The sequence below is a fragment of the Macrosteles quadrilineatus genome, unplaced genomic scaffold (assembly GCF_028750875.1).
Source record: "Macrosteles quadrilineatus isolate MER2022 unplaced genomic scaffold, UCM_ALF_1.0 Scaffold_4__1_contigs__length_99947679, whole genome shotgun sequence".
NCBI classification, from domain to species: domain Eukaryota; kingdom Metazoa; phylum Arthropoda; class Insecta; order Hemiptera; family Cicadellidae; genus Macrosteles; species Macrosteles quadrilineatus.
Window position 1 is genome coordinate 48,867,044 of NW_026542597.1, and position 263,517 is coordinate 49,130,560.

The following is a 263,517-nucleotide window of genomic DNA, read 5'->3' on the forward strand; positions in this document are numbered from 1 at the left end:
TCCAAATTTGGCAACACTACTCCCAACTACCATGTTGTTATGGAAACGGTCGCTAGCGCTTGATGATGCAGCGGTGTGCGCCGTAACTACCATTACCCCTAGCGGTCGGCGCCGGAATATACGCTAACCGCAGCACAGCTGACAGTCTATATTTATTTCTTTTTGTCTATGATAGAACAGAACCAACTTGTTTAATTGAAACAGCTGTTAAGATTCAATAATTCCATTTCTCATAAGGTTAACATGGGAAACTCCAGAGCCACTGGGGCGGAGCCCGAAAGGATTTTTGAAATAAGAATATGCCTATATGTTAATCGGGAATGTGAGCTATCATCATGCCAAATTTCAGCCCAATCCGACCAGTATTTTTCGAGTTTACTTTTCCCATACACACATACACACATACAGCAACCACTTCTTTTTTATAATAGTATAGTATAGTACTAGCTGTAACCCGCGGGCTTTGCCCCGTTTAACTTCTTAATTTTCAAGATTATCTCGTTCGCATGGCTCAATCACGTCCTGGTTGAAGTTTGTTCGCTACGCTCACTCACCTTTAGGTTGGAGCTCGTTCGCTACGCTCACTCACCTTTAGGTTGAAGTTCGTTCGCTACGCTCACTCACCTTTTGGTTGCAAATTAGCTGTTGTCATAAATGTAAAAGAAATAATAGTGCTGCACCCTGTTGGTAATCCTTGTAACTTCAATGCTATTGAACATCATAGAACAGAACCAACTTGTTTAATTGAAACAGCTGTTAAGATTCAATAATTCCATTTCTCATAAGGTTAACATGGGAAACTCCAGAGCCACTGGGGCGGAGCCCGAAAGGATTTTTGAAATAAGAATATGCCTATATGTTAATCGGGAATGTGAGCTATCATCATGCCAAATTTCAGCCCAATCCGACCAGTATTTTTCGAGTTTACTTTTCCCATACACACATACACACATACAGCAACCACCTCTTTTTTATAATAGTATAGAAGATAGATAGATAGATTGGTCGCAAACATCTTGCAACAACTTAAGACCAACCTACCTCTACTAAGTCATGAGTTTGGGATTTAAAAATCGTTTGAAAAATAAAATATAGATAAAATATTTTTGTGTTTGTTCCAGATGGCAGGATGCAAGGATACAGTGGCATGGAATGTCAGGGTTTATCTGAAAAACTGGATACCAGCTCATCTCATACATTGGATCTAGACTAGATCAGCTGTTATTTTTAGTTTTAAACACTCCATACAGTAATGACATGAACCATTTGCAATATTAATATACTAATAGCGGATAATGAATTTTATGTTTTACACCAAACAAAACATGCACAACACACTCAGAAGAATAAGTACCTATCCAAAAGTTTAAGTACAAACAGTTTTAAGTAAACTTTAGCTATAAAACAAAGTAATACGAGTATACTAAAATGTGCAATACTTTAAACATTGTTAAGTGTATGATTGTAAATATGTGAAGATTCTGGGGGAATGTTGATTAGGGGGTTTTCAATCCAGGGTAGATGTTGTTATATGAATGTATGTAGTGAATTAAAGGAAATAAATGTTATTATAAATAATATGATTTATTGTATTGGGATTTGTTTACCCTTTAGTAGGCCTAATGTTAACCCTTTACCAAATGATTTCAAATTGATTTGTGATACTCTGAGGCAAGGTTCTCAGAGTTAGACAGACTTGAGATGTGACACACCCAGAGCTTTGACAGTTAAAGTTACGAGATAGTTTTAGTGCTCAGGCTTATGACACATACAAAAAGCATATAAAGTCCCGCTTAATATTTTCCAAACGACAAAAGATAAATCAATAAGATTTGGTACATCAAGACAACACCTAAAAATCTACTTTTTGAAGGAACTATCAGTTTTTTGTCATATCATGGAAACGTCCCATGGAGTTCCTAAGAAGGAAATCTTAAATAGAAGCATAGGTTGATATGTACATCAAATTAAAGGCCTTTACTAGCAGAGTATAATGCCACAAATTTGAACTGAAACGGACAACCGAGTAAAAAATGACAGCAGTTCAAAGATTCATTGAATTTACAATGTTACCTCCTCAGGGGGACAGCCGCTAGGAGTCAGAAGAAAATCGTAAACGTCAGCATAGGGCGATTTGCGCTTAAAATTAAATGTTTTTTTCCTACAGTCACCCGACAAAGTTGGCTTCCTTGTACTGTTTATAGTACAGAAAGCTGCTAATTGCTGCATATTTATACTTTGCCGTACGGTTTATACTTTGTCGTACGGTTTATACTTTGCCGCACATCAGGATTCCAACGAAACAACACAAAACAGCGTGGTTCTATTATGCACGTAATCCGTGTACGCTTGGAAATAGGTTGGCAACACTTAAAGATAATAATACTATGAGCAGCTGATTGACTATTAGCGGAAACCACTTCAAATTACAAAAACATACGGAACTATATTCTCAAAAGGCGGAGCATATTTCTTGCCGAGGAAAATTAGCGGAGTGATACGGACCGCGAGTACTACTTTCTCTAGGGCACCATTTGTGTTGCCAGCTGAACCTTAAAACGTGTTGTATAGTGTTTGAAAGACTAATTATTTATATGCTTTATAGTGACTGTAGGAAAAATATAATGTGTAACACGAGTGAAAAAGGCCTTTGCTGCACTCGAGATCATTCCACACTCGCCTTCGGCTCGTGCGTAAACATTGCTCTCGTGTGCAGCAAAGTGCCACTTTCACCACTAGTTACACAAATAACTATTTCCTACAGTCACCCGACAAAGTTGGCTTCATTGTACTGTTTAAAGTACAGAAAGCTGCTAATTGCTGCATATTTATACTTTGCCGTACGGTTTATACTTTGTCGTACGGTTTATACTTTGCCACACATCAGGATTCCAACGAAATAACACAAAACAGCGTGGTTCTATTATGCACGTAATCCGTGTACGCTTGGAAATAGGTTGGCAACACTTAAAGATAATAATACTAAGAGCAGCTGATTGACTGACTATTATAACTACGATTTAACATGTCATTTCGTGTTTATATAGTTTCGGTATATCTGAACTTTCTGGACTTTTCTTTTAAACGTTCTTAAAACATTCCTACGATCTTAATAAACAAAAAAATACCTATTTTTAGGCGCGGAAACCACTTCAAATTACAAAAACATACGGAACTATATTCTCAAAAGGCGGAGCACATTTCTTGCCGAGGAAAAATAGCGGAGTGATACGGACCGGGTACTACTTTCTCTAGGGCACCTATTTGTGTTGCCAGCTGAACCTAAAAACGTGTTGTATAGTGTTTGAAAGACTAATTATTATTAATATGCTTTATAGTGACTGTAGGAAAAATATAATGTGTAACACGAGTGCAAGAGGCCTTTGCTGCACTCGAGATCATTCCTCTTAACATTGCTCTTCCATGCAGCAAAGTGCCACTTTGCCCACTAGTAACACAAATAACTATTTCGGTAGATTACAATGCCGCAAATTAAAGCTCAAAAGAACAACTGAGTTGGCAGCCATTCAAAGGTTCAAAATGGCAGACTCGTGATATCTTTGAACGGCTACCATTTATTTTGACTCGGTTGTCCGTTTGAGTTCAAATTTGCAGCATTGTATTATGCTAATAAAGTCATATCAACCTATGTTCCTATTTAGGATTTCCTTCTGACTCCTTGCGGGACGTCCCCATAATAGGCCTACACCGATACACGCTGACAGCTCCTTCAAAAAGTATATTTTTAGGTGCCGTTTTGATTTACTATTGATTGATTTCTTGATTGATTTGATTTCTTATTGATTATCTGTTATCGTTTGGAAAATATTAAGCCCGTGCGGGACATTATATACACTCTGTATTTGAGGCTTAGAGCTCTGACAAATTACCGCACTGCAAACTTTCAAAGAATTTTTAATTATTTTAGGTTATTTAGTGAAATGTTGTCATCAAATCTGTGCTATAAGAACCATGATTTCAGGGTTTTTTCAATTTGAGGTTTAGGATGGGAAAATGTTGGAGATGATAATAATACTATGTTGCCCTGCTTACTTTTACACATTTGCCAAGATAGCTTTGGTCAGCAGCAGATTCAAGATTAATTAACACCAATGAGCGTATACATTCAAAGGTACTACCGTGTATCTACTCTTTTGGTTGCCGCTCTTCTGAAGGTTCTTGGTGTCCTTCAAAAGGGAGTTTGGAATAGTTGTCTGGCTATCTTGGTTTGTTGATTTGCTAAAAAATTTTCATTATAAATTATAACACTAATTAAGAGCTCATTGCCGAAATGCATAATATTACTTTATAAACCACCTCCATCTCATAGCTACTTAGGATATGAAGGGTTTAGCTAATTGGACCTTCTTTTCTATAGGTCTCGCCACCCTAAGTTGAGGCAGCCCAGACGGACGGGCAGGGTCATTATCGGCCGGTCCCGCCCGACCCTTTATAATCCGATTAGTGACACTTCCGTGAACGCTCTACTTCCATAATTGTCATTAACAAAGTTAAAAACCAATGTATAAATTTAGTCTTTTACATTAATAACGTCGATTTAACAAACATTTCCGTTTTTGTCCCATCAAAATCGGACAATGTTTACGGTTTTTGGATTTTGGGATCTACACTACTTAGTTTTTTGTTTATAGCTCACAAACCGAAAGCCCAGACGGACGGGCTGCCTCAACTTAGGGTGGCGAGACCTATAACACCCTCATTGTTTAAGCGTTTTTTTGAGATTGTTAAGACTGTGTTATGTGGTACAATTTCACAGATAAAGTACTGCAGAATGCTGGAGTCAATACTCATAACAATGATCGAATGGAACTTTAACTACGGTCATTACCACCGATTACCACTGAGGATGCCACATCTACATCTTAGCATTGACAAATGGCGAAACGTCTAATATTGCAAATAATGTAGAAAGATTTGTTAAGCGACGGTTTGGATTTTTTATTTTCTGCTCCAAACTTACAGCAGGGGTCATGGCCGTGGCTCTGGGATGCTTTTATGGGGTAGAAGTAAAAACATACAAAAATAATTATATCAATTATCAATTGTCAAAATTATATCAATTATCAATTATCAAAATTATATCAATTATCAATTATCAAAATGATATAAATTATTTAAGATGGGGACGCCATTAGGTGCGTATTTTAATCCAAATATGAGTGGCGCGATCTTGTAGTCGCGGCTTGTTAGTGACTAACAGATGTTAAGCCCATACTATACAGCTATAATAGCAACTAAGGGACCTACAGTTTAGAGTGGAATCCGAACCACATTTTTGCCTTGTTATTAACGAATTGGTATGTTAGGTTCACTGATTGTGGACCACATTTCTGCAGCTTTGGATCGTGTGAGTGCTCTCTCCCGTGGAGCTGCCCCTACTCCTTGTCTTGTTCCCGGGACTGAGAGTGTGGGTTGCTTCTCCAATAATATTGGAGATGCGTCGGAAGCCTCTCATGTTCCGGAAAACTGACAGTGAGGGGGGGTAAAGGGAATCTCAAAGTGGCCCATGTCAATATAAGGTCTCTAAACACAGCCTTCAATGAGCTGTGGTCAATTGTTGATGACTTTAGTTTTGACATATTAGGGGTTACTGAGACCTGGCTCCACCCAAACACACCCACAGACAGTTATGCTATACCAGGATATTCAATGCTTCGTTGTGATCGAATTGCTAAAAATGGTTACCCAGGAGGTGGTGTAGCATTGTATGTGAAAGACGGCATTGACTTTCAGCTGTACCACTTACCTGATTTCATCGATCCTGGTATTGAGCATCTCTGTGTGGTGGTGAGTTTCAAAGGGAGTAAGTTTGGTATATGTGTGGTTTATCGTCCTTCCTACATTGGGTACACTCGCCTTTCGGATCTGTTTCGCTCCCTCTTTATTGACCTTGCGGTTGAAGTCAAATCAGTCATTTATTTGGGGGATACTAATATTGATATGCTGTCACAAACCTGCGAAACAAATTACTTGCGTAGGCTGATGAAAGAATCTAACACTATACAAATTGTCAGCGAGCCTACAAGGGTGACAGAAACCTCGGCAAAATTGATTGATCACATCATAGTTGACAAATCAGCCGAGATTGAAAGAGTTGGAGTCATAGACACCCCCAGCATAGTTGACCACAGAGGAATGAGGATGACTGATCATAAACTAATATATTGTTGTATATCTTGTAAGAAAGACAAAAGGGGGTCGAAGCTAATCACATTTAGAGATTTTTCTAAATTTAATGCAGATACTGCACTAAACATAATTGCTGATACTAACTGGAATTGTGTGTACAAGCTAGAGTCTCCTGATGAGATAGAGCAATTTATTACTGATCATATAAAGAAAGTGTTTGATGAGGTTGCTCCTATTGTTTGTAAGAAGGTAACACGGAAAAAAGCTCCCTGGATAAATGAAACAATTAAAGAATTGTCAATTGTTAAAAATAAACACCGTAACAAATATTGGAGGACCAGAGATTCTTCAGACTGGTATGAGTATAAAACCATAAGAAATAGTTTGAATTTCATGATCCAAGAGGCTAAGAAAATATTCTTTTCTAACAAGCTTGCCTCATGTGAAAACCCTGCAGAGTTCTGGAATTGTTTAAAAAATTGTGAGATTGTAAGTAGTAAGAGAAATAGTAGGCTCCCCCCAGATTTAGACATTAATAAGATAAATGAATATTTTGTCAATATGGGATCTTGTAATGATATAGACATTGAATTGCTAAATAAACTTCAACAATATAAAAAACATGGAGATAACGATAAGTTTGAATTTAAAATGATTACAGAAAATGATGTTAAAGAGGCAATGAACTCAATAAAATCAAAAGCTGTAGGTGTTGATAGTATATCGATACAAATGATAAGATCTGTTAGCCCATATGCAATTGGAGCAATAACACATTTGATAAACATGAGTCTGGCCTCAGGTGTTTTCCCTACAAGTTGGAAGATTGCTCATGTGAAACCATTGCCTAAGGTTGCTGCGCCAAAAACCGTCCAGCATTTAAGACCTATCTCCGTGTTACCTGCAATGTCAAAAATAATGGAAAAGATAGTAACTAAACAAATTGCTTCATTTCTAGATGACTTTGATATATTGCCTAAACTACAGTCAGGGTTTAGAAAAAACCACAGTACCTGCACTGCACTGACTAATATGTTTGCGGATCTATTCGATGCCAAAGATAAAGGCTTATACAGCACATTAGCTATTCTAGATTATTCCCAAGCATTTGACTCTATTGATCATGAATTGTTATTGGCCAAAATGAAGTGCTATGGCTGTAGTGAAAAAGTTGTTTGTTGGTTTCGGTCCTATTTGGAGTCCCGACTGCAGGTTACCAAAATTGGGAGTGAGACATCAGATCCGCTTTGCAAATTGCGTGGTGTTCCTCAAGGTAGTTGTTTAGGACCTGTGCTGTTCAATTTGTACACGTCTGACTTGTCCAGAAGTGTAGAATATTGTACGGCACACTTGTATGCTGATGACTGCCAACTACACTTGTCATACAAGCCAGACAAGACATCAGAAGCAATCCGGCTCATCAATGCTGATTTGCACAGCATTTTTCAATGGTCTGTCATGAATGGCCTTGGATTGAATGTTGACAAGTGTGTAGTCATGCATACTGGACCAAACATTATGATGCAGGAATTGAGTAAATCTGCTATAGAAGTCACCCTTGATGGCATGAGATTGTCTGTTTGCGACACTGTCAACACACTTGGTGTTGTACTTGACAAAGACCTCTCTTTTTCTGACCATGTCACATCTGCAGTTCAACGTGCAGTGGGTAGACTGAGAGGTCTTAGCAGATTTAAAACTCTACTGCCAGAATATGCCAAAATGCAACTCATGCGGTCCTTGGTCCTCCCAGCCTTTACATATTGCTTTCCTGCATATGGAAACAGCATCTCTAAGGAGGATATGGCACGAGTTCAAAGAATTCAAAATTCTGCGGTAAGGTTCATTTTTGGCCTTAACCGCTTTGACCACGTGTCCTCCTTCCGAGATGCTGCAAACCTCATCCCAATGGATGAAATATGCAGGAGGCTGACCTGCTGCCTGGTCCACAAAGTGCTCACGCTGGGAGAGCCTCAGTACCTCAGCGAGAGGCTTAAGTACAGGGGGGAGATCTGCCTGCGTGGTACTCGTTCCGACCGCAGGCTTCACTTTCCTAAAGTGAGGCTTGAAGTTGGAAGAAAGTCATTTTCTTATTTTGGCCCGCAGTTGTATAATGGCCTCCCTCAGGACATAAAGAGCTCCAAATCGTATGGCTCATTCAGGGCCGCAATGCAGAAAAACAAATGTAAATTGTAAATGTGTTTTTCTTTGTAGTTTTTCTGTATATTAAATTTCTGTATATATTAGGTTAGTTTAGTTTTAGTTTGACTTGAGTAAGTTTGAAAATCATGTATATGAAACTCGCTTGTAAATAAAGGCCTTTTTATTTATTTATTTATTTATTATAATTATCAGGATAGAACTGCCTCTCTACAAAGCTACAAAGATAAATTTTAAAGTAGGCTAAGTATTGTGTTAGTTAATCTCGCCTACTAGGGCTTACAGCTTCTTCCCTATCTGTAGGTAGCACGGTGAGACCTAAACCCAGACCGATTTAATAACGCAAGTAATTTTGGTGCAATTTTGATCAAATTTGGCAAGAACATGTAAACAATAAATTTATAATCTTCATGGTGTTTGGAAAATGTCTTTAACTACAGGTACTGTGTTCATTGTTTGTAGGTATTTTTTTTTTTATTAATAACCAAAACAATGTTGTCTGAGCTTCTAACAGATCTCTTGAAGCCTAATTTATTTGTATACTCGTGTTTTTTTTTTATTTTTATTTATTCTTCCAACGGTAACACCATTTAAACATTCAAAATTATATTAAATAGGTTAAATCACTGCATAATTTCATATTAATTTCACCAAGAATATTTTTGAATAAAACCTTTCACTATTGTAGTCAATGATAAAACACTTGTTGGTATTTACCCAGTAGTAATGGAAATATTACCATGGATAAAACGTGTTGGTTAGTCTATGATATTACGTAGGCCCTACACATGTTTAACTTAATGAACTATAACCTAATTTCAGATTTTAGCAGGTCCTGTAAGAAGAACGGAGGCGTTGCGTTGTATGCCTCTAAAGATTATGCACCAAAATGTAAGGCTATAGACGTTAGTGGTTTCTGTTTGGAACAACATCATGAATTTGCTTGTCTCAGTGTGCCTGATTCCAATCTCATAGTTATAGGTGTGTATCGCTCACCCGATGGAAATCTGGAGTGGTTCCTTGACAGCCTTGAAAAACTAGTCCTATCCCTTGAAAATAGAAGAACGAAAAATAATCTGGTCCTGGGTGGTGATGTTAATATAGACATTTTAAAAGGTGAGAAACACTCAGAAGACTTTTTAAATCTTTTGAAATCCCTAAATCCTCATTGCTTGGTGTGGGAACCTACAAGAGGCAATTCGTGTCTGGACAACGTTGCGACGGATTTACCCAAAAGACTCCTGAAAACGGAAGTGAAGAGACTTGCTGTAAGTGATCACGACGCAGTCAGCCTCCATGTACAAACTGCATCAAGTGCAGTACCTGATGGTTCTGGTCGAAGAGTATGTAGGCCTATTTCAACAGACAAGATAAATAATTTTATATATCGCCTAGATAACACAAACTGGGACTTCCTTTATAATACTGGTGCGGCTGAAGATACCTTCAATTGTTTTTTTCAAAATTTCCTTCTTATGTTTAATGAATGCTTTCCCACAAGGTTACTGCCTACAAAACGCTCCAAGAAAAATCAAAATCTTCCGGACTGGAAGGACCAATCCCTAGTAACGTGGAAGAAGTGGGTGCTCCTAGCCTATGATCTCTACAGGGACAATAAAACACCCGATTCAGAGCTACGCTACAAAACTATTAAGAAGCAGTACAAACAAAAACTTCTATCAGCTAGACTGGAAAGAAATGCTCGCTTCATAGAATCTGCCAGTAATCGCTGTGCAGCAGCCTGGAAAGTTATCCATGAAGAAGGTGCTCCGTCCAAATCCCAGTTGATATCTTCAGTGACTGCGGAAGCTTTCAACGCCCATTTTATTGACTCCGTCCAGCAGACCAGAGATGCTATCAACGGTTCAGCCACTTCTGCCCTAGATATGCTGGAGAAACGTGACCCTGCAGCCTCACGGTTCAACATTACCCTTTTATCCTGTGAAAGTGTGATACGGGTGGTCCAGAAGCTCAACAACTCTCCAAGCAAAGATATATTTGAGGTATCTGTCAATCTTATTAAGAGTGTGTTTCCTAGCATTGTTAAGCCTTTTACCTATTGCCTGAACCTATGTCTCTCTGAAGGAGTCTTTCCCCAAAGACTAAAGATAGCCAAAGTTATACCTATCCATAAGAAAGGTGATCCAAACAGTCCTGAGAATTTCCGCCCTATTTCCCTACTCCCAGTATTTTCAAAAATATTTGAATCTGTAATTAAGGATCAGTTGTACAAATATTTCGAAGAGCACAATCTGCTCATGACCGGCCAGTGTGGCTTCAGGGCGGGTCTCTCGACCATAGATGCTCTAGATAAGCTTGAAGCAGTAGTACTGCATGGATTTGAGGCTGGAGGCTTTACTGGGGCCACCCTGTGTGATCTCAGTAAGGCCTTCGACACGGTCGACCATCGGATACTGCTGGATAAATTGAATTTTTATGGAGTAAAGGGCTCTGAACTCAGGCTCATGGAGTCATACCTGGCTGGGCGTGAGCAGAGGGTGCTCATAAATGGACATATCTCTAGCCCTTGTCAGATCACTCATGGTGTCCCACAGGGGTCTGTACTTGGCCCCCTTTTGTTCATTATCATGACCAATGACCTCATTCCAAATTTTGGAGGAAATGTCGTCTGCTATGCTGATGACACTACCCTTTTCAGTTTCTCTAAAGACCTGATAACTCTAAATGGTCAAATGTCTGAGTCCATGGGGATAGCATCAGCATGGTTCCGAGCTAACTTTTTTAAGTTAAATGAAAGTAAATCCCAAACCATTGTTTTCACTTTAAATCAGATGGATCATGAAGTTTCAAATGTTAAATTACTAGGCCTATATTTGGATCCAAAGTTAGACTGGCACTGTCATATTTCTCATGTCTGTAGTCGTTTGTCTAGGGTAATTTTTCTCCTGAGAAGACTTAGAGACTCTGTACCCAAGGAATGGTTAAAAACAGCCTATGTAGCATTTTTTCAGAGTGTACTTCTGTATGGTTTGCGTCTGTGGGGCTCCGCATCTGGGGTCGAGAGGGTCTTGCTTCTGCAAAAGAAAGCAATAAGGATTGTGAATGGTGCAGATTATCTGGACCATTGTAAACCAATCTTTGTTGCCGAGTCCTTGATGACAGTTTACAATCTCTTCATTTTGCAGTGTCTCATGTCATGTAAGAGGAAGCTTGGCACTCTCGAGCTCAGAGGAGGGGTCCACCACTACAACACTAGGAATAAGCAGGATCTAAACATACCTTATGTTAGACTAAAGAAAACCCAGGCTAGTAAGGAAATCTTAAGCTTGAAATTAATGAACAAATTGCCTTGTACAGTTCGGAACCTGCCAATCACTAAATTCCAAAAGAGGGTGAGGGAGTTCCTATTGACTAACCCACTTTACTCAATCCATGAGTTTTTGAACTTCCTGACAACTTGTAAGTATGTTTTTTTATGAGTTTTTGCAAGTGTGGTTTTATTTTATTTTCTATGCATGAAGTGTTGCAGGAACAAACAAATCATGTAATTTTTGCAATTTTTTAGTACTCTAACCTAGTATTAGTTTATTTGACTTTTTCCATACATGTATCATGTTCACGGAAAATAAAGCATTTCATTTCATTTCATTTCACACGACCGCCTTTAACTGCATGCCGCGGCCTTCAAACTGGCAACGTCGCAAGTGGTGTTGTAACAGCTGTTTTTGTTTGGAAGCAGCTAAAGGTATTTGTGTATTTACGAAAGATTGGGTACTGGACTATGACAATATTGACTCCGCTTAAAAATGTACAGATATAGATTTTAATTCATATTGTTTCGGTTTTCAATTCTGTGGGTTTTATTTTCAATATTTTAATAAATTTATGTTCATAAATTTAAATTTATATCAATAAAGTGCGAATTAATGAGCTGATGTCACCTGTCTGCCATGTTATCTTATGGGACGTCTGTCGCTGAACAACACCACTTGCGACGTTGCCAATTCTACCAGGCCGCGGCCTGTAGTTAAAGGCGGCCGTGCCCTACATCAGTCTTGTGTACAGAAATGTTTTATAACCAATGATAGCAGTAACACCCTTGTTGTTAGTCTACCTAGTTTGCTTTCCTGTTTTTAGCCAATTAGTCATCGGCAAAAGAAGAACGTGAAGCTATTGGAAAAACGCTGGACCAATCAAAACACTCAAGGTGTCAACTGCTGCAACTCGGCAGACGAATTTAATACATAATACAAACATTGTAATATTACAAATAAAGTATGTTAAATTAGTTTTTGTTTGTTTTGAGGTTTGAAAACGTAAGTAGTATATAGTTTTATTTAGCTTGAAAATGTATCTCGCTTACAATTTAGCCAAATTGATTTTTCCTAACCTTAGTACAAATGAAAGGACACTTGTAGGTTATGTTTTCCTTGTTCCCGGCACCTAAAACGAAAGTGCAAGTGTTTAGATTTATTTAATTTACTTGGCCCCCATATTCTGGTAAACAATTAAAATTTCGAAGAAAATTTTAATCTAATCTATCAATGTTTTATCTCTTTTTATAATGAAACACATCTAACCAAAGATTGGATCTCTCTGGCAAACCTTAAGTTAGGCCTACTGATTTTAAAATGGTAGCCTAATTCTTCAATCATTGTTCAATGTAATTTTTTGTCTCTAACTTATTTCACATGAGTAATCAGAGGTGACAGTCCCAAACTCATTTTAGAGTTCCTAATTTTTTTCCAATAAATTAAATCCTTTTTCAAAAATTGAAAAAGGAAATAAAAAAAAATCAAAAACTTTCCTAGGGTAACTCTCTTTTCAAGGCTTTTAATGATTTAAAATGCCAGTGTTTCTGACTTGTGTTTTTGCAGCATTTAATCCACTTTTTGACGTGTCCATATGCATGTATCTACTGGAATAAAATTTTGATTTGATTTGTCAGGAATCAATCAATCAATTATTGAGATGGGGACACCACCTAGGTGCGTATTTTAACCCAAATATGAGTGAAGGAGAATGCTTTTAGGAAACCCTAAAGAATTGCAATTTTTACATTTTACATGTGGGAAACTAATACAGCCTACAATTATTTTCCCAGTTATGCTCTTCTAGAAAGATTTTTTCTGTCACAGTAATTTAGCCTTTGCCTAGCCTTTGGGGTTTCAACATTTATAAGTTAAGTAACTACAACTGTTTGTACAGGATGATGTGGAAAAACATACTTCACTCTGTATGCTTACTCTTCGTCTTCACTGAGTTGTCGGAATGCAAGAAGAAGTCAAAGTCTGTGACAACTGTTCTTGATGCAAAATGGGAACAGACACCTTTGGTCCTTGAGATAGCGGAGTATTTAGCTGAGGAAAGCTCTGAGGTGTTTTGGCAGTTTGTCGATGGGGTAGCAGCTTTAGATATCCCCTTGATTGATCTAGGTAAGCATTAATACAACAATTAAGTACCGTACCTAGGCCTACCTATGTTTTGAAAGTGACAGATGTATGCCATTATGAAGCGTAATAATTACTCAAACCCAATTTAGAGGAAGTTGTAACCTTGGCAAAATCTTTTGTAGCTGCCACCACAAAATATGACTAAAATATTTATGATTACTTTATACGGTAGTATTGTTGGTTTACCCCAATAATGGTGGGCTAAACTCAATACCATACAAGAACCGATGCCGTAAACAGAACGTAGGCCTATTAAGTTGAAATGTTGTCACATATTCTTGATAAAAATTGCTTCCTAAATAATGTAGGCCTACCGTATGCTTCTATTTTTCTTTTCAAATAGCATAGCCTACAATTAATTGTAGCCTATGTATAGGCTCAATTAACTAAGCCTAAGTGCAAACTGCAAATTACCTATTACCGTATCTTCATCTTTTACCCAAAAGGGATTGATGGCGTCAATACTTTCAAAAATCAAAAATATACATTTAGACAAACTGACATAAATGCAAAACATATATTTACAATATTGGCAATGTGGATAGGCGGATCAGTCAGAAAATTCTGGGAAAATGTCTTCAGAAAATTCTTTTAGGGAATAGTAGGCTCTTGACTTGAGTAGAGGGACCAGCTTCTTTAAGAAAAGCTTACGCTCAAGCTGTTTGATAGAGTTGGGCAGCTTGTTATAGATTTGTATTGCTCCCGTGTTGTAACTCTTCTGGGATCTCGTCAGCCTAACCCTGGGCACATCAAGCAACCCGCGCTGCCTAGTTTGGTGGTCTGGTCATGAACCGCTGAAAGAAGTTGAAAGTTGGCGCAGTTGTCATGGATCGTCAGTGAGCATACAAGGATGTAATGGCTATAAACCGTGAATATCCCCAGCCTTGCAAAGATGGGTTTGCAATGGGCAAGGCGGTCACTAAATGTAATATGTCGTACAGCACGTTTCTGAATCACTAATATATCCTCAACATCAACCGCTTGACCCCAAAGTAGTAGGCCATAGCTCACATGACAGTGGAACTTGGCATGATAGATGTTAAGCAGGTACTGTTCAGTAATAAAATTTCGCAGCTTGAGCAGAAGACAGCACACCCTAGAAAGTTTGCTGCTAACGTTGCCTATGTGATTGTTCCACGCCAATTTCCTGTCCAGATGGAATCCAAGGAGCTTAACTGGTTCACTAGGTGGGGCATTTCTTGCCAGACTGCAGACCAGTGTCTGGGTTTTTTCCTGGTTGAGCTGAAACCCATTTTCTTCGATCCAGCGGGATGCTACGGAGAGATGTTGGTTGGCATCTGCAGTGGACAGCTCAACTTGGGGACCCCGTGACACCAGGGTTGTGTCGTCGGCAAAAAGCACCACCCCTCCATCTCTATCAAGGTTATTAATCATTACTAGGAACAATAACGGACCTACAATCGATCCCTGAGGGACACCTTACAAATATAGTATATACAAATATACATGAGCATAACTTTAAAGGTAACAGTTTGCACATTTATAACTTCTTAAGTGATTAAGTAATACCAATTTGTTAGTAATTGATACAAAACATGCCAGTGTTGTACCGAGTGGGGGCGGGAGGGGTCCCAGGCCCCACACCAACCTCGGCCCCCAAATTAGCGCCTATTCCCCTAACGACGGGCACAGAGTTTGCCGAGGGTCTCGGCATGGAAAGGGGCCTCACTTGGGGCCTCAAAAGAATGTTTTCTTTCTCTTAGAAAATAAATCTCGCCAATAATCTGTTACAATTAGGGGGTAGTACAACTTTCCGAGTCAAACTTATATCCTCACAATCGCCGAAAGTGTCTGGAAAGATTGCGATAGAAAATCATGACTCCCAGCGATCGCGGGTGACGATAATCAGGTCTCGCAACCGCAAAAGACGTTCACAATTGCTCCGAGACAGACACGATCATGATTTCACCGCGATATTGGTGAAAGAAGATTATGTCCTCACTAACATGGACAAGTTGTTCAGGATTTCCCCTCGATCATAATGAATAGTAGTCTAATGTCCTCGCGATGGCGCAAGATTTTAATTATTTCACCAAGGGACGTACAATACGATTCCTTAACGATCGCGGAATATGCCCACGATTCTACCTTCACCAAGACCGTGCTGGACTCAGCTACAAATTTGTTGTGACCTAAGGACGATTTCGTTAATTTTCTATCCAGTTTCATGTTCACGATTTCGCCGCGATGGCGGCGGGCGATAATGTTGTCCCTGCGTTAGCGGGAGATGTTAACGATCTCATCTTAAAGGCAAGGAGAATATATTCCCCCCCCCCCTTGTGACCGCGAAAGATGTTTACTATTTCACCGTCGATCCCAGAAGATAGCCACTATTACTTCGCAACCGAGGGAGATGGAGATAAAGACCCCGCAAATACGGAAGATGCTCACGATTTCGTAGTTGCCAAGGATAATATTGGTAATTTTCGCCGCGATTTGCAGAAGTCATTTGGACCATTTAAAGTAGCCTAAAACATAATGTATAATATAAAGATAATATAATAATACTGTATTTTATACAAAGATATTATCTTCTAAATAAAAAAATGGTTAAAAGGAGTCACAGTAAAAAAAACCTCATTTGTGTTACTTCTTGGAGTGCTTAAGTGCTCGTGCTTATTATGAATCTCCAACTCATAAAAACATAAAATGTTAAAAGCTTAAAGAAAAATTTAATTTAGCATCATTACATTTGACTTAAAACAATAAATTACACTCAAAACAGTCGACATAGCCATGACCCTATTTAACTTGAGCTCATTTCATCAGTGATGCAAAATATATTTTTTAATAAATTAATAAATACGTGAAATAATAAGAACCATAGTACTGTACCCTGTTTAAATAATTTTGAACATAAAATGATTTTAAACAAGGTACTATGATATTTATTATTTCATGTATATACATACATTTTTTATATATATATATATGTATATGTATAAATATATATATACGGAAAGTAAATAAAAGAAACGTCTTATAACACTTAAAACATATATTTACGCTTATAGGCTACTGTTACTCACAAGACGGTAAATATACAAAAAAGATGGTAAGTGGTGATCGATTTCGATTGGACACTCCAATCATCATCAGACCCAATAGGCGAATGACAAGAATCTTGAATGGCGCCCCTACTTATACCCTATTGGCTACCGGAAGCACCCGCCAATACATTTTTATAAGTACAACTGGAATCAAAATGTATTTGTTTATTAATCAACTTATTTCTATTTTTACATTTTTCCTTATAAATATACAATTCTTCCCTAGCATTCATTACATATCCTTTCTTACAATTCTTTAAAATATCTATACTATCCTCCATTTTTCCTAGTGAGTGGCCATTTTGTAACAGGTGTTGTGCGACATTTGATCTTTCCGGTTTGTTGTTCCTCCACGCAGATATGTGGTTTTTGAAGGGGTTAACGAAGTTCACAGTCTGTCCAATGTAGAAGCTATCACAATCGTTACAATTGATTTTATAGATGCCCGAAGCGTCGAATTTGTTACAATCTTCTATTTTTGGATGCAGTATTTTACTCATGGTGTTCTGAGTCCTGTAGGCTATTGAAACTCCGTATTTCTTGAATCTGTTAGCAGTCCTTTGTGTTGTAGTCCCTGTGTAGCTAAATGTGATATATCTGGTGTTTTCCTCTTATATCTCTTCTAATGTTGTTCTGCTGTGTAGTGTATTCTGCCTATCGATTTTCCTCCTCGTCTTCCTTGCGATGTCCTCTATCGTCTTGGTTCGAAATCCATTAACTTGAGCGATCTTCTTAATGGTGTCCAGTTCTTTCTTCCTATTGGTTTGGCTAAGTGGGATCTTATAGGCTCGGTACAGTATGGATCTAAAGGCTGCGGTCTTGTGGATTGTCGGATGGATAGACTTGCTGTTGATTGTAGTGTCCGTTTGCGTAGGTTTCCTGTAGATGTCAAACTCTATCTTGCTGTCTTTTCTCTCTAATGTGAGGTCCAGGAAGTTGATCTTTTTGTTTTCTTCAAACTCGTTGGTAAAGGTGAGGTTCGGGTGGTGGCTGTTTAGTGTCTGCATCATCGTTTCGTGCTCTTGCTCCTGGGCTTGTCTGAAGATAACAAGAATGTCGTCTATCTAACATACAGTTTTACATCATGATTCTTTCTTAAATTCTTTAACATTTCTTTTTCCTGATGCTGTAAAAATATTTCTGACAAAATTGCCGAAAGTGGACTTCCCATAGCTAAACCATCTGTTTGTTCGTAAAATCTATTGTTAAATCTAAAATAATTTTGTTTCAAAACAGTCACAAGCAATTTTATATCTGATTAACATATTCATCGTCTAAACTACCTATTCTGTAAAAGCCTACATTTAACAAGATCTAGGCCTACAGTTTCAGATACAGGTATGTTGGTATACAGATTTGCGATATCAAATGAGACTAGCCTACTATTGGAATCTATATCTATGTTCTTTACACGTTCAACAAATTCATAACTATTCTTTACATTGTATACATATTCTAATTCTAAATCATTGCTGAGCTTACTTGCTAATAATTTTGAAACATTGTAGGTAGGAGCACATTTAAAGTTAACTAAGGGTCTGATGGGTACATTCTTCTTGTGTATTTTTGGGATCCCTTTCATCACGGGCGCTTTAGAATTTAGGAGTGTCCAATCGAAATCGATCACCACTTACCATCTTTTTTGTATATTTACCGTCTTGTGAGTAACAGTATAAGCGAAAATATATGTTTTAAGTGTTATAAGACGTTTCTTTTATTTACTTTTAATAAATAACACAAATCAACATTAGGAGGTACTCGTAAAATTCATGACTGCCAGCTTATTAGGCTATTAACATTTGAAATCAAGAAGAAAGTCGATTGTGCAACACCAGTAGACCGTTGCTTGTATCCAGATCTACTGCAAGGCCTACGCAAATCAACAAGTTTGTTGGCTCGTAATTGTTATATTATGTAATCTATCTCAGTCGTAGTTCCTACGTAATTGTTTTAATCTTAATCTTAAACATTGTAGGCACGGAAAAGGCAGTGTACGAGCGAGCATTGGCAGAAGCGAGTAGGTTGCTCTCACCAGCACAACTATCATTGCTCAAGTTGTCAGTGTCGCTACACGTCTACTCGCCTCGAGTGGAAATGTACCACCAAATGGCACTGGAGCGCGGGGTCAAGTGCCCGGCGGCAGTGGATGTTGCTGGAACTGTTGTCTGCGAACCACACAAGATTGAGGAGGCAGTGAAAGAAGCTCTGGTAAGCTGCTTGGATGATGTTATGGTAGGGACAGTATTTTAACATATGTGTATTTATGCTTTAAAATTTGTTTGTAGTGATCCAGATGTTCACAGAAATCTATCAAAATCAGCCAATTTCTTGGGTTAGGCTACTTTTTATGCTCAATAAAAAATAATTGATGAAACAGCTGATAAAACATCTACTTTCATTTAGAAAACTAACTTAATTTACAGCTGATTTACATTTAAATAAACAGAGGCAAATAGAGAATCATCAATAGGCTACTGAATTTAGACTTTGAGAATCAGTCAGTGTCAGATGTAACTGTTCGCTGTTGTATCGTACAGAATTTTTAAACTTAGAATTACACACACAGGTTACGGTGGAATTTTAATTTGAATTAAGATTTTATATCCCTCATTGTTTACAGGCTCGTCCAGACTTATCAAGATTGGAGACGTTTAGGCTTGATCATCACTACCCTGGCTCAGAAAATAAGAGTTTGGTTGCTATATTGTATGGAGAGGTAAGTTGCATTTTAGGCCTTCTATAATGTGGTGTGTATACTGTTTGGTGGCCTAATTATCTGCAATCTTACCATATCAAAGATTTATTGATGTGACAATATGACTAGACTACTCTAAAGTACTGTCTTTGACGATTGAGATGTACATTGTAATTGTATTTATTCATGAATAAAACATGTATAATAATAATAACAGTTTTACTTAACAATTTTGGTGGGCTTTTGGCATTTTTTGTATTTAACAAATGAGTTTAAATTTTTACTTCTTTGTCCACGATTTTGAAAAATTTAACATATTAAATTTTTGACAATCTAAATCAGCTAAGTACCAATGTAATTATTGAGCCAATGTTTTTTAACTATTATTGGCTCTTAATGGTTCATTGCCTGTATTTCATGCTGTTAAGATAAATAAGAAAACTAAAAAATTAACTTAATCTGCAGGGTTGTTGGGACAATAGTATTGTTTATCCTATGTGTGTTTCCAGATTGGTACACCTGAATTTGCCCAGTTCCACAAGCGACTTCGTCAGTTGGCCACATTGCAGCCTGTTGACTATGTGTTAAGGCATTTTGTCAAGGTTTGTAAAATAGTTAATGGAGTTAATTTTCTGTAAAGTAATATGTACATTTTGAGACAAGGAATTATAGCTTTATTTCTAGAACTGTACCGGCTGAACCTGCTAGATGTATGGTTTGACCTCATATCTTTGTAAAGCGATTTGTCGCCGTTTTGATCCTAAAAAAAATCACTCGCTGTTGGAAAGTGCAAAATAGAACTGAGGTTCAATATATTTCGAACATCCAAATAGCTAAACCTAAAAGTAACAAAAATGAAACGAAACTAATCAGAACTCTCATCTACACGATTTTTGGGTAGCCTAGCCTATAATAAAATTGAATCCGTCTTTTCTCTACATACACTTAGTTTTGGGCCCTACTATAATTGGGTTTAGCAAATCCATCTAGTTTTAATTTATTTGTATTGCCTTTGTTTATTAATAAATTCACTTTAATCCTAATTCTATCTAACAGCACTTGAGAATTATGTGACTCTTAGTGCTGTTCACTTATCTATTTTAATGGTGTGACTTCCTCAAGGCATTTCTCAATGGTTTTGTATTGCTTCAGGAGCGACCAAACAAGAAGTTGCGGTTGTCTGGATATGGAGTCGAGCTGCAACTCAAATCCACAGAGTACAAGGCCCAGGATGACACTAAGGTGAAGGGAACAGATGGAGATGACTCTCAGGAAGAGGAAGAAGACGTGGAGATAGAGGGGTTTGTCATCAGCAAACTTAAGTAAGTCCAATAGTACCAACACACTACTCTGGTAAAGTCAAAAGTTCTAAATAAAGTACAATATCCCATAATGGTGCGTTGGTTGCAACATTGAAATATATAAAATTTTAATGAAAAAGTCTTATGTAAAACTATGACATTTAAGTAAAAGTGTTGGTTTGTAATTTAAAAGAAAGAAAAACTCAGTTAACACCTTCGCTACCGCAATAGTAACAAATTTTTCATTCATGGACCAGCGACGCACATATGCGACGGCTGGTTTCTACCCATAGACTGCCATCGCATATATGTGACGGCTAGTCACATTAAAGAGACAGACGACGCATATTTGCGTCGGTGTTCCAATGTTATCAACGCTTATATCTTTGTAACGGTCTATTTGAAGAGACTGAATTCTCTGCAGTGGTCTACAGGGATGTCTGTTGCACAACTGTGTCACTTGGTCTGTGGATATGATGACTGGTGATGTCATATGATTGGAAAAACTGTTCTTTACTTCTTTAGGCCTACTTCTTCTTTACTGCATAACTGTATGTGTGTATGCTGCATTATCCCATGCAGTTTTTATATTTGTTCAATTATAAACTGTTCTTGAAAAATCGTTTTTTTTACTTACTTTCACCTAAAAATATAAAAAAAAATAACTGTCACATATATGCGGTGTTTGGGCTATTTCAAGAAAAATATAATAATTTTCACTATTGTCTCAGCTATAGACCGGGTGTCCCAAATATGCAACATTACAAAAGGTTATCAAAAACATAAAAAAACAACAATATATTATTTACAAACAAGATTGCAAAGTATTACAAAGTAAATGATCACTGTTTAACAGGTTTTTGCCCGTGGTCTGCGTGTACTGTTAACAAAGTGACAGTCAGTCTATGTATATGATTAAATTGTATACGTCGGTCCGTGGCAATGATCGTGGCGTCAGATATATGTGACGCTCTGTAGCGAACGTGTTAACATTTATTTTTGAACTTTTAGCATATTTGCTTTAAATTTCTACAAATAGAACAGAAATTACAACTGAACCATGAATCAAACCACACCAAAATTTATATATCCACTACCTGTGGGAAATCAGAGATTTTCTTTCTTAAAACTAAATTTTAGTTCATTAATACGTTGTTTTCAATCAAGCTCTATTCTGGAAACTAAATGATTCTTGGCAGCTAAACTTGTAACTGAATGTTCCAGGATGATGTACCCTGACAAGAAGGAGCAGTTGGAGAAGCTAGCGCAAGAACTGACAGAGACGAGTGATCAGCTGGCGCCACTCAAGGTGTGGCAGTTCCAGGAGTTGAGTCTACAGGCGGCGCAGAGGATACTGTCAGCTCCTAGAGAGGAGGCACTGCACACGTTCACACACATTGCTCAGAACTTCCCCATGCAGGTGATCACCATTAGGGTGTTTGACTTAAAACTTTATAAGTATTTCAGGCAAAACATAGCGTGTGTTTTTTTACAATGCCTCACAGCACAGAATAAGCACATAACCCAGAAGGCTCACTGAGCCAATAAAAATGTGTTTGAATCTGCTAGTGTCTACCCCAGAATCTAGAACTGCTACTGTAGCTGTTGTATTAAAAAGTATACACTTGTATTATCAGCTGGTAGCATGCTATTAGTATAGGCCTGTCCTATTCAAATTCTTTTTTGTTGAACAGATAGCCTAAAAAGTCACGTTTAATAAACGGAACAGAAAATTATAATATCATCAGCTTAAAATATGTTGGACTCACCTATTTAATCAAGATAATTCTCAAAACATTAACTAATCTTGGTAACTAACTTAGTAAGAAATGTGTGTTAGTACCACAACAATTAGCCGAACAAGAAACAAGATACTATTGAATTAGTAGCTAGGCAGTGATAAAACACCACACCTGAATGATATAATAGATCACTATCATGGAGAAATTTATTTTGGAAGCAAATTCTTTACAATTTTACTTTTTATTTTTCTCCAGGCCAAATCACTGGTTAGAACCACGGTGAATGCAGATTTCAAGGCAGAGATGGTTCGCAACCAGGAGAGGTTCGCAGCAACTCTCAATCTACAACCGTCAGACACTGCGTTGTTCCTCAATGGCATCTTCTTTGACATGGACCTCACTGACACCATGGCCATCCTGGACTCCCTGAGACAGGAGCTGAGGGTACTGGAGGGACTGCATGCCTCTGGTAGGTTGAACATTTTGTCAGTATGGTCATGAAACGGCTGTTGAGAAATAAGGTATAAATTAGTGTTTCTTGCAACGTCAACAATGGATTTATTGCCATGAGAAGAAGGTTGAAAATTCATTAAAGCCTATAAAGTCAATGATAAAAATTTATAAATTCTGTATTTCTGGGTGGAACATCAATTAATAAGACAAGTTTTTACTGCACAAACAAAACTGAGTACCTCCTCTCTGAAGAAGACCTACATCAGGACAAAATATCAGTGTTATGTTTTGTGTTCTTTTAGTGTGTATCTATCAGCCCCTGGACACTAATTTTCTCAGATAAGCTTCAACTCTATTCCTAAAAAAAAATTTCCTTATTAAGTATAAAATAAAATATTTACAAGCTGTTAGCATGAGAATGGTACTTCCAAACGATTAGTATTTCATAAATGATGTATGTGGTACACATTAGGGGAAAACTTGACAAAAACCGCACAAAATTGGGGTTTTGGACGTTTGTAATTTTATTTCCTAAGTAGGTAACTTAGGCCATGTATTTTAGGGAAAAGTACCGGTATCAATAATCGTCCTCAAAATTTCGGTTATGAATAATTGGGTAGGCCTATGTACCCAAGAGATGGGCCAGCGATTGCAGTACATAGCGGTGAGTAGAAACCGAAAGTGACACTTTGGAAAAGCAAGTTTAGGAGCATCCCTAAACCTCTGTCACGATCACAACGTCACAACAAAATCCATCAGATCTTCATCATCACCCACTGCAGTTATGATTATTTACTTAACAATTCACACAACTGTCATTGAAGCGCCGTCAATGAGTGTAAACCTTCTTTGTTAGCTATTGGCGACGATGATTTAAAAAATGAAAGCTTCCCAGCCCTATACAACACTGATTCACGATCTTTTCCCCCGTTAACAAAACTCAAGTACAATTTGAAGTACACAGAGAATCTCCGGCTCCCGACCTGGATGATGCCTAGTTATTTAATTTCATTTACGGTTACGCATTATTGCACTTGCCAGTTATGTAAAGCACAACGTTTTTAATCTCACTTGGTTTGGATTTGCTTACAAAACGTGATCGGAAATGGTTGCAGTATTTGTAAACATATCAGTAACAGCATGACACCATGTAAAGCAGGATAAACTTGAATGAGTTCGCGAACCAGCATGATCGGACCATGGGAACGGGGCTTTACGGGGGGTTTTATGGGGTAAAAATTGGTTTTTCTCACTCTTGACCCTCAAAACACAAAATTTCCCAATTTCTCTTTAGACATTTTTAATGAGCTTAAAAAAAAAATAATTTAGTATATAAAAGTATTTTGGTTCGGTTATTAGTAACGGAGAAAATTTTAAAAAATGTAAATTTAAAATTCCCATGTTATTCTTATGGAGAATATTGTCAAATGTTGTAGTTTGCTTGTTTATGGATATAATTTGATCAAACTTGGCAAATTTATTTATTTTGTACTAAGCTATCAATATTTTACTAAAAAACACACTTTATTAGTTTCCTTGTAGCAGCAAACCTAGGTACTCGTTAAACCTAATGATATTAAAATATATTTAATTGAAAATCAACTCAGACAAATGGAAATTCGCTAAGTCAGCAGGTTTGCTGCGGCGGGGGTATTTAATCCATAACAAAATAAGTAGGCTTGTTTTGGTCTATTTTAAAATCCAAATTAGTTACCAACTAATAATAAAATCCTAAAATCCTCTTCTTTCAGGAATAACGGATAAGTCAACGTTGAGCTCCCTGTTGGGCCTGGACCTGAGTAGCAATGGAGGTCAGGACTTTGCCATAGACATCAGAGACTCGGCCATACAATGGGTCAATGACCTGGAAGTGGACAAGCAGTACAGGAGGTGGTCGTCTTCTCTCATGGACCTGCTGAGGCCCACGTTCCCAGGGATGGTGAGGCATCTGCGGCGAAACCTGTATAACCTGGTAAGTGACATGTAGACCAGATTACTCAAGAACATAGTCAGTGTGTCCAATTGACCGGGAAACTATAAAACCGGGAGTTGTATATGAATTTTTATGACTGACAAATGTAGGCCCTATGTGAGCTGTACATAAATTATTGATAGAACTGGGAATTTTTCAATAATTGCTAATAGCCTATGGTTGATTGTTGTGGTTGATTGGTTGATTAAAGTCGTTGGTTTTAATGGCTCTCTTCAAATCTCATCACTTTTATTTGTAGTTAAAAATTCCGATCGCAAAAAGAAACATGGCAATACAAGGCGCGATCAAAATGTCACCGCACCTTAAGAAATGCTCACGGGTACTGCTACAATTGTGAGAGATCAGATTGATGATATGATTCTGGTGTAAAGAGTTTTGGAATCAACTCATATTTTTTTTAATTAATAAAGAATAAAGTATATTGCAGTTAAAATTGATTTCAATTCTGTATTGTATTTTATGAACATTTTTCTTGAGCATGAGACACAGGTGTGTGAGCAATAGTTTGCTGCGATTGTCTACACAACTGCTGGAGACGTTCAGAATTTTTTCGCGATCGTAGATGATGATACCCAAGTGAGGGATGATTGTGAAATTATACTAGTTGGAAAAAAATTTTACATTGTTAACATGCTCAATACAACATATTTACCTGAAGTAATTACATACAAATATAATACAGAATTTTCAAAATTTATCATAACTTTAAATTGCATCCATACGGTAGCCTAAAAGAAGAGTTTTGACAAAACGAATCATTATATAGCACAGCTGTGTTGCCTACTCTTCGCATAGTAAAATTAATTCATCACCTGTGAAATATAGCTGTAAAAATTAGTATATTAATCATTGCATAGTGATAATAAACTACCGATTAAATGGCACAGTTTAACCTAGCACTTTGACAGTAGGCTTGAAGCTGCATTAAACAATTTGCTTTCTCGTAAACCATCCTGAAAGCACTGTTGTTTTTCTTGATTTGTTAAACAAAATTGCATTCTCAGGGTAATCACTGTGGTGATGCTATGCAGGGATTTGGGCCACTTAAGTAGTTGTTTTCATCCCACAGGTGATCATAGGGGACCCGTCCAAACGACCTGTCTGGCCACTGGTTAAGCTGGTAGAGTCGTTCTACGTACACACGGCTCCACTGAGGCTGGGGCTGGTGTTTGCCGTCAACAACACTGCGACAGGTAGAGAGGACGCTGGGGTCGCGCTGCTCAACGCTTACAACTACGTGGCGGAAGTCAAGAACGCTTACGAGGGTCTCAGCTTCATTACTGATGTAAGCTTTCACTGAAGTGACTTCCTAGAAGTAATGTATTAGATTGTTGTTTATTATTGTCTACGACAGTAAAAGGAGAGGTAAGGAAAATCATGAAAGTTTTTAAGGGAAAGTCTAACTTATCAAATTTTTTAGGACGTGGCAAAGAACCTGTCACTCTCTCACTAATGTCCGAGACGCTAACCTCTAGGCTAGCAAAACTCCTCTCTGTTTTTGTTAGGATGTGATTTATACTTCAACAGAATGTAGGCATTGAACACTTAGGGTAGTTTGTGTGAATTTGTTAAAGTTAAGTACCTATTTAAATTTTTCAATGTTCTTCAATGTGTTTTAAGGTTCTTTAAATATTACAAATTTCATGATAAAAGAGTCGTCTGAACTAAAAGGCATTGGTATGATGAAATCTTACATTTTGAACTTACTCACTCAACAAATTTAAACAACAGAGAATTTTAATTGCAGGTGTATGCATCGGTCAAAACTGAGGGAGAGCGTGATGTACAAGTGTCGGATGTGATCAAGCTGTTGAAGGCTCGTTATCACTCTGCGGACATCGAGGAGATCCTTGGAGAGGACACAGACTACGACACAGGCCGTAAACTGGCTCAGGACTTTGTACAAAGATCAGGCCTCAGGTCCCTACCTCAGGTGAGATCTATCATTGGTATTGTAAACGCTATTGGAAAGTATTTATTTAGTGCACATGGTTGTAAGTAACTAGGCGGAGTGGCAACACTTCATTGGTGGCAACAGCCATAACAACAACTATTTTGTGAACTCTCTTTCTCTACACTTGACAAAGTCAACCCAGGGAACAAAATATTGTGTGATTTACGCGTCTTCTGTGTGTTTTACCTTTACTTCTTCTTAGATAAGCTAGCTGCTATTCTTATTCTACTATTCAAAATGCTGCCCTAGAACCTTTCCTTGATAAAAAACTTACTTCTTTTATTATTATTGATTAATGAGGATAAACCACAATCACTGAGCTAAGTATGTTTCATATTTGTCAAGGCCCTGATAAATGGAATCCCATTACCAGAGAAGACCCTCAACTCTGATGAGTTTGAAGGAGCTGTGTTGACGGAGATCATGACCCAGACTCCGGCTGTACAGAAGGCAGTGTATCGTGGAGATCTCACTGACGGCATGAATGTACTGGACTACTTGATGGATCAACCCAATGTGATGCCCAGGTAGGTGTACAACACAGCCAGTGCCTAGTAGTAAATCATGGAGTTAGCTGTAGGCTGTACGCTTTTGAAAACCACTCAGGCAGTATGTATGTGTACATCAGTTTCCACCGAAAAAGTGATACATTTTTCCAATATATTTTTATATTTAAAATAAACTTATTTAAGACCTTACTTTGGCTGGGCCATCTAGCGATAGTTGGTGATATTTTGAACCTAATTGTACCTTTAAGCTTAGGGAAGTCATGACCTCTCTAATGGCAGTTTTTTTTGGAGGATAATATTGTTACCATCCTAAACATTTTACTTGACAAATTAAAATGATGTATTCCTAAATTTGAAGTAGGCTAGTTTATTGCATAGTTTAAACCTTAGCATTGTTAAACTATTTGGGTAAACAAACTGACTTCATCATGCACATAAGATATCCTAACTAACCTATATCATTAATATCTGTGATGTGGACTGGAAAGTGTGTGTGTCTCTTGTCGGCAATGCAAAATTTTCAATACGGCCGTTTTTTTTATAAGTAATTTAAGGTCAAAATATTGATATTCAGTTTATTTATCTATTGTTAAATACCTCATTTAAGATAGAACAGGACAGTATCGGTTAAAATATGGAATCTAAGATGTAAAAGGTTGAAATAAATCATTCTTTTAGCCTCTGCACGGTCTGAGAAAAGGTACCTCTTGTTGCTCAATGTTATTTCGCCATAACTACAAGAGGTACCATTTCTAATATTAACTTTATAAACAGATTTTACTATAGTCCAAAAAATGAATTGTCCTGCACTCTAGTGTAAATTTAGAGAACTACAACAAAGTTCAGTTTACAAAGAACAAAATATATATCATAAATTTTGCAGTCCCGACAAGAGTTACCTTTTCGTATGTTATGGAGAAATAACATAGGATAGACAAGAGATCCCTTTTTTGAAATGTGATTTTTATGACATGCTTTGATAAAACAATTATTTAAATGAAAACCACTGTGACTAAGACCAAAATTGTTATTGCCTCCAAAGAAGACATTATACGATTTCTTTTGATACCAAAATCGTTTCTTAAATAAAAAAAAAAAAATTAAAAAAAAAACTGTCAAAACGACCCTTTTCCATAACAAAGTTTCAAAGTCCTATAACTTTAACATAAACAAAAATTGTAGATGCATGGGACTTGCACCAAGTGATTCGGAATTTAATAAGAAATTCACTGACTATATTTCTATATTCTATATATTCACTGTAGAATATATAGAATATTCTATATATTCTATATTCTGACTATATTCACTGAAATATATTTCTCAAAATTAAAAACTCCCGACAAGAGGTCCCTTTTCGCTTTCCACATCACATATATACTATTTACCGAGTTTTGGCTGTAGATTGAACGAGAGGATTCTGCAAACGGAGGACAGCAAGTACTTGGATCTGGTGAAGAGTGCTGCCAAGCTGAGCGAGTCCATGGTGTACATCAACAGTAAACAAGCCAAAGACAAGGTGCAGCCACTGACGTACTGGGTGGTGGCAGACCTCAGTAGAGATGCGGACAGGGAACTGCTCCTCACTGCTCTGGAACAGATGGTGAGGGAAAATAATCTCAAGTGCTGTCAGTTCCTCAAGCATAAACAATTTAATAGTTGTTTTATATGTATGAAAATATTAAATCGAGTGATTTTAGTTGCCCCTAGACAATCCAACAACTCTTTTCCAACACATTTAGTAGTCCAAGGCACCTCCAGAAATTATCAGCAGAAACTGTGTAACTTACTTTAAATCTATACTTATTTAATACGCAAGCAGGATTTTTGTGACAATTACTCCTCTGAAACTACTGAACCGATTGACACGTTTTTGGTGTCATTGAAAAGAGCGTAACGTGAAGTTGTGCAGGAAACTTTCTTTTTAGATAAATAATTAGAGAGTGAGGCCCTGGGGCCCTTTAAAGTTTCGTATTTCTCCATAAGATTAACATGGGAAACAAACATTGTTTTGAAACTCCAGCTGTTGTCAGAAATTAAATATTAATTGGTCTCCATGGAAGCATGAGAAAATTCACAATATTTACATTTGCTTTGAATTTTGAATTTAAAAGTAAACAACCAGAACTGTCAAATGCCTATTTCGCAATTTCAGACAGCTGATCCAAAAAATAAAACAACTATGTGGTAGGTTTATTTAATCTTAAACTTGAGGATAGATTATTTATTATGAATCTATTTCGATTATTATGAAACCGATTTTTCCCGTTGCGAAGCAAAAATTAAAAAGAGAAGAAGAACATGTTAATTGTAAACAGTAATGTGTAAATAATTACCTATGTTGTATTAAAAATGTGTATAGTTTTGGATTATGGTTTGTGTTTAATGATATAAGTTATTAATTATTGAATTTTTATTTTAAGAATTTGGCATATGAGTATGCCTATGATAAATAACACAATTTTAGAGCTCTGCCAGGTTTTGCCTAACTCTGTTCTGTAGAGTTTAAAGTAGCCTACACCTTATTGTCTACAAATTGGCTAAATAACTTAGGTACGGTACATTATAAAAGCTGACAGCTTTTTTATGTTGACTTAAATTGTAAGCTTACCTTTTCCCGTCCATGAGCAGTTTGATAGTTAAAAAATAACCCTTTAAACTGGAATAGGACTGGTATGTAAATTGTGAGTATTTCCATCAGTTAATAATCTTTTAGTCGACTCTTTTAAAATCATCGGAAATTATGGCTGTTATTATTAGTTTTTAAACAAGTAATTTGTTTATAAATAACTCCTGTACTTCTTTGCAATTGCTCGATTTCGAGCAACATGTACACTAGTTTTTAATAAATGACATATACTTTTTTGTCCTTTCATACTGTCCCAAATGTGTAAAAGCTGTTGGCCATTTTTTGACTGATCAAATGCATTATAAATCATGATAGTTGGAAATTTGTTTGTGATCAGACACCTTTCTGACCCCTTATTGTCGGATTATGGAGGGATAACTATACTATTACTTTTGTGTGTGTGTATTATCTCTAGTGGCTATAATTTTCTTGAACAGATCAGATACTAGTCTTGATACAATCTAGTGGTGTGGCTGTGATTCAGACGTAAATGTTTCAAAAAATGAAATCAATTATAGTTTTAGAATTTTTTTTAAATAAAGTAAATGGCAGCGAGGTGTTGATTTTCACAGTAGGTTTTGAATTGTATTTTAAATAAATTAAATTTTAATTAAAGATTTGAGACTTGATTCTTAGGATTTAGATTCAAGACTCAAAAAGTCTGACTATTGCTACATTAGTATACTTATATCTATACCTATATATACAATATATCTGGAAACATAGTCCTGGTTGGTAGCTGAATAATGTGCTTGCCTTCTATCAAAAGGTTGCTGGTTTGATCCTGAGAAGAGTCTGAACTGAAGCGTTTTGATAGTTTGAAACTGGACACCTCAGTCCTTGATCTTATGAATTAATTCTGGCTAAAGAAGCAAAAAAAATTGGTTTCACGCTACATTAATCATCTCACTCCATTCTATACACACACATTATTAATATGCAGCTTGAAATATGCACTCAACTGTAGGTTCCGGGATTAAAAAATTGATTGATGTGGTTAACATAATACTAATTCTGGTACACATTGCAGAAGTCGAGTGGTCGTATCAGAGTGGGGGTGGTCATCAACGCAGCTGCAGACGCAGACCAAGCTGTCAACAAGCTGGTAGTAGCAGCATTGATGCAGGACCCTACCACAGCTACTGTCTCCAAGATACTGAAGGATGCTGACGCCATTGCTCTAGGCGACAGACACCCTTCTGCTTACGGGCTTAAGGTAAAAATACGTGCTAAAGCGATAAAAAATAGGTCAAATTGGGCTTGATTTGGGGGAAGTAAACTATATGTTGAGCTTTGTACGCCTACTCTATTTTTTGAATAAACGACCTTTTAGCATAAAATTCTGATGTTAAATTGTTTTACTACTTTTGTTGTGGTGATTAGTAAGTTAAAGTTTTGAAAAAATTTGTCTAGTTTGATCAATCCAACTCTTATCTATCCATTTGCATTGATAGGAATTTTGGTACTTAAGTATTATACGGAGGCCACCCTTATACAACGCGCTGCGGCGGTTAGGTTTGGTCATCATGAAGCTTTTATGACTTGTCTGGTTCGATTCATAATGAAAGTAGGAAAGTCCTACAAACATATTTATAATAGACCAACCTAACCTAACCACCGCAGCGCGCTGTAAAATAAGTGGCCTCCGTATAATACGTAAGTACCGGAATTTTTAGCAACTTTTAAAAACATTTAAGCCAAGCATTTTCTTTTATGCTTATTTTTATGTCGGTGGCATTTCGTTATTGTGAAATACACAAATGCCTTTATGGAAATCACTAAAACATCCAACCATCTAAAGTTTGTGGGCATCCTGGGAATAGAACCCATCCCTCCTGAAATGAATTTTATAACTCTGTATAAAAAGTAATTGTATTTGAGAAGAAATATGACAGGGAAGGGATGTCAAATTTCTTATAATTCCGAAAACTTAGTTTGTATACACTAGACACTAAATTAGTTTTATAATTTTTTTTATTTAATTTTTACTATAGTATAGTGAAAAACATTTAGGAGTCATTAGCCTCACAGACTGAATCGTGCAATTCGAAGTAAAAACTTTATCAATTACTAAAGAGTTTTAGTGTTTCTGTACAATAACACTGTGACTTGTTAGTTTGTATCCACTTTTGTATTGTTCCATCAATCTAAAGTTGTTTACAAAGAGGGAGACTGAAAGCTTTAAATTTTCTATCTACTGAACACCACTTTCAAATTAAACACATTCTTAAATCATCCCCCTATGCCCTTAGGATGTGGACTGGGATACAGTCGGTGCAGTCCTGGAGCAGCACAGAGAGCAGGCAGCATGGGTGCTAGGGTTCCCAGTAGGGGCCCGGGGCCTGGTGTGTAATGGACGAGTGTTGGGGCCCCTCGACCTCTCAGAGCAGTTCACTTCTGATGACTACAGTCTGCTGGAGCGCTTCACCATGTCTACTCATGTGGACAAAGTGTACAACATGCTGACCAAGAAAAGCGATGGTAACTACTTTAACTTTTCTTATTTCATTACTTTACTTTTTAATTTCATCAGTCTGTAACAGAAAGGGGCTTGTAACAGTTTGAACAATTTTAATAGTTGACAATTTTCTTCTTAGTTAATTTCCAATATTGACTTTTACAATGAACTTTGTGCTGATAAGTTTAGTCGTAGAGTGCTGATAGGTTTTAAGTTTTAACCTTTGAGATTTTGGTCAGGTTGCATGGTAGAAAGTTGAAGGGTAGGTGAGGTTTTAAAATCTAGTTGGTATTCGCATAAAAATTTTATAATTACATGTATTTCTTTTTGTGTTGTAGTATGATATCTTAATTCTTAGATGCTACTAAATTAATTATTTGAAGGTAAATTAAAATCAGAGCATTAGAAATCAGTGGAACAGTTAAAATGTCTATATGAAAAGAAATATTGTTTTCACATCTCGAAGAACAATTTAATTACCATGCTGTATTGTTTTACCGATTTTGTTGTGCTTTGAAATATTTGTTTTAGGGATAAGAAAGAGGTGCTTGTCAGTTATGGGTAGAAATCTTAGCTTGAGATACAGATGTTGTAATTCCAGCACCAAAATTATGAGAAATCAAACATTGTATATTTTTTTGAAAAAAAAAACCAAGTTGAAACCAATCTACTAAATTGTGAATAGGGAATCAAACTCCTCAATGATTGTTTTAACTGGCTTTTTTAACCCATAATGAAGTTGTAGCCTATAAAGTTCTCACCTAGTTTGCACATTGTTTTGCAGAGTTGGATGTAACCAGTGACATGGTGATGAGGGCTGTCTCACTGTTGGCAGCCAGACCTCAGACTCGTAGCAGGTTTGAACTACCCGAACTTGGAGAAGAACACAGGTATTTTGAAAATGATTCATAATTTTATTGTATGTTTCTTGTTTGATGTTAATTGTATGTTTTATTGTATTCACAAATTTAAACTCATTTTGTTGTGTTTTGCTGCTACAATCTTTACCTTGTTACCATCAAAATATAAATTAGAGATTCTCCATGTTAGTTTAAGTGGTATAAATATGCAGCAATAGACGATCAAACTAGCTTTTTTACCTCTTAAACCTCATTATATGAGGTACACTTACTAAATTACTCCCAAGGCCAATGAAGTATTTTGCTTATTATCTAACTGTATCTATCTGTATTCTCATTTCCTTGGCTGCTTCATCTTTCTACCTCTGCTCTGAGTGTCTAGGGATTATTAAGACGATAATTTTATTTTCTAATGTGATTTGTAAAAGAAAACATCCAAACCCTTGTACTATTCTTTAACATTGATATATTCTCAATATCATTTAACACCATTTGTCTAGTGACATATGGCATCAGAGGCCAGAATCTGGTGACTTAGGTACTTTAAAGCTTTCTTAAAAGGTCAGCTGATTACTAATCCAAGATTTTTGTGGTGTACACTTAATATACATTTCATAAACTAACATTTACAGCAAGTAATTTTTGGCATGTAATAATGTAAGGGGTTGACCAATCACTGTGCTTGTAGTGTGATCAAGATGGCTGCTAGAGACCCGTCCGCTCCAGCGCTAGACATTGCTGTGGTGGTAGACCCAGTGTCCCGGGGAGCACAGAAGGTTGGACCCATCTTGTCTGTGCTACAACAGGCCACCAACTGTCACATACGCATCTTCCTCAACTGTGTGGACAAACACTCGGACATGCCACTCAAGAGGTTGGTCCAGACTCTCGTATAACCATTGACATTTGGATACCGGAGTAGAAATTCCATGTATACGTACAGTAGCCTCCAGCTGTAGCCTTTTGTGTATTAAAAAAAATCTTATCTGAATGAGCCACTCACAGAGTTTGCTGATGTAGAAAATTCTATTTTCACTCCTAGTTTTAATTTTCTGGTGAAAAGTACCTGGTGTAGGAATACAAAGGAATGTACCAACTAACCCTTGAATTTCCTAACAAGAAAACTACTTTTTATCTTTTTAATACTTTATTTTGTAGTGTTGGTATAAAAAGTCTGAGTTAAAAAAAATGTCCATTCTATGATCAAAAAGTAAAGATTTAGGTGGTAATTATCTTTTGTCAGTCCTGTTTGTACATCGTGCATATTGACAAGTTTTAATTATGTCATACTCATACTTTGTTGTTCACATATGCAATCAAACATTTACAGTTTGGTAATACTTTTGGAACTACGACGGCAAAAGCCTCCGTTTAATAACTGGATCCAACCATTGCCAGAGAAAACATTTTGACATCCAACTTGCCACATAAAAACTTTGACTTTGGATACTGAAGAAGGTCTACATCCTGTGTGATCCATCTGAAGCAAATTTTCTATTTAGAACATCTGTGAATTCACATTTGTGAAAAAAGCACTAATGTGCGAGTGCGAGCTATTGTCAAAATGTCTTTATTCCTCTTAATTTCATATAATTTCATAGTGGAATATTGCAGACGCTATAGTTTACCATGAGTGAGTTGGCTTAGTTAAAAAGTTTGTGTAGGTAATTGACTTCACTCTGTTAATGACTCAAACCAACTATATTCTTGTTTATACTAGTTACAGCTTTAACATGGGAAGGGGGGCGTCGACTTGCATCAATTGTCAACTTGAAATGTTGTGTTTTCCAGCAATGTCTGATATTCTTCCTGGGACGTTTTCAGTTTCTATCGGTACGTACTAGAGCCAGAGGTACAATTCACTGCCGACGGACACTTGGCGTCGGGCCCGATGGCTCGGTTCTCCAACATGCCACCAGCGCCGCTGCTGACACAGAACATGCATGTGCCAGACAACTGGCTGGTGGAGTCCGTGGCCAGTCCGTACGACCTGGACAACATCAGACTGGAGGAGGTGGAGAGTGTGGTACACAGGTAAAACTTGACATACTGAAAATCAGGTGGTGTATGTGTAGACTACTCTAGGGAATAGTCAAAACAAAGATTTTTTAAAATTTATATTACTTTTTGAGGAAATAGCACTTGACTTAGAATGTGGCAACTGACTTATCGAAGATAATAATTCCAGACAGTTCACCTGTTTGTGGAACACACAAAAAGTAACACACCATTCTAATATTTCCTTCTTCTCGTTGTTCGTTGGGGTCGTATGGGCAAAATATGAAATTATTGGGTTTTGGATTTTTTGTGTATTATGGATTATTGTTTCTTGGGGAATTTAGCTGTGTAAAAACCAACTAATCCTACTCCTGCTTCACAAATGTATTGAGTTAAAATCTTGTAAAGTGGTCTTATGTTATATCTTTCATCAACATCATGTGTCTGCTCAAGCAATTTTTAGAAAGGGGCAGAGTTCAGATAAAAAAATCGTATACATGTTACGTTTGACCTTTTGGGTGTTTGTTAGCCTCAGGACTCAAATTTTCTCTGACAAGAAGGCAAAACTATATTCAGTGGCGGCGATAAGAACCCGCGGGCCCCCCTCTCCGTTTAAAAACATTTTCCCATGTATGCCGCCTAAACTTGCAATTTTGCAATAAACTTGACAAGGCATCTCACGAGGCGTCATTAAAATCGTAAATACTTCCCGTAGTCATAAGTAATGGAAGAAACATTATCATAGTTTACCGTGGCTGCAAATGCAACCAAACCTATGACATCATTAGAAAGCAGCATCATCGTCTCCCGCGTTCACGGCCCAATCTAATATCACGGCCTAATATCTCACCGCGACCCGGCGGTGGTGATGGGTAAATCATTTTTCCGTAATCGCGGCTAAATCCTAGATATATCTCTCGCTAAAAAAGAAACGTCATTATCGTCTTCCGCAATCGCGGAAAAATACTGAACATCTGCGGCGGCGGAGACATCGTCATCGTCATCGTCACCCGCGGGGAAATGTTCTCGTCGATATCCGCGATCGCAGCAAAAGCGTAGGCCTAATCTTTCAATTTCGTGAGCGTGATCCTCAAGGATATAAAAGCTTTTACTTTTAATTGTGCATTATTGTATTGTATGGAATACTGAGAAAATCGGCTCGAGCTTGATTTTCTGACTTTGTGCTTGATCGCTCAAGCTTTTAGTCCAGGCTCTGCTCGGCTCGAAAATCTACATTATAGGCCTATTATAAAAATCAACCATTTCCAAAGCAACCCGATTTTGAACCGATCTGATTTGGCCTGAGGCCCTTAGGTAAGTAAAATTTTTTACCTGACTCGATATAAACACATCTTAAGTGCGAAGTAAACAAATCTAAAGGGCATCCTCCTAATAGTAAGACATGAAATGAAATGATTTCTTCTTGATATGAAATTCTTCTTTAAGAATTCCATTCTCAATGAAAGAATGTAATTATTTATTTGCTAGTCCCCTAGCCACCTAGGTTAATTTGCCGATTTGGTCGTAACAAAATTGTCAAGTTTATTTAGTCGAATCAGCATAGAGGATCCTCTATGGTGTCACCCGCTGGGGGCTAGGAGGATTAACATTAATGTTTTATCTTCCTAGGCCAGAGGCCACATTGCTTATAAATACGGCCCTATTATTATGCAACTAATTTTGACTGCGCCTTCACACAATCCACGGGGACAGTTAATGCAACCCGCATGACTGACGACAATTCTTTTACTTGGTAGGTTGGTAGATAATTTATATCGATCGGTCAAGTAATAGTGTTAGTTTAGCTGTTGTAAACTACTTGAACTATAGGTTTGAACAAATTTTCATAATAAAAAAACGTATTTTAATTCTCATATAAATATTGTTATGATAGGGGACCCGTGTGGCTGAGCCTGTCACACTATCGCGGGCCCGTGTGCCGGTAAAATTTACTGAAAATCCCGGTCAAGGCTCACGGGCCCCCCTAGCTCGCGGCCCCCCGCACCGCGGGCCGCTATCGCCGCCACTGACTATATTCCTTAAAAAACTCATTTAAAACCAAATATTGTATTCTTGAATTATTTACTGAATAAGTGCTTTACCAATCTAACTGTGATCTGTGATGGTTGCAGTCAGTTTGAGCTGGAGTACCTGTTGCTGGAAGGTCACTGTTTCGAGGCAGGAGGCAATCCTCCCAGAGGTCTGCAGATCACTCTGGGCACTGAGTCTGAGCCGGTGCAGGTAGACACTATAGTCATGGCCAACCTGGGCTACTTCCAGCTTAAGGCCAACCCTGGCGCATGGATACTGCGACTACGCCAGGGCCGGTCTGCGGATATATTTGATATCACCAGGTGCGAAAATGTTGTAGATATAATAGTCTAATTTTAGAAATAATTGTGTGTTTCCAATAATGGATTAAAGTAAAACTCTTTTAATCTGGTATCCGTCTAACAATTTTTCTGAATAGGTCTTCCAGGTCAAGATTTAAAACCAGACAATAACAAAAGATCCAATACTAAAGCTTCCGACATTTTTTGGATGTTGTTGAAACTCTTGGCTTACATGTAATTGTTATCCAGCCACGAGGGATCAGACACCCCTGAGAACTCTACAGACATTAAAGCGTTGATCAGCTCATTCAGACCTCACGTGCTGAAGCTGCGAGTTACCAAGAAGCCTGACAAGCTGTACATGGATCTCCTCGGAGAAGATGATCAACCCAACAGTGGCCTGTGGAACTCCATCACCAGGTAATACTTCTGACTTAATAGTTACCTATTTCAATACAGTAGACTCTGGCTCATTTGGTTTGGCCTTGTTCGGGACTCCCGCTAGTCCGGATCGGCAATTTCGATTTTTTTTAAACAACCAAGACTACCTCGGATAATCAAAAACTTGGATAACACGGCGGTAAAAATTATAGGTTATAATTAGACTAGTGATGGTCGGATCCGGATATCGGACAACCGGATCCGCCGGATCCAAGCTGGAACCGGCACCGGATCGGATCCAAAAAAATTCCGGATCCGATTTTTTCCCGATTTACTTCTAACATAAAGCTGTCTGTATCCATGTACAAGACCAGGTTTTCCCGATTTTTTACTCACACAAAGCTGTCTGTATCCATGTACGCTCATCCGGACTAAAGTGGCGGACGTCCGGTCCGGATTACAAAAAATCCGGACTATCGAGAGTCGAGCAAATACACATTACTGTATATAGCCGTTTTTTTTTCAATTTTGTTCCAGATCCACAGTGATAACTGGGCAAATGCACTTCCACCGGTAATAATGTTTACTGCCGAATTTTGTTCCAGGTCCACAGTAATGATAGCTGGGCAAATGCACTTTCACCGGTAATAATGTTTATGGCCGAATTTAGTTTCAAGTCCACAGTTATGATAGCCGGGCATATGCACTTCCACCGGTAATAATTTTTACCGCTGAATTTTGTTCCAGGTCCAGAGTAATGATAGGCCGGCATATGCATCTTCCACCGGTAATAATCTTTACCACCGAATTTAGTTCCAGGTCCACAGTAATGATAGCTGGACAAATGCACTTCCACCGGTAATAATGTTTACCAAACCGGTAATAATAGCTGGTAGTAATGTTTACACCGGTAATAATTTTTACCACCGTGTTATCCGGCTAATCGGTCTTGTACATAGATACTGACAGATTTGTGTTAGTAATAAAATCGGGAAAACATCGGTCTCGTATGCCTGTATCACCCCTTGCTTGCCTCTCTTTGTTATTCGTTCCAGGTCCACAGTACTGATAGCCGGGTATGTGAAACTCTACAGGTAAAATACCCTGTGTCTGTGTACAAGAAGATTATCTGTGTCCATACAGGGTGAATAAAAAAGTCAAGACTCCCCCATCTAATATTTTTCTAAGTTATAACACAGTACAGTCTTCTTGTACACAGGCACAGGGTATTTTACCTGTAGAACTTCACATACCCGTCTATCAGTACTGTGGACCTGGAACGAATTTAAGGAAGAGATTAACAAGAGGTGATTCAGGCATAAATAAATTGGATGCTGCATGCAAAAACCACGATATAGCATACTCAAGATCGAACTATTGTAAAATATACACAGATACCCTTTTGGTGGTAGTGCAAACTTAGGACAAAGTTTCATTTTATGATTTTGAAAAGTTGTAGTGTCCCCAAAAAATGAGGGATTATGGGCTCAATTGGAGATTACTCCATATATAAGATGTATTAATCTTTAAACATTACCAATTTAATTTTAAACAGTATGATTTAAATTGGCATTCTGTTAATTACGTTTTTTTTTAAACCCGCCCTTATGACAGTGTGTATCTGGATCCGGATCCGAAGATCCTGATCCGGTACCGACACAGGGCCGGATTTAGCATTTTTGCGCCCCTAGGCCCAAATAATTTTCCGCCCCCTAGTCTGGTCACAGTTAATTTCCTTCAAACCTTTATTTAATACTATATCATGCCCATAGACCTAAGTTAATTGCTTGAATACCACTCCTCGTCGGAATCATTGCAAGTTTTTCTTTTTTAGAATTGACTTGTTTAGTCTTAACAAAATGCCGTTTTAAACACTTTAGCAATTTTATGCTTTTAATAAATGCTCACGTTTGTGGCCATGGCACTGAAACAGAACAACTCAACGCAACCCACCGAGAAATCCTGAAAAAAACATGGCCATTGATTCCAATTCCAGGCCCAAAAACCTGAACCCCATAACAGATAACATAGACGTCTACGTGATAACATAGATTAAACATACTCCTTTAGTAGATTTGTCATAATTTTAGATTAGCTGAAAACAATTATTGTTATTTAAGCAGTATGTTTTATCTATGTTTATACATAGTTTATCCAAAATAAAAGGATCTAATCATTAACAATAGGTAATCTCCTGATGTTTATATTACAAGAAATTAATACACACATCATAGAACTAACCCTAAAATAATAGAAACAAAATTACGTAAAAACTAACGTCCAGTATCACCAACATGAACTAGACACGAAAACTTTTGAATTAACAATGTCATAAGAAGTCGACTTGAGTTATATTTAATCTATGGTCGTACTGAATCTAGGTTATATTTCCAAAGCAAAACAGAGCAATACTCCTGCCAACCATACCGATCCTAGGTCTGAGGAGAAAATGACAAGCATTGATGGTGCTTTGGAGGTATTGCATTTTTCTAAAATCTAATGCAAACTGAGATTAAAATTTTTTCGTTAATTTCCCATATTCGTTATTATATATTTTAACTTGATCCTGCAGATTGTTGTAAGCTAATCAAAAGATTAGTTAATAACTTTTGTTTTGTGAAGTGTGGGTGGAAACAATGTCTAGCACGTATGCGCCCCTAATCACTCTGATCACTCTGATCTGGTAGTACCGAGCCCGAGCCAGAGCCAGCATTAGTGGCAGTGCAGTGGCAATACGATGCGTACCCCTTGGGCGCTCGTCAACGTCAACATCCCTACAGCCTACTCCCGTATAGCCAATGATCGTTGTGATTCTGAAGAATTTTTAATTTCCTAACAATAAATTCTTCTTTAGGCAGAGTTTTTTTTATCAACTATGACTATTTATTTTTTGATAGCCTATAAAAAAAATTCCTCTCGACCGTGCGCCCTCTGGGACCTTGCGCCCATAGGGCCCTACTGGGCCTATTGGGAAATCCGGCCCTGTACCGACATTTTCTTGGATCCGCCCATCACTAAATTAGACCAAAATCGTATTGAAACTGGAGAATACGGTTTATCATTACAGTAATAAGTGATTTATGATTACATAAAAAGATATTTCTCTACCAACTTGTACCAACAATCGATTTATTACTGGAGAAATTGCATTTGCACGGCTATCAATACTGTGGACCTGGAACAAAATTTAAAAAACGGCTATATAGAGTACTGTATTTGCCTTGGTTAACCCGGCGGCTTGAATAATCACACCTCGGATACTCACATTTTACGTCTTCAGGCGTTCTTTGCAAAATCTGTGGTAATAATCATACAGTACAGTAGCCGACTGTAATTTACTAGGTGTAAAATGCAGTTCTCTGCTTGCAATATGGAGCGGAGTTAGCATATTAATCCAATACTTTTCTAAAGTCAATGCTACATCTGTTTAAATGGTTTTAAGTTACCTTTGTCAGTAGCTCAAATGGTCGTTAAAACTCTACAACCAGGTTTCGATGCTGAGTTGCACCATGATCACGTAAGTCAGCAGGATAACTTCTTGCTCACATGTTGGTCAAATTGACTTTGTTAAAAAGTTAATAAAAACAATACAGGACGTAAAAAACACATACATTTAAACACGAACAAGTATAAAACATATTACGAACGAGATCAATCTATCGAACGGGCCCGTCACGGTTATCGGCGGCAGGAGGGATCATGGTGCAACTCAGCATCGAAACCTGGTTGTAGAGTTTTAATGACCATTTGAGCTACTGACAAAGGTAACTTAAAACCATTTATTAAGTCTTATAGCTCAAGGGCAGAAAAAACAAAAATGTTTAAATACATCTGTTTCTCGTAAATGAGATACTTGCAGTATCCCACGTCAATGGTATCTTTTGTTCTCATTAATGGAATTATTCCTGTTTTCATTATGCACCTATTCAAAGTCTGCATTAATGGTACGTCTATGTGATATGCAGGAACCCCCCCCCCCCCTCAAACTTCACAGGTTATCCTGAACATGCACATGGGAGCGTAGCTTTAGTGAAACCCGGATGTTTAACCTTATATAATTCTAGTTATGAGCTATGTGACTGATAAATGAGAGGACCAGATTAAATTTAAAGTACTGAACCTTTTTATTATCTCAAAGAATAAACTATTCTATACAACGATAAACAAAAACAAACCCACTAATGAATAGCTAGTTGAAAACGTCCTGGAGGCAGCTAGAACTCTTGAGTATAAAATTCCCAAAAACAAATTTACTTCATATAATTTATATCAAACAAAATATCCGATCCAAAAGAATTTCCCTTATCAAAATCACAAATCCTATTTAACTTTTAATCCCCTTAAAATAAAACTTCCCCTTACAAAAGACATGTGACTAAAGGACCTAAGCCTAAGATAGAGCAACCAGTACTCACCCAAACCTTCTGGGCAGCCTGCCCTGGCCGACTGACCCATTTCTCTACCTCATTTGGCCTATATCTTGAATCCGATAGCTACTGAGTGCAAAGCCATCAGTGTTTACAAAAACACCTCCAGCATGCATCATAGCAAGCAAGGCCTGACCCCAGGTCATCAACCTAGCTTGCCTAGGCTACCCTCCATTACATCTAGTTCACATAAATGGAAAGTCTACTTGCAGTATCCAAAGTCAAAGGCCCATTTGGTTCACATAAATTAGATGTGTATTTGCAGTATCCAAAGTCAATGGTAGGCTTACTTCTGGTCTACAAATGGAATGTCTATTTGCAGTATTCAAAGTCAATGATACGTCGGGTTCACATTAACAAATTGTTTACTTGCAGTATCCTAAGTCAATGGTTCATTTGATTTACATAAATGGAGTGCCTATTTGCAGTATCGAAAGTTAATGGTACGTCTGGTTCACGTCAATGGAATGTCTACTTGCAGTATCTAAACTCAATGGTATCTTTGGTTCACATTAATGGAATTCATATTTGCAGTACCTTACCTTCCTAAAAACACCAGGACCCACGAAACGCTCTCCAACATTTTAATTTTTCTTCCGCTTTTTTAATACTTTACTAATGCAAACTACTGTAGATTCCCACTAATACGAACTTGGTTAGTCCTTGCTTAATTTGAACTTGCCATCACCTATCGCTATCGGTGACAATGTTATCAGTGGTAATCTCGTGAATATTTGCCATGGTCATGTGGATATCATCATCGTCTTCCCAAAACACGGTAGAAATCTTGTTTATCCACTGTGATCTCAAATTATCATCATTGTTTTCCGCAATCACGGAAACATTTATCGTCATCCTCCGTGATTATGGCAAAATATTGATCATTTCCCACAGTCATGAAAACATTATCATCCTCTTCCGCGATCATGGACAAATCTTACAGGAACAGAAAAAATCATTATTGTCTTTGGTGATCGCAGTAGAACCCTGAACATCCCCTGCGGTCATGTAGATATCATCATCGTCTTGCATGAATACGGGAATATATTAAACATCTCCTGAACTCGTGGGACAACATCATTGTCTACAGCAATCACAGAAACTTAATCTGTGATAGCAGTAAAATATTGAATAGCTCCTGTGGTAAGGAAACTTCATCGTCAACTCCCACCATTGTGGAAAAATATTTAATGCCTCCTGCGATCACGGGAACATTACTATTGTCTTCCGTGATCACTGTTTAATGATTGTCAGTTAAGCAATTAATTTGGTCATATTATTATGGTCCTCAGGTAATCTGCTTACTACTGTTCCAAACATGGTTCTTGTCCCAGGTCACTAGCGGGTTTGTACTGTATAAGTCAAAATCCAAATCATTAAGTCAAAATACTAACCAATAAAAAGCACAACAGAAATAAGTGGAATATACTTAAGAGCTTTCAAAATCACAAGTTGACGCAACCCTCATGACAATAAGCATGATCTTTCCAGGAATGTTATTACCATCCCTATCTCCCATAAGACCTATAGAGCCTGGTGAACAAGTGGAATAGAGTATAGTGTTAGAGCAGGAGCCTTCGGTCCCTAAGGTTTCAGGCTCAAATCCCGACGATCACCATTGACTTTAGCTATATGATAACTCCACGCCTCTTTAGGCATAGCCTGAAGTAGTGTGTAAAACGGTTTTGAGTTAGAGACTAGAGTCCTGGGATGTGAAAGAAGGTTGAAAAATCAGCGCAAGCTATGTAAAATAAATGGTTGAAGAAGAATTAACATTTTTAGTGGTTTTCACTGAAGATAATATCTTAGCCTTACATGGTCAAACACTGATAACTAAAAACTTTACGTGTTGCAGATTTTACTTTGAATATCCATTCACCAATCCAATTTATGAACTGAGGTAATTTGTATTAACCAACCCAAACACCCTTACTTATCAGTGTTGGAAAATCAAAATATTTTAAAATTCATTCATATATTTTTATTTTTTACAACAATTTATGTATTACCTGAAATGGTTTTTGTTTTTAGTTTTAATAGTTATGTATCATTAAGTAAAATCTGATCCCCTGTAATTTACACTGGTGTTTATACTTGTGTAGCTTTGTAGAAGATTAAAATCAAAGATATAACATACTTCCACATATATATTTTTTTATTATTATGGATTGTGTTTTTTGATAACCATTTAATAACTGTTATTTCATCTTCTTTAAATCTATCTTAACCAAATAAACTATTTGTTAATCCTATAGTATTATAACCAACCATTTTATCACACAATGACTATCAATTATGACCCAAAAAGCCATCACGCACCCTTTTTCATGATTAAATAGATATATGAACTGTATCTAATCGTTTCAGTCCTTAGATATTGTAGTTATTCATAAAGTAATAATTGTGTACACTACTACCACAAAGAATATGTGTGAAATCTATATAAAAATAGTTAAAGATTGCTTATCTATTCTGTTTATTGGTGTTGCTATGTTTTCTTCTTTTTTGTTCAATACATTCAATATGGAAGCATACACAAATTAAATAATTATCTCAATACTGTTTAGTTAGAGTGTAGATGTCTGCTCTGAAGAACTGTCTATAAATTATTCCTAAAGAATTAAAAATCAATAATTCTATGATAAACTTGGCATTTTTGCCAATTTTGTTATTGTTATTATAAAAGACCAACTTTCAGAAAATTTTTAAAAATATAATTGTTAAATATCGTAACAAGTTTGTGAAGGAATTTTGTTGTGAAACACCAAAATATCTTTAGTAAATTATATACCTATATATCAGGCCATAAATGATATCCAAAACTCAGGAAAATACTTATATACTAAGAAAATATTGTTATTTTAAGACAACCATGATGTTCCAATGTCTGCAAGTCAGCAAAATGAAAATGGGTGTCGGCTGCTAGTGCCACTGCAGCACAAAATAATTACACAACAGTAGACGACAGTTAGTTATTATTTCACAACATCATGAAATCCAATACAGCACAATATTTACTCAAAATTTATAACTATATATTTATTTTTGTTTTCATTACACATTGATGTAATGTATAGGCAAGATGGCATAGTGATGATGTTTTCATGTCTTTAGATATTATGCATCAACAAAGTAAATTCCATCTCGTAAAGATCTGAAGTAGAAATATCGTGTCCAAAGATCGCGAAAACTTTATCCTGAAAAACCCCAAATATTCAGTCTTGATAAACTGTAGTAATTTTATTTTTATGGTATAGCCTCTGGATCACTGATTTTTACAATAAAAGGTTTAAATTACCTGTATGCTGAAGATGTGTTTTTACAACACGAAACGGCTGTAGTCAATTAACTACAAACCAGGATCACTTGACGATACAGGTAATTTAAACCTTTTATTGTAGTAATTTTGTTTTTTTGACTATGGCTACAAAATTGAAGTTTCAGGCGTCCATCTATTGTTTTGTTTTACTTTCTACCTATAAAACTATGACCAAGAATTACTGATCTTATTGTGTGTAGCACGTTTAGCTCCAAGGACGAGCCAGTAGACCCGGCTGACACCACCATCAACATCTTCTCTGTAGCCTCCGGACACTTGTACGAGAGGTTTCTTCGCATCATGATGTTGAGTGTGCTAAAGAACACCAAGTCTCCTGTCAAGTTCTGGTTCCTCAAGAACTATCTTTCTCCCACGTTCAAGGTGAGTGACATTATTTTATTCTAGATCTCTTTCTTTCTTCTTTTGTCATTTACTGTTTGTATTTAATTTCTCGTAAGGTAACATTCCAAACTCTGGTCTTGTCTAACGTCAATCATTTGTTATAAAGCATCATTAATTTGGGTGGGAAAAAGATTTGTAATGCTCCAATACAGCATTCTATTGGTATGTCACATATACATTGCTAAACCTTAGCCATTGTACTAACTAAATTGAATTGAATTTAAATTTATAGTTTAAAACGTATGGCATCTGATTTTAGAATTGAATAGAATCAAACTAGCAGCTTTCAGATTTGAGGGTGAGCAATACCACTCGCCTACCCAGACATTCACATTTTAATGGGGCTTTAAAGTATTGTAAAGTGACAAGATAAAAACTAAGTTTATGGTTCTTAAATTCAATTTTTAGTGCCAAAGTGGAGTAAATCAGGGTAAAAAATCAATAATAAAATAATAAAATGTGCTTCATTTCTCCCAACAAGGGCAAGTCTTTCTATCATTGATTCAGTAACATTTTTGTTTTAAACTTGTATGCAATATAAGATAAGATTTTATTTTGCCAAATTAATTTTGTACAAGTGAATAGGCACATCAATATTAAGGTACAATACAAAGCACTAAATACATTTTTAAGATAAGCCTATGTTTACTCAAACTTATCAGCTCTCCATACTCCTTTAATATACTCAGCAACACAATAAAAACTATAGTCAAAGGTAAAAGGCTCTACTGGCCTTAAAAATTCTAAAATTTGTTTCTTGAGACATAGAGCACTGGCATTGCTGCCTTAGTTTCACAATCTGTCTCGCTCTACCAACTGAGCAACCGACTTACCAAATCTGCCTAGTAAAACTCACCATACATGCACATAAACTACTGTCACATTTCAATGATGTTTTCCATTGCCAAACAGGACTTCCTGCCAAGGATGGCCAAGGAGTATGGGTTCGAGTACGAGTTGGTTCAATACAAATGGCCTCGCTGGCTGCACCAGCAGACGGAGAAACAGAGAATCATTTGGGGCTACAAGATACTCTTCCTCGACGTGCTCTTCCCCCTCCACATCAAGAAGATCATCTTTGTGGATGCTGATCAGGTACGTTTTAGCCTTTAGTAAGAAGATAAATACTATGTCTCATTTGTTGACTGTTTACAACAACCCTCCTAACACAATGATGGGTTTCAGGTCAAGAACAGATCTTATAGCCATCAATCTGGCCCACATTTGTTTATACTATGTTCAAAAAATTTCGGCGGTTTGAGGGGAAGGGATTCCATCCCCTCCACTTCACCCTAACTGTGAAACAACAGCTGATGTGTAAATTAAGCTAAAAATAGGAGTCGGGGAATCCAGGAAACCTTCCCCTTAAACCACCTAAATTTTATGAACAGACTATAATAACCTTTACAACTGTACATAAAATAAGTAAGACATTAGACATTAGACATTATTTATTTGCACATAACATTCTTTTAGATGTGACAACATATAGCACAGGTGCATTGTCAAAATTGAGCCTAGACTAGAAAAATACAAAGTAACAGGAAAAAAATACCTAGCCAATTTTTTGCAAAGTTAGAATAGATTGATTAATTACTTCTCGTTGTATTTTAGTTACGGTATTATGGATTAAGTAAGCCTACATATTGCCTGGTGTAAACATAGTACATGTCTGTAGATAAGTGGAGTGCAATGGGTGTGTTGCTCGGATGATTTCTGATCAAATCGGACACTTACATCTTTTGCTTTATCTGTTCAAAAAGTAAAAAAACATTGTCGTTCAATTTTTCAGCTTGTGTATTTTTTTAGGGGTCTGCGGTGCACCGAAAAAGTCGGTACGGTACGGTACAAGCTTAATTACCGTCATCGGTTTGGTACAGCATTTTACACGGTACAAATTCGGTTCGGTACAGCCTATTATAATAATAAATTACTTTCAGTTTACTGGAGCACATAAAAGTCCTCGGTTCTCGGTACAAAATCGCCAAAATCGGTACGGTACGCGGCTACTTGTATTTTTGCGTTTTTCTGCTCAGAACTGTATTGAAACCATTATTTTAAACTTTAAGACATTGACATTACTATGAAAATGGATAGTATCCTACATTCATGGTTTTCTAACGACAATTACTGTACCACACATTTTACTACTACGAGGATTGTGTCAAGAAAAATCACAGTTAAGATAGAGATACTTTGAATAGCCATGATAAAAGTGGTTTTAAAAATAGGATACGAGTTTTTAGGAATAAACATGTTTAAAACATTTATTGACAAGATAATTTCACACAACTGGTAAATTATTTCCGACCAACACAATGTCTAGTTGTTTGGTTTCAATACAGTTCTGAGCAGAAAAACGCAAAAATACAAGTAGCCGCGTACCGTACCGATTTTGTACCGAGAACCGAGGTACAAAATATTGTACCGTACCGACATTAAATTTTCTGTACCGCAGACCCCTAATTTTTATATATAATCATGCCCTTCCCTTAAAATGTTTGCTCAAGTCTGTGTATATTAGTGTCTAACAATCAGTGTGTTTTCCAAACTGACATTAGTTTGCATGTTACTTACAGATTTTTTTGATCACATTACTCTTAAAATACAAATCCCTTCTATTTACAAAGATGTTAGGTTTAACAAGTTTTGTTTTCCCATAGCTCTGTTTTGTTGTAAAATTGTATTCTTGTTCTTTTAAGGTTGTCCGAGCAGATATGAAGGAACTAGTTGATTTAGACCTAGGAGGAGCTCCGTATGGTTACACTCCTTTTTGTGACAGTCGAACTGAAATGGATGGTTTCAGGTAGGTTGGATAATTTTGATTCATCTTTTGTTTTGAGTTAAAGTAAAATGACTGTTTTGTCTACTATCCTTCACTCATAACTAGAGATGGGCCGATTCCTGAATTGGTCGATTCCGATACCGATTCCGATTCTACAACTTTGGTTTCAATTCTCGATTCCGCACTCGATACCGATACCTGTTAAAAATTCATTTAATAACACATATAACTACTTATGATATAATTTTATTTAATCTTTATACAATAAGATAGGCCTAACTGCATTGTATTGATTAAGGTTACATAGATTAGGTTAGCCAATAAGGAAAATAAGATAGGGCTATTTCAAGAAGACATGAATTTTAACATATTTTATTAAATTAAATTGAGCACAATCACCAATTTAGGTTGGCCTAAAATGTTCTCAGAGTTTTTGTTTTTCATAAGAATTCATAATTCGTACATCTAGGCCTACAATGAATGTTCCATATTGCTTGAGTTATAAACTCAAAGTCATCTTCAATATTGTCATCATCAATATCACTTAAAAAAATATCACTTAGTGTCATATAAAAAAGTTATGGAGTTCGTCACATCACTAGAACGGAGTCCGGAGTCGGAGATCATAATCATAATCCATTTTGAACAACTCACTATGCACGCACAGAAAACAAACAACAAAACCAAAACATAGGTTAAACAATTCATTTGCCATTTGCAAACTCATGAGTCATGACAGCTGTTTCAGTTCAGTCAGAGAGAAACAAGAAACAACATACAATAACGATAAAAATACATCGCTAAATGGCTTTCTACAATAGTCACCATGAAGCCCTGAATTAGCTGAACAGTTCGTGGGGTCTCATATCTTATAATGTCATAGCTTATAATCGTGAATTTGTTCCATAGCTTATAATCAGTCATAAGCTATGCCACACTTTCACAAAAAATTATAAGCTATGCCACAATTTGGAGTTAGAAAATGTGAGTTAAACAACTAGTACCATTGACTATATACACCTTATGTGTATTATATGTATTTATTAAATGCTTGTACCTAGTGATGTGGGCCGGGTAAATACCCAGTGGGTAGGTAAATATAAATTGGGTATTTACCCGGGAATTTACCCCAGGCCCGGGTAAATACCCAAAAACTGGGTATTTATAATTTTTATTTAAGTTATAGAAGATTGAGATGTTTTTTTGCAATTATCACCCTGTAAGGATAGTAAAATGATGATAAAATGTGTTAATTAAAATTTCATATGGTCACTACTAGCATTTTACTTCTGGGTACAATCGCCATAAATACCCAGGTCTGAGCATATAGCATAATCGGCATAAATACCCTGGTCGCATGGTTGCACTGGTCCTGACCTGTTATGATTTTTTAATTTCTATGATGGATAGATGAATTTATTTTATTGAAAGTGAAGAAAAATAATTTGCAAAGTAATAATTATCTATTTTTATACTTATTTAATACGCAAGCAGATTTTTTGTGACAATTACTCCTCCGAAACTACTGAACCGATTGTCATGTTTTTGGTGTCATTGGAAAGAGAGTTACGTGAACTTGTGCAGGAAACTTTCTTTTTACGGAAATACTGAGAGAGTGAGGCCCTGAAGCCCTTTAAAGTTTTTAATTTCTCCATAAGATTAACATTGGAAACAAAAATTGTTATGAAACTCCAGCTGTTGTCAGAAATCAAAAGTGAGAAGAAGAGCATGTTAATTATAAACAGTTAATAAGTTTGCTAATTTAACAGTACCTACATACATTTGCTGACTTGGTTGAAATTCGTTTTAAAATAACGCCTATAATATTGCCAGCAATTGCTCGAATTCGAGCAACAGGGACACTAGTTAATTATAAAAATTTAACCTAGTAGTGGCCTAGGCGTGTAAACAACTTAAGAAAATAATTCAAACTCAATCTGTAGGATGGCAGGATTTAATAATATTTTTGTTCTAGATCTTTTGTTGGTATCAATGGTATCAAAAAAAAAAAACTAATTTCATAAACTTGTGATACAAAACATTTAAATCTATAGCACAATACATCTTTCAAAACTATATTAAGTTAGACCAAAAAAGAGGAGATACATTTTTTTAGTAGGTTTATCCAAATATATTATTTTTTCCAACTAAGCGGTAACACAGAAAATTTTAATTACTTTTAGTATTCTGCCATTCTGCCTTAGGTCTCTCTAGCTTTCCAAGCCTTTTATACGATAAAATTTTTTAACCATCATAATTTAATAACAGTAGAAGTAGGTTTAGGTTCATTATTTCTCTGATGAGGGGTTGTCTTGATAAAAAAATGAAACCCCATTCTTATTTAGTTTTATTTAAAAAAAGTGCTAAATCATTAAATAAAAGGTACTAGCAAAGCTTCAAGTTACTGTAAAAGGTGTTATAGACTATCCTAATTTTTCATGTAATGATAACAATAACATATTTAGGGGTGAATATAAATTAATTTCAATTGATTTCATAAATACCCAAAATACCCGGGTATTTATGGATTTTGGGTATTTACCCGGGTAAATACCCAGGGTATTTACCCTGAGTTTTAAATACCCGGGTATTTTACATCACTACTTGTACCATCAGGCAACATTGCCTTTGATCTGACAACATGGCGGCAACTAGAGTTCTGTTAATTGACATTGACACTGTTGTCATGTCAACTGAACACAGCTCGTTATACCATACCGTCATTGCTACTCGTGAAATGCAAAGGCAATCTATTTTGTATTATAAAACTATTATGAATGTGAGATAATGAACTTGGAATTATTTATATTAGCTGACTTCAGATTATTCCAAATAAACTATGATTTGACACTCTTCACAACCTTCAATGTCAGTTGAGTTTAGCATTATAATTAACCTCACTTTTCAGAATCGGTATCGAGTACAATGAAGCGAAGTATCGAGTATCGGCGATTCTTCGATACCACTGGTATCGAAGGTATCGAGGTATCGAGAATCAGAATCGGCCCATCCCTACTCATAACATTGATCAAGACGGTCAGATTGCTGATGCTGTTTATTCATCCTGTTGTTGACAGCTGCATTCTAATGTCTGAGGCTTAAGTTTACACAGTTTAGGAAAGAGATATATACTTGTTGATAGTGTATCAGAAGTCAAATATTTTAAATAACACAACAAGTCTTGTGGTTTAGGTTCTGGAAGCAGGGCTACTGGCGCAATCACCTGCAAGGTCGTAGATACCACATCAGCGCTCTCTATGTGGTTGATCTTAAGAGATTCCGCAAGATAGCAGCCGGGGACAGACTGCGAGGACAATACCAAGCTCTGAGCCAGGACCCCAACAGTCTGTCTAACCTTGACCAGGTAATTTCCATACTTAGATGAAATGCAGAATGCACAAACTCTAATGGGAAAAGTGGGACTCGCACCTACTAAAACCCCTGTTGGTCCGATGGAATCAGGTTGGAACCCACATTCATGCTGATAAATTCATGACTGAATCACCTGTTTTTTTCAGTTACTGAGAAGTCATCTATACTAATACTCCATATTGTTATTATACACGTATTGTACTAAAAATGAGTATCTGAATTTTATTTTAGTTTAGATATGTTGTTACAAGGAGCAACCCTGCTGGTAATAATACAATTATATTTAACTGGTTGGGTAGCTGAATGGTTGTAGTGCTCGCCTAGCAATCAAAAGGTTGCTGGATCGATCCTGAGAAAAGTCCGTAGTCTTTTTGATGGTTCGAAACTGAATCAAGCTGTCCCTAATCATTGGTTTAATAAATTATCCAGGCTAATGAAATAGCTGATCTTAGTCAGTAACAAAGCTACACAAATCATTGTAGTTGGTGTCCACATCTTTATTTGATAATCATAATAAACAAGGATAACATCCCATTTGATTATTGGTTATGCCTTTTTTACATTCCTGACTGTTTCAATGCTGTACATTCTACAGGGTGGTAAAAAAGTCCCAGGACTGTTAAATATTTTAAAAAATAATGTAGATAGAGCTACAATACTTGGTACAAAGTTACAGTGCATAAAACTCTATTTTAACACATATTCAGTGATCCAATAACTCTTCAGGGGGACGGCCCACAAGGAGTCGGAAGAAAATCTTAAATGGAAGCATTGGTCAATATGCACATCAAATTAAAGGTCTTTTTTAGTAGAATACAATGCCGCAAACCGCACTTCAAAAAGTTGATCCTGCGCAACTGTCATTTTGCGCAGGATCGACCTTTTGAAGTGCGGTTTGCGGCATTGTATTCTACTAAAAAAGATCTTTAATTTGATGTGCATATTGACCTATGCTTCCATTTAAGATTTTCTTCCGGCTCCTTGTGGGCCGTCCCCATGAAGAGTTATTGGATCACTGAATATGTGTTAAAATAGAGTTTTATGCCCTGTAACTTTGTACCAAGTATTGTAGCTCTATCTGCATTATTTAAAAAAAATTAACTGTCCTGGGACTTTTTTACCACCCTGTATACATCACTTTATGCTCTCACAATTTTTCACTTACTGTTTTACTAGTTGTAGTAAAAGTAGGCTACAAATTTGCCACAAACAAAAGGTTAGTGAATAAGAATTATAATGGTATTTTACAGCAGCTAATTCTGTTGGTGGCACAGTTGAAATGTGATTTTTCAACTGTGTACTAATTCTACTTTGGAATGGGATGCCTACTTATATTATCAGTCAAATGTTTAATCTAATCTATGTTTGTTTCCTCTACAGGACTTGCCCAACAACATGATACATCAGGTGGCCATCAAGTCTCTGCCTCAGGAGTGGCTGTGGTGTGAGACATGGTGTGACGACCAATCCAAACAATCGGCTAAAACCATCGACTTGGTCTGTACAGTAGTACTATGTTTAGTTTGTAAACCACTGAGGTCTTAAAGCAGAGCCTAAAAGCCATAGTAGTTTTTGTTTGCACATTTTCTTGCCATTTAACCTTTAATCACAACAGGAAATAGGCGATGTCAAAGAATAGTGGTACTAATTAATGGAAGTATTTCACAATTGTATAGAAATTCTTGACTGAGTAAAAATGGTTGTAAATTAAGCCTATTTTCTGCTGAAAAGGTTGCATGTGTGTGTTTCTGAGTAGCTTTTGAATGCGCCTCAAAATAAACTTATCCCTTTTAACCAACACTTAATCCCTTATTTTCATCTTTAAAAACACAGCAGTAAGGTGCTGAGTACTACCACTACAATGTGATATACCAAACTGTATAAACTCAAATAACATAATAATTTTTTTATGAAGTAACACTGTAAAATTTAAATTTGTAACAAAATGTATTAACACTTAAAATTTACAATGTCGTTCATTTACAGTGTAACAACCCACTGACCAAGGAGGCTAAGTTGACAGCCGCCATGCGTATTGTAGAGGAGTGGAAGGATTATGACGACGAGATCAAGAGGTTACAGCTCCGGCTCGGAGCTACAGACGAACACGAAGAAGAAACTGTGACACATCAAACACCAAGTAAGCTGCACTATCTCTAATACAGTTTTATTTTTGTTAATCCCACTTTGTTACTGCTAAAATTGCTTCAATCTAGTCGTAAAAAACAAAACAAAACTTATCATGACTTGTATATTGGTATCTCTTCTGGTTGAATTCAAATTCATCACAAAGCATTTTCATCTTCAAGATTTGTGTTCCTCTTGAAAAAAAGAATCCTTGGAGATTAATTTTAGCGGATTTTCCTATTGGGAAGTAGCTATTACCGTAGGTGTCACGGTAAGACCTAGGCCTGGGACCGATTTACTTTTTAATTTTGATGTCCCCACAGGCAAAAAACACCTTCCATTCAAAATGTATTGTATATATATATTAAGAATGAGTCAATTCCAAAAGTCGATTTACAAAATCTTTTTAAGCATTTCATACTGTATGAGAAAAAAAATACATGGCTCAAAGAGTTTTTCATCCTCCCTCACTTTTAAAATTGAGTTTTTACGTTAAGTCACTTTTGATCTAGTGGCAAAACAAAATAAATCAATTGTCTGGCCAGCCGAGTGGTTATATTTCTTGCCTCCAAATCTGAAGGTCGCTGCTTCCTTTCAAAGGAACAAAAGGTCGACGTTAGCTAGTAGCTTTGACCATCAATAGAACTGGACATTCCATCTTGTAGCTTTTTAATCAAAATGTAATTGTAGAATTGAGCCACTGTCGGTACACTGATGTAAATTAAATTACCAATGTCTGTCAAATATGCCGTCTTTTTAACCAAATCAAACCCACAGCACAGCTTATAGTAAGCCATAGTATTTGTCATGTCTTTCCAACTACCATTAACAAAAACACAGTAAATAGAATTTTATACTTTAGTGCCTTCTGTGAGTAGCTAATTTAACTTTGTCCTATTTTGGTAAAACTAGGCTACAGCTGGTCCATACAATTTGGATGTATACATCAGCATTAAAAAGTTAATGCTAGTAAAAAGGCAACAAACGTAAAAAGTGCCAAGGTAAACTCACTATAAAAAATCAAACAATGACAAGTTGGTTTGTTTCACACACAATATTTCTGTTTCAGGCCACAGAGAACACTCTGAGTTATGACACTGCAGCCTCAGTCACGCAACTTCGCCGTTTGTTCGTCTCACTCCTAGCTGCTTTGTTTAAAAAGCAGTTTTTATTTACTCTGATGAATTGTCCGGTTTGTTTCCTCATTGTATGATGTATGATTTTCACCAAGTCATCTGCGACTGACACTTTTAGTATGTAAAGATTTTTTTAGATACTTATAGTACGAACATTGTTTTAAAGTGATGAACTGTTTATAACTAGTTTAGAAATTCTGTCGAGTGTTAAGATTAATATTTATCAAGACTTTCCTGTAAACAAATATTCTTTATTCTGGTCTTTACGTTCATTAAGTAGCTAAAAGTTTGTGTTTGAAGGATCTACCCAAGTGATTGCAGATAAAACAGTGTGATTTTGGGATAAAAACTCTTCTTTATGTATGATTGAAGATTTCAAAAAATGCTGTGAAATTGGGCAACATAAATTTGCTGCCGCATGCACTGAGCATGGGCGCTTTTTTTATTGTTTCTGGTATTTACAATTCTTGAGAATTCTCTCTGTACACACATTTAGAATACTACTTCCCTTATTCTGAATTGCATTGTCATAAAAAGTTTACCAAATTTAAAGTTATATTTCCCAAGTAAAGGTGATTTTATTGCAATTCTTAGACTTCATCTTCCCAATAACTCTTTTTTGTGCCATAATACATACTTTTAATGTTATAGAAACACACATGGTTGCAAGCTGCAACTTTTTGGAATAATGTGGCATAATCTAGAAAAGAATAAAATTTGATCTTAATCTTCCTCCTTAATAGTTGATATAATAATTCCTGATGTGATTTTTGATTACCTTTAGGAACTATAAATGTACAGACACTGTAAAATAATATTAATTAAATCTTCTCACTATTTTCAACCATCATTATTTTATGACAATGTCTGTAGGGTTTTTTGGGAGGGAGTGGGATTTATTATTGATCTAAAGGCACCAGCATAAATTAATTTAATTACTTCCTCCATTTTATCATCTCAAAAAATGTTTAGTGACAAAACTGTATAGCAATCTTTCAACAGGGTATGTTATCCTTTTAACACGTTCGCTGCGGGCCATCAAATGGCAGGCGTAGCCCCAGTGCGGCGCAGCCCGCAGCGTCGAACAAACCCGATTGCCGGGTGATTGGCTCTCATATTTCGGTATGACGAATAGCAAATAACGTGGGGTGATGTCCTGTTTTGCTTAACACTCACAGATAGCAGCACTGCTTGGAACGTAGCCGGTCCCATCGTATTGCCAATTGGAGGGAGAAAGACGGGACAACAAGTTGATTTTTAAGTTTGCCAGACGGGGATTTTATGGGGAAATTTTACTACCAGCCTACAACACAACAAAAAGCAAGTCACCCACTACACGCTCACGTGGAATAGGTCTGACTTCGAACGATGCTAGAGCAAAAACGATGATATACGAAAGGCATTGCCGAGCGTATCCGATCGGTTACGGCAGCACCTGAACAGCGCTCGGCCCGTATCCAATCGGATACGCCCGCAGTGAACGTGTTAAACAGTTATGAATGATATTTTTCACGGAAAGTAGCTGTTTTCTATGACAGCTGATATCAAAGAAAAAATTTTTTGTCATACTGCACACTGCAGCGAAAACAGCCGTTTTTAAGACATGCGTTGCGGGTCTAAAGTAGCATTTTTACCTTTGGGAGTAAAAGGTGTTTTTAGCTTCTGGGGAGTCAAAATCAGCTGTTGTCATCTCAGTTGTAAATTTAGATTGTAAACAACGGCGTTTATCGAAGGTATGTATTGATTGTTTAATCAGGCGTAGTTAATTGTTTTCTTATGGTAAATAGTTCAACATATCGATGTACACTTACACAATAGACCAAACGATTGAATCACTTCCTGAACTAAATTTGCAAACCATACCTTCCATTCCATTGCATTCCAACCATTGTGCTTCCATTAGCAAACTAAATTGAAAACAAGTTAGAAGTAGTTTTGAGATGTTAAATGAAAACTATTTGTAGTTTGTTCAAATAATGGTGCAATATGACAAAAAATATAGTCCATCACATGGTCATTAAAACAGGTAAAAGTGTCTTTTCAATTCTCACTCCCACTCATTATTTGACCTCGGCTTTGCCTCAATCGTAAAACTGGAGCTCGGGTTGAAAGGAGTCACTTCATGTTAACCTGTTATTTTTTACTGTTTTTTAAGTCGTGATGAAAAGTATTGTTCAAAACGTTTGCCCAAAACCTAAAGTGATGTACTGGTACTTGCTCCAATTATTCCCGTACTCACAAGTGAGGCAGGTGTACCTGTAATCTGCTTTGCCTCACATAATATGAAATTTGAGCGTGCATCGTAAAATGCCACTTTATGTACTTGTATGAAATATACTATGTATTTATGAACAAAGAAAAAAATCAATCTAGAGAAGCACCAATTTATAAAATGCAAAGTGATGCATTCCTAAGAAAACTCATTTCATTCAAAGAACTTTTACCTTAGAAATTATTAAAAATTAATATCTGTGATAAATTCTTTTATTTAAGTACGTTCTTGTACTTCTTTAAAAAATTTGTTTGTGTTTAAAGTTGTATCATGATTATTTTTCAGTAGATATTAAAATTTTTGAATCCATGTTGGTTTTATTGCAGTACCTATCTGTTTAGTGTAAATTTAGTATATAAATTGCAAGGTTAACTAGTAAACGTTAGGTTTAATGACTGCACTAAAAATATTTTAAATATTTATATTTTTTTCAAAATAGATCGAAATGTAAGAAATCAAAAAACCAATACAATATCCAATTGGGCTTTGTATGCCCTAAAAATATGAGAAAAGCAAACTTTCACTGCTCACTGCTCAGACAGGTACGGATTGACCTGGATTACTTAAATATTTTTACAAAGCATCAAGGTTCAAAGTTAAATTTATTAGTAGCTTATTTCACTTATCAAACTCTATTGAGCTTTACCTGTATGGTCGATTTAGACCCTCTTCTGATCCTTCCAGTACTGTTCAACATAATTAGGTCGTATTGCTGCATAAATTTAATGTTTAGTAGTCTACTTATAGGTCCTGTTTGTTTAAAATGGCACGAGGAAAGGCTTTCAACAACACCTAGATTCACACCACCAGAAGAAGCTAGAGCTATTAAATTTATCCAAGGGATTTTGAATGACTGTACCAGTACAAAATAACAAATAACAAAAGCGACGGAGGTGAGGGAAGAGTTCTTGTGTGCATGCTCATTGCTCATCCCACTTGCCACGCAAATTGACACAATCTATTCTGTAGTTTACAACTTTTAACAATTAATGTGTATAAATCTTGTAAATGAAGCTCTCTCTCTCTCTCTCTCTCTCTCTGGGTTTGCAAGAATTCATGTGTAGCTTCATGAGCCAAAAAATTGAAAAAATCTTCTCGAGACAACCACAATTCCATCTTTTTTCTTTCAAGTCAGTTTTATAAGGTTGAAGACCTGAAATGATTTTTAGTCATGCTACTGGTGTTTTGCACAACTATTCCAAATTCAGTTTAAAAGCAATATGAACTATTTAAAAAACATAATTAAAATCATGAAACTGCTTCTCAACTAAAATTATTAGCTACCAAGGTATCTGTAAGCTATCTCTTCTGTAAGGACTAGGAGGTATGACTAGATACCCCCGCCACAGCAAACCTGCAGACTAAGGAAATTTCCATTTGCCTGAATTTATAATTATAAATTCCAATTAAATCTATTGAAATAACATTAGGTTAAATGAGTACCTAGGTTTTGCTGCTACAGGTAGGCTAATAAAGTGTGTTAATTTAGTAGGATATTAATAGCTTAGTAATAAGTAACTATTTTAAAATACAATAAAGAAAAAAGGTTTAATGATTGTAGTTGAATGAAAGTTATGAAATGTGAGATGATCATTTTAGATAAATAACTGCCCAAACCATCTTCTATATCTATTTTTTACTATTATATACAAAATCTAATGGTGTCTGTCTGTATGTGTATTACTAATAGGTGCAAAAACTACTGAACCAACTGGGCTTAAAGTTTACAAAAATATAGCTACCATACCAAGGACCATTATAGGACTATTCGCACTTCGATACTGACCGTGGGCTTTGCCCCTTTGGCTTTAAAAGTTCTGAGGTGAGGATTTTAAAAGTAAATATTGATTGGTCTCCATGGATGCAATGAGAATACTCACAATGTTTACATTTGCTTTGACATTTCCATGTAAACAAGAAGAACTGCCAAATTGCATATTTCACATTTGAAGACAGCTGATCCAATGAAATTAAATATAACATTTCACACAATTATGTGGTTGGTTTATTTAATCTAAAAATGTATCAAAGATCATTTTTTCAAAACTGTGTCAATGATTGATAGAAATAAAAAAAAATATTCTAAAAGCGTTGCTGTATCAACTTAGGCTCTGCTTTCGATTTTTAAAGTGTCTCAAGTGTTATTAAAATAATGCTATTGATATATTTTCATGGAAACAGTAAGAAAATTACAATGTATAGATGTTTTGTATGAATTTGTTGGCTACTTTAAATAAATTCGAACAGCTTAACGTGTGTTAGATAAACTTACATAACTTGCACATCACATTGTTTTTTTTTATATGTATATTTAGGTAAATTTAGTTATAGTGTTTTGCTAAACCTATGCTTAAATCAAACTAAAGAATATCATCAATAACTAAGTCGTCGTCGATTTTGGTGTTCTAAAATCTGTTGTGTAAGTGTAACTATATTTAATTATCAAATGGTAATACAAAATACTCTTATTTTCCTTAACATAACTTTCAGTTCACATTTACTTTATTTGATAAATTTATTATTTGTGTTTTACCACACCACTGATTAAATTAAACCAAGGAAAATATCATAAAACTAAGCAGTCCACAGTGTGCTTTTGTTTCTAAAACCAATGAAATATCTGTTACTATGTTTGCCCAGTAAGTGTGAAAAAATGTAAAGGCAATTGAACGATAGAACTGATTAAAAGAACTGGTTTGTATATTAAATTGCTTGTTGATATTTATTTTTGTAGAGTAGAATCTAAGATGCAATGAAACATATACTGTATTTGCTAAATTAAATTTTTTAGTCCTTGATGCTTTAAAAATTATATTCGTTTTGTCTGCTGTCTTTAATGCTAAATTATTTGTTTGAAATTTTTTATAGTATAGATATAGTTGCATTAACATTTCAAAAGACTATTGAGGTACAACAAGATAAGGCAAGGATAAGATTAAGGGCTTAGATAAGGCACAACAATATTTCTAAAGTTTATAATAGCTGACTTAGTTTTGCTATTGATTTATTGTGAAGGAAAAAATTGAAGATAGAAGGATTTGTGATTTAATATGAAGAAGAGTGAAATTGAAAAAATGTTAATTTAAGTTTAATAATTAGTATTTTTGCAACTTCAAAATTGAAATTGAAAATGTCAAATAATAAAGAAAAAAGATATGTAACTAAGGGAGATGAAAGTAAATTAGGTATTTGAAAGTTGTATTCAAGATTTGGCCAGTTTTTCTCATATCAGCCTACACTAGATTTAACAATCAAAACCCAAATGGTGGTATCCACTACTTTCTAGATTTAAAAGTCATAACGTAAACATTTCTATTAAGGCCATAAAAGTTGAATTTTGTTTGCGTTGGCCGATATGTAACTATTATATGCAGCAGATGTAAAGATTAAAATCCTCTTCCCGCTGCAAAGCACGGGTACAACAGCTAGTAAAAAATAAAACACAAACAAGGAAGGTCTAACTTCTTAACACTTGTTAAATTTGTGCTTGGGTATCAAAGCTTTGCAAGAATGTTTCTTATTAGTATCGAAGCGAAGGAAATAAACAGAACAAGTTTAAAATAGGAAAACAGATGTTTTATTCAACCCTACTGGGTTAAAATAATAAATAAATTGCTCCCTCATGTCCACCTTAAAATACAAAAATCTCCTAATAACAGTTTAATAAAAAACTCTAATGATGTTGTAACCTAAGCTACTGACATTTAGATCGAATCTATATCTTTGACGCGACAACTGTTTTAACACTGAAAATATATATTACTGACTCGTCATTTAATATGCAAGTTTTTCGACGGACATTCTTCATTTTATCTAGATTTCGTGATTAAGACTGTAAAGTGCATTAAATATACCTTGTACCTTAATAAAATGAAGATTGTCCTGAGAAATAAGAATCGTTGCATACAGATCCATGTTGGCACAGCCTCTCCACTGACACTCATGTCCACTGTCATAACAACTCAACCCACCTAACACAACTCGCTAAGATACTTCTGTGGATAAAAAAATACATTTTTAGTTCCAACTAGTTTGTGGGGCTCAATACACAATACTTGATTCTTAATTCAGTTTTAAATACACATAAAGATGACTAAGTTTAATCTTATTCATTGGCTCATGTATATGATTCATGCCATGTACAATTTACAGTGAGATATAAAAATAATTATTGAAGACAACATCAAGTAAAAAAGAATTTTTAAAAATATCCTAAATTTTAAAACTAAAATGTTTTTGGACATAAAAGGACACTCCGCTTATTGAAAACGAAACTATAAAAATATACTAAACGAAATAAATACTCTTATCGCGTCGTATTTACTGTAATGGTATGAAAACTTAACAATCACTCATGTGAAATGAACTAACCTAAATATCGCACAGTAACCTTTACAGCCCATCTGATCTTTGATTTCCAAAACTAATGACAACTCAATATCCGGAACGAGCGCGAGCGTTCCCACCATTGGATCTGTCCGAGTGTCCGGTGCGGGGAAGAGTTATAGATCCACGAGGAGGAACAAACAAAGCGGCGGTGGAATGAGAGAGGACAAGCCACCAGAGAGATGTTACTGCTCCCACCAGTCGTGGCCAGACGAGGTGTTGTTGGCGGAACTGTTGTTGCTGGAGTAGTTGTTGTAGTTGCTTCCTCCACCTCCACCGCTGTAGTATCCTGTCACACACAAAAATCACTGAATATCCAGACAAAGAACATAATTTGAACAATGAGAAATGAGTGGGTTACATAAATAGTCCAAAAAGTACAACCACTACATAGATAACTGCGGTGGATAACAAACTAATTTGTATATTTATGTTCAGTACTTAGTTAAAAATAAAATAACTACGGTAAGTTAAACACCCCCGCTGCAGCAAACCTGCCGACTAAGCAAATTTCCATTTGCCTGGATTGATTTTCAATTAATCTTTTAAATTAACATTTATGTTTAACGAGTACCTAGGTTAGCTGCTACAGGGAAACTAATAAAGTGTTTTTTTTTTTATTAAAATATCAATAGATTAGAATGAAATAAATAAATCCACCAAGTTTAATAAAAATATATCCATAAACAAGCCAACTACAACATTTTACAATATTCTCCATAAGAATAACATGGGAATTTTTAATTTTTTGAATTTTCTCCGTAACCAATCATTGTACAAAAACACTTTGATATACTAAATTATTTGTTTTAAAAGGTCTGGAGAAAAATTGATGAATTTTGTGTTTTAAGGGTTAAAAATGAGAAACCCCCATTTTTACCCCATAAAACCCTGTTCCCATGGTCCTATCATGCTGGTTCGCTAACTCATTCAAGTTTATCCCGCCTTACACCTTCAAACCAAATTTTATCAAAATCGGACAAAAGTTACTCAAGTTATTGTCCGTCCGGACAGACACACACACACACACACATATATATAATATATATATATATATATACTAGCTGACCCGGCGAACTTCGTATCGCCTAAGTTATAGGTTTCCCCTAAGACAGACCGATGGAAAACCCGGCAGACGTTGTCTGTTGTCTTGCCTTTGACTATTTTTAATTTAAGTACCGTTACGTTTAATTTTCAAGATGATCTCGTTCGCATCGCTCAACCACGTCCTGGTTGAAGTTCGTTCGCTACGCTCACTCACCTTTGGGTTGGAGCTCGTTCGCTACGCTCACTCACCTTTAGGTTGGAGCTCGTTCGCTGCGCTCACTTGCCTTCAGGTTAGATGTTCGCATCGCTCAATCACGTCCTGGTTGAAGTTCGTTCGCTACGCTCACTCACCTTTGGGTTGGAGCTCGTTCGCTACGCTCACTCACCTTTAGGTTGGAGCTCGTTCGCTGCGCTCACTTGCCTTCAAGTTAGCTCGTTCGCTACGCTAACTCGCTTCCAGGTTGAAGTTCGTTCGCTACGCTCACTCACCTTTTGGTTGCAAATTAGCTGTTGTCATAAATGTAAAAGAAATAATAGTGCTGCACCCTGTTGGTAATCCTTGTAACTTTAATGCTATTGAACATCATAGAACAGAACCAACTTGTTTAATTGAAACAGCTGTTAAGATTCATTAATTCCATTTCTCATAAGGTTAACATGGGAAACTCCAGAGCCACTGGGGCGGAGCCCTTTTAAGAATTTCAAAACGGGAAATAGTTTACTTCCTATTCGCATACCTACAGAATTTACACACCAAATTTCATAACGATCGGTGAAGTCGTTCCGGAGGAGTTTGCAGACAAACACTGTGACACGAGAATTTTATATATTAGATATATAGAAATATATATATACATTTGAACAAATGGTGCTTTTGGCCTCTCGGGAGATCAAAATGTAAATCAGTCCCGGGACTAGGTCTTACCATGAGACCTACGGTAATAGCTACTTCCCCATAGGGGAATTCGCTAAAAGCAGAAAATATCCTTGGTTGAAGCGGATGATGTCTGCATTTTCTTACCCAGAATTTTGCCGGGAATAATGTTTTGAGAGTCATATTTTTCATGGGCTATATTGTTTAGAAAACAAATTATCCTTTCTTTCCTTTATTATTTAGATGTGGTAGCTTTTTGCAGAAAATTTCAAACACAATCGCAAACTTTTGTGAAGAGAATTTTTTTAAATTCCATTTAACAATTAGTTTAGCATTAGCCTATCGCGAGTAATAATTGTAGTGATACACTATAGTTTCAATTTAGGAAGTTCTTTGAGGCTCATTCATGTTCTATTTCAATAATTGCGCAGGTTGGTCTTACCTCCTCCTTGCCCTCCGCCATATCCTCCCTGACGAGAGTTGCCGCTTCGGCCACCACCCCCACCTCCACCTGGGTTCTGGGTACGGTAGTCCCGGGCTCCAAACCCACTGCTGAACCGGTTACTGCAACAACCAAACAAATACCTTAGCCAAACCTCTAGGGAAAAACACAATATTGAGGAAGTGACTGTTATTAAAGAAAACCCCTTCTTAACCAAAATGAAAGGGTTGAGACCGTTTCGGGTAAATTTTTGGCTAAACCATGGTTCAATGGTTTTATGGCTATTTCGGTTCAAATAGGTATAAAACATTAGGGTTTTTTCTGATGTTTTAAATACTGCCGTCTCAAAAACTATTATTAAAATACTTGACAGTTGTTTTCTGAACTTTATCCAATAACAGACACTACCACTGATGAGTCAATATTGTTGTTGGTACTGACCCCTTGGAGCCGCCTCTGCCACGAGACATAGGTTGCCGCACCTCTCCCGCCATGTCCTCTAACCATGCAGGCACCTCCTGCTTCGTCTCCACCAGCAGCTCCAGCAAATCTCTCACTAGGTTCTTGTTTTTGTCGTTGAAAAATGATGTAGCCGTTCCTGCACAAGAGTTACATTGATGAAACCTCCTTCCCAGCTAGTTACTTTGGCTGGGTTTGTATTGTGTAACCTTGATATGTACAAAAGTCACACTTAATGATTCAACATGCCGAAACATTGTATTCACTATTTTATACTAATCCTGATGGAAAAACAACTGCTATAATTCATAAAACAACAGAAAATGCCATGAAATATTAACTTTAAGCATAGAAGTTATAAAAGCGTTTAACATTAGCAGATCTTGCTATTTTGAATTTTGGATTAGGTCTAATGCATTCCTACTACAAATTAAACAAATGCATAAAAAGTGTTGTATACTTAAACTATAAGGTGAATAACATAAACTTTAAGGGATAGGATTCATCAAATTTACCTGTGAAAATTAGAAACTAAGGGATGGCTTATGGATGTACGATAAAAAGTATTTTGCCTTGGAAAAAAGTTTCACTAAATAGAGTAGACTAGTGCACCTGTTGCTCGAATTCGAGCAATTGCAAAATATTAAAGGCGTTTTTTTTACGAATACCGGTAACAGTCACAATTTCTGTTGACAATTAATAAGAATCAACTCAAATATAATGTAATCAAGCACTCCACTCCAGTAATCGTAAATGGAAACGAACTCACTCTGAAAACGAACGCTCACTCCACTCCATCTATCGGAACTGAAAACGAACACTCTTGTGTGTATCATGTGTTTACTATGAACAGCTGTAATTATTACAAACTATTCGTCTGTTTAAGTAAACAAAATCTTTTCTTCATAAGAAATACATTGGTATTTTGATGGCCTGTAGGGCAAAGCCCAAAGACTTTTATTACAGGAATTTGTGAAAGGGGGCGTCTGTCTACACAAAAAATACTTAATTTTGACACCTCGTTTGTAAAAATCCGTCAATTATTAACGGAGGAGTAGTGTTTTGTAGAAATCGCCTTCACGTATTATATATAAGGATTTTTGTCATATGAGATAGTTGGTAATATCCCTAAAACACCATAAACAAGCCAGCCACATGCCTTTAAGTAAAGACTTTTAATTGAGCAGTTTTTCATCACTTCCATTCTGGTTAAAACACAGTATTACACACGATATTGTGTTAAACACCTTAAATTCCCCACCAGTTTGATGTACATAGCTTTCTTTTACAATATGGTTACTATGATTAATACCTTTAAAAACAGTGGTATAGGCCTACAACATGTAATAGATTGGGATTGGTTTACTACTTACCAAGGTTACCCATTCTGCCAGTACGTCCAATACGATGGACGTATTCCTCCACATCGCTGGGCAGGTCAAAGTTTATAACATGCTTCACATGAGGGATATCCAATCCTCTAGCCGCCACCTGCAAAAAACATTAACACAGTTTACTAAATGGAGAACAATTTGTCCATATGTATCGGGGATGAACTGCGTCCTAGTAAACTAATCGCTCAAAAATGAGAATTTAAAATTTAAAAAAAATTTACATGGGCCTTATGGGTTAGTATGCTGGTGAAAAAATAACAACAAAATAAACAGAAAATCAAAACAAATGGAAGAAATTCCAATCACTTGTTTCATTTACAGCGTGGGGTGATAATACATCCTGTACATTACATATTTTTGGTCGTGTTTTTGACCACTGGACAACCTCTAGTATGTATTAATAAACAACCCCTTAATCATAGAAACTTGACCTTCACAAATAAGTACCTTTACCTAAATAAATTTAGGGTAAATTTTAACCTTATACAGTTCATATATTTATCAACTCGCTTTAATGGTGAAGGGTGATATAGGATTATTCATGGAAAGCCAACAAAACCATTCTCATAACACGAGATTTAAAAATTTAATCAAACCGGTTCAACATAGGCTTCAATTGTTCCACCTCTCCCCTCAATATATGGGACCACAAATTTACAACAAATTACCCACATTCATTAAAAACACAGAGTCTGTAGCTAGCTTTAAAAAAACTTTGAAAAAATGGTTATTGGAGAAGGCTTTTTACAGTGTTGAGGAATTCTTATCAGAGCAAAAATAGATTTTAATTTTCTTATTTTTAATTTTAGTCTACTTTTAGTAATAATTAAGACTTATGGACAAATCACCTGTCAATTATCTTGATGTAATGTGATGATTGATAATAAATAAAATAAATAAATAAAAATAAATAAGTAACCTTACACTTTAAGTTTATACTTGAGACCATGTTAATTGTCAAATAACCAGTTAGTCAGGCAAAACCCTGAGAAAGTTTAGAAGACTTACCGCAGTAGCAACTAGGATGGGTGTCTGGCCAGAGCGGAAGCGTCGCAGAGCAGCCTCTCGCTCGGGCTGGGTGCGATCACCGTGGATAGAAGTGACAGGGAAGCCGAGCTGGTCCAGATACTCTTCTAGAGAGTCGGCTCCCTTTTTGGTCTCCACAAACACCAGCGTCAGTGACTCTGGAGCTGGGATATAAAACTTTGATTAGTACATTCCATCAAGATTGAATTGTCTTATACTCATGTATAGTAAGTATAGTAAGTGTTCATATACATTGTAAGTAGTACAAAATTAGTTTCAATATCTATAGTAGAGTATTATTAATGCAATCTCTTCCTTAAACTGGTCTATTACAAAAACAAGTCCTTTTGAAAAGTAAGATGTGTGCTCTTAGAAATTATAAGATTACTTAGTATTTTCATCAAGAAAGAAGTAGCGGATAGCCTACTCATCTAAAAAAAGGCTTCCAGACACAATAACAAATTAAATTAAATTAAACTAAACCAATAATCACCACTCAATTAATTCTCCTCTACCAACTGTATGGGCAAAATATAAAATTCATTGTGTTGTAAACTTTTAATTAGTGTTCTATCAACTGCATAGATCTTGGTTTAGTTGGTTGTGTATCAAAACCTACTTCCTCAATATATTCCTTAACATGTGGCGTTCATCCAAAACTTACACTTAAATATTAGGGTTCACAAGGATTAATGACAACCATTTCCTCTAATTTGTACTGGAATTTAAGAGCACATAGTTTTAGTATATTGAAACATAATTAACAAAACCAAATTTATTGAACTCACAAATCAGACTTAACTAAAATGTAAACAAAACATAATAATATAAACAGTCATCTGACAGATGTTATAAATAAAACATATGGACTTATTTCTTGATACATAACAATAGTACACTATTAACATAATTCCCAGCACTTCCCAGCCTACTATTCAAAAACTTCAAACTTCACACATGGTTTACTTGATATACTTAAAGATTTATTACATTTGGAAATCTACAATCTTACAGGGATGGTTTAGTTGGATCGCATTGAGAAGGTCCAGAAGAAAACTGCGTTTGTCCGACTCTTCGACCCAAACCACCTTCTGAGTGATGTTCTCTGAGGTTGATCCCACACGGCCAATGGCAAGGAAAATGTAGTTGTCCAAGAAATCTCTTGCCAACATCTAAAATAATCACAATCTCCGTATGAAAGCCATCCAGAGAAAATATATCATTGTTATGATCTAATTAAAACTAATGGGGAAAAGAGTACCCATTACTTTAACGATTAATTTTTAACACCATGATTATTAAATAGCATTACACTAAAGTTCTATACTTTTTTGTCCAATGTGTAAAGGGAGCGTTTCACAACTCAGAATTTCACTAACTCCAATATTAAAAGATGAAAATAAACAGAGCGATTAAATAAACTCCATATTTCACCAAGTTCAATAGAATAAAATTTTAAATAAGCATCGTTACTAGGGATGTGTGATGCAGCAATTTCTTTTCGATTTGATGAATTGATGCTATTCAAAGAACTTTGATTCGAATCAATGTGATTCGATTCGATGCAGCAGGGCATGATTTTCTTTCAAAATTATCAACATCTTTTCTGTAATGGATCATATACCTTAAAACTAGTTTAAAGTAAACAAATGCACTGAATAAAATGTTTTATGAACAAGAGGATAGATGCTGATCTAACCTCCTGCTGATGGACACTGCAAATTTTATGGTTGGCTTAAGAAAATCCAGGCTTCACTGACAATTTGAATAAGCCTAAACCAAAGCAATTGTTATTATTATTGACCTATATTAAATAAAATAGAGTTTATTTGACATATAATGTAACTTTATTGCCACTTTTATATTGTTGGCTTTCAATACTTTGGGTTCATTCTTAGGATCACGACAAACAAAAAAAAATTGATCAGTGTTTATTAGGGATGGACGGGATTGAATTTTTAGTTCGGGACGGGACGGGACGGGATATTTTTCTGTGCATAAAAAGAATGTCTTGAGTATTGCAGTTACCAAAAAAGACATACAAAATCAATTTTTACCGTTTGTGGCAATGATTTATAAAAAACCAAAAAATGGGTAACAATTTACAGGTACCTATAGAAAAAACTTGTGACTCGCGGTCGAAATGACTGGCGGTCACGGTGCGATCGTCAAAATGACGATCATGCCGTGCGGTGCGGTCGTCAAAATGACCGCGGTCACAAGGTGATCGTCGGAATGACTCGCGGTCACGGCGCGATCGTCGGTATGACTCGCGATCACGGCATGATCGTCGGTATGACTCGCAATCACGGCAAGATCGTCGGTATGACTCGCAATCACGGCAAGATCGTCGGTATGACTCCGCGGTCACAGGGTGATCGTCGGTATGACTCGCGATCACAGCACGATCGTCGGCATGACTCCGCGGTCACGGCGCGATCGTCGGTATGACTCCACGGTCACGTCGTGATCGTCGGTATGACTCGCGGTCACAGTGCGATCGTCGGTCCAATAATCGCGGTCACGGCGCGATCGTCTGCAGGACTCCACGGTCACCTCGTGATTGTCGGTATGACCCGCGGTCACGGCATGATCGTCGGAATGAATCGCGGTCACGGCGCGATCGTCGGCATGACTCCACGGTCACGGCGCGATCGTCGGTATGACTCGCCATCACGGCATGATCGTCGTTATGACTCCGCGGCCACGGCGCAATCGTCGAAATGACTTTGTCTCCTGCGTTCGCGGACCTATCGCTCGCAATAGCGGCGTCATCGGCACTCACAAAGCGGCAAAATCGCCGACGATCGGACCAAATCCCGTCCCGAAAAATTCCCGAATCAAAGGTAATCCCGTCCCGATAATCGGGAATATTTTTTTCCCGAAAAATTCCCGAAATTTCGGGAGCCGTCCATCCCTAGTGTTTATTGTATATTTTATACATTATTTCATGATATGTAATAAATAGATGTGAAATTAAAAATAAATATTGAAATTAATAAAAGTATGTGTTAAACTTAACAAATTCAAAAGAGATCGAGATAATTTAAGAGAGTAGACCTGCCTAAAAGATAATATTTTCAGGGTGTCTACAAAAGATTTGTCATTAATTTCCATGACTTTCCATGACTATCCATGACCATTTACCATTGATTTCCATGACTCACGAACTTTACACGCAAATTATAATATAACATACACACACAAATAATACTGCCTGGACATGTTATTTTGCAGAAAATACTGAAATATGTAATAACAGACAACAATGGAGTACAATAGGTACAAAAATGAACTAAAACAAACCGAAAACTCATATTAATACAACTGTAATAAATTGAATTGTCGAAAATTTGTGAAAAATCCTGAAAAATGCTACAACAGTCCGGGTTACGGCTGACTAGAGCATTGAATGGTCCCCTCAAATCCATCCATAATTGGAAATTTCCATGACTTTCCATGACTTCTTGCCTATTTCCCTGACTTTCAATGACCAAATTTTTTTTCCATGACTATCCCTGACTTTCCAGAATGTGGACACCCTGTAATTAGAACTTTTTTTATATAGGTTATGTTAGGTTTAGTTTCGTGGGGTAAGGCTAACAACGCAAGAACGTGCAATCTGACCGTGGCAACCCCTGCAGCAACTTCTGGCCTAGACTACTTTTATCTTTATTTTTACCTGAATTTCTTTGGGGAACGTAGCAGAAAACATGAGTGTCTGCCGTTCTCCAGTTTTGGGCATTCCATTGTTCTCAACTATTGTTCTGATTTGGGGTTCAAAACCCATGTCTAACATTCTGTCGGCCTCGTCTAGCACCAGGAAACTGAAATAGTTACATGGTTAAATATTTCAGTTTGAAAATATTGCTTGCTTAAACATCTAAACTCATAGCAGTCAGGAAATGCCAACAATATTATTGAAAATTAACTGATAATCTTAACCACTAACCATTATAGTTTGTGAATATTGACTTCGTTCAAACCGGAAAAAGGGTTACTTACAAGTTAAAAATAGCATCATAAATCCTTTAACAAGACAGAAAAAGTTACATCCTGGGATAAAGACAGAAATATGAATACAGTGAAACATTGATTAACCATCACTCATACAATGTACTTTCTAAGTGATGGCTAGTAGGGTAGGTTCAACTGTTGGCACACATTAACTTATCTTAGGTCATTTCAAGGGTTTTCTCTTTTCACTTTTCATTGCAAGGTTCAGCATAAGCAAAGTGTTTAAGAAAAAGAACTGAAAACAAAGACTGAGGTAGCTAGTGAGTGTATGCTATGTGTGTGCTATGTGTATGCTACGGGTGTATCTGACAGTACAGTACCTGCACTGGTCCAGACCGATCTTCCCTCTGTCCAACATGTCCACTAGACGTCCAGGAGTGGCCACCAGTAAGTGACAGCCTCTGTCTAGGTCCCTCATCTGATCACCTACATTGGACCCTCCGTACCTGTATAACACACGACACGTCAAGACACTGGCGGCCAAGTGCTATCTTTTATCTTGGTAATAGATTACTGAGAATACTGCTGACACAGTCTTCCTATTAACAGCAAGCATCACAAAATAATAGAAACTTGGTAATAGATTACCGAGAATACCATGTTATTTTTGTAAATTTGAACTGTTAGAAAAAGCAAGTGATAAAAAGCTGACCGTGCATTCCTATTGATAGTAAGCATCTTAAAATAATAGAAACTTGTTAATAGATTATTGAAAGTGTCATATTTTTTATTTAACTATTTTTATCGTCTGAACTGTTAGTGTGAGTGAAACGACACTGACCTTCTCTTCCTATTAACAATGAGTATCACAAAATAATAATAATAGTCTGTCTATGTTTACTGTTACATTGGGAAAAAACTGAATTAATTAATTATAGCCCCGTATTAGAAAAACCAGTTAAAAGCTACTGGACAAGGAAGTAGTGATTGACAATATTAGTATTATTTCAACTATTACCAAAAGCTTAGGAATGCCCTTTCCTATTGTTGCAAAGTAACAGTATTTCCTATCTCTACAACACATTAACATTGGTGTCTTAGAATAGAGAAAAATGTCACCACCGATATATAACGAAATGTAATCAACCTAGATTTACATCAAGGGGTAATTTTTATCAACCAATCCAACACAACTGATGGCATTCACAATAAAATATTTCCAAATATCAAGTATTGGTCAAATCAACTATAAAGCGCTTTAAGTTAATTTATCATATCAACATTAATAGTGGATCCAAAGTATGATTTTCACCATTATCAAGCTTGTGTTTACACTTTTAGTCACCAAATCTGTCATGATTCATTAAATATAAAGGAAAGAGACTGTCTCTAGACTTTAAGGGAATTTTGGATTGGTCAACCAAGATTAGTACACAAATCAGACAAATTAAATTTTAACTTTGTTGTACTTACACAACACAGGGGCGAAGTCGAGATCTGTAGGCAAACTTGCGACTCTCATCGTAAATCTGGGTTGCCAACTCACGAGTTGGGGCTAATACCAAGCCCAGTGGGTACTGCTTGCGCTTGCCGTACATCTGTGCAAATGTTCAATACCATGAGAACAAATTACAAAACATACTGTTTTACATCTATGAGCCCGCACAAATACTGGGATTGCATTACAGTATTATTTAATTGCAACAGCAAGAAAATATGTTCAAGATTTAACTGTGGTAAAGAAGCAGAAGCAAAATCATTACCATTTTCTATAGTTAAATTCCAGTTAAATAGATTTTCATTTATTGCACAGGCAAATGCTGTAACTAGAAATAGAAAAATTGCAAACAACATAAAGCACCAAAACCATATTTTATTTGTAGGTTGTGAAAAAGATTTAAAATTTTACAAAATTAAGTCAAAAATTCTATATGTGATGGGTCTACTTTTATATACATACAAAATACTAACACAATGTGTGGTATTATTGTTAAAGATTTTAGAAATTGTGAATATATTTACCCTCTGAGTGTTGGAGCCGTTGGCTTGAGGGCCTCGTTCATACATCTGGTTCAGAATGGGCACCAGAAACGCAGCGGTCTTGCCAGAACCTGAACAAAATCAAGATATTTTCGAATAAGCAAAATTTTACTTAATTTTTCCACAAAATATTTAATTCATAAAATTTTAGGCCTACATAAAATTGTGTTTACTACTGATAACAGCTCGATATTCCAGCTATTAAACGGGTGGCCGTTAACCCGGGAACCAAAGTTCCTGCAAGAGGTTAAAAGCAGTTTTATGAGTTTTTTCTGTATATCTATAGACCCTGGACTTGTAAGTTTTTCAGATAAGCTAGCTGAAATCTATCCCTTTCTCCAAAAAATCCTAATCAGCCAATTGGCTTACCTTGGCAATATTAGGTACGGTAATTAATAGGGGTGTGTGATGCATCCAAAGTGTATCGAAATTCCGATTCAATTCGATTCATCAGTGGTGATCAAAAAACTATTTGATTCATGAAGAAGTCAGTCAGTATCCATAAACAGTAGACTCCCTCTTATCTGGACCCCTTTTAACCGGACATTGGTTTAACCGGACCACACTCAGTAGAACTAACATCTCTTTATCCGGATAACTTTTATCAGCACATCGGTTTAACCGGACTAGATCGGCAGGAAGTGGGCGGTACTGTAACGACTTTTTCTCGTGGGAAACATTATAAATACAATAATCTCCTAATTTTAAGTCAAATACTTTATAGAGTATGCATTTAAACGGTCAGTTTTAATGAGATTTTGGGGACGTCGGTTTAACCGGAAAAACCGTTATCCAGACTGGCCTCGGTCCCGAGGAGTCCGGATAAGAGGGAGTCTACTGTACGAAAAAACGCCTGCAGAAAGTCAATGCAATACCCGCAATACAGGAGCGTGTTGTTACGTTTAATTTGCAAAGGCGTTCTTATTCAATTAATTCTTTGCTTGCAAATATTGCTTTAATTGTTAAATAATTTTTTGTTTTGACATTGCAAATGATGAGAAGTTTTGTTAAGTGCAAGCAGTGTGAGACATGTTTTACTACTGTAAACATAGCCAAAACAAATCACTCCAAAATCATTCTAAAAATAAGTCTGAAAAATTGTTACTTGATCTTTTAACTTGTAAGATTGTGTTTTAAACTGATAAATTTGGTAGCCTATGTTTGTAGGTCTGCTATGTATACCTTGTAGTTTGTAGGTCTGATTCTATTTTTATCAATATGAACCAAAATTTCAGTATAAATCTTGGTAATGTTTTTATTTGATTATACCAAAACATATCTTTATTTGTAAAATGAATATTACAAAATAGGTAACATGCTTAACAATATGGTTCTGCAAAGTAAAAATTATGAAATAAGCAAGTAAAGCAGCTCACTGAAATTTTCCAGCAATACAGGTTCTTTTAATATATGATTGAAAATAAATATTTTTCACATACAATTCATATATATAGGCTTAATCAACAAAAATTTGCACAACACAAATATGGTAAATTTTAATTAGCCTATTGCTTTTTCACTCTATTGACAAGTATGAATGAAAAAAATGCCGTATTGCTTCGAATCGGGATGCATCGATTTGAATCGAAAATCTTTTGAATCGAATCGTTACTTTGAATCAAAATATTTTGTTGCTTCGCAAACCCCTAGTAATTAATATAACGTATGTAATTACAAACTTAAGTTCAGTCCAATATAAAATTGTTCTGAATCAACTTACCATATAAAATTAACACCTTTTCAACATTTTTAATCTGTAAACAATTCTAGGCTATATTGTACTGTACTTTAATATGAAATTGCACACATTTCTGTATTCTTTTATGATGTTATTGAGCCAGATTACTGTATGATCCACATAATTGATGGCCAAATTATCAAGGTCTACTATACTTATCTTTACACAGTCTAATAGTGTTAAGAACCACAACATCTTCAGTTAAAACATGGGCATCTGTCAGTATTTGGGTCAATGTGTTTTGTCCTCGAAGGGCGTCCCAGTTTACCCTATTAATTCTAATGAGATCCATTTTTACCTGTCTGAGCACATGCCATCACGTCTCGACGGGCCATGATGATGGGGATCGCATACTTCTGCACAGGGGTGGGTTTGTCATAACGAGCTAATGCTATGTTGTTTGAGATTATCTCAGTCATCTTGATATCCGAAAACTGCAACAAAAAGTTTATCTCATGAATCTCATGTAGGCTACTATCTGATTTAAGATAGTTTCAGCCTTAAACAAGATAAACAAAAATTGATGGTCCTAATAGATAATTGAGTTTACATTATTTACCTATCTATCAACAGTATACTCTAAATCAGCCGATGACAAAAAAGTTGTTAACTTTTAATTTTCTGTAATCTACAACGTGTAAACCTAAACTTCCACGATAGTTTGATGTAATGTTGCACTCCTTATCATCACTGTAAAATAGGAATGAGTTGAATCCAAGGATCTCAAATCCACCAAATCTCAAGGAAAGATTCGGATTCAAAATTCAACTAATAGAACTCAAGAATCGAATCCACCAGGATTCGCAAGCCTACCGAGATCCCAGGCCAAGAACGAGAATGCTTGAGTTGACGTGGAACGTGCTCCGGTTCAAACAAAGACGCTAAATAAACAGTTGTCTGAAATATAAACCACAGAATGATTGCCTTGTTTAGTGCTTATTAAATTCCAGTGCTAGACGAACGTCATGTTCATTGATTCTTAAAAGGGCTAAAACTTTAACACAAGGGTGGAATTTTAAGTTCTATCAATAGTCAAGGCAACTAAACATGTATTTGGCATAAAAGGTCTTCCAGTTGTTCTTTCTCGGCACTATAAAATAAATGTTACCTAACCTAACCAACACAAGGGTAACTTACAGAGTCAATATGGCCGGGAACGTCCTCCCCAGTTGCGTCAACAGGGATGTCCTCGTATTTGTTGAAGTTAATGCCCGTGTTGCCAGTGCCGAACAGTTCCAACTCCAGGCGCTCGTCCTTGGCCAAGGGGACCGTCCAGTCGTTATCTCGAGGCTGCTGCCAGCGGTCGTTGTTGCGTGGAGGTCCGCGGTCTTCCTCCCTACGGTCCCGGCCACCCCAGCTACCGCCACCGCGGCTGCCCCAAGAATCATTGCTATCTCTGCAACAACATGATACAAAATATAGGTATAGCTGACTTTTCACTTGGTAGTTTGTCCATTGTCCATTTCTTTCTTCCTATCCAGTAAACTAGATATTATCTCCTCAATAAGAACATGTCCTAAATATGCTTGTGCAATAATTACATATGCATTATCATAATTACTTTATAACAGCAAAGCGACACACACCTAGGTGTTAAATAACGAACAGGGCCGTCGCGTGGGTGGGGCGACCAGGGCGACCGCCCTGGGCGCCGCAGTCAGGGGGGCGCCGCGGCAAAAGTAATACAACAAAATTTAAAGAAGTTAGATGTAGGCCTACATAACGTATTTTGGAAAGTTATGTATAACCACAAATACTAGTTCTATAATTCGTGTGTGTAACTGAATGTTAAATATTACGTTGTATTCCTTTATTGAACAAATACATATTATTTGACACCAATCACTTTATAATTGCAATGTTTTCCCAAATTAAATATCAATATAGTTTTGAATTAAATTTAGTAATAATAGCGTAATAACCAACTCCACTTTGGAGTTGAAGGCTCTGTCCCAACTTAATTATCTTAATATAAATCATTATTGCAATGTCACAGTGTTGCTCTGTACACGTAGATGCCGTATTCTATTTTTATTTCACCCGACCGGCCGACGGCTGACCTTGGGAACCACCCCTACCCCAATCACTCCTTTCTCCTACGGCAGTCTCAGCTCAGCTGTCAGCTTAGTTTGATGAGTGTAAACATTTAATGTTTAGGATCTCATATCTAAATGTGATATCGTGCTTTTCTTTTATTCTGTACTAGCTGTACCCACGGGCTTTGCCCCGTTTAACTTCATATGTGAGCTCGTTCGCATGGCTCAATCACGTCATGGTTGAAGTTCGTTCGCTACGCTCACTCACCTTTAGGTTGGAGCTCGCTCGCTGCGCTCACACGTCCTGGTTAAAGTTCGTTCGCTACGCTCACTCACCTTTACGGTTCGAGCTCGTTCGCTGCGCTCACTCACCTTTTGGTTGCAAATTGGCTGTAGTCATAAATTTAAAAAAATAATAGTGCTGCACCCTGTTGGTAATCCTTGTAACTTTAATGCTATTGAACATCATAGAACAGAACCAACTTGTTTAATTGAAACAGCTGTTAAGAAATTCCTTTTAAATATGAAAATCATAAGGTTAACATGGGAAACTCCAGAGCCACTGGGGCGGAGCCCGAAAGCCCGATCAGAATAAAAACTACTTAGTTTTCCTATTTAATGCCCAAAGAATCGGTGTGCCGAATTTCAGCCTCCTAGGTAAATGGGAAGTGGGAGAATTAGTGATGAGTGAGTGAGTCAGTCAGTCAGTGAGGGCTTTGCCTTTTATATATTTAGATAACTATTCAGAGTAGGTTTGGTTTGAGGTTTTGCATACCATTGCATTAATTTCAATTTGCTCTGTATTAACTAATAACATATACAGTATAGTACGTTTTATGCGTTTTAATATTTGCTTACATTAATTGGGATTTGGTTATCATCAATTAAAAAAGATTTTCATACCAAATTTTAGTAATTTATCCCTAATAATTAATCCCTGATTCCTGACTCTAGTATTTTTGTAAGGTGATTCAATCCCTTTAGGTGTCTGTTTTTGGGCATTAAAGATAGCGACATCATCACTCATTGTTTGTTTGGGGGGGGGGGGGCGCCTGGCAACATCCCGCCCCGGGCGTCAAAAAACAACGCGACGGCCCTGATAACGAACCCCGTATTTAACGAAATCCTCGATATAACAAATATTCCATTTGGTCCCTTCAGATTCGTTATACCGAGGATAGACTGTACTGTTAATTGTTTACCATTCATAGTCATTTGTATCTTGTATCATTTTAATTTTTGGGGTTCACCTGGTAAAATTTTAAATTTTTGAACAGAATGTTGACAATTTTTACTAAAATCCTGAAAAACTTAGGCAATTGAGTTTTGTTTAAAGTTATGGGAGACTAATTAAAGCCTCAAATGTGTTTTTTTTTTAACGTAGTTCACATTTGACTGTGAAATAATATCTTCCAAAACCACTGAACCCTGACCTGACCTGACTCAACAAAAAAAGTGTTTACAGAACCAACAACTAGGTACCGGACATACAATGGAAGGTGTAAGTACAGACCTGCCGCGGTATCCACCACGTTCCCCACGATCCTCCCATCTGTCACCATTATGGGAATCATAGTCTCCATTCCTGCGGCGATCATTGCCTCTGCGATCGTAGTCATCTCGGCGACCGCCTGAACCTGATAAAGTTAGCAAGTAATTAAACTAGCAATAATATATATAACTGTTGAACTATATCAGCCATTCTATTTCTTGAAATACAGACAATTGGAAAATTAGAATTAATGATACAGAAAAATATTTATAGTAGCCTAATCGTCTGAATTCAGAGGTGAAGTGTGAGTAGCGGTCTAGTAAATAGGCTAAAGAGTATTGATATTATTTAAAATAACTATTAATATACATAGGATAAAAAAAGAAAGGATAGTAAGACACTGTAATGTTATTAATCCGTACTATTTCAGGATCTAAGTTATTCATTTTATGAAGTTCATAGCTTGAATTCTGAATTTTTTCAATCGTTAACTACTGACAGCTATAAACTTTGCAGTTAACTGAACTGTCGAGATTAAGCTAGCCTAAGTCTACATTAACAGGGTCATGATAGTGGTGGTACTGCAGAGATATAGGTCTTTTAGCTCATTATTACCCCGGTTATAGTAACCGCCGCCTCCGCCACCTCCTCCACCTCCACCAGAGTTGCGGTTACGGTCTCTATCACCGTAGTTGGAGGAGGAATATCCGCGATCACCACCTCGAGAATCTCCCCTGCTGTCGCCTCGGGTGTCTTGTCCGCTATCTCCACGACTTTCTGTCCACACAAAACAAGACTTCATAAATATAACACAAAAAAAAATCTCTTCCAAACATTTAACATACAAGAGCTAGAGGACATTATTCAGCAAAATAGGAAAAAGGAATCAACATTCTCGGCTTTTCAAATCTTAAAATTTGTTGACCATTTTCATTTATATTTTAAGTTTGTTCATTTTAAAATTAAACTAACAACACAACCAATGTTTTTATTGTATTCAAATTTTTAAAGACTCATTTAGACAACTTAGCCTATAGATTGTGATCTCACTCACTAATTTGCAATTTTTTTTAATGTAGTGGACGCACAGATGTCAACTGTATGTTTTCAAATAAGCCAATTTCATGACAAAATCATTTTGTATTTTCAATTGATCATGTGAACAGAATGATAAACATTGTCAAACTACATCCATAACCTATGACCCACGAACCCTTGACAGATAAGTAGCTGGCACTCCATCAAATTACTCATACAGTGTCAAATCTTATGAGTTTTTTTTCATATTTTACACATGATGTGTTATCTAAACCTTCCTCGAACTAAGAAAAAGACAATTTGGTTTGGTATAAACTATTCCAATAAGCTTCCAATATTGCTATAAGCTACGTTTTGAAAAACAAGCATCTTCTGTGTCATCAATTACTATTGACTATTTTAAGACCAATTAACTAAAATTACTTATCTTAAAATACAAGGTTTCAACAGATTACATTAAGAGAATATACAGGATATAATATGTATAGTATTCAATAAGTGACGTGAAAATATTGACCCAGTACATTAGAGAACTAGAATGGGTTTTATCAGAACAGAGAATAAATAGGAATTAAGCCTAATATTATAAAGATATTACAAATTAATAATAGATTATTTACCGCCAGCGGGCTTGTTGCGAAGATGAGGGGGCACGTATCGGCCTGTAGGCTGCTTATTGCCGCCCTGCAAGTCCAGACCAGCAAGCTGTAAACAGGATTCATAATGTGTTTTAAGACTTCTAACGGTTACATGCATTTAAAAAAATCAAAAATCAAACAGAACTCAAGGGCTTATTAATCATCAATGTTATTATAATCGGCTCAACAAACTAAAAACACTAGGCCCACTTGCCTAGAAAATCAAATACCGGTAGGTACCTTATTTAACAAATATTCAATTAGCCTAACATAAACCACTGAATAAAAATGTTAATCTCAGCATGCATTAGCAGCTATTCAATACTATGTACGCTACTGTGTTCCTTGGCTTGAATATTAATAGTTTCGTATCAACTACCCTGATTATGTAAAAATTATTTTGAAATAAATCTAACCTAGTTATTTTATGTAATATTTAAAACATAACTTATTGTAAACTTAATCACTTGGAACAGCTTTTTTGTTGTGTTGTACAGAAGCAAGATCTTTATGGTATATATGGAGATAATTAGCTAGGTAACGTAATATAAATATAGCCCATCAGTGGTCGCAAAGATGGCACAAGATTTCATTTCACTCAGTTTTACTCAGTAGTCAATGTTTAATGTAAAGACAATGTTGATAACGGGTGGTCCATAAATTATGGATGGTTTTTAAACAGGCTGTGTTACTTTGCTCTTGTTAAGCATACAATTTTGTTGTACAATTCTTACAACAGTACATTATTATTTAATTTCATTAACCGTGGATTGTTGAACATAAGTAACTGTTCTATTTCTTATACAAGAATATTATTCACACATCTTGCTTGAACAAACTCTATTTTCAAACTAAACTAATGTTTACAAAACATCTGACAACAAACATATTTAAACACATGATAAAAGGAACAGACTTAATACAACATCCCGCTTCAAGATGTCCACATCTTTATGAACCTCAGTACCGCCTCGGTTTCTTAATGGACCTTCCGTAACGGGTTACTGTGCCAGTTCCTGGACGATCACGCGAGTTGCATGGACGATTAAGGACCATGGATGAACAGTTTGAAAGAATTCCATCTCCTCCGTAGTACGGTGCAGGAACTAAGAACTTCCTGTTTCGGCGAATAGTTCTCTTGTCAGTTTCCACAAGGTAGGAACGTGGTTCGTTCAATTTCCTGACTACCTTACCGTGTCGACGTAGATCTGTGATCCATACCATGCTTCCAACTTCTAATTCACTTAAACCACTCGCTCCATGTCGTTTATCAAATTGTATCTTGTACTTATTCTGGTACTTATTCTCCCTCTCAAGAAAATTCTTATTTTCCACAGGATTTCCAACCAAAGTAGATGGAAGATTGTCTCTTAATTTCCTTCCAAACATAAGTTCAGATGGGGAAAAGCCGGTTTCAAGAGGTGAGGTCCGGTAAGAAAGTAGGGCAAGTTCAAATTTATCCTTGTTTTTCTTCATTGGCCCTTTTGCTACTTTCACAGCTGCTTCAGCTGCCCCATTTCCCTGATGGTGGTGGGGACTACTTCTGAATGTGGAGAACCCCCACTCCTTTGCAAACAATTTAAATTCACTTGAGTCAATGTGGTGAAATTGTGTCCCACTATCTGAATAAACACGTTGAGGAATTCCAAAACGTGAAAATGTGGTTTTGCAAACCCGAATCACATCTGAAGCCCTCATTCGATGCATTTCCTCGACTTCAAAGTATCTTGAGTAGTGATCCACGATAACCATATACCACTTGTCTTCGTGTTTGAACAAGTCAACAGACACATTTTGCCACGGGTAATCCGGGACAGTTCTCGGAATCAATGGTTCACTGTGATTAGTTGAGTTCTGAATACACACTGGACACGATTTGATTTTCCTTTCTATTTCTTGAGAAATTCCAGGCCACCACATGGTTCCCAAAGCACGTTTCCTTGTTTTTGTGATTCCCAAGTGTCCACTGTGAAGCCTCTCGAGCATTTCCGCTCGTAGTTCTTGAGGTATTATCATCCGAGTTCCTCGAAGCAATAGCCCATCAATACAACTTAACTCGTCTTTCACATTAAAGTACTCTTGAATCTCATTAGGTAAACTTGATTTTACAGGCCATTCGTCTAAAATTTGTAACTTAAGTTGTGCACAGATTGGATCTCTCATTTGTGAGTGAAGTACCTTTGTCACATTTTCATCTGTAGTGTTTATACTAATCAGACTGATTTCGTGGACGAAGGCTTCCACTTCTTCGGTCAATTCGCCATCTTCGTCAGCCGGAATAGGACTTCTTGATAGTAGATCTGCTATGGCAAGGTCTTTTCCTGGGGTCCTGGTCATACGATAATCGTATCTCATCATACGCATTCGGAACCGCTGTAGCCTCGGTGAGAGCTCGTCCAAATTTTGTGTTTTGAAAATTGAGACAAGCGGTTTGTGGTCGGTCTCAATTGTGTACATTTTACCCATCAGGAAACATTTCAAACGGTCACTTGCCCATGTGCACGCAAGCGCTTCTCTCTCAATGTTACTGTAGTTTTCTTCAGCAGGCGTTAGAGTCCGAGATATATATGCCACAGGTTTCTTGTTTTCTCCTTCAACTTGAAGTAAAACCGCTCCAAGACCTTTTTTTGAAGCATCGCAAGAAAGAATCGAGGGTTTTTGCGGATCGTAAACAGTCAAACATGGCTCTGATGATAAAATCTGTTTTACTGTGACAAAAGCGTTTTCTTGAGCTGGTCCCCAAAAGGAAATCGTTTTTAGTCTTTAACAAGCTCGTAATTGGCTCCAAAATCTCACTGCGGTTCGGAATAAATTTTGCCAGAAAAGTGATCATGCCCATGAATCTTTGTACTTCATTAGCGTTTCTTGGAGCTGGTAAGTCCACAATCGCTTGTACCTTGCTTGGATCAGGCTTGATTCCGTCCTTAGACAGCACAAACCCCAGAAATGTCACAGTCTTCTTGCAGAACTCCGACTTCTGCTTATTCAAGGTGATTCCATTAGCTTGCACTCTCTCTAGAACGGCCCTAAGACACTCGTCGTGTTCTTCTTTCGTTCTTCCCCATATCAGACAGTCGTCAATGTGCACTAAACAGTTCTTTGCCCCTTCTAAAGCTTTTGACATGCGGCGCTGAAACTCTTCAGGAGCGGACGTAATTCCAAAAGGTAACTTACGGAATTTATACCTCCCAAAAGGGGTGATAAATGTTGTGTAATCTTGTGACTCCTCTGCAAGGTTCAGTTGCCAGAACCCGGAATTCGCATCGATCTTGCTGAAGTACTTGGCTCCCGCGATCTCGGCCAATGAAAGTTCGATCTTTGGGATAGAATAAAACCGACGTTTCACACTGTTGTTGAGTTTGGATAGGTCTACGCAGATCCTAACCCCACCTCCCTTTTTTGCGCAAACTACCATTGGTGCGCACCAATCAGTCGCGTGTTCAACTGGAACAATCACTCCTTTCTCAAGCATATCGTCTAACTGCTCTTTCACCTTGGTTTTTAAAGGTATTGGTACAACCCTGGGGGTGGATATAGCGTAAGGAACTGCATTCTCCTTCATTTCAATCTTGTACTCTCCTTTCATATTTCCCAGCCCTTGAAATAAATTAGGATACTTAGTAGCCCAGTCAATATCATGTGAATCTACAGAAAAAAATTCTCCTCACCAGGTTCAGCTCTTCACAGGAACGTCTGCTAAGAAGTGGAACAGTGATCTCCTCAGAAATATACGCAAGATCATAAACTGATACACCCTTATGTTCAAGCTTTAGCCTTAAAGTTCCCAAAATATTGATTCGTTCTTTCTTCTTTGCGCTAAACACAGGGGATTTGCACTTTCCTAGAGGCAGAGTCTTAATAAAATCACCAAGAACTCCTACTGGAATCATGGTTACATCAGCTGCTGTGTCAAGTTTAAATTTTATAAGACCTAAATCTTGGTTTCCACAGCTTGCTTTTACCTCCTGGACCCAGGCTTTGTCACTGCTGTCTATATTCCCTATGAAAATCTCAGGAACCTGTTGATAACCACTGTCTGAATCTTGCTGTTCGATTTCCTTAACAACTTTTTTGTTTTTTCTCATCCACTTTTCGCGGGAGGGACAACATCGAAAAAAATGTCCAATCTCGGAACATTTAACACATTTGGCTTTCCTAGCAGGGCATTCGGCCAGTGATCCGTGCCAGTTATAACCACATTTCCTGCACTTTTTTCTCATAGCATCCTCGGTGAATTTCTGTTCACCAGCTCTTTCAGACAGATTTGTTTTACCGACTTGTATTGACGTTTGATTCACCATAAAAACATTAGTATTAGCGAGCTCACGTTTTTGGCGTTCTAGCTCCTCGTGTTGACGCAAGGTATTAATCGCCTTCTCCAAAGTCAATTGAGAGTCCAGCTGGAGTCTATCACTTAGAGCCTCATCTTTCATACCAATAATGAGGACCAGAAGCACCATCTCATCGTTCAGTTCACCCCATGCACACGTTTTTGCAAGACCATGCAAATCTGTTATGAATTTTTCAGATGGATCACTCCCTTGCTTGTGTCTCAGAAATTTTGTTCTCTCATAAATGATATTTCGTCTTGGCACAAAGTATGCATCAAAGGCCCGAAGAGCCTCGTCATAAGTATTCGGTTTTGGTGAAAACGAATCGAAAATATCTTCACTCCTACTACCCATTGTAAACAAAAGTACATCGATTTGCCGAGCGTCAGAAGTGCTATCTAGACCGCACCCCCGTCTGTACCTTTGAAAGCGATTCCTCCAGGAATGCCACTCATTCGTAGTAAAAGAGAAGGTATCTGGAGTTGGTAACGTCAGATTTATCATAGGAGTAGGAGTACACATTACTGCATTATTTTCTCGGTTTGTCTGTCCCAATGCAAAACCTAGTGACTCACCTTCAGTCTTTCTAGAATCCCTTTCTGACATGTAGTTGAATTCACTTTGGGCATCCTCCTCATTGTCCTCATACCTTTGCCTACGAGTATTTCGTTTTTTTCTGCCCTTACTTGACATCATGCGTGGTTTTAGACTTTGTTCGATAAAAAATCCACTAAGCTGCCACCATGTTCTATTTCTTATACAAGAATATTATTCACACATCTTGCTTGAACAAACTCTATTTTCAAACTAAACTAATGTTTACAAAACATCTGACAACAAACATATTTAAACACATGATAAAAGGAACAGACTTAATACAACAGTAACAACATTGTGCCTTAAGCGTTAAAGCCTATTTAAAACATGACAAGTCTGTGATTGTTACTCAGCGGTTGTTTTGAAATAATTTGTCCGTCGTAATTGTGTGGTTCCCTCTAGGAATACTATCTTATTTTTGTTTGTGTTAAATTTAAGAACTAAGGGATCCGTTCTCAAAAATAAACCTCTTGAATGGTCAAAGGCTGTACGTACAGAGGAGCACATTGCATTTTGGAATAATTGGACCTTGCTTTTTTAAACCAGAATGGGGAAACAGTTATCATCACTAAAGAACGTTACTCATCAATGATTCAGGACTTTTTAGTCTCCCAACTGCAAAAAGAGAGGTTTGAATAGAAACTTGTTATGGCTCCAACAAGATGTGTTAAACATAAGCTAGAAGGTAACTTAGATGATGGTTAAGGCTATAAAACATAACAATATGCTATTATTTTGTAATCCAATGGTTTCATTAAATACAAATCTTGTTTCCATAAACTTCAATGAGGACAAGTAATTTTTTGTAAACAGCAAAAATTAACACAACAAATTTTGATAATAACTTTTGATCTACCGTTATATGTTTAAATGCCTATGTGATATCTAGGCCTTTGATTGTACATATACCTAGACCAATTATTCATTTTTAAATACGTTTTCTATCAGCAATATCTCGCCATTACTATTACTCCATTAGTGACACGTCTATAATATACAACATCTGACTGCTGAAAACTGACACCACAGCTAGCGTGTTTTTTAATATGGAGCAATATTATTACGTACAATGTAGGATGATGTTTGTAGCTTGAATTGTGTGACAGTCAACAGCATCAATCCCAAACCCAAACTTAGCTGTTCCTGTCCATTGTTTTGACATTTTACTTTCTCTTCTCTTGTCCAAGACACATTTCTGTGATTTTAAGTTATTTCCTTATGTAGTTTTGGTAAGTTATTATTTTGGTGATATAACTTAAGTTCTACTTAGGCCTACTTCTAGTGTGTTTTCAATCCAAATAGGCCTAAATACTAACTTGACTTTCAGATTTTTAATTACAGAGTTCAATCCAATTGCCATCCCAAAGAAAGAAAAATTATAATCTTTAGCAACAATCTATAATGTTTAAACAAATTTTACCACCTAGGCGTGTCAGATGAACTTCCTATTCGACAAAAATGACGCTTGAATAACCTACACTATGAACACCGTTATCGCAATGACCCGATACTGATATGGCGTCGCGCCACAGCTTTAATGCTCATATAGGCTAACAAGGCCTTTAGACAAAGGAACTTTAGAAAAACAATTTTTGTAAAAAGCCTGGAAACTTACTTTTATCATATTTAAGTCCACTATTAAAATTGGCCATTTTTACTTGGCAAGCGAGCGAGATATGAAATTATTTTAAGTAGGCCTGGCTATAACATGTACATAACACAATCTATGCTGAAAAGTGGTCAAGAAGGTACTTTGGTATTATAAGGAGACCACATATTTTACAGCACGCTGTGGCGGTTAAATGTTACGTTGGGTAGGATGATAAATATGTTTGTAGGAATTGCCTCGTTTCGCTATGAATTGAACAATACCAGATGAGTCATACTTTCTATTTAGCATAACACAACCCAACCGCCGCAGCGTGCTGTATGCGTTTTATAATACCAATGTACCGTGATCAATTTACAAACTCCCATTGGGTTTATTCTTTTTTATTATTATTTATATATTCTAAACTTTCTTCAACTGACCAGCTACAATTTGCAGCGCGGCAATCTACGGCAAGTGGAGCCGCGGCCTAAGCAGTTCTGTGCTGCTTCTTTCATTCAGTAGGTCCAATATACAACTTATTGCTGATCACAGCCTTAACCTCTCTTTGTAGCCAAATTGCAAAATACCATTGGCGGCATGGTTTTCCAAAAAGACAAACTTAATCACACATATACCCCCATATGTACCTTGGCGCCCGCTGGCCAAGGTAAGGCCGTTCTCCACTCTTATAACTAGATATTTTTTGGACTTGGAGAGCACAGATAGTTTGGACTTCCTGATTACTTAAGGGTCTTTAAACACTTACTGATATTTAAAACCATAAAAATAGATATTTAACATACAAATCAACTTCTATTGCCTCTTTGGGAAACGATTTTGTGAATATTAACATAAACCTTAATAACTTTTTTGATTGAGAACCAGGGCCGCCCCGAGGGCAGGGCGAGCAGGGCCACCGCGGCTTTGGAAGGTAAAAAATTTAACAACGTTATCAGCAAACCACAAACGAGTATTTGACGGGAAACTCGTAAACATGTAATCAACGACGATGACTATTCTAAAAAAAGGCAATCTATAGCTTTCGTTTTATTCATAAAATAAATACCGTTATTTAATATACAACTCGTACTAGGCTATTACTCCCCCCCTACTTTTACTTCTGGCATGTGACTTGTTGGCAATACTGCGAGTCCGAGTCTCCGACACACACACTGCGTATTGGCCCACACGCCCCACCTACACTTGTTTCTAACCCCAAAGCTCAAACTCTTACGTCAACTCCTAGTCGTTTCGTGATGTCCGTTGTGAGCCGTAAATTCAATTTTTTTAGTAATTTAGTTCAGTGCAGTTGTTACGTTTATAAAAATTAGGCTACTTGCAAAACGTTCGATACCGATATATCGGATGTTGGGTCTATTGACGCAAAATTTTAAATCTCACCCCGGGCGTCAATTACCCTCGGAGCGGCCTGGTTGAGAACCATATTTTGTCGTTTAGTAGCTTACTTGCCATTCATTGTTTTTGATATTATCTCTGTAGGCTAGTTTGTTTAAGTGTTTATATTGATAATATAAAATATAATTTTGTATAACTTAATCGAATCCTCAGTAAGTCATGTCTTTATGTTCGCTGCAAAGTGCAAAGCGTTGACAATCCCCACAAATTCAGAGATTATAATAATAAATAAATTAACCATTAGGCCTATAATGAGTTGTTAACTTAACACCTAAAGTAATAAACCGTTACAATGACTAAGCTTAAACTGATCCAATGTAGGCTAGGCTAAGTATTTCCTGGTTGGCTGGTGTGCTGCCTTTAAGCTATTGTCTGCACGCTACACAGCGGCACCGACTAACTTTTAACCCTAGAGCTGAAAGTCATTTTACTCTGTAGTAGCAAGGGTTTTTTAAGCGCCGCGCAACCATTTTTTAAATCACAAAAAAAAATATAAATAACCCAGAAAACATATTATATTAGCCTAGGCCTATATATAATTTTTTCAGCAAAAAACAAGGAATAGGAAAGTTACTAAGGCTATTATATAAATTTCAGATAGGCTATGAAATTTTAATTTACAAAAAAGATTTATTTTTATAGGCCTAGGATAGGTACTTAGCGGAAGCCTTTTTTATTTATATGCATATATAATTCCGTATAATAACACAAATCAATGAACTCAAAATAATCTATCAAAATATACAAATTGTGCAGAATTCCATGAGGATAAGGATAGGCCTATATAATACATATACCTTGTTTCTAAAAAAAATTCATATAGCAGTTTTTATTACCATATACATCGGTGTAAAACCTACACTAGGCCTAGTAGGCCTACTTGAATTGCGTGTCTCCTCGCTACTTAAAATTGGAACTCACGTAAATCACTAGATCGGTCACAGTAGTTACGATTAGACATCTAGACATCAGAAGTGAAATCAGCTCACATTTCAATAAAAAATAAGTACAACGACAAAACACCAAAACTAACCAAACACAACACGAAATAAACAACAGACGCTGGTAATAAGCGATTGCATCATCGTGACAATGTTTTCAGCTGATGCTTTATTTTCATAGAGTTTTAAGTGTTCTCAAAGACGTCCAAATAGTTAAAATGCACATCAATTGACAGATTATTCATTTCTGAGCCGAATAAATAAATACTATAGCCTATTAAGTGAAATTTGTTAATTTTCGTGCAAAAATTGGCGATTTCCATTACGTTGTAAATGCGCCCGATATCGGGCACATGCCTGCTCGAAGGTTAAGTTTGTGTGTAAGTGGTGGACGTCTTAAGCCCATGTGACATAGAAATCAAGGAACTAGGCCTAGCTTAAGTTATTCAAGATAAATGTTTGGCATTTAACTTAAATTAACTTGTTTTACATAGACAGATAAGTTAACTTAGCAGCATAATAAAATAAGTTAGAGCCATCAGACAGGTAACTTAGGTAGCTTTTTGCATCTTTAAAATGTTTGAAACTGTCATAAATTTTAACGATTAATAAGTTAAAATGTGGAATTAAGTAGGTACTGGTAGGCCTAACTTACATTGTTTAGCCAAGGCCTTAAACACTATCAGCACCAGACGGAAGGCCTAAATGTAATTAGGCCTAACACTGCAAATTTCGACATGAAATATTCAGCCTAAGTTATAAATAGGCCTAGCCTTAGTTATGGGAGTCTTAACTTAAGGTTTTTTGTAAACAATCATACTGTCAAACATTAATTGCATAAGATAACTTAAGTGGTAATTATTTACCGTACTTACACTAGGATATGATGTAATTTGGATATGTCTACTTACAGTATTTTTAACGCTGGATCCAAAAATGCAATCAGTTTTGACGAGAGAGATTCCTAAGTGGCCGTACAGTTAAATAATTAATATTAAGCTTGAGTTTTGTTGATTTATTAACATATTTGTGGTATGGACGAGTCCAAGTTCTAGTGGCGACTAACACTAAAAGGGGTGGAAGGTTCGTGGAGTGGAAACAGCTGTCAGTTGTTTACATTCGATACTTAACAGACAAAACCACACACGATGCCATGAGCAAAATCAGAGTTACAATATGCAATAACTAGATTTAAAAAATAAAATGGACTTTGGTGCTGTTTAGAAAATACAATAAATCAACTACGATACATAAACTATTAATCACATGAATTATAAAACAAAATAGAATTTATTCACGTAATATAGCAGTAATAGCTAGGCCACTGCCAACATGATCATCGTCCTCATTCCAATCTTCAACCATTGACTATTGCCTCAACGTCTGTTAATGAACGTGTCATAGTGCATAATCCCATAGTACATAACTTAATCCCATTGTGTCTAAAAGTTAAAACGTGCCACAGTGCATAATTTAATGTATCAGCAACTAATAAATGATGTTACATAATCTAATCTAATCTAACCTAACCCAACCTTAATATTAATGTTTAAATAAGTTAGCATTTTATGTCAGAAAAAGCATGTGAACCCGACCTATACCTTCCTCACATGCCTAAATAAGAACTTTATTTGGTTTCAAAACTAATTGATTTGATTTAATTCCGCATTAGATCAAGTGTAAACAGTTGTTTGCTCTTCTCACTCAGTCCTAACTCCTCACTCAGTAGGCCTACGGACCCGTCCAGACCACGCCATATTACCATTACCTTCAGTAGGCCTAATCAGTACCGCTCAATTAACCTTTGTTTTACGGCCACTACGGCAAATTAGGAACCTCTCCGACAAAAACTGATTGCGTTTTTGGATTCAGCGTTAAAAATACTGTAAGTAAGTAGACATATAAAAATTACATCATATCCCAGTGTAAGTACAGTAACTTACCTATTAAATATTTGCCACTTAAGTAAGCACTTGATGGGAAGAAAGTCCGGGTACAGTTTCTTAACTGGGCTATATGATAATATTGATTGAAACCATGTATCGAATCAAAAATATTGATTAAACTTAATAATCGATATTTTAAATATATCTATATTATAAAATAAAACTATCATAACCTAACCTAACCAACCAAACTTGCTGATGGTGAAAAAATCGCATGGAGGTTTACTAATCGAATCGATTGTTTCAATCGATATTAGCGTAGCCCAGTTAAGAAACTGTACCCGAAAGTCCTAGCTAGCTATAAGTTTAACTAAGTTAATTAAGGCTTAATAGGACTAGGCCCTAGCCCATGTAGGCACAGCCTATCTCTGTTTTAACATTACGGTACATAGGCTGTTTTAGCTTATGAGGCCAAATAAAGGCCAATGAAAAAGTAGCCTAATCAAGTTATAGCCCACAATTAAGTAGATGGAGGAACTGTGTAAACAAAACACTGTAAACTAAAGTAAAAGAGATGTTGTCCTATGTAAAAGATTGGTAGCCTACCAGGCTAAATTTAGTGGGCACTTTTCTTTCTCAGGTGAGACCTCACTTGTAGCATTCCACTGTGTCTGATAAATGCAAGAAATTGCACCAATCCTTTAAAATTCATTTAACTTTCAATTTAAAACAACATTATGGATTTTAAATATTAAATATCGCCAAGTAACTAAAAATGTAGCCATAATGAATGCGTGGATGTTCCAGAATTCTTTCTAAATGGCTAAGGCCTACTTTACAAAAATCAGCCATGAGAGTAGGACATATTTTACTGAACCAAAACTTACTCCACTATGGTGGTCTAAAACTAAACATTAGCTATGGTAATAACATAAATACCTGCTGCTCTAGACCTGATCCATTTTGAGAGGGTGCATTACTCATATTACTACTAATCAAAACTTTTAATAAAAAGCTCCCTTAGAAAGCGTCGTTTTGTTGAAAGATTTCACACAAAGACTTGAGAAACTAAAACTGATGATGGGTGATGGAACAGAACAAGCAAGAAGTAAAAGAAAAGACAGTAGCAAGCAAGTAGTCTACATATTCTATAAATATCGAGATACCGCGATATATGATATCGAATGAGATGCTTCTAATACTATATAAAATACCAGTATTATAAAGAAAATATAATAATCTTAGCGATTTAAATTGAGGCAATATAGATCCTAGAAAAACTAATTTGAAATCCTAGAAATGTATCAAACATAAGGGTACGAATTGTGGATATTTATAGGCATGCACTGTGGATATGATACTCCCTGGTGTGGATTAACGTCCGCACTAGTAAGTTCTACGACTATCCGCAGTACTTTCCTGATAATTAGACCAATTCGTTGATACCAAGGAAAAAAAGGGGTTCGGATTCCACTATAAACTGTAGGTCCCTTAGTTGCCATTAACTGTATGTGATATTAATTAACAGCTGTGTCTAAGGAATATGTCGGCCTTAGTCACTAACAAGACTACAAGATCGCGCCACTCATCATACACTCATCCATGGTGGAAGGAATCATCTCCATCACGGCCACCTTTAAATACAGGCCGCGGCCAGAATTGGCAACTTCGCAAGTGGTGTTGTTTAGTGGCAGACGTCCCATAAGATAACATGGCACACAGGTGACATCAGCGCATTAATTCGCACTTTATTGATTTAAATGTAATTTTATGAACATAAATTTATTAAAATATTGTAAATATTGTAAATCTATATCTGTACATTTGAAGCGGAGCATAGTGTGGCCTTGGGTGGAGTCAACGATCACATAAGACCAATAGATGGAGCACGCCTATCTAACTAACATTTAAGCAGGTGAAGCCAGGTCCGCCATCTTATTGTAGGATAGAAGCGATAGATGCCCGAATGTCGATGAAAACGGCACCAAAACTCAATGTTCCGCTTTAAAATAACTCGACATTTAGCCTACTTAGACTTCAGTTATATGGTTGAAACTTCGTATGAGTGAAGTTAGTAAGTCTATGACGCTATTTATTTTAATTAAAAGCTTAAAAGTTAGTATTTTCGGGGATGCGGAATACTATCCCCCGGAAAACTACCCCCCCAGGTGAAACGTGACGTCACAAAATCTGCTAACTAACCAATATGGAAGCCGTGTCCGCGACTGGAATCCAACCCCCTTGACAAATCATGCTATGTAATTTAAATTTTAATTCGAGTAATTCCGTTGGATAATAGAAAAGGCATGTGGTGAATATAAAACAGATTTTCGAAATGTTACAGCAAGTTTGGTTGGTTAGGTTAGGTTAGATTAGAACTGTTTGACAACTAAATTTGAGTGTCCGTGACTGGAAAACTGCCCCCCCCGGTCTCTGACGTCAATATGACGTAGAAACCTGCTTGGGGGGGTAGTTTTCCGGGGGGCAGTCATCCGGCGACCCGTATTTTCTATTTAAATCTTCAAATAAAGTCGGTACTTTTAAATGCGTTTTAAAATATGACATGAAAAAGTTCGTCGGCTGCTACTTTTTTATTTTTTGATCAGGTAAGTTGAAAAACGGTGGATTTTGTAGCTAAAGAGCTGAACCTTTTGGATCATATTTTTTAAAATTTTTAGCTGTTGTAGTTTGGTTGTAATTTAAATTGTAATATAGGGGCTACCCGCCGCGCCGCGTGGCGTCATGCGGGCAGATTCTGCCTACAACGTCACTTGTAATACAGTTTAGATACTCAAATTTGGAGCTATACAGAAAAGTTACTAAGCTAATTAGAAAAACACGGATTACATATAAACTTTCCTCATTTTATTCTTTGTATTCATCTAAAAATTAATATTTTTTAGCTCTTTCATAAAAATTAATATGACAGTCAGAATATAAAGGAGAGTTGTATTAAGAGTTTCAGAAATTATCTTGTCACTTTGAAAATTTGTAGATTGTAAACCAAACATCAGAACTTTATCAAACTTTAATACGATGTAGATACATATATTATAAACAGATTTGTAGCTTTTCCGAATTTTCCTTTCGCCCAAAAAGTTTTTGTTGTTAATTATGTAAACTAATTTTTTTTAAGAAACGGTAAACGCTAGAAAAAAAATCAAAAGCGTATTTTGAAGGTCATTGTGTTAGTAACACAAATATTTGTAATACAAAGGCGTATTGTCATGGATACCATTGCTATCAACTAACATTTAATTAGCTGCGCGTGCTACTAGGGCTCATCACAGCCGGCAGCCGCCATCTTGTTGTAGATTAGTGAAAAATACTGGCTTCACGTCGCGGCCAACATGCTCTATCTATTGGTCTTATGTGATCGTTGGGTGGAGTCAATATTGTCATAGTCCAGTAACCAATCTTTTGTAATAGCATAGACTAACCAACACAAGTAGTCCATAGAGGTATATTTTTTAAGTTAAGCACTGAATGTTATTTAAATGGGTTTCATTACATCACCGAGTGAGTTTTTTTTCAACTTTACATCACTGGAGAAGTAAGGAAGTTGTATACATCACGCTTGGGATAGGGAAGTTTAACATGGCGGGTTATGTAAATACACAAATACCATTAGCTGCTTCCAAACAAAACAGCTGTTACAACACCACTTGCAACGTTGCCACTTCGAAGGCCGCGGCCGGGAGTTACAAGGCGGCCGTGTCTCCATTCATACTTGGCTTAAAATACCTACTTTGTATGGTCGCCATTTCAAATAAAAGTATTAAAGTATTAAAAGGTTTCAATACGAAAATTTAACGTACGGAAAGTTTGTTTAGCTATATAATAAATAAACAACATGTTATTTAGATAAACATGTTGCAAGTTATACTGTGGTTGTATTCAATGTTTTGAGATTATTCTTCAGTATAAATATTACTTTGAGTAAAACAATATACTTAGATTTTGGTTTTTTTTATTTCTAGGCTGTAAATGTACATTACAAGCTTTTTTTTATTTTTTCTCAAGGAATTAAACTATACACAAAGATTATTGACAAGTAAGTGACGTATGCGTTCCAAGAAACCGACTAGAATGAAAGAGGAATGAAAGGACACCTAAACGCATTATAACTACTACCCAACCATGGCAGCCGTGACACGGCAAATGAAATGACCGCTGGAATGGAATGAAGTGCTGAGTGCTGAGAGCACTGCTGGAATTAGGGTACAGTAGTTTCAGTGGAGGTAAATGGGGAGTGGGACGATAAAACATAACTCACCCTACGTCAAATTTATGTGCGTTACCCATCCTGGCCATCTAGGGTCAACCCCATTTCATGTTAAAAATGTCGAAACACTCAGCGATCAGTCTCCTGTCTAAATAGGTGCATATTCAATTCAATTTATTTATTTCCATTTTACTTATTGTAACGTCATTTTACATTAAGGTACAATTAAGTCTATATTAGAACTAAAATTAACAATAAATTTTACAACTTGACAACCACAAAAATGTGAAAAAACAATTCACCAATGAAAATATGACGAGACAAAACAATAATGAATTTTATAAATACAATATAATAACAACATCACCAAAATACACAGTATGGCCCTAAGCATATCTAGACATGAACAAAAGTAATCAAAATCAATGTTTACAACAGTATTTGTCATAAGCATTTACTAAATAATTTACAGAGAAGAGGCAACACAGATTGAGATTGAAGCGGAAAGTAGTCACGCTATGGAATGGTGAAAATCCAACACTGTGCCAACCTCGTCATCGACGCGCAAGAGGCTAGGAATAGTGCTTCGCTGCAATTAAATAAGAAATATGTTGTAGTGCTGCCAGCTACCACTCAAACATATCTTAGATCTTGCACGATATGTAATGTGGAATGGTATTCCTCCCATTAGCTCAAGACAATCGGTGTTTCCATTTACAATCTTCATGAGAAGCAGAGTCTGAAATTTTCCTCCGATCATCCAAACTGCGTAGATTGAACTAGCTGAGTTCTGCTTACGAGAGCATCGAATATACAGGGTGAGTTTTAATTGTCCCCCCAACTTTTTTCTACATTTTTTCAAATATCAATCCCAGACCACTTCCAAACATTGTTGGGTAGGAAGTACTTAATTTTGACAAGGTGGTCATTTCCGGCCGCCATCTTGGATCTGCCATATTGGATGCAAAATATTTTTTTCAAATGTAAAGGTTGGGTCGTGACCCATTATTTCGAACTACATTTCTACCCTGGTTACAATGCCGCAAACCGTTTTTAAAAATCTTGATTCATTCCAAAGTTACGAGGGTTTTTAAAACTTTATTTTTAGCCCATTTTAACATTGTGCATTTACAAACTAAGACCATAATCTCAAAATAGTGCTAGATAAAGATAAGTATACACTACCAGTCATTGTCGACCTATTTTCACTTGGTTATGACAGATGTATTTTATTCGGCCGCCATCTAGGATCCGCCAATTTGAAATGTGATAAATTATTTTAAACATGAAGGGGGTGTTGTGACCCATCATTTCAGATTACTTTTTTAAGCTGAACTCTTAGGGCTTAAGCTGCCCTACTAGGGGTAGATGTTGCTAGATATTCGCATTTCGTCATTCGCCTCGAACAGCGCTCGAGTGGAGTGGAGTGACTTGCCCTGTCCTTGTCCTACGCCGCTTTTATAGCGGTCTTGACGCTAGCGCAGTGCGTGGCTGCTTGGAGAACTAATGACCTCGCGCGGGCCATTTGAAATCGCCTAATCACTCGTTTTCTGATCTCGTAATATTTTTACCAATACAACTCCCCTAAATGATTTAACTACAGTATGTTTATCGCTATTATATAGGATGTCCCACGAAGGGGCTTAAACGTTTGATTTTATATTACGTGCCCATTCATGCACCGAACTTTTTTAAAATTTACACAGTTTACAAAGTAGGTTCTAAAAAAAATATTCTGGAAAAATTTCAACTCCCTAACCTTAGTATAAACAAAATGGCGGCATATTGAAAAATGCATGAATGGGCACGTAATATAAAATCAAACGCTTAAACCCCTTCGTGGGACACCCCGTATAATTTGCTGATTTAAATTGATATTTAGTGTTATTTACGGTTTTATCTTTTGATTTTTTTTTATTTGAAACATTCATGAGTTTTCATTAGACATTAAAGTTCAGAACAATCTAGTTTCAAACTAGTTCAGAGCACCTGCGTGAAAAGAAGTAGTTACTGTAATCAATTTAGTGAGCAAGGTGTGAGTTGTCATAGCCTGATTGTTTTGTTGGAAAATTGTTTGTAGCTGCAACCACATCAGTTACATGAATGCACTGAACTAAGTCATTGCCAAAAAAATGTGAATATCTCTGTCAGAAGTTTATCTTTGAGTAAATCAGTATTTACATCACTCATAAAAATCACATTTTTACTCAAAGGCGTACGTAGTTAAATAAATCTTCGAGTTCTATTAAAAATAATTCAAGGTTGCTGCCATGGTTTCATTTAAATGAGTTTTGTCTCTTCTCTCTTGAATTGTATGCATTCACACAGTCAAATGAAGTCTTAGGTTAGAGAGGATTTTTACTAATCATGTGATAAGATAAAAGATAAACGATTACTCTACTTCTCTATGTAACTGTTTCTTCCCCCACGACTGTCTGCTCAGCTGACTAGCAGAACGCTCAACTAACTGTTGAGAATAGGTTAGCTGTCAATTTCAGTTTCAGTATCCAGTCTCTGTCTCCACTCCAGTGTTTTATAAAGTTCAAAGTTTTTGGATTTATGTCATGTGGGGTGTGGGGTTATGTAAGGATATGACAAACTTTTTGTTTGAGATAATAATAATGTAACTTACGAGATTTAAAGAAATAACAGCATCTCTTTAGTCAGAATCTTTGTCTTTAAGGGTCTCATATTACATTTTATGAATTAGGTAGTCAGTTTTCAATCATATATTTTTATTCTATTATTGGTCCTCTTTAAAATTTGATTTGTTTATATTTTCCTATTCACCTCATAACTTACCATGTCTGGAAAATTTAAATTTGCCATTGACCGTGGTGGGACATTTACCGACATTTATGCTCAGTGTCCAAATGGTAAAATTCGTGTGATGAAACTGTTATCAGTTGATCCTGACAATTATCCTGATGCGCCTCGGGAAGGGATCCGAAGAATTTTGGAAGAGGTAAGATAATGCTTGTATTCATCAATCCTGTAATGTATTCATTAATACCTTTTGTAATTTTAACAGTTGATTTGTTTAAAATCTAATTAATAGTTGGCCCAAGTCTTAAAAGAGTCATTGGCGATTGTGATATATAGGCCTTTGGAAATTCACTATAAGCTAGGTCTAGTACATTCTTATGCCAAACATTTTACTTGACACATGCTGCCATACACTAAAAAAAACAAGCCTAAAAGTACTACACTAGGACATTGGTTTTACTATTTGAGTGTTAAGTTCTGATCACGCTGACCTTAACCTTAGTGTTGGGTTAAAATACAAACATAGTGGTGTCCCCATCTTAAATAATTGATATTGATATTGGTATTGATCAACTTCTGATTAGTAAAAGACATTGTCTCTCCGGCTATTCTCAATCTATTTACCCTGCTCTACAAGTCTTGTGTGGGACAGTCGTACCGTACTATTAGCATTTTACTAGAAACATAATGTATATCTTACGGGTTTTGCCTACTTACTGTCCTCGAGTCCCTCGTGAAAGTGCTAAAGTACATTTGACAAATACCTACCATTGGACTAATTGCTTTTTATCAAAATAAATTGGTATTTTGGATTTTGGTGTAGGACTAGTCAAACTAGAAAATACCCCCGCCGCAGCAAACCTGCCGAAAACTAAGCGAATTTCCATTTGCCTGAATTGATTTGAAATTAAATATATTTAAAAGTAACATTAGGTTTAACGAGTACCTAGGTTTGCTGCCACAGGAGAGGCTAATAAAATGGGATTTTTAGTAAAATATAGTAGCTTATTATAAAATAAATAAATTTGCCAAGTTTGATCAAAAATATATCAATGAACAAGTAAACTACAACAGTTTAGGACTACTTAATTCATCTCCATAACAATTTTTTTTTTATTGTCTCCATAACCAATAACTGTACAAAAACTATTTAGGATACTATTTGTTTTTTTAAGCTCTTTAAAATGGTCTGGAGTGAAATTGGGAAATTTTGTGTTTTTAAGGTTAAAAATGAGAAAAACCAATTTTTACCTCGTAAAACCCTGTTCTCATGGTCCGATCATGCTGGTTCGCGAACTCATTCAAGTTTATCCCGCCTTACACCTTCGAACCAAATTTCATCAAAATCGGGCAAAAATTACTCAAGTTATCCCGTTTACGGACGTATATAAATCTATATAATATACAAAAATTTGAACGAATAGTGTTTTAGGCCTTTAGGAACATCAAAATGAAAAAGTATATCAGTCCCGGTTCCAGGTCTCACTGTGCCTCCTACGGTTATAACTACTTCCCTATAGGGAAATTCGCTAAAAAAGCATAAGAAAAAAAATATGGTCAAAGAGCATTTAGCTCGCTCTGACATTTTTAGGACGTCTAGTAACTCATCATCAAAACTGCAGGGTCATATTATTTCCCCGATTGCGGACACAGTGGTTGCCTTGGCCTGGAAGGGGGCCTCACTAGAGCCTCAAAGGAATTTTTTTCTCTTGAAAATGAATTTCACCGATGGTCTTAATTTTTTGATGTTTCTGCCATTCTGCAAGAAGTTAACATTTTTGCTGTTAACGCAGGGGACTCTCACGATTTTGCAGTGGCTGAAGACGATTTTGTTTTGTGTTCACGGTTTTTCCACTACCGGTACCTATTGCAGTTAGTAGTTTAGCCAACTATGGTATTTATAGCATAACAATTATTTTTTGAGCAACACTTACTTAACAAACAACTTTTTTTGTCACAAACTGATTTCGAAAAGAGACATGAAGGTCAATATTGACTTGATCCGAAGTAAACAAGTCTGGTTCTCAGACCCCTTATATTATTATAAAAATATAATGTAATTATTTATTAGCTGGTCTCCTAGCCTAGATCCATTCCCCGATTGTATTGTCAAAATGTAAGGATCAAGTTAATTGAGTTGAATCAGTACCCTGTGTGTATTTCTAAACCTCCTAAACTTTAGCCAACAAAGACTCATAATAGAGGGTCTCTCTGATGTGAACCACCGGCACCACGGGCTTACAGATTCCTAATAGGGCCCTGCGAAACTGCAAATAAAATATATGCCATAGCTCGCCATACTGCTTGCTGAATGCGGAATGGAGTATAGGAGACAGCACTGCAATCCTGGGTTCGAATCCAGTTTAGATCAGATCTGTTGTACAACTCATGAGGTGTTCCCTTGTTGACAGACTTTAGTGGAAGAGGTCCTCCTCAAGTATAAAAATGTAAACTGCTGGTGTGAATGATCCCTTTGTAACTTAAGTTTCACTCCTTATCATGCATTTAACTATTTATTTTAACCCACTTTGTGTCTATGTGCCCATCTGGCACTTGTTTTAAAAGAAAATCATGACAGAACTTTAGAGCTTTTAATGGTAAACAAACTTGAGCCTTGTTATCTAAATGTTCATGACATTTTGTTTACTGAACACACGAGAGCTACCTTGAAACTCTCAAGAAATGCATACATTGTATATAATTCTTACAACCTTTTTGTACCAGTACCTCAATTTAAACATCCCTTTTCCTTTTATAATATAATGTACAACAAATAGTGGTGTTTAAAACTTAAACTTTTTTACCCATATGCTAGCTAAACGTGAATTTTCATTGAAATCATTGGTGTTTTAATAGGCCTAAATACATCACAACAAACACACATTTTTAAGGGATGTTATTTGATCAATTTCTTATAGTTATCTATCTTATAGTTATCTATATCATTCAATAAAAAATGATTGACTGAATTAAATGCCAAAATGTATTTTTACTATAGGCTACTAAAAATATATAGGCCTACTGAGATATACTTCAATATATAATGGTACTAAACTATTTGTTTTTTAAGCTCTAAACAATGGCATAAAAAGGAAACTTCCATTTTATGTTTTGTGCGTGAAAATGAGAAAACCCCTTTTTTACCCCTTAAAACCTCCTTCCCATATTCCGATCATGTTAGTTTGAAAACTCGTTTGAATAAATGTTGCTTTACACGTTTTATCAATTTTAATAAAAAACCAGATGATTTTTACTCAAGTTATCGTGCTAATGGACACATTTTTGGCCCCTTTGGCCATCAAAACGTAACGCTATTCAGTCCTCGGGTCTACGGCAATAGCTTATTCCCTCCCTACTGTAGGCCTATATGGGAAATTCACCAAAAATTATGTTCTTTTAAAAAAAGCGTACTTGCATCTCATCAATTATATCAAAAGCAATTGCTCATTTTTGGCAATAGCTCCTTTACCATTAGGAAATTTGCTAAAATAATGCAAGAAAAACATACATACAAATCAACACAACTATACTGTACACATCAATAATATATAATTCTGTAAGACCAGAAAATTGTGGACGTCTGGTAAGTCGCAGAAAGGTGGGATTGGTCTTAAATTAAAGGTCTTGACCCCAGGGACTCGGGAAAAATAGCTGAATTCCCATAAAGCTACCAGAAAACGTGATATAACGTAAAATATCCACCATAAGAAAAGCGTGGGGGCTAAAAAACGTCTGCATTCTAATCAGCTTTTGCTTATTTATTTGTAATGTTTACATTTATTCCGAAAGTCAATTTTGTTAATAATGTTTCAAAATGAAATGTATTCGTTTAATTTTTTTGTTTTCCGTTTTTATAATGAGTGAAGTAACTAGACAGGGTAGGGGAAGACCTGAAAGATGTGGAAGAGTATCCAGGAATTCAACTAACACAAGAAATGCTGAAACAGAACGTCATGTAAGGTATGAATATGAAAGAAATCCACAAGCTCATTTACAACCTGCCTTCAGAACGATGCTGGAAAATGAGTTGAGTGTTGTTTCTCACAATATATGTCCTCTTAACAGCACTTGCATGCGTTGTGGTGCATTTCACTTTGCAGAGGAGGACACAAATGGACATTACGACACATGTTGCCACAATTGACCCATTAACATGCCACAACCACAATTAAATGACAAACTAAAAGTAATGTTTTTACATGATTCTAAATTAATAAAAAACACAAGGAAATACAATAGTGCAATGGCTTTTGCGTCGCTTTCCGCTACTCAAAAAGAGATTCCGGGAAATGGGCCTTATTGTTTTAAAATTCAGGGGCAAATTCATAGATATATTTCTGACTTACTACCGCAAAATGGGGAGTTGCCTTCATATGGACAATTGTGTCCAAGTTAGGGGCTATGGCCCCTACAGGCCGCTAAGTTATAAATTAATTCTATTTTCTGTTAAAGATGTATTACACATGTGTCCTCAAACATTTCTTGCCAATAAAATAACAACCTTTATGTCTGGTTTACTCAGTGTTTATTTGTGGCCATTGCAATCAATTTTGTCAAATATGTAACCGCATGAACAAGTTGATGGGAAGTCAAGGCCATTTTAATCAAAAAGGTCAATTTGCCCAAACTTCTCGGATACCCAAGTAGTGGGGGACTGTGTGGGATAAAATAAATTAAAATCAAAATTAAATTGCCTTTAGAGACAAAAGCTCTAATGCATTTTGTTACTTTACTTATGCTACAATAAAGTATAAGTTTAAATTCCAGTATGTTATGTCATGACTTGCTAAAGATGTAAATTATGTGTATAGTTTTTTTATTAGTAGACTAAACTTAGAAATAGTAGTATGAGCTGTAATATAATACCCCCGCCGCAGCCGCAGCAAACCTGCAGACTAAGCAAATTTCCATTTGTTTGTTCGGAATAGGTTTTCAATTAAATTTTAATTATCAATTATTTAAGATGGGGACTCCACTATGTGCATATTTTAACCCAAATATGAGTAAAGAAGAATGAGTGTAGGATGAGTGACGCGATCTTGTAGTCTTGTTAGTGACTAAGGCCGACATGTTCCTTACAGTATAATATTAGGTTTAACGAGTACCTAGTTTTGCTGCTACAAGGAAACTAATAAAGTGTGTTTTTTAGTAAAATATCAATAGTAAAATATCCATAAACAAGCAAACTACAACATTATACAATATTCTCCATAAGAATAACATGGGAATTTTAAATTTAACATTGTATGTAGTTTAAAAACAATATGTAGTACCATAGGCTAAAGGAGTATGTTTTATCTCTAGTAGTACATAACACCTTGCATTAACTAAAGTTCTGGCTATAAAAAAATGTGTGATATGACACAAGTGTTTCCCATTGCTCAAGCAAAGAAGCAAAATGCTAGGTAAAAAATGTAATGTCTGACTGTTTTATAGTCTAGGAATCTTAAAATTGCAAAATTTTCAGGAGACCGGAATATTGATGCCTTCTTCAGAGAAGATTGACGGCTCGTTGATTGAATGGATAAGAATGGGAACTACAGTGGCAACCAACGCCCTCCTGGAACGCAAGGGAGAGCGGATGGCTCTATTGGTTACCAAAGGATTTAAGGACGTTTTGTTCATAGGCAACCAAGCTAGGCCAAAGATATTTGACTTGGTAAGTAGCTTTTGTTTGACATTGCTTATTTGAATGGTTATCAAAATATGTTTTTGAAATATCTTGGTAATTGTGATCAGTTATTAAGAAATTTGGTTAAAATACTTTGATTATTTAAAACATTATTTGACACATGCTTTAATATGTTATGTTGATTATCATAATGAGGAGATACAATTTTATCTTAATTCTATGGTTATTCAAATTACTCGTTACAACCTAACACTTGAACCTAGAACAGTAATTTTTATTGCAAACCTAAGACTGAGTCTGTGTCTGTGTTGTTGTTGTTGTTAACTTTGAGATAAAAATGTTCCTTTTTAGGCTGGTTATATAAAGTTTCAGGCCTTATTGATGAATGATAATTTGTCTCTTCCTTCCACATATAACCACCATTTAGGCCTACTGAATATGTATTTTTGTCATTACTGAAACACTTTCACAGAGCCACTTTCAGGTCATTAGATGCTACCATTAAAATTCATAATGGGTCAATCTAGAATCCAGTCAATAGTCAATAATTAATAATGAAAAAAGTTAAAAGTTATTGTTATTCGGCATATACAATCTTGCAAAAGACATGGTCAGGTAATTTTATGCGTGGTTCTAACTAACTATTGTTGTTGTTGTTGTTCCGCAGGAGATTGTGATGCCAGGAGTGTTGTATGAGGAAGTGATCGAGGTAGACTGTCGAGTCATTCCTGCCTTGGATGACAAATGCCAACTCAAACATCAATACCCTCGGGTGGTGGGAAAAACTGGGGAACCGTTCCTTATAACCAAAACTCTGAATGAGAATGAACTGTTGAAACAGTTGGCAGAACTGAGGGAGAGGGGAATCAAGAGTTTGGCTGTTGTACTCATGCATTCTTACACGTTAGTAGCCTACAGTAGAACTCCAATCATCTGGATGGATTTGGATTGGACCCATCCGGACATTTAAAATCTGGATGCAATAGCAACGATACAAAACTATAATACACTTGCTGCATTGGACACAATCAGCACACTTAATATGTGACAAATTACTGCAAACTACAATGAACTAAATTTTTCTGGCCAAATTTATTCTTTTAGCGAATTTCCCACATAGGGAATTTAAGCTATTACCGTAGTACTCATGGTAAGACCTGGACCCGGGACCGATTTACTTTTTCGTTTTGAGGTCCCTAGAGACCAAAAGCACCATCCGTTTAGATTCATATATATATATTTATATATAGGTACGGTATATATATTTATATATGTGTCCTTTAGTGCGATAACTCAAGCAAAAATCATCCGATTTTGATGAAATTTGGTACAAACGTGTAAACCTATGTTTATTCGAACGAGTTCCCGAACCAGCATGATCGGACTATGGGAACAGGGGTTTATGGGGCAAAAATTGGTTTTTCCCATTTTTGACCCAATAAACTAAAAATTTAGCATTTTCTTTCCAAACCATTTTGTAGAGCTTAAAAAAACAAATATATTAGTACATTGAAGCGTTATTATGCGCCTAATGGTTACGGAGAAAATTCCAAAAATCTGTAAATTTAAAATTCCCATGTTATTCTTATGGAGAACTAGCTGTAACCCACGGGCTTTGCCCCATTTAACTTCTTAATTTTCAAGATGATCTCGTTCGCATGGCTCAATCATGTCCTGACGTCCTGGTTGAAGTTCGTTCGCTACGCTCACTCACTTTTAGGTTAGAGCTCGTTCGCTGCGCTCACTTGCCTTCAGGTTAGCTTGTTCGCTACGCTAACTCGCCTCCAGGTTGAAGTTTGTTTGCTACGCTCACTCACCTTTTGGTTGCAAATTAGCTGTTGTCATAAATGTAAAAGAAATAATAGTGCTGCACCCTGTTGGTAATCCTTGTAACTTTAATGCTATTGAACATCATAGAACAGAACCAACTTGTTTAATTGAAACAGCTGTTAAGATTCATTAATTCCATTTAAATATGAGTACTCATAAGGTTAACATGGGAAACTCCAGAGCCACTGGGGCGGAGCCCAGAGGTCGGAGGGTAAAATCCTCTCTTAGTGAGCGTCTACTACCCAAAAGGAAGATGCCTGCCAAGTTTCAGGTTCCTAGGTCTTATGGTTTCTGAGATTTCGTGATGAGTGAGTGAGTCAGTGGTATTTGAGCTTTATGTATATAGATAAGTAAGCTGTTGTAGTTTGCTTGTTTATGATCATATTTTGATCAAATTTTGAAAATGCATTAATTTCATACTTAACTACTAACATTTTACAAATAACACCTTTTTACCCTCCCTGTTGTAGCAAACCTAAGTACTCATCCTACTAATATTATAAATGAGAAAGTTTGGATGTATGGATGTATGTAAGTTTGTGACAAGTAAACACAAAAAATACTGGTCGGATTGGGCTAAAATTTAGTGTGATAATAGCTCACATTCCCGATTAACATATAGACGCATTCTTATCTCAAAAGTTCTTTCGGGCTCCGCCTCAGTGGCTCTGGAGTTTCCCATGTTAACCTTATGAGTATTCATATTTAAAAAGAATAAAAGCATTTTATCAGCTGTTTAAGTTGGTTCTATGATATTAAATATAATTAACAAGTTATAAGGTTTACCAACAGGGTGCAGTACTATTAAATTTAATATAAAACTTCATTATAGATTATTTTTTTATTTTTTATTTATGTCAATGGATACTAAAGTGCAGCCGAATTTTGTTTCTAAAAGCGTTAGTGGATGTGTAACTTTTTTATTCAACAAATGTAAAGATCAAAATGTTTCTATTTTGTGTCCTCTTCCCGTTGCAAAGCACGGGTACAGCAGCTAGTCTATATATAAAGCCAAAAGTACCCATGAACATTTGAGAAAACTACAAGTCACACCCCCATAAACCATATAGTTAAAATGTTCGTTATGACGAGAAACCTTGCTCAAAACTACCCATTATTTCATAAATTGCCCTATAAGGTCGTAATTGCTTACCAAAGGGAACTTTCCATTTACCTAATGTTAAAAATACCTCAGCTGTTATTATTTGTTTGTATTACCATTACTGTATTCTGTTTTGTTTATTTCAGCTTAACTTAACCAATCAATATAATACCTATGTAGTAAAACGGGGTGGAGCCTGTGGGTAACAGCTAGTTAAACTAATCTATATATTAATTTGAAACTGTTTTTCTTTGTGACAGCTAATTTGAGAGAACGGCTGGGCGTTGAAACTCGGTAGAGGTGTCTAAAGAAAGGGCTTGGTCTGTAGATGAGCCATCAAAAGAGAAACGTGGTAAATTCCCTTGGGGCTCTGCCCCAGTGGCCTTTAAATTCCCATCCCATGTTATTCTTATGGAGGAAAAACGGGATTTTGTCACAGCTAATTTCAGAGAACGGCTGGGCATAGAAACTTGGTACGGGTCTCTAAAGAAAGGTCTTGGTCTGTAGATGAGCCATCAAAAGAGAAACGAGGTAAATTCCCTTGGGACTCTGCTCCAGAGGCCTTTAAAGTCCCCTCAGCAGATTTGTTTACAATATGCCCATATGTATAATTTTACACTACTTTTTAATGAAACAGCTGTTAATATTTAAATTTTGATTTACTGAATTTGTCAAAATGAAGTATTTGCAATAGTATATTTCATTACTAGGACCGAAAGTGGCATTTTCCGTCGCGCGCCCAAGTTTTTGTGTGAGGCGAAGCCGAACACAGGGAACCCCAATTTCACGTGCGAGGCGAAGCCGAGTATGTGAGAGCTATTTTCACGTACGAGGCGAAGCCGAGGACGGGAATAATGGAGCAAGTGCCGGATAATAACTTTCGGTACGAGTTATGAACGATACTTTTCATCACGACGCAAAAATACACAAACACAGAATAGCAGACCTCAGTATATTAAAACAATTTGATTTCTCAATTAATTTGATTGAACATCAAAATTAAATAAAATCTTCTAAAAAGAAACCTACGTATATTTCTCAATAAATTTTGTTTAAACATCAAAATAAAAGAATAACACAACTTTTAAAAATACATACAGCTGATTAAAATCATTAAATTAAACCGTAACAAAACACTGGCGCGCGTAGTGAATAAATGGAGAACTAATTGAGAGCGAGGGAAAGTAAATTTAGAGCGAGGGAAAATCAGCTGATCGATTTTCCCTCGCCCTAAATTAGAGCTTGGGAAACGACTACTTTCATTGATATCAGGTGTTATCGAAAATAGTTACTTTCGTTAAGGAGTGATGAAAAGGTTTTTTCTGATTTTAAAATCGATTTCCTTCTGCATCGTGTCATGTTTTGCAATAAGCCTATGATGTTGTAATGTTGTAATGTTATAATGTGCGATCCAAATCAGTGGAAAATCCTAATATCACAGTAACTCTTAAAATTATTTCTTATGGAGTTAACTTATGTCTATTGTATGGGTTGGTTTCTGCCTTTTTTACCACTTCTTGGAGATTGTACGTAGGCGTGTTGCACGTAGATGATGTTCTTTGGCGTATTGCATCTGTAGACGATACTTGGGTTGGTGTAATTATTACAATGGGAAAAAAGCGAGAAATCCTGGACATTTTGATATCTTAGGCCTACTAAAAATAAAACTGAATTAGAAGAAATATAAATAATGTTTTTTTTTCTTCATTTATAATCGTTATTATAGAGAACCTAACGGGCAAGTGGGAAACATTTGTAGAAAACTCTAAAAAACAAGATTAGCTATTGAAAAAGATAAGATATTTACAAACAATTTTGATTATATCTAACTGTTGTGTACATCGTGAGTATTTCCATACCTAATATTTGAGTCGACTTTTATAAAGTCTTTGGAAATTATGACTGTTATTCGTTTTAAAATAAGGCCTGTAAAGCTTCGTAATTGCTCGAATTCGAGCAACAGGTACACTAGTGTTATTTAAATAGGGATATTTTTAAGGAGACATTTTAGTGTAAATCCAATCAGGCAAATGGAAATTCGCTTAGTCTGCAGGTTTGCTGCGGCGGGGTTATTTCTTCTTGAGGTGATCTGGATTGTAATGGGCTATCTGGGCAAATGGAATTCAGATAATTGGAGTTCTACTAACTGCATTGTACTTATAATTGTAACTAGTAGTCAGTAAAACCATAGATAAATCATACTCCCTAGTAGATTTGTCATCCTTATAGAACAGCTGAAGCCAATTTTATTGTTAGTTCTGTACGTTCAACTGTAGAGGTTATGTTTTGTTTACAATTTGTTTCTTGTTATTTCAGTAATTTAAAACCTCATTTAACCAAATAAAACTATTCAACCATAAACAATAACTGGTCTCCTAGTTATATAACCAAATAGTTAAGCACAAATCATGAAAATAACCCTAAAATAATAGAAACAAAATGTTGTCTACCCCAGCGATCAGTGTGGACGTACATGAACTAGACACAAAAAACAGGCTTCAAAATTTACAATGGGATGAGGAGTCTACTTGTGGTGTTGCTTAAGCGGCCCACACACTAGCGCGCATGTGCCTTCCGTGGCTCGTGATGAGGTGAATGCGAGCGGCTCTAGGCACATGTGCGATTCAAATGGTAACCACACACTACAGACACATGCGCGCGCACCACCGTCTTTGACGATGATAAAAGTGGGCTATAACAGCAAATCCAACAGTTATATTGAAACCATTCTAATAAACTCAATTGTATCTTCACCATGTTATTTTTTACTATTTATTTTGTAGTTTAAAGTTTATTTTGTATTTTTTAACAAGGATATTTTTTTAAATTGCAAGCAAAACTGGACTAAATTAGACTTTAGAGTATGAGGGTTATAGACTTAGATTTAATTAGTTTAATTAGTTCTAATTAATTGGTTCACAACGTTATGAAGCTCTCAAAGAGTTAATTTTAGTCTTCACAAACTAAATCGTCAGTGTCAGGAAACACTCCTTTGCATTTTGTTATCAATAGCTACTTAATTTCTTTTCACATTTATTTGTTTGAATAGCACACTTTTCACGTCCCAATAACTGTAAAGCTCAACAAACTCAGACCAAAACTTTCTTAAGTCATTAAAGGACATCTTAACCGCACAACAAAGAAGTCCATAACCAAACAAGGACAAATAAAATACAACACTTGGGGCAGTGAATGTTACACGGTGCCACGCAGGCGCAGACCTTGTAGTTCCCGATTTACAGTATATGCAGCTATGGTTTTTACTGCTAGTTCGTGAACATGTGCCTCGGTTTCCCACAGACTGGCGCGCATCGTAACAAGCTCGCGCACTTGTGACGATGCTCGAAGGTCCGGCGGCAGGCACCAGGCACCTCGCATGCGCGTCGTGAGCATGGGCACATTTACCCACACATTGAGGCGCATGTGCGTCGAGCTGTTCGCGCGTCACATGTGCGCGCACAAGCGCCCCAGTGTGTGGGCCGCTTTAGTCTATGGTAAAACTTCTCAGGTCATATTCTTTAGTCAAATTAAGTGGTTTCTGTCAGTTTAATTCCTAAGCTATCCTGTCAAAGTTCTTAAGCTTTGTAATGCATTGGTTAATTTAATTTTGTTGTCAAAGATTATCAATGATCAATTATTTATGATTGGAACGCCACTATGTGCGTATTTTAACCCAAACATGAGTGAAGGAAGAGTGGCGCAATCTTTTAGTCTTGTTAGTGACTAAGGCCGACATGTTCCTTAGACACGGCTGTTAATTAATAGCCCATACAGCTATTGGCAACTAAGGGACTTACAGTTTATAGTGGAACCCAAAACACATTTTTTCCTTGTAATTAACGAATTGGTCTAATTATCAGGATAGTACTGCGGATAGTCATAGTACTCACTAGTGCGGATGTTAATCCACACCAGGGAACATCGCATCGACAGTGCAATTCGTGACCTCCTAGTAGGTGGATTACAGGACGACGCCACCCATCCCAGTCCAATTAATCCAAAAGATGGTGTAAATACTATCAGTGCTTGATTAATAAAATTTGAGTTACAGGAACTGAAACCTACAGCTCCTCACTCTTATCTAACATCACGTTTTCTCCATAGGAAATCAAGCTAGCCTACAGTATTTAATTTTAAATAGCAGCAAAACAGTACAGTATTAGTTTTAACTACGCATTAGTTTAAAATTATATTAGTTTCAAAAACGCAACAGTATTAGTTTGTAATTTCTCTTGAGAAAGTCTCAGAACTTAATTCCCTCTCATTTCAAGTTTTGAATACAATCACATAAACCTTTCTATCAAGGCCGTACTTAAAAACTACTCACATCAGCAACTTCCCTCTATTTCGATTCTTAGGTGGCTGGAGCTTAGAAATATTTGTGGTATTGATAAACTCGACTGTTTCTTTTCGAAGATCTAAACGGCGAATAAACCTAGGGAGGACTAAGAAACAAGCTAATAAATAATTTAAAAAATAAAAACAATAGAAGTTTGCATGGCAAACTTGTTTACTTCAGGGTAGAGTGAGAAATGTTGACCTGCAGATCACAAGTGAAAATTGAGTTGCTTTGTTAAGTATTAAATATCATACAATAATAGGTTAAAACAACTTTTGCAATCGGTAAAATTGTCGACATCTCTGATCACGGAGCAATCGTTATTGTCTCCTGCGAATACGACAAAATTGTGAACATCTTCAGCGTTTGTGGGAACATTATCTCACGGGAAAAAATCTAGCACATCTTTTACGATCCCCTGCAAAATAGTGAAGATATTGCTCGGTTGTGGAAACATCATTATTGTCTTTGGCCACAACAAAATCGCTAGTGAGTCTTTAAAGTACAGAGAACTGTCTAAACTCTAGTTTGTTTTGTCATAATTCAGATCCTTTTATTTGTGATTGATAATTTCCTGTTTTGTTCACCACAGAATCTGTAGTAAACATCCTACTATCCATTTTAACATATTTCAAGGATTTATCCATTCCCTAGGTGTGTAGAAGATGAACTACTTGTAGGTAAACTGGCTGACCAATCTGGTTTTGACCATGTTTCCCTCTCACACCAGATCATGCCGATGGTGCGGATTGTTCCTCGTGGCTTCACAGCGTGTGCGGATGCCTATTTAACTCCTCACATCAAGAAATACGTTCAGGTAATGTGTACGGGTTTTGTTTTTTACAACTTTTTTTTAACATATTTGAGAATTAATCTGGTATTTTTTTGTGTATTTAAATTTATATAGTAGATACCAGTTTTACAAATAATTTTAAGGTAAACCCTTTTCACTTTCCTATAGGACTATTTGCGAACCAATGTTATTTACATGTTGAATTTATTAAGTTGTCTTCCCTCATGATTTAGAATCCATACTCACTGGTGTGACTTGTCGTTTTACCTATACAAGTAGATGAATTGCTTAGACAACCTTCTTGATGGCCCCTGCAGACTATCTGCATGAAACACTAACATAAGGATGACTCAGCGGCCGGTCTAGTACACAACAGATGTTACGAGATCAGTAATGCCAACCCATCAATCAGAAATTTACCACAAAAAATAAAAACATTTATACATTAGTAATAGGCCTATTGATTAATGGCCAAAAAACAGCCAAGAAACAAATTTAAAATATCATAATGGACGTTAAAATTTTTTTTTTACGTATATGTGCGTACGCTTGTAACCTTCAGATTGAGTTGCGTATAAAAATGTCCAACGCTTGCAACTGAATATGTCCAACACTCGCAACTGAATAGTGTTGTTGATGTATACTCACAATGCTCAGGAATGGTTAATTGCTGCAAACGGTGTGTAGCCACTTTACAAAGAATAGCTGTACAAATATCACAAGCATTATACAAGTGCTCTATTTTTTTCAAAAGTTTTAAAATTAAAATCAATACAATACTGTTATATTGGTTTCGGGCAAGCAATAAAACACTTAAATTCGAAATGAAAACCTTTGTTATAGTATGTAATATAATTTTCTTGTTTAGTTCTTAAAACTAGAGACAAATTGTTTTGTAAAAGTCTCTGTTTTTTGTATATTATAATTTATCTTCTCGTGGCCTGTTAAAACCAAATTTATGAACAATCATTAATCATACTTCCCACCTATGGTAAATAACTACGATTAGGTCTAAAACTTTGAAGGCACTTGAGATAAAACATGTAATTCAACTGTTAAATAGAAATATGTTTCTTTGAAAACGGTTCTGGATAATGCACATGATTGTAATTGGGATACCGTAAACCAAGCTTTACTGTACCGGTATTTAGTTTAGTAGTAAATTAGTAGTTTAACCATGTAGTTTTCATTTTAGGGTTTTGCATCTGGGTTCAAAGATGAGTTGAAAGGTGTGAATGTTTTATTCATGCAAAGTGATGGAGGACTTACCCCGATGGATATGTAAGTAACGCAGACGTTTGTGTTTTTTGAGATATTTTTGTAGCCCTTGTAGGTGTTGAAACTTACCTCAACCTAACTAACCTTTGAAAAAAACTGAAACACGCAATTGTTACTACATTCCAAAATTATCATAAGTAAATCAATTAATCTATAGATATAAAAAATATATATGTAAAAATAAATTACCTTGACCTTGAATGTATTTATAAATTGATCAACTTGATAAATGGGCTGTTTAATTAATGACTCAATTAATTAATTGGGGATTCAATTTATTAGATGATACACAGGTAACAAAATCAACAACCTTTTGATCTACAAACACTAACTTAACTAATAGGACGAGGTGTGGAGGAGGGGAATTGGGGTAGCTTAAAGTGAGACCAGGTAATCCTGAAGGGATATGACGCCTGTTGAAACTCAGGGTTATGAACTGAAAACTTACTCTCATTTCTCATTCTCTCAATAACATTGTTGAAACTTGAAGGATTCCAAACCATCAGAAGATAGTACAAAGATGAACATACACTGTTTGTACAAAATAAGTAAGCTGCACTACTTCACAGGTCAAAAAAGGAACACAATAATAACATCTATTCATTTCAAAGAGCCTTGGACAAACAGATTGTATATTGTAGCCAAACGAAAAAAGAGGAAGTCTGAACCAGCTAAAGTTTAATTGAACCAGGCCAAGAGGTAGTCTAATTTAGTTGAAGGCCTAGTAGTGTTTACTCTCAAGCTCACAAAATAAAAATGAAGGAAACCATGCAAGTGTTGACTTTCAGGTTCAATGGTTCCCGTGCAGTGTTGTCAGGCCCGGCAGGCGGTGTGGTGGGCTACGCAGTGACGACCCCCGGACCAGACCCTGTGATAGGCTTTGACATGGGCGGCACATCCACTGACGTCAGTAGATACGCAGGAACTTATGAACATGTGTTTGAGAGTACCACTGCCGGAGTCACTATTCAGGTGATCTAAAAACTTGAGTTGAACGCTGATTTTTCAATTTGTTGTTCCAATGATTACTTTTTTTACTATTTTTGTTTCTGTTTCCCGGGGAGGTGAAAGAGCACTTGCATCAAAACTTGAAACTATCATGCTTGTACTGTAAACTTACTTCCCGGCCTTGTGATGTAATATACTGTAATGAGATTATATATTGCAGGCACCTCAGCTTGATGTAAACACCGTAGCAGCTGGTGGAGGATCCTGCTTGTTTTTCCGCTCAGGTCTGTTTGTTGTGGGTCCCGAGAGTGCAGGGGCCCACCCAGGGCCCGTGTGCTACTGCAAGGGGGGCCCGCTGACTGTCACCGACGCTAACCTCGTACTTGGCAGACTCTTGCCTCACTACTTCCCTAAGATCTTCGGTCCTGAAGGCAAACGACCATTGGACAAGGACGCCACTGTCAGAGAGTTCACAAAACTTACACAAGAGGTTAGACATTTTTATATGGTGTTATGCAATTCTACCACTTCAAGACTAACTTGATTATTGAATATTAATATTGTTCCCTATCAGCCATCACACTCATGTATTAGTGGCATCGGGTTACCTGGTAGGGAAGATGCTAATGTAGACTTCACCACTGTATAATATGAAGTTTAAACGGTATACACTTTGGAATTATTAATTTCTATTCATTTATGAATAAGTTCTACTTTCAAATTAAAATTTATGTACTAGGGTATATTGGTCTTTGAAATTCTGGAAGTTACCGAAAACTAGAAAAGTAACCAAATTTTATCTAAGGTCTTTTAAGCAACAGATTTTATTACAGTAAATCTTAATACCCCCACAGCATCGAACCTGCAGACTAATCAAATTTCCATTTTCCTGACTGGATTTCTGCTAAAATATTCCCTTAAAATTGTCAGATCTATTTCCTATTTAAATAACATTAATTTTAATGAGTACTTAGGTTTGCTGCTACAGGGAAGGTATTGAGTTGTGTTTTTTTATTGAAATGTTGATTGCGTAGTATGAAATAAACAAAATTGACAAATTTGATTAAAGTATATCCATAAACAAGCACACTACAATAGTTTATTTAATACCCATAAGAATAACACCGGAATTTAAAATTTTAGCCTATAAGTTTTTGAATTATCTCTGTAACTATTTGGCATACAACAACGCTTCAACATACAAAATGATTTATTTTTTTAAGCTCTACAAAATGCTTTGGGAAGAAATTGTGAAATTTTGTGTTTTTAGGGTAAAAAATGTGAAAACTGAAAACCCAATTTTTATGCCATTAAACCCCCCATAAACCCCCCGTTTTCATAGTTCGACCATGCTGGTTCGCGAACTCGTTAGAATAAACGTAGGTTTACTCGTTTGTACCAAATTTCATCAAAATCGGATCATTTTTGCGATTCATTATCGCGCTAACGGACACACACACATATGTAATTTGAACGGAGGGTGTTTTTGGCCTCTGGGGACCTCAAAACGAAAAAGTAAATCGGTCCTGGGTCTAGGTCTTGCCATGAGACCTACGTTAATAGCTTATTCCCTATATAGGGAAATTCCCTACAAATCAAATGATAGGCCAATATTAAAAAAAAAATAAATAAATAAAATCAGTAGATTTTTATTTTTTGTTTGCCTTTAACTTACAATAGAAACAAACATCAGACAGTGATATGATCTATTATATAGTCCTAAATTGTATGTCAAGTAAAAATAAAAATAAATTATATATTGCTATAGGTTATATTCTATATCGTCGAATAATTCATGCCGTGGAATTTCATATGCCACGTTTGAAAACATATTGGCTTGTGACATTTTTGCTCTAAGAAGACTCTGTGGTGTCGTCTCGCAAAATGTAGTTAGAACAGCTTACTTTGGTTTATTTCATGCTAAGATTACTTATGTTTGATTGTCTGGGGCAGTGCCTCAGCATCAAAAGATGTTTTCATCCTACAAAAACGTGCCGTTCGAATCATTGCAGGAGGTCATTATAAAACTCACTGTAAACCATGGTTTGTTCATTTAAAAATTTTAACTCTTTATTCTGCCTTTATTCTGCAAAACTTGCTATTCATTAAAGATCAACCAGATTTAGTGCATAATAATGACGTGCACTCTTACAACACTAGAATAAGACATGACTTACAATTGCCTTATGTTAGATTAAGTAAATCAATGAAAAAGCCATCTGTACTAGCCATAAGGTTATTTAATAAGCTACCCCTTGCTATTAGGGACATGAACATTATTAAATTTAAAACTGTTGTAATTAGGTTCTTACTTGCAAATGCATTCTATTCAATTGATGAATATTTGACAAAAAAATTGACTTGCAATGATTTTGTGTAAGATGGGTGAGCCCTTTGTTCAATTCATTATTGTATAGATTATATATTGTAACCTGACATATCCAATGTATTCAAAAGAATATCTAATGGAAATAAAGATCTTATCTTATTAAACCACTGTCATTGTAATCAACTTACAGTGTCTGAACTTTAAGGAATTTACTCTACTATATCAGACATGCTACACATGATAAAGAAAATCTTTTTTCCAAGACATCTAAAAAAAGTTACATGTTATTATTGAAACTGGTAGGCACGTGTAAAATTTGAAAACTGTTTTTTTTTTTGCTCGTTAGGCTACTGATATTGATAACTTTGTAAACACTGAAACATATTGTATTTCTCTAGATCAACAAATTCCTGGAGACCCAAAAGCACAGTCCAGAGTCGATGACTGTAGAGGAAGTAGCAATGGGCTTCATAAGAGTGGCCAACGAGGCCATGTGTAGACCAATCAGGGCTCTGACTCAGGTGAGAGAAATTCACAAGTATTTGTTAGGGATGGATAATGTTTAGACTCATAACAGTTTGTCTTTTTGTTTGGCGCAACACATAAATGAGTTTACCGATTTAATCCACAAGCAAACTCAGAAAGAAAACTGTCATGTAAAGGAGCCTCCTTGCAGAACACCTTTGTCAAGAAACTAATAAAAGTCCATTAAAAAATAAACTGACAGACTAACAGCTAGAGGAAGCTTACACTGAAATAGAGTTAACTGAACATGACTTATATATTAAATTTTTTCTATGTTTGTAAATCTTAACTTAAATAAATATTTTGTGACTCTTGCACTGTTCTCCATGAGCATGCAAATAATTGTTCTTTGTGCAACTAGTAAACTGAATGGCATTTTTTTAAACAAGAGAAAATGTTTGATGCATGAGACTTGCCTAATTTGTTGTCATACAGAGTGAGGAAACGTAGTAGGCAAAGTAAAATAATGAGAAATATGCTGGTTTTCAAACAAATTCCTGTGAATAAAATGCCACTTTGTATAACTCAACTGTAAATAATGAATCTTTTATATCGCATGATGAGAATATTGAAGACTTGTTTGTAAGAATATTGTAAAATGTCTGACCAGGCCAAGGGTTATGACACACAGCAGCACACGCTGGCATGTTTCGGAGGTGCCGGCGCGCAGCACGCCTGCGCAGTAGCGCGAGCTCTCGGCATGACCAGGGTAGCAATACACAAGTACGCGGGGATACTGTCTGCGTTCGGGATGGCATGTGCGGACGTGGTGCAGGAGGCCCAAGTGCCAGCGGCTAAGACGTATCAACCAGGTTGTTAATTTGTTCTTCTAATATATCTCTGGGTTGACTCAAGGTTGATCCACTCATGTTAAAATTAGAACAACCACTTAACTATACAGAAAATTATCAAAATACTTTCCCCAAATTGCTGCCAGTCCAAACTATTTGGAACCGGACTTTGGTAAAATTATTTATAAATGCGGAAATTTGCTTTAAAAATTGAACATTGTATTTTTATGACTGTAAATGGTCATATTTTGCCATTTATTTCCTTTTTTGCAGTCGACTGGACACTGTAATTTGTATTTCAGAACACATAACTTTTTTAGAATCCAATTACATACTTCTTCAACAGGAGGTTCAGATATTCTGAGCGTTCAGAGTAGCAAGGTTCAGATAAACGGGATTCTGGCTTATTTTATTTAGTACAACTAACCCAAAATTAGATTTAGCTTTGTTGTTGTTGCCTGAGTTCTTGATGGTAATATGTTTGTGTTACCGTTACCCTATGCATTTCACCACCTTGTGTGACATCTTCAGAAGTCTTCTTATGAATTCATCTTATTATCACTAACACTATAGACTATATTTAAAAAATATCTACACATAGGGTACACAGTACCTAGTGTGTTTTTTGTAGTTTGTTTTAAAAAATTCCTGTAACACGTAGTTTTAAAAGTGTGTAATTTTACAATAAAATTGTGGTTTTATAAATAACCTTAAAGACAATTCGTACTAGCGTCACCCTTGTCAATAAATAAATATACACTACATATTGACAAATTCAAGTTTTACAATACCTTACTTAGAGTAAGATCTTGTGTGAATTATGTCGATGGGTTTGTAGTTTGTATAAATATTGACTTGGTATGTTCAACCCTTTCCATCAAGTCTGATGCTTACTCATAGTTGACTTCCACATTCACCAGGTCTTATGAGAGATAGTAGTGCTATTAAAATTACTGGAAACATCAGGATAATTGTCATTCAGCTGTCCTTGTGACCCTCATGAAGGCGCTACAGAAATTTTTACTTATTCCTGTGACTTTATACACTTCATTCTAAGTACCCTTCACTCATATTCAGATGTACACTTGCAATCACATTGTCCCTCTCTAAAAGAAATGTTTAAACCACGATATTAATATTCATTACCTATCCTATACAAATTTAACTGTGATTAGGGGATCTTTTTCAATATTTGATAACATTATCATAAGCCCAGTACCTGTTTGGTAGGCCATTCATTGTTTATTACAACAATTAGTTTTGGACAATACCATAATCATGTCAAAACTCCCATTTATTTTCAGTATTTTTATTCGTCAGTAAGGAAATTTTAAGGAAAACAATTTTTCTATAGCCAATGATGTTCTATGTTGGTTAACAATTAATGTATTTACATCATGGGAATGATTCAGACAGTTTTCCGTACCTGGACGAACAGTTGACAGCCTTGGCTGGACAGTGTGCCAGTAAGCTGAAGGCTCAAGGGTTCTCGGCTACACAGATTGTAACTGAACCTTACCTCCATCTCCGCTACGCTGGTACAGACTGTGCTCTCATGTGTGGGGCCGCACAGGACAGCGACAGCCCAGCAACCAAACACGGCGACTTTGAGAAAACATTCCTCGATAGGCAAGTATTAATGAATGCTGTATTGATTTTGACTGCTTTACCATTGACTTATGGATATTAGGGTAGATGGTCTGGATGCCCTTGTTAAACTATTCATTCTTTGACACTTGACCAAGCTACTGTCAAGGTTGTGCTAGAGCATTGCCAGTAGAGTATCCGTTCTGTGTGACTCAACAATGGGAATCTCAATGTTGCTGATGGGATTATCAGCCGCACTATTCATTTGTATTTCCCAAATCATATTTACACTCATGTAGAGAGTTTTCCCATCAACCTTTAACCCTGAATTAGACATCCCATCTATACGGACAAGCTGTAGCAAACTTTATATTCAAATGGAACATAGTCGAAAAGTCGAATGAGACATTCATAGAGTTTGCTATTTAATTGTCAATATAATATATATTTTTCAATAGTAAAAGAACATGTTTCTGTGAGCCAGTCACAGAATGTGCGAGTGTCTAAAATTCTATTTATTTATTTATTTATTATCAATCATCACATTACATCAAGTTAATTGACAGGTGATTTGTCCATAAGTCTTAATTACTACTAAAAGTAGACTAAAATTAAAAATGAGAAAATTAAAATCTATTTTTGCTCTGATAAGAATTCATCAACACTGTAAAAAGCCTTCTCCAATAACCATTTTTTCAAAGTTTTTTTTAAAGCTAGCTACAGACTCTGTGTTTTTAATGAATGTGGGTAATTTGTTGTAAATTTGTGGTCCCATATATTGAGGGGAGAGGTGGAACAATTGAAGCCTATGTTGAACCGGTTTGATTAAATTTTTAAATCTCGTGTTATGAGAATGGTTTTTTTGGCTTTCCATGAATAATCCTATATCACCCTTCACCATTAAAGCGAGTTGATAAATATATGAACTGTATAAGGTTAAAATTTTAAATGATATGAAAAAGTCTTTACAGTGTGCAGTCTTAGGAACTCTTGCGATCAGTCTGATAGCTCTTTTTTGAAGAGTAAATATTTGTTTAGCCCGACAGGAAGATCCCCAAACAATTAATCCATAGTTCATAATAGAAGAAAAATAAGCGTGATATGTCATTAATTGTGTTTCTAAATTTGTGGTATATCTAATTACACGAATAACAAATGTGGCAGAGACTAGTCGTTTTGAAACATTTTTAATTTGTTGGTGCCAATTAAGATTTGAATCAAGAGCTATTCCAAGGTAGTCTACAGAGTTTTCGGTGTGAATAAGAGACGAGTAACAATTTACTGAAATATTTGAACTTAAACTAGAGGGTGAAAACTGTATTAATTGTGTCTTTGACATATTCATTGAAAGCCCATTTACTGAAAACCAGTTCTGAAGCGATTGAAGCTCTTTGGTGATAATGAGATGCATCGGCTCGTCGGTTATGCCTTTGCAGATGAGAGCAGCAGCAAATGTTCCTGATTTATTATTGATATTTTCTACCTTATTTTGGTTGCTGACAGTTGATGGGCCATAAAAGAAATTTGCTATAGTTCTATCAGTTTAACTTGTTACAAAAGTTTGTGTATTCAACAGAAATCAGTACTTTACATCAGCATAATCTGTCAGTGACCACATCAACAATGACGTTTTAGAAAAGAAAAAAAAACTGGCAAAAACTTTAACATAGGGATGGAATTTGTAGTAGTCAATAGTTAAGGTTTCAATAAATAAGTTGGTTTCTGTTTTATAAATTTTAACTTTTAGTGATATCAAATTATTTTATTTCCTAATTTAGATACAGATTTATATACCCTAAACCTCCATGTGCGTTGTTTCAAACACATTTATTTATTAGCTAATATAACTATCATGAGTAGAGTAACACACTTAAAAATCTTGCACAGGTACCAGAGTGAGTTTGGTTTTACCATCCCTGACCGGACGATAGTGGTGGATGACATCAGAGTGAGGGGGATTGGCAAGTCACTTACAAGACCAGATTACCAGATTGAGAAGGCATTTGAACCACCAGCTGTGGACACTGTAAGAGTAGAAAGCAAAATCTCTTTGGCAAATCAGAATTTCACATTTACTTTAAGATGGTTTGTAAATAAATAAATAGTAAAGTTAATATGTAATTTTAAAGTGAAGCATTGACTTTTAGATACTGAAGTTGACATCCAAGTTATATGAACCAGCTGTAGCAAATCTTTTACTAAAAAAGAATGTAGTTGAATGAGGCACTCACTGAGTCTCGTTACTGTAATAACATTTTATCATACTACGCAGACTCCTCAACAAAATTCCACTAAAAATGAAGTAATCTTCCTACAAACATGGAACAAGTAAACTGGTTTACCCATTCTAACTACGCCAAAAACCAACCACTATCTTCTCTTTACCATTCACTCCTCCTATAAGTTGAATCAAAACTAAACGTTGTTGTAGACAACATCAGTGTATTTCGAGGGTCTTGGCTACACAGCTACTCCGGTATACCTGATGTCTGGTTTGAGGGGTGGCCACCAGATAGCAGGTCCGGCTGTGATAATGGATCAACTCAGCACTATCCTGGTGGAGCCGGACTGTTCCGCTTCCGTTACTGACTCTGGTGACTTGATCATTCACATCGGCTCTGGGCAGAGGAAGCTCATCGGCACTGATTTGGATCCCATACAGCTCAGTATATTCTCACACCGCTTCATGAGCATTGCAGAGCAGATGGGCAGGTATTGTTGTGTACTTGATTATCTAGTGTCCAAGCAAAAACCATACTGATTGTACGGTTCATATAGTCGTGGACCCAAGGATTGAACCTGTGTCTTAAGCCAACAATCTTTGAGTTCATGTTAGCTAAGCTTTTCCATGACTAAAGTATCCCTATTTTCCTCTCTAGGTCAGGTCTATGATGTTTTTGAAAATTGAAAAAAAATATATATTTCTATACTTTTCTGAATGTTGGTTCTGTATAGATTGTTAGTACCAGGTGAATTAAAGTCCTGCTCTATCCCGTCCTGAACTAAAAGATCAATTCCGATGTTCCAGAGTGCTACAGCGTACTTCCATCTCCACCAACATTAAGGAGAGATTGGACTTCTCCTGTGCTCTGTTTGGGCCGGATGGAGGTTTGGTCAGCAATGCTCCACATATACCTGTACATCTGGGAGCCATGCAGGAGACTGTGCAATACCAGGTATCAAGATGATCATTTTTTTAATACATTTTAGATAGCGATCTCGATATTTTTATGGCGAGTCGGGCTAACAGTTGGCCCGAGAGATCTGTTGAGGCCGGAAATAACTTTTGGGACAAGCTCAGGTCAGGTCATTTATGTTATAGGTGTGCAAGAGGCTTGATTTTTAAGTTGAGCGGACCTAATATTTTATTTAGTTGCACAATCAAAAATTGACAATTTCACCAGGATCACAGGAAATGTTGATTAGGTCTCTGCGACTGCAGAAGATGTAAACAATTCCGCTGTGACAGTGTGAGTTATTTCCGCTCCCGATTTTGCCGTGACCTTGACAGATGTTCCTGATTTTGCCATGACCACAGAAGATGTTAGAATATTGAAATAACCGATTGTAGTTAGTATTACAAATAATATTTTTTTTAATCAACACTTTAAAAAGTTATCCAATTTTAAACTGAACCAATTTATGCCAGAGAGACAATATATATAGAACCAATCACAAAGTCTAGACAACCCCCAAACCTGAACCTAAGATAACACCTTGCATCCAACCCACTCCACTTCAACATCCAACCCAACAAGCTTACATACTTATTCATATATATATACCTAGTGTTTATAAGATAAACTGAAACTGTGTTTTTTTTTTTCATTTATACTATTGACAACACTGTCTCATCAACTCACTGGCCACCATATTGGACGTAAATAAAACACTCTCCTCTGTAGTTGAAATTGAAAATGCTGCCAGTGACATTGAAATATTATAATTTTGTGTGTATATATTGGAATTTTGTGTGTTTCTTGTGCCAGTTGAGTTTGGCCTCTTTCCCATTCAGGTGAGCCCTGCTATCCTCTCAAAAAATTCTAAAAACCTAGGCCCTTGTGCTCTAAGTTACATTATAATGTTATCTAGTTGACTTTTGTGAAGTTTTTTTGTGTAAAATTCAACTCCATGTCGTTTGTTGCAGATGAAAGTGGTAGGTGACAATTTTAAGGAAGGAGATGTGATTTTGTCCAACCATCCTAAGGCTGGAGGATCACATTTGCCTGACCTTACTGTCATCACCCCTGTGTTCTACAAGTAAGCATACTAAACTCGTTGGCCCGAGACAAATCTCTCCAAATTAAATCTTCCTCAGTTAAAAATGGTGTTACAGAGAAATATTCTTACTTTTGTTTATAATATAAAGTTTCATATTTCTTTTGCCAGAGTGGACTCTTTCTCATTCAAGTAAGCCTGCTACCCTCCTTAAAGCCATAAAAATCCTTAAAGCCAAGGCCTTTGTGCTCTATGGCAGTGTTTACCAATCTGTGGTACACGTACCACTAATGGTAAGCTGAGGCAACTACAGCGGGGTGTAGTAATTTGGTCTTATTCACGTCTTTGGCATTTTGAGAAATATTCATACTTTTGGCTGAAAAATTCATTAGTTTAGCAAATTATAAACATAGTCCATCCATAAATATCTCCAAGTGATTAATTAGTACGCAACATTCTTTTGTCTATATGTTTGTCTTGTAAAGTGGTACGCCAGAAAAAGGATTAGGAAACACTATTCAATGTGACAATGTTTGAATTTCCAGAACAGTAGACAAGCCAGTGTTCTTTGTGGCAAGTCGAGGCCATCATGCAGACATCGGTGGGATTACGCCAGGCTCAATGCCTCCACACTCCAAGAGTCTGCAGGAGGAGGGGGCGACCTTCAAGAGCTTCATGTTAGTGAAACAAGGTCGCTTCTGTGAGGCGGAGGTCACTGAAGCTCTCATGGCTCCTGGAAAAATCCCCGGCTCATCTGGGACAAGGAACTTAAAAGATAACCTGTCAGACCTCAAGGCACAAATCGCTGCTAATCAGAAGGTAATTGCACTGTTTTGTTTATTTATATGCTGAAGGTCATCATGTCATAGAACTACAAGACATTTATCAATACAGTATTATTATAATACTTAAAAAAAAAAATAGTAATTTTAATAAGAAAAAAAATTTAATATTTTACTCCAAATTTCATACATTTATTAAAAAATTGAACTAAAAAATAAAATGTTTTAGTGAGCAACCAGTCTTCATTTGGATTTTTTGGATCGGTGATGTTTTTAGAATGATCAGGAATCAAGTTAAATTATTTTGGTCCAATATATTGAGGTGATGCTCCATACTCCATAGCTATAGTTATGGGCCTTAATTAAGCTATTATGTCTAGTATTATGTTACTTAGTATTAGGTATGTTTCTAGTTACCTACTAATATTAATAATTTTGTGCAGATTTCAGCTGAACTTAAAGAATATTAACATAAATAATTCCACAAAAAAAAAAAAAAATTGTAATGTCTATCCATATTTTGGGACCAATGATAGTAAATAAGTCTTAGAGTATTATTGTTTCATTTTTTAATGCCTCAAGCTACAAAAATAGTAAACGAATTGTAACCTTTTTCTTTTTTGTTTCTTCTTAACGGATAATTTTTTTATTTGTTTCACTCCCTATAAACATATAGTACGACTCACATTATTTCTTCAGCACTTTACCATAACACAAAAACGACAAAAATAGTTTTGTAATTTTTGTCAATGTAATCTCATCTGTGGAAAAAACAAAAATAAAAATTAATTAATGGCTAATAATTTGCAGGGAATTAACCTGATGAGGGAGCTGATAGACTTCTACGGACTGGAGGTAGTGCAAGCATACATGGGACATATCCAGCATAACGCAGAGTTGGCTGTGCGAGACATGTTACGGGACATTGCTCGGGCCACCCCTGGCCATCAGCTGACTGCCACGGAGTACCTGGACGACGGATCTCCCATCAGTCTCACTGCCACGCTGGACGAGCAGAGTGGCAGTGCAGTGTGTGACTTTAGGTGGGCATTGTAGGCCTATCCAGAGAGTAAGGAACTTTAAATAAAATTAAAAGTTTATGCAATAAAAACATTTTAAAGTCAACTTTCAGTTGAGACGTTTTAATGATACGTCACCATTAAAGTCACGAACATGCTGGATCAGAGAGCGTCTACTGTAGCTCAGTTGTAACATTTTCATCTGATAAAAAATAAAACTTGAATAAAACTTAGGTCTAAATTACAAATTATGAGACTAAATAAAATAAGTTTTATAACATAAATTAAAGAGAAGCATAGCTCGCAGAAGATGTCTCGACATCTTTAAACGTTACGTGATAGCAGTTAACTTTTGTTATTCTTGTCTCTCAGACCACGAGAGTCAAACTCGATGTTGCTTAGTTTTTCCCTTTAAATTAATCATCAGAGTTGTAATTTATTTAGTGTTTTCCTATGTACTAGTATATTAATTCCTGTTAAATGGTTATTTTTTGTTTATCAATCAATATACCAGCAATATGTTTAACGGCTGTATCCGTTAAATGTTATATTATTAGTGATCCACTAACCCTTATAACAATAAGATACACACTATTTGTATAATGTTTATGGGGACCTGTAGGAGACTCCACTGTATTTCATTCTCTCCCTCTAACAGTAGTTATGTGTCTGTTGCCAGTGGGACGGGCCCAGAAGTGTGGGGCAACTGTAACGCACCAAGGGCCATCACACTATCTGCTCTTATCTACTGTCTCAGATGCATGGTGGGGAGAGATGTACCGCTCAATCAGGTATGTCTTTCACAAACTTAACCCTTCCCGGGCTATGGACGGATATATCCGTCAAACTCCATTTACGTTGCGGGCGGGAAACGGTTATATCCGTCGCGATAAATTTTCTTTACGGGATAAAGACGGATATATCCGTCAGAAAAACAAATTGATATACATTGGTTATAACGTGAAAATAAACATCTTAATGCATTATAAAAGTGTTATTTAGTTTTTGTGGTTGGCAGTAATGTTTTCTGCGACTGTTTCAGCTTCTATTTCGCGCCATAGAGTGCGTTAGTTGTGTGTAAATAGCGCGAAACTGTCAGTGTGGGACGCTCTCATTTGGTTAGTGTTTGCTAACAATTTGTTATGTGCTTTATTTATTTTATTTAGCTAAAATGACTAATCCAAATGATCCGAATTTTGAAGTTGATGTGATTGAGATGTTGAATAAAAGTGTATCTGAGGGAGACTTTGTGTTTGACAGTGGAAGTGACGGTATCGGCATGGATTGTGATGATGAAGAACCTGACGAACGGTCTTCACTTAGTGAAAGTATTGGGGAACATGAGGTTATGGAAGCAGAACTTAGTGGTTTGGATGTACTTCAAAGTGATAACGTTTATGATGAACTGATGGCCGTAGATTTCGGTGATCAAAACGATATTGTTCCTAATGAAAACAATGAAAGTGAGAATTTTGGAAGTAAACAAGATAGTTCTGACAAATGTGATGAACATGTTTTGTTTTGTGATGACGAAAGTGAACAGGAAGAAAATGTGTCTAATGATCTAAGTACAGAACAGGACAGTAGCAGAGGAAGGCAAACTTTACCGTTTAGAGGAAGAGGATATGGGCGAGGCAGTTGCAGAGTAAGAGGCGGTGTCCGTACCAGAGGGGGTCGAGGCAGGGGCAGTGGAGGAGTTGGATTACGCGTCAGGGGAGGAGTTCGAAGTGGTGGCAGAGGAAGTGGAAGTGTAGGAAGAAATAGAGGTGGAATGGGAGACGGGGAAAGAGAAAATGGTGCTAAAACACTTACAAAAAAACAGAAAGAACGCATCGTGTGTGATCGACAGTGGCTGCAAGTATCGAACCACGACCCAGGTCCAGTAAGTACCTTTCCTATTATAAATGACGGCGCTGGTGTAAATATTCCATCTACTTTTGACGAAGATACAAAGCCTGTACAGTATTTTTCCCTTTTTTTTAATGATAATATACTAAACCTAATCTGCACAGAGAGTAATTTGTATGGCAGCTCTAAACAGGATGATGAAATCCTCAGTCCGAAAAGCAGATTTCAAAAATGGGAACCGTTATCTGTAGAGGAGCTAAAAGCTCTCATTGGAGTTGTTATGAACATGGGTATGCACCCTTTACCCGACCTAAAAGACTATTTTTCTACCAAATGGGTAAATAGAATGCCTTTTTTTAGCGATGTGTTCAGCCGAGACCGGTTTTTGATTTTGTTCTGGTCCCTACATTTTAGCCACGAAGTAGGACCTGACCGTGATCTGAAGATAAGGCAAATTGTTGATCACATCAAAGAAATGTGCAAGACATTTTACACTCCGAGCTCGTGGGTGTCTGTTGACGAAAGTACGGTTTCTTTCAAGGGAAAGATCGTCTTTAAGGTATACAATCCGATGAAACCAACAAAGTTTGGCATGAAGATATTTGTCCTGTCTGATTCCCTGAACGGCTACATTTATAATTTTGATCCGTACTATGGGAAGAATGAAGACGATCCAAGCACTGATGATTTGTTAAAGACTACCAAAACAGTATCACAACTATGCCAAACACTCATCAAAGAGCCCTCTAATCCACCTTCAGGAACCCATGTCTACGTGGACCGATATTACAACAGCCCACAATTGGCCCAAGAGCTCCTGAAAATGAAAATGTACGTAACTGGTACGGTTTTGCCAAACAGGTCACAAATGCCTGTCCTAAGCAGGGCACTGGAAAGAGGAGAGGTGGAGGGTCGTAGAAATGGGGACATAGCTGTGGTTTATTGGAAGGACAAGAGAGTGGTGACTGTCCTCACCACAAAACACAAAGTAGACAAACACCATATGGTTGATGTTCCCTCCAAAATACCAGGAGTCGATGGTGTAAGCAAACCAATTGCTGTAGCAGACTATACTAAGCATATGGGTGGGGTCGACCGGAGTGACCACTTCATATCTAACTACCAGTTCCTTCGCAGAAGTAAGAAATGGTACAGGAAAATGTTTTTCTGGCTGTTGGATGTAGCAGTTGTGGATTCCTACATACTGTACAAAACAATGCAAGAAGAGCACGGTAAAACGCCTATGAGCCACAAGAGCTTCAGGATGAGTGTGATCGAGGATCTGGTCAGGGAGCACATGCAGTCACGTTTCCGACTGGAACGCCGCAGACCTGGCCGTCCAAGGGAAAATAATTGTCAGCGGTTGGATGGCAAACTACACCTCATGGGAAAGTTGGAAAAGGGCTCCAGAAAGTGCTGCGTGTGCCTGAAGAAGAAGCTGCGAAAAGAAACTGTCTATTTTTGCAAAACCTGCGCAGAAAAGCCGTTTCTCCACCCCGATGATTGTTTTGCAGTGTACCACACTGAAGCTGAGTACTAGGGCCTTTTTTCATTGTGTATCTCATCGCCCTTTTTGAAATGTAACTTATACATAATTACTTTTATCTGTAATTTTTTATGGCCTAGTAAGCATAAATGTTGTAAGTATTTTTTACTGCTTTTCTCAATCTCCAACTTTTTTGAATACACGTTTTTTATAAAGTAGGCCTACATTTGTAAACAGAGTTTTTTTATATACATTCCAAACCAAATAACCTTGATTTCAACGTTAATTTATAATTTTTATTGTGAAATTTAGCTGTAATAAACAACTTTTGTATATTAAAATGTTGTCTTTTTTTGCCTTTTTTATAAAATTGCTGTTTTTAGGACAATAAACTCTAAATTTTATAGATGACTAATAAAACAAGTGAAAAACTAAGGTAGACGGATATAACCGTCCGACGCCCACAAAATAGCCAAGGTCAGCAGTGTTCATATATTATCGTTACGGGCGTCGGACGGAAATATCCGTCCACCTTACGTTTCTTGCGGGCCAATGACGGATATATCCGTCAGATCAAATTTTCTTTTGTTTATAACTTGTCTAAAAAAAATATTTCAGGAGAAAAGTAATGTTGTTTATACTCTATGAATGATTTTAAGCAAATAAAAAACAAAAAATAACAACTTTAGTTTTTGAATTTTGGTGAAAAATAATTAAGCTCCAGCCCGCCATTTTATTTAGCCCGGGAAGGGTTAATATCAGAGATTCTAGAAGGTTTCAAAACTTTAGCATTCATAGTTCCAGTCCCATGTGCAACGGTTAATAGAAGTTTTATTGAGTGGATTTTCAATGACTAAGCGACACCCTACCTAAGGCAACTGAAAAATCTTTGATGCAAGAATTAGAATTAGCAAAATTTAAATGCCCCAAGTCTGTCCCAAAAATATAGATGCATGTATTTAAGGTTGCCCCTGTCTTCCGTTATAAACATTTAATGTTCCAAATTTTTAAAAAAACCTGGTAACCTACATTTTAAGTGAAATCTTAGCTTATGACTTCTATACAATGATTTATAACAAATAAATATATTTTTAATGAAATCAAGAAACATTTTTTGAAATATACGTACATTAAATTAATTAACGATTAAGTAATAACTTGTGTACAGGGCTGTCTCAACCCTGTGAAAACAGTAATACCTGTTGGTAGTCTACTGGACCCTTCCGACAATGCAGGGGTGGTGGGGGGAAATGTGCAGACGTCGCAGCGCATCGTGGACGTCGTGTTCAAGGCATTCAAGACATGTGCTGCTTCTCAGGTGACTGTTGATAGAATTGTTATAATTAACGCAATTTTTGCTTTTCCATTATATGAGCTAATGATTATAAAAATTGTGAAAATAGATTAAACTAGGGGCCCAGAGCAGCAATTGCTGCCCTTCACCTCTTGTTTTAATTTGGCCTTAACCATTCCCTATTCTGTGCACTGTTCATAAATACTCTCCTTCATAGTTGCGGTATCTTAACAGGATTCATTTGAACACTGCATTACTATTCTGACCTAAAAACAGAACACTAAAATTAATAAATACCCCCGCCGCAGCAAACCTGCAGACTAAGCGAATTTCCATTTGACTGACTGGATTTACACTGAAATGTCTACTTAAAAATATAACATTTATTCCCTATTTAAATAGAATTAGTTTAACAAGTACTTAAGTTTGCTGCATCAGGGAGGGTAAAACTGTAATTTTTTGTAAAATGTTAATAGTTAGTAAGAAATAAAAACATTTTCCAAATTTGATCAAAATATGTTCATAAACAAGCAAACTACAACAGTTTACTTATTCTCCATAAGAATAACATGGGAATTTTAAATTTACAATTTTTTTGAATTTTCTCCGTAACCATTAGGCGCATAATAACGCTTCAATATACTAAATTATTTTTATTTTTAAGCTCTACAAAATGGTTTGGAAAGAAATTGCTAAATTTTATGTTTTTTGGGTCAAAAATGGGAAAAACCTATTTTTACCCCATAAAACCCCCCGTAAACCCCCGTTCCCATGGTCCGATCATGCTGGATCGCGAACTCGTTCGAATAAACGTAGGTTTACACGTTTGTACCAAATTTCATCAAAATCGGATCATTTTTGCTCGAGTTATCGTGCTAACGGACACATATATATATATATATGAATTTGAACGGATGGTGTTTTTGGCTTCTAGGGACCTCAAAATGAAAAAAAAAATCGGTCCTGCGTCCAGGATATGTGCGTCGTCCTGTAATCCAGCTACTAGGAGGTCACGAATTGTGGATATACATATATTAACATATATTCCCTATATGGGAAATTTGCTAACAAACAAATATGCAATGTTTACATCAGCTGGTATATTTAAAACAGCTTATAGAAATACTGTAGCAGTAATTCCCTGTGTGGCAGAGCAGGGGTAATTTTTGACACCTCTGATATTTTTCCTTCCATCCTTGGACCTTAAGCTTTCAAATGAATCCTCATCAGCCATGCTACCTTTTTCCTAGCGCAAAATATTTCGTGGGGACCGATTCGCTTACGAAATTAAATATATGGATTTCTGTCTTTGTACTGATTAGTTTTTGTGTGTTTATCAAAAGTGGTTGTTAGTTTATCTTAATTATTAACCTAGCATTTTCTCCTAGCAGGATCTCAAAGATATGTGCATAGAATATTTGAGTATGGATACAAATGTTAATTTTCATGTTAAAGTCGCAACCAGTTTTAGAATGTGGATGTTGCGGAATTAGATTACCGACAGATGGCGCTGATGTGAATGACTGATTTTTGTTAGAATGTGTAATCAAACTGAAAGGACAACTAAAGCATCTGCATCTGTATAGCTCTTCCAGTGATGGCTGTTATATTTTTATAAGAGTAACAGCATTTTAGAAAAATACTCCTTACTCCTTGTAAAAATTCAAATGGAAAAAATATATTTAAGAAGCATTCTTATAGCTCCAATACTCCTAATTTGGTACTCTTCTGTTCGAACACAAAAGATTAGGTTAAGTAACCAAACATTTGAAATGAAAGTGTATTTTTTAATGGACAAATAACCTAACCTAGTGTTTTGGACTTTGGTAATAACAGAAAACACCTGGTGTGGTCGATATAACAGAAGAGTCCCCCTTATTCTTATTCCTATTCTTAATGTGTTGTTTATATCTGTTTCAGGGCTGTATGAACAACGTAACGTTTGGACAGGAAGGTTGGGGCTACTACGAAACAGTGGCTGGTGGAGCTGGTGCAGTAAGTATAAAAATCAATTTTCATTTATCATTCGAATTTTAACACATTCACTGCTAATGATATGTAATACTTTTATAAATGGCTAAAAAACATAAACATTAACATGATCATGTTAATTGAGTGACAATATATCTTTAATTAAATAAATTTTATGCTACAAATTGTGGATTAAAATATATTATGTAATTATATACATCATGTATTATATATCTGCTAATATACTTATGACGCACAAGTGCGTCATTAGCAGTGAACGTGTTAAAAAAAATAGTGAGAGTACATGTGTGAATGACTTAAGTTTTTACTTGAATCTGACATGGGGAAATGGGCTATTAAGCTACAGTGTAGGAAATAGTTTAAACATATCGTCTGTATTCTCCTGTACATGATAATGATAAAATTTAATGTATTACGTTCAGAGTGATATACAACTTATTGCACATAAATTATTGCACCTCTGAATGAATGTATTTTCTACAATTTTAAAAATTTATCAACCGCCCCCTCCCTTTTATCAAATAACCTGTTCAAAATTCCCACGTCAAAGCTGAAGAAAATTCCAGGATTGTTAAAATATCAAGTCTAGTGAATGAACAGGTTTCATCTTGTAAACTCAGTCATATTCCGGTTATAGACATAGACATAGACATACTTTATTTGCACAAAACATTCCATACATGTCATAACATTTAGAATAGATGCATTGTCAAAATTAAATCCATACATAAAATATTTAACATTAAAAACTTTAACTTAAAACTAAACTCTTAAAATAAAATAAAATTCTAAATTGTTGTTCTGTAAAAATCTTCAATTAAGTAAAAAGCCTTGTCAATAAGTAAATTGTCCATTGTATCTTTAAATTTGGTTTTGCTTAATGACTTTTAGCACGGCGGAAGCACATTGTACAATCTTAGCCCAGCATACAATGGAGATTTTTCATATAGGGTCAAACGGTGTCTGGGGAGTCTAAATATATTTTCATTCCGGGTTTCATACCTGTGATTAAAATGTATTGTTTCTGGTAGCTCATTTTTAACTGAATGTATGTAATTTAATAATTCTAGAATATACAACCCCGTTAGTGTCTGAATTCTTAAATTTTGAAAATGTTTCTCACAAGAACTGCGTGGATGAGAGTTGGTGATAATGCGAATAATACGTTTTTGTAACCTGAATAAAGTTTTAATACCAGTAGCTTGGCCCCATACAATTATGCCATATCTTAACACTGACTCCACATAAGCATGATAAACTACTTTAAGTGTCTCAATAGAAACACAGTCCCTTAGATGTATGAATAAAGATGATATCGATCTAACTTTGTTATGTAAATAATTCAAATGTGAATCCCATTTAACTGCGTCATCTACGTAAACCCCTAAGAATTTATGAGCTTCAACAAAATTAAAAGAACAGATTTCCATATTTTTGTGTCTAGTAGAAAATTTAATAATATTTGTTTTTTCAACATTAAGTTTCAACCCATTTTCTAAAAACCATTGCTCCATATCCTTTACCACATTTTGCAGAGAAGAAAACGTTTCAGTTGTATTATTATTTTTGATCAAAGCAGTAGTGTCATTGGCAAAACGTATTAGTTCTTTATTATTAGCTTTTATTTAAAAAGTGGGCCCAATACTGAGCCTTGGGGAACACCTGTGGATATAATTTCCCATTAGGAATAATGTTTGTTGTTATCTTCTAAAATTAAAGTTCTTTGTTTTCTTTCAGAAAGGTAAGATTGTATTAAAGAAAAGCAACTTCCCCCAATCCCATAATCATTAAGTTTCAGCATCAGGAGTGAGTGATCCACACAATCAAAAGCCTTAGACAGGTCACAGAAAACACCTGCTGTGGCCTGAGACCTGTCCAAGGCCTCTGTAATCTCATTAACAAACTGATTGAGAACAGAAACTGTGCTTAAGTTTTTTCGGAAACCAAATTGTTTATTGTAAAATAAATTATTACTTTCAAAATAATTAACTAGTCTATAGCTTATTACTTTTTCAAATATTTTAGAAAAATTACTTAATACTGATACTGGACGGTAGTTATTAATATCTGATTTTGAACCTTTCTTAAAAACGGGAGAAATTTGGGAGTACTTGAGTTGATCCGGAAAAATACCATTCTTTAAACACTGATTTATGAATAAGAGATAAGGGTTCGGAGATAATGTCAGAACAATGTTATAACTTAGTGATTTAAACATGATTTCTGATGAGATTTTGGGTTTCCTAGCAAGAACCTAATCTATCAGAAAACATTGTTTCCAAAACTTCAAAAAGAAATTGATCCAAATCTAGAATGACTCAAACAAAAATTCTCTGGTTTCAATCGAAGCTGTGATCCAGTAAATGACAGACTGTTTAAATAGTTTTGTACAAGGAAAGGCTCTAGGCCAGAATTTTGATTTGTAGAAAAGTGAGGACGGCAGCTAGCTTACCATGAAGAAGCATAGGCAGGCCATAGAACATACATAAGAGACAATGAACACACAATATTTGTCTTCTGAGGGACTTGTAAAGTGTAGAGAAAGTGAAGAGAGATTACAAAATGGCTGTTGTAATGACTATCTTACAACTTTACAAACTACGACTCAAAAGATCAAAATGCAACTTTATGCCTTGCAACTACAACTGTAGACCTGATTTGGCTTGCCGCAGGGCCCGGACTGGCACGGGCGGAGTGGCGTCCACACACACATGACCAACACTCGTATCACAGACCCCGAGGTACTGGAGGTCCGCTACCCGGTAGAGCTGCAGAGGTTCAGTTTACGACCAGGGTCGGGTGGTGGGGGAAGATATCGTGGAGGTGACGGAGTCATCAGAGAACTGCGCTTCAGAGCAAGCATGACACTGTCCATTCTCACTGAGAGGAGGGTGTTTTCCCCGTATGGTCTGAAAGGTATGTAAACCTATCATAAACCAAATTCACAGTTCATTTGTTTCAAAATGTTTTTTGTAATTTTTGTCTAAAAATTACAAACCGTGCTACGGCCAAATTTGTAAATTGAAGTATACTTATAACAATTTTCTTACATATTTTTATTACCACAGTACCTACAACCTAGCTTACCCAATCAGGTTTTATCCAACTGTAACTCAAATGAACCGGTTTGCGGTTTTACCTGAACTCAAGTGACCAATGGGAAACTAGTAGATTACGTGACACCAGCTTACCCAAGATGGCTGTTACATAAAGACATTTTTGCTTGTTTTGTCTCTATCTCTAGCGCAGCTGTTTCTTTTATCGAATCAGTCATTGAATCAGTAGACAAAGGACATATTTATGGACCTTTCGTTCTATAGTGTAAAACATAGTAAATTACTAGAAAAACTTAAAATAATTGGAATATCTAAAAGACCTCTTAATTGGTTTTGTTCCTACTTGAAAAATAGACCTATTCTTCTATTCCTATTCTACAATCATAACTTATTATTAAATTCATAAAAAAACTAATTTTATAAATTTCAGAACAGCACAGAACAAAATCACAAAAGAGCCAACAATAATTTACAACTCAAATAACATTCAAAGGAAAATCAAATCAACTTTTTGAGTTTAAAAATAGATGAACATTTGAATTGGGATAGACACACACAGAAAGTTTTAATCAAAGTTAACTCCGGAATTTTTGCATTATAAAAAATGTCCTTTTATTGTGATTTGAAAACCCTAAAAATTATATATTTTACTCACTTTCTACTAGTGAAGACCTTTAATTTGATGTGCATATCGACCTATGCTTACGTTAACAATTTTCTTCCGATTCCTAGGGCTGTGCCCCCTGAGGAGTAGGCGTATAATAGCAATGTAAATTAAATGAATCTTTGAACAACTGTCATTTTGCGCAGGATCAACCTTTTGAAGTGCGGTTTTCGGCATTGTATTCTACTAAAAAAGACCTTTAATTTGATGCGTATATTGACCTATGCTTCCATTTAAGATTTTCTTCCGGCTCCTTGTGGGCCGTCCCCCTGAAGAGTTATTTTATCACTGAATATGTGTTAAAATAGAGTTTTATGCCCTGTAACTTTGTACCAAGTATTGTAGCTCTATCTGCATTATTTTTTTTAAATATTTAACTGTCCTGGGACTTTTTTACCACCCTGTATATTGGTTTATTAACTATAACTTTACTTACCAGTTTAAAAAAATATAAACAAAAAATTTTGGTAAACTGGAATTGGACTTTTATCTAAGAGATTATAGCTGTCATTTTCCATCATGATAGTATGATTATAGATTACAGTGTAACACCTGTTCCAGGTGGGATGCCAGGAGCCAAAGGGTTGAATCTAATGATAAAATCTGATGGAAGAGTTATATACCTTGGCTCAAAGACAGCGATCAATGTTGAACCTGGGGTAAGTATTCTTATTTCACTTACTGACAGCTTATAAGTGGACATAAAATAATCAAGGAATAGTAGGTTTTACAGTGCTTTGCATGAAATAAGCTAAACCAATGCTTTGTTAAGATGATTGAGAAAATGTTGATTAAATAATTTAATTTGAAGAATGAAAGAAAGAACTAATACCCCTGCCGCAGCAAACCTGCCGTCTAAGCGAATTTCCATTTGGCTGAATTGATTTTCAATTGATCTATTTAAATAACTAGGTTTAATGAGTACCTAGGTTTGCTGCTACAAGGAAACTAATAAAGTGTGTTTTTAGGTAAAATAATTATAGCTTAGTATAAAATCAATATATTTGCCAAGATTGATAAAGATTTATCAACATCAAGATTTTTTTAGTTTTCTCCGTAACCAATAACCGTACAAAAACACTTTGATATACTGAATTGTTAGTTTTTTAAGCTTTTTAAGAAGGTTTAGAGAAAAATTGGGAAATTTTATGTTTGAAGGGTCAAAAATGAGATAAACCAATTTTTACTCCATAAAACCCCATTCCCATGGTCCGATCATGCTGGTTCGCGAACTCTTTCAAGTTTATCCCGCCTTTCACCTTCAAACCAAATTTCATCAAAATCGGATAAAAATTACTCAAGTTATCGTTATCACGGACACACACACAATATATATATTATATAAAAGAATGGTGTTTTTGGCGTCTGGGGACGTCAAAATGAAAAAGTAAATTGGTCCCGGGCCTAGGTCTTACCGTGCCATCTACGGTAATAGCTACTTCCCTGTAGGGAAATTCGCTAAAAATGTGCTTTATTTTTCACAAGTTATTTACAGCTGATACAATAACAGAAAACACACACAACGATAGCTTATTTAAACCGTCTGTTTGGTTGGCACCCTGCTGTGAAAGAACATATTTAAAAACTGTAACATAAAGTACCTATTTAACTATACATATTCAAAAAACTATATAATTATTATTTAATTTCAGCTCGTAAAAAACTAATCATAAAAAATAAAATCAATATTAATTTGTATAAAGTATTACGATTCAATTCTAAGCGAGTCTCATGATTTTAAAATTTAATTTGCTTATATACTTTCTTAGCTGATCCTAGCTGGCCCCTTGATCATTTAGTAACGATTATTTGTCTAATAAGCACCTGATTTTAGTCAGTAATGAGAATGATATCATAATTATTTATTAAATTATTATCTTTGCCTTGAATTATACACCCTAGTTTCAAATTAAATGGCTAGATGCACTATCAATGAAGGATATTAAAGCAAATCTAAAAAACAAACTATAAATTTATTTTTGTTTTGTAGGATGTGTTTCAACTATTGACACCAGGAGGAGGAGGCTGGGGGGAGGGGGATGGTGATGAGTCAGTTCCTCCCACCAAAACTCCCAAGTTCTTGGAGCGTGGAAGTGTCTTCGAGTACCGCAAAGCTCAAGAATCAGTTTAGAGTGAAAATAAGCCCAGGAACAAATTACAGGATTTATTGTTATAGTTACCAAAATGTTATAATTGTTAAAAAATATATTTTTAATATTGTTAATTGTTATTATATCTTATTATTTTCAATACCTGTGAGTTACAGAAGCAATCTAATAGTTTCTCTTTGTTGCTGTTATATTTTTTTTAGAACATACTATACATTACTGTACATACTATTGACAATTTCTGTTAAAAATTTAGCTACATTCAGTCCCATTTTCTGCACAAAAAATAGCAGTCGTGGGCAGAAATCTATCCATCTATATTATTAATATGCAACATGAAACTTTGTGAACAATAAGGCTTTTTTGTTTTAAGATTTAACCCCACATATTATATACCAAAATGTTCGTCTAGTTGTGTAGATATGCAATTTTACCTTACATTTTCGAAAAATTCCCTTTTGGGCTCTGCTCCAGTGGCTTTTAAAGTTCCCACGTTATCCTTATGAAGAAAGAACATATTTGTTTACATTATTATCAGCTGGATGATTTAATTGCTGTTAATATTTTGGTTGCAATTTAAAGCCTCGGTCACACTAGGCTGTTTAGCAGCCGCTACTAACCAGCCGCTGGCAAATATCGCCAGCAGCCGGCGGATCTGTAGGGTTCACATTATAACCACTAGCCGCTAGTTTGTAGACGTAATTTGCTTCAGCATCACTCTTCTTTGACTTTTTAACGTTGTTTTTCTCTTTCATAAGACCAAAGCTGATTTTAATTTTCCTTCAGTTGTAAACTTTTATCAAAACAGTTGTAAACTTGTATTAAAACAGTTGTAAACTTGTATCAAAACAGTTGTAAAATTGTATCAAAACAGTTGTAAACTTGTATTAAAAAAAGTTGTAAACTTGTATCAAAACAGATTTAAACTTTTATCAAAACAGTTGTAAACTTGTATTAAAACAGTTGCAAACTTGTATAAAAGACAGTTGTGAACTTATATCAAAACAGCTGTAAACTTGTATTAAAACAGTTGTAAACTTTAAAACTTTGATATTGCTCTACTTTTCTTATATTCATATTTTATAGTCATAGTTATATTCACATAATATTAACAGTATTTTAAAAAACTTGTATGAATCTATACTTATTTAATACGCAAGCAGGATTTTTGTGACAATTACTCCTCCGAAACTACTGAACCGATTGACATGTTGTTGGTCTCATTGGAAAGAGCGTAACGTGAAGTTGTGCAGGAAACTTTCTTTTTAGGGAAATAATTAGAGAATGAGGCCCTAGGGCCCTTTAAAGTTTCGTATTTCTCCATAAGGATAACATGGGGAGATAACTTTTATTTACAGAAACATATGTTTGTTACTTGAAAATAGTCAAAGACTACTACATAATAATTGCTTTGTAGACTGTTAATGTATACTACATTTCAATCAAGGATTGTGTACCTTAAAGTTTACTCATAATGGATCTTACTACTTTATTTTAATGCTGGGAATAGTAAAATTTAGTTGAGAATAAGTTACCATGATTAAGAAAACTTTACGGTACTATAATCTATATATTAATTTGAAACTGTTTTTCTTTGTCATAGCTTTAGCTATCAATTTATTGAGAGAATGGCTGGGCGTAGAAACTTGGTAGAGGTGTCTAAAGAAAGGTCTTGGTCTGTAGATGAACCATCAAAAGAGAAACGTGGTAAATTCCCTTGGGGCTCTGCCCCGTGGCCTTTGAATTCCCATCCCATGTTATTCTTATGGAGGAAAAACTGGGTTTTTGTCCCAGCTAATTTGAGAGAACGGCTGGGTGTAGAAACTTGGTAGGGGTCTCTAAAGAAAGGTCTTGGTCTATAGATGAGCCATCAAAAGAGGAACGAGGTAAATTCCCTTGGAGCTCTGCCCCAGAAGCCTTTAAAGTTGCCTCTTCACATTTGTTTACCATATGCATAATTCTACACTACTTTTTAATGAAACAGCTGTTAATATTTAAATTGTGATTTATTGAATTTTTCAAAATGAAGTACAGCATTTGCAATGGGTTTTTCTGATTTTAAAATCGATTTTATTCTGCATCGTGTCATGTTTTGCAATATAATGTTCTATTACCAAATCAGTGGAAAATCCTAATATCACAGTAACTCTTAAAATTATTTCTGAAGGAGTTAACTTATATCTATTGTATGGCTTGGTTTCTGCCTTTTTTTACCACTTCTTGGAGATTGTACGTAGGTGATATTCTTTGGCGTATTGCATCTGTAGACAAAACTTGGGTGGGTAAAATTATTACAATGGAAAAAAAGCGATAAATCCTGGACAATTTTATATAGGCGAAAAAGGCATAGAACACAACCAAGTAGAAGAAATATTTTTTTTTTCATTTATAATCGTTATTATAGACAAGCTAATGCGGCTATGAGAGGGAAACATTTTTAGAAACACTAAAAAACAAGATCAGCTTTTTGAGAAAAGATAAGATATTTACAAAACATTTTGATTATATCTAACTATTGTGTAGATCATGAGTATTTCCATAATCTTCGTGAGTCGCCTGTAATGCTTCGCAATTGCTCGAATTCGAGCAACAGGTACACTAGTTAAATTATAAAACAAGATACATATTGTTTCTCAACAATTTTAAATTGTTATTGATAATGCAAGTTTACAACTGTTTTGATACAAGTTTACACTGTTTTGAAACAAGTATAAAACTTGTTAATACAAGTTTACAACTGTTTTAATACAAGTTTACAAATGTTTGAAACAAGTTTACAACTGTTTTGATACAAGTTTACAAATGTTTTGATACAAGTTTACAACTGTTTTGATACAAGTTAACAAATGTTTTGAAACAAGTTTAAAACTGTTTTGAAATTGTTTTGAACAGTTTTCAAGCTACTTGGAATATATATAAAACTCGAGCAAAAATGGATGAAATTCGGTATAAACTTTTAAATCAACAATTATTCTAACGAGTTTGCGAACCAGCATGATTTAATTTGATTTTATAACAACCTTATAATTTATATCAATATTGAGCCGTTACAAAAAAACCTTTTATTCATAATTCCATTAAAAACCGTTTAAATATTGCTTTGATATTGTTCAATTTTTTTTTATATTCACATAATATTAACAGTATATTTAAAAAATTGTATGAATTAAATTATAAAACAAGATATATATTGTTTTTCAACAATTTTAAATTGGTATTGATAATGCACAAACTCATATTATAATTGTTTTGAAACAAGTATGAAACTGTTTTGATACAAGTTACATATTAATCAATGATAATGATCAAAGAAATTGCAAAATATGAAAAAAAAACATTAAACAAATAGATGCAAAGATCTAGTCTAATACATATTTTGTTCAAGATGTTCACAAAATACGCTATGTAGTAAACCATCGTTTTATACTAAAACTTTTGTATACACCTAGCCAGTTCCAAATCATATTTCTGATAATTTTTGTTGTGAAATGGTACCACTGTTCTTTTAAGTTTTCTAATCACATGTTTTGAAACATAGCTTTGTCATAGTGTCAGTTAAATTGTCAGTGTATATAAACACATCTTCATTCTAAAATTATGTGGTTCTAAATTACAGTGGATGAAAACTCTTTTAACACTATTTTGATAACACTTAAACATTGAATTGATTTACCGTACCTTCATATTTACATACATTTTGATCTTTTATGTCTTATCTTTTTAACAAGTAATACAAGACAGTTTTAGAATGTTTACAAATCCTCTCATCTAGAAAACAAGTCTTAGGGATCAAAAGTTGTTGGCTTGGAGCAAGGGGTTAAATGATGGAAAATGGATAGACAAAATCGTGACAGGGGTAAGTTACCATAATGTAAATTTAATTCTTTTATGCATTGATTGGCATTTTAAAAATATGAAAAATAATTACTTTTCAGAGGAGCCTCACAACCAAAGCACCCAGCGGATAATACAGGTTTATACAGTATATACCTGTATACCTGTTTTAAGCCTAAAAATTAATTGTGATTACTAATAAGTAATAGACATGGATTAGATCCCTAAAGTATGGGTTACACTTAACTTGATACCGTACTTCCAGACACACAACAATGTTTCATTGATGTAAATTGATCCATTAATATTGCTTTAAAGTTTAAATCAAATGTAAATAAAGTTTCTTTTTGTTTCCTTACTGTAAAATGTTGCAGACATTTCTCAACTCAAATAACTCCTTTGGTTTGACATCGTTACAAGTTTGTAAAACTACTGCAATACCTTCATAAATAGGTACCTATTTAAATATGTGGTGTGTCATGTATCAACAGACAATAGGCCCTATAATAATTTCAGTAACAAAATTTTGCTTTGGGGTTTACCATCAAACAAAAATAAGGCAATTGAATTTTTTAAATGTAGAGGTTTATTACATAGTGAACGTCAAATAATAGTCATCAATCAACGTATCATCCTGTCTCGGGCAGGTCTAACACGCTACTCATAAGGAGATCAACTGTCTGTGGCGCTTAGCAAGAGAAGCCCACCTAAAATAAATGGTTACCAGCTTATGGAAGTTGATCGGATGGGTAAATTCTTTGTGTGCCACACCTCTTGCATTTTCTTAAACTTTGTTATTGCAATGTGTGTTCGTATCCACCAAAATCTTGTTTATAATTATGAATTAAAATTTTTGTGCTCATAAGATGACGAAATAAATAAAATAGGTATATAGTTATTATCAAATTCATGAGTGATCTCCAGAGCACAAAGGGTTAAAGCACATAATCACAATTATTTGAACTACAGTAAACTGTATGTAACCATATTGTTCCACGATTTATAATGTAAAAATGTTTCAGATAGTGCTACCGAGGGGAGGACATTGCACACATATACACCAAAGGTAAGTATTAAACCTCTGACAGTAAAAATCATACTTATGTTATGATTAATTTATTTTTGTTGCAAAACATATAATATTCATATTTTGTTTGGATACCACTTCAACTTATTTACATTTTTATGGTAATTTGTGAATTCAAAGCTTTCCGTGCATAAAAATTGTCACTAAAATTTATGTCTTAAGAGTCCTTGGAACCTAGACGTTCTAACTAAAACAATAATAAAAAACTACAAAGAAAATTTGTAATCTCATAGTTTACTAGAATATATTTAAATTACAATCACTCTGGTGTTTGAAAAAATATTTTGGGATGGTACATAAAAATAACTCTTTAGCAGCTGTTTGAAATTAACGAAATTAACATTGCTCTTATGGCGGGCAAATACAAGATGGCCGTTAGCTTCCATGGACTTCTCTGGAGAACAATTCAAAACTAAAAAGAACATTTCTAGTCTCATAGTTTACTAGATAGATATTTATGTTATAATCACTTCAGCGTTTGGAAAAATATTTTTGGATGATAAATAGCTCTTCAGCAGCTGTTTGAAATCATCCAAGATGGCCATTAGCCTCCAAGGATTCTTAAAATACAAAATCAGTTATTTCTCCTATACAAATTTTGATGGGACAAACCCTGACCTCTTTCATGGATTGGACTTAGACTTAAGGATCCTGGACAACAAACAAAACATTATTGACCCCACCACCCCCATACCCCTATTCATATTAAACCATATTTTGCTCAAACAAAATGTGCCTAACTTCATTTTTGTGTTATCTAAATTAATGAATTATTTAACATTGGTTCACTGTTTGGTCATTGCTTCACTGACTAATATTTCAATTTCTTTATTCTTTGAGAAGTATTTTACTACAGCATTTTAATAGTGTCATAGACTAAAATTATTAAAATATAAAATACACAGCTTAAAAAACAAATTTAAAAATAAAACTCCCCAAATATGCCTTCTTATGTCTAGTATTCTTGAGGGAGATGGAAAAATTCTTCTAGAGATTAAATATGGCCATGTTTATTAAGAAATTTTTTAGTTATGTCGGTAAAATATTACAGGCCTATGTTTAATTTAGAGCCACGAGGATCTTTTGAGAAGCCATTTACAACTAGACGCAACAAGAAATGCAAGGTTGCAAAATGAGCTCAAACGACTCGCTGATGAAAATAAAAAGCTTCAACAAGATTTGGAAGATGCTCAGAATGAAATATATGACAAAGAAGATGAAATTGAAGAACTGCGGAGGAAATTAGAAGCGAAGCCAAAGTATAACCCTTCATCAAAGTACTCGCCTGACGAACCCGAGCAGGTGTTTGAGGTAATCATGAGAAAACTGAATTCAACATCCCTTAGTTAGGCTACAATAAAAAATACCTTTAAAAGATTTATTGCTCCACAATTAAAAATTATATTCAGTTTCAAGATTGTAAAAGTGATTTTTAACTGTAGCCTTCTTTATGCTTATTTTAAGTTACTATAAAAACATTAATGATGAACATCACACATAATAAAATCTCTTGTCTCATAAAATTAGGGATACTTTTTATTGTAACTTAAAATGCACACCGCCATGGGCACAGATGGTAACCTATTTATCAACCCAACATCAGAGCCATTTAAAAAAATCTAAATTTTAAAATCCATAGATAATGAAGTACGATTATAGAATGAATAACATGGACAAGCTAATGGTTACTTCCTATTCAGCAATGTTTGGTTTACTAGCCCAAGATAATTCTAGTGATCTATATAGTATCTTGGTAAGTTCTATATTTAATTACTGTTTTCTGTTTTGATAGCAAATTTGTTACCGTACTTACTTGAATTGTCTATAAAAAAGTCAACCCTAAACATAATCCTTATATACAATACGTGAAGGCGATTTCTACGAAACACTACTCGTCCGTTAATAATGGACGGATTTTTACAAACGATCAGTGCCGGATTTACCACCAGCCGATTAGGCCGTGGCCTAGGGCCGCAAGCAAAAGGGGGCCGCAGAGGATAGAAAAAAACATTTTTTTAGATAAAAAAATAATTTATTTTAAACCACCAGTTTGCCGCGATCACAGGTGACCATAATTATGTCCCCGCGGACCGAGGTAGATGTTAACGATTTTGCCGCGGCCGCGGGTGCCAGTGATGATGTCCCCGTGATAGCGGCCCGTAGGAGACGTTCAGGATTTAGCCGTGGCCGCGGGTGACGGTGATGTATCCTCATGATCGAAGCCCGTGGGAGACGTTCAAGAATTAGCGGCTGTCACGAGTGTCGATAATGACGTCCCCGTGATTGCGGCCCGCGGGAGATGTTCGCGATTTTGCCGCGGTCACAAGTGTCGAGGATGATGTCCCCGTGATTGCGGCTCGCAGCAGATGTTCATGATTTTAACGCGGCCGCGAGTGTTGGTGATGATGTCCCCGAAATTGCTCACGGGAGATGTTAACCATTTCACCGTGGCTGGGAGTGTCAATCAGGATGTCCCGGTGATGGCTTCCCGATTGGGATGTTTACGATTTCGGCACGGCCGCGGTTGACAATGATTATGTCCTCATGATCGTAGTCCACGGGATATGTTTTTAACACGACTTTGCAGCGATCACAAGTATCGATGATGATGTCCCCGTGATTGCTGCTTTGCAGGAAATGTTAACGATTTTGCCACGGTCGCGAGTGTCTATAATGATGTCCCTGTGGTTGCGGCCCGCGGGAGATGTTCACGATCTTACTGCGGTCGCGGGTGACGGTGATTATGTCCTTAAGGTCACAGCTCACGGGATATGGTCACGATTTCACCACGGTCGCAAGTGTCGAGGATGATGTCCCTTTTTGCAGCCCGCGGGGGATGTTTACGATTTTGCCGCGGTCACGGATACCTATGATCGCTTTGACTTCGTTTAGTAGAGATGTCCACGATTTCATCCACGATCACGGGTGTCGATGATGATGACCCCTTGATGCATAGGAAATATTCATGAATACTTCCGCGATCGCAAGAAATTTCCACCACAGGCGGAGGGCCGCTCAAGTAATTTGGCCTAGGGCCGCAAGTACCCTAAATCCGGCACTGCAAACGATGTGTCAAAATTAAGTATTTTTTGTGTAGACACCAATTCCTGTAATAAAAGTCCTCAGGCTTTGCCCCACAGGCCATCAAAATCCCAATGTATTTCTATTGAAAAAATGATTTTGTTTACTTAAACAGACAAATAATTTGTATTAATTACAGCTGTTCGTATTAAACACACGATACACACAAGAGCGTTCTTTTTCAGTTTCGATAACTGGAATGGAGTGATTGATTACATTATCTTAGAGTTTACTCTTTTAACTCATCGGAAATAATTATGACTGTTATTCGTTTTGAAATAATACCTGTAATACTTTGCAATTGCTCGAATTCGAGCAACAGGTGCACTAGTATTATATGTGTTACCAGATAACCTCCAGATTCAGAAGTTCGGAGTTCCATCGTTTGTACTTAACTTTAAAGAAATAAGCTATCTGAAAATGTTCTAAAAGTCAGTCCCTAACATCTACAAAATATATCTGTCATCTAGAAAATAATTTTTGTTTCAGATAGATGGTAAACCAGTAACTCTTGAACAGATATTGATGCATTTTGAGGGAGTCATAGAAAAACATCATGACTTGTTGGATAAGAAGAATCGGCAAATATTTGATCTGGAAAATGCTCTTAAAAATATGCCCAAACAGTAAGACAACACTATTTTACTAGTTTATGTACGGTATCAGAATTTAAGATTACATGCTCTGACTGAAGATGGGTATCGGCAGGATGTAATTAAAGATACGTCTTATAACACTTAAAACATATATTTACGCTTATACTGTTACTCACAAGACGGTAAATATACAAAAGATGGTAAGTGGTGATCGATTTCGATTGGACACTCCAATCATCATCAGACCCAATAGGCGAATGACCCACCCTGAGAAGAGCCAAACTGACACTGATTTTACGTATAATTAAATTTATTCCAAAGACCAAACAGATTTTTCCAACTTACCAAATTTAATTTCTTTATTGTTTACTTTCCCAGAGAATTCAAAAGTACAAGAAACACTGAAACACAATTGGAACCTAGCCGGGAAAATAGAGTAAGTACACATTTTATTTATGATTTTCAAATTAAACTTGTGAATATGTAAACCAATACTTAGGCACAAGCTTCCTAGTTAATCACATAAAGGTAACAGATTTTTTTTACAAATAGCAAAATTGTATTTGTTGTTTTCAAAACGGTACTGTACAAAATGGTACTCTGGTTGAAACCTCAGAATTTAGTTTGTTAATGTAAACCTCTAATTTTCTTTATTTTATTATATTTGATTTACATTTGAACTCTGTTCAGATAGTTGCACTTGAATAGGATTTGATTGGCTTCCATCTCTGAGGTGTTTATTATCAAAAGATACATTGATAATGACAAAACACTAGATTTTTTTTAAACTGATATAGAATATCAATAATAACGTTGTCACCCTAAAACCACTCTTCAATATTGAAAGGATGGGATAATAGCCCTTAACTTATAACTTAACCTGAACAGTGGTTAATTTTTAAAGCACTAGTTTTTCTAGAAACATAAATATTGAAAATGAAAAACATATGTATAACAATTATTAAGAATGTTGTTGTTACAGGAAGATTTCACAAGAGAGCTAGTTTTGATAAGAAAGGAGTATGAACAAGTTGAACATATTTTAACTGATAGAAACAACAAATTGGAAAATCATATTGAAGATTTACATAGAAAGTTGGATCAGTATAACAATGAAATCGGACATTTAAGAAGAGAACTTGCTGCTCAGAGAGTGAATCCAAAGGAAAGTCCATTGTTGCTGAAGGAGAAAGAAAAGGAAAACAGTTTTGCGAGAAATGTAGCATATACAGAAGAAAACCAACCTCAAACTTCTGACGTAGTTTCAAAGACAAACGAACCAATCAAACCATACGAGACAGCTTATAATGAAAAAAACCAACATGAAGAACCAAACAACAGTTATGAAAAAGCAATTACTACACATGAGGAGCCCATACCAAGATATGAAAAAGCGATTATTACACATGAAGATCCAATGCCAAGATATGAAAGAGCAATTACTACACATGAAGATCCAATAATGGTACAACCTAGGTATGGAGAGCAAAATATACACAACTCTCCTGACAGCAGCTCCTTAAAATCTTTCAAACTAGTAGATTACAGACCGGTCTCACCAGAAATCTCTTACAGGCAGTTTCCTATCAGATCAGAAAGGTATTCCAAGGCTCATGATCCAAGATCATATTCTCCCCCAGCGTGTGAAGCTTGTGGTGAAAACTACATTCCATCTCGAGCCCCTTATATCCAGCAGCAAGATGATGTTCCTTCAAGAGCAGAATATGTTGAACAACAACAACTGGTTCAAGGAAAACCAAAAAAGAAAGGCTGTTGTGGTGGAAAGGGAAGTCAAACTTCAAACGTTCCCTATGAGAAGCGACCCCAGAAGGAACAGGTTGTTCATGTACACAATCTGAATCAAGCCCAAGATCAACCTTCTGATTCGCCTAAACCAAAAAGAAAATTGGTGGCAAAATTGAAACCAGATATTATAAAACTATAATATATAGATATTATAGGAATATTATAAAACTAGTACGAATAAATAAATTTAAAACTTTTTAAAAATAGTGATTTTACTTTGAAAAACAAAAACTTGTACACGTTATATGTTAGACCACCAAACATAGCTTAGGCATTTTCAATTAAATTTTTCCCTAAATTGTAGGCCTACACATCACAAAAATTTTGAAAACCTTATTATCTGGTTTTAACAAATTTCTCATATTGGAAATAAGAAAGTACCATAGTTCTCATAGTAAGACCTAGCGTCAAGACCGATTTTCTTTATTGTTTTTAGGTCTCGAGAAGCTAAAACACCATCCTTTTAAATTCATATATATGCGTGTCCATTAACCATGAAAACTAGTGAAAATGATCCAATTTTGATGAAATTTGTTATAAACAAGTAAACCTACGTTCATTCAAACATGTTTGCGGACCAGCATGATTGGACTATAGCAACTTGGCTTTGTGGGATAAAAATGTTGGTTCCGCATTTTTGCACCTCAAAATTATTAAATTCAGCTTCAACATGAAAGGTTGATGTAAAAATGGCTGAAACTTGTGTTTTGAATACTGAAATATTTTTGTATTTAATTAAACATTTTCCATACCCCCCTGACCCTATGCTAAGTTTGCAGCGGAAAATTAAAGAATCCATACACCCTCCTTCCAACAAATAACCTCTAACTCTGCCTATGGTAACAATTATACTCGTTTGAAAAAGAAAAAAATAAGATGGAAACCAAACCATTTTGGTAGCTAATTTACTTTAGTTAACATTAATTAGTCTTATGGGACTAAGATTCAAAATGACTACGACTGATGAAGATTCTTAAGCATTGACTAGTCAATGCTCTTAAGACATTCAAAAGAACCAGTTGGTGGCACTTACCTCAGGCAACTTGAAATACACTAGGCAAGTAACCTTCCTCATAACCAGCTTTCCTACCGGCCTCATGTAAACGTGGCTTTAATGTAAAAATGTGTACGACAAATTTGTTTTGTGAATTTATTAGCTTAAAGAATGGCGCTGAAGATCAATAATACAGTTTATGCACAGAAAATAGTGTATTTTCAACCCTTGCTAATTTTATAATCTTGGCTTCAACAAAAATAGTCAAATTAGAACTTTTGTTAAATAACTTAAGCGATATTGGTTTTTTGTGTCTGCAGGGCCATCAACTGCAATACAAGTTTTCATTGCGTTAAGCTCACCAGAACACCATACCATTAATTGAATTTAGTACATGACGTTTTATAATCAATAGTAATATTGAAAGTATTTAAAAATTCATTATGAATTGATCTTATTTTCATTGTATAAAGTCTATAAAAATCATGTGTCATGTGTTTTATGAGAAAATAAACAAACAATTTCAATGTTGGTGTGGGATTTATTTATACAAATTTAAAACAGTTTATTTGGATTTCTTTACTGCTCACAGTTTAAAAGCAAGAGCTTTTAAGTTTCAAAACAGGTTTTTCTTACATCAAAGGTTAAGGCTCAAGATGGCTGAAAGAGCAAAATCCACCCTGTGCAGTAATCCGTATAGATTTAGACAAGTTGATTATGATACAGATGCACTAAACCCTTACCCAGCTGGAAATTGGATGGAGCTGGAACAAATAGATAAGTCGGCACTCTTACAGGAGCATGGTAAGGGGGTAGAGACAAGGGGTAGTGCTGCTACAGATGATGAGGGAATGAGCAGTTCTGACAAGACAGAAGAGATTGAGGAAGATACAGAAGATAAAAGAGACAACATCTTAAGAGGCCCAATTTGGAATTACGGAATAAGAAATTTGAACTTAGATACAGATTATTACAATAATCTTCTATTTGGAGTACCCTTTAAAAGTATTGAAACACCTGTAAGTAGCAATAAGTATTATTTCACTATATATATCTATTCTGTTTCCATTTTTTTTCCGATTTTCTTTCTTTCATTTTATTTGTAGAAATAAATTTTAATTGTTGAGGTACCTGGAGGTTCCTGGTTATGTAAAAGTGAGAATTAAGAGATAAACGTGTTTATTATTAGTTGGAATTCAATATGTATTAACACTTTTTAGCATTATAAGGATAAAATAAAAACGTAAAACATGTATGTCAGCTTAAAAATCATATTTATTGACAGACTCATAATAAACCCTCAATCCTCCCATACCCTTATAACTAATAAAAATGAAAAATAAGATCGCTCAAATAAAGGTTTATTTTAAAATGAATAATTTATTTCAACACAGTTTACCTACTGGGAGTTTGATAAACCAATAAGATTTTATTAAGGTCATGTCGCCGCTCTGCCTGGCGAGGCATGGCCCCTGAAGGCACCACATTTATGATTTTCCTCAGGCTTCTAGCCGGCCGTCTCTGAGGAGGTAGGCCTACCGCATAACTGATGTGTTAAAATCATAAACGTATGGATAGGTCAATATGAACATAAATTAAAGGTCTTAGTTAGAAGAATACAATGCCACAACTTTGAGCTCAAAAGAACAACTGAGTAAAAAATAAGAGCTGTTAAAAGATTCAAAATGGCAGATTCAAGATATCTTTGAACGGCTACCATTTTCGACTCGGTTATCCGTTTGAGTTCAAATTTGCGGCATTGTATTCTACCATTCTACTAATTACCTTTAAGAGAGAGAGAGTAATTCTACTAAGACCTTTAAAATGAGGGGTCACAACATGGGTCTTTATGTTTGAAAATCTTTAGTTAACCCCTATCTAAAGGGGGAGGGGGCAAACTTTTGATTTCTTGCAAAAAGCTAGAAAAGTCATCACATGATGATACCGTTGAAGTTGCAAAATTTTATCTTAGGCCATTTAATTTATTTTTGGGTGTGTTAAGAGTTTTTCAACAGCCTAGGTACATATATACCGGTATACATATATAAAAATTTGAACGAATAGTGTTTTTGGCTTCTAGGAACATCAAAATGAAAAAGCCTTTCGGTCCCGAGTCAAGGTTTTACCGTGCCACCTTTGGTAATAGTTACTTCCCTTTAGGAAATTCCCTAAAATTACATCTACACTAGCAAACAGTGTCGACGCACATTAACAAGACACAAAAAACAAGCTTAAAAATTTACGATGCAATGAGAATTCTACTTGTGTTGCTTAGTCTATGATACCTTTGATTTATTTGTTCTAAATTTTGTAATGCATTATGGAGTTAAGTAAGATTCCACAACCTTTGCTGTTTTAACCTAGGCTTTGCCCCCGAATTATCAAAGTGTTAAGGGTATGAATAGTTTTAGTGATATTTTTTATGGAAACAGTAGGAAAACTTAAGTTTTTACATGTTTTGAATTATTTTGACATTTTGTTTAAACATTTAATTTGCCTACAACATTTAATAAAAACAGAGGTAAATAATAGTAAACGGAAAACATCTTTCAATAAAAACACTTTATTATGTACAAAATTAATTATTCTCATCAAATTATATATATCTGGACAGGGGTAAAATCCCGGAGGTAAACATCTGGGTCGTACGTTTTTAACAAAACTCATGAAGGGAGTAAAATTCCGGCCAGTACACTCTAGGTTGTATTATTTAATTTGTTATGATTTAATTCACAACCGTAAAACAGATGTGTTTATTTCCACCTTTAATTTATTAAACTCAGGTTTTGCAACTCAAAAGTTCTCGGCCGGAATTTTACCCCCTAGGCTGTGACGTCAGTTTTCCTCAGAGGGTAGAATTCCGCTACCCCTAAAATTTTAAGCAACTTACTTCAAAAATGTTAGTAAAATAAGTCAATTCCAATTAAACTTATCAATCAACCAACTAAGTTCGGGGTTCCCCAAGATTATATTTTTTTTTATGTCCCACCTTCACTCTCTAGGACGTTAGTTCTAGCCCGGAACTGTTTTACACATTACTTCAGGCTAGTCCTAGCGGGTTGCGTTATTATCACATAGATAAAATCTATTGAAGCCCCACGCTCTACCACTAAACCAGCTCACTCCCCCCTATTCTATTCTTTAAACTTTTATCTTATCGTGCTACTTTAGAGTCATTGTTACCTTGATAATTAAAAAAATTCAAAATCATGCCCCTATTACCGTGATTCAAATTTAGTTTTTTTTCACTCTTGCACATAAAATATTATTACTAACAGCTGGGTCTTTTAAGAATTTTGTAATTTAAAATTATTAATCAATAAAATTTTCCTAATCTCAAAACTGATCCAATTGCAATATTTTTTATATAAATTTACTCAAATTGTCTCTAACGGATAAAAATTATAGCCAACTGTCTTGTTATTTTTTCCGAAATGGGCGTAAATTTAGGCCTGTGCTGAATAGTGTTGGAAGACATTTTTTATATTGTATTCCTAATTTCTTATGCAAATCCTACTTTAGGAAAACATGATCTTAAAAGGAGAGAAATGGACCTCATCCAAGCGGATTACTTCTTCACTTGCAGTTTTTATTTTGAAGAAACTTAAGAAAATGGGGTTCGAGAAAACTGCTCTGGTAATATTTTAAATCAAAATATTATTTACAATTTTCGTTATTAGTTTTTAAACTGTTCAATCTATTATAATTGATTTTTTCCTAATATTTGATTTGCTAACATTTATTTATGACCCAAACCCTACCGGTACCACATTTTTAAAACTGCATTCAAAGATTCGGATGTAAATAAGTGTCTAGTGTGTAGTTTGATCCAATACTAAAAAAAACTTAAGCTTTTTGTTAAGATATCATCAGTCTCTAGATAAGTTGTTAAGAAAAATAACTGTATTGAATTTAGTATTATTGAAGCTCCAATATAATTGTGCTTAGGCAAAAACTGTTGCATGATTGTTATATTATTTCATATGTATTATATGTTAGTTTTAACTTTCCTCATGATTTACATGTAGATGGAGTTAGAGACTGGCCGCACATTAAGCTATGGAGAGTTAGCCAATAAGGTGGAGTCGCTAGCATGTGGTCTACATTGGCGAGGTGTTCAACCAGGACAGGTAATTATTTACAAAGTGTTAATTAATTAACTAATCTAGCTTTTAGTATGACATCAGGACCAGATGAACGAGGTCTTTGACGGCAAACTTCAAGCATGCGCCCTTTGGTCATACCATGGGGGGGGGGGGCTAGTTAATCTGCCTTCCACTAATTACCAGGTTAATTCTTGTGAGTCTTAAATACTCTTAGGTACTCACCCCTTCTAGATTGGCTTAAAATACCTACTTTGTATGGTCGCCATTTCATAAGAAAGTATTAAGGGAAATCAGAGAAAAGTGTTCTCTGATTACGGTTTTTAACTGGCCATTCTTTCAGTACTCATTTCAGGTGTTCCTCTCCCTTTGCTGCAGTTTTAGTTCCTTAGTTTTATGCTTACGTAAGTGTTTGCTAATGTATCGGCTAAATTTGCATTCGTTTCTTTGAAACACTCTTTAAGAATTTCACTATTCGATGCTTCATAGCTTTATATTTAAAATGGTGGTATTTTATAATCTAATCAGTATTTATTTACCAATGTTACCGGTGTTCCAGATCATAGCTATAGTCAGTTTCCACAGTCTGGAGGCCCATATTCTGGTCTTAGCTTGTCTTTTGATTGGTGCAGTTGTTGCTTTTATCGATTCATCTCAAAGCCCTGGTTAGTAACGAGTTAAGTGTTAAGTTCTCTCCTAGTTTGGCAGTTGTAGCTTATTCTACTTTTGTTTGTATTTTGCAGTTGTTGGAACTCTATAATTTTGCAGTGTCAAAACTTAAAAATGTACAATATTTAAATCATAAACAAGGCCATTGTTAACGTGAGTGTAACTTGCAGGTTTTTGACAAGACCTTTTATTTTGGCGTTTAAAGAAATGCTAAATATTTGATCAGATGTTGTTTCCGGTATCTGTGTTTGTTTCATATTATTAGGTAAAAAATCAGACTATTATTACCAGTTAAGGCAAGTATTTATAGTCTATAGAGTAGTCTTTGATATAACGATAAAATTAGTCTGTTCTTCAGTACATAGTCACCTTTTTTTACACTTTACGAGAACCTGATGAATAGTTTGATGTTGTGACGCTCGCGTCACAGCGGAGACGCGTCACGGTAAATCAGCTGGTAGCTGGAGAACTAGAGGGGGGGATATGAAGCGCGGGAAGGGCGTCGGAGTCGTGTGGCGGATACCAGGGCGTGTGGACGGACTTCGATGGTCAAGGCTGGAATCGCCGAATTGATAAGTTTTCCTTAGTATAAGATATGTAAGAATATGTTCTAACTTTTCAGTAAAGGGGGGGATTAAGGGGTTAGGGAACTATAATTTTATTTCAGCTTAATATGTAAATTATACTTTGAGCACACTCGTACCCATAAGGTACGAGTGGAAGTTTTCAGTGTTCTTTTCCTTATTATATTTAATTAGATGCATTAGAAATATTAGATCATCAAAATGGCTGTGATATGGATGTGGTTTGGCTCAGTAATTAATTTAAGATCTTTATTATTCAACTCAAAATATCGGTAGCAACACTAGATTGATTATATGAGCCTTAACTATCCTTATGAGTCCAGTACCGTTGCTATAAACTATACTAACACGCTTCAATGTGCTTGCCACAGCTGAGTTGAGCATATCACTGCGCATGACGGGACCACACTTGCTGTTCACGGAAGGGGGCAAGACGCTTTCCAAGGTTGAAACGGCTGTTGGATATCTAGAGATGGCATTGCACAACCCTAAACCTCAACTTATTATTAACTCCACTACAATGCCGAAGTCTGCTAACTACTTGCTGTTCCATCAGCTTTTCAGAGAGGTAAATACTTGCTACCTAGAAAGTACATTTGGGTAACTGAGGGGTAGTAATGTTCATCTTCAAATCAGAAACTGCTGGTTATTTGATCATAATGGGCAGCCCACAGAATTTCTTTTTCAGGGGGAGGGGGGGGGGGGGGTAAACGGTGTCTTGTTTCACGGGTTGTAGGAAAAGGCCCTTATTTCCATTGATAAAAGCCAGTTCTATTTAAGTGTCTATATTTTAGGCAGCAATCTGCCAATGTTTATTTTACATTAATGCAAATAGCAAAAATGGAAACATTTTGTTAGTTTTCGAAACGTTTTGATAATTTGTCCAAACATGATTTTACATTTGTTTTTTCCTAAACTACAGTTATTTTTCAGCCCTATAGATTATGTGCATGAGAAGTTTTGTTGTAAAGTAATCAAAAGGTTTCATTGAGTATCATTGAGCAAGGTTGTTGGCTCAATCCTGAGAAAAATTAAAGCTGTATCTTCTGGACCCAGCTGTCATTGATTAGGCTTTTATTTTAATAAATGGTGCTGACTTAAAAAAACTGGTCTTAGTCAGTAAATAAGCTTCACAAAGCACCTCACTTGGTTTTACATTGATTTATCATATTTGGGTTAAAACACACCCAGTCATACCCCCATCTTAGTTGGTAATATCATGTTGGTTCCCCACCCAGGTTGAGCCAGTTGTTGGCCCCCGCCAAGCTGACCCGCTCAGACCCATCATGATACTCTACACTGGCAGCTCTGACAACCCTAGAGCTTGTCTCATTGCTGAGCGGTACTTCACTCACAGCAAAGCTTTTGTGTAGGTTAGGTGTGAATATCTTAAAAATAAGGATGCAATGCAAACAAGAACAATGTGATATAAAATTAAACCCCTTATGTTAATTACGGTGTACAATACAAACTGTAGGCAAATCATAGTGAACTGGTAAATAATGTGACGATTTACAATGTTTATTACTGTCTAGCAGGACAAAAAACAATCAATGGTGAGCTGGAGAGGGCCAGTGATTGCTTGGTATGAAACAAACCAAATTTTCCAAATTTAATTTAAATATATCCATGAACAAGCAAACTAAAACAGTCTATTCTCCATTAGATTAAGATGGACATTTTTAATTAAAACTTTTTAAATATTTTTTTTTTAATCATTAGGCACAGGTCTTTATAACAACGCTTCAAAATACAAATAAATTATTTCTTTTGTTAAAGTCCTATCCCTAAAACCCCTGTTTCCTTAGTTTGATCATGCTGGTTTGCAAACTCATTTGAATAAACGTAGTTTTACACGTTTTCAAACAAGTTTGCAGCATGGTCGAACCATGGAGACTGGGGTTTTAGGGTAAGAATTTGTTTTTCCCATTTTATAAAAATTTGGGCCTCTAAGTGCCTGAACATACCTCTATGAGAGACCTCTATGTGGACCTTTAAAAAAAAGTAAATTTGTCCTGGGACCAGGTCCTACTATGAGACCTACAGTAATAGCTAGTATATAAGGGTAATTCACTAATATTCCCTATAGGAAATTCGCTAATAAATTAACAAACAATACTTCCATTAATTATTAAATTAATCAAATCATGTGTGAGAATCTCTATTCAATTTTCCTGCTTCCAAAGTGTGTTTATTCACTTTTATGCGATGTGATTCAAAAAACAGAAAATAAGCTGATTTTGTAGTTACTTCTAAAATAAAAAAGTGTTGTAACGTTGCAGAGACACAGTGTTGCCAGAGTCAGATGAGCCAAGCATTACTGTCATGGTCACTCCACCGATGTACTGCGCTCTTGCAATCAAAACTGTGCTGAACCACTATGTCGACGGTCATAGAATTGTCTTGTGTCGTGGCCAGATCCCCGTCCCTTGCCTGATCACCGCACTGCGCAAGTTTGAGGTTGGTTTACCTTGTTTTGCAGAAATTTTGTTGTTGTATACTTTTACTGTTTCTTTATGTAGAAAGATATATACAATTTGAGCAGGAGTATTATTTGGTTATTTACATGTCCTACTTGAACAAATTTTCTTATCTGTGCCACTAAGTTCAGAAATATAGTTTGTACTTGCTTGAACGTATAACCATTGACTATTGGATAGTGAAGTAGACGTCCCATCTATATATGGACCATCTGTCGCCAAATTTGTTTAAAAAAAGAATCTAAATGAGTGAGTCAGTCACAGAATGTGCGGTGTCTAACATTCTATTTTCTACCTAATTTTTAGTTTCTGACATATTTGATGGGTCGTACAGTTGATGTGGCTCATAATAAGTAGTTTCATTAATTTGACTTGGTAAAAAAGTTTGCTTGATCATTGTAATCAATAAAAATCAGTAATTTACATCAGCAGAATCTGTTTGGTGGCTCACATCAACTATGACGATTTTGATTTTAAAAACTGGCAAAAACTATTACATGGGGATGGAATGTCTAGTAGGACTAATAGTCTAAAGTATAAAATAGATCAAGTAAAATGTTTTGTGTTGTTATTGTTGATGATAGATCTTAATTAATAATCTAGAGCACAAATATAAAAGAAACATTTTTATTGGCAGAATTGGATGTTGTCAAGATGAGTAATTTTACAAGAAGTACTATTTATTCTCTGAATACATGTTAATTAGAAAGCTGATATGATTTACATATGCCACACAGCCACATCAATTTGAATTTACATTCTTAACCATATCCTAACCTGAATATTTTGTTGACGTAATTTTAAATATAAAAGTAATTTAAAATTAATTTTTAAAGTGTTTAAGTAATGTAATTTAAAAGTAATTATGTGACATTCTTAAATACCTTTTATTTAGCTCCTGTGTGTGTGTTTATAGGTGTTTGCCATCCTAACTATCCGTGATACACTGATGGCTCTATTAGACTGGCCAGCAAAACCAAGATGTCCACAACTAAAGCTAGTGGCTGTGACAGGTGTACCACTACGGTTGAAGAACTTGCTCCGGGTGCACAAAGAACTTTTCAAGAAACAAGTACAAATACTGCAGCTTTATGGTAGAGTGTGCAGCACAATTTATTGTTAGGGCCTTATGTGGCATTCGTTTATGCATTTTGTTAAATATTGAGAAACAGGTAGAAATGTGTATTAAATGCCACTATTCTTTATACCATGAACCTAATGCTGGATTAAAAAGAAACAGAGAATTGTTATGATTATAATAAGAAAGAACATATAATTTAATAAATTTAGTTTCTTATCACCGGCTTGTTAGTTGGAAAGTTAATGCATTTCGAAACAAAACAGACATGGGATTATGACTTCAGCTCAAAGTATTTCAATTTTCCGACAAGTAACTAGTAATAAAGCTATCAAGCTATAATGTTGTGCTGTTCAACTTAGTATGAATTGTATTTTTATCTAATACTTATTTCAGGTTTAGTAGAGACTGGGACTGCAGCTGCAAACACATTTGTAGAAAACAAACATGGCTCTGTTGGAAAACTATTTTATAATGTTGAGATGAAGGTGAGAATAATTAAAAATAAAATGTCAAATAGGTCAATCAACTCAAACTCATAATCATGCTCAAAAGTGGTTTAAATACAATGGTTTTTACATGGAGGTATGTGGTAGGCCTACATCAGCTTGTTCTGTTTAACTACTGTAATGTTTGAATTGAAACAAGTGAAGTTCTTAAACCAAATGCAGTAGGGTTTTTAATTTGTTTCATTTATATGATGAACTGCATTTTGCCTCCTGCTTGCACAAAAAAATATATCTCAAAGAAAAGTACTAACTCTTTGCGGTCGAATGGCGAGTATAGGTCCCTGCCTGCCATTTTCCTGACTGCTCCAAAATGGCAACCTATACATACTCACTCACAAAAAAAATCAAAAATCAAAAAGTTTATCTTTGCGGTCGAATGGCGAGTATAGGTCGCCGGGCACCATTTTCCCGGCTGCTCAAATGACAAACTATGCTCACCGAAAAATGGAAAAAAAATTCAACCTCAAAGGGCTAAAAGTCATACAAAAACATTATAATCAAATTTAAAATTAATCTATGTAACTTATTGTTAAAAATATATACGAGTGAAAATTTAAAAACGTACGTTTTTAGAAAAAGCACTTCGCAAAATTTTTTCCCCTTTTTTCAGAACTTTTATTAGTTTTTTATTTCATTAACATTTGAAGTTTCATAAAATGTCCGTGGTAACGCAATATCTTTGGTAGTTTTTTTTTTTTAAAGAGCATCTTTAGTGGAAAAACACAAAATCCTGTCACGACCATAACGTACGTTTAAATGAATATTAAAAATAGTTAATATTATTTTTATAACTATATTTTGCTATAAACTAATTTACTTTTATGGCCATTATACAATAAAAAGGTCACTGAGCTTTTGGTATATTTGGTATTTCTAGAAAAAAAAAAAACTCAAAAAATTGAAAAAAAGCCAATAAAATCTTTTTAAGTTTGTATAACTCCGAAAAAACTTACCTGAGACGCGAAAAATCGTTATGTTTGTATAGAGGTGTGCTTCTTCTGTGTATAAAACATTGAAATATGACGATATTTTAACCCTTAGAGTGCCAGGCGAGAAATAAAAGTAACGCTCAAAAAATGCCGATGATTTTTCCCGAAGGTCGCGCTAAAAATGCCGAGCGCGATCTGGCGATTTTTAGGTTAAAATTTCGTAAAAATCGAATTTTCGATATTTCGACCAACGAAAATCGATGTATCGCATCTAGCAACTTTCGACTCAATGTTAATATATGGGTTAAAAGAATCCGAGTATTTATTCGGTTGTTATGACAGCTGTTCGATCATTACGAAACGTCCGGTCAACCGGACGTTGGCACTTTTGGCTCGTTCTAAAAACGTCCGGTCGGCCGGACGTTGGCACTTTTGGCTCGTTTTAAAAACGTCCGGTTCCCCGGACGTTGGCACTCAAAGGGTTAATTTTTGAAATTTTTTTGATAGAAATCATAAACGTGATGGTCAGGGACAAGCGGTACGGTCGTGAATTGTCTGGAATAATCTAAATCTTTCTAAACAATCCTTCAATTATACTGTTAGTTATAATAAAAATATGTGTTTCAATTGAACTAAACTGTTCAATTTACAATTATATTAAAGTTATTGTCACGACCAAACTTACTTTAATCCATAAGGCTGGATTGGTCGTGAAAAAACCCGCAATGGTCGTGAAACTTTGGTCGTGAAATTACGTGTTATTTGGCTCTGTTCCGGCGGTAGCCCTGCACCTCATGTTCAAGGATACAAAGTGGACTTCTAGGTTAATCTAGCAATTGAAATATCTTATAAACAAAAATTAACACCATGTCTACTTCATCGAATGACTACGTACGGTCATGGACACACCAAAATTACAAAAAACACAATCTTTCCTTTATTAATCTTGTAATTCCTCCTTTCAACTCGAAACGACCGGCACTACAATCCTGACGTACACCCCGAACTAGTCCCTAAAACCAACTGACTCCATCGACGCCAGGCTTGCCACTGTCGTGCTCCAAAGTTGAAATTTTTTCCCAAATTGTCGTGACGCCAAATCAAGGGACAGACTTATTTTGTCATGGTAGTCAGTTTGCAATGACAATTAAATTATAATATTCTCCTTTTTTGTAAGTTTAATAAATATTGATGGCATAAAAATATGGCTTTATATATTTCGGCATGAATAATTAGTCTAAAAACAGCGTGAAAGTTGGAAAATGTACCCTAGGGACACGTCATGGTCGTGAATTTCGAGACTTTAAAAATACGAAAAAAATACCTAGAACCTATTTAAAACTAAATAAATGTGTGTAACATGTTGCCCCCGTCCCAAAAAATATAAAAACACATAATAATAAACTACAAATCCAGTATCTACGAAGTAAAAGGCCAGGGACATGAAAACGTACGTTTTTAAATTTTCACTCATACAAGTGATGGTCAAACAGTGAACTCTCTGTGCATAAAATTTGCATTGACTTTTTTACATACCGTACCGTACTTTTTCTTACCTGAAGTGAGTAATGTTTCTTCGGTAAAATTGTTAAAACTAAACAAAATTAAAAGAATTTTGTCTGTCTTTTGGCATCTTGTCTGCCTATGTCTGTCTCATAGCAAATATGTAAACCAAATTTGTCAGGTTCTAGATGAAGGTTCTGGTATGCCATGTGGTATCAACCAAGAGGGTCAACTTTGCGTTCGCTCTCCCACAATGATGCTCGAGTACTACAATAACCCGACAGCCAACAATGAGACAATAGACTCAGAGGGGTTCATACACACGGGTGACCTCGGCTTCTATGACGAACAAGGCTTTGTCCATGTCACTGACCGTGTGCGTGAAACGATCAAGTGGAGAACTTATCTGGTAATGGTTTGTTTTTTGTAGATGGGTGTTTATGGGCTATAAGTTGATGCATTGCATATCGAAGGAATTTCACAATAGAATCACTTTACACAAATCAGTTACGGGTTTTTCAATCCTCAGTATCATTTGGAAAAACAACTAAAATATGTTTTAAATCAAGCAGTCAGTTGACAATTTGAGGGTCTCAACAATATAGACAGCACTTTTCTACTGATTTTTACTTAAGCCCCTGTCACACGGAGCTGGTTTTCTAGCCGCTAGTAACTAGCAGCTAGAACCAGCAGAAAACCAGCTTCGTGTGACTGATTCACCAGCTGCTAGAGACACTCGCATGAGCTGGTATCTCCAGCCGCTCGAGGTTTTAAACGGTTTAATATTACAAGCGCTTGAAGAGTCACTAGCAGGTCATGTGACCACCCAGCTGTGGTCTCTAGTGCAATTCCAGCTCTGTCTGACAGTATCGTGCTAGTTCTCGCAATAAGAAAAAATAAATTTAAATTAATTGAACACATTTGAACTAATCAAGAATAAATTTACACTTTCATGTCTAGATATTTTTTCACGCATTGCCATAATTTTCTCGTTCCGATTGCTATATCTCATCTATATTAACTAAATTAATGTGTTTTTTTATGTTAATAAAAGATCAAGTCCTTTGGTTATAGGCCTACCACAACTTATTCGATTTTAATTAGTTAATTTACATGCCCGTAGTAGACAAAATAATAATGTTTATATATTTTTATTTTTATTTTTTCCTTGCACTTTTTACTTCTATAATGGCTGATCATTGACAAAACATCACTTCTAATACCAACATTATTGTTGTTAAGTACGGAGTGTGTAGTTACATCCAATTACATCACCAGACTTGTAAGTTGTAGCGCTAGTTCTCCAGCTTCGTCTGACAGGACTTCTAGCGCGCTGGAGAACTAGCAACTAAAGCTGCTGGTTCTCGCAGCGAGAACCAGCTGCTGGAACCAGCTCCGTGTGACAGGGGCTTTAAAGTGAATTAATTAGTGTTAAAATGAAGACCTTGATAATTATAATAATAAGTAATAACTAAACCCTTGGCTAAAAAATGAGGTCATGGAAATCAACCTTCAGGGACTAATAAGTTCAGGAGCTGTGAGAGTATACAGTTGAGGAGAATTGATATAATATGATTTTCTTGAACAAACATCACTTATGAAGTCAAACTGTAAATTTAATTTTACATTTCTAAAGGACTGCATCTCCGTCCCTGCACAGAGTTCTATGCAAAATAAAATTTTAACTCCAATTATTGCTAACAGTTAAATATAAAAGAATAAAAACTCAAAGGTTAATTAGCAGATTGGCAATAGCAGGTGTGCAATAGCACTAATAGGTAGTAGATTAGCAGTAGTCATAGGAATGATATTTTATACATTAAGCGCTTGTGTTTTAAGGATTATTGTTAAAATAGCAGGCTTGCCTGAATGGGAGAGTTCATCATGTCTAAAACTATTCACTATACATAATAACACAATAAATTTATTCGTGAATCCTGAATCGTGACTTTAGACAGTATTATACACAACAATATTAAAAAACCATACACATTTTTTTAGAGTTTCATAACACTAATGGAGGTTCTAAATTTAAGGTGAGTCCATCACTGATAGAAGAAGTATTGCTGGAGCTTCCTCAAGTCAAGGAGGCATTGGTTTTTGGATTGTTAGACGACGAAGATGGAGAACTGGTCTCAGCGGCTGTTGTATTGGAACTGGGACATGAACATACAGACATACTTGTCTTAGAAAAGCAGGCTAATTGTAAGTTTTAAACTAGATACTGTACAATTCTCCCAAATTTTGGCACACATTTTAAATTTTTATATGTTATTTTCATATTTTGATAATAACATTTCAACATTTTTTACATATTTAAAATTTTTTTAAACATGCATGCTTTAGAATTTTATTACCATATAGTGGACTCTCACTAATCCGGTCCTATAATAAGGTTGTGTTGGATTAGTTAAAGTGCAGGAGTAGTAGTTCACTACGGAAAAAATTTAAAATAAACACCAAACATATAGAATCTGAAATCGATAGCGATCACAGCAAAATAAAAAAATAAACATTTACAAAACAATTAATTTTAGCCAAATCCTATTTTTGTTTTTTTTTGGGGGTTTTTTATGGGAAAATAACACAAGTTGCCATAACTTTGGAACCGTAATTTTTTATTTGTTCTTAATTTGTTCAGAATTGAAGGACTATAACATACTAATTTTTTATCAAAATCATTCAGACCATTTTTGAGAAAATCTGCTTTTTCTGTTATTTTATGAGTTTTTATGTAAAAATCACCATTAAAAATCAAAATTTTGAAAAATGAAAAAAAACACCTACCTTCAGATACTGTGGATTCATACCAAATTTCATCAAAATCAGACTACAGGTGTGGTCTCTAGCTCTGTACACATCTACACACAAAGACATCACTTCAAAAACCACTTTTTTGAGTTCAGGGGAACCCAAAATGGATATATCCACTCTAAACTCAAACTCAAAAATTTTACGAAAACAATACTTTCTCCATATAGGGGGAGAAATTAAAAAGCATCAATATTATCTCGAACTGCCGGATTTCTGGATAGCCAATACACTTACTAGCACATAACTGGACTACTGGAGCATAACTGGATTATTAAGATTTACTTTTATTAGCATTATCATTCTGTGTAAGTTACACACTATGGTTACAGAACAAAAGAGAAACTAATTCATCTACAAATGTAAACTTGTAAAACTTGCACCGAAGTTGTTCTCAACGTTCGTACCAAGGTAACTGGTAGGTAATTAAGTATGCATAGAATGGTATATAGCAGGGTACATTATTTTGAATCCGGTTATTTCGGGAACGGCATAAAGCACTTAGGTGTTATTAATCTTTTTGTTCACAGGTTTGCTGCCCTTTCATAGAAAGATTCGAGGAGGGATCTTTATTTTTAATCAGTTTCCTCGTTCTACGATAGGCAACCCCATGAAAGCACATTTACTCCAGGAAGTTTTAGCCCGATTAAACATGAGCAGGAAGAGACACACTGCCTAATGACATACCCAAACAGTATTGTGACAAAACTTTGACAGGAGAATAAAATTACCGTACAGTATTAAAAAAAATATTTTCCTCTGAAACACTTTGTTTGTGTGGGTCTGATAGAAAATTGAGAGGCAAAATGTATAACAAATCCATAAAACATATATTTCTTTCAGAAATAAAACTATTAAATTCTTAAGAGTTTTTTAAGTCCCATTTTAATTGCTGTGTATTAAGAGTCTTCATCACTCTCAGTGTAGTTGCGTTTTGGGGATATGTCCTTGGGGGTAAGGTGTAATGAACGGGAGGGTGGTGCGGGGTCATTATATGCGTGCCATTCTGAAAACATCGTAAACACACGACTACTAAATCAACGTGTCAGTGATTCATCTGCTGCCTGAGCCAAGTTTTGTAAAAGGCTAGTAGCGCAGTAGCCTCCGACAAAACATGTTAATTTCGTCCCCCGTTTCGGACGCTGTTTTTCATAAGATTTTCTTGAAATTTGGTATCAATGTAGCTGAATAGTTATATTAGAGCTCTTACTTATTGTTATTATTTTAGGACTTGTTTTTACAGCATTGAGGATTTTTTTTATCAGTCTGATTGTAGTAGACATAACGTATTGGCATTGGATATAACTTATTTGTAAATTTTGCTAATAACCTACTTATTTTATACCATATTTTCACTTATTGTACTTGTTGCTTTTATTCTATACTAGTACACAATGTATATCTTGACAATTTACCTGCCTGCGTGCAGAAGCACTCCTTAGGCATTGTGTGATGTATTTTAATAAATAAATTTAGGACTTTTTTGTACTTATACTATTGATTGCAGCTATGGCAAGATGGCGGGTCCATCGAATAATATTCATCAGGTATATTACGTAATAAGTGAATAATTTTCAAAAAATGTATTCTAAGAGGGTTGTTTGATTTAAATATTACATAGTAAATGGTAGGTGAATGTGTAAATTATAATCCGATGTGTAGGCCTACAGTCATAGACAAATAGAATAATATAGACCGTCAGCTGTGCTGCGGTTAGCAGAAGTTTTGGTGTCCACCGCTAGGTTTGCCATGTTACGGCGCACACCGCTGCAGCATCTGCTGGTCGCATACGGGCACCTGCAGCGGTGTGCGCCGTAACTATACGGCTCCTGCGCTCCCCACCTGCAGCGGTGTGTGCCGTAACTACGGCAAACCGTAGCGGTGGGCGCCGGAACCTTCCTTTGAGAGTCTATATTTATTCTATTTGTCTATGCTAACGTAAACCGGTGACTGACGGTTCTGGGATACCAAGACTCTTGCCCCGGGGCTGTAACGTTGAGTAAGTCACCAGTTCATCTGCACTGTTACATGTTCCCAGAACGCCCCCAATTTCAATTTAAAAAGCTAATGTTAAATACTAACAAACTCTATCAGACATGCTGCTTTGCTGAACAAGAAATTTTCAACCTTGGTCTTTGGGAACCAATAAAAAGTTGAAATAAAATTGATATTGTAATAAAAACTCTGAGAAACATGTTCTCCATATTTAATTCCTATCAATCAGAGAATATAAAAATTCATAACTCAGAGTGTGAAGATATTCATACACGAAGGACCTCAATATCTCATTTGAGTAAGCGAGGTTCGAGTTTATGAAGGTGCTATACCATAAATTTTAGATACTGAAATGTAAATTCCGACAGTGATGTTATCAAAATGTTTGGTTACTGTATAGCAAAACTGAGGCACATCGTGCGAGCTTTGGCTTTTAAAGGTAAACTTTAAGCTATTGAGGCTCGATAACAGGTAACTTAACAGGAAAATTTGAGGCTGAGTATTAGGTACTGATAAAAAACAATGCATTCGACTTATTGGGTTATATTAACCTTTGGCTTAAAAGTGGCAACATTGTAATTTAGGGGAATTTCAAGGGGAATTAACAAAATTTGAGTTATCAAGGTTCGAGTTATTGATTAAGGTCCTACACAGTTTTAAAATATACCTAAGTATTCTTTGTATTAAAAACAAAATCTAGGGGAGGATGGATCCACCTCTGTGCTAAATTTGAATTCGGCAAGCCGGATTGCGACATTTTCTGGCTTCAACTGCTACTGGAATATCAGCTATAATATCAGATCATATAGAAGTGTGGTGTTAGAGTTTTTGCCTTCACAGATTGTCATCGCATTACTCAACAAATTCCCTCATGGTGTCAAACAAGCTAAAACAAAAATCCCAATTCAAATCTCAGCTATACCTATAGGTCTTATAGCTATACACCTATAGGTGTCCAACGTGCTGTATACCGGTATACATGATTAGGCCTAATCATCTATAGTGATGATTTCGTGAACAAATGCTGGGATATATAATATACAAGGGAAACTCCAGAGCCACTGGGGCGGAGCCGATTGGACGGATCACGAAATTGATGGTGTATAAACCTATTCCATGAAATTCTACACGTATGTACCAAGTTTCGTGGCAATCGGTTCAGTGGTGTCTGAGTTTATCACTGCCAAATATATATATACAAACATCCTCTTTTATACTTATAGATATAATAACTCAAGAAAATAGTGTGAAAAATGAAATCCAGGCACTGGTGTCTAAAAAACAATATTATTTTTTTTCATAAAAAATACTTACTATTAACCTGACAAAATGTAAATTTTAACTTTATTTTGATTACAACTTGTTTAAAAAGTAGGACCATTAAGCAAAATGTAAAATCAATATTAATTTTTTTTTTACAAAATGTATAATTTATTTTGAGTAATTTTATTAGTATTTTAAGTAAATGTATGTTTTTTATTTTTTTTTATTACTGTTAATTTTTTTTGTATTGAAAATTCTGTACATGTTAAAGTAGGTAATGTTTTAAAAATTGTTTTTTTAAGAAATTGTTTAATAGATTGTTAGTATCATCATAGATAAAACTTGTGTTGGTTAGTCTATGGTATCGTATCATGGATTGTTTTTACATAGTTTTCATAGATTATTTTATATAGAATGTTTTATAGTGTGATGTATAGTAGGATTAGAGAGTTGTTTTGAAAAACAGAATGTATTCAATTGTTTCTGAAAACGCTTGCTAATATAACCTTTTTATTTATATAATGTATAAAGTTTGTAATTTTAATGCAATTTATTTTTGTTGACTACAATAAACAAATATTCGTCCTACTACAGCAAAAACAGTTGTTTTAATGCATGCGTTGCGGGTCTAAAAGTAGCAAAGTAGCAGTATATAGCATTCATTTTAGCGAATTTCCATATAGCTAGGGAAGTAGCTACCGTACGTGATACGGTAAGACCTAGGACCACGACCGATTTACTTTTTCATTCTTATGTCCCCAGAGGCTAAAAACACCATTAGTTCAAATATATATATATATATATATATATACGTCCGTGAACGCGATATCTTGAGTAATTTTTGTCTGATTTTGATGAAATTTGATTTTAAATGTGTAAGGAGATATAGACTTGAATGAGTTATTGAACCAGCATGATCGGACCATGGGAACGGGGTTTTACGGGGGGGGGTTTTAAGGGGTAAACATTGGGTTTTCTCATTTTTGACCCTCAAAACACAAAATTTCCCAATTTTGTGCTAGACCTTTTTAAACAGCTTAAAAAAATAATTTAGTATATCAAAGTGTTTTTGTACAGTTAAAACAAAAACTAATGTATAGTTAAAACAAAAACTTAATTTAGGTAATGGAGACAATTCAAAAATTGTAAATTTAAAATTCCCATGTTATTCTTATGGCAAATTGATTGATCTTATACAGGGTGACTGCCGGGGACCGGACGAATTTGCAACAGCTGTTACATTGTTGCTACACGTGCTAGGGAGATTGAGGTTATGTCATTGTTTTGAGTGAGCTTTACCATTTTAGTCACGATGGATCAGTGGTCAGTTCAGCATCGTGTTTTGCATATGACACATTTATTAAAAATGGCGAATCCGTTATCAAAACACAGCGTATCTTCCGACGCCACTTTAATATTGCGCGAAATGACACGGTTTCAAGCCGGAATACATTGCTAAGATGGGTGCACAAGTTTAGAACAACAGGAACAGTATCAAAGAAAAGCCACCCGGTCCAGCAAGAACAGTGTGAGACACCAGACAACATCGCCAAAGTGAGAACTGCTTTGATGAGGAGCCCGGGTCGCTCTGCACGAAGACACGCACAGAGCTACGCATGAAGCGCGATTCTGTCAGAATAATTTTAAAATCACATTTGAAATTTCATCCCTAAAAAATACAGGTGGTACAGCAACTGAAAGAGAGGGACTATGGACAAAGAGAAGATTTCGCAGTACGTATGCAGGTGTTGTTTACTGATAATCCTGATGTAATGATGTTAATATAATAAGCGACGAAGCTCACTTAAACGGTTCAGTGAACAAACAAAACTTACGAAATTGGGCTCCTGAAAATCCATGTAACTTTCATGAAAAACCACTCCACTCTCCAAAAGTAACGGTTTGGTGTGCTGTAGGCCACTTTGGAATAATTGGTCCGTATTTTTTTGAGGAAAATGGAGTCACAGTGACAGTGAATTCTGCACGCTATGTTCACATGTTGGAAACATATCTCAAGCCACAACTTCGGAGGCGAGGAATAAACGTGAAAAATGTTTACTTCCAACAAGATGGAGCCACAATATACTGCCGCTGCATCGATGCGAGTTGTGAAGATGTTCCCTGGCAAATTGATTTCACGTTTTGGTGACGTGCCGTGGCCGCCGAGGTCACCAGATTTGTCGCCCTGTAACTATTTCTTATGGGGGTATTTGAAAGCTCGTGTCTATGTTCACAAATCACGAACATTATTGCAGCTAAAAGATGCAATCACCGAAGAGGTGAATTTGATTGGACAAGACATGTTGATGAGAGTGCGTATAATGATATTCTCCAGAGGTTGGAAACCTGTATCCAGGTTAACGGCCATCACATGCATGATATGATCTTTAAGAAATAAACCCAAACTAGGATAAAAGGTTCCATAAAACATATGTTTTTTGAAATGGTATGTTTTCACCAATATATATTCAACAATTAAATCATTTTACTATATAAAATAAGGTTTTACTATTCATTTAAAAAACGTCTGGTTCCCAGCAGTCACCCTGTACCAAGTTATTAATATTTTACTAAAAAACATACTTTATTAGTTTCCTTGTAGCAGCAAACCTAGCTATTCGTTAAACCTAATGTTATTTAAATAGATTTGATTCTAAATCAATTTCAGACAAATGGAAATTCGCCTAGTCGGCAGGTTTGCGGCGGTGGGGGTATTTAGTCTCTAGGGAAGGGAGTAAAAATCATTCTGTTGTAAACAGTTAGTTGTAAATTTCAATTGTGGCAATCGTATCGATCGAAATTATTTATCGATTGCTTTGTTAAGGACGGTTTTATAGCCTAATGTCGTAGAGCGCTTGACATATCGAGGGTAGGCCTATGTATACTCTTAGCATAATTGCAAGCAACCTGGAAGACGTTTTGAGAGTTTATCTTTACATATAAACGTTATTTCGTTTTCTAGCTAAGTTTGTTAATAATGATGCAATGTGACGAAAAAGATAGTTCACCACACGGACAAAATGTGTCTTTTTAACCCTAACTCATTTTCCGACCATGGCATTATTCTGATAGATCAATTACGAGCCCATGAGCTCGTTTATTTCGGTCAGTTTTTGTTATTGTACATGTATAATCAATGGTTTAGTGGTCTCTGTCTCCTCGACCCTCACTGAGCTAAGGCACTAAGGTCGACTCTCGATCTCAGACAGAACGACAGAACAGAGCTATCTCGTCACGGCCACCAAGATCATCATGTCGTGAAAAAAGTTATAATCCATACTACAAATACAAATTTAACATAGCCTTAGCCTAACCTAAAAATATATTTTTTAAATACAATTTATTTGAATTGAATTGTTTCTTTTGTTTTGTGGTTTCAGGTGTCAGTTCCCATCATTAGTCAGTTTTTGAACGTTGTGTTTCATAACAAAAGCTTTCAAGAAAGTATTACGTTCTTCATAATAAATACGATGGGTAAGAATAAGTTATTGTAGGATTAACATTTTTAATTGAGGGTCTGGCTAATTAGGCATAGTTCGTTTATATATAGTTTTACGAAGGTGATGGGTGTGTGTAAAGCTGTGTTAAGTCTGAATATTCCTTTTAACATAGGCCTAGGCTATGTGAAGACAGCCTAGGCCTAGACCTAGGGCCTATGTTTATTTTGTTTTGTGCTTCTCAATCTATACTGGTGAAACCGGTGCCGTGTTTGCCACCATGTTGTTGCAATTTTTTACCCTAAATTACCTTAAATCTACATTGAGTAAACACCCTAAATTGTTAATATTCTGCGTCTAATCACAGAAAACATACTAACTTACCATTACCTAGAATGCTAACCGAGTGTTAAACAGTGTAGCCTAAAGTAGGCTATTTGGAGAGAGCTTTGCCTGTCAATTCGTAGGCAGGGCCACCGCTAATATAGGCCTAACTTACAACTCACATAAGATGGGTAGGCCTAACTTAGGGTCTAATTATACTAAGTAGCCTATAGGGTCATTCCATGCCAAATCAACCAATGGTCTGGACCTTGACTTCTTAGATTTGCTTGATTTTTTGTATGCAGGTTCTACTAACCAAGACTAGTAAAAATATAAATTTTTAGATTTTTCCGACTTTTGGCTTTTGAGTTGCGAAGCTTTAAAAATCCGAAAATCAACGTTTTCGAGCCGCGTTTTGAAATCGTTAATATTGTATAACTAAAAAACTATTCCACTTAGAGAGTTCAAATTTGTGGCAATCTTTTTAATTTGAAATGCCCTTTATTTTAATATGTCACATGCCTATGTTTAACAAATGTCAAACATTTTGAAAAAAATTCAAAAACGTTTTTTGAAATTACCAAAATACGTCCCCTTGAATTTTTTTCATAAAAAAGTATGTGATTTGTAAGTACCTTAACTGACTGCATGTAGCCTACTGATAATTTCAGAATGGGATACAAATGGGTAGCCTAAGTTAAGTTAAAAGAAAAGCTAGGTTATTTTACAAACAAACAACCAATAAGTAAGTTAGTTACACTGCTATTATGCCTTTCCAATGAAAAATTATTTTTAGGCGTTATAGGCTTATACCACCATTGTACAAGCTGAGGAAAACAGAAAATCTTGGTCCAGTTTTGTGAAGCCAAATTGCTGTAGGCCTAACTTATATGTCTATGGTTTCCATGTGTGTTTCAGACCCCAACAGCAATATGCCGTGTTGGTACTTTGAGAAGAAAGAATTAAGAAACACACCATCCATCCAAGATGGCATTGACTACGATACCGAGTGCCGATACAGGAAAGAAGGGGCCAGATTCATTATTGACACAGGAACCAAAATGGACTTAGGATACAATACCATGGCTACAGGCGTTGTTTACTTCCATAGATTCTACATGTACCACTCTTTCAGAAACTTTCCTCGCTATGTAAGCTTAACATTAAATTTATAGAATAGGCCTAGTGCATTGATATTTAAGTAAATCGCACAATGTTTTCATTTCTGATGAAATCTGTGTTTTAAATATTTTTTAGTTTTGAGGTCGAACAACTCACGGAATTAATAATTTGTTGGGATCAGTCCAACAGGTTAGGACCACCTAATAATTAAATTTTACTATCACCCATGCTAATGTACAGTTTAATAGGATATATTTAGGTACTTTTGGTGGAACATCAGCCTAATTTAATACTGCCAGCTGAGCCGGCCTTAAGCAGTTGCAAAAGATGCGGCCGCACAGGGCCCCATGCTTGATGCAGTGTACAACAAAAATTTTAAAAAGTCTTGAATTTTATATAAGTTATGAAAAAGAAATATAGGGGGAAGCTTAAATACTAATTATGTAGGCTATAGATACTATAGATTGAGACTTTTTTAGTATTGTTGGTAAGTTAAACTATGTTTTTGGTTGTAAGGGACCCGCTCAGAATGTTTGCACTGGGCCCTGTACCACCCAAGACCGGCTCTGACTGCCAGGTGCCAGGCCTATAAGTATAATGAAAAACACTGTTTTTTTATACGTTTGGCAACACTGTCCAATGATACAAACCCTATAAGAAGCGCAATGCTTATGTTAAAAATTTAGTCTGGGAATAGTTGAACTTCGGATATTTCCCGCAGTGGCCGCTAGCTAGCAAAAGCACTACCTACTATCGCGGCCAAGTCAGCTGACTGAGTGAGAGAGAGTGAGACAAAGAATCGGCTTAGTGAGAGAGAGATAGAATAGTGCGGCTGCCGTGCAAAGCTCATTTCGGAGGCAAAATTCTAGTCTGATTATTCTCTATAAGAATTTGGCTTCTTATATGGTTTATATTCATTGTACTGCCTCAATAACTCACTGGCCACCATTATTGGACCTGAATAAAGCTCTCTTCCTTAGTTGAAAATGCTGTCAGTGACAGTGAAAAAATTATAATGTTTTGTGTATATAGTGTAAAGTGCTGTGTCTCTTGTGCCAGTTTGGACTCTTTCCCAGTCAGGTAAGCCTGCTATCCTCACAAAAAATCTAAAAACCTTGGCTCTTGTGTCCTACTTTACATCCTTAATTTAACCATTATCTTTAATTTTCAGGTGACAGCATGTTGCTGTTTATTTTTAGCTGGGAAGGTTGAAGAAACACCAAAAAAGTGCAAAGATATCATTAAGACTGCCAAAAGCCTCCTAACAGAACAAAAATTTGCTACATTTGGTGAAGATCCGAGGGTAAGTTCAAATGTGTGCAAATAATCTGCACAAACTAGTCTTTTAGCAATTTTCCCATATAAGCTATTACCGTAGGTCTCATGGTAAGACCTGGACCCGAGACCGATTTACTTTTTTATAGTGAGGTCCTCAGAGGCCAAAACCACAACTAGTTCAAATTCATATACCGTCTACAGCAGGCTATATATTTATGTGTACGTTAGCACGATAACTCATGCAAAAATGATCCGATTTTGATGAAATTTGGTATAGGCCTAAACATGTAAACCTGCATTTATTCGAACGAGTTTGCGAACCAACATTATCGATCTGACTATGGGTACCATCTGGGGTTTATGGGCCATAAATGGGTTCTCCTTATTTTTTACTCTAAAAACATAAAATTTTCAATTTCTTTCCAAACCATTTTGTAGAGCACAAGGAACAAATAATTTAGTATAATATAGAAGCATTGTTGTACACCTGACGGTTACGGAGAAAATACCTAAAAACTGTAAATTTAAAATTCCCATGTTATTCTTATGGAGAATAAGTAAACTGTTGTAGTTTGCTTGTTTATAGGTTAAACAAATTTTGATCAAATTTGGAAAATTTATTTCATCCTATGCTATTAACGTTTGGTCAAAAACACCTTATTGCCTACCCTGTAGCAGCAAACCTCGGTACTCCTTAAACTAATGTTATTTAAATAGGGAATAAATATGACATTTTTAAGGAGATAAGTTATTTTAGGGAAACCCCAATCAGGCAAATGGGAATTCGCTTAGTCTTGAGGTTTGCTGCGGCGGGGGTATTTATTATTGTTAGTTTGCTTACACTTTTAAACACAAAGTACAAGTGAATTTGCCAAAATTAGTTACGCCACTATTTGTTTGACCACATTCTTCTTTTTGTTGTGGATTTTACTCTTTTATAAGTTTTATAATAAGTTTTTTGTTGTGGATTTTTCATGTTGATAATAAGGGTCTAATCCGTGTCCAATAAGAAATAGAAAGTAACTTCTTGCTTGTCACCTCGTTCTGGTAGATATAATATTTGTGATATCAAATAAACGTCACTAGACAACAAAACTTAAACTTAGAGCGGTCCATAGGCCTATTCATTTTGGAACCCAAGCAATCCACAGTCAACTCATTTTTTATAATTGACTAGAAGGATCCTTCACAGTTATTTATTACAGTACAAACAATACTAAATGGCATAAGTTTGTCTCTTCTACTTACTATATGTTCTGTTTAGTTTTTCAATACAAATAATTATTTACAGGAAGAAGTAATGACTCTAGAAAGGATTCTACTTCAGACAATCAAATTTGATCTTCAAGTTGAACATCCTTACAGCTTTCTTCTTAAGTACGCTAAAAGTTTGAAAGGTAATCTAAACTTATATTTTTAATTTTTACCTAAAATGTTTTTAAGGTGTACATAGTTTCTATAATAAATTTCAAATTATGCAAACCTTATATTGTATGTCTTATAAAGTTTGTCAAGTTAAATGTAGAATGTTTATTCCCAAGCGTTGCAAGTATGTTTAATAAGTTGGTTTGAAGGAAAATAATGCTCAAATATGTTCAGAAATTACTTATCTCATGTGTAGAAACAAGACCACATCGGTAGCTAAAGAAGGTTTAAATTAACTTGTAGTTGCTGTCAAATTGATCCTGTGTACTTTGGATGACTGCAGCTGTTTCATGCTGTGAATTGAGCGTATCATCAGGTCAGAATGTCAGCTGATATTTACAAATTACTCATGGTGAAGCTTGTCAGAAGTTTTAAATAACAGGAAACAAGACACTAAACATAACATTTTGACAGTAATCAAATAATTTATACCTTCTTTAGTTAATTGAAACGATCCAGAGGCCAATCCATCATCAAACTAGTAGCTTCAAGACAAGTTTTTGGGAGGCGAAAGTCAAGTTATTTGAAATAGGCCATAACTATGAGATTACGTACCGTACAAGTTTTTATGTACTTAGTAAATTTGAGTGAAGATGTTTTACCGAATTTCCCATATAGGGAATAAGCTATTACCATAGTACTCATGATAAGACCTGGACCCGGGACCGATATAATTTTTTGTTTTGAGGTCCCTAGAGGCCAAAAACATCATCCGTTCAAATTCATATATATATATATGTCCGTTAGTGCGATAACTCAAGCAAAAATGATCTGATTTTAATGAAATTTGGTACCGGTACAAACGTGTAAACCTATGTTTATTCAAACGAGTTCGCGAACCAGCATAATGGGACCATGGGAACGGGGGTTTATTGGGGGTTTCATGGGGTAAAAATGGGGTTTTCCCATTTTTGACCCTAAAAACAAAACATTTTGCAATTTTTTTAAAACCATTTTGTAGAGCTTAAAAAAAGAAATAATTTAGTATATTGAAGAGCTGTTGTATGCCTAACGGACACGGAGGAAATTAAAAAATAGTTTAATTTAAAATTCCCATGTTATTCTTATGGAGAAAATGAAAACTGTTGTAGTTTACTTGTTTATGGATATGTGTTGATAAAATTTGGCAAATTTATTTACTTCATCCTATACTATTGATGTATGGTCAAAAAACACTTTTTACTTTCCCCGTAGCAGCAAACCTAAGCACTCGTTAAATCTAATGTTATTTAAACTGGGAATAAATATGTCTTATTCATGGAAATATTGTAGTAATAATGTAATCAGACAAGTTGAAATTCGCTTTGTCTGCAGGTTTGCTGCGGCGGGGGTATTTTTTTAATTCTCATGTGTTTGACTACTACAGTCTATACTGTTATGAAATTGAGGTGGTATCTGTCTGTTTGTCCCTCTGTCTTGTCTGTCTGGGCAGCTGTCATGACTAAAATACTAAACCGATACAGCCCAAACTAAGCACAAAGATGGTCCACCACATATCTAGGAATGTCATAGGCATATTCACTTCCCTGAGTTCCTCTGGGGCTATGCCCAATGTATGTCTAAAGTTTTGAGGTGAGGTTTTCAAAAGTAAATATTAATAAATGGTCTCTATGGAAGCATAATAAAATTCACAATGTTTACCTTTGCCTTGATCAGAACTGCCACATGCTTTATTTCACAATTTCAAACAGCTAATCCAAAACAATTAAATAAAATATTTTACTATTTAGTCTAAAACGATGTAATTGATTGTGGAAATAAAAAGTTTCTATAACCGTAGGTTATGAAAAAAACGTTATTGATATATTTTCATGTAAACAGTAGGACAATAGATATAAAATGTTAATTTACACATTTTGAGACAATCCTTGAGTTTTTAGTCGATCTAGGCCTAGTTAAAATCGCGATGACTAATGTGTCTGAGTTTAATTCCAAACCCACAGAAAGCTTACAGATATCTGGGTTCAGAAACTCACAAGGCAGTGTTGTACGTAGCCTAATTTAGAACTCAGTTAAAGAAACAGATTTCTTGCAGCCCTTAAACTTTCTGGTACATAATGAAGTATAACTTACAAATTAATTGTAATATGCCAAACCTAAGTAGTTTTTGTAGAGTATTTGTTAATAATTGAAGCACTGTTAAATGTATACAGGAGACAAAGCCAAGCTGCATAAAATGGTTCAGATGGCATGGACATTCGTTAATGACAGGTAAGTTGAGTTGAATTTTTTGATTCACTTACACCCAATTTGGTTGTCTAAACAACTCTGGGTGCAGAAAATCCAATATAAACCACATTACAAATTTTTTATTTTTGATTTAAGAATACTTTCCAAAATTACCTATATATGATTACTAATTAATTACTAATTACTTGATTACTAATCATATTTCAACAAAATATGATTAGTCTTTAATGTAATATGAGAAATATGAAAGAAAAACAACTGTCAAATATTGATGAGCAATGTCAATTTTGGTATGTAGGATAAGTGATGTTAATTTGGGCATTAATAAACCAGTTTACAAACATCTTAAGTGTTTTTTACCACTTAAGCACAACATATCTTAGTTAACATGAGATAAAATATGTTAATAATTAATAAGCCTAGTAATTTGTTTATCTTACAAACCCAGGTGCTACTGTATCTTAAATCCCACATTGATCCACAAAAAAAGGTTGAAAGGTCACAGACCTTTGGTAAGTTAACAGGTAACTGATGGTAACAGGACCAAAGTTTTTGACCATTACCTTCCAAACAAACTAGGGGTCTGCCGTGGTTCCCCAAATTCTAGGACGGGACGGACCAACTAACAGTGCTCGGTTCGGGGCTGAAGTAATTTTTGGGCCAAGCATGGGTAGAGTAATTTTTATTAGAGGTGTGCGAATGGCTAGAAATCATCCGTACAAAGATTGTGTGGTCGAAAATTCATGGTTTTGCCGGCATCGCGGGGATGATATCTTCATGGAAATGTTCTTGATTTTGCCGTGATTGAAGGATACGTTCATGATTTCACCATAACCGCAGTAGATGCTTTTGATTTTTCTGCGCAACCACAGGAGACAGTCCCAATTTTGTCGATATGTTGACAGATGACGACGATGTCTGGGTGACTGCAGAATTATTGATTTTGCTGTAACCGTGTGAAATGTAAATTTACAATATTTTAAACGGATTGTAGTGTAAACATTAAAAATTAAAAAAAACCAATACTTTAATTTTTTATTAACTTTTTGTGTATTTTTATACATATTAAAAGGTGGCAGTCATGTCAATCATCATTGGATATGTGTAGATAACATTTATAAATAATGTATGCCATTGTTTGTTCTGCAGCCTGTGTACAACCTTGAGTCTCCAGTGGGAGCCGGAGGTGATTGCTGTGGCGCTGATGTACTTGGCTGGTAAACTGAGCAAGTTCGAGGTGGTTGACTGGATGGGCCGGACAAGCAAGCACCTGCGATGGTGGGACATGTTTGTAGAAGATATAACTATGGATCTACTAGAAGGTATAGCAGCTAAGTACCTACCAAAACCTTTTGTTTTATGTCCTATGTTTATTTTACAAGTGATGTTTAGTTTATCACATAAGTTTAAGATAATTTTTACTACCATCAGTTCTTAAGAAAAGTACTGGTACCGAGAACCAACCTTGAATTAGCATCAATTTGGCAACAACGTGTGTTGCTCATTGGCTTCTTCAAAGTCACGTGGTAAATAGGCTCCTCCCTCAACTGCAGACTCTTATGGAATGTACTGTAGTACGTTGACAGTAGCATGTCTGATTAGAGGTTCAACCCACAAAATCCTCCCATCCATTAGAGCCATTTATATCACGATCATCTTCTGTGATCTCGGTAACGTTGTAAATTTTCAACCGCACAATCTTCCCAGAGCTTTCTGCAATTTGTAATAAACTTGAGTATTAAGTGCTAGTAAATAATTTGATTCATTCTTTACTTTAAACATGGTTTGTATTTTGTGTTTTGAGAATAATAAAACCTTTAATGTTTCAGTATCCAACATGTTAAGTTAAGCAATTGTTTTAACTGTCTAGAACTGGTTATAAAATAGTCTTGTTTTATTATGCACATATGTTTCAGACATCTGCCATCAAGTGCTGGACTTGTACTCTCAGAACAACCCCCAGCCCCAGGACTCGCCCCCGTTAGTGCGTCATCCCCCTCCTGCTCTAGCCAGCCCTGCACCCTCACTGGCCTTCCCCGCCCACAACTCTCCCGCAGGACCTCCTCCAGGTAATCCTACTACACTGTGGACAGAACTGGAAATTCCATTATAATATTTTTGCCAGTTTAGAATAAACTCAGTCACTTACAATTGAATTGAGTCATCAACAGAGTGTTAAAAATATTATTATTACACTATTATTAGTATTACATTAGATTACATTTTATTTTTGTATATTTTTAAGTGCCGTATTTATTTATTGGAATGATAATCATCCTATATTATGATTTTTTGTGTAATAACTTTTTTCTTCATGCAGCTGCAAATCAAAATCTTCCTAAATTCTTTTCAATTCGAATTCGTCTTTCAAAGCATCTTTCTGTAACTGACGCTTGTGCTTGGGTTTTTTTAATTTTTTTAAATAACAATTTCTAAAAATTGTATTTATCCTACACCAAGAGAAATAGAAGAAGTAGCTCTATCACAGCCTTTTTTGGCATATGCAAACAGAAAAAGCTGAATTATACCTTTAACCTTATCGATGATTTACAAATGATGTAATAAAGTTTTCCATGCATTTGTCCAGTTAACTGTTAGCATAATTAAACTACTTGTTTTTAAAATGGAAGAGTTATCAATACAAGCAAATCAGTGTCCATGCCATACAACATAACATTTGGCCGTCTTTTTAGTTAATCTATTCCAATAATGATAGTAAAAATATCAACATAGGTCTAATATTGACAACAATGGTTTAAATCCCAACACTCTAAACTATTCAGAAACTATATAAAGTGCCTACTATTTAAAATTAAGTGCTAAAGACAATTTAAATAAAAAATTGTGGTAATTTACAATACACAGGCTTCAAACTATTGATAACTAAACAACGTAAATCGTGAACAATTCATGATGGTTTGCTCAAATGTGTTAAAATTTTTTTAATATAAACTAACAAGTGGAACTCGGACAGAAAACGCAAATCTTATACAGTAAGATATCAGTTAAATTTAATATGATTAAATTTTATATATGGTACCTAGGTAAATAAAATTACAGTTTTGTCTGTACACAATACCATTTGTATTATAGATTTTGATTTTGATAAATGTTGGTAGATTTATCTCTTTCATCCTATACTATTAACATTTGATAAAACTAGGGAAACTTTTTCCCGTCACCAAAGTAGCAAACCTAAGTACCCGTTAAACACAATGCTATTTAAATAGGGAATATCATATGATTGTTTATGGGAATATATCAGATCACTGATCAGGCAAATTGGAATTTGCTTAGTCGGCAGGTTTGCTGCAGTAGAGGTATTCTAAATATTGTTGATGGAAGAATTGGATTGTAAGTAAAAGTAAGATTGTAAAATAATGCTTAATTATATCTTTCTTACAGTGTTGTCTGCAAAACCAATCAAGAGTGAGGGGAAGTTGAACAGCAATGGTGAGAAGATCCCCACAGTGACTGGCGGGGTGGTTTCTGCCTCGGACAGCAAGTCTGCGGGTGAACTGTACGGGTACCCGGGGTACACGCAGCCTCCACCCGCCTTCAGTACCCGTCCTCCACCCGCACAGTTCCCCGCTACCTACCCTGCCAGTAATCCACCTCCCCACACTTACCCTGCAGGCTACTACCCTCCAACCAACCACTCTCAACCGAGACCCCCCTACTAAGTCATTTGTGCATGTTGTATATAGGTGTGTATTTTTATGTATTTTTTATGAAAGTAAATCGTGAAAGATCAATAATTGTGTTTTTCCTTTGATGAATTCCCTATTCATTAGACTGTAGTAGTTTAAAAACAAATATCTTAAGTTCATTTTATCTGCTTGTGTTAAGAGCTTATTTTTTCAAACATTTAACTTATTTTGAAATGTTTGCATACGTCAAATGGTGGTATGCATTCTTAAATGTTTTATTTATCAAGTTATTTATCTGCAATAAATGTTATTGACACAAAAATATGTTCTTTCATTGAATTTATACAACAAGAAGAGTGGTATGCAATTTGGGGGACTAAGAATGGATTTATAGCAAAGAGGACATTTCATACCAATATTGCTGTATGTTTTATGTCAGTTTTAGCATAAAAAGAACTTAGGTAAAAAAAACAACGTACCAAAGTGTGCTGATGCATAACACCGATCCTTTCATTAACACCAACTTTTCAATGATTCAGCATCTGGGACGGTGGCGCCGTGCTGTAATCCAGCTATTAAAAGGTCACAAATTGTGGATACAGGCATGCAATGTGGATACACCCTGGTGTGGATTAACACCTACAATAGTGAGTAGTATGACTATCCGCAGTACTATCCTGACAATTGGACCAATTCGTAAACTACAAGGCAAAAATGTGGTTTGAATTCCACTATAAACTGTAGGTCTCAGTTGCCATTGGCTGTATGGGCTATTAATTGACAGCTGTGTCTAAGGAACATGATGCCTTAGTCAATAACAAGGCTACAAGATCGCGCCACTCATCCTACACTCATCTCCATTCATACTTGGCTTAAAGTACCTACATTTGTATGGTCGCCATTTCAGAATAAAGTATTAAACTATCTTATAATATGTCTTTATAAATTACTAGCTGCTTTACCCGTGCTGCGCGACAGAAAGAAACAAAAAGTACACAGAGTGTGTTATTTCAGTGATTTAAAACCTTGTTTTAGGTACCAAATAAAACAATCTAATCATAATCAATAACTCGTCCCCTAATTATTTAACCAAACACAAACAGTAAAGCACAAATCATGAAATTAACCCTAAAATAATTTAATCAAAATTTCGTCGACACTAGCGCCTAGTGTCACTAACAAGAAGTAGACAAAGACACATGAAAACCAAATTAAAATTTTACAATGGGATGAGAAGTCTACTTGTGTTGTTAGTCTATATAATAATTCTGATACACAATATACTCTAGATAATTACACAGGATTGAGATGGCATGAATTTACTATATAAAGATTTTGTGAATATTCTGTACTTAAGAAAGTTTTAATAGCTTATTATTAAAATTGGAAGTACTGTACAGTTATCTTGAATATTGGTGGAAAAAATGAATATTCTTGCTCACATTGAATAATTATGTGTAAATAATAATCAATGTTTCTTTTTTGTTGTTTAAAAAAATATCTAATCATCTGTAGCCTGCAATGTTTTATTTTTAACCTGCAGAAGTAAACAAACATCAAACTACTACCTTTACAAATTCAAAGCACAAAAATGGTGGATTGTGACATCGGTGAGGTGTTCAAAGGGTTCTTGACAACTCGAATGTACCACTTTAACTTCATGTTTAAAATTCTAGCGCTTTGCATTAACTTCTACTGCTTGGATACGTTCACGCTTGGAGTGGAGGGAAGGATGCTGCCTGTGTATAGTGCTCATGCCACGGCCATCTTCTACTTCACTATTCCCACCTACAACGTCATTCTGTCAGGCATCTGCGTGCTTTTCATCATCAACCAAATACCCTCCAAGCTGATACAGCAAGTATACTTGTTGACTGGAATATGCATGTACATCATATCTGGTACCATGGGAATAGTGAACACGAGAGACAATGACTTTCTACCAGAAATGTTTGTCATGAGTTGTCTACTGTTGGCTGTCGCTGCTGCGATGACGTTTGATTATATCATTCTTCGTGATTATTTTGTCCCGCATCGAAAACGACCACCGAGGCGATTTGAAGAGGAGGAGGAAGATTCTGACGAGGAATAATTGGAGGTGATCGCAGGGGTTCGCTTGTGTTTATTGACTTTGTGAATATATTTGTATTCATTAGAGATTACTGGTATAGTATTTTAATACATATTACGAATAAAAATTTTTGAACCTTTTGTTGAATGGCTTGATTTTATTTAAGGCAGATATGATTTCACTCTGGATACCTAAATGGTACCTTAATGAGGGTACACCTGATAAAACATTTGAATAATTAAACCAAAGTGGGCTTATTTCTAAAGCTAAAAGGGTTAATAGTTGATGCAAATTTCTGAAGAGGGAAATCACAATATTGTAGTTGTCAATATTGTAAAAGCTAAATATTATAAAGACCACTATTCAGATATATTTATTCTACTAAAAGTTGAAGCCTACAATTAAACTGATAACTGATGTGACTTAGTTACATAATATAGTTTAAAGTGACAGTGTAAAGTGGGTTGTGTTGTGGTTCTACTACATTCAACTAACATTATGTGATAGTACATCTCATTACAACTAATTCAACCATTATCTATGTGGAAACATTTGTTTTTATTTTGGCCTGTAAGTTATGTTCTTAAAAACAGTTTTGCTATTTAGTGTCACAATTTTAATGGTGAGTTTTGTTTACTAAATGATTGTATGGTTATTGTTTACCATATTATATATTAGTTATTTTTTAACAGTGTTCTTAATGTTGTAGTTCACCCCTGTAAGGCAAACACATGCCTAGGGAACCATAGGTACTAATTAAAGCTCTTGAAATTGGGACAACCCAAAAACATTCTAAATCTATAAGAGAAGAAGTATGTATGTATTTATGTTATGGACTCTGAAATCACTCCTCAAATTGCAATGAAACTTTCAGGCTTTTAGCGAATTTCCCATATAGGGAATAAGCTATTACCGTAGTACTCATGGTAAGACCTGGACGCGGGACCGATTTTTTTTTTCGTTTTGAGGTCCCTTGAGGCCAAAAACAAAATCCGTTCAAATTCATATATATATGTCCGTTTGCACGATAACTCGAGCAAAAATGATCCGATTTTGATGAAATTTGGTACAAACGTATAAATCTACGTTTATTCGAACGAATTCGCGATCCAGCATGATCGGACCATGGGAACGGGGTTTTATGGGGTAAAAATAGGGTTTTCCCATTTTTGACCCAAAAAACATAAAATTTAATTTCTTTCCAAACCATTTTGTAGAGCTTAAAAAAACAAATAATTTAGTATATTGAAGCGTTATTGTGCTCCTAATGGTTACGGAGAAAATTCCAAAAAATTGTAAATTCAAAATTCCAATGTTATTCTTATGGAGAATAAGTAAACTGTTGTAGTTTGCTTGTTTATGAAAATATTTTGATAAAATTTGGAAAATGTTTTTATTTCTTACTAACTATTAACATAAAAAAAATACCCCCGCTGCAGCAAACCTGCCGACTAAGCAAATTTCCATTTGTCTTATTTGATTTTCAATAAAATATATTTTAATAACATTAGGTTTAACGAGTACATAGGTTTGCTGCTACAAGGAAACTAATAAAGTGTGTTTTTTTGTAAAATATTGATAGCTTAGTACAAAATAAATAAATTTGATCAAAATACAAAATATATCCATAAACAAGCAAACTGTGATTTGACAATATTCTCCATAAGAATAACATGGGAATTTTAAATTTAAAATTTTTTAAATTTTCTCCGTTACTATTAACTGAACAGAAATACTTTTATATACTAAATTAATTGTTTTTTTAAGCTCTTAAAAAAGGTCTAAAGATAAATTGGGAAATTTTGTGTTTTGAGGGTCAAAAGTGAGAAAATCCAATTTTTACCCCATAAAACCCCCGTTAAGCCCCGTTCCCATGGTCCGATCATGCTTTAAACCAAATTTCATCAAAATCGGACAAAAATTACTCAAGTTATCGCGTTCACGGACGTATATATATATATGTCTATATAATTCTACATGCAAAAATAAGTCAAAAATGAAGAATAAAATTTTTTGGATTTCGGCTTAGTTTAGCCGTAATCCGCCATTTTGTTTTTTGGGGAAAATATTTATTATTTCAAAATCCCTTTAACTTGGCAAAATTGTTTACACTATAGTAAGTAACATTTATAAAAAAAAATATTATTTTAACTTTCCAAATTTCAAAATGGCGGCCGTTTGAATTTTTTAATGCCAAATTTCATGAAAACCGGTACCTAAATCAAAATTTTGTAAAACACAAAAGTATTAGTATTTATTATGACAAATCCAACAAAACAAAATGAATAAAATCGGTTCATAAATAAAGAAGCTGTGTTTATTTTAGTAATTTAGACTGAAATTATTAATATTAAAATGTATTAAATGTAATGTAATAGTTTATGTAACGTATTAAGTAATTTCAGTCTGAATTACTAAAATAAACACAGCTTCTTTATTTATGAACCGATTTTATTCATTTTTATTTTGTTGGATTTGTCATAATAAATACTAAAACTTTTGTGTCTTACAAAATTTTGATTTAGGTACCGGTTTTCATGAAATTTGGCATTAAAAATTCAAACGGCCGCCATTTTGAAATTTGAAAATTTAAAATAATAATTTTTTTGAAAAAAGCGACTGACTATAGTGTAAACAATTTTGCCAAGTTTCGTAAAAATATCTCAAAGGGATTTTGAAATAATAAATATTTTCCCCAAAAAACAAAATGGCGGATTACGGCTAAACTAAGCCGAAATCCAAAAAAATTTTATTCTTAATTTCTGACTTATTTTTGCATGTAGAATTAGGTCCTGTATAGCCCATCACACTTTTTTGTGACACCCTGTATATATATATATATATATATATATATATACATATATAAAAATTTGAACGAATGGTGTTTTTGGCCTCTGGGGACATCAAAATGAAAAAGTAAATCGGTCCCGGGTCTAGGTCTTACTGTGCCACCTACGGTAATAGCTACTTCCCTATAGGGAAATTCGCTAAAAAACAGTTTTACCCTCCCTGATGCAGCAAACCTAAGTACTTGTTAAACTAATTCTATTTAAATATGGAATAAATGTTATATTTTTAAGTAGACATTTCAGTGTAAATCCAGTCAGTCAAATGGAAATTCGCTTAGTCTGCAGGTTTGCTGTGGCGGGGGTATATTAAGAATTATTCAAGTATGGTTTGTGTGAAGTTTGGTGCAGATCAGTCAAAAGCGTTTAACAGCCTTTAAGAATCTTAACAGCTGTTTCAACTAAACAATTTGATTCTGTGGTGATCAATAGCATAGCATTAACAAGTTACAAGGTTTACCAACAGGGTGCAGCACTTCAAATTTAACTGTTTTATAGTTCTTAACAACCTTGATGACCAACCTTATTTACAAGAAATAAATAATTTTTTTCCTTCCAAAAACATTTTTATACAGTAAATCACATAAATAATCAATCCTGGCCAATGAAACATCTGATCTTAGCCAGTAACAAAGCTACACAGACACAGACCATCTCACTCTATTCTACACTCATTTTGGGTTAAAATTCGCATACCGTACCTAGGTGGTGTTCCTATCTATATTTATAATAAATAATGATAATGATAAGGACGCAACTGAACTTATTTTAAACCAAATGTGAATTAATGATGAGTGTACCCAACATAAAATGGTCTTTGTTAATGCTTCTCTAGGAATTCGGAGGAAATGTTGCTGGGGACAAACAGGACTCTGTTCAATCTCAACTTTTTGTCGACAAAACATCTTTAATAAAATTAGTCTCCCATGAAGTTGATCATATTCTGCTGATTTCTGCTCCTGCGGGATTTGGAAAAACAACAAATATGGACATGATGAGGCGTTTCTACGAGATACAAGTGGATGAAGATGGTGGTTTTGTTGCGAGAAATAATACAAAATACTTTAAAATATTTGCTAGCTTATACTTAAAAAATAGGATTCCATCGCATTTAGATGTTTATGAAGACAAGAAATTTTTTAATGCATTTTTTGCACAGTATCCTATTATACATGTTGATTTTACACAGCTTGATTTCAAATCCTGGAGCAAATTTAAAGAATCTTTTGTCAAAATCATCAATGAACTTTTCAACTACCATAGCTATTTACTAAGTAGTGTTAAGTTAAGTGATAAAGAGAAGGTTATGTTTAGAAATTACCAATTTAGCGTTATATGTAGGGAGCTGGAACCTGTACAGCTAAAAGAAAGTATGACGTTTTTAGCTTCAATGTTGTACAAATATTTTAACCAAAAGGTAATATTGCTGATTGATGAAATAGATTCTATAATCCATGGTCAACTAATGAACATTTGTGACAACACCGAGGAAATAATTACCTTCATTGCTGATCTGGTAAAGCATACGTTAAATTCTAATTTGATTGCAAAAACTGTAATAAATTCTTCCTCAAGATTTTGTAGAGTATTTACTAAAGGTGTTGGCAAGATAAACCATTTTATTCACTCTGAAAAACATTCTTTTAATAAATTTTATGGATTTACAGAGGCCGATGTGGTAAATTTAGCTGAAATATTTGGGCTAAAAAATAATTTGACCACCATTCAAGTTTGGTACAACGGCTATAAAATTCCCAAAAGTGATCTTAAAATGTATAGCTTTAATTCCATATCAAATGTTATGTTTAGGAAAGACATAGACATTTACTCCAAAAAAGGTAAATATCCTAAAAAGCTGGAGAAATTATTTCTCATCAAAGGGATTAGGAGGAAAGTAAAGACTTTGATTAAAAATGATGTTATAAATGTTGCAGCTGTAAAAGAAATAACAGTAAAAGATATTTTAAGACTGAAGGAAATATTCAATCAAGATTCATACACTGATCTGTGTTCTAGAGATGAATCACTGATATTCGATTATATGTTGAACCTAGGATATTTAACTGTAGTTGATTTAATTGAGAATTGCTCTATGATGACTTTAAAAATTCCGAATATGGAATCAAAATCTGAGTTATTAGATTTGGTTTATTCCATGCCATATTTTAAAACTAAATTGAACTTAACAGACGAGGAAATTCTCACAGTAAATGAAACTTTTCTCGATTCCAAAATGTCAAAGTTTTTAGATGAACCAGTTCTTACATCCTCCCATTATATATAATTTTTATATAAAACTAAATATTAGTACTGGTATCTAAGTTCATATTTTAACAAATTTATTTAGTTAAATTTGCCTATTTTTGATTATAGTAGTAGAGCCAATGGTTGTAGCTATGATTTACAATTATTTACAATTGGATAGATGTTTATAGTAAATGTGTTGCAATCTATTTCGACCAGTCAAACTGGTGAATGGTTATAAACAGGCCCAATTTTACACATACAGTAGTTTTATATTTTATTCTATCTTAAAATAAAATCCATAAAATGTTGCATTACAATAAAGGTGTCCAACTAAATGTACTCGTATGTAAAATCTCCAAATAAATAATGATCGACTATATTCAGGCTTTCAACCCACACCTATACCTCAATTTAAAAATTGGTCTTTTGAGATATGTTATTGGACATTTTTTTCAGTAAAAACTGAATTATACTCCAGTTGGAAACATTAGTATCATCGTAGTAGCCTGTTACAAGTACCGTAATGTGTCCTAACTTGCAAAAAAAAAGTAATTAATACCACAGAAAAGCAAATTATCTAATTTAATTAGTGTATTTAATTATTCTAATGTGTATACTGAAACCATTAATGAAAGTTTCAAATTATAAAATTGAGTAGACTGTTTATATACGTTGGTTTTCAATTTCGATATATATTTGTGTAACTTGGAGCATTGAATATTTTGGTAATTTTTCCAAACTTTAATTTACGAATTACGTGTTATTTAAGAAAATTCCATTATAACTTTGATGCAAATTGTAGTTCACGTTTCAAGAAGTGCCTTCATTTTTAACAATGCAATATCACAACACCATTGCAGCACACAATGCGTTTTGTTTATGTAAGGCAGTTCGGTTGGAAAATCATTTCAACTGTACTCTGAATCATTCTACCTATATACGGTAAACCAACCAATAATCAACCTATACAGTAGTACTGTAAGTTCTTACTTGTGAGTTCTTACTTGGTACTGTTTGTCAAGGTAAAAGAAAACTTGATAATTATACAGTCGTCGAGAATAATGGGAATTTAGTATACAGTATTTGGTAAACAGTGGATCTCATGATTACCATAACATTCATAACCATAACCATAACACGATTCTTTGGATTAAACTAAGAGTCAAGCGGTGAAATTTGAATAGAACATTGTGAATTGTGAATTTGTGTAGCGTGAATAGTGAATATGTCAAGCTATATGTTCACAACTGGAAATATACACGGAGTATACTCCGAGTAAACTACCTGGAAAGACTTTAATTGTGTATTTGTTCCTTACGTCAACACTCTAAACAATAGAAATCATATAGACATGGATATAAAATTACTTTTCTGTCTGAAATGATTTTTCTGTCTGTCTGTCTGTAACAGGGCCGAACTTACCTAGGGGCGGACGGGGCGAGCGCCCGGGGCCCCCGGGCCTAGGGGGGCCCCGGAGGGGGCCCCTTGCACAGTAGTTTTTATTAATAACTTCGAAAATTAACCAGGCACTTACCGAATGCCCTTCTTTTTTAACAGCTTTATTGTCGTTATCCTATATTTAAGGTTATTGTTAGGGGAATTTTAAGGTATTACTAGGAACAAAATTCTTGACTCAAGGGACTTTTCCTCAGGGTTGCACTTTGCCCCGTGCTTAGGCCTAGTTTACACGAGCATAGCTGCTAGGCTGTGACAGACCAGTTTTAGTTCCAATGAAGCCGTTCACACGAACGTAAGGCCGCGGAGATTGAGTTGAAGGGGGCCCCTTCGCTTGGGGCAAAAATTACAATAAATAATATAAAAACGCTTGTCCTAACGTAGAACGTAACTTGTACAATTGTGTTGGGTTGAATGGAGATTCAAAGGAGTTGAATCTTACTTGTTGTTGTTACTTGTACCTTAATTGTTCAATAATTTTGAAAAAGAAAAAGATTGCTCTGTTTATGTTTTATTAAATGTTATTCTTTTACCTCTAAGTATATACCAATCATGATTTTAAGGGGCAGAAGTTTATATTAACCATTCAATTAAAAGGTTTTGTAAAATAGTTATTAGGTTATACGTCGAAATTTGGATCTCCAATTTAGTCGTTAGAGTCAAAATCATACAGCACCAGAACGATAAAAAAAATTATATAGACATTTTATAACATCTAGGGTCGTCTGATGTTAACAAAAATTACATTTATTGGGAGCGGGCGAGCGTTGTCGACTGAAATCGTAAACAAGAAATTGAAGAAATGAGCAGAAGCAGCTGCAACAATAAATGATAATGAGCTGATGAGGGATCCTGTCTAGTCCTGTCTGTCTTACGCACGCGCATACACATACGTACAATGCTTTATCGCCTATCCAAAACAATTTAAATCACTTTACTCCCAGTGTGTTTTCGGTTGACATTGTCGTACTTTTTTGTTGTATTTTATTAATAATTCTGCAAAAACTACAAAGAACAAAGCTGAAGTGAGTAATGTTGTATTGAATGTTATGTTTGTGTTGTATTAATCGATTATATATTGGATACATTTAAATATCTTTCAGTTTTTCATATAAATGGTTAGCTTCAACATTTTACTCGTCAAGAAAAAACTCAAACTTGTTAAGTTCTTAATGGTACTTTCATGCTAGGACTATACAAACGAGAATTCCATACCAAAACCATTATGAAAATAAACATAAGTCATAGTTTATGGTTTTATAGTTTTAGTGCAGCCAAGAAATGTAGGAAAAGGGGGTTTTAATTGCCAGGCCAGAGGCCAACATATCAGATTGGGAAGTGACATTTATAGGGAAAATAACTATGTTCTAAACCGAATAATGATTAATCTATAAAAAGTAAACTTTAAAACTATTTTGACTTGTATCTTATAAACGTAGTAAAAGGTTTGTTAGTAAAATCATAGTAGTAAGTTATAAAATAAATTAAAGTTTTAAAAGTTAATGCTATCTCTGACTTACAGCACCTGTTTAAATATAACTTATTCCATTAATTAATGTCAGTTATTTTTTATTTGGGTTTTCGTTTTCATTCAAGCACCAAATAGATTGTGTATTACAGTCAAAAATAAATTTAAATTAAACCTTTTACAAGTATGTGTTATTTTATTTTTATTTTATCTATAATTTTCATTATTTTTTGCAAAGGTATTAGGCCTGCATTTTAATGTATTGCAAAAATGTGTAAGGTACCTGCTAGATATACAATTTTTATAAATACAGTTACACCAAAAACAAATCATGACACCGTACATTGTAGCTATTTTCAGACTTAAATATTACATAAAATTAGTTTATGCAAAATACAGCATACTATTCTAACAGGTTTACATATTAATTCACCTTTACATTGCCTATTTAAAATTATTGTGCATGTAATATGCGTTATATTGTGTACCACATATTCTCGTATAATCATACTGGGGGCCCCATCGGCAAATTTGCCCGGGGCCCCTGAAGTCCCAAGTCCGGCCCTGGTCTGTAACTTTTGAATTCCTAAAGAGATTTACTTTAAATGTAGTAGATAAGTAGACACAGACAGTGCTAATCTTAGCACAAAATATCATATTTCTAAGTTTTACCATTCCAAAATGGTGGTAATTTAACATTGTATGTTTTAAATATCCTAAAACTATCAACATCAACATTTTAAGGTGAGCCTACTACTGAACCTATACCACTGACGATTAAAAGTATTCACCACTAGGGAACATTTAAGCTGAAGCATCCAATCTAAAGGCGTTTGACTGTAAATATTTACCAAATGACAATAATTATCAAAGAGAGTAAAATATGAACATAAAGCGAGTAAAAACATTGGTTTACAAACGATATTTCAATGATAAAATTCTTTTCCTACAGTCACCCGACAAAGTTGGCTTCCTTGTACTTGTACTGTTTATAGTACAGAAAGCTGCTAATTGCTGCATATTTATACTTTGTTGTACGGTTTATACTTTGTCGTACGGTTTATACTTTGGCGCACATCAGAATCCCAACGAAACAACACAAAACAGCGTGATTCTATTATGCACGTAATCCGTGTACGCTTGAAAATAGGTTGGCAACAAAGATAATAATACTATGAGCAGCTGATTGACTATTATAACTAAGATTTAACCTGTCATTTCGTGTTTATAGTTTATGTTCTCTTTTTGGTATTTCTGAACTTTCTGAACTTTTCTTTTAAACGTTTTCAAAACATTCCTTCCTGTTCTTAATAAACAAGAAAATACCTTAAAAGCATTTTTTAGGCGTGGAAACCACTCCAAATTACAAAAATATACGGAACTATTTTCTAAAGTCGCGGAGCACATTGCTTGCCGAGGAAAAAATACAGGAGTGATACGGACCGGGGACTACTTTCTCTAGGGCACCTATTTGCGTTGCCAGCTGAACCTAAAAACGTGTTGTATAGTGTTTGAAAGACTAATTATTTATATGCTTTATAGTGGCTGTAGGGAAAATATAATGTGTAACACGAGTGCAAAAGGCCTTTGCTGCACCCGAGATCATTCCGTCACTCGCCTGCGCCTCGTGCGTAAACGTTGCTCTCGTGTGCAGCAAAGTGCCACTTTGCTCACTAGTTACACAAATAACTATTGAGACAGTGACGGATACTTGGGTGCTGAATATGAGTGTAGAAAGGAGTGAGATGATCGTGTAGCTTTGTTACAACAGCTGTTTCATTGATTTATGTACTCCACATACATAATTAATGTTTGGGCGCATCTCCAACCAATTATGAAACAGATGATCTCGCCGTCCGTGATACCGTGATGTCACATGCCACGCGTGCGTGTGACGTCATGACACGCCAAACACGACGGAGAAAGCAGTCAGATTTACTCTAGAATAATAGAAGGTTGCGTAAATGATATGTGATTATCACTTCCAGAGTTGGAAGTGCCGATCTTCCGCATGCTTCTGTGGGGCGCATAAATGAGGGATGGTTAGGCCTAATGGTTGCTACATCATGAGTAGGTTTGGATCGTAGAATGAGCTTTATGATACAGAAGGTTTATATTAGATTGCACTTTTGTTGTCGTCTGTGTTTTATAGTAAGTTTTTGTGTGCCATCCTATGCATTTCGCCATCTTGTGAAGCATCCTCGGGGGTTCTTATTAAATTATCCTCATACCACTAACAACATAGTCGATGATACACACCCACATCCTACTCAAGAGCACAGGGAAGAACGAAAATGGCAATCAAACATAATTCAACTTCTCGAATCTGGGATAACAAAAAATACCGAAAGTTTTATAGAATTTACTTTACACTCACCAAGTGCAGTGGCCTACCGGTACCATTATCAACTAAAATAAAATCAATGGTAAAATTCAAAAATATACAGTACTTTTGCCAATAAGTGATGGAAGTGAGTTTGGCTTTGAAATCTTAGAGCAGGGATCCCATCCTCAGTATGAAACAGCTGTAGACAATAATATTTCATCCAAATACAACATAAAGCCGCTAAGCCGCTTGCAACGCTCACAGAATGGGCTACTGTCAAAATTCCAATGTCTTTTAGTTTTGATACATTGATAACTGATGCGAGATAAAATAATATTTAGGTTACAGTGATAGTATACTGTATTTCATATCAAGATTAGAACTTGAGTTATTAGATATTTGAGACCATATGTTTGAAGTGCGAGATTTATCGAGACATCTATAATTGCAGCAGTTTCCTTCATTCAACTTATCCACTACCTTCATTTTCACTATTACAGTTGCTAAAACTTCGTCTACTCCATAGTCAAACTTTAGATCGATCCCCGTCAGAACGGACCTGTAATAAATGTAAAGATCGATTTTGGCGGGGGTCAAATTCAGTTTTATCATATCACTTACGCAGATACAACTACGAGACACGTCCGTGAATACTGTATATTATTGTACACAAGCTGACACTGTTCATTAATAAATCAATTTGCCTTACAAACTCCTACCTTGTATTTAATTTGGTTATTGCAAGTATTATCTCATCCAGTTGAAAGTCTGAAGTCTTTTTGTTGAGTGCCTCATGAGTTCACTGATGGACTAAATTTGTCTAAAATTGACAACTAAATTTTCTTGCCAATTTTGTAGTGAGTTCTACGGTGTGAGCTGTACCAGTTTATTTTAAAGTGTGGCAGTAGGACTGCTGCACTAGTGAATGTTGATGCCGCTTTTACTCCTACAGATATTCCTAATAGTTCTTAGTCTACTTCTTTTTGAAATTCTTCATAATTGATTGTGGGGTAGAGGGTGTGCTTATATGGTGAGGGCTATGTCTCATTCAAGGAAATATACAAGGAGGAAAGACAACAAGTAAAATAAGTTCTCACACTTATCATTACAGTATTAGCATGATGAGAAGGATCGAATCGTGTTGATTGCGGGTTACAGTACAGAGAGCTGTCAAGACTTATCTTAGATAAGCGGTATTTGGGCAAATCGCTCGACCACAGCCTTGGGTCGTCCTTTGCTGCAAGTTCTCCTTTTCGGAACAGAGCTGGAACTTACGTAAACCTAAGAATAAGTTTGTGATTTTTTTTAAGTAAGTTCTATTATGTAGATCAAGAATGGACAAGATTTACAAATGTATAAAGTAAGATAGCATACTGTATTTTAGGAATCACAATAAGTGCTTGATAAGTTATAATTTGATGTTAAATTTTATTTTCTTCACGAAATAGTTCAAGAAAAAGCAAAAGTTAGATAGTTCAACTAAATTGTATTCTGTATTAAATAGATGTTTGACGATTTGCGTATCGTTCTAGATAGAACTATTCACTCAACATTAACGGTTTCGTCTAGGATTACCAGACGAATTTGAAAGAAAGCCACTACAAGCCTATGTTAGTGGTCTTAATAATCTATATATCTAATTCCGTAAGCCCAAAATTTTACAATGAAATTGTGAGCGAACGGGAGGCCCTAGAAAGCTGGGAGAGCTCTCGTTTTAAAGGTCTCAACATGAAATTTTGGAGAAAATTATTAATTTTCCTTAATTATGCACCCAAAGGTTGGTACGGAATAATATAATTCACATTTAAATAGCATTAGAATCTAATTTAATATCTTTTTTATTTAGTGTAAACACAACTGAGATTAAAAAAATTAAAACCACACCTGAATGTGCATTGTTTTGTTATTGAATTGTTAGTGATGTAGTAAACAAACACAAAGTGAAAATTTGATTAAATCTTTTGAACAAACAATTTGATACTTTTAAACTTAATACTTTACAATTGTTTTTTGTGCAGTGATAATGTAGACCACCACGCAGAGGTATTGTTCCTCGAAATTAGAACAACAGGCGCCAGGTTTGGCACAATCTTATTGGAAGAAGAATAAATGAGCATCGGATGAACATGAAGTAATTCCTGTGTATAGATTACCACTTTGATTTGGTAAAATTGTGGTGAAAGGCCGAACCTTCACAAAAGTTGGCATTTATTTGAAAACCCCAGGATTACCCGTGGTCAACTTTATGTTGCGTTCAGCCGGGTAAAGCGGCTAGATGATGTTAAAATGGTACTTGAATCAAATGAAGACCAAGGAATCAACCAAAAAGGATACTATACAACAAATGTTTTTTCAGAGAGATTTTGTTATAGTAGCATTTTACAATTACAATTTGGATGGTGACATCATCTCTATGTGTTTTTCTAAGTGAATTTGTCTATATTCAAAGATAACTCTATAGATATAAGTAATAGCTTTGACTATTAGTGAAGATTATTATAAAAAAATGACTTAGTTGTATTACGATTAGAAAGTTTATGTTATAAACACACAGCATGTCCTTTGGAATTTTTACAGAACAGACATCAAAATGCATTATGCAGGTATGTAATTAGTATTATACATATTATAATAAACAAACATGTTAAATGATAATTCAAGGTAGAGTAACCTATGAGGCTAATAATTTTAAGAAAATATATACTAGAATATATATAGGGGCTGTTGCCTCTACAAGCCACTAGTATAATATAATATCAAATTAGGATTTTCTGAATTTAACAACCGTTGCCTGTTTTATTTGTTTGTTGTCTCGTGATGTTTTTATCCGTCTGAAAAAATTTAGTTGAGTTAGTTTTCTGCTTATTTGTCTAGACACGTTTGAAATTTAATCTGCTTTCTACATTATAAATACAATCCTCCTATATATTAAAACGAAACAGGGTTTTTTTATTTCACGATTCTGAATCAACCACTTGACGGATTTTAATGATTTTTGTGTTGAAAGAAAGATCATTTTGAGAACTAGGGAATGTCGAAGCCATAATTTTAGTTTAGGGTTTCAGTTTTTTAGAAATTAAGTTTTAATTTTCAAAAAGTCTAGCAGCCGACGGACGAGTTAAAGTCGTTTATTTTAGTGGTGGTTTAACTAACAGCTGATTTCTAACTGCCAATGAAATGTTTATGTTACAAGTTGTTTGTATACAAAAATATTGATCGTCAGAGTTTGCCTACACACTATTTTACTTTAAAATGCAGTTTATTTTCTACCTTAAAAGATCTATGTTATCAGGAGATTGTGTAATTTCGAACTAAACATTTTAAACGTATAATCAAGTTTTGTCATAAATGCAATCCTTCTAAGTATAAGTGCTCAATCCTTTAAGATATAAGTGGTTTACGTGTTCATACATCTTTTTCTAGGACTGCATACAGCACACATTTTATTCGTAATGAAAATATCAACCGGTGTAGTAGGTCTCCAGAAAACTGACCAGTAAGCTGCAGGGTGTCAGTAGAAACCAAAATCGATTCATACCATATCATAACTATCCCAGTAGTACTGTATGATTCAGAAACTTGATAAAAGGGGTACATTCCAAAAGTAGACCAAAAGGCTCGTATCGTTGCGGTATTGGTGTTCCCTCAAAGTGACTTCAGCAGTTAGTGACGTCAAACGGCACCTGAGAAATCTTCCGTGTGCCGTTTCGCCTCATTTTAGCCATTCACCAAACACAATCAAAAATGTGTTAAGCCCAGAAGTTAAAAAATTCACGGAGCAGCTGAAACATGTGAATTAATTTAATTAAAACAAGTGAATATTTATTTCTCAAATCCAAGTGTTTTGTTTTTACTTCATCCATGATGACAAATGAAATTAGTCTGTGCTTTCTAAGATAAATAACCCTGGAGATGAAATAAGATTACAAGAATAAGAAGGTAGATTTTACTTTAAAGAAGTCTAAACAAGAACAACTCAAAAGTAAGTACCGCTTGGATTCCTTACCTTTTTTAGTTCTATATTTACGATATAGCCTTCATTTTGACACACCTACCAACCATTCCATGATATTCAAACATCACCTCTTATCTTTCCTTCATTACAGGTTACAATGAATGGTTTGTTGGTTCGAATTTGTTACTGACAGGAAACGGTTTATATCGGTTTTGATTCGGATCATCACCAAGGGAGAAGGGACGAAAAACGCTCTGTTGTATCAATTAGAGTTTTTGAACTCAGTAAGCCTTTTAAGGGGCGGTTTGGGAGCTCGGTATTAGCGCTAGTCCGCGACTAAATCCGGATATTTCCGGTATTTTAGGCTGCCGCCTCGAAAACGGGTTTGTGAGCTCGGGATCAGTAAGGCGCGCGCCTAACTTGTGCAGGGATAATCTCGCGCCTAAATATTGTTGGTTTGGGAGTCAAGTAGACTTAGGCGCCAGCCTAAGAGATAGTCTCGGTGGATTTGGGAGACCAATTTCGGGACTAAGAGATATGTTTTCGTCATAAAAATCAGCGAGTTTAGTCCCCAACTTTAGTCCTGCCAGGGGGCAGGTCTAAGTCGACATCATGCCGGTATTAGCTCATTAGCAAGTTAATTGTTGACATATTAGTAGTGGCAATATGATGGTTTAACATCACTTTAGGCACGTTTTCCCCATAAGAATAACATGGTGAGCTTTTTTTGACCACTTTTTTAAAAATCCAGCTCTCGGCCTATACAAGCCTATATAAATGTTCAATACCATTGTATAACACTATTACTATTTCAAATCCACATCCATTCACAAAATCGAGCGAGGTTTGCACGCGAACTCGGGCGCGCTCCCGGCTCATGGCGTGCTCCCTTGGATATCCTTAGTGGAAATCCATGAATTCTGGCTACTTGGGAACCCAAGCCATTTGACATATAATAAATCACCTTTTCTCCTAATAACCTTTTCTATCAAATACATGTCTTTATATTTGGTCTTTAACAATTCCTCTGTATAGAAGCCTCCCCTGATTATATTACCATTTTCATCTTTCAAGGTATAAGTCACAGGCTTTGTATTCTTTACTTCTGCTATTGTAAATAGTTCCCCTGTCCAATTCGGAGTATAACCTTTACTAAAAACATGTTTATACTTGGAAATCCTCACACTATCACCTACCTTATATCTTGGCTTTTTAACTTGCACTACTTTAGAAGTCAACCTCTCATGCACATATTTACTGTTCTTAATATTCACTTGGTTAGGCTTCATTCCTATAGATCTATGCACCTTATTATTATATTTTCGAATTAACTTTGGAAGTAAATCCAACCATTTATAACTTCCCTGAGCACTAAATTCCCTATATAACCAATTCTTTAAAGTTCTCTGAAACCTCTCCACAATTGCAGCCTTAGTTGTAGAAAAAGTGTGATAGTGATTAATATTTAATTTTTTCATTAGTTTGCTAAAATATTGATTAAAAAATTCTTTTCCATTGTCAGATTGAATGTTTTTAACCCCCTTTGGTAGAATGGTTTTAATGGCTTCTGTAACCACCAAACCCGTCTTATTCTTTAGTGGAGCAGCATAAGCTTTTTTAGAAAATGTATCTATTAAAGTTAAAATATATTTATTGCCAGAATTCTCTCTAGCATAGTTTTGCATATCAATTAAATCTATTTGTACAGTTTCGTTTATACCTAATACTTTAAAAGACCTTCTAATGAAATTCTTTCTTGCAGGCTTATGAAGTTCGTATGCAATTTCATTCATTTTTTATAACATCACTCTTTCCTTGTACTGTAAATATATTACCATTAGCCCCAATCAATAGATTATCTTCCATTCTTTTAAATACATAGTTTTCTGGTATATATGGTCTATTATCTATATACTTAAATCCACTCAAAGATGTGGGGTCGGCAACTAATAAATCAGGATTGTATTCCATCAAATTAAATTTTCTTCCTGCATATACAAATTTTGATCCATCATAATACATAGCTTGTGACATTAAACAAATATCATCTAAATATTCCCCCTTTGGCAGATTCCTTATAAATTGTTTTTTGGCATCCCAACATTTTTCTTTTTTATCATAAGTTATAGTCTGTTCTTTTGTAACACAGTCAGTGTCATCAACGGCGGGTTTTACACGTACTAACCTTTTATTATTAAAATCCCAATAGCCTGCTTCCATTTTTGGAACTTGTGAAACATCCACAGCATCCTTACTATCTGTACCTTCTATCAAATTGCTAAGTTTCTGTTTCTTAGCATTCCAAACACCATTCTCTGATTCTAAAAATTCATAATTATTATCATCTTGTATAAATTTACCATCTTCTTTTCGTATTAAAGTCTGTTGTAAAGTGGGCACATCATCTAAACTTTCACCCTTTTCCACATTAGTAATTTTCCGTTTTTTAGCATTCCAAACACCATTTTCTGATTCTAAAAATTCAAAATTATTATTGTCTTGTACAAATGTACCACCGTCTTTACGTATTAAAGTCTGTTGTAAAGTGGGCACATCATCTAAACTTTCACCCTTTTCCACATTAGTAATTTTCTGTTTTTTAGCATTCCAATTTTTATTCTTAGATTCTAAAAACTCATATTTAGTTTTACCTTGTAAAAATACATCACCTTTTCTAGTTAATGTCTGACCCAAAGTTGATACATCATCTACAAACTCCCCATCTTTAACATTACCAATTTTACGGTTTAAACAATTCCAACTATCGTCTTTTAAATTTAAAGTAGGTTCATGACTAGCCCTGGGTTCTGTAGGCTTATTATATGGATTATATAAACGATAAAATTTATCTATAAACATATTTTTATTTAATAAATAATTCCACTTTCTCTTAATTCCTCAATAATGGAATCTATTTCATTATCCACTCCTGAGTTACCGGCTTGGCGACTTAGCCAAAGAAGTCTTAACCTATCTACAAGCTCATTAGGATCATCCCAATAAATATAGTCTATTTTATTACCAGTCACTTGTCTCAAACCTTCACCAACAGATTTAAAAAGAGGTTTAATTATATTAAGATATTTAGTATGTCTATTACTTGAAATTGGTGCACCATCTTTGTAACTCTTTAAATGTCCATTTGTGGCTTCCAAAATCTCTTTATAATTTTGCAAATCAACCTGAGTATAATCCTCAGGTTCTTTTAAAGTTAACAACTGCCACAAGCCTTTTGTCCCCTTGTAGGTTTTATTTGCAACTGTGACATCATCATTGGCAATATCAACTTCCTTATTTCCAATAAAAAATTTATTTGCTTCTCGTCTAATACCATATGTAGTGTCTGTCATACTACTTTTACTGAGGTAATTTCCTAAATAGTCTGATGCTAAAAGACCAAAATCTAATTTCTGTGGAGTGGATTGCTGTAATGGTTGTAATGGTTGTAATCTTGGTATCATTGATATTCTAGATGGAGTCATTGGGAGTATCTCCATTTGAGGCCTCTCTGTTTTGCCAATAGCTGTGATTTTTTTTAATTCTTGTAATGGCTCTATTAAAGGTTGGAATGTTTGGAACCTCTCTTCAGCCTCTAGAAACTTGCCACGTTTTAAAGCTCTATATTTCTCTCGTATTTGATTTGCAGAGTCAACCAATTCTTGTTGAATGTTTTTCATCTTTTATTTACATTTTATTTATCTCATTTGACAAAGGATTGTACTCAAACACTTTATCATGTATTATCAAACAATATGCAGATGTATTTGCTGGTACATTGTCTGCAGTTTCAATCTCTAATTTAATATCAACAATTCCTTCCTTCACTGTTTCATTCTGTCTAGAACAGTCTATTATAATTAGTGGATATTTCTTCATAAACTCAGCCCTACTAATCATAGGATCTGGGATAGTATTATAGTAAGTCTCTCTAAACCTCATAAACATCTCATAAGCTTTAGAGACATCTCCATTTTCAAAGTCAAGATTTAAATCACTATAAGGATAATATTCAGAGTTTAGAAATACTTTGAGATTTTTTAATTTACAGTGATCAAATTCATCAGTTCTTTTTCGTGCACTATTATCCCTAGCTGTTTGGAAACCAAATATAATATACCTAGGCTTCTCCAAACTTGAAGATGTCTTTACTGACCATGTATGTCTTGTGGTATTGGGATATGATGGAAGTTCATGCAACTCTAAACTTCTAAATGCAATTTGCAAATTTTTATTTTGCAATAACATCTTTTGTAATTGTAACTTCTCCCCATCTGATGGTATCACATGTGGCATAACCCATTGAATAGAGTTAAGTGTAATTTTGGGAATTGTATCAGCAGTGCCACTGGCTGGAGCACTAGTGGTTGTTAATATACAATTCAAATCATTTTTGGATCTTTTCAACACCAATTCTTGTTTGACATTTACTAAAACCTTATTAAAATCCTCGAATACACCCATTAACAACTCTAATGGCAAACAAGTACTGAACTTGCCACCTTTATGGAACTCTTTTAAATTCGTGTCAGAATCAAATGCTACATTTGACAATTTAGTAGTTTTATTGTAAGAGCTCAATATTTTCATAAGACTAGAAATTCCTGGGTTTCTTACAATGTCTATTTCTTTACCTGCAACTTCGTATCTAATTTCATCAAATAAGAACGCAAATGCATTATTTATAAAATGACCTTTATCATGATTTTCAATTTCTCCCTTAATATACAGATAACTCCTACATGGGAGAGTTAGCAAATCTTGATTATTAATACATATTCGAATTTCATCAGAATTATTTATTGCCAAAGTGTTGTGGGGAACATAGGAGTGATTTGTAATTTTAACCACACTATCGTCGAATTGGGATTTCCCTGTAACATCTAGAAAATCTTCCATTTTTATTAATAGAAAATTTTAACTTTAGTCCTATTGACTTTAGGAACCTAGCATTTTGTACACTTATAGATAAATTCTTATAAATTCTCATATCTTTTTTATATGACAAGTAATTGTAGTTTCTTCTCCGTTAAAGTCAATTGCCTTGTCGTGTTGATCGGCAAATGTAATACTGACAACATCTAAACTTCTCTTATTTACAGGAAAATATATAATATTTCTTGGAACTTCAATAATTTTGTAGCCAGGAGGAGCTTCTGGATAAAAGCTATGTATGGTGTGTGATTTGTTGCCATTTAAATAGGACCCGTTTGCAATATTACATTTTACTCTAATCACATTTACATTATTAATGTTTATTTTATTTGTAGATTCAAACTGAACACCAGGAGTAGAAACACCTTTAAATCCCAATAAGACAGACCCTAAACATGGTTTTGTAAAATCAAACACATGGCTAGAAAGTAATGTCGCTTTCATAGTTTTATTATTAGCTGTAAGGAAAAAGTCTGGGATTTGCTTTTGAATTTCCTTTGCAAGCTCAACCACCTCATATGTTCCTTCAGAAATTTCTATTGTAACTGGAGCATTGTGATCATAATAGAAAACATCATCACCTTCTCCAATGGTTAATTTGTTGCCTTTAAGTTGATTTAATTTTGGAATAAGCCCTTTGAATAAAAGTTTGGATTTAGTATTAATTAATGCGTCTCCATTTTTATCTATTATAACTTTAAGTTTACCATCTAATAACTGGTTTAAATCATCAACTGAGATATCTCCTTTTGGTAATGTTTTTTTCTCTACTTTATAATATGTTAAAGTATTTAGAGGTTTTTTAACATTAAATATAGAATTATAACTTTGAAAATCTACTAATCCAATTACATAATCATCATTTAATTCTATGGGAGGAAAGAACACTGACTTAAGCTCTGGCTCTGTACCCGAAAATGTTATAGTAAATGAATCCATTTTTATAAACAAAAATTTTTTATGAATGATAAACATAAAATTCCACAAATAGAACTATTTAAATCTTGTATTTGATCGGTTGTATAGAAGATTTTATATCCCTCAAAATATTTAATTACTTCTTTTGGAGGTTGGATTCCAAATGGGTCAAAATAAATTACAATATCTTTATTTTTACGATATGCTGTCCAATGTGTGCCAGATGAGCTATCCAAATTAACTATTCCGCACTCTTTTACTCTTGGTTTTAGATTTTTTAGCTCGTTTTTTAGGTACACCCCCCTGAAGTGAGGCACGTCTTTTGCGGCCTCTAACAGCTGGTAGTTGTCCATCTTTTTTATTAAATTTTAATCCCATTCCCATTTTTGCTTTTGCCTTCATCAAATTTGTCACGGCATAAGCAGCAGCTTTTTCAGCAAGACTTGAGTCCTTGGCCGTAACTCTAGTCCAAGCTAAGTCTGCTAATCTCATGTCTGCTTTGTTCCGAGCAGCGGTATCAGGATTATTCATGTAGAATATGTCATGCTCTTTACAATAAGAGTCTAGTTTATTTTTTGGAGGTACATTTTTGGCTAGATTCCCACGTATATTCGTTCCAGGTCCACAGTACTGATATGATGGTATGTGAAGTGGGAATGGAAGGTTATTTATAAGAGTATTCAATAACCCTCGACCCCTGTAAGGCTTTAGGAATAAACCTTTGCCCTTTTTACATGTTTTCTTATCATTTTTTACCATTTTTATTATATAAAAAATGTCTTTTATTCAACAAAAACATAAATTTAAAATAGTACATACTAAGGAAAATATACCAAAGAAGTTGGGTCTATTTCCTACCAATATTCGATGTGTTATTTGTGGTCCAAGTGGAAGTGGGAAGACGGTTGTAATTTACAATTTAATTGTAAGAAAGGAAGGATTAAAATTTACAAACTTATATTTAATATCTAAATCTTTAGAACAAGAAAAATATAAAAAAATAATTGAAATATTTAGTTTGTGTGACGAAGTGAAATTACACACGTTTACTGACTGTGAAATCACACCAAATGATGTAAAATCACAGTCAGTTGTTGTATTTGATGACATAAATAGTCCAAATATTACACAATTTTTCTCAATGGGTCGACACAAAAATATTAACTGTTTTTACTTGTGTCAATCTTACAGCAAAGTACACAAACATTTACGTGATAATGTAAATTTCCTAATATTATTCAAACAAGATGATTTAAATTTAAAACATGTATATCACAATCATGTTGGTAATGATTTTTCATTTGACCAATTTAAAAATCTCTGTCATCAATGTTGGGATAAAACTAAATATGGCTTTTTCGTAATAGACAAAGAAAGGTCAAAGAATAATGGCAAATATAGATTTATGTTTGACCAATTCTATCAAGAGGATGGTAAGGGTAAATAAATAAAAGACTGGAGTTTTTTAACATTTGTATTTATTATATATCTACATACATTTGAACATAACTATGTTTGATCAATTTTATAATGACCAAGCGCAAGAGTATTGATACCATCTTCCAGAATAAACCTCTTGTCATCGTCAAAGGATAGTACTTTCTTATTCATGGTCAAGGTTTGAAGATGATGATTTGTAGATTTAATTCTTGTCACATTCTCATAGTAATCTTGCCCAGTTGCAAGGCAGTTCAAATAATGTTGATGTCTGAGGAGATGTTTAACAGTGGCACCATCAGCTCCTTTAGCTTTCTTCACCTCTAAAGCTTGCTTGTCTTCTTCATATAACCATTTTAGAGGAATGTAAGAATATAACTTTGGTCTTAAACCACAATATTCATACATAATATGACCACCTAATTCATCTTTAAACTTTCCAGTGACTTTTTTATTTTTATCAGAGTATAAGAAATGGTCTTTACTATATCCAGAGGTATCAAAATAGTGCAAGTCACATTCTATTTCCATGTAAAAGTCCTCTGTAACTATAGCATACATTAATGAATCTGTATCTGTCATTAGAAATCTTTTATTCTTAAATTTTGACATATAATTATAGTGGAAATCATACATTATTACTTTACTAATATCCAAAATTGTCATTCCTAAATATATTGGTTTATTAAACTTTACAACTAATTTATTTAAATGTATAGCATGTAAATTGTTATCGAACTTTTTGCTACAGTCAAACCTTGGATTAGTGACATATTTTGTTAATAGTGACTCATCCTTGAGATATATGTCACGGAACTTTCGTTGATTCATAATTGTTCGACCAAAGAGACTATTATTTAACAATTTGTAAAAGTCTTTTTCGAAATCATTATTAGCACTTTTTCGTTTTTCAATATTAAAATTAATATAGGGTGCAAGCCATTTTGATTGTCTAAATTTTAAAATTCTATGGTATTTTGTAACAACCAACCCCAATTCCTCATATTTTTGTAATGCTTTATAATGTAAAATAAATTTAGTTTTGTCATTTAAATTTGGTATTAATTTCCCATTCATTTTCTCTGGTGCCAATGGATAGTCATTATGTAAATCATGTAAGCTTTTATCATATTTTAAATCAACTTCTAAAATGTAACCAAACTCATAATTTTGATTGTATTTGTAGTCTATCTCATTAGTCCAACGGAATTCATCCACAGGCAGTGACTCGCACATTGCTGTAGAGTATAGCGAGTTACAATCTAAATATATTAAATACACACTCTCTTGATTGGGATCATAGTGTTCACCCATATATCTATTATTGGCTTTAGCATAACGTGTGGAAATCATACTGACTCCTCCTCTGATTGCACTTTCTATGAACAAATGCATGTCAATATCTTGAAATAATTGTAATTTTATACCAGTCATTCTAAGACAGGCCTCCCATGTTAATCCAGGAAGTGAATACATATGTACGGGGTCAAGTTTATAATCCTTTAAACACAGGTCTCTAAAAGTCTCAAAGACATCAGCCAGTAGCAATACATCTGTTTTAAGATATAAATCATGATATTCTTGTAAATTATTTATATTAAAATGGGTCCAGACATTTTTAGCATGTTCATATTCAATGGGAGAGATATGTTCTTTAGTTAGAGTACTGTAAAATGCTTCAATTGGGGGTAGAGACTCTGCAAACTTATCTGGTCCCGTCATATATTCATAGGGAAATACGCCTTTACACTGTAGTAGAGGATTGTCTATGAATCTAAATGTATTTAAATTGGAAGCCAATTTATATAATGGAAGTGACAGAAAGTTATAGGAATCTAAAAATATTAAATCATCAACAGAGAATGAAATGTACTTTTCCATATCTTTGGCTATGCAATTTAATTTACGATCATATTTTCCCAAGTGTTGCATTATTAAATGCCCATCGTAATTTTTCAAGTTATGGAAGAATACTGGTATTTTCTTTGTTACTTTATAGTTTAAATTACAATCATTGTGGGCAGCTCCACGGTATTGCCCAGAGGAATGGCAATGATCTCTCACCCTATCAAAATATAGGGGCTTTTCACAAATGTGACAATGTGTTGAGTTTTGGAAAGATGCCTCTTGCTCTGGAGTCATTACAAGAGGAATATATATCAACATTTGACGTTTAATGAAGTCATAAGTCTCAAATAACCTTTTGAAAAACATGTCCATAACATTTGCACCACTATATAACTCTTCAGAAATAATTGTAGAATCTCTCACTACAACAAATGCAAATCCAGATGGAATATGGTTGTTAGAGTTTATAAAGCACTCAAAATCAGCATAAATTACAAATGGGACTTTAAGTTGATATTTATAATTTTTAAATTGTAATGTATCTTGTTTCGACATTTCCACTCGTTGGGCATCAAAGTTTTTACAATATGTTATATGACGTTCTAATTTATCACTAGTGTAAAAATGTTGCAAACACAACTTGCAAAAATGCTTCTTATTCATATGTTTTGTAGAGTGGAACATTAACCTATCAAAATCACGAATTAAACAGTAATGTGATTTACGACCTTCTTGTAATAATAATAAATCGATGTGAGTATTACTATTTAGTTTGGTTGTTCTTAATGGATATATACATTTATCATCTTCAACCCCAAATACATTAACGCTTATATTATTTTGTCTTTCAAATTTATCTATATCAGATATTTTCACAGGATACTTTATGTTTGTCATATTAAGATGACCTATGTAGGGTGCATAGCTGGAGACTCTATTAGCATTTTCATTAGAGTTCCTTGGATATAAAGCTGCTAATACCGACCAAAGAAAACATTTATTATCATCATTTTTTATATTTAAAACTGCATGTTTCGATTTAATACTCTCTGGTGTGGGAATATATGACTTTGGAGTTAAGGGCTTATATTTGTAAACGTGCAACTGCCAATACTTAGTATGGTCATATATCCATCCACTGCCTGGGCTTGGTATTTGTGTATGGAAGCATCAATCTTTAAAAGTGCATTTTCAATTTGAGGCTTTAAATCTCTTTTCTCAATAGTTAAGGTAGTAAGGCTTCTAAAATCTGCAATACATTCTTTTTCATTAACTAATTGTCCACTTTGATCCATTGAATATTTTATAAATTTAATTCTCCTTACTAAAGTCCATTTTATTGGCAGAGGACAAGACTGAAGAGTATTTTTAAGTTCAGTTCTAATCGATTCACCAACAAATTCAATCATTGTATATGGACAATTATTGCAAGAATTGACATGTCTTTTAAAATGACCAACCACATTTTTCTTACAAAAATTACAATTCTTATGACTTTGTAATATATGCGATTTTAGAACCACATTATCATCACAGATTAAATCACATACCTTGCACAGTTTCACCTTCATTTGATGTACTAGCTTGTAGTGGCGGACCAAATTGCTCTTCTTGGACAGCGAGGCGGAGCAGTGTTGACAGGTCGGCATCACGCTCGAGAATGAAATATCACCCGGATGCCACTTCTATATATAGACTCGTCCCCGGTGACGTCACCACCTGAGGATTCCCCAGTCTCGTGACCGCTTCACTTGGCCCTTGTGACAGTGCCCGTAAAACTGTCTAAAAACGCTTATATCACGAAAACGGCTTGAGATACGGCAAAACGGTTGAAATTCTGGCAAACGTAGTGGGTGTCAACTTTTGATTATAAACAATATTACAACATAAAAAAATCAAAAAGTAAGAAAAAAATTTAACATTATTTTATATGGGTACAAATAAAATTTACCATGAAAAATCGTCTAAGTCCATAAAACTATCTAAAAACGCTTATATCTCGAAAACGGCTTGAGATACGGCAAAACGGTTGAAATTCTGGCAAACGTAGTGGGTGTCAACTTTTGATTATAAACAATATTACAACATAAAAAAATCAAAAAGTAAGAAAAAAATTTAACATTATTTTATATGGGTACAAATAAAATTTACCATGAAAAATCGTCTAAGTCCATAAAACTATCTAAAAACGCTTATATCTCGAAAACGGCTTGAGATACGGCAAAACGGTTGAAATTCTGGCAAACGTAGTGGGTGTCAACTTTTGATTATAAACAATATTACAACATAAAAAAATCAAAAAGTAAGAAAAAAATTTAACATTATTTTATATGGGTACAAATAAAATTTACCATGAAAAATCGTCTAAGTCCGTAAAACTATCTAAAAACGCTTATATCTCGAAAACGGCTTGAGATACGGCAAAACGGTTGAAATTCTGGCAAACGTAGTGGGTGTCAACTTTTGATTATAAACAATATTACAACATAAAAAAATCAAAAAGTAAGAAAAAAATTTAACATTATTTTATATGGGTACAAATAAAATTTACCATGAAAAATCGTCTAAGTCCATAAAACTATCTAAAAACGCTTATATCTCGAAAACGGCTTGAGATACGGCAAAACGGTTGAAATTCTGGCAAACGTAGTGGGTGTCAACTTTTATTATAAACAATATTACAACATAAAAAAATAAAAAAGGAAGAAAAAAATTTAACATTATTTTATATGGGTACAAATAAAATTTACCATGAAAAATCGTCTAAGTCCGTAAAACTATCTAAAAACGCTTATATCTCGAAAACGGCTTGAGATACGGCAAAACGGTTGAAATTCTGGCAAACGTAGTGGGTGTCAACTTTTGATTATAAACAATATTACAACATAAAAAAATCAAAAAGTAAGAAAAAAAATTAACATTATTTTATATGGGTACAAATAAAATTTACCATGAAAAATCGTCTAAGTCCGTAAAACTATCTAAAAACGCTTATATCTCGAAAACGGCTTGAGATACGGCAAAACGGTTGAAATTCTGGCAAACGTAGTGGGTGTCAACTTTTGATTATAAACAATATTACAACATAAAAAAATCAAAAAGTAAGAAAAAAATTTAACATTATTTTATATGGGTAGCATGCATTTTATATGGGGGAGCGCGCATGAGTTCGCGTGCAAACCTCGCTCGATTTTGTGAATGGATGTGGATTTGAAATAGTAATAGTGTTATACAATGGTATTGAACATTTATATAGGCTTGTATAGGCCGAGAGCTGGATTTTTAAAAAAGTGGTCAAAAAAAGCTCACCATGTTATTCTTATGGGGAAAACGTGCCTAAAGTGATGTTAAACCATCATATTGCCACTACTCATATTAACTAAAAGAATGTTATATTGTAATTCGTTATTAAATTCCGAACATTTTCATTACTCTTAAAGTATATTTGATAACATTTTTTTTTAGTTTTCTGTTGTTCAAAATAAAACGAAAATCTTGCAGAAAGCTAAATTTAACGAAAGATTATTTGGTTTTTGTTTTTACTGTTAACTGCAATACATATATGGACCCTAAATAGAATTTCTTTCAACTGAGAGTTTGGCTATAAGCACCCGTACCTTAATAATAAATATTTTATTAGTAAGGAAATAATTAGCAACCCCCCCCACTCACCCCCTACGAAAGAGTGAAGAGATAGTAAACAAAACATAAAAAACTGCAAATAGCTCACAGTCGTAATCGTTATCTTTTAATTGCGTTGTGATAGAGCTCAGTTCAGTGTCATTGACCAAGTGCTAGTTACATCAAAATGGAGTACCTAGATTATTTGGAGTATAGAAAATATATACAGTATATCAATAACCCGCCACAGAAAACCTGCAGACTAAGCGAATTTCCAAATAACCTAATAGAGCTTTCAATTAAATTTATTTTAATAACTTTAGGTTTAACAAGTACCTGAAACTACCTACGGTGTAGGTACAGTATGCTGCTACAGGGAGGGTAATAAAGTGTTTGTTTTTAACAAAATATTAACAGCTTTATAAAAAATAAATAAATTTGCCATGTTTCATAAAAATATATCCATAAACGACCACACTAGAACAGTTAACTTATTCTCCATAAGAATCACATGGGAATTTAAAATTTACAATTTTACCAATAGTCTCTGTAGCCAATAACCGTACCAAAATTGTTAGATATTCATTTGTTTTTTTATACTCTTTAAAATACTCTTTACTCTTCACTCTTTAAATTACTCTTTGAAATATTTTAAAGACAAAGATTTATGTTATACGGGTTAAAATTGAGAAAAAAACTATTTTTATCCTATACAACTCCGGGTTCCCTTGGTCTGATCATGCTGGTTCGCGAACTCATTAAGGAGAATCGCGCCTAACACTTTCATGCCAAATTTTATCAAAATCAGACAAAAATTACTCAAGTTATCACGTTTATGGACATATATATAATACATTTATATATAGGCTATACATATATAACATTTTGAACGAACAGTGTTTTTAGCCTCTAGAGACATCAAAATGGAAAAGTTTATCGGTCCCGGAACTAAGTGCTACCTACGGTAATAGATACTTCCCTGGGAAAATTAGATAAAAGAGTGTCATGTAAAAAAGATTTTAAATTGACAACAATTTTTTCTAAGTACTGTATTAAAAGATTTTTTTGCATTTACCTTGGCTTCACACAATCATAACCTCCGCAATTACTTTTTATTATTTTTTTGTCAATACCCCTTTATTATACTGGGAAATTACTGTTTAATTTTGAAGCTTTTTATTGCATGAAACCGAGTTTCCGATGTTAATCCTATGTTGCTCTGTACGTATTTATAAGGTGTAGTACTTAAAAGACAACTAGTAGTACTTAAGGACAACTGATTAAATAATTATAAATCGTAAAGTGAAAATAAAGTTAGATCTTAAAAGAATTTAATATAAACAATTACGGTTCTTCAGTCATTGGGATGTAAAACAACGATCTTACAAAACTACATTTTTGCAATGGTACAATGCAGAAACATACACCATAGTCTACTAATTACCCACTATTGATATACCAAGATAAAATTGTATCCATCTTCAAAAAGTGTTCATCTTTTGTTGTTGTCAACGGTAACGGGATCTGCAATGGCCGTTGCCAACGTCAAAACCTGAATTCCCCGCGATTCCCTGTCCATCTAGCCGCGCTGCAACTTAGGCGCGACTATACTTGATCTATGACCATTTCAACTTAGGCGCGAGCTCCCAAGCCTGGTTTCTGGTCCGGGGACTAAAGTTAGGCGCGTCCAACACTAGGCGCGTACAACACTAGGCGCGTACTAGCTGGGCTCGAGCTCCCAAACCGCCCCTTAGGTTCTTCCCCTCATATAAGAACAACTCAAAATTAAATACCGCTTGGATTCCTTAGCTTTTATTTCTTTAATTACGACATAGCCTTCATTTTGCCATACCTACCAACCAACTATGACATGTATATTTAAGAATTCCATCTTCAAACATCACCTCTTAACTTTTCTTTATTACAGGTTTCAGTGAATGGTTTGTTGTGTCGAATTTGTTACTGACAGTTAACGGTTTATATCAGTTTTGATTCGGTTCCTTACCAAGGGACATAAACCACTATGTTGTATCCATTAGAGTATTTTAACCATCGATCTCTGATTTTAACTCATTAAGCCCTTTAGGTACGTCCTCTTATAAAGCCATGCTAAAAAGAACCCTATTATCATGTTGACGAGAAACCTAAACAGACAATTTGACCGTCCTCGCTTTAATAAAGTTACAGTTAGGCCTAGTTTAATCTGTTTTATGACATTGAGCGTTTTAGACCTACTATCAAAGCGAAGATGGCTGAATCCGGTCAAACCGTCTTACTAGGCGAATATGTGTATTCCTTTCACATGAATAAGAAGGAATTCCCCGGAAAAGTTACCTTTGCCATGAATTTAAATAATGCATATGGGCAGACGACAACGAAGTAAGGATTGTACGTGCCAACGTGCCAGACCCCGTTTTTTACACATTCAGTTTTTGTATCTTTGTCAAGGGTGCGCTTTTTCAGTGAAAACTATGTCTGTGTAAAAATAAAGCCATCAACACAAAAATCTAATTTGACCATATTACTTCAAGCATAGTGTTCAAAGACGTACTGTAAACATGTAAAACGTAAATATCTTAACATTATATTTTAAAAAGGTTAATTATCTAGAATGTAAACCTACATATATTCCTGAAATAAGGAACCATACTTAAATCAACGATACACTTACTACGCAGTATTACCTATATATTGTGTACTTCAATAAGTGGGATTTGAGGTGGATTCAGTGCGAATGCTTCGCACTGGTCAGCTAGTACATTAATATAATTACGCAAGTTTGTCTCAAAATGTAGTTACTCCAATCAGTTAAGCGTAATTTTAAGTATACCTTAACACATACCATAAATGAGCGAATTTTTTGCGCAATCCACAATAAAGACACCATCAAAGGACAATATTGTTGACTATGCGATGTAATGAGTACAAGCCCTTATTTTTGTAAACATTGGTGATGTAGTTGTAGACTGTGACATACGGTTTGATGAATTGACATTCCCAACCACAACTATTTGGAAGATTATCTCAAATTTCCCAAATAACTTCAGAAAATCTAAAAACCTCAAAAGATACATCCAATAGAAGTTTAAGGACATTAGTGAAGTCTGTTACTTAACTTAGACTTACAACGCATACATGAAACTCCACTAATGCATTTGAGCTAAAGCGTATTTTTGTTGGATGATCATTTCCAGGGGAAGATGTTGGAATGTTTGAGAACCACCGCATAAAAGACGCAGATTGTGAAATGTTTCTTCCTATAATCACTAGCGCTTAGCACTCGCAGACAGTTTAGTTCCAGATTAGTCTACAGATGCTCTCATCACACAAGATTCTTAGAAGAGTTTTCCCATGTTGACAATGACCGTCTGACGTTGCCCAACCCAGATTTCAGCTGCAAGGTCCTCATGGCGTCAGCACACAGCACTCGGCACATCACGTTAATGTACCTAGCCTCAGACCGAGACCCGCTCATTTGGAGTTTGGCGGGCACTTAGATGACGTCACAGGCTATCTAGGGTCATCTTGGGTTAAATAGCTCAAACCCAGTAATCTGGGATGACCAACTCGGTTATTGATAGTAAACTTATTGAAAGGAAGATTTACAGTTAGGTTACAGATCGTGTGAAATAGAGTGGTGGGATGCGCAAGAGCACAAGATCCATTCTCTTTCCACTGCTTTTGTAATTTTGAACAGTAATTTCAAGAATTTTTTTATTAATTTAATTTGCTCATCACTTCATTTACCCCATCCTAATTAATTCATGCAATCTTTACATGCCCTGCCCTGTACGCCAAGAATCACACATGAAGACTCATGCCACGAGAGAAGGCAAATTGGAATAATGTAGTAAGATTTTTAAATGTATAATAGGGGCAGGAAAACCAAATGGTGGAATAGTCTCTGATGGTTTACCATAAGCTAGTTTAGGGATTATTTTACTTGTACTGCTTTTTAATGGTTCTTAAAACGTAAGCTTTTGTAGTCCTCTAAATAGTCGTTCTAAGGGTTTGAATGTAACGAAAATAAACACAAGGAGACTGCATGGGAACCATTTTATGCATATTAAACAACTAGCTGGCTGAGTAAAATATTAGCTAGTGGCGTATTGGCGGACTTCAGAGTACAATCTATAAAAACTTACATTTAGATTGAACTTCGATTTAATTAAACGGCCAAGCTCTTTTACTACTTGTACAAAAACAGTGGTGTTAATTCAATTATTTCAATTAATATTTCATGTAAGTTTATGTACATGACGTACACTACAAATAACTTATCGAAACTCTGTAGATGTAGTCAAATCCTTTCCTCACGACACCACCTACTTTCTGGTAATTAAGTTGTTTCCAAATACCGAAGAGGTAATCGTCAATATTTGAACTGTGGCAAGTGTCACGACTTGTTCAATATATGTACACACACTCTCACACCCACGCGTATACACACACATACAAACGAATGCAAGAATGTCTAACTCGTTCTCTTATTGACTAGTGTTGTAACCACTCAGGCATTAAACAAATAACAAGTAAGAATAATTACATGAAAAAACGCGTTCTACATAAACAGAACGTAACTAGCATTAAAATCTCCATCGGTCTTGAAGTAATCCATACGGATAATAACTATAAAAGGATTACGTTTAATGTATGGCGGCAGCTAAGCAATTAGCTACTGTACTGCTATTTGTTATTAGCTGTAATGCGACGTTAGAATATGATATTGTAGGTGAGGAATTCCATTCATATACTATCTACAATCTACAAATTGCATAAACGTTAACATAGCTGCGCTCTGCCGATCCTCTCAGTGAAGCACGACTTCTGTTAACTAGACAAGACATTTACCACAGCCACAGATGCACGCGAACATGCAGTTATTACGGAAGTAGTTAATCTTTGAACCATCGATGCAGATGTTACCAGGTCTCGACATGATCCAGAAGCTCTCGGCAGGTCGTGGTGATAACGCTAGTTCCTCATCAGTGGTAAATCAGAACTTATTGTAGGAGCATCAGCACCATTACCTATATAAGCATACCTTCTAAGCATTCTCTCTGGACAATTTCCTGACCGTTTTAAGATAGCGAAAGTAGTTCCTTTGTATAAATCTGGCACAAAGCAAGAGTTAAACAATTATCGTCCAATATCCCTGTTAAATGTTATGTCTAAGATTTTAGAAAAATGTGTCAAAATACAATTGCACTGTTATTTGGAAGATAATAATTTGTTATCAGAATGCCAGTAAGGTTTTAGGAAGAGTAAAAATACTAGTGATGCTCTCTTCGCTATGAATAAATATATTTCGGAGTGTATTAACGGAAATGAAAAAGTAATGACTGTGTTCATTGACCTTGCAAAGGCATTTGATTCCATTGATAGAAATATTCTTTTAAATAAAATGGAATGCATCGGAATTCGTGGTTTGGCCCTAAAATGGTTTAGTAGTTATTTGAATAAATGAAGCCAGTTAGTTTCTATTATCAACAATTTTAGCGATATACGTGAAATAGACTATGGAGTTGTCCAGGGCAGTACGCTGGGACCATCCCTTTTTTTTATTTACATAAATAATTTAGACAAACTTCCAACCACAGGAAAGCTCTTTTTATTTGCCGACAACACTGCAGTTATATTCAAAGGTAATACCTGGGACCAAACATTCAATGTAGCGCAAACAGATATGTTCCTTATTCAAAAATGGTTCTCCCAAAATGTATTATCAATGAATGTTTTAAAAACAAAATATATGCCAATTTTCCTCAGACAAGGTAGTGAGCCTCCCACCAACCTCAGACTTGTGATGCATGTTTGTGGAGATCCAGGTGTCTCTACCTGTAGTTGTTTGCATTTGGAGAGAGTAGATCACTACAAGTACTTGGGAATGATATTGGATAGTAGGTTAAGATGGGAACCCCATATTGAATACTTAAAGACAAAACTTAGGAAATTAATTTATGTTTTTAGAAACGTTCGCGAAGTTCTTAACATTAATGAAATAAAAATGTTATACTATGCATTTGTCCAATCAGTACTTCAATATGGAATTATAGTATGGGGAGGAGCTAGTAGCAATATTTTAAAGCCACTGTTTGTCATACAAAAACTAATTATTAAAATAGCTTTTCAATTCAACAGGCGTTTCCCTACAAATGTATTATTCAAAAACACTCAATTACTTTCGTTGCGTCAACTTTTTATCAAAACTTTACTTGTATATACCTACTCTAATCAAGATTTGATAGTGACGCCAATCACACATAACTATTCCACCAGAGGAGCTGTAAATGTAGGTATGCAGGTACCCCGAGTTTTCAAGTCTGCAAACCTTACCAATGCTTTTTATATTGCGAATTTTTTGTATAGGAATATACCATCAGAGATTAGAGATCTACAGGTATCTCTTCCAGTTTATAAACGTTCGGTAAGCAGTTGGCTGTCGGAGATGGGCTCGATCAGTCTGAGACACTTTTTGGTTCAGTATACAATACCTAACAATCTATATATTTAATACACAGTTGTAACACTGTTTTCTCAGTGATTACTGGACCGATCTACAAGATTTATGTCTCAAATTAAAGGGGATAGTGTGTAGATTTGCCGAACTTCCTTAGAATTTACGTTTTTTCTAAGGGCTACGACCTACAGTCCTTTAAAGGTCGAGTCAATACAATTCTTATTGAAGAATATAATACACAGTTTATAAATTATTCGTCAGCTGTTTAATGTTTGTCAGACATTTGTTATTATTTTTATAACCTCACTTTCAGTATGCAATTACAGTATTGAACTTGGAGTTTCTGTTTATAAACACACGATTTTGATCAAGGAAAGTGTATTTGTTAACTTATTTTTGAAATGTTTAAGTTTCCTGCAAAGTGATCTGAAGGAAAGTGGTAATTGAGTTTAAGTTTCAGTATGGGCCACCAGAATAATCATGTGGAAATCCGCTTGCAAGTTGTACATATAATTGCTAATGAGTGGGAAACATACAAACATTTTATAGTAGGTGACGAATCTTACTCAAAATCAGTGTTAGACGTTCAGTGGTACCAAACTTTACCTTCTCGAGATGGCGAGTACGCTGGGATACGTGGAACTACAATATATCAGTGAATTTTTTTTCAAGTACACAGGGAACTTGCTTGAGAAACTGTGACTTACCTTTCGGTTCTGGCGAAGAAGTATGTGACTTGATGTTTAATGGTAATGTTGACTCGGGTCATTATAGCGTTATACAACTTTATCATTAACCCCAGGGTGTGAAAAGTACAAAAAGAAAACGTAATTATTAACCGGGCGTAAAGAGACATACCGAACGAAAAAAAAAATTTAGAGAACCATCGAACTAAAAAGGTAAAGAGATGTGTTGGTGTTAAATGTGCTCTGAAAGTCCCTACAAAAAAATACCAACTCTTTTGAATTGGGGTCGTTAGATTGGATTTGTCACTACTTCAAATCTATGAATTTCGAGTCAGAACAGACTAGCTGGGACACAAAAATGTTTTAGTTTTCCTGCAAAGTGATCTGAAGGAAAGTGGTAATTGAGTTTAAGTTTGAGTATGGAATGTGAAATAATACCCATAGTATGCTGCCCTGCTAAGCACAGTTGTGGTAACTGACATCAGAGTAAAATTGAGAAAATAAGGGAAGTATATTTAAAACTATGCCCTACAGTCAAAGATTGACTTTGAAACATTTTTTTGGTCTCATCTTATGTATTTTTTAACGCTAAATCTTTTTCCAAAATTATTTTCAACATTAAAACATTCTAAATACTTAAGAAATTAGATAATGCTTTTGTTCTTATCAATTACAATCAAATATACTTGGCCATATAGTGGCAACTTAATTTTCCTAAGCCAATATGTGGTATCTCTGCAGATGCCACGAACTGGTCTAGCAAAATCATGGTTATTGTTTCAAATGCAACAAAATAGCCTATAAGGTTCCCAAAATAAATAAAATTTCTGGATTGAAATATTTTTGATACTATGGTTCTGTTTTGGCAACAAGTTGTTGAATTGTTTTTCTGGGAGTTGGAGAGGATACTATTATTTAAATATATATGAATTATACCATTAGCGATGTTATTATAATTGTTATATGATCAATTAATCTTCCCCCTTAAATTGTTCAACTACTTACTAAAAGTTTTCTCAAATAAGTTAGAAAATTAAAATATAAAAAATATTTGTATTTATTATTAATTATTATATGTTAAGCAGGTGTTCTACCACTGAATCTAGTATCGCAACTATCACAACGTTATCGGTAACTTATCACAAAAGTCGATAACTTATGCATTATGAATTTACCTATTCAAGTAATTCAATACTGTATTTATAATAGAAGCACACGACACTACATATATGTATGTTAATTCATGTAGGTAACTGGTATAAAACACATAAAACACACATGGTTTTATGTACATAACTGGTATAAAATTATAAACAATTGTATTATATTTTCCAAAAAATGCTTTATAAGAAGAATTAATTAACTACCATATTTTAACTGTACAATAATGATAAACATATTATTTTTTTATACTTTTCCAATTACTTCATTTCATTTTCAAACAAAAGATTTAAAGCATTATAAGCTGTTATATAAACATGAATGATAAAACATATTTAGCTCGTATATATAATCCAAATTAAATGCAGGCAACTTAAAAAATTGCCAAAACAGGGATAAACCCATTAATTAAGATTAGGACATCTCATATGTAATCAAACATAAATAATCAAACCAATTAAACAATAATTTCAACATTGTTGAAACTTGTTTTTTAAGAACTACACAAACTATTATCTAATAGTTTTGTAAACAATTTAAAAATTGTATTTTAAAATTGTTGAAACTTGTTTTTTAAGAACTAGGCCTACACAAACAATTGTTAAATACTTTTGTAAACAATTTAAATATTGTTTAGAAAATGGTTTTAAAATTCTTTATAACAAAACTAAGAATAAAACAATTTTAAAATTGTTTTAAAATAGTTACAACTCGTATTAAAACTTATTTTGTAAACTGCATAAAACTGATTGTTAAACAATTTAAAGATAGCTCCAATCTTATATTAAAATTGTTGTGTGATATGAAGTTTAAATAAAAATGCTTTGTAATGGCTGTAACACAATTATTGTAATACAGCTTTTGAAATTTTTTTAACAATGTTTATGGTCATTGGGGATCAACAATCGATGTTCTGTCAATCTTGTTTTGGGGAACTCATCCTTTCATCCCATCAGGTTTTGGTGAGACAACATTTTCCTTAGAATCTTGAATAATCCTATCATTGGTTTTGTTATAGCCCAAGGTTGTAAAAAAATATGTTACGAATGTTTTGAGAAGTTTTTGTTATGAGTAATTTCCATAAGTAGGTACATCTTCATTAAGATCATCAGATTGACCTGTTAAAATCTCAATTTCATTTATCAATCCTACATTATCGGAATCAGAAACCCCTTCACTCAAGTCATAATTTATTTCATCAGAATGGCCTGTAAAAACTTAACTTACAGCTTCATTTATTAGGCTTACATTGGCAGAATAAATGACCGCTTCTAAAGAAAGGTCATTTAATAGGTCTACAAGAAACTCTGTTAAAATGTGTTGCCGTCAAAAATATACTATTATCAATATCACCAAGTGGAATGTCAATAAAGGAAATTAAATTCATTATTTGATAATAATAGGTCACCTCAATTCAAAGAGACAAAAGCTTTGTTTCCAACAACATGGCACTTATAGGAATACTGGGCCAATAATGGGGATGATGCTAAACTAAATTGTCGTAACTGATGGATTGCTAAAGCATTTTGTGGTAACATATCATTCCTAAGAGAAATTGTTGTATCTGTCGTTGGATACAACTTAAATACCCTAGTAAATGTAAGTTACAACAACTGCGCTTAGTAAAACACTCCTAAACTGCAGATACGGCAAAGAAAATAAGCATTTTTTAAATAAATACAACAACATATACGGCATTTAAGGCTATTTATATGATCCTAAGAATGTGTAGAATCACTTGGTAACCATATCTCATTTTCCCCAAAAATGTCAGTTACCACAACTGTGCTTAGCAGGGCAGTATGGGGACGGAAACTTATTGTTTTGATCAATATAATTTATTCTCTATAGCCACCAGAACAATCATAGGGAAATCCGCTTGCAAGTTGTACAGATAATTGCTAATGATTGGTAAACATACAAACATTTTATCATAAGTGATTAATCTTACTCAAGATCAGTTTTCGACGTCCAAATTTTACCTTCTCGAGATGGCGAGTACGCTGGGATATTTGGAACTACAATTTATCAGTGAACTATACCCTAACTATATTTGTTCGAGTAGGCCTACACAGGGAAGTTGCTTGAGAAACTGTGACTTACGATTTCGGTTCTGGCGAAGAAGTATCTGACTTGATGTTTAATGGCAATGTTGACTCGGGTCATTATAGCGTTATAAAACTTTATCATTAACCCCATGATGTGAAAAGTACAAAAAGAAAAAGAAAAGGTAATTTTTAACCGGGCGTAAAGAGACATAGAGAATGATGAAACCTGTAGAGAACCATCGAACTAAAAAGGTAAAGAGCAGTGATGGTGTTAAATGTGCTCTGGAAGTCCCTTCTAAAAAATACCATTTTTTTTAATTGGGGTCGTTAGATTGGATTTGTCAGTACTACAAATCTATGAATTTTGAGTCAGAACAGACTAACTGGGACACAAATATTTGTCCTTATGTTGTCACAAGGGGAAGGTAAAATGAACTCCTTATCAAAATTTTGAGTTTATGGAAAATCTTATCAACAGCGACTATAAAAAAGTATTAAGAGTCAAAAGAGACAAAAAACTATTTGAGTAAAATATAATACAAATCTGCATTTGAAATGGCCAGTTCTAAGTCTCACTTGAATCAACATCTTTCTGGTAGTGGTAATCTACATAGTTTTAAAATCCACGAATCCTTTTCCATCAAATTGGACCGTTAATACCCTCTAACATTGAACAAAGTATGCCCAACTTTATAGATGAGTGAACGAAGTGAACGAATCTATGTATCGTGTATAGCGGAGTCGGAGAAAAGTTGTCCGCTTGTCTGTGAGTGAGTCTGTGTGTTCGCACCAAAAACTCAAGAACCGTCGCACTTATAGCGTTCAAATTTTGCACAAATAATTATGACACCAGTGGGAAGACACCATTAAAATTCTAGACGATTCCACTCAGTATTAATTATAAAATACTTAAAAAACATTTTTAAATTTGTCCCATAAGAATAACATTAGGAGCTACCTTCTTCTTCTTTTTATTTGTTTACGTTTTGCAATCAACAATTTTGTTGTCTACTTAAGACAGAGAGAACGACTTTTACTCTAAGCTCTTTCATTCATGGAGTAAACAGTTTGGCGTCTATGCATATATATATCATTATAATTTCACAGCTTTCAGAATAATGTTATTTAAGCTAATTAAATTTCACAACTTGAGATTAATAAATTGAACTTAACAATATTAGTCGGCAGTTATATACCGTTTATTTTCTGTATTAAAATTCACCTTTAAATTAAAAATATATATGTATGTATTTAGAACAAAGCAGCTTTTTACATTATTCAATTTAATGTTGGCATTGAATATTAAATATTCAAAGATGTTGGTATATCTTTATACTAAAAAGCTATGCGAGGGAGGGGACAGGTCCACGACGTAGAGAGTGGTAAAGGAAGCGGAAAGGTGAGGAGTGAAAAGAAAGGAGTACGGAAACCCTTTATGACTGATAAATTAATGTATCTGTAATACTTAAATGCTATGGAAATATAGGGAAACAGGTCTACGATGTAGAAAGTAGTGAAGTAGTGAAGGAAATAGTCAAGGCGAGCGCTGCGGAGTGTGGGAAGCCTTTGTGACAGTTAGATTAATGTATCTGCAATACTAAAATGCTATAGGAAGGGAGGGAAACAGGTCCACGACGTAGGAAGTTGTGAAGGATGTAGTCAATGCGAGCAGTCCGGAGTGTGGGAACCCTTTGTGACAGTTAGATTAATGTATCTGCAATAATAAAATGCTATGAGAAGAGAGGAAAACAGGTACACGACGTAGGAAGTGGTGAAGGAAGTAGTCATGGTGAACAGTCCAGAGTGTGAGGACTCTTTGTGACAGTTAGATTAATGTATCTGCAATTCTAAAATGCTATGGGAAGGGAGGGAAACAGGTCCACGACGTAGGAAGTTGTGAAGGATGTAGTCAATGCGAGCAGTCCGGAGTGTGGGAACCCTTTGTGAAAGTTAAATTAATCTATTTGAAATTCTAAAATGCTATAGGAAGGGAGGGAAACAGGTCTATGACGTAGGAAGTTGTGAAGGATGTAGTCAATGCGAGCAGTCCGGAGTGTGGGAACCCTTTGTGAAAGTTAAATTAATCTATTTGAAATTCTAAAATGCTATAGGAAGGGAGGGAAACAGGTCCACGACGTAGGAAGTTGTGAAGGATGTAGTCAATGCGAGCAGTCCGGAGTGTGGGAACCCTTTGTGAAAGTTAAATTAATCTATTTGAAATTCTAAAATGCTATGGGAAGGGAGGGAAACAGGTCCACGACGTAGGAAGTTGTGAAGGATGTAGTCATTGCGAGCAGTCCGGAGTGTGGGAACCCTTTGTGAAAGTTAAATTAATCTATTTGAAATTCTAAAATGCTATAGGAAGGGAGGGAAACAGGTCCACGACGTAGGAAGTTGTGAAGGATGTAGTCAAGGCGAGCAGTCCGGAGTGTGGGAACCCTTTGTGAAAGTTAAATTAATCTATTTGAAATTCTAAAATGCTATAGGAAGGGATGGAAACAGGTCTACGAAGTAGGAAGTGGTGCAAGGAAGAAGTCGAGGCGAGCATTCCGGAGTGTAGAACCACTTTGTGATAATTAGAATAATTTACAGTATCTGCAATTCTAAAAATGCTATGGGAAGGGAGGGAAACAGGTCCACGACGTAGGAAGTGGTGAAGGGAGTAGTCAAGGCGAGGAGTCCGGAGTGGGGGAACCCTTTGTGACAGTTCGATTAATGTATCTGTAATAATAAAATGCTATGAGAAGAGAGGGAAACAGGTCCACGTCGTAGGAAGTGGTGAAGGAAGTAGTCAAGGTGAACAGTCCAGAGTGTGGGAACACTTTGTGACAGTTAGATTAATGTATCTGCAATAATAACATTCTATGGGAAGGGAGGGAATCAGGTCCACGACGTAGGTAGTGGTGAAGGAAGTAGTCAAGGCGAGCATTGCGGAGTGTGGGAACCGTTGGTGGCAGTTAGATAAATGCATCTGCAATACCAAAAGGCTATGGAAAGGGAGGAAAACAGGTCCACGTCGTAGGGAAGAGGGGAAGGATTTGGTAAATGCGAGAAGTTCTGAGTGTGGGAACAGTTTGTGGTAGTTAGATTAATGTACATTCAATACTAAAATGCTGGGGGAAGGGAGGAAAACAGGTCCACGACGTAGGTAGTGGCGATGGAAGTGGTAAATTCAAGCAGTGCGGAGTGTGGGAACCGTTTATGGCATTTAGATTCATTAGTTAGATGAACATTTATTGGATTTTTAATGATTTTTAGATGATATAATAGCGCTATCGTTGCATCATTGTAAGCAATACGATATTTTTTGGAGATTCCTTAGACTGTGCTTTGGCAATTTATTTAAGTTAGATTAGTTCAGTTTGGCTTAGTTTTGTTTATGATATGCCTCATAACAAATATGGAAATAGGCTTCATTTAATCAAAAGACGTTTTGTACAGGAACGATGGATTTACCTCCCATCGATAACTGTTGGAAATCCATTACGTATATTACCAATGACTTTGGTTAAGTAATGGACGAGAAGTTAGGATTGTTGTTGACTGAGATTTGGTTGATTTGCCCAGACAAATAACATTATTGTGTTCACCAGTGACACCGGTAAGTAGGCTAGGTGTGGGTGGACTCTTTCATTATTGCGCTCATGTTCACTCATCCCGTTACGCGCAGAATAAGCGTACTACTAGTATATACGACGTAAACACAGCTTTTACTCACTGTGGGTCAAAGATTCGTGAAATGCGACCAACTGCTGATGCGCGATTTACATGTAGGCTAAGTGACTATCTTTATTCCATACAACAAATGTAATGGAAAAAATGACGAATATAGGAATATACTTGAGCAAATTATCTAAATATCATAAATAGCTGCTTATTAGATTATCAGCATTGCCCAATGCCCAGTTCGTATACTATTTATATCGGTTTGATTAACATAAAATAGTTTATACAGGCAAAGTATCAGTTCTATTTCATGTAAAAAATTAAACAACCCCTAAATAAAATACAAAGATAAACAGTATTTGTTAATTATTATTTCTTTTATTGCTGACAATAATCCCGTGGCGGAGCACGGGCGGTTAACTAGTAATTATACACAGGTACACCAAACAATATTTAGCGTACATATATCAGTAACTGCAACTCCATTCACTCGACTACCTTTTATTTAGCATTAACTGTTCCTGTAGCTGTCTCATAGCTTAGTTGAAAATAGTATTTTGAGTAATTTAGTTTTAATTTTTAAGAATATTTCTAATTTGTAATAGAGCTCGTCCCGCGCACAGGTCTTTTACGGCCTATGCGGGACTATTGTTCGTATTTTGTATATGTATATATTGTAAACATTTTTTGGAAATAAAGCAGATTTGATTTGATTTGATTTTTTATAACCTTACTAGCTGGCCCGACAGACGTCGTCCTGTCATAATGTGGTTTTATGTCAAATGCTTGTTCATTTTCAAGATCGTGGTTGAAGTTCGTTCGCTACGCTCACTCACCTTTAGGTTGGAGCTCGTTCGCTGCGCTCACTTGCCTTCAGGTTAGCTCGTTCGCTACGCTAACTCGCCTACAGGTTGAAGTTCGTTCGCTACGCTCACTCACCTTTTGGTTGCAAATTAGCTGTTGTCATAAATAAAAAAAATGATCGTGTTGCACCCTGTTGGTAAACTTGTTAACTTTTTAATGCTATTGAACATCACAGAATCAAATTGCTTAGTTGAACCAGCTGTTAAGATTCTTTAATTCCATTTAAATATGTGTACTCATAAGGTTAACACGGGAAACTCCAGAGCCACTGGGGCGGAGCCCTTTTGACGGATCTGCACCAAACTTCACACAAACCATCCTTGAATAATGCTTAATAATGCCTGACAGTTTCATTACAATCTGTCGAGCGGTTTCGGAATCCATAAAGGACAAATAAACAAACAAACATACATAAAAAACAAACATACATTGGATTTTATATATATAAATGACTAGCTGAGTACCCGTCCTTCGTACGGGGTTGGCACATTATGACGATAAAATGCTTATTGCAGTTATACTCGATCTTTGCGTTTTGCAATGGGGGAGGAGACAATTTGATAAAATTTGCTTCTTTAAATTTACGTTATACTATAGTATTACACATTTACCATAGCTATAACGGTCTACCTCTTCACCTAAATAATAGAGAAATATAAATAAAATTATTAAAAATCCACAAAATATCACAAAAAAACATAAAACATGAAATTAAAAACATAACTGTAAACAATCCTGCTTTGACAGTTCTCATTGCGTATCACAGTTTTTTTGTTGACCCTTAGTTCAAATTAGCTGTTCATAAATGCAAAAAATTATAGTGCTGCACCCTGTTGGTAAATTTTGTAATTTTTTAATGCTTTTGCATATCATAGAACCAACTTTTTTTAGTTGAAACAACTGACTAAATTCCTTAATTCCCTTTAAATATACTCATAAGGTTAACATGGGGAACTGAAGAGCCACCGGGGCGGAGCCCGAAAAGATTTTTGAGATAAGAATATGCCTATATGTTAATCGAGAATGTGAGGTATCATCATGCCAAATTTCAGCCCAATCCATCCAGTAGTTAATGCTTGATTGAACTTCAAACAAACAAACAAACAAACAAACAAACAAATACACAAACTTTCACATTTATAATATTAGTAAGATTTGACGAGACATCACATGTAAGCAAGATGACTTTGGCTATAGAAGTGATTATTTTAACGCGATTTTCATAAATAATTGTCAATACAAACTTAGGCAAGATTGGGTGTGTTATAGCGTCTTGGACTTCGGCAAGGGAGGGACGGGTTCAATCACGGCACATCCTCAAAACATTTATTAGGTTTGGACCGATTTCTCTTAGAAGCGTTTGACTTGAGGTTATAACAAAAATGTCATTTGCATAGACACGACAAAAAAGATCTATTTAGAGATCTAATATCTACTAAGGGGAAGATGGAGGTAATTTTCGTGTTTATTTACAGGCGTCAAAAGCACTAAAATGCTCTTATTCCTTTTGATGTTCCATTCATTGAATATCAAGCAAGATATCTTTCCAGTTTTGAAGCATATATGCCAGGGAGATGCTAGGTTTGGTACAATTTAATGACAGGATTACTTTTTACTTAATTTTATCCCCAAATTTGACAAAATATAAAATACCGGGTATCTGAAAAAGAACTGAAACATTTTAATGGAAAAGACTGATACCAAATAAGAGACTATGTTGAATGTTTTATACAGACTGTCCCAAAAGTCCCGGACCGGTTTAATATTTTCTAAACGAAAACAGATAAACCAATAAGATTTGGTACATCAACACCCCACCTAAAAATCTACTTTTTTAAGTAACTATCAATTTTCTGTCATATCATGGGGACGTCCCGCAAGGAGTCAGAAGGAAATCTTAAATAGAAGCATAGGTTGGCATGTACATCAAATTAAAGGTCTTTACTAGCAGAATATAATGCCGCAAATTTGAACTCAAACGGACAACCGAGTCAATAATGACAGTTGTTCAAAGATTAATTTAATTTGCATTGCTATTATACGCTTACTCCTCAGGGGGCATAGCCCTAGGAATCGGAAGAAAATTGTTAACGTAAGCATAGCACATCAAATTAAAGGTCTTCACTAGTAGATTACAATGCTGTAAATTCTTGCTCAAAAGAACGCCTGAGTAAAAAATGGCAGTCGTTCAAAGATTCAAAATGGCGGATTCAAGAAATCTTTGAACGGCCGCCATTTTGAGCAGGATCAACCTTTTGAAGTGCAGTTTGCGGCATTGTATTCTACTAATAAAGACCTTTCATTTTATGTGCATATTGACCTATGCTCTTATTTAAGATTTCCTTCTGACTCCTTGCGGGACGTCCCCATGATATGACAGAAAATTCATAGTTCCTTGAAAAAGTAGGTTTTTAGGTGTGGTGTTGATGTACCAAATCTTATTGATTTATCTTTTGTCGTTTGGAAAATATTAAACCGGTCCGGGACTTTTGGGACAGTCTGTATGTATTTAAAGCGTAAATTATCAAGTTTTATTAGACACTTAGTATAACTCATTAAGAGCACTATTAGTGTGGCCCGGCATAAATCTAAGTGAAATTTGACCTCTTCCCAAGTATTGGTCAGTACTTCATGGGATATAAACGTTGCCATTTAATATGACATGTTAGATGAGTATTTTCCCCATAGTTGGTTGACATTGAGATGGGGAATGGTCCTGTCAAAAAGGATGTAGTGCCGCCACAATACAATTTGCGTGTGCGAGTAGCACTGGATACTAGTTTCGACGTTTGGTGGATTGGCAGGGAAGGGCCCATCCAATGGCCTTCTGGAGTCCAGATATGACGCCTCTGGACTTTTTCCTTTGGGGGGCAGCCAAGAATTAGGCCTATGTCTACTCGGTGCAGATTCGGGATCTGAATCACATCCGAGAGAGAATAGTCGCATGTGTTGGTGCAACATCCCTTGAAGTACTGACCAATACTTGGGAAGAGGTCAAATTTCGCTTAGATTTATGCTTATGCCGGACCACTAATGGTGCTCATATCGAGTTATACTAAGTTTATAATAAACCATGAGAATTTAAGCTTTAAATACATATATAAAACATTCAACATAGTCTCTAATTTGGTATCAGTATTTGCCTCTAACATGTTTCAGTTCTTTTTCGGACACCCGATATATATAAATATGTTTGACTTGCGAGCATAAAAAGGAGATGTGTCCAGTCCCCAGGGACAAGTGCATAAAGTAATGACTGTACTGTAGTTAGTGGGATAGTTGTCGTTAGATGTTAGGTGTTTCATTACCCATCCATAATCTAATTTATCGGTATTGGCAAATTTAATATTAATTAAGAGGTTCAGTTTGCAGGCCAGACTGACTAAAGGTTACTGCTAGTGGCAATCGTGTATGTATGAGATAGGAATCATCGTACTTTATTCTTTATCCATCGTCACATTGTATGATCTTGGAGCCATCAATTAATGGATGTTTCCAGTTTCCTGGTATAACTGTCTAGTGGACGCGATTTTGCTGACTGCTGGTACGCCTTATCATCCATCCATTTAGTAACCTCATTATTTTACTTTAGGGAAATAACGAGGTGTTTATAGCTTAAAGGACTAGCAGCAAAGGGCTGGTGGTCGTGTTACCTGTGTATATTTGGGATCCTATGCACGACAGGGGTTTTCATCAGTATCTGTTGCAGTGACCCAACCAATCGGCTTTAACATTTCCCATCTTATTATTAAATCTTGCAGACATCACCTAAGGGACGTCCCCAGTTCCAGGCCAAACTGTCCAGTATGGTCACCGAGGCATGTAGTTGAGATATCGTCGTCAGGAGCGCTTGCCTCACACGACCCCCGATTATCCGACCTTGAGGACATCATGAGTCTACCGCATCGTCTCGTCCTTCCCCAGTTTGCGTAAGACAGCAATCATTTCATCACCGGATAATTGATGCGTGCATCTCTTACGGGAAAAGATGTTCTTGCTATCAGGTCATATTTTGGTCAATGCCATTATTTTGCCTGCACACACTTAAGAGCAGGTAATAGCGTAGGTTTGTTTGGAATTACTTTATTCAGTAGATTTCCAGTATACCGATGAGTTAAAAATATCTGTACCATTACATAGTACCTGAAAATTTCTAATAATTAATTTTGAATTCATTGAAGTAGACGAACGTACAAAATACGGCTTCTACTGGGCGACAGGAGAATTTCTATAGGTCAGCGTGTTTACACGTACCAACAAAGAGGACAGGAGTTTCTGAAACATCTTAACGTCTGCTGAATCTTGTAAAACCCCGAAACTTTAAACTATGTAATTAATTTGAGTAAAGTGTGTTGTGGTGTGATGCTGGACGCCTAGAATATCGTAGTTTTGATTTTCTAAATACACTCATGTACGCTTAAGGTAGTAAACCAAAATCAACATAGACATTAAGATAAACTTGTTATCACAATAAATTCACCTATGAGGAAATAAAACGCTTAAATCCATAAATCTATTAGTTAAAAACGTGACAAACTCTAGAATATTGCCGACACTAAGATGAAACCACTGGCAGACAGTAGATCAGACGGTCGTTTTCACCAAAGTGCAATTTACATTCCAGGACTGCACGAAGAGGTGATACAGTTTAATGATTAATGCGAGCAAGCGTCGGAGTGATATTTGATCAGTTGTTTGATGGATGCTGGAGAGAGTCTAAAAGGTTGACGGACTCTAGAGCTCGAGACACGATGAAAACTGCATCTTCCTCACGTCGTATTTGCTAAATCATCCAACCAGACGTTAATGGTACGTTCTTGACGTCATCAATGTTTCCACGATGTTTGACGTAAAAATACTGTAGTTCCTCTTGACCCCCGAGTCGCACGGCATAGGGATTCTTCCTGTCGCTGTCACAGGTTTTACGTATCTACCATCTTCTATCTTTAATCCATGGTTTAACAGCGGAATAAAGGGCGTTTCACTCTTTACTCTATGGTTATACTAACGGCGGAGTCTTAATCGACCTATTGTTCAAGACTTACAGCTTGAACTTTTGAATTTTTTATCAATGTTTAAGTTATCTAATCTATCCATGGTTTAATGTTGAGGTTTTAAGTTTCAACTCTTGGGTGGTTCTTTAAAATGCTTGAAAAATGGAACATGTCAACCGTACCTAATAAGTTTCAGAATTGAAGACGTGTTTCACAATTCTTCTATTACAACCGATTCAAGGATGTCAGTAGTTTCCGATAGAGTTTGTAATACTTGTGTGTTTCATGTTTTATTACCAAATAGCCTACAGACCAATATTTATCCGGAGGCCTCCACATATTCGGCGTCACACACGCGTTATGCGTCACGCGTGTCACGACTATTACGTAATGGCGACCAGCTGACGAAGGATCATCTGTTGGGGATTGTGTTGAAACACCCGCGCATGTTTGTGGCGTAGCCTTTGGAGGGAAACATTTCAAGTACTTCTTATGTATTGGAAATGGAATAACAATTTGTATACTGCAAGTAGACCTGTTCTATTGAAAAATCCTAAGCCTATTTCGATAATGTTTTTTGACTGAATTCGTTTAGCTCTGAAATCACGTGATGGGTTTTTCTAGGGTAAACTGTCCGCTTTTGTACCAGTTTAATGAGATGTGATTTTTTCATGTCCAGTTGGAGTGAGCTGATCTTTTCCTATCCAAGAATACATTTCACAGTTTGACTATTGATCTTTAGGGATGATAGGGGATACGCGATAGTTAATAACTGAACGAACGAGTGTTGCTCATATGTTTCAAATTATATTACAGTACTGGTAAAATAATTTGTTTAAGGAAATGCTTCAAAGTTCTCTAATGTTAATATACAAACACGTCAGGCGTTAAGGCAAATCTTTGAAATTTTAATTTTCTGCAACCTTTAACTACCTACTACTTACCTTTAACTACCTAACTACATTTTTACCTGCCAAAATAATATGTTATTTTTCCTTCATTATTACACGTAATAATATAGTAAATAAAGTGAACAACAGTAAGCTTTGATTTATTAAAAATACAAGGTATGTTTTATGCATATAGTAACAATTGATTATTTTACAGAAATAAGATACGGATTTCAATCATGTATACTATCATTGAGTATACTCATTGATACTATAAAATAGCTGAGTGCAAGCCAAACTACCTAACCTACCCACAATGTCATAGTGTTTGGTAACATAAAGCCTACTCCGTCCGATAGTAGAAACTAGGACTGGCAAATAAACATAAAACTTGTATTTGGCAACATAGAAGTTATAACAGGTCCATTGTAAGTAATAGTAATGAAGACATCATATCCCACTCCAGACTATTAGCTGAGCCAGAGATAGTCCCGAGGTTGCCCAACAGTGGTAGGATGTCCTATTTGACCTGAGTAGGTGGAGATCCAGAGATAAACTGCAAAGAGAGTGGCCGAAACTGCTGAAACCAATAGTTCGGCAACTATCTATTGGTTTAACACTGTTTGTATGGAATGTCTGAGATTATCGTATCATGAACATAACTAATAATAATTAATTATAGAAATGCGTCTTTGGAAATATTTGATTGTATTATGGAAATTTAGCAAGCGTGTAGATAATCTTTTACTCGTGGATGGTTCGCTCACAAATATCAAAATTTCAATATATAAAGGAAACGTGGAAACTAAATCTTAATTCGATTACTGATTCGGTTCACTTAGCTTTGACCCATCTTCTGAGTATAATTATTGTCAGATGACACTCTAAAAGACCAAAGTCCTTCTCCTACAAGAGCTACAGGGAATGTACAGTCAGGCACTACAACACAACTACCAATTTAACTTGCACCATCACACCAACTCACCCCATGAACTTTAAACTGCTCTCGTCACTTGAAATGGCTTTGAACTTTGAACATATGAACTTCGGGTTAAGGTTATGGTGAGCTTCGAATAACCATTAACTCCGCTTTAAATTTGCTAGTTGTTTGGTATGAAGTATACATCCAAAATAAATATTCCGAAAGTCTTATCGTTATTTCAGATGCAGTTTTGGAAATAGAAGTCATCATTAATTTCTTTTTAAGTGGATCATAATGAGAGTAGAGATTGTCAGTATATCAGTTAGAATAGTTCTTAACACCCGGTAAACATGTGGAAAGTCTAAACAATTGATGTAATCTTCTCTACCTAATGAATATTTAAACTATACCGTTAATATGATTTCTGCAGTAGCCTTACTGCTCAGCTCACTTCCTTAAGAAATTGATTGATTGCCTTTTGACCTCAAGTAGCTGTTGAATTCGTTTACCTCACCTCAAATCACCAAACATCGCATCTACTCACCAAATATTCCTCTACTCATCAAACATCGCCTCTACTCACCAAACATCCCTCTACTCACCCAACAGCTATTAGCTTCTTTACTCAGCATTAATCTAGAGTCTACGAGTGACATCGCACCTCAAGTAGCTTGTCTACTCACCAAACATCACCTCTACTCACCCAACAGCTATTAGCTTCTTTACTCAGCATTAATCTAGAGTCTACGAGTGACATCGCACCTCAAGTAGCTTGTCTACTCACCAAACATCACCTCTACTCACCCAACAGCTATTAGCTTCTTTACTCAGCATTAATCTAGAGTCTACGAGTGACATCGCACCTCAAGTAGCTTGTCTACTCACCAAACATCCCTCTACTCACCCAACAGCTATTAGCTTCTTTACTCAGCATTAATCTAGAGTCTACGAGTGACATCGCACCTCAAGTAGCTTGTCTACTCACCAAACATCACCTCTACTCACCCAACAGCTATTAGCTTCTTTACTCAGCATTAATGTAGAGTCTACGGGTGACATCGCACTTCAAGTAGCTTCTCTACTACCGTCGACACGTCGTGACATTCTATTAGAGCTCAACAATTACCCTCATATACAAGATACTCATATAACACCGCACTTTGCAATGCTAAACCTCGTCGTGATCTACTTTCTACAGGAAGTCCCGGCGCCGGTGTCTTCCGAAGTTGGGTGATCCGATCTTCGGTCGGAATACTTTCCATTTCCCTCGTCCTCGCAGCCTTGGCCGTCGCAGCTCCTCCTTGGCCGTGACGGTCGCGGTTATCTCCCCACGACCTTAGCGCGACCGCGTAACTTCGCCAAAATACGAGCAATTTCGTCTCATTGTCGCCCGCAGCGGATGGGCAAGTTCACCATTAACACGACTCCGGAAGAAGAAAACGGAAATTGAGTCTTTAGTTGCAGTTGTTATCGCACTATTAACCATGAGCAGATGATGCGGTTTTGGTTAATACTCAAATGTATGTGATTATTTTAATTGAGTCATTTCAGGTTTCGTTTATTTCAAGGTTTCAAAGTACTGTAGATTGTTTACTAGTAAAATGCATGGTTCGATTTTTCCTTTACATTATACGAATACACTTAATTGATTTAATTCAAAGAGTATATAATTGACTATATCCACTTAAGATGTCTAAATAAAAAAAGTTTGCAAAAACTTACAGTTGTCTATTTATGATTCATGTGCCCTTTTACTTAATCGCTGTAATTTTATGTTGTATTTAAGTTTTCGTAAATTCCATGTTTGCTTGGTTAAATATTTTTATGATATAGTAAAACCAATAAATTGTTTATACCATTTTGATACGTATGCCTTAACTGCTGTGAAATCGAACATTTCCTTTACTCTTCGTATACTTTGGTGATGCTGTGGCTAAACATGTTGTCCAACCAACGGACAGAGGGTATTGTTTGCTTGACTTCTAAAAAACATAAAGTTTGCTCATCACGTCAAAAGTAAACTTTTCAATACCGATAAAAATACACAAATTTTGTTTTGATTGTTGAATCGGCAAGACACAAAGTTATGCCACCTATGGAAGGAGCGGCGTTAAAAAGGCTGTTAATGAAGCTAAAACTGAACTAGAGAACTGTTTAGGGTCAAGCTATCAATTTCTAACAGATATCCATTCATCATGGTGCTTGAATGAAACAGCAAGTTGTTCCATGCGCAACCTTGTAAAACCAGCCGATCGTAACACATCCCGCATACCAAAATTTATGTCTGTCGGTGTCTTCGAATATTCTTCTAGTCTCTAAGTATAAATAAACGATGCTCCTAAATCTACAATCTCAATATAAGTTGTTTCGGTCGGTGTCTTCAACTTGAATCCAAAATAAACAACTGACCCGATCGGCTTAAATATTACACTGAAGTGAAAATGAGTCCGGCTAACACAGGCCTATTATTTGCATGTGCTTATAAACTACTTATAGGCTAAGTATGCCTCGTCAACGTGAATTATTTACAAACATGATGTTCCCATGTAAAAATACTAATTGTGAGAGTAGTTAATTATAAACATATATCAATACCAAAAATGGGTGGATATGTACAAAATCGTTTTATCATCACTATATAACAAAGGGACGGATTCTATCTCCGGCATATCCAAAAGCTGTTGTTGGGTTTAGACAGTTCTCGTCTAAGATCAATGCTCTCCATTCTAAAAAAAAACTACTGGTGTTAAAAAAGTGAAAAACAGTTATAACAAAGCCTTTTTCCAACCAGATCGTGTAACCGACCTTTGCCAATTGCATTGGAACGTGCAATTCTAGCCAGGTCTGACAATACGCGTGACGTTAGAGACATCACAAACGAGACAGTCTCGGAGAGATAGAGTAGAGAGAAGGTGGTGATGACCTTGAAACACTCGCCCTTGTCGCTGATCTCATCTTTGCATAGCAAGTTACCCCAGTTTAGGTTCTCCATGTGGAATGGAACTCTCAGGAAATGTATGCAGAGTGTCAGCACAAGAGGAAGATGTACAAGGCCGTATATCGCTATTTGGGACAGTGAATACTGAATACTGTCTGTACCTCTCTTGCAGATGGATGAGAAACGTTTCAGATAATGAGGTGTTTGGTGGAATGTGTCATTGACAAACGCAAGGGTTAGTAGTCAATGGATGTATATTTTGTATTAGAAGACATCGGCTACAGTGAAATTGAAAAAAAAATTAACTATTGATAAAATATATAAATATCGAAAATAATAATACAAACTGATTATCGAAAACGGGTTTCTAGAGCGATATTTTTCTATGATTTCTGGCAAATGGTCTTTTTAAATTTTTTATTACACATGTTATTTTACGATTACTATTTAGCGTCAACGATTTTTTAGATAACATCATTAAGCGGTGTGTTCTCGAAGATAAACATACATTGAGCAGAGCGAGAGAAGCGAGCGAAGCTCTGACTACACTCAGGGGTTTATTTACAAATAACCAATTTCAATCTTTTGGTAGATACCATTTTTTATTGGTAGCTCAATGAAAAACGGTATCTGTGTCCAGAATCGACTCCACTTTGGATCGAACCAGCAGCCTTTAGATTTGAAGGCGAACTCTACATTGTTGACTAGGCTCTATGACTACAGTGTACTCCACTGTGTACAAAATTATTGCTTTGTTAATCTTACCAGGTGGTTAAATGAATATGAAACTGTAACCACCTTCAACAAGTAAAAAATAGCTTGTGCTCAATTTAAACATTATACATTATGAAGCTTAGCTGATTAAACTCGTAACTCCCTGCGGCAATAAGATTTTTATGGCATGAGTCAAATTTCAATGCATAGCTCATTTATGTTAATATTTAACTCAGGTACACAATACAACACATGCCCCAGGCCACACAACACACGATATCGTCTGTACGCGCCAACATCAGTTTACAGTTTTACGGTTCATTAGCGATGGCTTGGTCTCTTCCCCTTTCATGACTAGTAAATTATTGTTCACTTCCTCTAGCGAAAACGATCGGGTGATCGTTTCTATTATATGTACTTTGAAGTTTATTGTTAACTGCGACAACTATTCTATAGACAAAAAGATTTTAAAAATCCTTATAGCCTTGTAAATTGTATAATCCGATCCTGAGCGCTTTAACAATTAAAATACAGCTTAACATCACTAAATGTTATTTGGTCTAGAAATTAGTTATTAGCATGTTCGTAACTAACCGCCACCATTGACTATATGTTACATAGTCAATGCCACCACCTATCTTAAGTGGTTGGTGAGTCGGTGGCTCAGTTAAGGCAGCGATGTCGTGGGTTCTGATCCTGGTCACTGCCACTGAAATTTATCAGTACAGTTCACCTTCGTACTGTATCGGCTCACCCCTTGCTTTGCTGGATATGTCCCACGCACAGATCTGTAGTCTATGTGGACGGGCAAATGCAAGGTTAAAAGAGGTCGCCAACCTCTTGAAACAAAAAATATTAGGTATTGCGTCAAAGAACCTACCGATCTGTTCCCGAAGATAACGATGTTTTTGAGAAACAAAATACCAACAATCCCCCATTGAAGGTATTTAAAGTCCACATTACCCCTAAAAATTATGTTTTGAGATTGGATGATTACTACTTATGTCTACGTCTCGAACAGGACTGACTATTTGCTTAGGATTGCGTTCTTTATTGATTTTGTTTAACATTGATGTTGTAATGGTTTTTTAAAAGAATTAAATTTACAGAATTAACTGAATTCAGATAATTTAACTTTACAAAAAAATTAATATTATATTGTATTAAATATATTATATTATATATATTATATTGAATATTATATTATATTGTGAAATACTTTCACAATATAACCAAACGCATCCATGGTGGAAAATTTACTTAAATTCCATGGTTTAATAAACCTTTAGGGAGTGGAGGTCTACAACAATTAAATGCCAACGTATAAAGAAATGTATACACATTTTGAACATTGTAGGAGTGACAAAATAAAAAATATCAACTTAAAATCACTTAGAAATGTCTCGGTATGAGTTATATACTGCTGCATTAGCATGTGTAGCAAATACAGTAAATAAACAGGGAGGAGCTGAGTGAGTGGCGTCACCGTGCTATATGCTGCAGTGTGTTGTGTGTCACGAGTTATATTAGAGTAGTTAACTATCACAGTTATATGACGCGAGTTAGCCTTGTGTGGATAATATTATAGCCGATAGATTATACATGTAGTTAACTGGCTAAACAGATGACGTATTGGCCCTATAAACACTCATATGCTATGACTAAGTATTTTTTGATTATTGTGACAGGGTTCTCTATCCTACCTAATAAAACTCTACTAATTATTTGTAATTATTTTAATAATCTGCTCTTGGTAATGTCTAGCACGTATGCATTAACAAAGCTTTTCAAGATGCACTTTAAATTTCTTTACCAACCTTTAGTAACCAATATAACTGATTTCACCACACAGGGAATAAGCTATAACCGTAGGTCTGTCTCATGGTAAGACCTAGATCGATTTACATTTGCGTCTTAAGGTCCCCTAGAGGCCAAAAACGCCATTCCTTTCTAATTTCAATAGTTTGTTTAAAAAACGACCCCCGTCGCAACGAAAATCCCAGCTGAACTAATGACAATTGAGCTTTTTTCTCAAAGGGATCCGCGTCTATAATATGAAAATGTTACACTTAGATACAAAATAATTGGTCCAACTAGTGCTTAGAACAGCTGCTGCGATAGATGCAAACAATGGTTGGTTTGAGCAAATTTCAATATGGTGGAACGAATCTAGTGTTAAAAAATTTTATGTGTTAAACTACTAAGTATTGGTGACAAAATGGCACCAATTTAAGTTTCCATGCCCTCACAGGTAGGGAATAACAGACAATTTAAGATTTTTTCAAAATATTTGTACTTACTTACATAAAATGGCCATAAGTGCATTAATCATTGTTTTTATTCCACATCCGTTGTCATTTTCAGAATCCTCGTTAAATTTCCAATAGTAATAGTACAAATTCATTGAGATTAAACATCTGCATAAGCCCTCATTTGGCCATGGAAGTTTGAATTTGTGATTTTTTTATAAATAAGTAACAACTTTTTCCAAAGTTTTCCTATACTGCACTGGACTGTAGAGAGTGTCAAATATTACTATAAACTTCTGCAGTTAATAACCTTTAAAATGATGTATAAACATCTACTGTTCCTTTGATTTGTCGTTCTCAAATTTAAGAGTTTCTCATGAAAAACACGGAACGGCTAATGTTTAATTTCCTTTAAAATAACATGTATTTGCTTAAATGATATGGCAATAGCTGCAATAACAGTTATATTTGAATAGGGCCTATTGTAATTTTTAGAATCCTTGGGAGATTTATTGTAAGAATATTAAGGATCTATTAGGACTAACATCCATATAAACGTATGTTTTGTGAAAACATGTTAAATTAGTTTTATTTTTTATTTTTGAATAAATTGAATATTGTTTAAAGTTACACATGGTACATTTAACTTAAGATTTTTTAAGCCTAGGCAAATACTTCCAATGGAGTAACCTCTAAAATTATGTAGATACTACACTTTACAATGTTGTCAATACTTTCACCGAAAACCGAAAATTAACCTAAGTATAGTATATCAATTAATTGATTGTAGTTCTTATAGACACATGCTAATGGAAATAACTCAGTCAAGTGATATATTTCTTTGCTCAAATAATTGTTAACACCTCAAAAATACTTAGTTTTAGTTATTTATACAAAAACTAATTCTAAAACACACAATATTCGAAACTTAAATAACTGTTCCTTACTTCCTTGACATTTTAATTCTTCTATTTGAGCCTTCTATTTGATGCCAACTACTTGTTTTTTTTTTTTTTAAATTACATCCATTTTCCCAGATACACAGCCAAGCTTTTTTTGCACGTGGCACCAACCAAAATACAACGTTCCTCTGACTAGCACATCTGCATTCATTATCCAGTAGTTAATTTCCTGATTATGTTCGACTAAAGATGAGTAAACCAAGTACTCCACATAACAAAGCAAGTCCAGTGGACTTAGGTCTGGCGACCTGGCATGCCAGCAAACCACACCATATGACCCATCATTATCATTCTTATCATTCAAGTTGTGTATTTTGCTTTAATTCAATCTCGCACATCGGTTAAATGTGCCATAGAACTAACACCATACACGTTATTTAATTTATTCCAATAAATAAGAAGAAAACCCCCTAAATGAAAATTCATTACATAACATAGTTTCATAAAGTGTTAATCCTAACAATTCGTCAATATTCTTATTAGGAATTTTACAAGGATTCTGAAAATCGCAATAATACCCATTTAAACATGATTTTTAAAGCAGCTGTTGCCATATCATAACAGCCAATACTGTACATGATTTTTAAAGGAAATTAAACATTAGCCGTTCCGTGTTTTTCATGAGAAACTCTTAAATTTGAGAACGACAAACCAAAGGAACAGTAGATGTTTATACATAATTTTAAAGGTTATTAACTGCAGAAGTTTTTAGTAATATTTGACACTCTCTACAGTCCAGTGTAGTATAGAAAACCTTTGGAAAAAGTTATTACTTATTTATTAAAAATCACAAATTCAAACTTCCATGGCCAAATAAGGGCTTACGCAGATGTTTAATTTTAATGAATTTGTACTATTACTATTGGAAATTTAACGAGGATTCTGAAAATGACAACGGATGTGGAATAAAAACAATGTTTAATGCACTTATGGCCATTTTATGTAAGAAAGTACACATATTTTGAAAAAATCTTAAATTGTCTGTTATTCCCTACCTGTGAGGGTATGGAAACTTAAATTGGTGCCATTTTGTTACCAATACTTAGTAGTTTAGCACATAAAATTTTTTAACACTAACTTCGTTCCACCCTGTATAAAATAAAACATGTTTGTCAATATAGAATGGCTAAGTCTATTTTAGGTGAATTTTAAGCTCGAGTACACATATCAATATATTTATATCATGCTACCCTCACCAACATCTAGTATCTGTGTTGTACCACCATTATCTAATAATTTAATCTCCATTAGGGAAATAATAGGAATACTATAATACTCTTTTCTAAAATGGCGACCATACGAATGTAGGTATTTTAGGCCAAGTATGAATGGAGATGAGTGTAGGATGAGTGGCGCGATAATGTAGTCGTCTTGTTAGTGACTAAGGCCGACATGTTCCTTAGACACAAATGTTAATTTGCCTACAGCAAATGGCAACTAAGGGGCCTACAGTTAATAGTGGAATCCAAACCACATTTTTGCCTTGTAGTTAACGAATTGGTCTATTTAAAAGGCGGATAGTCGTGAGTGCCACTAGTGCGGACGCTAATCCACACCAGAGAGTATCACATCCACAGTGCATGCCTATAAAATACGTTATTCGGAACAACAACGCACAACGTATGTACTTTTTTGCATAAGTAAACAATTTCTGCGAAGTAAAATAATTATTCTCCTTTCAAAGTAGGTTTTGACATTAAAAGACCACTTTGAGATTTATTTGATTTTAAGGGGAAAAATAACAATTTATGGAATTCCTTGTACAACTACAAATCCACAACAAACTCTAAGTATTATTACTGTATACGTATGAGTGCTAATAGTGTAACATTTAATTTTTCATTTTAGATATTTCATTTTATAACAGTCCCTTGATGTAGGTCTCCCCATAAATACTTTACCAGCGGATACACAACAGGTTTAGGTGTTCAACGGGATTCATTATTTGGTCATAACAATACTATTCATCGTGAAACTATTACTAACTATCGGGACAGAGGGATCATTCTATCTTTCTATATGTTTGATTACGTAAGGCGATTCTTTGCGTCAAAATTGTGGGCGAATGGGGGTTCGTAGAACGACGGGAGAGGGCTCAAATTGAAGGTTTCGATCCCGTGACGGCGGGAAAATAGTGAAATCCCCAAAATGGTAACACAAGAAGATATAACGTAAAATTCTCCCCTTAAAAAACCGTTAGAAGCTAACTTTAAAGACTATTACCCGAGGAAGTTATAGTAATATTTGATACGTACTCTCTATAGTCCAGTTTAGCGTATAAAAACTTATGTAATGGTTTTTGCATTTTTCTTAAAAATCACAAATTTCAACTTCCGTTGCAGAAAAAATGCTTGTACAGATGTTTCATCTCAGTGACTCTGTACTATCACTTTTATAATTTTATTGAGGATTCTGAAAAGACAATAAAGTCTAAATAAAAGCAATGTTTAGTGCACTTATGGGTTTTTATGTAAGAAAATACCCCCGCCACAGCAAACCTGCCGACTAAGCGAATTTACATTTCTCTGAATGATTTTCAATTAAATCTATTTAAATAACATTAGGTTTAACGATTAACTTGGTTTGCTGCTACAAGGAAACTGAAACTAATAAGGTGTGTTTTAGGAAAATATTAATAGCTTAGTGTAAAATAAATAAATTTTCCAAGTTTGATCAAAATACATCCATAAACAAGCAATCTTCAACATTTTACAATATTCTCCATAAGAATAACATGGGAATTTTAAATGATTTTTTTTCTCCGTTACCATTAACCGTACAAAAACACTTTGATATAATCAATTATTTGTTTTTAAGCTCTTTAAAAAGGTCTAGAAAGAATTTGGGAAATTTTGTGTCTCCAGAGTCAAAAATGAGTAAACCCAATTTGTACCCCTAAAACTAAAGCTAAAACTAAAGCATGGTCATCATGCTTGTTCGCGACTTCATTCAAGTTTATCCGAGTTTGTTTAAATATTACAATAATTTGTTTTATATTTGAGCTTTTTAGGGATATCCTTACAAGCCACTAGTTAACTTGTCGTTATTGAGGTTGTACAGTGATAAAACATGAACGCCAGTTAGTAACGATAGATCGAGCGTCAAAGTGTGTGAACAATTTAAGCGAGATTACAACGCTTTCAGAAGTCTTTCTGTTAACTATTGTGCGGTAACTGGTATTACTAACTACTATGAAGAGTCGACCCGAATGGGTTAAGTCACGGAAAACTTTGCGAAACTGTTACCATCAAAGAAGTTTTCAAAGGTTAAATTGTGAATTCTGCAGCGATATGACCCTTGGTAGATCTCATCGCTTTGCCATTCAACCAGTATTTTGGGAAAGGAAATAATTAGATGGTAAATACCTCACACACATTTAGGGCTGCCCCGTTGTTTAATGGTACCCATGACAGAACTAGAGCAGTTTGTATAAGTGTCAACATATCAAGCTTTATACATACTCCTCAGTTTCATTGCTCCTTCACCTCTTCTTCTTTTAGAAATTTCCCCTTTTACAACTCTAAGTTCTAAACTTAGTTATGCCTTTATATTTTTTTGTCAACATGGTAACTTTTAGTTACCACCCCTTTTTTGTTGCTTTAACTCCGCATCACTTGGAAATTTACCCAAGTTTTTGATCTTACTTGTATTACTGCCATACTGCCATTTCTATTTTTATCAACATCCGAGTGTTTTTATGTTCTCATTTTCTTATTTCCTCCATCTCCCCATTAATTGATTAGGTTAAAATAGCCCAGTTCTGCCTGAATCCTAATTGGTAACATATATACTTTTAGATTTTCTCATTCTCTTTCTTGACTTTCAAATGTTTTGTATACATTCCCATGTGGTTAAAATTGTCCTACAACCCCAGACCTTCGTCTATTCCTTTTAACAGCCCAAATGTTAGATATTTGCAGTTTTTGCTACTTTAACTCCGCATGTTTCGTACATTTCCTTCATGTTTACGTGTCAACATCTCCAATCTTGGTTGCGAGAAACATTGAGATATCTAAATTTTCTTTGCTCCTTCACCCGTGCGTCTCTTGCACATTTCCCGTGGTTGCCCTCCCCTCCCCATAACCCTCGTATATCCCCATCATTTCTCCCCCCATCCCCTTCACACAGGCCATTTTCGTCAGTTAGACCTACTTACCACCCCAGCCAGTGGTGGTTGATGGATGCAGATCACCTGTAATTGGTCTGCTAGTCTGCTAGACTGCGAGGCTGCATGTTCCATGCCGCATGCCGCGCTCAGAGGGTAGAAGGCCGTGTCAGTTGCCCAAGAAGCTCAGCTGCGACACGTCTTGATTATCGTGCTTTCCCAGTTTCCCACAGCCATCGTTATATTATCGCGCTGTGATCTACCTCTCAATTAACATAGATTGCCGTTGTGTATTTTTGATAGGTCGCGCACATTGCATTTGGGCTGCCCCAGTGCTCCAATTATTGACTGCATATTGATGAACTGTTGAAATGTGTTGCGACAGCGGGCTGAATTTTGGAAAGGGGTGTTGAAAGAGAGTTTTGTGGATAACAAGGAAATGTTTCTGGGATAGATGTATTGGAAACTCAGATGAAAGAGGCATTTAAAATAGAAATGTTATAAGACGGAGCGCTCCGATCTTGCACGGAATTTATCGTACAGCATCCATTACGGTGCAGCGAATAATAATATATAATTTTTGATAGCTGGGAATAATTAAAATTATTAATTAATAAAAAAATGCAACATTTAAAATGCCACACGGCGTGGACACAAGCAAATGACAGAATACACGATTGTAAGCTTAGATTTAAAGTTATCACGATTCAACCCATTCTATTAACCAAAATGTGACTCTATTTCGCGTTAGTGTTAAAAATTCATTTGTTATGGATTCTCAAAAATATTAGGGGTTTGTCACATTATTAAGGCTGGGCCTTACACCCTACAATCTGAGTTAAGGGTGTATACAGAGGATAAAACTGATTAAATAAACATATTTTCTTTATTCGGGTTTGGTTTATTTTATTACTCTTTAACATTCAGTTAAGAAGATTTATATTTTTTATGTCTATTATCTGCTAGTTTAAAATACAGCTACAATTTAGAAGAATAATGACACGTAGATTCTTACAATTCTTAAAAAATAAATGAAAATCAACTTGACAGTCCCGTTTTGCATTCGTTTAGTGAAGTTTACAATAAACTATACAATAGACGTAGAGTTCCAACGTTTACCAGGGACAATTTAGCACAAAAATATACACATACTCACACAGTTATTATTTCAAATGAAAAGTACTAAATCATGGTTCAATTATAAATCATATCAATTATTAAGATGGGGACGCCACTATGTGCGTATTTTAACCCAAATACTAGTGATGGATGAGTGTAGGATGAGTGACGCGATCTTGTAGTCTTGTTAGGGACTTAAGGCCGACATGTTTCTTAGACACAAGCTGTCAATTGATAACCCATACAGCTTAAGAGACCTACAGTTTATAGTGGAATCCAAACAAAAATTTTGCCTTTTAGTTAACGAATTGGTTTAATTATCAGGATAGCACTGTGGGTAGTCGTAGTACTCTCTAGTGCGGACGTTAATCCACACCAGGGAGTATCGCATCCACAGTGCAGGCCTATAAATATCAAAAAATCGTGACCTCCTAGTAGCTGAATTACAGGACGACACCATCGTTGGTTTATGTGGCCAAGTACTATTTAAGTACACGCAAGTATGGATTATACATTAAAAATATTAAAATACAAACAGTAGCATAAAAAATCAACACATTTTCATTGAGAAAATTTCATCCTGCCAACATAAAACAAATTTAAGATTTCTGAAGGGTTTTAATTAATATTAAATTATTAAAACTATATACTTGTAACTTAAACACCCAACAGAAACTAAACTGTCGTTATGTTACATTTATGAACTAAACTACCTTGAAACTGAAATGGCTCATCCCAAATTGAAAAACGCAACACGTTTTACATTTGTACAGTGGAATTTGAAATCGATGTTTTACACGATGCGACGTGTTCAGATGAAGACCTGTGGAAAGTGTCGGGTCAGCGTGGGTCCGTCGACCTTGCAACGCGCTGATATCTGGGCCAGATACTCAGATGATCGTTTAAGGTTAGTTTGGTTGCGATTGTTGCTTTGTTTATCCCAATCACGGGAATCGCGAGGAATGGGACGGCTGTAACGAGAGATGGAGCAACTCTGGGACCATGGGACAAACCTGATCTGTCACGATCTCTAAATCGTCGCAGTTCACACCTTAGCCGGAGTAATGATAATGTTTGACTTGGAACACCCACCTTGAACTTTGTGATGATTGTGTAGTCTTCAATGTAATATAGTTTTTGAGGTGGATATTTGTAGAATCACTTAATGTGAAGTACTCGTGATGTAATAAGTTCGAAGATAAATAAAACTATAGGATTAGCCTACGAGTATTTTTTTCTTAAATTGTAATTTTGAAAAGGTATATGAGTATTGGTAGTCAATAAAAGCATGGATGAGATTTCAATGTGTAGTTTAGTTATTGGTTACAAGTCACTAGAATGAGAAAAATCCGATGGATTCACAATTATAACAAAAAACTTTGCTCATGGTCAAAATGGCCAATATCAGTACAAAATTGAAATTCTTACATAAAATTAAATTTATATTTATGTATTTTTACACTGCTTAACATAAACTAGCATTTCCAGTTCAATCGTACAGTACAACTTGTTTAAGATCAACTACTCTCATCACCTGTTCATTCGCTTCGCACATTTATCTAAAACACAATCTTGAAAGTAGGCCGGCCATCACTACGTACATCACCGGCTTCACGAAATCCAGACAAAAACTCGTGACCATTTAGTCGGCCGACACTATAAATTGAATTAACTTGCATCAGAACGCCGCTATTTGCTGAAACCGAACATGAATGACGCATCGAGAGTAAAGGGGTAATTGTGTTTTCCGTGAGCGATCGTCGCGATTATCAGCTGTGACATGGAGCACATGAGATCAGCTGTTCCAAGGACAGAGATCAGCTGTGCAAGGCTGCACCGATGTTGCCATCCTCAGCTGATATACTCGTCACTTGTCAAGTGTTTGCACGCCTTGGCCACCTCCTCTTGACACCTCCACCTCACTCTTCGCCCGCTTATAACGTCAAGTGGATGTTTAACTGGCGACCGTGAAATGTGCGAAGACCAGTGCGAACCGTGTCAAACCATCGCAGTGCTTTTGATGGTCTTAAATCATACTATTTTGCAAGCAGGCTAGCAATATCTCAATGGGTAATCCATCGCTACACACTGGAATGCTGGAATGTGCGGTGTTGGCCAGCTGCGGATGTTCATGAGGGCCGTTTGAGACAGTAACCAAAATTAAGGGAATGTCGCATGCAGATCCCTGTGTGACTGAACGAGATCTTGGCAAAACGATTTTGAAGGTATCATGAACAACGGTAAACGCTAGAAGTCTTAAAAACCCCTTCGCAAACAGTCATTCATAGGCTTAACAATTGCCTCGATGGAAACTGATGAATATCCCCAGCCGGTCTTATATTGTAAAATGTGAATGACATTCTGCCAATTTTCTACGGTCTACTGACAACATATTATCACAATCAGGGCTGACCCACATCCCTCAGGAACATATAGCCGGAATGTGATTCATACTCGGCGGGAGCGTCAAATCTCCTTCACAGGAAAATCTCGTCCCATATAGAACCCGTCTTATAGGGATAATTTCACCAAGAATTGTAGTAGATGGCATTGGATGAAGTTAAGAACACGACGATGATCTCAGATTTGAGAGAATTTAATTCCTATTCAGAAATATGTTGAGCATTAACAAGTATCCAAATCAAGACATTATTACCGGTTGAACATATTTTTAACGTACAATACCAAACTCATTTTTCGGAGAAGTGCCTTAAAATCATTATAATTCTCTTCACTATTAGAATATTAAATCCTAGCATTCACCATTCAAGGGCAGCTGGTAAAGCCTCAAAACATCTAAAAGCTTCCGGATTTTCTCACATAAGAATATAACTTAAAAACACAACCGACCTACCCCAACAATAAAAAAACCATCCCGATACGAGTAGGCCTAAATTTCTCCGATATATTAGCCTACTCGTCTCCTAGCAGCTTCGCTTCGACTTGGCGCTTCTTGACACTCAATCTATCAAAGAAGCTGGGTAGGTCCATTGTTGACACAGTGTTATATAAAGCATCTGACGATGTCCATCCATCCATTAGATTGTGTCATCAACATTGTGTCATTTGACCTCCATGCTCCATATACTGTCATCGTCATCCCGACATACAGCGTGTGCCATAACACCAACACGCCTACACACACGCACGCACACGCACGCAATGTCGTCCATCTCCCCAGCGTGTGCGTCTTGATGTCTCTGCTATTCTCTTCCTGCCTTTCTCTCGGTTTTGTTAAACGATCGCACGACGCGAGAATAATGCGGAGATAGGTAAATGTGTTGGTTTGGTAGGCATTCGGGACGTGAGCCGTTGCTCGGGTGTGTCGATTTCGATAAATTTATGGTAAACCCGGTTGGTGGTTACAGCACAGATAGTTTATTTTTGGCAAATAGTCGTTGGTTAGTTTTTAGTGTAAATAAGTGTCTTAAGTTAAATACAAAATTATTGTTAACCAAAAGCTTATCAAGGATTATTATAGCGTCTGAGATTTTTACGAGATTGTATACCCTAAGATTATTTGAAATGGTAGTTATGGCCCAAATTCAGTGACGACAGCCTATAGTAAACCATAGGGTATTTACTCAACGTCTAACCATTACAGTATTAAATAATAACTAGGTGAAACCCGTCGAAATCGACGGTTACTTTCAAGGTTTATGCAAATTCATCTAACTGCAATAAAATGAGTGAATAACATCGTTTAAAGAGCAATAAGTGTAAAAACAATAATGATATTAATTGATTTAGTTACCAAATATGGTTTATCATTCAATGAATAAAATGTCTTCCATACTGAACGTCGTCGGAGATAGTATGTTATCTGGTATCTCTTCTTTTGGAAGAACCTTTAAATAGTATTAAATCGGTATAAATAGTATTAAATGTAGTGGAATATACTTGAAGTGAATATACTTGGCTTTTATTCTTGAACTGAGGGACCTCCTCGTTTATATGGTCGTACGGTTTCATTGGCAACAAATAATGCAAATAACATAGCAATGTGACATTTCCAAAAAGCAAAAAATACTGTAAATTGGCTGTTACGTAAATATCGACGTTTACATGCATTGTTAATCAATGTATCTTTTAAAGGATGATGTGATCTAGTTTAAAAGGAATATGAATTTTCTGTCAGCTGCTTAAATAGTATTTACTCTTTGTGCTATTAGTTTACAGCCAAAATGTCGTGTTATTTTACAGCCAAAATGTCGTGTTATTTTCAATGATGTTACCAAACCCAGTGGGCCACAGTCTGTAATATAGGCAACACTCAATTAATAAATCAAAGTAACCTCTCTTAAAGGTCTGCAGTAAATTGTATAGTTTTCTAGCTTAATATCTGTCTAATGCACTTATTTCAACATATATATTGTAAATTGTTTTATCCAGTTGCTCTAAACTACTATTAATTTAACAAAATATGGACACGGCTCATATGGGCAACGTGCCTTTCTGTACTTGTATTATTTTGTATTGTGCTACACAATCGAAGATTTTTCAATAATTGACAAACATATATGACAATAATCACATGAACCTACGATGATCTGTCTAGAATAATATGATAAAATATAGACAAAAGTGGTGAAAAAGGAAAACAACAACCCGTTCAATAGATATAAGATAGTTCAATAACAAATAATTTTAAGAGTTACTGTGATAAAAGGATTTTCCACTGATTTCGTATTGGAACGTTATATTGCAAAACATGACATGGTACAGAAGAAAATCAATTTTAAAATCAGAAAATAACATTGCAGATACTTCTTTTGGACAATTCAGTAACTTCCAATAAATGTGTGTTGTTTAAAATACAACTTAAAAATTAACAGCTGTTTTATTAAAAAGTATTATATACATGGCCAAAATGTAAACAAATCTGTGGAGGGATCTTTAAAGGCTTCTGGGGCAGAGCCCTAAGTAAAGGGAATTAAATTCGTTTTTCTTTTGATATCTCATCTACAGACCTTTCTTTGGACACCTCTACCAAGTTTTTACGCCCAGCCGTTCTCTCAAATTAGTGGACACAAAGTTTCCAATTAAATATTTAGATTCCCCCATGTCAATCTTATGGCAGAAAACCCAACTTTGATGGAAAATCCTGCCCAAGCTAATAAAGATTTAAACATTTTACAAACACTTTGCAAAACTACAGATCAGGGCAATTCTTTTGACACTTTAATCATTAATATCGGTCTAAAAATGAGGGAGGAGTTCTGTTTACAAAAATCGGCTTAGCGTATTATATATTTAGATTGAGGAGAAAATATAGATTTTTGATAGTACCACAAATCTATCTGTAGGTTCCTCTTTCATGTTGTATTTGAGCGGATTGGCTAGGCCATATAAATGGAATATCAATGATATAATGACCGTTCATGTTGAAGACATTTTCCAAATCACAATAGTTTTACACACAAAACACAGTTTATTTTTATTTCTCTTAAATTAATCTCAGCGTGTTCCTCAATGGTCTACGGAAGATTGGTTATATTTATTAGAAACACTGTTCTTCTCGTATCAAACGTTTTACTGAACACTCAATGAACTATGCAAAATTCATTAGAGCTATTACGATCACCCAAACGAGACGTTTACGGCATTAGCATTAATGTTCCCCAAATTATAACTGATTAGATTGTGTACGTTGACCATCCAGAATGCATGATTTGTCTAAAGCATTATGCTTCTCCACATTACCAAGCAAACCGATATATTCATACGTTAACCATACCAGTTTTTACCAAAAGTTTACAAAAACACGGCTCTCAATTACCTATGCATGATTGGTTACATTTATTACGATCGCCATTATATACCCGTTTACAGCTTAACCTCTCAATTATCCATGCAAGATTGGTTACATTTATTACGATCGCCATTATATACCCGTTTACAGCTTAACCTCTCAATTAACCATGCAAGATTGGTTACATGTATTACGATCGCCATTATGTACCCGTTTACAGCTTAACCTCTCAATTAACCATGCAAGATTGATTAGATTCATTACCAGTTTGTGCATCGTTTACACCATTGCTCCAGTTTCATTAACCAACCGCTAACTGCAGGGAGTGGGTATCAATGGTAGTTACAACGCTACACAGCAAGCGCAAGCATGATTGCACCGTATCAACACGCAAGCACAAAGGACCAAGTAGCGAATTGCGCAAGCAGCGTCGGCGTGTTGCGATGGGAGCGAAAGTACGGTAAATCAGCACCCATCTGCCCCGTATCAGCAGAGGAACAAACAGAGTGTCGCGGCAAGGTCAGAGGTCTCCGGAACATCATCTCCGGAGTAGGCAGTCAATGGCTCATTTCGAAATGGAAATGGTCTCGCTCCCAGAAGAGATTAATCGTTTACATAAAGCACACCTTGGAATCACTTTGGATATCGGAGCGGTTAGCACTTCTGTTAGTGTTGTAATATATGTAATAGTGGTTACAGGAATTTTGATTTGCGTTGTTTCTAATCTTGGCTGTGAGAGTTATTGTAGCCATTAAATTGCACTTTTGATGTAGTTGTGATTCATATGAATTTATCAACAGGTTGGTGGGCTGTGGATGAAATCAAATTGATGGATGTTTAAAATATCCATTCCTTTTAAAAGGCTTATGTTTTACCTTTGACGTCAGATACACAACCATGGCTAGATGAATTCACACTATCTCGTTTCTAAATTTTAATTTATTTTAAGTTTTGGTCTATGTTCTTATAAACAAACTAAATAAAGAAAATATAAGTTCGAGGTTAGTACGCTATCTTAGAGTAAAAATTGCTGACGCTTATAGATAAGATCCCTACTTTATCATCAAAGCTGATGGTTTTACCTTATAACAGATATAGTACGAATATTTCCTGAAGTAATGGGGCGAGCCATTTGATTGAGTAAAAGGTTGCTTAAATTATTTTTTTATGAATATGAATTATCATTTCCCATCTCCGAGGTGCAAAGAGAGAGGCCACGAGTAGCCGGCCAGGGGACATGTAACCACTTCGCCAGATCACAATAATTAATTTGAGTCGTGTCTCAGCTGTTACTAGGGTCGCCCCTAGATGCAACTACCCTCCCTCCTCCCTCTCCCACTAGGTGGTGCAATGTTTGCCCCCCCCCCTCCTCTCACTCATCCCACCTAGTGATCGTGATCCGGTGTCAATCACCAATCAATCACTAACGTCTCAATATGAGGAAACGCTCATTAAACTCCTTTCAACTCGTCTGGCTTGTTTGCAATAAACTCGGCTTTATGAGATGTTCATGTGAAGCCTCGTCTGTTAGGCTTGATGGTAATGTAAATAAGGCTGCAAGTAAATTTTAGTCAATGTTTTCGACACATCTTCTGTTGTAAATGATTTTCTGAACTGCAGATCATGTGGTAAAATACCGAGATAACCGAGGCACTGATCGATTTTGTACGAAGGCTAGTAAAACCAGCGATTTTTGACCAAATTCACAGTTCACGTAGGAATATGTTTTAATCAAATATGGATTGTTTAAAAAGCTGCTTTTTCTTCTGCTTCCCATTGTCAAAATGTATCCTGTATCCCCATCTTGAAAACATCAGTAAAAGTGTATAAGGGGTGACAATAAATCCTAAGTGATTCTATTCTTTCAACTGAATGTCAGTGGCCTAGACACAGTGAAATTTGCCCAACATCCACGTACGGTTACAGATTAACCAGTCTGTCAAAGTCGATTTAATCTTTAAATGTGTGAGTATGTACATGGGGCTGTGTTTATCTATAAAATAAATCGATCACATTATATGGACCAGGACCAGACGATTTAGCAATATGTTGCAAGCGACTTTGAACAATAATTACACTCTTTGAGCCACACACAAAGTCGCAAATCGCATCCGGGGTCCCTGGTGTGTAGCAGAGGGAAGCATTCAGGAAGAAACAATTACTTAACAAGCGAGAGTTATCTATTGTGTCTGGTGATCGATTGATTTCATTAACTCACTTGTCGAGTAACTGCACTAGACCCAACAGGTGCTGCCAGTGACGACAAGCAAGAAGATGACGTTTCGATAGACTAAATTTTACATTTTCTCGGTAAATTTTATATTACCAAGTTAACTTTTACGATACACTCACTGTTATTCCACAATGATTGCTAAAATAAATAAATCATCGAATAGGTATTTCTACACAAGTAAACTTTTACTCCAGACCAAGTAGCTGCTGGACTGCTTATTTATTAAACTAGACAATCAATAGAATGTGTTTGATAAAATCTGTTACTTGTTTCTTAAACTATCGTCATACTGTGCTATAATTCCCTAGGGTTGTCTTTTTACCAGACACAGACATTTTAAAACAGCTGTTAGGCAATTGATTGAAATGTCAACAACTAAAATTGTTCTATGATCCATGGTGGTTGTTCATCATGAACTGAGACTCGATTTTCGACCTAGTGACAAAATAACGCTTTCAAAACTCATCTGCCTCTATCTAGTCGTGCTCCCAAAACACATTAACCCATAAAACACTGTTGTACGCCCACACATCATGTTGCCTGCTAAAACTTCCTCAAGACACAGTTACGTGGTGCAGATAACCATATCAGTGGCTGCGACCTCGTGAACATACCTCGGTTATACAACCTCACTCGTCCCACGACCCGACCGTGCGTCCTCGCTTAATTGTCCTAGGGCTCGCATACACATGTCTTCATTACTACCCTAACCTGCCACAATACCTCACTTACATCTTCACGTCCATCTCCCCCTGTGTTGTCATGGTAACGGGATCCACTTAAACCTTAGTTGAAACTGCACACTTTTATTGCAATTTCAAGTGTGGCTATATAATAATGTCGTAGGGAAAACTATGCATATTTTGCGGTCTCGACGATACCGTAATCGTCACCGGTGATCGCCTTAACTACGTGAGCAGAGATGCAATGGAACGCCGTTGACGAATGGAGGCTCGGCCGTAGATATCAGTGGCTAGTTCAGAATTCCCACATCATGCTGAATTCGATAAATAAACGTATACACGTGTCTATATTGCCACTTATTCTCAATTAGTGAAGTTTACTGAAATCGCAAAGGCTTGCAATGTGAATTAGTACTTATTAAGTATGACATTGTGTGATTATTTTTATGATTTACCAAGAGGGATTTTTCTTTTCCCTTCTATTAATATCAAGGACTAGTAATAAACACGGCCAATGACGACACTACGTTTATTTCAGCACAATATGTTTTGACCCTAATTTTAAGTGCCTTGAGTCACAAAAAAAATTAAAAAGTAAACCGCTTTCAAAACAAAACCGCTGAATTAAATTGGTTCAAAAATGAAAACATACCCACAACCTTTCAGAAATGTTGCAAACTAACAAATATTACATTAGCCTAACTATATCCAGGGGTTTCAAACCACTATAAAGTCAATTATTAACTCAGTATCTTCTCTTTAGTCTGAGGTACTAAGGGTAGTTTTAAAGGCAGACGTTTAACACCTCAAATTAGTGCGCTAAATAATCGTTACAACCAACCCAATCTCACAAGCGCTAACTAATCATTGGGTCTACTCGAGCGTCAATTTGAATGCTGTACTGTAGTCGTGTTTACAGACAAAGGGGGTGAAAACGACCCTATTGATATTGAACTTGTCGTGTCGGCGAGGCGGAAGGCTTCCGGATGGCGACGCGTCGTTATGACACCGTGTGAGAACTACGCGACGTGCGACATAGATACAGTTACCATCATCGTAACTGTGTTGTGGGCGGTGATATATCGCCGCATCTATATACGTGCTACGCGCTAACTGAATCTGTCAGGTGTATAGCTGTTGTAATGGGGAAATTGTATACTCAAGCTGTTAGCATTGCCCGAGCTTTTTAAGGGGTGTGTGAGCCAAACACACATAAGATCCAAGACATAACTAGAAACGTGTAATTAGCCTAATAACACCTTGTTCAATACATGCGTTGTGGGGCTTAGGTATTTTTACTCCATAGGGCGAAAGAGAATAAGCTTGGGTAGAGGATATCAGCTGTACATTTTCTAATACATATAAGTCCGCTGATTTTGCAGAAGAAATTAGTCCCGAGGTCCCGATTCATAAAAATACAATTCCATCGTTATCAGAAGGTATTTTTGTTTACGGTCGTGTCACATCGAATAATTGTTTATTGTTGTATGCAGTTTAACTTTTATGCACATTTAACCTTTATCGACATTCACACGAATTTTATTAATTTAAATTGATAAATTAATTGTCTCGGTGGAGTGACACGTGGTATATTTACAAATAATGGTAACAGCTGTTCGTATACAATAGCAAAACAAGACGTAAAAGCTTTGGTAGCTAATTTATAATAGGAAATTTGTACGGATTTCTGGTTTTGTATTTAGTTCGCTCAAATTAAGTAGCAGAATAACGATAAAATGTAGGAAGGCCTAGACGTGGTTTTGATCCTCATTTTCAAATCTCAAGCTTAGTCAACTTAAACGCGTGTCAATTAACATTAGGCTTTGAAATATCCTAGTGTAAATAAATCTGTACAGAACTGATTCTAACACATCATACAGTTTTCGCTTAGTCTCAGAAACAAAAGGACAAGGGTGTGAGCCAAGGCTGATGATCATACAAAATTAATCACTACTTGGAGCTAGACATTGAACCATCTATAACACTCCTCTCTGTGAGACCTACATATTATACGGTATGAGTATAACATATGTAAACTGTCACGCATTGCCTCATCGTATCTAGTGGTTCACGTCATCCCGGGTACCGTAGCCTAGTGGCGTAGTGGCGTAGTGGCGTAGTGGCCTAGTGAGGTCACATGGCGACCTTGAATGTACCAAGTGTCTCTCCCGGTCCTCTATGTAATGACAGAGTTACTCATCGTGGAAATATTTCCTCAAGACCATTTTAGGGGATTTATCCGTCACGTGGTCAATATATTTGTCGGGAGTTTGGTGCTCTATGGTTTGTCTACATGGTTTTATGAAGAGATTTTCATGAACCCCAGACCATTTTATGATAGATGAAGATGATTTTTGCTAATAAAAATGAAAGGTGAATATGAATATACAGCAAAATAAAGACTTTCACTTATGCAAAATGTGGATTATTTCGTATTTTCTATTTGTTAAGATGTTGAAATTCAAAATAGTAAATTTATAATAATATACAGTGAGTTAGTAAACAGCCGAACTCCGTATAGTGGTTCTATGAGTCAAATAAAGAGAAAATCAAGTGTTTATTTTGTTATAAAATCATTTCGATAACCAGATATTGTATTTTGTTCCAAGATAAAAAATCTCTTATTTTGTTTTTATCATGTTGTATTTTTCATAAACATTTTTATCTTGGAATCGCTCCAATTGATCTTTATGAAACTTGGTATACATGTCAGGGTAGTAAAGACGTATGCTAGAAAAATGAACTTTATCCAATTAAAAATTTCATAATTACGCCCATTTTAATTTAATTTTTATTTTTTTATTTTTTTTTTATTTTTATTATGTAAACTACAAAAAGTAGATAATTTTATGAACAAAAATATTTAGGGCGCTTTTATTCGGCGTCTTAAATTCCCTATCAAACGACACCAGGTAAGAAAATCTAATAAAAAATTACTGAAATATCCCGATTTGTAGTTAAAATGAGTTAGAACACGACTAAACTATTCAGGCTGCACGTAAATTTGTAAAATCGGATTTTTACAACAACAAAAAACAGCCCGAACGTACCGACTAAATTTTAGTATGTTATGCCCTTTCAATCTGGAAGCAAACGGTACAACCCATATTGCTGTGAAAATTTTGGTCAAAAATTTATATTACAACCTATGTGATTTCCTCATAAAATAACGAGAACCCAGATTATAAAAAAGGCTTGACAAATTATGATTAAAATTTAGTATGTTATGTTCCTTGTAACTCTACATATTCCATCCCCTTTTCTACAATACCCATTTCTGTAAAAGATACGGTTGACAAGTTATTAAACTTTCGGGATTTTTCTTAAATATCATAGCTACTTCCAACGCTTCGCTTACCCGTGATAAGGGTTGTTGACAAAATAATGGGAATTTTTCCGTTTAGGGAACAAGCCCAATTCTGGAAGGGTCATATAGGATATGTAATAAATAACTCCATTATGTATTAGAGCCAAAGCGGGTGTATTACCATCCTCAGCATCATGAACTAACGGGTCAAATGATGGGATCTTGAAGGATACATCTATAATTACGCGAGTTTTGCGATTCTGCCTCGCATGTTTTACATGCAGATCTCCGCTCGTGTCGTCAGCTGTGTTTTATTGCAGTTGAATCACCCCCATATATTTAATTAGTGTAAGCAGTGAGTCTATGAGGCAAGCTCCGCTACTGCTTTGAATCTCAACGAGCTCAAGCTGTCAACTAGTCACAAAGTCAACGTGTTGAAAGTTGAAATATAAAGAAATGTTGACCGCAATCATGGTGGTTATAGCGAATGCAAAGTTATGATACTGAAATAATTTATCTGTACAGTTGTGAACAATTAAGCACGTATCTACAAAAAGAATAAAGTAGGCCTAAGTTTTTAGTGTTTTGTTTATAATTCTCTACATATTTACAATGTGCATTACAAATGATAATTTAGATTAAATTACACTCTAATGTGGGTGGAAAGCGTTAAACTGGCGTATGTGCGGAAAAATAATAATTAAATGTAACTTTATATACTTAATGGTTTTATTATATTTTAAACTAAAATATTTGGCAAATTAGAACCTTTTAAAATTCATACTAAACTAATAGTTTTTGAAATGAAACAAGTTGGTGAGAAATTTAGTTCTTTGTAGAATTGATGGAGTGTAAACGTTTTATAAGCGGTGTTATCATCTATTAATCTCATTTATTTAACTCTCAGAAATTATGAAAAATACACATCAGTAAAAATAATTAAAATACCTGTAATTTAAGTGTTATTCTAGGCTTTAAGAGCCAACATATTACACAATTATAATTTTCACTTATAATTTGCAGAGTTTTAACAAAAACCGTTTGAGTTTATAAAAAAAAACTAACTTTGACTTATAGTATTTAACTGTAAAACCACGGACTATATTTATAATAAATAAATAAATATAAATAAATAATTTAATTTTTTTTTTAATTATTTAATAAAACTAATAATTTATAATAAATAAATAAATATAAATAAATAGACATATATAAATAAATAAATAAATAAATATATATATATATTTATATTAGTTTATATTACTTCTCTGTGTGTTAACTGTCAAAACAAGAATGTTCAACCAGTCCAGAATTAACGGCAAAATACACATTTTTATACAGAAAGATTTAAATTTCACTTTCTAATTGGTATAATTTCGAGGTGTTATTCTTTCCTGTTGTAAAAAAAAAAAACATCTGAAGGCTTAGTAAAGTAAAGATAATACGTAACCAATTATTCCTAAAAGTTATTAGCTGTAGTGAGATATCCATCATCACTAAATAAAATATGCATAAAAACCTTTACAAACAAATAATTAGTTGTGTCAAATAAAACTACCACCACAACTAACATCAAACAAACATTTAAAATTTTCAAATGATTGACAGTACAAGATTGTTTAAGATAGAGACAGAGAAATATATTGGACAATAGGGCCCGAAAATACGTCTAAGATCATATCAAACATCGCTCATTCCAACGCGGGCCCTGGTTTTACTATAGATTAAACATACTCCCTTAGTATGTTTAATCTATGGTTTTACCAATCGCCTACAAAAGTGCGACTAGCATCTTCTCAGCAGTCAGCTGTCAGCACACGCAATGACGTAATGCCTCCGTGATCTCACACACACGACGACACGACTGTGCTCGATTGTTACAAAGACACTTTAGTGTTGATAACGAGGGATTCAGAATAAAATTACTTTAAACACCATGAATCTATTTGAAAATTGTTCCTAACTTGTGAAAACTGCCGAAAGTTTGTCGACATGTGATACTTAAAATCATATTCTTTAGAGATAAAAACAACATAAGGCGTCATAAAATCAAATATTTAGAAGAAATATATCTAAACAATGTGAATCAAAATGTTACAGTTTACCAACCAATGTACCTAGAAAATCAGTCAGCTTGGTTATACAAATAAATTAAATGAAATTTGCGTGAGGGTTTCCCATAAAATATTACAAAACTTTTAACCTCGAATACCCAGAAACAACCTTTTTAAGAGCTTATTTGTAGGCGAGTAGGTTACTCTTTGATGCGCAGTACAAGGTAAATTACTCAATGTCCACTGTAGTCCAGGAAATGAAGACAAAAACCAAATAGAGGAAAAAATTCATGTGTAAGCCAAATTTGGTACAGTTGTAGGGGAATGGACCTTCAACAACATTTTAAAAGTACTGACCAGTGGTTGTGGAGCTAAGGGATTAGGGGGCTCTAAAGTCCCCATTTAGGGTTTTCGTAAATAACTCAGGGAATAAATCTGAATATTTCAATGAAATATTATTGTGGAAATTCAGCCAATTTTAAAATGTTTTAGGTTGCAGGTTTTGCTGTGGTGGGGGTATATAGCATTACTACATTGACATGCTGTTGTCATTGATATTTGGACCGATCACAGTTTATTGACCATTAAAACAAAATTATTAGCAGGAGAAATAGATTTAAAATACTGCCACCACCGGTCAGTATTTTAGTTCGTTGTTAAAGGACCCTTTCACTACAACTGTACCAAGTTTGGCTTATACATGAATTTTTCCGCCAAATTGTCTTCGTTGTCTGGACTACTGCATGGCGAATATTCATTTACCGTGCACTTAACCAGCTGATCAAATAAAAAGCTAATAATTGTAGTATTGAAGAGGAATGATAAGCGATTTAAATATGTAAAAGGTTACTTTTAAACTCTGTAAACAGCAAGATGGTCTAAGAAAACAACTATTAGAGTTTCAACAAAAACATTACGAAATATGGTATTTGGACAGTTTCCATACAAAAAACGTCAAATAATAATAATCGCATAGATACACAAATTAAAAAAAATATTATGATAGTGGCGTGTGGATTATTACTCTTACTTAAAACTTGTTTGAAATTATTATTGCCTATGATAAATTTTATTTTAAATGTACGATAAATCCTGCGAAAGATAAGCAAAACAATCAATAGATGAATCGGTAATTCCAAACATTTAAAGCTGTAATTTAGTGTCACAGAATTTAATCTTATTAGTTGAAAAATGTAATCAGATAAGTAAACTAAATATCGAGGGTTGATTTCGATGTTGGTAGTGAGTAATTAATTAATTAAATTTAATAGCATAATTTAAACTTAATGTTGGATGAAAATTTTATATACTTGATACAGTTTAGGTTTTTTAGACGCACCTCGTTTGAAAAAAACCTTTAATAACTAGTCAAAGAGTGTGTTAACAAGACTTAAACAAATAATCATTAGCATAAATTTAAAAAGTAGCCTATATCTCTAGAAGTTAAAAAATTAATATGAAAAAATTTATAATTTTTTAATTTAACACCCATATCAGGAAAAATACGTCATTTGAACCGTCTACAAGTTTTTGATGATGTCCCATTAGAATCAACAACGCATTTTGAAGTGGCAACAGGAAAGTAATGCATTAGCGATTGGCATTTTACTTCCTAATTGCCCTCCTTCACAGAGTTAGTTATCAGATCAGTCAAATGATACAAAGTCTGAGTCATTCGGAACAATGAACCCTTTATTAGCTAGTTGACTAGAGATTGAGTACCTTTGAAGTACACTAGAAATCGTAAATTGATATTATCGTGTTTCAGTTACAAAGAACACATAGTATGATAGAACTAGCGCAGTAGGTTTTAATAAATTTTATACTTTAATTTGCTTATACAAATTGACTTTGTATCAAGGTGTATGTTTTACTTCAAAGGTGTTATAAGTTTATGGGTAACTGCTTGTAGGATTATTAAATAATTAATTACAGACCATCATCTATATATTTATTACGTAAGCCGATTCTTTGCGTCAAAATTGTGGGCGACTGGGAAGTCGTAGAACGACGGGAGAGGGCTCTAATTAAAGGTCTCGATCCCGTGACGGCGGGAAAAATAGTGAAATTCCCTAAATATTAACACACAATTAGATATAACCTTTGACTATTAATAGTCAATGATATAACGTAAAATGCTCTCCATAAGAATAGCATTCAAAGCCATTTACTGCTGATTTTTGTTAACTTAAATACAGCTGATCGTGGTTTTTTATCAAGCCAGAAATAGTATATTTCGTACCTAGGGCCGAAAATGAGGTTTTGCCGGCTCGAGATAGTTTTTAAGTTCGAGACGAAGTCGAGAACTTAAATCGATCGAGAGCTGCAAAACCATTTCGGTCCGTGGTACGAACCGCTATTTTTCACCACACTATACCCTATTACCACTATTCACCACTATAATAATGCGCACTGATAGTCAACACAACTACAATTAATTTTAAGGTTATGTGAAGAAATAATTTGAGGAATCAGCAAAATTAAAAATAAATAGTTGCTAGGCAACGGTGACAATAACACAATTCTATTGCAATGCTATGGATTTTGATTGTGTATTTAAAATACATTCATGTTTTAAGTAAGTAAGTGCACAGCTGATTTTGCGTTCCCGGCCTGTAAAAACCTGCTCGGTCCCCAAATTACGATGACAGCTAGCTGGCATGGCCAGCAAAACGTAACTTTCAGCCACCAATTAACGTATGTAATACAGCCAAAAACATCATAGTGTGGTGAAAACAATATTACATTTGGATTACATATTTGCCAGTCAATTGTGCAATGTGCTGTATACTATATAAAACTATGGTGGAAGGAAAAAAACATAGGTGTGCTATTCCCGTCATATGCTGACGTCACCTCATCCAGATTGCAAACACCATAAAAAAAATATAAAAACAATAACAATCAAATCAAAACAAATATATACTCAAATGGCAATACAATCACGTGATTTTTTTTGTTTGCAATCTGGGTGACATCAGCATATGACGGGAATAGCACACCTATGTTTTTTCCTTCCACCATGATATAAAACCAGGGATAAGGTTACCTATTATAATTAAGACTTTTTAGTTAAGATTAGAATGTTGAAATAAATGATTTCACCCTGCAATTTGCAAACTTGTGTATGTTTAAGTAAATTAGTTAATCGTATGATAAGTAATAGCATAGATAAAACATTCTAAGGAGTATGTTTTATCTATGGTAGTAGAATCATATGAGATGGCTCAAATCAAAGGAATTGAACTTAGAATGGCTGACAAAATTTGTTTTTCCTTCTAATTTAAAGGTTATTGTTTTGTTGAAGGAATGTTTGAAATAACCACATTGACTAAATAATACACGATTCAAGATTTAATGGAACACTTCTGCTTTGTTTTGATTTCAAAACATATGTTAAAGATCCTATATACTAAGAGACTTTTGCAAAATTTACGACAGCTAGCTTACTATTGGACCGGATTACACGCGGTTGAGACCAAATGAAAGATATTTTCCTGCAGATGTGCAGAATCCCTTAAAATAGGCTAAAAAATAAAAAAAAAATGGATTTTAAAATTAAAAAAATAACATGGGTTCTTATGGGTTGTCATGTTGGGGACGAAATAATAACAAATAAACAGATAATCAAAACAAATGGAAGAAATTCCATTCACATGTTTTATTTACAGCGTGGGGTGAAAACAGAGAAGTTTGCACAATACATACTTTTGGTCGAGTATTCGACCACGGGGCGAACTCTCGTTTATTCTAAACCTTTTTTTTAAATATTTACTAACATTTTTAATTTAAGATTTATTATAGTGTTTAACAAATATTTTGTATGAAGTGGAATCACCGCAACGGCCACTCTTAGAAATCAACCTGAGAAAAAGATGAAATAAGTTCGTACAGGCAATATATTTGTTAAGTAAGTAGGCCTACTGTGACAAGTTCCAATGGGCGAAAAAAGCAATATTGTTTGGAGGAGATTTTAGTCAGGTACTGCCTTCTGCTTCAAGCAAAAAGATTCAAATAAGCCTAGCATGTACGGTAATAAAGAGAGCATCCACATTTAACAGTAAAACCTAGAGGTATTTTCCGTTTCTTAAAACAAACCAAAAATATACATTTCGAAGATGATGTAAAAAGTATTTTCGTGATTGGTTTCGATAACTGGGTAACGGAACTCTAACCAGTCGCAAATTTTATTAGGCTTTTTTATATGAGTAATTTGAATTATTTATTTAAAATAACACCAACAAAAGCAAACAAAGACAAACAACCAACTTTTTTTACACACAAGATATGTTGTACTGGGATATCTATCCTGACACATAGACAATTTGATTCTAAGTTTGTTTAAATATTACGATAATTTGTTTTACATTTGAGCTTTTCAGGGAATTATGTCCCTACAAGCCACTAGTATAATTGGTATTTATACATTTTTAAATTTTATAGCAGTTACCTAAGGCAGAGGAAAATAATAATGCATATCATTACACTTTAGTTGGAAGTCAAAACTATAAATTCGCATCTTTACTGTAAATTATTTTTTTTTCAGCACCAAAATGATGGAATATTAGCAATTTTACAATGTGTAAATAGATGTATACTATTCTCAATTAAAATAATTCAAGAAGGAATGTTATAAATTTTTATAAGGAAATTCAAAACTTAGGAAAACATGTTATTCAATAATGACATGAGCTTGAGTAAATATATAGGACCAATTTTATTTTCATACTAAACCATCAAAACCGTTTCAGGGAAAATATATCTTTAAAACAATAGCATATTATATGAAAAAGGAGTTTTTAGTTAACTTATCCAAACTCGCTGTAACTGTCATTTTTCAAACGATTCCTCTTAGGAATTTATCAATATACTGTATATGATTCAAATCAAATTGATTCATAATTTCAGTAAATATGTCATGACCACTAAAAATAATAATACTAATAAAAATAAATTAAAGAATGGTGTCAATACAGTGACTTGAAAAATGTAATGTCATACGGTTTTATTTATTGGCGAAAACTTTATGGTAATCCACGAAGAAAAACTCATTCATTTATGTAAAGTACTTATTTGTGACAGTACAAAATGAGCCTACCAAAACTACCGGGGACAAATCGTACCCATAGATTTTAAAGGTTAAAACTAATATTCAATTACGTGCAATTGTAATATTGATACACTGAAAATACATGATTGAAAATACATTGATTGAAAATACTGATTGTGTAATCAACAATACAAATACAAATATTTAATTCAAAACGAATATATTTTTTATAAGATCATTTTTTAAATAACTCGATAAACACAAAATATTAGCTTCTTTATGTTTCAAACTAACTTCAATCAACATTTTTCATCCTAATGGTCAGTTAGAGATAGGTGTATTTTAATGCACGGTTGTATCCAGTAACTAAGAACAATTAAGTTAACATTTCACAATTTATGTTCTATTATTTTAGAACCTTAGACAAACTTAGCTTTGACCATAGATAAAACATACTCCCTTAGTAGATTTCTCATCCTTATGGAACAGCTGGAGCCAATTTTATTGTTAGTTCTGTGTAGACGTCGGGTTTTGTTTACAATTTGTCTCTTGATATTTCAGTAATTTAAAACCTTGTTTATTTAAATAAAACGATCCAATCATAAATAATAACTCGTTCCATAGTTATATAACTAAACAGTAGAGCACTCATCATGAAATTAACCCTAAAATTATACAAACCAAATTTCGTCGACACTAGCGATCAGTGTCACCGGACATGAACTAGACACAAAAAACCAGCTTCAAAATTTACAGTGGGGTGAGAAGTCTAGTTGTAATGGTTAGTCTATGGTTTGACCTCTTGTACTATAACCAAAGATTAAAGCTCAAACAGTAAAGTCCAATTTCAGATTTTATATTACGTTAAAAAATGATCTTGCAGTATATCATATTCAAATGGTAAAC

The 263,517-nt window shown here is 35.3% G+C and overlaps 9 protein-coding genes across 11 annotated transcripts in view; 8 read left to right on the forward strand and 1 right to left on the reverse strand.

The window, feature by feature from the left end:
- The window catches only part of LOC128992391 (inactive ubiquitin carboxyl-terminal hydrolase MINDY-4B-like), an 18,600-nt gene extending 17,051 nt beyond the window's left edge, over positions 1-1,549 (forward strand). The window contains exon 10 of the mRNA XM_054415947.1: positions 1,122-1,549. Within this exon, the coding sequence (XP_054271922.1) occupies positions 1,122-1,170 (49 nt within the window). The 3' untranslated portion in view covers positions 1,171-1,549. The remainder of the gene's footprint in view (positions 1-1,121) is intronic.
- Positions 1,550-12,483: 10,934 nt separating this feature from the next.
- LOC128991628 (UDP-glucose:glycoprotein glucosyltransferase-like) lies at positions 12,484-58,250 on the forward strand. 2 transcript variants are annotated; one of them, XM_054414680.1, is made up of 27 exons: positions 12,484-12,587; positions 13,480-13,706; positions 18,771-19,003; positions 19,416-19,511; positions 20,000-20,092; positions 20,643-20,812; positions 22,016-22,211; positions 22,789-23,002; positions 24,738-24,958; positions 26,049-26,264; positions 26,727-26,912; positions 27,279-27,460; positions 28,847-29,045; positions 31,102-31,287; positions 32,324-32,552; positions 33,314-33,419; positions 34,078-34,263; positions 35,214-35,423; positions 37,520-37,741; positions 37,970-38,140; positions 46,048-46,228; positions 47,162-47,344; positions 48,952-49,055; positions 52,227-52,398; positions 53,787-53,903; positions 54,393-54,546; positions 55,603-58,250. In XM_054414680.1, the coding sequence occupies exons 2-27, from the start codon at positions 13,481-13,483 to the stop codon at positions 55,626-55,628; spliced, it is 4,479 nt and encodes a 1,492-aa protein (XP_054270655.1). In that variant the 5' UTR covers positions 12,484-12,587; position 13,480; the 3' UTR covers positions 55,629-58,250. The 2 variants fall into 2 exon arrangements, with proteins under 2 accessions (XP_054270655.1, XP_054270656.1); XM_054414681.1 differs by having other exon boundaries at positions 46,057-46,228.
- A 3,245-nt stretch (positions 58,251-61,495) lies between these two features.
- Positions 61,496-92,357, reverse strand: LOC128991463 (ATP-dependent RNA helicase DDX3X-like). Its single transcript, XM_054414367.1, has 16 exons — positions 92,210-92,357; positions 80,491-80,575; positions 79,448-79,609; positions 78,854-78,977; positions 76,442-76,700; positions 75,603-75,738; positions 73,549-73,637; positions 73,000-73,124; positions 71,907-72,032; positions 71,252-71,396; positions 68,582-68,741; positions 67,552-67,733; positions 66,523-66,640; positions 65,132-65,288; positions 64,691-64,812; positions 61,496-62,616 (listed from the first exon to the last, which is right to left on the reverse strand). Exons 1-16 carry the CDS (start codon positions 92,252-92,254, stop codon positions 62,513-62,515), a joined length of 2,139 nt encoding a protein of 712 aa, XP_054270342.1. The 5' UTR covers positions 92,255-92,357; the 3' UTR covers positions 61,496-62,512.
- Positions 92,358-97,980: 5,623 nt separating this feature from the next.
- LOC128991855 (5-oxoprolinase-like) lies at positions 97,981-138,004 on the forward strand. Its single transcript, XM_054415077.1, has 22 exons — positions 97,981-98,460; positions 103,729-103,920; positions 104,561-104,796; positions 111,819-111,981; positions 113,153-113,238; positions 114,024-114,207; positions 114,404-114,673; positions 116,911-117,033; positions 117,648-117,849; positions 119,241-119,457; positions 121,303-121,441; positions 121,847-122,127; positions 122,444-122,591; positions 123,563-123,675; positions 124,179-124,452; positions 125,226-125,458; positions 126,114-126,225; positions 129,937-130,086; positions 131,983-132,057; positions 134,727-134,970; positions 136,336-136,433; positions 137,765-138,004. The coding sequence occupies exons 1-22, from the start codon at positions 98,299-98,301 to the stop codon at positions 137,903-137,905; spliced, it is 3,843 nt and encodes a 1,280-aa protein (XP_054271052.1). The 5' UTR covers positions 97,981-98,298; the 3' UTR covers positions 137,906-138,004.
- Positions 138,005-141,456: 3,452 nt separating this feature from the next.
- On the forward strand, positions 141,457-148,425 carry LOC128992908 (golgin subfamily A member 6-like protein 22). Its single transcript, XM_054416653.1, has 6 exons — positions 141,457-141,738; positions 142,739-142,782; positions 143,872-144,114; positions 146,374-146,510; positions 146,859-146,916; positions 147,463-148,425. The coding sequence occupies exons 1-6, from the start codon at positions 141,714-141,716 to the stop codon at positions 148,423-148,425; spliced, it is 1,470 nt and encodes a 489-aa protein (XP_054272628.1). The 5' UTR covers positions 141,457-141,713.
- A 1,396-nt stretch (positions 148,426-149,821) lies between these two features.
- On the forward strand, positions 149,822-164,660 carry LOC128992909 (luciferin 4-monooxygenase-like). The gene is made up of 12 exons (XM_054416654.1): positions 149,822-150,299; positions 152,803-152,916; positions 153,309-153,410; positions 153,943-154,048; positions 155,008-155,204; positions 155,875-156,005; positions 156,919-157,096; positions 158,033-158,210; positions 158,591-158,682; positions 161,317-161,544; positions 163,172-163,340; positions 164,477-164,660. The coding sequence occupies exons 1-12, from the start codon at positions 149,937-149,939 to the stop codon at positions 164,623-164,625; spliced, it is 2,007 nt and encodes a 668-aa protein (XP_054272629.1). The 5' UTR covers positions 149,822-149,936; the 3' UTR covers positions 164,626-164,660.
- Positions 164,661-170,534: 5,874 nt separating this feature from the next.
- On the forward strand, positions 170,535-180,732 carry LOC128992307 (cyclin-K-like). 2 transcript variants are annotated; one of them, XM_054415809.1, is made up of 8 exons: positions 170,535-170,678; positions 171,884-172,116; positions 173,259-173,390; positions 174,657-174,762; positions 176,944-177,001; positions 178,130-178,302; positions 178,897-179,049; positions 180,386-180,732. In XM_054415809.1, exons 1-8 carry the CDS (start codon positions 170,675-170,677, stop codon positions 180,661-180,663), a joined length of 1,137 nt encoding a protein of 378 aa, XP_054271784.1. In that variant the 5' UTR covers positions 170,535-170,674; the 3' UTR covers positions 180,664-180,732. The 2 variants fall into 2 exon arrangements, with proteins under 2 accessions (XP_054271784.1, XP_054271785.1); XM_054415810.1 differs by lacking the exon at positions 170,535-170,678 and adding an exon at positions 171,140-171,156.
- Positions 180,733-182,183: 1,451 nt separating this feature from the next.
- LOC128993629 (uncharacterized) lies at positions 182,184-182,819 on the forward strand. The gene has a single exon (XM_054417650.1). It carries the CDS (start codon positions 182,222-182,224, stop codon positions 182,720-182,722), a length of 501 nt encoding a protein of 166 aa, XP_054273625.1. The 5' UTR covers positions 182,184-182,221; the 3' UTR covers positions 182,723-182,819.
- An 88-nt stretch (positions 182,820-182,907) lies between these two features.
- LOC128992910 (uncharacterized) lies at positions 182,908-187,844 on the forward strand. Its single transcript, XM_054416655.1, has 2 exons — positions 182,908-182,913; positions 186,383-187,844. The coding sequence occupies exons 1-2, from the start codon at positions 182,908-182,910 to the stop codon at positions 187,829-187,831; spliced, it is 1,455 nt and encodes a 484-aa protein (XP_054272630.1). The 3' UTR covers positions 187,832-187,844.
- Positions 187,845-263,517: the final 75,673 nt, after the last annotated feature.

Excerpts from the sequence above, each read along its gene's own strand:
- LOC128991855 (XM_054415077.1), top strand. The coding sequence starts at position 98,299 with ATGTCTGGAAAATTTAAATTTGCCATTGACCGTGGTGGGACATTTACC. Across the intron at positions 98,461-103,728 it reads TCCGAAGAATTTTGGAAGAG|GAGACCGGAATATTGATGCC; the intron begins GTAAGATAATGC and ends CAAAATTTTCAG. Across the intron at positions 121,442-121,846 it reads AACCACCAGCTGTGGACACT|ACAACATCAGTGTATTTCGA; the intron begins GTAAGAGTAGAA and ends ACGTTGTTGTAG.
- LOC128993629 (XM_054417650.1), top strand. The coding sequence starts at position 182,222 with ATGGTGGATTGTGACATCGGTGAGGTGTTCAAAGGGTTCTTGACAACT.
- LOC128992307 (XM_054415809.1), top strand. Across the intron at positions 172,117-173,258 it reads TCAGAAACTTTCCTCGCTAT|GTGACAGCATGTTGCTGTTT; the intron begins GTAAGCTTAACA and ends TTTAATTTTCAG. Across the intron at positions 177,002-178,129 it reads TGGACATTCGTTAATGACAG|CCTGTGTACAACCTTGAGTC; the intron begins GTAAGTTGAGTT and ends TTTGTTCTGCAG.
- LOC128992908 (XM_054416653.1), top strand. The coding sequence starts at position 141,714 with ATGGATAGACAAAATCGTGACAGGG. Across the intron at positions 142,783-143,871 it reads TGCACACATATACACCAAAG|AGCCACGAGGATCTTTTGAG; the intron begins GTAAGTATTAAA and ends TGTTTAATTTAG. Across the intron at positions 144,115-146,373 it reads AACCCGAGCAGGTGTTTGAG|ATAGATGGTAAACCAGTAAC; the intron begins GTAATCATGAGA and ends TTTTTGTTTCAG.
- LOC128991628 (XM_054414680.1), top strand. The coding sequence starts at position 13,481 with ATGATGTGGAAAAACATACTTCACTCTGTATGCTTACTCTTCGTCTTC. Across the intron at positions 34,264-35,213 it reads TCGGACATGCCACTCAAGAG|TTTCTATCGGTACGTACTAG; the intron begins GTTGGTCCAGAC and ends GGACGTTTTCAG. Across the intron at positions 47,345-48,951 it reads TCTTTGTGGATGCTGATCAG|GTTGTCCGAGCAGATATGAA; the intron begins GTACGTTTTAGC and ends TGTTCTTTTAAG.
- LOC128992909 (XM_054416654.1), top strand. The coding sequence starts at position 149,937 with ATGGCTGAAAGAGCAAAATCCACCCTGTGCAGTAATCCGTATAGATTT. Across the intron at positions 150,300-152,802 it reads TTAAAAGTATTGAAACACCT|GAAAACATGATCTTAAAAGG; the intron begins GTAAGTAGCAAT and ends ATCCTACTTTAG. Across the intron at positions 158,683-161,316 it reads TTTATAATGTTGAGATGAAG|GTTCTAGATGAAGGTTCTGG; the intron begins GTGAGAATAATT and ends CAAATTTGTCAG.
- LOC128991463 (XM_054414367.1), bottom strand. The coding sequence starts at position 92,254 with ATGAGTAATGCACCCTCTCAAAATGGATCAGGTCTAGAGCAGCAG. Across the intron at positions 72,033-72,999 it reads CGACTTCGCCCCTGTGTTGT|GTACGGAGGGTCCAATGTAG; the intron begins GTAAGTACAACA and ends TGTGTTATACAG. Across the intron at positions 62,617-64,690 it reads TGGCGGAGGGCAAGGAGGAG|GATACTACAGCGGTGGAGGT; the intron begins GTAAGACCAACC and ends TGTGTGTGACAG.